Genomic DNA, 287195 nt, shown 5'->3' with positions numbered 1-287195 from the left:
ATTGTTTGGAACGCGTATATTATGTCAATTCAGAGTTATTTGTTTTAGGCTTTAGCCATGTTTTAGCATAGCCAGATAATATTTATTAGCTAAGTAGACGATGATTGATGAAGTAGGTTTACGTGTAACTTACCTACTAGATTACTAGATAGGCAGTCTTCCACAGTGCGTTTTTCGCGTAACTTTCTGCCGCGCACTGTAAAACTCTGGAATGAACTGTCACCAGCAGTATTTCCGGACCGATACGACCTGCAAACCTTCAAGAAAAGAGCGTATTCCCTCTTAAAAGGCCGGCAACGCACCTGCAGCTCTTCTGATGTTGCGTATGTCCATGGGCGACGGTAGTTGCTTACCATCAGGTGCCTCGTTTGCCCCCTTATTTAATAAAAAAAATTCAAATTAAAACAGAAAAAAATAAAAATAGTAATAATAATAATTATCCTTATATGTTATAAAATGTTAGTTATCCAACTTACCACTTAAGTCTATAAAAATATGCTACCCATGTTAATTGATAAAAAATAATTATAATAATTATGTTAAGTATAGTAGGCGCCAACTTGGAGGAATAAAATTGTTGATGAGAAGGTATTTACGTATTTATTTGCTTACTTATTTTTATAGCTTACGGTAACTACTAGTAATTATAATATTATGTACCTAATTATAGTTGTATCATCTTCTAGGCACTAGGAAATGCATGTGCGAAGAATGTATTTTTAATTTTTATATATTGTTGGACTATGTATTGACGACCTCTGTGGTTCAGTTGGTGGGCTGTTGGTAGCTCAAGCCGGGGTCGCGGGTTCGAATCCTGCCTAGGGAACAAAAAGTTTTCAAAATTCCTGGGTCATGGATGTGTATTAAATATTATGTGTATCATATAATAAAAATCTTTTCGTTCGTTTCGTTCTATTTATAAGATGTCGTCTTTGGAATCTCTAAGAGAAAAATTTAAGGAAATAAGAATTCTGACCGTCACATCTCAATACATTTTGGAAAATCTCTTATATGTTAGAAAGAATATAAATATTATAAAAAGTGATAATCATAATGTAAATACTAGAAATAAGAACAAGTTAGCAATACCAATGTTCAGATTAGCCAAAATAAGCAAATCCTTTAAAGGCCAATGTATACGCCTATACAATAAAATCCCAGAAAATGTTCAAAATCTACCTTTAAACAAATTTAAAAAAGCAGTTAAAGAACGTTTGTGTGCTAAAGCGTATTATAAAGTCAATGATTTCTTCGAGGACAGCACACCTTGGGAATAGGGTGGCTCCATGCAGGTTACACGTTACTTTTCTTTTATTTTTGTTACATACCTGTAAGCCATAACATTGTAATTTTCCATTTTTTTAGTAAAAGATGGCCCCGTGCGAGTTCCTTACGCCGGTTCTTCTCGGCGGGGTAGTTCCTGAACCGGTGGTAGGCAACGTAGTTTCTTCGTTCGACTTTCAAAAAGTGTATCATGATACCCATTTTGAATAAAAATATATTTTATTCTATTTTTTTATTTATTGAAATATATGTATAGTATAAAAGTATTAAATATATTTCTGTTGGCTGGTACCCGTAACACATGTTCCTTCATCTTCCTTTGCGGCCATATTTTACTAAAATTCTTGAATATTACTCAAAAATGATTTAAATTTGAACACTTTCCAAAACTTCTAATTACAGAATAGTCATAATGAGTCAGCGTCTTATATAATACTTTCTATTTCTCTTTTACTACTAATTACTCCGTTTATAATAATGATATTATAATTATTATGATTTTGCATTTAGTTCAATTTACAATTTATTTCAAAATGCTGATGAACTTATTAATATGTATTAACTATTAAGTGGGTACCTACGCCAACCACGCTTTTTGACCGTGCTAAATACGTTCGGCTGTATGTATTTTTTTTATGTAGGTATGTTCAACGATTACTCAGCCGTTTGTGGTCCGATTTACAAAATTCTTTTTGTGTTGTATAGGATTTGACTCGAATTTGGTACCATGTTCATAAAAGTGGTGATCTGATGATGGGATCCATGAGTAATTGAGGGAACTCCTCAAAATTTATATGGAAACATATAGTGATTTCGATTTTTCCTAAAGTGTTTCAGGCATATACTACCAAAAAGTAAGATTTTGCACCAGGATGTACCCTGGTTCCGAAAGTACCCAACAGAACTTTTGAATCCTTATAGATACAAGTTCGAGAATTTTTGGCTTTATTTAAACTACTCCAAGCAAAAGCCAATGAATTCTACATTATTTCTTCTGAACATAGGCTAAATTTTATTTTGGAAAAAGTTGGGCTTCGTAAGATATTTGGGTTTTTCGGACTCCAGGTGTAAAATCAACCAGAAAAGTTACTTATTTTGCGTACGCTGTCGAAACTTTAAAAGATAGAACCATAAATGTTCTAAGTAATTGTAGATCTTATAAATATCTATGTCGAGTGAGGCACAATAACAGCGTTGCCAGACGTCCCGATTTTGGCGGGACGTCCCGATTTTTCCCCTAAAATTAAATGTCCCGCGCGGGACAGGCTCAGTCCCGCTTTTCGGGGAAAGCCCTAACGTACGTGCAGCGTGCTGAGAAAGAAAGGTGCGTAATGAAGATAAGAGTGTGGGAGGTAGAGGGGTGGATTTTATATGGCTACTTTAGCTATCTATTGTCACGTAAACGTTATTTTAACGCAAATAAAAAGATAAAAATTGAAAAATCTTTTGATTTTATAACTTTGTCCCGCTTTTGTCTGAAAAATCCCGCTTTTTCACTCAAAAACTTCAAAAGTCCCGACTTGGCATAAAAAAAATCTGGCAACGCTACACAATAACCATTTTTTTATTTTAAAATCTTGAATTTTTTTGGAATACATTTAAACGCTTTTATTATACTTATGCTATTAATTCTTATGAAAATAAATTATTTCATCACTAAGTACAGTTTATGTAGATAACATTTGGTCTTTGAATGATTAAAATTGGACGTTTAGTTTTGAAATTATGGCGAAATTAAAATATAACGATAGTGGGCGTCACCAAGCGGGGGTGCGTGTGCGGAAGACAATCTGTGCAGTGTGCATTATAATAATATGCATCCCTTCGGATAATGACTGCGTCCGCGTCGTCGATGTCAGTGTTGGAGTCTGCGAATTGACCTGGGAATTATTTTGCTGACCGTATTATAATAAGAATTATTTGATTCTTTTTAGATTATGAATAAGAATATTACTTTTGTTTTTACCTTGGAAGTCGGTTTTAATTTTTTGTTAAAAAATAATAATGGGTAGGTAGATTTATGTAATGCGACAATACAAAACTGTGTACTATCTATAGGATGGCAAATATGAATATGGAGTAGGCGTGTGTGTTCCTGGGGCTCCGCAAAAGCCTTGTAGGGCTCCGCGACACCAGACACCAGCATGGAATTAAAAAGAAAATAAAAAAACATTGTTTTGTCTTTAAATTAATTTTGAATTTAAATACAAAACAATGTTTTTGGGCGGGACCGTTAAAATTTCGCTCCTTAAAAGAGTTCCACCAAAAAAGTTTGAGAACTTCTGGTGTAGGTAACAATAATAAAAGTTAGAGCGTTTTCAAAGTTAGAGCAATTTCACACAACACCGCGTAATGTGAAACGCCGCTACTCATCCACGGAGGAAATTCATGGCACCAACCCCAACCACATCGTTTAATTTATGAGCAGCATTGGGTTGGAGACGGTGCTCTAATGATCTAATGACGAAGGAGTCACAATAGATCCTTAAGGGTCGCAGTGACATCAGGGCTACTTGACCTGCCTTCAGCAAAAAGTGAAACGCCCCAACTCCTTGCACCGTAATTTAGCAATTCCGCTGATCTCCGTGACGTAACCAGGGGCAGGCCATCATCGAGTCACGTGCAGTGGGGACCGGGGTCACAAGACCGCGGTCACATGACAGCCGACAGGGTTAACTCACTAAACGACGCTTCGGAATCCTTGAGATTTATTGTCAGATTATGTAAGGTTATGTGACAACTTATGATAGCTCATAGCGGCAAATATACTTACGTCTTTTCATATTATGATGACAAAGAAGGTGATTTGAGTTTTGGAGGTACTACTAAGTTGATAGTAACTAGTACTTAACTAAAATACTCAAGCCCAAATCCTAATCCTATAGGCCTACTACGAAACTGTTTTGAGACTCAAACAATCGGGCGAGAATGCTGCGTCCTGCTCTAACAACGTCATTTCACGTTTGTTAGAGTAGGACGCAACATTCTCGTCCGATAGTTTGAGTCTCAAAACAGTTTCATGGTACAAGACAATCGCACAAAATCTGTCCAAAAGTTGAAGCCATCCATAATAGTCTGAGGTCTTCAGACCCATACGAGTAATATATCCCAGCGGAGCTTACTCTTTGAGCGCTGCCACTTTTACAGTGAACACTATAGTATACGGAACACAATAACAAAACTTTTAAGTATTGTCACTTTATTTTGTTACACCTTGTGGAATTAAGTGGATGATGCTCTACCCGACTTTATTTGCATAATCAAGGATTCTAACAGTTATTACGATGTTCAGCCATTGGGTGATTAGAAAATAAGGATATTTGTATCCCCGATGTCGACACCAGACGGTAGACGCGTAATTTGATTGATGAATGTTAATCGTTGCCGACAGTAAATATCTCAATAATGTGTATAATGGATTGGAAAATGTGTGGTTTCATACCATAATAGCTATTTATTGTATTGTTGGTTAAAGACTGACTGTTTAGAATGCCTTGTGGAAAGCATTTTTTTTAAGAAGGCAGGTCGCTGTAGCCTTGACGTCACTGCGACCCATGAGGATCTATTGTGACTCCATCGCATTAGAGTACCGTCTCCAACTCAATGCTGCTCATAAATTGAACGATATGGTTGGGGTTGGTGCCACGAATTACCTCTGTGGAAGAGTGTTCGTGGCGACCAAGGTGCCTGTTCCTGCTCTGTAGTCAGGACACTCGAGGAGAGTGTAGATGTCTAACTTTAATCAATCGTCGTCTTACATTCCCACTTCCGCTTACGGTCAATAGTAACGAAGAAGTAATCAATCATTACCTGACTGATTACTGTCAGGATGATAATAACTACTGGCTTTTCCTCGAAGATTGATTAAAATTTTAAAGTAAACAGGTAAATGTCATTCAAATTTTATTTAACCTATAAGCCCCATAAGGACACCGGTGACCGCGGTGCAACAACAGAATAACAATAGATTTCCAAGAATCCGCGATCGAAGCGAGTAGTTACAGGTTTTCAATACTAGGTGAAACCACGTTGCGCCTTCATCTATTTATCGCACGAGAAACGTACATTTTCGCACGGAAACTGTGCATTTTTACGGGATAAGAAGTATCCACAGGATACTTTGAGTCCTTTGGGCTCAAAGTATCTCCATACCAAATTACAGCAAAATCCGTTTAACGATTTGGCCGTAAAGAGGTAACAGACAGACAGACAGACTGACACACTTAAGCATTAACAATATTAGTATGAAACTATGATTTAGTACGTTTCAAATTTATATGATCCTTACCCCCATGTCGGATGATCTAACTTTAAGGCCGATATAAATAGTCAGTACTCGGTCTCAAGAGACGGTTCAGGCTCAATCACGGAGCCTGAACCGTGTCTTGAGATCGAGATGCATCTTGAGTACTGACTATTTATACCGGCCTAAGTGATCTTGTTCACTCAAAGGCCACTTTACATTTGTACTCAAAGACTTTGTTTTTTGTACTAAGTATGTAGTAGTGAGTATGACAAATGGAGAATGATTTTAGATATAGTTTCGAGGTGAGCCGCTGGCCGCTGACCCAGTAACATCGCCGCTAGCTGACAGCGTGATCGTTTATGATTGTAATAGTAATCATTAAGAAAAAATTAGACCTAGATCATTACAATGTAACCCTTTAACCTTCCCAACTCCCAAGTAGCATTTTAAGTTCTATAATACTACTAGCTGTTCCGGCGAACTTCGTGTCACTTTAAAATCTTCCCTGGACTTCTACGAATATTTTAAGACTAAAATCAGCCCAATCCGTTTAGCCGTTTTCGAGTTTTAGCGCGACTAACACATTTGAAAATCCATTTTTATATATAAGAAGACTAGCTGTCCCGGTGAACTTCGTGTCACTTTAAAACCTTCCTTGGACTTCTACGAATATTTTAAGACTAAAATCAGCCCAATCCGTTTAGCCGTTTTCGAGTTTTAGCGCGACTAACACATTTGAAAATCCATTTTTATATATAAGAAGACTAGCTGTCCCGGTGAACTTTGTGTCACTTTAAAACCTTCCTTGGACTTCTACGAATATTTTAAGACTAAAATCAGCCCAATCCGTTCAGCCGTTTTCGAGTTTTAGCGCGACTAACACATTTGAAAATCCATTTTTATATATAAGATAAGATAACATGTTTAACGGTTCACATTTACCCCACAAGCCGTGTAACTCGATTATATTATAGCTGTACAGCATTCTTTTATAATGCTCTTAGATACTACCAGTTTGGACACAATTTAGGCAGTATTAAGTGCACTCTGGCTGTACAATAGCAGTATCACGGTATTAAAGTAGCATTAATCATTATAAGCAGTAACAATGCATATTTCACTCGGATTCAATTTTTCTAGCGTGTACCGTTATATCTAGTTTCGAAAAATAAGGCTATTTTCGCACTTAGCCAAACTCTTTTTAAAAATTAACATCACTGAAGGCCGTAATGATTCTACTTTCAGCGGCGCTGTAATGAAAGTTACTTTTGACTTCTTTGCTTCAATGAGTTTACCAACTAGAGCAACAACACGAATTTGCTCATAACAAAATCTCTTATAAAACTGCTTATTTCATAGTTAGCTCTTTTCTCATACAGAGCATAAAATATTATTACTCCCTGAATAAAATAGGTACTTACTTACTGTAAATTTCTAGTTATCTGGGCAAATATGCTGACAACATCCAAATAAACCGCAATCTCTTCATAGTTGGTTCTTGAAGGTACATATCTACCAATTTAATTACTAGCAAAGAACTTGTTTAACAAAAACATTATAATTTTTAACCGACTTCCAAAAAACGAGGAGGTTATATATTCGGCTGTGGATATTTTTTTTTGTATGTTCGACCACTACTCCGCCGTTTGTGAACCGATTTTCAAAATTTTTGTTTCGTTATATTAGGTTTCACTCCAATTTAGTCCCATTTTCACAAAAGTGGTGATCTGATGATGGGATCTATGAGTAATCGAGAGAACTCCTGAAAATTTATTGTTTGTTTTTGTTTGGCGCCCCCCCCCCCCCCCCCCCCCCCCCAAACAAAAACAAACACACACACAATCCAGAAAGTCCAAAAGTAGGTTAGGTTAGGTTGGAACTTAGACCACAACACCCAGAAATAGGAGCCCCGTGTAGCGGGGCTCCGTCGACTTTCTTTAGTAGTAGTTTGTCAAATAAATTGGGGTAGGTTTGTAAACATTTACCAAGATTAAGGGGTTGAGGTATTTTTTTTAACCCTTTAACCGCCGAGCTTAAAATCAATTGTCGTTCCTCTAGCGCCGGCACCATAAATCAAAAAATTATTACCTACAACAAATAGTGATGTGCAATACTTATCTTTTTCGATGTCGATAATTTATTTCTTAATAATTTATACAGTGTGTTTGTGTAAACACCGTTATCCTTAAAAACCATCAAATAAGACCGTCAAAATGAACAACTTTTTCTATGAGAACAATGCTGGGAACTAAAAAAAAAATGCCGTCTTCATACCCACACGGATGCCCGGATCGGCAATTTGTATGGGTATGAAGACGGATTTTTTGAGTTACCAGCATTGTTCCCATAGAAAAAGTTGTTCATTTGATGGTCTCAGTTGATGGTTTCAAGGATAACGGTGCAGTTTACACAAACATACTGTATAAAGTATAAACTGATATCTAGTATTTGAATCCATAATGTTGTAAGTAAATATACAACGCTGGCAAAAACTTTAGATAATAAAAACAGCTTGAATAGTGAAGTGACATGATTCCCGATATTTGTTATTATATTTCAAATAATATTAATTTCATAGTTTCCACGGATTAAATAATTGAGTTGTTTAAATATATAACCTACAAATATAGATTTTCAAAAGTAGATCGATATCCCATCTCCTTTACACGCATACAATTTCATCTAAATGTCGTAGCAGACTGACAGATAGGAAAGCGTTACTTTGTAATTTATTGTAATTTTATTTCTAATTTAAGTATCCACTATAATCACATTTATCGATAGCATCATCATAAGCACAACACTAGTGGAAAATTCTAGAAGGCAGCACTCGCTTATGACGTCAGAAGCGGTCGTCTTTTTCCGACCGTGGCGCAGGGTGTTTTGACAACATTCGTTTCTAAACATGCAGGCTAAGGATGGGAATCGTCAATTCAATCACTGAAATTTTTATACTATATTTATTATAAATATTATAAATTAAGTAAAACAAACACGTTTATTTGTTCAGTAACCATTGTTTTATTTGTTTTATAATTAATTAGTTAGTAAAAACAGGAATGTTTTAATTTATGTGGATTTTTGTATCAGTAAAACATTGCTTATGTCCCGTCCCTACTGTCGGATTTTTCCGACTCGGGCGTTGGACATCAATACACTTTTCTAAGAATATTTTCGGTAATTTATTTAACTTTAGACATTATTTTAAGGTCTTCTAATTAAGAAACTAAAGTGTAATCAATTGTAAATGATTACTTCGTTAACTATTTACCAAGTATAAACATTATTTTAATATAATACAGTGCTATCAAACAAAAAAGGCAGATTAATCGAGTAGTGGTACTGGTCGTAAATATCCGACCTTGGCGAAATGGGCACGACAATGTTTGTCGGATTATTCCGACCTTGGCGGCTAAAGGGTTAAATGTATTGTTTAAAATTATCTAGGTACCTGATATTTGTGAGCACGACGTCTGACTCTTAACAAATTGTAATAAGAATTAAGATAGAATATTAAATATACTTACGCGATGGTTAGTAGGTAACTAAAAAGAGTGAAATTATTATTTTTAACAAAAAATTAAAACCGACTTCCAAGGTAAAAACAATAATAACATCCTTATAATATGAAGTAAAAAGTATTAAATAATTTTTCCTATCTAATAGTGCCTTTTTCCGAATTCGGCTAAACCTCAACTATTTCTGTACTCAATCTTCATAATTTTGAAGTCGGTGCCAGTTCCAAAAGTTTCAAATATTCTGTCAGAGAACTAAAGATTCAGCTATCTGGTACCGACTTCAAAATGATGAAGATTGAGTACAGAAATAGTTGAGGTTTAGCCGAATTATATTACTCGCCGCAAGGCTAATGTGAGATTTAGGTTGTTTTGAATCGTGTTTTTTGGCACAATTTGCTTTTCTTTTTTTTTTCTCGAATTGGATAGAATTTTATCTATAGATTATTTCTGTCGTTTTCTTTTTATGAATTACAGCTCCAAGTTGCCGAAATTAACAGCAATTCTTTGCCCATTTTCTCTAAAATTTTGCCGAGTTACATATTTTTTTACTCAACTATTTCATATTAAAGTGGTGAAAAGTAATTCCAACATTGTATAGACGACTTTCTCAACAGTACATTGTATTTTTTCATGCCGTTAAGACGTCAATACAATACATAAACAGGTGATATTCTAAACCTTTTACAGCAAAAATCACAAAACTGTCGTGGGTTTGAGTTGGATTATTTAAAAATACTTAAAAAAAACAAAAATCTAGCTCCAACATTAGATAATAATTAAAATGATCATACATGTTGTGCATTAAAACTTATAGAAATACTGTATTTTAACTGTTAAATCACTTCTGTTAATCAGCGAAATCGGCAAAATTTCGTATACGGACTCTTAAAGCAAGTTGGTGCAACCCTTAGGATACTTTTTGTCCCGGGAAAATGTATTGTTCCCGAATAAACGAATTTTTGAGCAACGGATTTGCGGGTGTGATTAAGTCTAGTATAAATGGGTAAAACCATGGGTATAAGCTAGCTCAAACCGGCTAATACTAGTTTTACGATAGACGTGGCTGAACTTCGGGTACCAGCCGTAATATACGGTTTCCAAGTAAAAAATATAATATTTAGACTACCCAAAGGCATCCGCGGACGGAGAATGTTATACTTTATAATAATAATAATAATTGTAATATTATAATACATAATAATATACAGTAGAAATGGTTTCGGCGTGGGGCCCCACAAAGCGTGGCTCATATCAAGTGCTTTATGGTGAATCCGGCCCTGGTTTTAACCGACTTTAATATGAAGATGCATATTTAACCTGCATCATTATATCAGTAAGCTCATTGCCTGCGCAATTCAACGGAAGGTCTCTGACCTGCTTGCGTAAGAAGTTTTTTGCACAGACTTCTGTAGACTGTAGGTGCTGAGCGTCGACAGAGAATACTAATGCTGGATATTCTAAGCAAATAAGGTGAAACCATTGTATGCATTTTAACTTAACTTAACATTCAACATGGTTAACCTATTTAACTTAGGCCCAATTTCACCAACGATTGTTAGTGTTAACAGCTTGTTAAAATGTCATGTCTTCTCTTTCATTCATATGAAAAACGAAAGAGGTAATATGTTACTAATTTGAGCATTAACTTTAACAGTTGTTGGTGGAATTAGGCCTTAACGTAATAAGTGAAGTTGTTAAAACTCACGCTATTCTTGACTAAACCACTCTTTATATTCTTTGTTACGTAATAGTAATAGTAACTACATTTTTAATTTCGAGAAACAAAATATATTATTATATATTTTGTTTCTCGAAATTAGTAGTTAGTAGTAGGACTTTTGTATGAAATTTAGACACGTTTCATACAAAATCCTGAGCCATGATTTTTATGAAAAGATACCTATTTACGCGACCGAAATTCTGCGACTCACAACTCGCAAATTACGCTTGTTTGGCCCTTATAGTGAAAATAAATATCCTGCCTAAAATGTCCTGCCTAAAGTTGTATGCGTGACTTGGGCACGAGGTACACTTGAAACATAACTCTCTTTCTGATACATTCGGATAAAAAAGATTTAGGTTTTATATAGAGTGTCACAGTGTGTGTCGCATAAATATATACAGAGTTTACTGTGGAAATAGCAGCGCTGAAAGAGCAAATGTTTTTGTAATTTGTATGGGCGAACATCCCCGAGTCATGAATTTGCCCATACAAAAGTTAAAAAAAATGTTACTCATTCAGCGTTACTACTTTTTCAGTGAATTCTAGGTATACAGGGGATTCATACACATTCTTCAATATTATGACTTTGTTTTGTTGCAGCCTGTATATTGTATAAGACTAAACAAACATTTTTTTATTTACTCTAGTCAATGGCATAGGGTTCCGTATCAATGCATTCGACAAAAATAATGTATATTAAGTACATTATTTTTGTCGAATGAATTGATTGAATGAACTTCGAATGCACAATTATTGTCTCCATGCTGGTATTTGATGAGTGATGATATTTCTTAAAACAATTTATAACGCTCGCGGGGCCCCTACAAGGCTTTTACCCCAGGTCTTCGCAGAGCACACTTTGAGAATAACTGCCCTAATGAATTTATATCAAAATCAAAATCAAAATTGTTTTATTTCTGAATAAATTTAAAATAAATGTTTTCAGAAAGTCCTACATGATGCCTACCACCGGTTCGGGAACTAACCCGGCGAGAAGAACCGGCGTAAGAAACTCGCACGGGGCCCACTTTTTTACCAAAAAAAGTGAGAAAAAAATATGTATAATATAATATATTAATTAATACTAGAGATCGCCCAATGGTCGAAATTCGACCTTAAATTTTATTATCTTCTTCTTTTGGCTCCCCGTTTAAAGTAATTGACTTATAGTCTGTCAAAAAAGTGAAGAAATTAAAAAGTGGCAACATCGTAGTTTCATCCCTTTTTTCTTAGATTGATTTGAAAGGGATGACACTACGATGTTGCCACTTTTTAATTTCTTTTTTTTTTGACAGACTATAGATTTCAGATTTACTTAATAAAAAAAACAACAATCCATTTCTAATTTGAGAACATACTTCAACTATAAACAAAATAGTACGTGTGTATGTGTAGAGTTTGTGTCAACCAAGTCGTGTAATCAACAAAACTTGGTTGACTACGGTACCCTAAAACGGAACCCTAACCAGCTGATTTTTTGTATATTGGTAGGTTAATAGTTAATTATTAAAAAATAATAAAAAAAGGTAATTATTGAAGAGTAACATTATCCTACAAAAAGAACAATCCATATTTTATGACCATCAAATCAAAGTATGAAATCCTTTCTATCTCTGTTAGCTACCACTTTCAAGATTTTTCGCAAATAAAAATGTTGATTGTCTTATCAAAATAAAGCTACGCACAAAAAATTAGCTTGATAGTAATAAAAAAAATGTTCTAGGGCTCCCTGACTATATTATTTTAATACGATATGATGCTATTACGATGATATGCTCCTGAGTCATGTGTATAAGCTGTTCTCGAGGGTTATCTCGAACCGTCTTCCCAGAAGCTCGACGACTTCCAGCCACCGGAGCAGGCCGGGTTTCGTAAAGGCTACACTGTGGACCACATACATACACTAAGGCAAATTATTGAGAAGACCGAGGAGTATAATCAGCCTCTTTGCCTAGCGCATGTGGACTATGAGAAAGCCTTTGATAGCGTCGAGACCTGGACTGTACTGGAATCCATGCAGAGATGCCTGGTGGATTACTGCTATGTCGAGGTGCTAAGATGTCTGTACAAGGCCGCAACGATGACCGTCCAAGTGCAAGAAAAGAGCACAAGTCCTATCCAATTACGCCGAGGAGTAAGACAGGGAGATGTTATTTCTCCGAAACTGTTGTTTAATGACGTGTTGGAGGTCGTTTTTAAGAAGCTTGATTGGCACGGACGGGGTCACATCTCACATTTGCGTTTTGCGGACGACATAGTCATTATGTCAGAATCTCTGCAGGACCTGAAAGAGATGCTGAACAGCCTAAACGATTTTTCTGGACAGGTGGGACTCGGGATGAACCTATAGAAAACCAAAGTCATGTTTAATAAACATGTTCTTCCGAGACCTGTCGTCGTTAATGGCGCTAGTCTCGAAGTTGTGCAAGAATACGTATATCTTGGTCATACAATTCAACTAGGCCAGCACAACTTTGAGAAGGAGGCGAATAGAAGAATACGCTTAGGCTGGGCTGCATTTGGGAAGCTCCGAAATATCTTTGAATCGTCGATATGCTATTTGGGTGACTTTGGAACCCTACTTTATATGTGGCATTGACACTTAACTTATTTGTTTATTAATAATAATTTACTTACGTCAATGTATGTTTGCAAGCCGATAGTACATAATCGAAGAGCCATTGAACACTCAACCTTCTAGTATTAACGAACTTGAGATAAAATACATTCCGATAAACTTTCCTGCTTCTTTTGAAGGTTGAAACACATCCTTGAAATAATCGCATGACCTATATAAATTGGCTAAGTAATAAATATTTAACATTTCCAAGTAATTGGACTTCAAATTCTATTTCAATTAATCTACAGTTGTGTACAGTGTAAGAAAACAAAGTTATAATATGTTGTGTATGTGTCCCTTAAATAGAGTTCACTGTAAGAGTAATAGTGCTGAACGAGTTACTTTTGACTTCTATGAGAATGGCCCAGGTCCCAACGTCATGAATTTTCCCATACAAAATAATAACTCTTTCACGGTCGTTACAGTAATTATGCTAAACAGGGGACACATACACACCCTTAATTATTGTTACTTTGTTTACACCTTGTAGTCTCAGCTAAGACATTTAAAGAAGACTGAATGACGTTTAGCACTACATAGCCAAGGTACTTTTGGGCGTGCCGCGTGTCCGAAATCAGAATTAGGACCTACCCATATTAAGGCCTTGATTTTACACCTACCGAGTAAAGTGGTGAGTCAGTAGCGAGACCGTGCAAACGCCAAACAGATAATTGACCGAGAGCACTGTCTCGCCACTATACTCGGTAGGTGTTATCAAGCCTAAACATGCCGAGTGCTCAGCCGAGAGCACTGTCTTACTACTCTTAACTCTACTCGGTGATCAATCACGGAATTAAAGCCTCGCGATCAAAGTGTTACTCGAGACAGTTGTTTTACCCGCCCTTGTATGAACCTAGCATTATATCCATGTGGCTGAAATGACAACAGGATCAGGTGCCACCAAGGGCATTCTGGAACTTGGAGAAACATCGATTCAATACCATTGTCTACGTTGAAACCCAGCGGTTTTATGATTGATTGAGTGTGTCCCAACAGCGCAATCTTAACATTGGTAACATATCACCAGTCGTTGTAATCAAGATGTCGTAGGCATAAATTGTAACATCAGGTCAGGTCACACCGACACGAGTCTTGCTTCCCAATGCCAGATACCCCTAAAGTATTGGACTTTGAGCTGGCCTGGCACCACTTCTATATTGACTACGCACACATGCCCTACCTGGGTACGCCCATGCTAAGATCTTTTTATACATCTTTCCAAAGATCGCGGTATATAAATTATAATATGTATATTGTATATATTTTTTAGGCAGCTTTATTGTCACACTAGAAACGTGAATTAATAGAAAAACTTGGCAGTGTTTCTAATATTTAACGTTTCTAATATTTTGTCCGTAAAATGTAGAGATAACGACAGATCCCCTTCTCTATCTCGACTATTCTATCATAGATAGAGACCATTTCTATATTGACTACGCACACAGATTTCCTTAAGTTTTTTTTGGGAGAAACACGTTTAATGCGTGCCCCAGGTTGGGATGTGCGGTGTGCCTCAGTTATACTGAACAACCCCGGGGGTATGTGGGACAGACCGCGGACCAACCCACTAAAACCACCTGCGATTTGCCATCCGCCGTACAACGTAGGGATTTCCTGGATCTAGACTTCCTTTATTGCTCCAGCAGCTCTCTTTGAAAACTATGACTTGATTTAGTTCAGACAACATCATTAACCGGCGCCTTTAAACCAGATATGTACCAGTTTACCGGGAAACGGCATTAGGTAATTCGATAAATAATGTCTAGTTTACATTTCATGTTAATTGTCAGGTTGAAGCAATGTACCAATGTACCAATTACCTTCTGGTTGTTTATCTATTCTATCGGGGTAAGGAAGTCTTCTAGAAAAGACCGTAGATGTGAAAAGTGTAGAAGGATAACTTGAACAAAATGTAGTTAACTACTTACAATCTATTTAGTTAGCGATATAGTCAATGCTCATAAAATCTAAGGAATATCACTGCTAATAATTTAATTGAAATATTAGAAATCTGTAGGATTTCCTAACATTTATTGTCAAAGTTAAAGCGGTTAAAACTGGCTCCAACCGGTTCAAACGCAGCAAAAACTGGATAAATGCAAAACTCGCAGGAAACATTTAGGCATTAAAAGTGTTTTATTCCTTCTGTTCTGGTATTTATTCAACCGGTTAACTAGTAGCTCTATTAAGTGTGTGACTAGACTAGAATACTATTACGAACTATAATTGCACTACAAATGTAATGCATTAAATACCTAAAACAAAATAATATAATATTATACGGGGCTATACCCTCTTACAATAATTATAAACTTATTTACACAGATTATTAACTATTTAAGGTACTCTATAATGTGGTTTTTCCAATGTGCCAGACGAAAACAAACCGATCTTGTTTGAAATTATATATTTTTAATCACAAAAGTAAAGGTTAATATTCATGTTTAGTATCAAAAACAAAATAACGAGACACAAAATTTCATACGAATTTGTTTTGTGCCTGGATTTGCCGTTTGAACTTTGGCACTTGGTAGTATGGTTAGGTAGCTAATAGCTATGAACTTGTCCCTTCTGCTTGGCTATGTATTCACCTAGTGGCACTACTAGTGTATGTTACATACGAAACTATTGCACCGCGATCTAGGGCGGAGCGAATTTTAAACTTCACACCAGCGACTGCGCAACTCTAGATAATGTCATCATACATTGCTAGAATGATCTGTGATTATTTAGCCTATTTTAACTGCGTAAAGAAAGGAAGTTGTGTTTTGATTTAGGAATGATTTGCAGATTTTTTTTTGGAAATAAGGGGGCAAACGAGCAAACGGGTCACCTGATGGAAAGCAACTTCCGTCGCCCATGGACACTCGGAGCATCAGAAGAGCTGCAGGTGAGTTGCCGGCCTTTTAAGAGGGAATAGGGTAATATAGGAGGATAGGGATGGGAAGGGAAGGGAATAGGGTAGGGGATTGGGCCTCCGGTAAACTCACTCACTCGGCGAAACACAGCGCAAGCGCTGTTTCACGCCGGGTTTCTGTGAGAACGTGGTATTTCTCCGGTCGAGCCGGCCCATTCGTGCCGAAGCATGGCTCTCCCACTTTCTGCAAGACGTCTCACGTAATTGAAATATGTCAATTCAGTAAAAATTTAAAAATGCATCTATGCGTCACTTTGCGGTCTGAATTGACCCTTAAGCTAAGTATACTGCAGCCTTTATATATTATAAATATTATACTTTAGCTGCATAATCTCAAAATCATTAATTCTCCTTCCAAACAATAAATAATGGAGTCGAAAGCAGGACGGATACCCCGGTGCGGACTAGGACGCAGCTGCAAGCTTTCTAGAGAAAGTGTACTTCCTATACAGTATAGGGGGTCACTCGCTGAAATATATGGAACAGGATGCTCTACATTAAAAAAATATTAGGGTACTAAGAGAGCTTACAGACGAACGGCACTTGTCGACGGCAGCCGTCAATTGTCGACAGCTGCCGTCGACTGCCGACGACAAAATACAAATGCCGTTCGTCTGTGAGAAGCCTAAGGCCGGCCATAGACGGACCGCATCGGTTGCCGAGTAGAGTGGCGAGACAGTACACTCAGCCAAACACTCGGTATGTTTATTATTTATGTACTCGGCCGAGCGCACTGTTACGCCACCACTCTACTCGGTAGGTGTAATTATGCCCTTACTCTCATAATCAAGTAGGATCAATAAAGCGACACAGCGAAAAATTATCTTTAAGTAAGTAAGTATATCAAAACAACGAAATTGGGCACAGAATTTCAAACAGACAATTGGTAAAATTTTGTGCCTCGATTGGTCGTTTGAACGTCTAGGTCTTATTCTTGGATTATCAATTTTTTTTGTTAAAACTCTGGGTAAGATTCAGCACTTTATTTTATCAGTCAAATCCAGAGTTTCACTTAGTTTGCACTATTTGTGGCATACTCGTGAAAGCATTGTTAGAATGGAAATCGTACAATTTCTCCTTATACGTAACTGAGGCTATACCTAGTATCCATTTAGCTAGACTTGAGAATGTCACGAAGTGCTTTCTTATAAACAAGTAAAACCTTAAAAAAACATCTGCCATTGTCACGAAGTAACAGAGCCGATGATGCTGAATGCAGCTAGGCAGTGGCGGATTTACAAATTTGCCGCCTGTAGGCGATTCAATTTTTGCCACCCCTATAACAGACCTTTAAAATTCAATACGTTAGTTTAGTTCACAATCATATTATTATCCCACTAAAACATTTTTTGAAAAGTTTTTGCTGAGACGACCACACAAGGTTTCACCCTGCGCGGTAGCGAAACAGCGAAGCCATACATATTTACTGGTATGTAGAATTTGTTAAAGTTAGGGTCAGTAGAGTTAGGCTTTAGAGTTAGTTAATCTACACGATTCAGAAGCTTAGCTTGACATGAGATCTCATATCTTTTTCACAGGGTAAACCGTAAACCTTTAATAATATGTGGTCGTCTCGGCAAAATTTTACAAGAAATGTTTTTGGTGGGATTTTTTTATTTCTGTAAGATAAAAAAAAATGGGGCTAAATTTGCCGCCCCTCTAAATCTGCCGCCCTAGGCTCCAGCCTACTTAGCCTTGGTAAATCCGCCACTGCAGCTAGGAGTTCGTTTTGTTCAAAATTGGAATATCTTAGCTACTCTTCCTGCCTTTCTTTCAAGACGGAGGAGTTAACTGTCTCTCGGACACCTCTGAGATCATAATATTGCCAAAACCGAGGCACTACTAATCCGGGTGACACAGGAGTTGCAGTATTGGGAAGGGTGAGGGTTTTCAATAATTCGTTTGCCACTAGATGGAGCTATGTAGCTATAGGGTCTTTCTTATCAAATATAATAATATTATGATACATGACACCTATATCCCGATACATGATAGCTATATCGTAACATGTGACAGCGGGTTGACACGATAGACCCTAAGGGTAAATTCAGACTACAACACGACGCGTAGATAAATTTCTAAATTTGTGCTGAACTGACAGATTTCAATTGCGTGAGACGTCCAAATCTGTCAGAACTCAGATCCATACAAATTTAGAAAATATGCATCTACGCTTCGCGTTGCGGTCTGAATTGACCCTAAGGCTACATAGCGGCACCTGGTGGCAAACGGAATATCAAAAACCCTCATTGGTGGTGGGTTATCGTCAGGGCCTCTATCATTAACTTTGTCACTTCCATGCAGTTTCCTTGCAATTCACTTATCAGTTGAAAAGTGAATGGTTTTGTTTCGGTATCATTACCACTTTTACTTCTGAATAGTTTTAACCTGTAATATTTGTCTCTGAACTGGATTAAGAAATGTCAAACACGAACGTCAAATTTGACAAACGGAATTGTTTTTTTTTAGGAATTGAAATGGCTTAGCCATAATGACTAACGGAAAAATTTGTAAATCAAGATGAAAATAGAGTTTAAAAAAAGATTGATATTTTTTATTATAAAATATACTATTTTCTAATATATAACGTGGTCAATGTAGGAATAGTTACTTTTGCGCTGATTTATTGTATTTAAAGGTAATTATTATAAATGTGTAAATGGTTTTATTTATATTTTTTTGGTATTTTATAAGCCCTTTATCAAAACACTGAGAAAATAACACTCCTTCATGTTTATATTATCACAAGCATGACGATCTAGAGGAGAAAGAATTCTCTGACATTGGCAACTAACTGAGTCGGCAATTAAAAAAAAGAAGAAGAAGGAGACAAAAAAAAATAGATATTGTTATTAAGTTTATAGTTATTATGTTATAAGCAAGAAATTGATAAGTTTATTATTACCTATACCTATTTGATACCTACGCTAAATAATCTACCTTAAAAAAGTCTTAGAAATGCATCAAACTTGTGGATTACAATTACAACAGAGTTGATGTCATGAGTTGAACATAGTTTGTTGAACTTGAACTCATTCTTGAACACCTACGTTTTTTTGAGCTTTCAAATAGGTATTATTGTAACATAAACAGGCAATTTATAAGTTTAATAATCCCCTTTTCGTGCCTTGTAAGGCATTTTACATTATTAGTATTGTGTACGCTGAACCAAATATTTTTCAGGATAAAGGATGATTGCTAACACTGAGATACTATAAGTACTACATTTTATAATAAAGAATTGCAAGTGTAATGATGACAAAGTCCTAGGAAGATAATATATATTCACTCAAAAGCTTTAATTATAAGAAATTTAATAAATACTCGTTTTTAAATGTTTTTGATTTATTTTCTCACTTAAATATACCTACCTTAGATACATATTCATACACAGCTTTCATCAATAGGTACTATATTTGTCTTACATCTTATTATCAACCTAGTATCAGATAGGCAAGTGGTAAATCTCTTTTATATTATACTTATAAAAATATTTATACAGCGGAAATCTTAAACAAGGTCTTGTCACTTAAAATCAAAGAAGATGAATCAAATATCCCTTGTGTAAATATTAATTTATTATTATTAAAGGAGTTCAAATACAAACTTTTGATGAAAGATAAAAACAATATTATAATTTCAGACTTTTATTTGGCAAACCAATAACAATTAGAAACTGCATTGCAAGTTACAACTATGGGAAATTGCCTGGGATATCTCAGACAGAGAGCGGTCAAGGGTTTTGTGTTCTTTGTGTTGTATTATGTTGTAGAATGCCTCCCGTGTGAGTATCTCTATATACTCACACAGGAGGAGTTCTGAATGTGTCAGAATTGCTCCTCAGTCACCAACGCAAATGCTTCAACGCATGACCACTCTGTCTGATAGGTCCCTAAAACGACCACATCTTTTTAAAATGTATAATACATGAGGACTTACTAAAGTCCTCATGTATTTTAAATTTTAATGTAATAATATAAAACTAATATTATTATTATTGAGGTACAAAAGTATTTTTGGTAATAATAATATAAGTTCCAATGAAAATATTATGTTTTATGAACAATAAGTATGTTTGTTATGCAATTTTTGTTATGTCTTTTTGGAAAAAGTACTATAAGTAATGTAGGATTATATTTTTGAGTTTTAGTGACTATTCCCATTGTATATTATATCATATTGTAGTCAAGAGAAGTTATAAATGAAAAAGTGCATATGAGAATTTAGCTAATTTGGATTTTATATTATCAATGATTTAACTTTTCTAGTAGTTTAGGTGTATGTGTGTGTGTTAATATTTATTCGTGAATATACATGAATCTAAAGTTTCAAAGGTTGTGTTCTCAAAATTCTTGTTATTGAGAAAGTAATACCTTTGAATTTACCTCTTTGGTGCAGCGTTTATCATGCATGGTTTACAAGGAAATAGTTTGTGAAATAACACAAAGACCTACTGCAATCAAAAGATTGTACGAAATGCTCCTAAGATAGGTTCCTAAGAAGTACATAGTAAGTCCTCATGTATTTTAAGTTTTAATTTAATATAAAACTAATACTTACTTATTATTATTATTGAGGTAAGTACAAAAGTATTTTTGGTAATACATAATAATATATGTTCCTATGATAATATTATGTTTTATGAACAATAAGTTCCATATGTTTGTTATGCAATTCTTATTAAGTAAGTCTTTTTTGGAAAAGTACTATAATGTAGGTTTTTGTTTTTGAGTAAAATTTAGTGATTTACACTATTCCCATCATATAATACCATATTGTAGTCAAGAGAAGAAGTTATAAATGAAAAAGTGCTCATATGAGAATTTAGCTAATTGGGATTCTATGATATTATCAATTATTTAACTTTTCTATTAGTTTAGGTGTGTCAATGTTTATCCGGAGCATGTTATACATACATCTAAAGTTTAAAAGGTTGTGTTCTGAAAATTCTTGTTAAAAGTAAGTAGGTACTTAATATTGAATTTACCTCTTTGGTGCAGTGTTTATCATGCATATACCAAAATACTTCAGGTTTACAAGGAAATAGTTTGTGAAATAACACAAAAACCTACAATGCAACTATAAGATTGTACCTGTAGGTTTTTGGTGAAAATTCATACTTGTTTTACAGTAATTATACACAACACTTGTGTTCCTTATACCTTGTATGTGTTTCTTGTGTACTAAATCAATGCAGTCTTAGCTCATCGCACAAATGCAAACCTTACTGTTGACTAGACATAGGTATATTGTACTAATATACTACACCTCACTTATGTTATTATTCTGAAACTTCACTAACACTAAATGGATTACTAAGGTCTCTACGTCTTTACTTATGTATCACTTCGTGATTAACTTGAGAATACTTAATCGTTTTCCAAAAATTTGGACACTTCGAATGTTTAGTTTTTTGGTTTTAATAACGAATTATTTTCACTAAAATATATGCTATAGACTAAAATATAACTTATTAAGTAACTAACCAACTAAATAGCAATATAATTTAAGACTAAAAAGTATGTAATAAAATTACTAAAATGTAAACTATTCAGTAAAAGCTACTCGTTGGTTGGTGTTTATTGAATTGCTGTATTTGACGTAAAAGCAAGCGAGCTTATGTCAGAAGTGTTGTTATGATACCAAATGATACGAAATTATTACTCAGTTAACAATGGAGAAGTGAGTTTTGTGTCACGTGACCACTGACTGGCTGGAAAATAGAGGTCATGGTACCAAAATGCGAGCCAGTCAGTATTCTGGCTGGCTTTAAGAGCTCATGATAGAGGGGCAGCCCCCCTATCATTAACTTTGTCAAAACCTGAGCTAATCCGTGCAGGTATGTAAACAGTTGTAAAGTGAATGGTTATGTTTCCGTATCATGTGCACTTTTACTTCTCAATGGTTTTAACCTGTAATATTTGTCTCTGAACTGGATTAAGAAATGTCAAACACGAACGTCAAATTTGACTAACGGAATTGTTTTTTTTTTTTAGGAATTGAAATGGCTTAGCCATAACGACTAACGGAAAAATTGTAAATCAAGATGAAAATATAGTTTAAAAAAAGATTAATATTTTTTATTATAAAATATACTATTTTCTAATATAAAACGTGGTCAATGTAGGAATAGTTACTTTTGCACCGATTTATTGTATTTAAAGGTAATTATTATAAATGTGTAAATGGTTTTATTTATATTTTTTGGTATTTTATAAGCCCTTTATGAAAACACTGAGAAAATAACACTCCTTCATGTTTATATTATCACAAGCATGGCGATCTAGAGGAGAAAGAATTCTCTGACATTGGCAACTAACTGAGTCGGCAATTAAAAAAGAGAAGAAGAAGGAGACAAAAAAAAAGATAATTGGATATTGTTATTAAGTTTATAGAGATTATGTTTTAAGCAAGAAATTGATAAGTTTATTATATCCTATACCTACTTGATACCTACGCTAAATAATCTACCATGAAAAAGTCTTAGAAATGCATCAAACTTGTGGATTACAATTACATGCATTACAACAGAGTTGATGTCATGAGTTGAACATAGTTTGTTGAACTTGAACTCATTCTTGAACACCTACGTTTTTTTGAGCTTTCAAATAGGTATTATTGTAACATAAACAGGCAATTTATAAGTTTAATAATCCCCTTTTTGTGCCTTGTAAGGCATTTTACATTATTAGTACTGTGTACGCCGAACCAAATATTTTTCAGGATAAAGGATGATTGCTAACACTGAGATACTATAAGTACTACATTTTATAATAAAGAATTGCAAGTGTAATGATGACGAAGTCCTAGGAAGATAATATATATTCACTCAAAAGCTTTAATTAAAAGAAATTTAATAAATACTCGTTTTTAAATGTTTTTTCATTTATTTTCTCACTTAAATATACCTACCTTAGATACATATTCATACACAGCTTTCATCAATAGGTACTACATTTGTCTTACACCTTATTATCAACCTAGTATCAGATAGGCAAGTGTTAAATCTCTTTTATATTATACTTCTAAAAATATTTATACAGCGGAAATCTTAAACAAGGTCTTGTCACTTAAAATCAAAGAAGATGAATCAAATATCCCTTGTGTAAATATTAATTTATTATTATTAAAGGAGTTCAAATACCAACTTTTGATGAAAGATAAAAACAATATTATAATTTCAGACTTTTATTTGGCAAACCAATAACAATTAGAAACTGCATTGCAAGTTGCAACTATGGGAAATTGCCTGGGATATCTCAGACAGAGAGCGGTCAAGGGTTTTGTGTTCTTTGTGTTGTATTATGTTGTAGAATGCCTCCCGTGTGAGTATCTCTATATACTCACACAGGAGGAGTTCTGAATGTGTTAGAATTGCTCCTCAGTCACACACTGACTGCTCCAACGCAAATGCTTCAACGCGTGACCACTCTGTCTGATAGGTCCCTAAAACGACCACATCTTTTTAAAATGTATAATACATGAGGACTTACTAAAGTCCTCATGTATTTTAAATTTTAATGTAATAAGTAATATAAAACTAATATTATTATTATTGAGGTACAAAAGAATTTTTGGTAATAATAATATAAGTTCCAATGAAAATATTATGTTTTATGAACAATAAGTATGTTTGTTATGCAATTTTTGTTATGTCTTTTTGGAAAAAGTACTATAAGTAATGTAGGATTATATTTTTGAGTTTTAGTGACTATTCCCATTGTATATTATATCATATTGTAGTCAAGAGAAGTTATAAATGAAAAAGTGCATATGAGAATTTAGCTAATTTGGATTTTATATTATCAATGATTTAACTTTTCTAGTAGTTTAGGTGTATGTGTGTGTGTCAATATTTATTCGTGAATATACTTGAATCTAAAGTTTCAAAGGTTGTGTTCTCAAAATTCTTGTTATTGAGAAAGTAATACCTTTGAATTTACCTCTTTGGTGCAGCGTTTATCATGCATGGTTTACAAGGAAATAGTTTGTGAAATAACACAAAGACCTACTGCAATCAAAAGATTGTACGAAATGCTCCTAAGATAGGTTCCTAAGAAGTACATAGTAAGTTTTAATTTAATATAAAACTAATAGGTACTTATTATTATTATTGAGGTAAGTACAAAAGTATTTTTGGTAATACATAATAATATATGTTCCTATGATAATATTATGTTTTATGAACAATAAGTTCCATATGTTTGTTATGCAATTCTTATTAAGTAAGTCTTTTTTGGAAAAGTACTATAATGTAGGTTTTTGTTTTTGAGTAAAATTTAGTGATTTACACTATTCCCATCATATAATACCATATTGTCGTCAAGAGAAGAAGTTATAAATAAAAAAGTGCTCATATGAGAATTTAGCTAATTGGGTTTCTAATTGGGATTGATAATATCATATCAATTATTTAACTTTTCTAGTAGTTTAGGTGTGTCAATGTTTATCCGGAGCATGTTATACATACATCTAAAGGTTAAAAGGTTGTGTTCTGAAAATTCTTGTTAAAAGTAAGTAATATTGAATTATTTACCTCTTTGGTGCAGTGTTTATCATGCATATACCAAAATACTTCAGGTTTACAAGGAAATAGTTTGTGAAATAACACAAAAACCTACAATGCAACTATAAGATTGTACCTGTAGGTTTTTGGTGAAAATTCATACTTGTTTTACAGTAATTATACACAACACATGTGTTCCTTATACCTTGTAGGTATGTGTTTCTTGTGTACTAAATCAATGCAGTCTTAGCTCATCGCACAAATGCAAACCTTATTGTTGACTAGACATATAGGTATACTACACCTCACTTATGTTATTATTCTGAAACCTCACTAACACTAAATGGATTACTAAGGTCTCTACGTCTTTACTTATGTATCAGTTCGTGATTAACTTGAGAATACTTAATCGTTTTCCAAAAATTTGGACACTTCGAATGTTAAGTTTTTTGGTTTTAATAACGAATTATTTTCACTAAAATATATGCTACAGACTAAAATATAACTTATTAAGTAACTAACCAACTAAATAGCAATATAATTTAAGACTAAAAAGTATGTAATATTAATAAATAAAATTACTAAAATGTAAACTATTCAGTAAAAGCTACTCGTTGGTTGGTGTTTATTGAATTGCTGTATTTGACGTAAAAGCAAGCGAGCTTATGTCAGAAGTGTTGTCATGATACCAAATGATACGAAATTATTACTCAGTTAACAATGGAGAAGTGAGTTTTGTGTCACGTGACCACTGACTGGCTGGAAAATAGAGGTCATGGTACCAAAATGCGAGCCAGTCAGTATTCTGGCTGGCTTTAAGAGCACATGATAGAGGCCCAGGTCACACCACGGAGCTTACAAATTATTAGCTCCGTGGGTCACACAGAAACGGGATTCATGAGTCGACTGTCGAGACCATGAAGCTATTATAGAGAGGAGATGGCCTAAGCAACTGTGCACTGTGATTTTCAACTAGGTCCTGACGTCATCATTGTGGGCGGGGCTTAAGTCAGTACACTTTCAGCGTTTGTCAGGTGCACACGTAACGAGACTCCCAATAAATTGGTGTTTTTTGCGTTTTTAACAAGGAAAGGATGTAGTATTGTGTTTTACGATGTCGAAAACACTCAGACAGACGTTCTGATAATATAAATACCATCACATTTCATTTGTAAAAATTTTTAATGTAATTTAAATATAAAAGTTCTAGAACATTTTAGCTTTCAGCGTTAATTATACTACTTGACACTAGATGGCCAGACCTTTGAAAGATCATACAGACTTAAATGCTTATAATTTTGCATAAGTTTATTGCAATAATCATACTTAAATACTTAAAACTGTGATACACTTTGTCTTAAACACATTTAAAAGCTAAAACCGTACTTATATAGCTTTTATTATCATATTACTTATAAAGCGCCATCTGTCGTCATCTTGGATAACTATTATGAACGTAACAAAATTCCAGGGCCGTATTTAGAACTAAATTATTAACCGACTTCCAAAAAACGAGGAGGTTGTATTTTTATTAAGTATCGCAATGACAGTTTGTGTGCTAATTAATGTTGATTGTTGACGCGCGCGGCTGATATTTGGCCAGCAGTAGGGTCGACAAACAAAAACGTTTTTACTTGCGGACATTTCTTTTAAGTTTTTGTTTTATTTTTTATGATAATAATAGGTAATATGTGATATTATTATAGTAATTGATTAACAAAATAATAGCTGAATCACATTCATTGATAAAATATTACCACAAATCTTTTTCATGAAAATTTTGGATTCGCTCAAAAATAAAAAAATTAAGTACTTAACTGAAAGAGTTGAAGCTGCCACGGGGTTGACCAAAAACAAGGTAATACCTTAAGGTTGGGTTGCACCAGAGGCGTGGTTAAAGTTAAAGTTATGGTTATAGTTAAGGTAAATTTAACTTTAACTTGAACCTTAACTTTGACCGGAGAAATTGACAGATGACAGCTGGTCCAACAAGGTTATAAATGTACGTGGGCGGGGGCGCTGCTGGTAAAGGAGAACTGTCAAAAATGGCGTTTTTTGTATGATGACAGCGTTAGTTCCTTTTTTCGCCACGCGCATTTAAAACCTTGTCGAGCTCTATGGTTATGGTTAAATATGGCGTCTTGATGACGTCAATTTTTAACTTTAACCAAAGATTTGACATTTTGCATTGTAGTTAAAGTAACAGTTAAAGTTAGTTGGTGCAACCCAGTCTTAATGTACAGAATTGGTCGATTACTTACCTATAAATTAATGCTATCAGAAAATTTAGCTACCTTTTTAGCAAACAAAACTATCATTGCGATCCCATTCTAATCGCGCGTGGATTATCATCTTTCATGTACTTACCATCGAAGAAATTGATTCATTTACCTCTTAAAAGGCCGGCAATGCACCTGTGGCTCTGCTGATGTTGCAAGTGTCCATGGGCGCCGGAAGTTGCTTTCTATCACCGGTGGTAGGCATCATGTAGACGTTCAGAGAACATTTGCAAAAATTTATTCTGAATAAAAAAGTTTGAGTTTGAGTTTACTTGTTTGTTTACATTAAAAAATCGGTCAAAATACTAACCCTTGTTTATTAATTGAACTTATTATAATTAATAATATACATTTTTTTAAGTTCTGAGTACGTCCCATAATATTCAAGAATTTTGACATCTAGTGTAAGATAGCTGAACTACGTAGTAACATCAACATCGACCTAAGCTAGTAGTTTTCCTTTTAGCCGATAAATGAAATACTGAAAAGTGGGCGGAGCTTGACACCCCCTCACCCCGCAAATTGTCACGCGTCGTTTCTTAAGGAAATTCGATTACGACACCTGCTCTCTATATTAGCTTCATGGTCGAGACGATGAATGAGAGTCGTCACATCGTGAGATGTCATTTCTTTGCTCTTTTAGCTTATTTTATCTCCAGAGGAACCACGTTGTGATGAGTAAAGTAAATTATGCTATGAATTATTTAAAATTCTCATCTTCTTATCTCGCAAAAATTATATTTTTAAATTCCTTATTTTCGTAAAAACTATCTTTCAAGTTTTAGGTAGTAATCAATGCGTCATATACAAGGTAAATCAGGCTGTAAGCCCCACAGTATGAGATCACGCAGTCTTTTTATTTCACTTTTTTGGGTATTTTGCATTTTGTCAGTATAATTTGGGGTTTTCGATTGCATCTGGTATAGCCGTCAGGCCGTCTGCTCATGACCAGTTGGCACTCGAATCAGGTTTGTTTATCTGACATTTATATGCAAAATATTTCCACTAGACGCCCGCAACTTCGTTGCGCCAAAATTCGTTTATCGTGGGGAAACCGTACATTTTTCCGGGGTATAAAGTATTCTATGTCCTTTACCGGGACTCAAAGTATCTCCATACCCAGGAAAATCGGTTCAGGGGGTTGGGCGTGAAGAGATAACAGACTGGCAGACACACTTTTGCATTTATATATTTTTTTTATAAAATAAGGGGGCTAACGAGCAAACGGGTCACCTGATGGAAAGCAACTTTCGTCACCCGTGGACACTCGCAGCATCAGAAGAGCTGCAGGTGCGTTGCTGGCCTTTTAAGAGGGAATAGGGTAATAGGGGAGGATAGGGATGGGAAATGAAGGGAATAAGAGAGGGAAGGGAAGGGAATAGGGTAGGGGATTGGGCCTCCGGTAAACTCACTCACTCGGCGAAACACAGCGCAAGCGCTGTTTCACGCCGGTTTTCTGTGAGCCCGTGGTATTTCTCCGGTCGAGCCGGCCCATTCGTGCCGAAGCATGGCTCTCCCACGTTTTAAATTGTTTTAATTTATAATATTAGTTTGGAAGTATGGATTCGTCATTCGAATGTTGGTTTTTCTGTGCGCTTTCTATTTGCTTCTGGCGTCAATTAGCACTCAGGATAATGTGGTGTACTTTCATTTGATGTTTTGCGCCAGTCGGCTTGTTTGTCGTTTGGAGAAATCTCCGATTTCATCTTTAACTACTTTAAGAATTTGCTGTGTGTGTAGAATGACCTAAACCACAAAATATATATTAGTAGTACCAACAGAATTCCCACTCGTAGAACCCGTTTAAATAAATAACGACTCATGTTACGATACTACAAAGTTCAAATTCCGACCGCGCACCTAAACTCAGATCGATCACAGCCCACAGGGCTCACAGGCTTAGTCTCATTATGATCAGTTGCTAAAATATATTTCGCCTTGGTTTCGTAAAGGCATAGATTAAAGATGGATTTGGGCTAACAAAAAAGGACTATTTTAATGGCCGCAACCTGCACCTAAGGTTGTGCGGGCGGCATCGAAAAGGCTGCAAAAACAGCTTCGATTGGCATATATATGGCAGATATGGCGAGACCTGTTGAAGAGTTTCGAAATGGCAGATGTGGCAACATGTCTGAAGAGGTCACTGAACTACATAATGATATTTAGCCCGGCCGCACATTGTCCGAATCCTGATCAGAAACAGTTGAATTTTGCCGGACCGCCACCCCGCACACTATCCGAAATATCCTTCCGGCGAGTCCGAGCTCACTCGGCTCAGTACAAAATGTAAGAGACAGCGCGGACGTTCAACTGCTCTGATCAAAAATTTCGGACAATGTGCGGCCGGGCTTAGCAACCTCGATCGTATGAATGAAGAATAAAGTTGAAAATAATATCTGAAATTGAGATAAGAGAATAATAGTCTTGTTGAATTACGGGTTTTCTGTGTGAAATTCCACTATAATTGATCTACTTATAGACAAATGGGCCAAACAGGTAATAAAAAAATAAACCTACAAATAAACATATTTGATTTTAATTGTCACCATTAATTAAATTAGCAATTCAAAACGTAATCATCTGCCAGGGAAACAAAATGGCGTCGGACGAGAGGCGATGTCACCTGATAAGTGATTTATATTCCGTAATTCGGACATTTACATAATTTACAACACACCTGAAATACTCGTTTTTGTGTTTTTTGGGTGAATGTAAGATAAGTTTGTATGATCCAATTTCGTCTTTTTATAAAATATCTTTTCGAATTATCATTTTGAAGAATTATTATACCTACCTACGTGTAAGTTGTAACACAACAAACTACAAAGTTTATAATACTTTAGGGTGTGTATGTGTCCCTCTTACAGAGTTCACTATGAAGGTTAGCGCTGAAAGAGCAAAAATTTTCTACTGATTTGTATGGGCAAGCGCCCCAGTGCAGTCCATATAAAAGTTAAAAAAAAAGTAACTTTTCCAGCGGTGTTACCTTCACAGTGAACTATACAGGGTGTAACAAAACTAAGTGATAATACTTTAGGGTATGTACGTGCTTCTCGTAGAGAGTTCACTGTGTAAGTGGCGGCGCTGACAGACCGACTTTTTTTTACTTTCGTATGGGGAAACTCGTGTCGATCGGCGCACCCACCGGGGCGCTTGCCCATTTTTTTTTTTTTTTTTTATGAAATAAGGGGGCAAACGAGCAAACGGGTCACCTGATGGAAAGCAACTTCCGTTGCCCATGGACACTCGCAGCATCAGAAGAGCTGCAAGTGCGTTGCCGGCCTTTTAAGAGGGCATAGGGTAATAGGGGAGGGTAGGGAAGGGAATAGGGTAGGGGTTAGGGGATTGGGCCTCCGGTAAACTCACTCACTCGGCGAAACACAGCGCAAGCGTTGTTTCACGCCGGTTTTCTGTGAGAACGTGGTATTTATCTGGTCGAGCCGGCCCATTCGTGCCAAAGCATGGTATCCCACGTATAAAAGTGAAAAAAGTTGGTCTTTCAGCGCTGCCACTTTCACAGTGAACTCTGTACAAGGAACACATACTTACACAACCTAAAGTATTATCACTTAGTTTTGATACACTCTGTATACAGGGGGAACTATACACACACTTTAAAGTATTTTTACTTTGTTTTATTCCAACCTGTTACCTGTATATTGTATATTATGTATAATGTGAGTTAAGCAAAAACACAACAGCAAAATATTATAATTTAAAGATGTTCAATGCAGTTCATTACATCTTTCCATAGACGTAATCATCGCGGCTAGGCTCTACAATGCCATATTTTCAAAGATAACTTGACCATTTTTTGTAACTACGGTGGTTCTGGTAATATGCACATTCTCCTTTATATAACAGTAATATTTATTTTATTTTATTTTCGTATATTGGGGTCTCCAAACAGTCTTACATGAATATTAGTAAAGTATGCATTTATAATATTTACTAAATGTAAAACCAACAGCGGTGACCACAGATGAATAATTTAAATTTTTAAGTCTATCTATAAGACATTTTTTATATTTGGCATGTTTGAGAGCAAATATATCTATAACATTGAAATGATTAATAAAGTTACGAACTATTCGAGTAATGGGGGATCGCATACCTGCGTTGATTCGGCTAAATGGAGTAGCAAAAAAGTTATACTGTTTTCTTGAATGCGATCTAACAGGTACCCTGTAGCACAGTTTGTTTATTAAGAAATTGCAATCGTATTTATTATTACAAAGATCGTAAAGCATAATTGCTTCCAGTTGTAGACGTCTTGATTTTAGATCAAGTAATTTATGTTTGTCCAGAAGATCGTTGTAGGGAATTCGATTTTTGAAACATTTGTACTGCATAGAACGAAGGAATTTTTTTTGAACGGATTCAACTTGGTCATTGTATTTGTTGTATAAAGGATTCCAAATTGATACCGCATATTCCAATTGACTTCTAACAAGTGATTTTTATAAATCACTTGTTAGAAGTCAATTGGAATATATTTATATATATAAGTAAGTGGGCGGCTTTTGAAAAACAGTAGAAGCTCGCATAACAAAGCCTTACATTCTATAAGATTTCGCTAAGATAGTTTGAATGTGAGTATCTAAATGGAGTTTAGTATCAAGCATCACACCAAGATCTTTAATGGTTTTCACTTTTTCAAGAGGAGTACCACTAAGCGAATAAATATAATTACTTATAACCTTTTTTTGTGAAAGATATTGACTTACATTTATTTAAGCTAAGACCTAATTTATTTAATATGCAGTAATTAGAAAAACTATCTAAATCGCTTTGAATTTTGACATGCTCCTCAACAGTAATAATTTCACGATATATTTTAAGGTCATCAGCAAACAGAAGAAAATCACAATTTTTAAAACATTCATCTATGTCATTTATGAAAATGATAAACAAGAGTGGTCCTAATATTGAGCCTTGTGGCACGCCAGATGTTATATTTACTAGTTTAGAATTGAAACCATTTATGGCTACCGTTTGCGTTCGATTCGAAATATATGATTTGTACCATCTCCACAAATTTCCTCTATTACCATTAAAAGCTAATTTTTCAAGTAAAATTTTGTGGTCTACTCTATCGAAGGCCTTACGAAAGTCTGTGTAGATACTATCAGTCTGTTTATTAGAATCTAAATTGACAGGAAGTATAAATGAGTAAGTTAGTTGTGGTAGATCGGGATTTTACAAAGCCGTGTTGCTGGGGTATTATTAATTTATGAAAATGAGGATATATTGCTTTGTGAACTAGTTTTTCGAAGACCTTCGATAGAGTGGAAAGAATGGATATTGGCCTATAGTTTTCTACATCTTTTTTGGATCCACCCTTATGTACAGGCACAATTCTAGCGGATTTCCAAACACTAGGAAATGTTCCTTCTTGAAGGCATTTATTAAATAATAAACATAATGGAAAACTAATAGAACGAGCAGTAGCAATAAAGAAAACCGGAGGAATATTATCTGTACCAGGACCCTTTGCTATATCAAGTGACTTAAGAGCAGAGTAATATATATATATATTGCTCTGTAATATTAATATCACAAAATATATCAGATGATACATTATAACTAAAGGAACTATCAGATAAGTCGAAGTCATCTGGGATTGAAGAAGGCTCAAATACAGATTCAAAGAATGTCGAAAACAAATTACAGATTTTTTCTGGGTTATTACCCGTTTCATTTTTATAGAAAACAGAGTCTGGAAGAGTAGAATTATTTTTCTTGTTGGAGATATAAGTCCAAAAATATTTGATGTTGCAATGGATACTATGCTCTACATTTTCGATATAATCTTTATAACATTTGTCACATTCAGATTTGAATCTACTCCTATACATAGCGAAATCATTATAGTCAGAATCACAACCATATTTTTTCCATTTTATCCAAGCTCGATTTTTATCATTGAAAATGTGTATTAATGCCTTGGTAAACCAACATGGATATTGTGATCGTTTAATTAATTTAATTGGAATATATAATTTAATTAAATTGTAAATATATTCATAGAAATAAGATATAGCTTCATTAGCAGATAAGTTTGAAAGTTCTTTAGCCCAATCTATTTCTAAAATATGTTCGTTATTTTTTTCAAAATCACCATTTTTAAAGTCTAGTTTCTGGTAGGGCATCCTGGGCATACATTTAAGATTAGAACTAAGCTTGGAACTAAGGATGGTGCTTGTCCGGTAGAACAAGAGGTGTGGGTGCAGCTGAAATTTTGCAGTCAGTTACGTTGCTAATAAACAAATCTAAGACGTGATCATTGCTATTCATTATGCTATTTAATTGAGAGAGATTGTTTAAAGATATGAAATTAATTAATTCTATATTTGTGGGGTTATGACTATTAGATTACAATGGTAATATAACAAGGAAACAAGGTAATAATAAAACTCGTCAGTTATCTCTACTGTTGATATGAGTGTACGTAGCTTTATCTAATAACATCGTACTCGACTAGAGTATTGTTGCATTTTTAACCGACTTAAAAATAGGTTATCAATAATTCGACCCGTATGTATTACTTGCAGAATTAAAAAAGTGTATGTATGTTTTTACCTTTGTATTCGCATACCTCCGGAACTACAAGTTTGATTTAAGTAATTTTTTTTTTGTTGTACTAGGTATTGTTTAACTTTAGCAAGGGCCCGAGCGTCACGACTCACGACTCACGAGCTTCCCCATACAAAAGTGTTTTTTTTCCTTCAGTGCTGCTACTTTCACAGTGAACTCTCTACAAGGAACACGTACACACCCTAAAGTATTATCACTTGGTTTTGTTACACTCTGTATATTGAAAAAAGGCAAGTCTAAAAGTAAATCTACATAGCGACAGAAACTTTATTTAAATAACATAATGTAAGATATCTTATGAATTATAGTCACAAAAGTCAAAAGTTCTGCAAATACAAGAAACAAGTTTAAGTTTTTTGTATGTTTTAAGTATGTTGTCCAGTAACTTAACATAATCACGTGTTCTAAAACGAGACAAATAACTTAAGCCATTCATCATAATAATCTTGCTAAAGAAGATGTACTTTATGTACTATCAGAGAAGTTTATTCATAGGCAGATGGCGGACCAACGTAATTTGGGCACACTCAGCCGACAGATCACATTGAATTGACATAGCTCGTCAAAATGGCGTAGGTCCGTCAACTGCCAATTAATCAATTTCTTCAACGGTACCTACATTGCACAATTAAAGACGATACAGTGTGCAAAGAATCTTACGGATGAGTAGGGTTGCCAACCATACTGTTTTAAACAGTATTATACTGTTTTTCATTAAATTATACTTTTTACTGTTGAAGAAAAATAAAGTATACAAAATACTGTTTTCAGCATCAAAATGTCAACACTTTATTATGGCGTATTAAACCAAGACGCTCAGACTTTTTTTTAAATTTCAAGTTAGTTTTGACAGAAGCTCTAATTAATTCCTCGATCGTACTGTTCATTTTACTAATATACTGTTGAAAATACTTCAGAGATCTGAATATACTTTATTTCTTGCCAAACAAGATGGCAACCCTACGGATGAGGCATAAGGTGAGTGATAAACTATATCCGTCTTCGACTGTACTGTACCTAATAAAAATATATCAAAATGTCAAGCACACGTCCAACACGTTCCAATGGTTCAAAAGTCAAAACTCAAAAAGTCATAATTATAATATGTTTGACGAGACGGTAGAAACGGTGGTATAAGCATAAAGTTAATATACCTAGCGGAATAGAGAAACAAAGGCCTGAGCAAGAGAGATGTCACTATCAGTAACACTGCGTGGTAAAAAGAGACGTGTGATACATGACAGGAGCACTCTTTTTTTGACGTCCAGTCGGCACGTACCGCACGTTGACAATTAAATCTCATAGAAATCATGTTTAATCATGCTTGTGTAAGTGTAATTTACACACAGATGAAACTAATTTCGGTTTCATTTGACAGCTCGAGATTGTTGCTCTATTCCGCGAGGTATTTTACTTTATGGGTATAAGGCACCGGCTATAACGACGTTCTGAAAATATTTGATTAATTCAGAAATAAAACAAATTTTATTTATTTTCTTATTTTTAATATCAAAATAGTATAAATTAGGTTTTTGATACGAAACAGACTGGGGCGAACAAGGAACGAAGCTGCATCAACAACGAAAACATTATCCACAACGGGCCTTTGTATCCGTTGCGGATAATTAATTTATACAGAATTATAAATCTCTGTCTGTGCTGGTGCTGCCTCTAGTGTGACAACATTGCAGTAATATTATATCCTATTGTCAATTGCTGCCCAGTGGCCATCAACTCTTGACATTTTGTTAGAAGCTGCTGTACACGTCCCACTTGATAGTTACTGCTAAGTGCCCAAGTAAGTATCTGTAGTAATAGTACTTACATAGAGGTAGGCTTTCAAATTATACAGGGTGTAATAAAACAAAGTGATAATAACCAAGTGATAATACTTTAGGGTAGGGGTTCCCAAACTTATTTTGTCTACCGGCCACTTTGAGAACAAATTAGCGCCCCCTTGTTTCAATTTAAAATGCATCTAGATGAAATAAATCACCCCCCAAGATTCTACACCCCCCCCCCCCCCTTAGACATTCAGCGCCCATAAGTGAATAGAACAGAATAAAATGTGTTATGTGTATGTGTCTCTTATTAAGAGGACATTGTGAAAGTATCAGCGCTGAAACAGTAACTTTTAAAGATGAATTCGCCCCTACAAAATTTACTCTTTCAGCGCTACTACTTTCACAGTGAACTCAATACAGGGGACTCATACACACTCTAAAGTCTAAAGTATCATCGTTTTGTTTTGATACACCATGTATTCTTTAAAATCAAACTCTTATATTACCATTAAGTCATGGAAACTCGTTTTCCAATTAATAGTTTACTGTTTAGGAGAGCCAATCGAAGCGTCTTCAGTATTCTAAATTTCTCGCTCATCTGTTCGCATTCTTTAGGAGTTTAGACTTATTTGGAAGTGTTCTGATTTACTAGTTAAGTAAGTAATCCATTATGCAATCACTTTCATCATAAGCTCAGCTTGTGAGCTTCATATTTCTTTTTTTTTTTTTTTTTTTTTTTAATTATGACGTCCAAATAAGCAATGTTATTAGCTCGAAGTGAGCACATTATAGAGTCTCTACTCAGCTGCAGTTTTTGTTTCACAGTTGATGAAATCATAATAATAATATAATGTTTTATGGTTATATTATAGAAATATATAATTGTTTTTACATTTTAGGTATTCTCATCTTTATCTATTGTCTCAATGTTTCACACAACACTTATCGAGTTAAGTTAATCAACGTCTACAGATTCTTAAAATGTTCAAATTATTAGATTTTGAAAAATAAACTACTGTACTAATGGACTCAGACTATTTACACCTTATCTGTCACGTTACAAGTAGAATATCCGTTGGCATAAAATTTAATATTATTTACAACTTATCTGTCACGTTACAAGTAGAATATCCGTTGGAATAAAATTTAATATCACATTTATTTAAATGTTCACCTATTTTAAAAGTTCTTAACAGCTTTTATAATTTGTGGATGAGTCAGAAGTAACATTTGTACATACCTACCAGATTCTAATACACCGGATGAGAAAATTTTAATGCGATACTTTAAGTTCTTAACCTTCAAGCGGGCGCGCGCTCTTTTGTATCGGTAGTGGTCGCGCGGAACCTAAAAGACGTGTTAGGTGAATTCGAGAAACAAAACACATTTGATTCAATATTATTTATTACTAGCTGTTGCCCGCGACTTCGTCCGCGTGGACTTCAGTTTATAAAATTGGTGTCAAAAGCTTTTATAAAAAAAACCCTGGTACACCTTAAATCAAAACAGCTGTGCAGTGTGCACATAATATTTCATTTTTTAAAATTAAACTTTAGATTTTATGCCAAATTTTAAAGCTTATTTAGCCCCCCAATTACACAACTTTAGCCATAAACTATTGTTACGTGCTAGGGTTCGAGGATCTGGAGAGAAAGACCTGGTGACTCTCTCTTGAAGACTTTATTAACACTAGGTCACACAAGCACACACTAGGTCCAACACTTAGCACTAAGTCCAAACACTAATCACTAGGTCCAATCACTAAGCACTATCACTGTCCTAGGTCGTAGCCAAGTCGTAGGTTTCACTGGTTCACTATTAATCACTTGTTGTCACTCCGAAATTGCCTTGATAATAGCTCGAAATGAACTGAATTGCCGCGCCGTCTAGCTGCGGCTTTTTATATGGCGAGACGAATTCCAGAAAGTATCCGATACACGTAAACAAGTAAACAAGTGTCGGAACTTTCTAGGAGGCTCGAGCATGTACCACAATAAACATAAACAACTAAACACGTAAACAACATAAACCGGTAAACACGTAAACAAGACACTTCTAGAAAGTTCGAGCACAGTCTATTCGAGTATGTACTAGTGCACCTAACGCCATCTAGTATTGAGTAGGGGATTTATTTAGGAAAGATGTTGGGCAAGCGTTAGCGCGATGTAAGAGACGCACGGTGCCATCTATTATGCATTTTTAGAACTAACTTAATTTGAACAAATTTTCGTATTTTCACCCCCTTACAACCCTTTTTTCCAGTGAAAAAGTAGCCTATGTCCTTTCTCAGGCTTTAGACTATCTGTATACAAAATTTTATTACAATCGGTTCGGTAGTTTTGGCGTGAAAGCGAGACAGACAGACTGAGATACTTTCGCATTTATAATATTAGTATAGATCGATTTTATAAATATAATTATTACTCTTTTTAAAGGTAATCAATTCATCCAGAAAAATAAATGTATTATTAGTAAAAACTTAGTTATAAAAACCAAGGTAGCCTTATCTGAACAGGGGCAGAAAAATTGGTCGGAATTTTCTAACCCTAGTTCCGATTTTTTCGTAATCTAGGAATAACACTCGATGTTATCGGTCTTCGAAGACTTAGTTTTATAAATATACGAGTATCATATAATTTGCCTCAATTATATGAAAACTACGAATAAAATAATATGAAAGGCGCGCGGCGTCTTTTGGACGCCGGTGTCATGACCAAAACAATTGAGCTCCATGCTGCTAAGGGGATGCGGAGAGTAAGTGTAAGCTGTTTATTTGGTAGATAGATACATTTTGAGAAGCTACTGAGAGAACGATACGGATTCAACGAGAAATATAGATAATATCGACGAAAATGTATTGAAGGGGAGTCTATTCGACGTCGTGCGACCGCTTGAAGGTTAAGAATCCATACTAATCCATACTAATATTATAAATGCGAAAGTGTCTCTGTCTATCTGTCTGTCTGTCTGTCTGTCTGTTACCTCTTCACGCCCATACCGCTGGACCAATGGATGATATTTGGCATGGGGATACTTTGAGATCCGAGAAAGGACATAGGATAGTTTTTATCCCGGAAAAATGTACGTTTCCGCCACGATAAACGAATTTTGGCGCAACGGAGTTGCGGGCGTCATCTAGTTTTCAATCTGAATGAAAAATGCGATACTTTTTAACCGACTTCCAAAAAACGACGAGGTGATATTAAAGCTCTCAAATATCATTTATGAATTAGTAATTTTTTGACAATAAGTTACCAACGCACTATGTGAACATTGTATAAAAAAGATGAGGCACTATACAATTTAAGTAAAAATATTTACTGCAGAAAAGCTCTTCATTGGGTTTTCGTAAAACTTACGCGCGTAACCAGAATATAAGCACGGGAAGCATAAATTACTCTAAGATATTTTAGGGCCAAATTGTCAATCTGTCACTTTGTAATCTATTTTAGGATAGAATTCTTTGATTTTAGGTGCTTAAACTAGGACCAGCGTAAAACGTTCACATTGCATTGTAAAGTTCCTAATTAAGTTGTTTATTGTATCATTGAATCCAATTAGTACTTATACCTAAAGCCTGAAGTTAACCTTGACTGACTGGAGCTGACTCATAAACGATTTTTACGATCCCGACCAAATTATAGCACACTTGACGCCGTAAATTACGTGCAGGTGCGTAATAAATAAATGCTAATGGTAAGTTCACACTTCACTTCCGAAAACAGAGGAAACGAAAAATGATAGCGGGTTTACATTATTCCAATCCAGATATCCAATCTATGGCTGGAATACAATTAATTGGGAGCTGAGCCATACTTTGGCAAGAATGGGCCGGCTTGACCGGAGAAATACCACGGGCTCACAGAAAACCGGCGTGAAACAGCGCTTGTGCTGTGTTTCGCTGAGTGAGATAGTTTACCAGAGGCCCAATCCCCTACCCTTTTCCCTTCCCTATCCTCTCCTATTTCCTTCCCTACCCTCCCCTATTTCCTTCCCTACCCTCCCCTGTTCCCTCTTAAAAGGCGGCAATGCACCTGATGCTCTTCTGATGCTGCGAGTGTCCATGGGCGACGGAAGTTGCTTTTCATCAGGTTTGCTCGTTTGCCCCCTTGAAATAAAAAAAATTTCAGTGTCCGTTTACACTATTTCAGTAGCAATTCAGAACTGGATTGGATCACTGGAATGGAATAAACTGGCCATAAGTGCCTAGTAAATACGACGTCATGTAGCGTCAAAAGTTTGTCCAATCATAGCCAAGTTATCTACAGAGGAAATTCGAGGAAAAAGAAAGCTGGTGCGCTAATGCGAAAGAGTCAAAATGTATCCCTAAAGGACGCAGGCGCGCAGTGACGTCAAGGCTTTAATGATGCTTTCGGTAATAAAAAAATAGCCAAGTAACCTTGTCATGCATTACATTTTACAATTGAAACGTCTGTAATAGTGCTACTGTGCCTACAACGTCCTACAGTCTACTAACAGAAAAGTTGATTTATAAGCAGATGGCAGACCTATGTAATTTGGTCGCGGTATGTCATACCCAGCCGACAGAATATCACTACTACAGTTCGACAAGGCTTTATTTGTACGTGGCAAGAAGAGGAACTAAACGCTTCTATCTTATTTCTTTTTCGGCATCTGAACTGCCCCGGGGCTGGATGGGCCGACAGGATATGGGAACATTCGAAAATTTAAATTCAGAACATAAACTACGTATTGTACTAGTAAGTTTCATGCCGAAAACAACAATAGAAAAATGTCATTTTTGACATGTGTTTGACAGTTCTCCTTTACCAGCAGCGCTCCCGTCAATGTCACCCACGTTCAAATAAAGCCTTGTCGAACTGTAAATGAATTGACATAGCTCGACCAAATGACATAGGTTCGTAATCTGCCTATGATTCAATTTCTTCGATGGTTCCTCTTCGCGCTTAGTTTCAGTATTAAGCGACCCTAACATTCAATGTAGGTATATTGCACTTTTCTTTGAGCTTTCGCGAGTGTTTTTATGATCCATAATATATCTGTTATGAAGATCATCAAGACCATAAAAACATTTATGATGATTGGGAATGAGCATCGTCATCGACCTAAGTTGTGATGAATTCCGGATATATAAAGGTAGCAGCTACAATTTAAAAAAAGAACTGTAGGCTTAACTTTAACACGAATAAAATAAATCCAATAGAGAATATTACGAAAAATTCGGAGCAGAAGAAACTTATTGTTTGCTGTCTGTGTTGGTGTTGCCTTAAGAAAACATTAAATAATAAAACAATAATTATTATTGTTAAGGGTCAATGTAAATGGAATATTGGAAAGAAATAACGAATAAAATAAATAATTATAAACATAATAATATAATATTTCCTTACTGAGCATACCCTTGCATGCAGCTGCCTGTTGATATTTTTTGACAATGCAAAGAAAATAACTTTTATATTCGCAGAAATCTTATTGCTTGCTTGACGCAGTTGGTTTTACACAAATCACTTATCAGCTTCATACAGTTCGCTTCTTCCAAAAATCCTACGTTTTTCCTTCTTTATAAGGAAGTGTTAAACAAAAAGTTCAAAGCGTAATAAAATTATAGGTCTTGTTATCAAGGCAACTAGACCTATTCTTCTCTGAATCTTTGGTTATTTCGTCACATGTTTGTCACATTACACATACCATTTCCTAATTTTCTTTTGTTAATTGGCACCTCATACTTTATAGCTATATTAAATACGTATAGCATTTAAATATCATGCATCAATATGACTGTAGTTAATATTTAGTAACTACCTAGAAACCAAGTCCTATTAGTATTAAGCATTATAGTAGCTATTAATTAAATATATTAATAACTATTTAAATGAGTAAACTTCTAGTATTTACTTATTAGTTCCATCAGCAATTCCATGTTGCATTTTTTTGGACATCGGTTTTTATTTGGACTCAGGATATTCTCAGTTAGAAATTGTTACCAACCTAAATTTTGAAATATAATAGTTATTATTCAAGCAAGTGAGCAAACATTACTTACCATCGTAAATTTGGACAGGTAAAGCAATAATGATACATTATTTTATCAATCAACTCGAAACCAGTTACAATTCTAAAATGAATTTAAATAAAAACGAGTGAAATTGTAACGCCCTTCATTTGAAGACTTGATTTAATGAAGTTAAATAGCAAAGAGGCAAATTGCGGAAAAGTGTAGTTCCGCCGGTACCAAGGTCCGCACCGGCTCGCCCTGAGGTGAGCACCGAACCTGCGACTTTCGAAACCGTTATAAGGTGCAGACTTTAGATGATACATGTACAATCATCAGCAGCGTCTACTGTGAATCAACTCTGGATTTATGTATAGGCAATATAGACCTATGGGCGCCACGAACGTCCTGGGATGGCGGCAGAGCATGGGTAGCAAAATTAAAGTGGCCTATACTCGTAAAAAATATAAATCCGGCCCTGTAGCAGTAACTCAATAGCACCAACCATTATTTTTGCAGCCCTACTCCAGCCATAAGTGTGCCCCACGGATTCCTGGGGATCCATCTATTCATCAAAGCCTTTATAGGAGCTCCGCGAACAATACTCACATGATTTTTTTCAGATATGATACTGACACCAGCATGGATGATGGACTTAAAATCCGTGATAAATATTTTTGCACCAGTGGCATTTTATTATATTATTTTAGGGTACCGTCAAAAATTTGCTTTTCAAAAGGGTTCAGCCACCAAAAAAGTATGAAAACCGCTTTCATCCGCTGCCAACCGCCTTCTTCATAAAAGTCGGTCCATCGAGCGTCTAGCCTCACAGAGTTCTACATTAATTACGCTATACGCTATATTAATTATTTTAACGCATAATGGGTTGGCAGATCTGAAATAGTCGCATCAGACTGTACCACAGAATCAGATAACTAAATAGTTTGATTGTACGATTAGTGATGATATTGGGATCCCGGGTTTAATGCTAGTCATTCACAATACCTTCTCAGTTTTCGAAACAAAAGAGGTGGGTTAAGTGCAGGAACATTGAGCAAGGATGTAAAGCATTAGGACCTTCTTCATTTCTTTTTTTTTTTTTTTTTTTTTTTTTTTTTATGAAATAAGGGGGCAAACGAGCAAACGGGTCACCTGATGGAAAGCAACTTCCGTCGCCCATGGACACTCGCAGCATCAGAAGAGCTGCAAGTGCGTTGCCGGCCTTTTAAGAGGGAATAGGGTAATAGGGGAGGGTAGGGAAGGGAAGGGAAAAGTTGAGGGTAGGGAAGGGAATAGGGTAGGGGTTAGGGGATTGGGCCTCCGGTAAACTCACTCACTCGGCGAAACACAGCGCAAGCGCTGTTTCACGCCGGTTTTCTGTGAGAACGTGGTATTTATCCGGTCGAGCCGGCCCATTCGTGCCGAAGCATGGCTCTCCCACGTATATATTCTTGAGAAAGTTGTAAACTAAAGATATGTTTCTACTTTTTAAATTAAAGCGCCTTATCGCCTACGTTATCAGCGATAAGTCAGGATGTAAAACTTTACGGTCTTACAACAAAAGATTTAAACACCTGTTGAACAGTTGATTAGAAAAAAAATTAGTACAAAATGATCTCAAAACAACTGTTCAATAGATGTTTAAATCTTTTGTGGTAAGACGTCTTGGCTGTGTAATTTGATATTTTGGAAGTCACGATATATCAATAGGTTTGGATAACGATGTATCAATAGATTTGTCCCTTCAAATCAGTAAAGAGGCAAATAGCCTCAAGTCTACATTTGGTGTTGAGCCATATTTGTGGTTATTGTTATTTAATTAGTGTTGACGGAAACAGACCTAGCACCAGTGCGCTAATAGACCTAGAATGTCGTTTACCGTGTCAGATTTACAGTAACTCCAATGCCGTTTTGTTTGTTTACCTCATAATTGTGATCTAAGCATGTGACTCTTTCAGCTTGGCCTTCTTTAGAGTCTTTGTCCTTTATCGGATCACTCGATTCTGTTGTTTGTTCAATAACAACTCCAATATTTGAATTTAATTTATCATCATGGGTACCAGTTGGTGTTCCGCACCTTATTTTCCTCATTTCGCAAAAAATATTAAATAACGAGACGAAACTGCAAATTGAACACTATTATAGAATATACGATAAGATCTCCCTCATCTTTCTTCTCATTCAATTTCCCTTTCATGGTTAAAATATTTACATTAAACTTCCGCGTACGAGCCGGTCGAGTGCGAGCAAACCGGGCTTGTTTTCGTAGTTTTAATTGAATAACTGACTCGAAGACGCCTATAATAATAAATTAATACAAGTATTTACTTAAACGATGTTTACTACTGTTCACGAGGTGATAACGAGCTTATCGCGGGGTGCGAGCTAAATGAAGACAGTTGAATTTATTGTTTTCGAAATTCTAGGTCGAGCTGATTATGCAGTGGACGTCAGCGTTCGTTTCCATGTAGATGTTTACGAGCGGGGGCTTCGAACGCGCATTATCCTCGGCGGGGCAGAGGTGGAGCGATAGGACGGCCTGCCGCGCTGCGCCCGCGCCGCCGCTGCGCCGGGTGGAGCGGTCGAGGCCGGGACCGGAGAGTGGTGGCAGCCCGCGACGCAGTGTACAGTCGCGCGCCACGAGTGTTGCGCGCCCGCACCGCGCGACGATCGAACTCGACGATCTCCGCCTCGATTGATCCGGTCGACCGCCGATCCTCCGCCGGCGCGTCCCCTCGCGATACGTCCGCGATGAACGTCCGCTCTATTGGAAAGTCGAAGATAGTGCGCCGGTAACTCGCCCGACGATGTTCGTCGTGTTCTAGACCGATCGGCGCCGGGACCCATGTGTACCGCTAGATTAGTGTCCAAGGAGATAACGTGATGTGACAACGTTACATATTGCAGTGGCAGTGAAATAGTTTTGTGAAAGTGCGTGCGCGCGAGCGAGCAGACGGGTGCGAGCCGCGCACTCCGTGACAATGTTGAATTGCACCGACCTGGAATGCATCCTGCACCATCACCACTACTATGCGCATCTCCACCACATCCACCACCTGCAGAATGCGCAGGATACAGGTAAATGATGACGCCGCGTGACTACAGCGACGATAAACAAAAACAATGACATAAACATTGCTCCGCGTCGACGAGGACCGTCGATGCAAATGATAACAGAGCGAGCTGCGAAACTCGCTCGAAATCCTTGGAATGACTTTTATTTGGTAAATACTCGAATTTAATTTAATAATCGAGTGAAGGTAGAGCTTCTCACATTACAATTTAGCGGCCTTAACCCTTTGGTACGCCAAACAAACGGAACCTTCGCTCGCGAAAACCGTAGCAGGTGCGATGACTGTTGAGTAAATAGTCAAACATTTTGTTGGTATGAAATTTCTCCGTCGCAAAGGAACCGGCTTAATGCGAAATCACTGTAATATTTGCACAAGCAAAATTTTACGTCGTTTTCACTTCGAGTTAAAACGATCTCGATATTATGTGGAGTGTTTTAAGTAACCTAAATAGAAAATAGGAGCCTTTAGCATTGTACGATAGTAAACTGTTACACCTCGGCATCATTAGGGTAATCATTGACGATGTTTCTTAAAATGCAACCACAAATTTTGCAAACGAAATTATTTGTTGCGTGTAGGCAATTTGGTATGGCTTGAGAAAACAATACTTTTTGAATTTTAATTAAAGGAATAAATTAATAGCAGATACAATTGTGTCAATATAATGATGAACGAAATGCCTATTATATTACGAATGCGTAATATAATAGGCATTTCGTTTATTAATAAATACAATTAAGGCATTGTTACTTGCATGCAACTTGCATTCCTATCATTAAACTTATTTTGTAATGTTTTACTTTCCATTAATCGTTTGCCTAAATATTTTGAATGTAAACTTACTTATTTCATCATGTAATTTGTTTCACTGTTATCATCTTCATCATCAGTCATCACCATCACCAAGTCAAGCAAGTATATCCTCCCCCAATTTATATCCTCCTGAAATTTATTCTCTCAGTAATCATGATTAAGCTTTATTTTAATCACATTAAACTCTCCACTGACCGTAATTACTACAAGTATTCCATGATTGTAGGACATACATCCTTAATTAGTAAGTGGGCAAGCCCGGTTATTTACATAACTTTTAGGCGAAGTCAATATTATGAATAAAAATAATTGGTTTAGCTTACTGTATGATAATTGCACCAGTAGCTATCTATATATATAAAAATGGATTTTCAATTGTATTAGTAACGCTAAAACTCGAAAACGCCTGAACGGATTGGGCTAATTTTAGTCTTAAAATATTCGTAGAAATCCAGGGAAGGTTTTAAAGTGACACGAAGTTCACCGGGACAGCTAGTATAATATAATATTATACTACTATTATACTACTAGCTAAAGTTGTCCATATCCAAAATAATAATATTATACTACTATTATACTACTAGCTAAAGTTGTCCATATCCAAACTAGACCGCCGAATCGGGTTCACGTACACATTAGCGTGATTTAAGATTACTTTAAGTATGAAACAATGCAGTTTTACGTCGTTAAGACATTCAATTTATCTCTGTGTAGAATTCGTCTAATTCAGGACTCAGCTGCGTTACTCTACTGTTTGATATTCGTATTGTGGTTTTACTTTTTGCAAGATCCGCTTCGTAGCTTCATACGTCCGTGACATATAACGCATTCAATGCAATTAGTATAATAATTACATTCTCAGTGAGACCTATAAATTTTGATTTTTAAATACTAATTTCTTCCTATTTTAAAATTTGTGAATAAATGAAATTTTATGTTTGTTACTATGTTAATAAAATTTGATATTATAGATAGTTCAAGCCTCAAGGTTTAGGAATAATATTCGAATACTTACTTATTAAAAATCAGATTGATTTAGTGAAGTGTCTTATATCATTATTCCTACTATCTTCACTAATATCACTATACAGTGGTCATTATCACCGTGGTCATTGATCACTACGATCATCATAATATTAATGTAAGCGACTATTGGCTTTTACTACATAGGCAATATGTTTAGTTCAGAACAGTTGTTGGCTTTTAGGGCAATAGCATTTGGTATTCAAGTGTCGTGGCAAGTGGCAACCAACTGGCAACCCAAGAATTTACTAAAGTGCACGCAACCCGACTTTGAATAATTATACATGAGGCGGGACACTTTGTTTAGATGTGTAACCATAGTTACCTACTTTGCATTGAGATAAACTGGTTTAATTATCTTGATTTTTTACTGGAATAAGCATTTCTATCAATGCCTGAATTATTTGGGGCACAAGATGATGTTTAATAATAAACAAACAGCATTAATTAATAATTCATAAAACACTGTTTCATAAAATCACTACCTAGTACCTAGTGCTTTTATGAAACATACATCGATAGACAAATAAAAACAACAACTTTAACAAAACGGTTAATTAATACAAGTGAATATAACAAGAATTGATAAAACCAAAATCACCAGGTGATTCCTTTCAAAGATAAAAGTAAAAAAGTCATTCCAACGACTTAGCTAAGTCAGATAAATTAATACAAACTAGTTTTACATATATTTAAATCGTGTTTTGCGTATCTTTTGTAATAATTTATGTCTGCATAGTGGATATAAACGAGAAACGTATTTCAAGTTCGTATTGGCTTTATTATAAATCTTTTCTAAATAAATTATTTATTTTAATGTCGTTGAACTACAGACAGACAGAATTTAAGGCCAATAATTTGTTGAACATTATCCTTGACAATAAAACTTTTGTTCTTATTAAGCAATGTATTTAAGATGTCTTAAAATTTCGTAAAACCAATATTTCATATTAAAATGTCACTGGTTTCTTCATCTGATATTTCTTCTTTTTTATCTTACAGTATTTGGTTTATTTTTAGATTCATCTCTTATCATTATCTTGTTTATAATCAATTCTGATAGTGCAGTATTTGACAGTTGGAACAAGTCATATCGTCGTTTTATATGTTTATATTTGAGTCTTATTTTAACCGATAAGCTATCATCAATGTTGGAATTTATGTGCAGTATTTTCTTCCGACATAATTTTACATAATATCGTTTATATGTGAATAATATTACCGTTAAACTATGTATCATATTATGCGTAGGTCGTCGCCTATCCTTGTAATCGTGTATGTTAGAATTTAATATTATTCTTATGATTTTGCGTATAATATACCACTATTACACTTTTATGACATGGAAATTATTTCCTTTCAAAATGCTACACGACAACGACTTATACAACTGTATCATTATAATCTTAGTATTTCCATTTAAATATTAAAATTAGACTTTTACTTCAATAAGCGTTGCTATTTTTAGAACCTACCTCAAAAGTCAGTGCACATTTGTTTTTTTTACTTTCATTTCAACTTAAATTACTTGTTACTTATAGAAGAAATGTTTGAGACTATGAAAACTATTTATTATTATCAATATGACTTATTTCATTTCAATTTGAGATGGCACAGAGCATACGTCTAGCATAATAACTGACCTCCCAAGAATTATTAACAGGAAAATACAAAATTACCGTTCTGTCACTTTCGTCTATTTTTCGTAGAAAGATTCTTGGGTGGCATAGTGTATACTGATGATGACACTGTGCTGTATAATAACTAACAAGCAAGTTTCGTTCTCACTTTCGAGTCAGACGTCATTAGTTAATTGTTAGTTGTTAAGCCGTTAGTGATAACTGATAACATTTTCACGAGGTCGTTACTAAATGATTATGTTATTAACTTTATAATGACGTAACTTAATTTTTGTACCTTAAACGGAATTGCAGTATCCTCGTTGGAAGCGGCTGCACTTAAAATAGATATCACCGTTTTCGGAAGTGTTTAAAAATGTGTTTAATGTAGTTCGTACATACTTGATTTAATTGAATCAATATTTTTTGTAACAGACGGATTATTACCCGCGAAGCATTCAATTCTAGGGCTCAAGTCTGACCAAGAAGTATTAAAGCACCTATATTTGATAGTATTCAATTATTGTTGACCACTAAATGTTGCCTATTATGTTTACTTTTGTTAGCACGATATTCGTCGTGCGGCATATTTTTTTGCGACAGAAACTTCCATACCTTTTCCTGAACTTATTGCATCTTCATATCAATTCATCCAAATCGGCTCAGCGAAAGAGTGAAGAGGTTAGTAAGTATTTAGCATTGTTTTCATTACATAAGACGTTGCAGTTTTTAGCGTCAATGCCGCCATGACCTGTGCCCTATCGTTAAGTGTGTCGTATTGGTCACGTGGTATTAACATATGCACGAACACAACTCACTGTTGTCTGGTATTACTTCTGTACTTCGATTTTACTTTAGCGTTTTTCAACCAGTGGGTCGCAAACACCTAGGGGGTCGTGAAGCTTCGTGGGGTCGCCATATTTTTTTATACCAACGGCCGTCCCGGTCGCATTATTAAAAATGTTAAAAAACACTCCTTTAGGGCAATCATGCAGCTTTGTTCTTTGTTCAGTCCATTTTTTATTAAATGGCAAAATATTTCATGCTTACAATTTTACGCGTCAACAAACTCACAGAATTTTGTGCGTTTGTCATCATTACATTTATGATGAAGAGACTAAACAAATCTTATGAGTGCAAAGAATTTTCATAACTCAAAAATATTAATATGGAATGATTTTTGAGACTGTACAAATTAAAGCAAGCGGCTACAAGATAGCATGTTATATTTTTACGATTTAGAAAGTTTACCACGATATGAAATTTCGTGAGCGAATTTGTTTCACTTATCTTCGTTTTTTTTGCAGATTATCTATTGAGCAATATTTTAGGTCTGAACATGGATTTCCATACCAATATTATAAACGCGAAAATGTATCTGTCTGTCTGACTGACTGTCTGTATGTTACATCTTCACGTCCCATCCGCTGAACCGATTTTTCTGAAATTCCGAATGGAGATATTTTCTATACCTATCATGAAAGAACATAGGATACTTTAGATCCCGGAAAAATGTACGGTTCCCGTGCGATAAACGAATTTTGGTGCAACGGAGTTACTGGCGTAATTTAGAAAAAATAAAACAGTAGTTTGTTTCTACTTATTATTTATCTGTACCTAAGCGTAAACTTGACAAGGTTTTGGGGAATCCCCGTGGGCCGTGACGTATGTACGATAATAAAATGTAAGTATCTGATGTAAAAGTATAAACACATTTCACTTTATATTACAGGTAGGTTCCTTACAAGTTACAACTCACAAACGGGTTCTGATTAATGGGGCCCAATTCTTATACCCTGAATGTCCTCTCGATCATCTTTCAACTTGACTACGGCGGAGCCAGAAGGAAGTTGAAGGAAGGAAGGAAGAAACTGTGGTTATTTTAACTAAGTTAATCTACTGTGTCAGTAGATTAACTGTAAGGATGGCTCTGGTGATATAGGCTATTATATTATTTTCAAAACTTTATATTTTTTTGTCGTGGGATTAAAGATTTTTTAATTGATTACTACGAGTAGTTACTAGTTACACATAATACGCACACACTCACATGTACTGTCACGTGCTAGTCAGGAGTCACACGGCCTGAGTTCGAAGCATTTAAGGTATGAGAATCGGCCAAACTGCTTATTCACTGATCATAAAGATGTGAGACGGAAATTATAAAACCTCTGTAACTGATTACAGAAATCGCGATGCTCGATTATAGTAAATATTTAAATTGCGTCGGTTATACAAATTTAAACTCAGCCATTAAACACTTAAAGTCCATTAAATACTACTCTTCTCTTTCTTCATCTTTTCTTGATTTTCCTTACATAATCGCTTACTGTATTAGTAATGTTGCGTTTTACAGACCATAAATCATTTTTCTTTTATCTATTTCGTAGGAAATCTAGAGCACAACAGTTCCTTGTTTGTGTCGTTAATTATTGCGTACATATTATAATGAGGCAACGATTTTATTGCTTTTATAAAGTTTTTATTTCTCGTTCCTATTCTTGGTATTTTCACGAGTGTCTTACTCTATTACTAAATTCACATTTATAGTATCTTTACTTCTTTTGTGCCTTAGTTCACTTAAGTCTTAAAGAGATACTTGAAGTAACCTTAGCTCGTGTAAAAAAGACGCTTATGTGTGCATGTAACATTTCAGGCGATCTAGTATGAAGATGAAATATCTTCTACGTATAAAATTCCTAATTTTATATATTTTACTCTTCCTATGAGCGTTATATTATCATGATCGTTGGTACCGGATATATCTAAGCGTGCCTATATATTTATTGAGCGAAGTTAATTTACAACTTAATTAAAGCTAAGTTTATAATTAATATTTTACTAAGTTTATGAGAATAATCATCATAATTTCATATTTATGCTTATGATTAGAGGAAGAGGTATGCTAATAGTATGAGCATATTTTACTTAGGTAACAAGAAGAATAAACCACGGCGTTATAGAAAAGCAACACGTAGAAACACCTTTAGATTTGATTTATTTAGAATATTTAGATTTGATTTAGAATAATTAGATAGACAAAATTCGTAAAACGGTGGAGAGGAAGATATACATCACTGACATAGTCACAATTGTTGCCTACTCAGGTATTGCCAGTATTATACAACGAAGAAAAACACTCGAAAAATACTCGGATAAAACTGCAAAGTTTAATACGTAATTGCAAAGAGAAATTCAATCCTTTTTATTGCCTCAAACTTCCTCTACAACTCGTTGGTTTTGCAAACACACGCAATATAAACCTCAATTTTTTTGCTTGGCCTCATGAACTTAACTGTAAACTTAAATAAATATTATATAACCTATAAAACACGTATGACACTATTATTGTGAGTTGTGACCTATGGAAGTCAATTTTATTTTCATTAGTCTAAGCGTGGTCTACTTTGTATCTGTGCCAAATTTTACAAATTGGACTGTAGTTTCGGAATCTGTTCGATGTAAACAAACAAACTTATTTTCTTAATAATAATTATTATAATTCTTTCTGTATGTAATTCCCAATGTTCCCTGGCCTAGAAACTTATGCATCTAATGTTGACTTCCCATAGTGTTTAGTGTTTATCTATTTTACAAGTCATTTACTTACTATACCTATACAGTGTGTAACAAAAATAAGTGATAGTACTTTAGGGTGTGTACGTGTTCCTTGTAGAGAGTTCACTGTGAAAGTGCAGCGCTGGAAGACCAAAATTTTTTTTCACTTTTGTATGGGGAAATTCTTGACGCTCGGGCCCTTGCCCATACAAAAGTGAAAAAAAAATTGGTCTTTCAGCGCTGCTACTTTCACAGTGAACTCTCTACAAGGAACACGTACACACCCTAAAGTATTATCACCTATTTTAATTACACACTGTATAGAGCTAATTTTACCAATGTGTAAAATCTTTTGTTTCCGAAACTATGGTAATAGGAAGTAAATCTGTATAAGCAGCTGTTCCGAGTTTATTTACTCTATTGACATTTGACGGTTGAAGGAATCGTTAAATCATCTTCATCGCTTCCGCACTTGAGCAAAAAAATTACGTCCGTATATTTTACTTGTCGGTTAATTCTGATTATGATTGGTAAAATGCCAATATGATTATTAGCTAAGATTTTGAATAATTTATAATTTGTGACCATCATATTCCAAGTAGTGGGTGAGTTTTGCCTTTAACTCATTATAATATCCTTTGTTGGTTGCAACAAACTCGTAAGTCGTTTCCAACCTAGAGTGGTATTAGATTCAGGTTTTGCTACCCCTAGTCGTATTTTCAACCATAAAGTGTAACGGATGCATCAGTGGAACTTGAAACTGCTTCCAGAATCCTTAAAGCGCCATAGTACAGCTAAAATATGCAAGGTTGGCTGTTTTATCACTAATGTGCTAGTTGGGAAGAAGGTCAATGAAATGGACAAAATTGTTATAAAGCCAGCGGGGCTAAAATGGTCGCTTGGAAAATCATGATAATATGAATCATGATATGATTCATTTTTTTTTAAATCGCAAAATGCAATTCTGTGGCCTTACTCCCGAAACTGATATCGATTTCGATTTTCGATTTCAACGGTTTTTTTGTCATTTTTTAGAAATATTTTAGATGTCTAAAGTATCAAAAAACCGTTGAAATCGCAAATCGAAATCGATATAAGTTTCGGGAGTAAGGCACCTGCTTGCTATTCATATCTAGTAATTCGTACTAATTTGACATTTGTCAGTTTGACAGTTTTGACAATTCATGTGCTGAATTGATCGAGAGGAACTGCTAAATGTGACCATTTTAGCCCCGCAGATTCCCGAGGTATTTTAACAAAAAAAAAAAAAAAAAAAAAAAAAAAGAGGTGTAAGTTTTGACCCGAGCCAATCAAGAGCGCTAGTGAATAGTTAAAGTCCTGACCAAAAGCATCCATACTTATGTATGGATTTATGAGGCTACTATAAATGCGAAAGTCTGTCTGTCTGTTACCCCTTCACGCTCAAACCGCTTAACCGATTTTGCTGAAATTGAGTATGAAGATACTTTAGATTACTTTTTATCCCGGAAAAATGTACGGATCCTGCACAATACACGAATTTTGTCGCAACGGAGTTGCGACTTGTGGGCATCGCGCGTCATCTAGTTAAAGGCATATTTAACCCATCAAGCCCCATAAGCTCACCGGTGAGCGAGACACAATAGAATAACAATAGATTTTCAAGAATCCACGATCGAAGGATTAAATCGAACGTATCCATTCGAATTTTCTTTGAGAATCAAGGTTCCAGTAATGAACGGAAATTCCATCTGGATTTCCGAACATTAGCTTGTACATAAAAGTCTTTTTAGCTCGTTCGTATTAAAATAAACAAGGCAGTTGAACTGTAAAAGCTGTGGAATAAAACTCGATCGAGCCCTTTTAATCTTTTAAAACTGAGGCTTTGCAAACACGTTTCGAGTTTTGCCCTTTAAGTTTAATTTGTGGTGGAATAAGGACAAAAAATGATTAAGTACCTCGGCAAAGTATAATACATATAGAGTAGACTATCTTCGTGCTAAACCGGGGCACGCACACATTTCAGTGTGATCTAGCCAATCAAGAGTGCTAGTAAATATATATTAAAAGCCTGAGAAACTAGACATAAATCGAATGTTTCGCACGTGTCAAACATTATTTTCAGATAACAATAAATAGCAAAACAATTCAGCAGAGGCAGGCGCGTAAATTTATCATTATGTTGAAAGAGTTTCATTTCAAGGAACCGCTTAGTTTGTCTACTGCATTATATTTATACTGTAGACGTTGACTTATTAAATTGTATTTTGCTTTTTAAAGTGTGTGGCCCACTCTTGTATCTCATAGAAATTAAATGCTTAACTTCCCGGTTAAAATCCCGGATTAAAGTATTCGCCAGAATCTTAATGGTAAAGGATACATAATTATTATCTTTACAGTCTTGCTTGGAGTTTTTATGAGACTCAAGAGTAGCAGCTCTGGATTTATGTATAAGCAGCTGTATAGGCCATGGCCTATGGGCGGCAGCGTCCTAGGATGGCGGCAAAGTTCGTACATAACGGCGGCAAAATTAAAGAGGCCTATACTCATAAAAAATTAAAATCCGGCCCTGAAGTTTTTGTTTTACGGGCTTTGGCCCACCACACATTCCCACCACTGTATCTCCTGTGTCGCCAGGATCGACAACGGTATCCAACCATGAAAACCCTTTGATATGATCTCAGGGAGCCTGAGGGACATGCTAAAGCTGTCTTGGGACCCGCAACGAAATTAATCAGAAGAAGATAGAATTAGTAGGAAATAAAGGCTCTGAAGTATGTAAACTTTTGACTCTCATAGAAACTCCAAGCAAAACTCCAAATGCTGATAAGGAGTACATAATTCCTCATCGGCCATGTTGTCCGAATCGCACGCAGGTAATGGATTAATGGCGCCCACGCAGGGTCAAGTGCGCGTGAACTGTAACGTCGTTGAGCCAATTGTAGCACCGGATAGAGCTGATCAGCACCGCTCGTCACATGGAATATACGCGAATATTGTTTCGCCTTTTGATCCTGTTGAATATGTGAAAGAGGGAGATCGCTGGTTCCGCAGTGGTCTGCAGGAATCAAAATGTGGTCCGCGTATGATTATGTATAGTCTTAGGCGCTTCGCAGATGACAGACTATCCGTGACCGTGACGCATTCACACGCACGCATTTAATTTGTGGAAATAGAACCTACCTATGCATTTATATGCAGTAACGCGCCGGACTTTTTGCGCGTCGTGTGCGTTACTGATGGTTACTGCATATAATTGCATAGGTTCTATTTCCACAAACCAATGATTTTCTACTTATACAGATATGTTACGTCCATACTATTTTCCGGCTTAAATCTCTTCCGAACATATTTCAAATTCAAAATTGCAGACTTGACAAATTTGACAGGTAAGTGAAACAAAAGATACAAAAAACCATTTACATAAAAGAGACAGTTCTATTTTTAAACGTCGAATCGTATCGCTGTCTCTTTCTTCGCCTGAGCTATGACGAAAATTCGATTTTTCGAGATTGTTCGAAAAAATAATTGAAAATGTAAATAATCGAGGTATTTATTGCAAATTGCAATCAAGACATGTGGTAAGAGATTCCATGTGTTTTGTTTACTTTCGAGTAATAATTGGTACATTTTCGAAACACGCACGACGTTATTTTCAATTTATTTAGGTAAGACAAGACGCGGCACGTTCGTGACTGCGCTCGATGCAGACTAAACAACAGAAGGCCCAATTGGGCCGTATTTGAAGCTTCACAACGCGCGCGGTGGTAACATATCTGGTTTGAGTATTTCATCAGTGCCACAAACTAAAAAGTGCGTCACGGATAGTCTGTCGTCTGCGCTGCGCCATGCCGACTGTATGTGCGCCGCAGACTAGATCACACAAAAAGTGTGCCGTCTGCGATCTCCTTTAGGTTACACCTCGTAAAGATGTAATTTCAGACGTAGCATTAATACTGTTAAGCCAAAGTTTTGTTTTTTATACATATAATTTCCTATTGTTTATATGTAGTGTTTATTCCCTTCAGCAACGTCACTGTTAACAAGAAAAATATAAAAGTGACCAAGAGAAGGTTGAAGTGACATAATACAGTAGAAGTGAAGTGTAGACCTGCTGGGCTAGCAGGGCTACCGGTAGAAATGCGAAAATATAGACAAATTGTGGACATAAACTTATGGTGCCGTTCCGATCTTAACCGCGGCTAATCCCTACCGACAAAAATTCAATTAAAATGCCGCTTTATGACAATGCCGCTTTATGACGGAACGGCACCTTAAGTTTATGTCCACAGTTTGTCTATACTTTCGCATTTCTACTGGTGGCTAGCCCAGCAGGTGAAATACTTGTACCATCCACGTACACCGAAGCCTTTTAACCAAAACAATTACTAAGTTGTTTCTTGAAAATATATTAATAAGGTATAGAAAACAATATTATGTTGTTGCTTAATGTTAGCAATATTATGTACTCAGACCAGTCAGACCTAATGGGACGAGTGGTTTGACAAAAAGTAGTTATAATAATCATGGGTCATTTGGAGATTAAATTACTTATTACAAGTATATTACCCCTAATATCAGAAAAGGCAAATGGCACTATTAATTTGTCAAAATAAAATAACTTAAACCTGCTGTAACAATTTACAAAGTATTTGTAGAGTAAAAGCCAGCGACAGCCAGGCTTTCGTCATTTTATAAAAGCTGAAAGTTTGCCTTTATACAGTCTGTAACAAAAACAAGTGATAATACTTTAGGGTGTGCACGTGTTACTTGTAGAAAGTTCACTGTGAAAGTAGCAGCTCTGAAAGACGAAATTTTTTTTTCACCTTTGTATGGGCAAGGGCCCGAGCGTCACGAGTTTCCCCATACAAAAGTGAAAAATTTTTTTGGCCTTTCAGCGCTGTTACTTTCACAGTGAACTCTCTACAAGGAACACGTACACAACCTAAAGTACTATCACTTATTTTTGTTACAACCTTTATATTACCCCTAGAGAGGTAAGAACGACCAGCATCTATTCAGTTTCGGTCGTTGTTATTCTAGGTGTTTCCACTTTCCAGTCCTGAAGTTCTACTTACGATATCTGATAAAGTGTAAAGCTAAATGTTTTATCGTATTTTCTTCAGCAAGCCTAGCATACGCCAACGAGATATCTCACTTTTGAGATAATTAAAAACTACTCGTCTCATAATGTCAAAATCTCGACATTATCTCAACAAAACTCTATAAAAATACGTTATTTCGATGATAGATCTACGCGAGAAAAAATGTTTGTCATGCTAGGGTCAATAGAGATGAAGAGACAAACCATCAAACATCAAGAAAACATGTAGAGTGAGATATCTCGTTGGCGTATCCTAGGCAGGCTGGATAACTGTAGGAATCTCGTCCTCTATTCCGACCTTTATTATATTACTTCTAGTCATAAGACAGGAAAATTTTCAGCTTTTACTTTTTTTATTTTTTTTAGCAACGAAAGTATGGCTGTCGCTGGATCTTGGGCCATTAAGTCAGTCAAGGTTGCATTTTTGTAGCAAGAATCGTAAATCATAAAAATATTATGAAGATGATTAGAATAAAATAACAAGTCTGGCGGTGAATCCTGTTAGTAATTAGTACGGATAAAACAAAACGAGTAATGGAGAATAAATTGAGGTATAAAAATAAATTGAGTTATAAAGTTGTGCAGGTGTCACTGTCAACCGTCAGAGGACTTTTATTTTTAGTTTTATAATTATTCCAGGTGTTATTAAATTCTAATCCAAAATTAGATATAAATTGGATTTGCCTTTTCCATACCAAATTTCAACAAAATCGGTTTAGCGGTTTGGGCATAACTAACCGCTAAACCGATTTTCTAACAGAAATACTATAGCATACAATAGTAGTATGGATTTCATACAGATAGCATCAGATGTTATAGGTTCTGTGTAGGTAAAGCTGATATTATCGCGTCATTGTCACTGTTTATAGAATTTTATAGAAGTGCAATGAACTCATCAGACTCGTCTTTTGTGATTATTGATCTTTTTACAGCAGGACATTTTAGCAAGGCTCGCTTTGGTTATACGAGGATAGGAGCAAAACCTGTGGGTCAATTCTGATACGTGATAAATGTTCAAATTATACAGTATCGGTAAATAGGAATTGGGATATTATATGACTGCAATATTTTCAAGTTAGAAGGCAGCAGACAGCAAACAAAAAGTTTTGTTGGACGTTTAACAATGTTTCTGTCAATATTCTGATACTAGCTCGCGTTAAGAATTATTAGGTACCAAAAGTCTCAGCCCGATCGGTTTAAAATTGACAAAGTTGATATAGGTAATGAAATAGGTGATTAAAGTTGTACAAACTTTAATCACCTATTTTACCCCCTTGGGAATAGAATTGATCAAAATCCTCTCTTATTCGGATGCCTACGTCATAACATCTACCTGCATGCCAAATTTCAGCCCGATCCGTCCAGTGGTTTGGGCTGTGCGTTCATAGATCATTATGTCAGTCAGTCACAGTGTGCAACATGTCAGATTTTGGTCGAATTATTTATTGTAAGTATGTACTAGTAGCGCACACTGCTCCGACGCTTGTGTCATAGTAAAAGGAGGGGAAGTAAGTTATCTTCATACAAAGGCACCGCGCGCGGCTTGTATGTGTGCGCCATAGTATCAATGCGTCGCCACACGGCACACAACAAAATCTCGGACAGTATTTCGGCATAACCAGTCGGGGCTAACACTTTATGCTGCACGCTCGCGCAGCGCCACGCCGCGGCTAAACGAATCAAAAATGTCCGATCATAATCGCAGGAGTAATAGATATTATTGCTGTGTGTTTGGGTGTTTTAATAGTAATGCAACAATTCCAGAATTGTCTTTGTTTATATTACCTGTTGAACAGGAAAGGTCAGTACCTACTACTCACTTATTCTAGCACAATATAATTTTTACTTGATGATCAGATACCTACTTACTTCTTTTTTATTGTATTAGTTTTCTATCACACAAAGGAAGTAGGTAGGTAGGTAGGTCTACTTTCCCACTAGAACATAGTATAAATAAGAAAATGTTTTATGCACTTTTGATCCGTCAACTAATTTGCCGCTATTGCTTTGTTTATGTACTTAATAGTAATTTGCCGATTTCTCTGTGTTGTAGACCGTATATTAACTAACTACTTACAATGAATTACTTATTTTAAATCGTAATTAAAAAAGTAATTCGACTAATTGTAAATCAGATAAACACATTTAAAAGCAAAGTTCGAATCATAACAACAGATTTGATTATTACGAGTATAGTACATATTTTAAGAGACAGGCGTTAGTTTTTAGGGTTACTTACCCAAAGGGTAAAAACGGGACCCTATTACTGAGACTTCGATGTCTGTCCGTCTGTCTCCAGGCTGTAACTCAAGAACTGCTATAGCTAGAATTCTGAAATTTTCACAGATTGTGTAAGTATATTTGTTGCCGCTATAACAACAAATACTTAGGTAGGTAAATAGGTAGGTACTTGATTTTTTCTCAAATTCCTTAATTATATGTGTAATTTAATATGTAATAATAATATTAAAATAAAATAAAAAAATTAAGGGGGGCTCCCATTCAAAAAACACGATAATTATAATTTTGTTCTTTAATGGTACGGAACCCTACGTGCGCGAGTCCAACTCGCACTTGGCCAACTATTTATTAATGTTGTTTTACAGGGTATTTTATAATTATTTTATTTAGACATCGGATTATACATATTATGCACGATCAAACTGCCGAAATATGCATGCAAATGTGCACGAAAATGGCCGAAATATTGAAATATGCACAATCAAGAGTCACGTCTTATTATTAAAAGTCGGGAGACCGCGACGTTGCCGCTGTTCATGCGGTTGCGAACGAAGCGCGGACAGCCGCTCCCACACCACCCTGCCGCGCGCCGCCGCCAGTTGACAACCCTAAGATATCGCGGATTGGGCCGGAGTTATCCTACTTTCCCTCCTTTTACTATGCTTGTGTTATATTCCTAAAACCATAGCAAAACTTTGGCCCGTATTTTTATTCAGTACTTAAGATGCAACCCGGTGTCAAGACGCGGTTTGGCTATGTGATTCATCCAAATTTTGACAGCCAACCAATCACAGAGCCTGAACCGTATCAAGACACGGTGAAAGACCGAGATGCATCTTGAGTACTGACCAAAATTACGTCGAACGCGTTTTGTTCGCTTGAAAATTAAAAAGTCTGTTGTATTCGTTCGAAGTATTATGATTATAATTAAAATAAGAATTTACTATTTAACTGTAGAAAAGGAATCGGATTGGATTATAACGAAATAAATATTGGATTGAAATTTCAGAATCGGGGCACCCTTTAAGTATCTCGATAAGATATCGAAAGCATCTTAATATATACCAATTTAATGCGCACTAAAAGAGTACTGTTGTACTACAGACTGTTCAGGTAATATTTTACCTCTGAATCGTTATGAATGGAACCTTATGCCGTGGGCATAAAGGCGCTTCACTTATACGAATTAAATATGCTGCCTTAGCACGTGCATGCGAATTAACGGTTTTCCGCTAAATGGCCATACAGTGAGAATCCTTGTCTTTATTTTTAAGGGAATTTACGTCATGACCCTTTTGGTCCTTGTAAAATTTTGGTACTTTTACATCATTCTTGCGATCCTTAAATCAGCGGTACTCAACCTTTATTTTCATATGAGCAACAAACGTGACCCACGGGCCACAACCAAAATTTGTTATGGGTAGAAAATTACGTAGCTCAAAATTAGCGACAGTACTAGTCTAGGCGCAGACAGCTGCCAATTTGACATCTTTGTGCAGTTTTCTAGACGTATGTATTTCATTGATTGGCACAAAAAAAATATATGTGATTTTTGATTATATTTGGAAAAGCTTGTCCGATTTAAATAATAAAATAATGTACTCCTACTGGATGAAAAAAAATACCAAAGTCACATCTTTCGGGAACTTTAAACAGTTCTAACTAAAGTAATAATACAATCTATGCTTTAAAAATTTGTTTATTTGATACCTTTTACAAAAATCCAAAGATTGCCCGATTTAATTTTCGGCTCTGACATCTAGATTTCCCACAATATTTATTTTTCCTCTAACAAACGAAAAATATATCCACGCTTCTGAGTGAACATTTCACATCTCTCTCTCTCGCATGAAAACCGACAGTGTTCGCTGAGGCGCGGTGCTATGTGGACGTGTGACGGATTTCGCTCTGCCGATATTGTGATTTTAGTGTAATAGAAGCGTTTAGTTCTTAAAATTTGTATATAGGTATTTCTCATTGTTTTATAGTATATTAAGTTTATTCTGTAAATATTTTTCTGTAAATATTTGAAATGATATTGCGCGTCTGTAAAAATGGGTGACAAGAAAAAGAAAAGACGTCCAGCAAAAAAGCGACAGCTTCGTGAAAGCCACAAATACATGATGGAAGTAAAAGTAAGTTCAATTTTATCTACTTTCTAGTTGCGTACGTCTTTATTAAAAAAAAAAACGAACAATTACGACCCCGAATCAAAATATTTCGTCACTCTCAATGTGTTTTAGGATAGCCAGGATCGTTGTGTCAAATAAAACATAAAAAAACTGTATTACGATTGATTACGATTTACGAAAATCCTCTAAGATTCGAACCATAGACCTTGGAAATTGACATAATAATAATGTTATCACAATCGTTGTGATAACATTATATCAATTTCCAATCGGCCTATGGTTCGAATCTTAGAGGATTTTCGTAAATCGTAATACAGTTTTTTATGTTTTATTTTATCACTGATAATAATTTTGCTTTGTATCTGAACATTTATGTTGGAGTTTTGCACTCCAAAATAAATGTTCAAAAAGTTAAAAAATCACCACTCATAAAGTTGATTATTTCGTTAGCCTAAATAAGTTTTAGCGTCGCGCGTCGGGGATCGTTCTGATAAATCAATATTCAATCGGTCTATGGATCGAGTTTCAGAGAATTTTCGTAATACTTTTTATGGTTTTTTTTTATCACTATTAGCACAGAATAAATAATAGTACAAGTACTATAATTAGGTACTATAAGTTCATTTTGCTTTGAATCTGAAGTTTTATTTAGGCCTTTATTATTTAAATTTTTATTTCAGGCGGCGGAAAACCATGGATAGTGCAATTATTGATAACCCAAACGAATCACCAAATGCCAATTCAGATCCAGCGGCAGGTAGTATGTTGGAAAGGTAATATAAGTTTATTTATCTAGTTATTATAAGTTGTAACCAAACGTCCTTCACGACTACGAAACACAGCGCAAGGGCTGTTTCACGCCGGTTTTCCTGTGAGTCCGTGGTATTTCTCTGGTCGAGTCGGCCCATTCGTGCCAAAGCATGGCTCATTCATTGTATTTTTTATGATCCAGTTTATCTATTACAAGCTATTTTAGCCTTTTTATGATATTATTATGATTTAATTTTTTTCCAGTCGACCGAAAACGATGGAATTAGATAATAACACAGTGGAAAATGTAGCAAATGCCGATTGCAATATAGCGACGGGTAGTATTTTAAAAAGGCAAGTATATTTTTACCATTACGATAGGCTAGGTAAATATAGATATAATAAGTTTATTACTATTTGAGCGCGATGCGATTGCGCGATTCTTTCAGTTCTATTCAAGGACATGCTCCGTAAGGGCCGGGACACAAAATCACGGCACGACGACGCGACGTCGTACGGCGCCGGACCGTGTTTTTGTGTCCCGGCCCTAATAGGGTGCGGCTTCACTGCGGAGTAGGGGTGAGCGTTATTTCACGTCACTATAGTTACAATAACTAGCTACATACAGTAACCGAATAACTAGTTTCGAGTCGTATTTATATAGTAGAGTAGTGATTTTTGTAACGTTTTTATTGCATTGGGTGGTATGAAGTACCGTCGAGCGATCGTCGCGTTGTTTCGTTTGGAGTCGCAGCTAGCGCCCGCCGCCCACTGCACCGGTCGACCTAGCGAGCGACAGCGAGTTTGCTATAGTCCGCGCGGAACTAGTTGGCCGCGCCGCCGGTATGTGAGCATACCGGCGGCGCGGCCAACTAGTTCCGCGCAGATTACCTAGCAAAAATATTAATTAGTTTATATCAATACTAATATTATAATTGGGAAGAGTTTATTTGTTTGTTTGAACGCGCTAATCTCAGGAACTACTGGTCCGATTTGAAAAAAGGCTATAGGCTATAGGCCCGCGCGCGCGCCTCATCCCGGCGTCACCCCCTTTCATTCCCCCGCGCCGCGAGTGACCTTTCTGCAACGATTTTAAATGGGATAAAATATTGTCCCATTGTATACAAATACACTAGTTTTTGTTGCAGTCAAAAATACCTTGTAGTTTTGATTTTATAGGCATTCAAATTTTCGAAAAATATCGATTCCCGCTAACAGTCCCGCGACCGCTTGTGACGTCATATCACAATTTTTCCGCGCGGGTCCTATACAATAAACGTGATTTTTTGCTCTATCTCAATAACGGCCACAGGTAGGCACTGAAATTTTCACCGAGGCCTTAATTATATGTGTACTTTAATAATTAATAATAATATTATATTATGTTACTAATCGGACTCACTTATGAATACACATACCGTTATAGTGCAAAATAGGCCAAAATTTGTGATTTTTGTATAGGAGCCCCCCTTAATTTTTTATTTTATTATAATATTATTATTGATTATTAAAGTACATATAAAATTAAGGCCTTGATGAAAATTTCAAGTGCCTACCTGTTGCAGTTATTGAGATAGAGCAAAAAATCACGTTTATTATATGGGGCCCGCGCGGCGAAATTGTGATATGACGTCACACCGTTACCGGGCGCCCGCGTCGTACAGTTACAACTTGTTTCGTCGGTTAAAAATCACATAACGACCCACCCCTACTGCGGAGTGCAGCGTATTAGCCTAATAAATTTTTTAGTATACCTTTTTAATGAAATTAGAAGGCAAACGAGCAAAAGGCTTTTTTAAATATTGAGTTCTGTATAATTTTATCCTAATTCCTATTTCCCAATAATCGAAAAGTTAATCATTTTAATTTATGAAATTTTGTGGTGATCCAGTTTTTAAACTGTTGTTAAATGTCGATGTCTCATAGTATAAACTTACTTACAGGCTGGAAGAAAAAAGTACCCATGACACTGGACTATGTAGTTTGGAGGCTGAATGTGATGCTGAAAAGCTTATTGTTGAAACTGCACTTCCTCAGAAGAAACCTGATGTCGGAAGAAGAATTATAAGTGTTTCATATTTTTATAAGAGGTTGCAAGAAATTTCTCATCATGGTCCTCTTGGATGTGCTTTAACTGACATAGAACTAGTAGGTGAAAAGCAAGATGGCCTCAATTCAAAATTCACATTTCTATGCATACTTTGCAATCTAATATTGATAATTGATAGTGACTCAAATGAAGACCATTACATGCCTTCAATAATAATAAGGCAATATTCGTAACCTGAAATATGGAGCTGCCCTTGCACCTTATAAAACCAGGAGTGATTTTTGTCTATATTTAATTTGCCCTGTTTATCTATTTTCCAAAATGTAACTTTTTGTTGTGTTATAGCAGCGTCTACTCCAATGTTATATGCTGTGATGGGACATTTAATTTCTAAAATAGTTTTTTCATCGCAAATTCCATCGGGCGTTGCTCCTAAAAATGGCAAGTCTGTATCTACAAATAGCCCGCAAGGCTTTACTTTAATTCCTTCTTGTAATTCTAAATCTCTTATTGCTTGTTTTTAATTTTCTTGGCCATGTTTGATAGAAGAAACGAAGCTTATTTTTTTTTTATATAAAATGTCTTTTACTAGGTTAGCACTTGCAGTGTTGGGTCTTCTTTTTATCACCCGGCCAAAGTTTTCTAATAATTTTCTAATAACTTCATCATGATCACGCTTTGGGTCAAATTTGTGTCTTTGATGGGATATTTCGTATCAGTTTGTAAATTTTTAGCCTATTACAGAAGTTCCGAAGTAGGTGATTTCGGCATTCAATTTTCTCGACACAGGGTTTGTACGTGTTCCTTGTTGAGAGTTCACTGTAAAAGTAGCAGCGCTGAAAGACCTAATTTTTTTTTCTTTTGTATGGGGAAACTCGTGACACTTGCCCTTGCTCATTTACTCGTTAATCCGTTAACTAACGATTAACGGATTAACGAGTTAATGCCCAGTTAATGCCATTATATATATACAGTGTGTAACAAAAACAAGTGATAATACTTAAGGGTGTGTACGTGTTCCTTGTAGAGAGTTCACTGTGAAAGTAGCAGCTCTGAAAGACGAACTTTTTTTTTTCACTTTTGTATGGGCAAGGGCCCGAGCGTCATGAGTTTCCCCATACAAAAGTGAAAATTTTTTTTTTCTTTCAACGCTGCTACTTTTACAGTGAACTCTCTACAAGGAACACGTACACACCCTAAAGTATTATCACTTGTTTTTGTTACACCCTGTACATATATAATGGCATTAACTGGGCATTAACTCGTTAATCAGTTAATCGTTAATTAACGAAGTTAACATTTTGATTAACGGATTAACTTTTAAGTTAACTTTTAAAAATATTAACGGACTGGTTAACTTCCGTTAATATGCAGAAGTCCGTTAATCGTTAATCCAATGCCTACTATTTACCGCACGGCACCGCGGCGCCGCGCGAAAACAGGTTCAGACGAAACAAAAATAATACTAGATAAACATTTTCAGGCGCATGCGAGTGAGAAGATATTTGTTTTGTTTTATCATTTCATTATGTTGATAAAGAAGAGTGCAGTATAATTTAGCTACCTAACTAAATTATACTGCACTCTTCTTTATCAACATGCAAATGATTTATAATAACAATAAACTATATCTATAATAATTATTGTATTGTAATTTCTACCTAGAATACAATAATTATAGAAGTATTTTGTTTTGTCCCTAACCTGTTAACTTCCAAAACCTTAAACCAACAGGTTTTGTATGTACACTAACGCAATGATATAAGTTACAACAAGGCCATATTACACATATTAACGGATTAACGATTAACGTTAACTTGCGCTAATTCGTCCGCAGTGTAACGCTTTAACGTTTAACGAAGCTAACATTTTTTTTAACGGATTAACGATTAACGAAGTTAACTATTTGATTAACGGGCACCGTTAATCAATTATATTTTGCATATTCAGTAGGTTTGAGAATCGGCTAGTGGGTACTTTATAAGTGCATTAATTGAATAAATAATAGTAAATTATTATAACCTGAGACTGACGGCGACCATTAAGTTTGTGCGACGGGATAGCGATCAACGTTGCCATGGTGACATACTTACCTATTTACGGCCGTTCCCAATATTTGATCTATCGCTGGTTTTGCCCTACTAGAGATAAGAATAGCTCACAATTGACAGAATATATGTCTCTAATGTCTAATGTGAGCTATTCATATCTCTAGTAGGGCAAAACCAGAGATAGATCATATATTGGGAACGGCCGTTAGTCACTTAATTAAAATAATAATATTATCGTAAATATAATATTATGGCAAAGCAACGTTTGCCGGGACAGTAAAAAACGATTCCTGAATTTTGTTTTATTTCTTGCTGTACTTATGTAATTGTAATTTTAATGTAAATTGTAATGTAACAGAAAAAATGTTTATGAAAAAAATTTAATGTTTTTACGCAGTTGGGTTTTGTCATTATTTTATAATAAAATAGGTATATTATAAAAGAATAACTGTGTTTTATTTACCATAAGTAAGCCTTACACGCTACGGTCTACCGGGGACGGGAGAGATCCACCTGTACAGCACGCAGGTATGCCTGCACAGGTATACCGGTATGTGTGTGGGACCTGGTCGCCTGCGCAGGTCCAAAAAACTGCACAGGTATATTCCCTCACACATTCAGGTCTACCTGCGTAACGTGTATGGCTTACATTACTACCACAATAGACATAACGAATCAGTATAATATCGACTTCAAACTTTTAAAGATTCCCGCGTATCCTCGAGGACAAACGTGCATTTTTTGTAAGGTTCAAGCATTTATGCACTTTAGTTTAATGATTATAAAGTTTATTTTCAAGTGCGTTAATATTACCTCTCCGCTGTGCTCCGTTCTATCTGCATTCTGCACTAATCTTCCGCACTCTTATAGTTCGCTCACGGAAGTATAGTACATAGTATTTATTTATTACGCGCCATCTATTGAAATCTCTATGCGACAGCTCAATATTAATCAAACCTATCTTTTAGAAGTTCCCGGTTTAGCCGCTAGCAAAGCTGGCGCTGTCTTATCGGACAATTGGGGGGCGTGGCTTAGAAATGCGAATCCTCAAGGTCATTGGCAGTTGTCAGCGTCTTAATCTAAAACTTTTAGGCAAGATCACTAGAAAATATTCAGTTCATTCAGTTCAGTTCATTTCACAATTATTAATTATTATTGTTATTATTATATTTTACTCCACGCAGGCCAATGATAAAATTCCGGCAGGCCGCAGGTCAAGTATACCTAATAACTGTCCTTATGCGGTGTCTCCATAATGAACCCTGGATTGCAAAGCTTGTCCATCATGATTGTGCATGCTATAGAATCTGTGTCTATAGTATAGATACCTTAACAAATCGATATCATGGTGACAATCATGGTTATTATGGGTCCACATGGAGCAGGCCATCTTAGGCATAGATATTTAACGGTTTTAGGTTCTTAACGATCTAGATCTGATCTGTTAGTATTATCGTTTTCATTTCTTGCTTATTTATAAAGACCATGTGAGAACACATACACAATGTATAATAGGTGGTAATAGTATACCATACTGGCATGTAATTTCCTAGATCTTATTTTTGTTAATAAATTTTTTTCTTAGATTACTTACCTACTAAATTATAGTTAAATATTGTTAAGTATGCTATACTTTATGGAAGAGCGGGGCTGCCTAATACAAGTAATTTATATAAGTACTTACCAGGTGGTCTCAATCTCTGCTTAATTTGTTAAGTTTTAACTTTAAAGTGCAAAATAAACATTTTTGAATTTTTGAATTTGAATTTTTGAGAACCTTTCATTTTGCGGGATAAAAAGTATCCTATGTCCTTTCCCGGGACTCAAAGTATCCCCATACCAAATTTTAGCAAAATCGGTTCAGCGGTTTGGGCGTGAAGAGGTAACAGACAGACAGAGAGACACTTTCGCATTTATAATATTAGTATGGATAACCCCACCTCGCTTACCCTAACTCGATTGAATTCAAGATGTCTCAAACTTGTCCCTCGAACGGAAAATTTTGTCAAACAAAGACTTTACTGATTGATAGAAAATGAATAATCACATATTGCTCAACTATTAGATCATCACCTAAAATGATTAATTAAAATTTCATTGAATAATTTGATGATTTACAAAACATATTACGTAAATCCGCTCAACACTGCTAGCCCAAGAGCGATAGCGAGGTTTTCGTCATTTTATAAAAGCTGAAAGATTTTTAAATATTATGTCATCTATGGAGGTAAGCCGTAAGACCGACCAGTAACTTACTTTCGGTCGCACTTACTTGAGGAGGTATCGTTCTGACCGTACATAACCTATAAATATACATAACGCATAAAGCTCAATAATTATTATCACCTATAGAAACCGCGACCGAAACTTCATAGTTGCTGGTCGTTCTTAACTCTATAATGCTAAGTACTCACATACGGTTTTACTCGAGAGTATTACTCCAAATCGAGTAAAAATTACCGCAAAGATCGAAGGCTCGCATCGAGCCGGCTCGATGGAATTAAATAAATCTAATTTCCATCGAACTTACTCGACGCGAGCCGTCGAGTTTTACTCAAGCCATACTCAAGCGTGTGAGTTTTGCGGTCCACACGATAATTTTTACTCGATTTGGAGTAAAACTATCGAGTGATGCTGAATGTGTGGATGAAAGACCGAGCCGTGTTTTTTACTCTACGTGATTGCTCGATCGATTAAAACCGTATACAGTGAGTATAGCATTTGGGTGATATACAGGAAAACTTTCAGCTTTTATAAAATGACGGAAGTGTGGCTGCCGCTGGCTCTTGGGTTATGACCTTATACAATCGGTGGCATTTCGACTAAAAGCGAGACACTTACGAAATGTTAGGCGCGGATTTTGAGATCGCTATCTGAACATCTCTGTCATATGAGATAAATATTGATAAATAACATCAAAAACTTGGAATGTTCAACAAACATAAAAAGTCTGAACGGACTACCAATCCATACTAATATTATAAATGTGAAAGTGTGTCTGTCTGTCTGTTACCTCTTCACGCCTAAACCGCTGAACCGAGGATACTTTGAGTCCCGGGAAAGGACATAGGATACTTTTTATCCCGGAAAAATGTACGGCTCCCGCGCGATTAACGAATTTTGGCGCAACGGAGTTGCGGGCGTCATCTAGAAGGATAATATAATATATTACTGCAATGTTTTTACGCTCAGGGGCAGCACCAGCAGCCACAGTTGAACAAAGTTTCTGTGAATATTCTGATTTGACGTGGGCAACGTGTTGGATTTTGGTCGGATTATTATTAGTAGTATTGTTACGGTACATGGTATACGGACACGTGGTGCCATCTAGCGACAAACCAGCGAAACTTACCGAGGGAGCACAGGCAACATAAATCCCCTACTCAATACTAGATGGCATGAGGTGCGCAAGTACATACTCGAACCTTCTAGAAAGGTCCAATGTTTGTTTACGTGTTTACCGTTTATTTGTTTGCGTGTTTACGTGTTTTAATTTAGACCTTATGATTGAGTCCATAAGGTCTAAATTAAATTTGCCAAAAAATTGAACTTACTGCACTTATCGTAAGGACGGCAGTTTTATTGTGGTACATGCTCGAGCCTCCTAGAAAGTTCCCACGGTTGTTTACTTGTTTACGTGAATCGGGAACTTTCTGGAATTCGTCTCGCCATATAAAAAGCCGCAGGCAGGCCCGACGAGTCAGTTCAATCTGAGCGATCTTCGAGGCGACAACAAGTGATCAATAGTGAATGAACCAGTGAAACCTGCGACTTGGCTGCGACCTAGGACAGTGATAGTGCTTAGTGATTGGACCTAGTGATTAGTGTTTGGACTTAGTGCTAAGTGTTCTGACCTAGTGTTTAGTGCAGTGTTAATAAAGTCTTCAAGAGAGTCACCAGGTCTTTCTCTCCAAATCCTCGAACCCTAGCACGTAACAGTATATTATATACTATATTGTGCTTGTAGTCAGTGATACATTTTAAATGTTTTTTTTAAATATTTGGTAATTGGGAAATTGAATTGCGCAAAGATCGGAGCAGTGGGTACTACTAGCATATACAGTAAATAATCCGATCAAAATCCGTCATGTTGCATATTATATCATATCAGAATATTGGCTAAAACTTTGTCAAACTTGTTATTTACGAATTACGGTATATGATACTGGTGCTGCGTCTAGGGTGAAAACATTGCAGTAATATGTCCTATTTTTTTAACAACTTCCTTACTAAATGAGTCCAAAATGATTGAAAAGACGTGTCAAAAGTCAAGAACCGGATTTTGTTCCCACTTAAACGAAATGAGTTACGAGTTACGACTTTAGGCGAATTCCGGCAGCTGTTGCTAAATAAGTTATAGCAAATTATGTAAATTTCATTTTGACCGATTTTCTCGGTCAATTTGTATTATCTACAACATAAAGTTTATTATTATATTCTTTGGGCCTTTTCCCGATGACAATAATATTAAAAGATATTTTATTATTCAAAATAATATACATGGCAAAATATACTTGTACTTAATGCAAATGCACGTTTGTACCTGTAGGCCTACCACGAAACCGTTTTGAGGCTCAAACAATCGTAAGAGAATACCGAGTCCTGCTCTAACAACGTCATTTCTCGTTTGTGAGTAGGACGCGGGCCGCGGCATTCCAATTCGTTCGATTGGTTCTCAAAACGGTTTCGTGGTACGGCCCCTGTTTACGTACTTAATTTATCGTAAAAATAAGAACTAAGGATGAGTCTGAATTAAAAATTAATAACTCAAAATCGTGTTGATTGTAGTACGAAAAAATCGACCCATTCTAATAAAGATCTACTGCTAGTCTGCTACCCACTGTGCCACGAGAATTTTATTGTAATTTAGATTAAATAATGATGCAATATCAGGTTAAGGTCATTTAGAAAATACAACGATAAGATAAAACTTGTATTTTATTTTAAGTATTGGAGACAAAATAACTGACGTCATTTGTTGCTTATTGCTAAACACTATATTATTATTATGTAGATCAAAAAGTTCCAAAATCATTATTGTTTCAGTACTTTTTTATAATACTAAATAACCCGGTGAACTTTGTATCAGGTAAGCTTTTAATGTAACAGATTCGAAATTTTCTCTGCGCAATAAAAATTTGCGCTTAATCCATAAAACGAAAGAATTGACCAATGACCGCGCGGTAAGTTTCCGAATTCGACTCGAATGAGAATTCGGAATAGCCCCCCTGTACCTAAATACTGAATAATGTACCTTGTTATTTAACCTAGTGCTGAAATTACAATAGTAGTGCTGCAGGCTACAGCTGGGAGGTATTATTTTTTCTCATTCGTACAACACTTAACCTTCGAGAACTGGTTTTGTTGCAGTGTGCCTACAGTATTATTGTTAATCTTAGTTCAAGATAATTATTTTCATCATGTTTTATTTTGGCAAGACAATGCCCGATTTCTGAGGTCTTTTTGGATGAAATAAAATCCTCCATTCACTAGCGCAATTATTGATTGGCTAACAAAGCTATTATGTACAAACTCCTTTAAAAAAATCTTAGAAACTGAAAATAAGTGGATACGTTCGGCATTCTTCCGTTGTAAAGTTAAGGGTGTCACAGACAGAGCAGGTAATGTAAAGATGTATATTATAGCACGATACATCTCGATACATCTTTCTATAGAAATCGTCAGGAGACCACACACAACAGCCATAATGTATATTTTTACATCTTCGTATCTTAAGATACAGAGCTGTATCAAAATATACATTTATATTTTGATACATCTAAATACATTCCAATACATCTCAATATATTTCTATATATTACTATACATCTCTTCTCTTCATAGGATGTTCAAAAATTTCTGTGATTATATTATATGTGTATGATAGACAGATACACACAGTGTTGCCACTTGCCACCTTAGCACAGCACTTCATAGCAGGAACTGCAGGCAATCTGTTCCCCAGAGCCTATATTTTCAATCAAATATCTTAAATCCACATCGTTCTGTTTTTGACACAATATGTAACAATGCGCGCATCAAAATTACAATCCGAATCATCTTCTGATGAACTATCTAGTAAATCTAATAGCAAGTAACTCGAAAGGCCATATTATTACAACATTAAAAATAAGAACAGCCTGTATAACTCTTTAGCAGCTGAAATGTGCGTTAAGCGGGGCGTTTAGCATTGAAATGTAGGGAAAGATACATTATATTACCTGTTGTGTGTGTGACACATTAATATAATGTAAAGCTATACATCCCGGGATGTAATGTACGTTAATAAACATTACCTGCTCTGTCTGTGACACCCTTTTTTTTTTTTTTTTTTTTTTTTTTATGTAATAAGGGGGCAAACGAGCAAACGGGTCACCTGATGGAAAGTAACTTCCGTCGCCCATGGACACTCGCAGCATCAGAAGAGCTGCAGGTGCGTTGCCGGCCTTTTAAGAGGGAATAGGGTAATAGCGGGGGGTAGGGATGGGAAGGGAAAGGAAGGGAATAGGGGAGGGTAGGGAAGGGAATAGGGTAGGAGATTGGGCCTCCGGTAAACTCACTCACTCGGCAAAACACAGCGCAAGCGCTGTTTTACGCCGGTTTTTTGTGAGAACGTGGTATTTCTCCGGTCGAGCCGGCCCATTCGTGCCGAAGCATGGCTCTCCCACGTTAAAAGTTTACCACTTTAGAGTTTCTTACAACATAAGTATTATTGATATAATACTATAATAGTTAATTTTTTTATAATAGGTACAAGACGTTCATTGCTATTAATAATGAGTTAATTCATCCTAAATCTAAGTTTGTACTTAAACGTTTGGCATCGTATAGTTTAGTCTCTACAGAAATCATCAATATAAAATATTTACAGTTTATTCATAATTTACAGAAACCAATGATTGCAAATACGAGGAACAAATTACTTCTTACTTCATAGTTTCTTTATGTAATGGATTACTATCTCATCAGGTTGACGTTATAACTAATACAACTGTAGTCTAAGACCTAAGTAATTGCATGAAGAAAATAGATCCGTCAATGAATCCTGATGCTAATTGGCTTCAAGTTACACAGGTAGTTTATATTTATTTCTTTATGAGAATTGATTTGGGAGTACAGCGGGGCTAAAATGGTCACATTTAGCAATTCCTCTCAATCAATTCAGCAAATGAATTGTCAAAACTGTCAAACTGACAAATGTCAAAAAAGTACGAATTACTAGACATGAATTATTGCAAGCAGACTTGTATTTTGCGATTTTAAAAGAATGAATCATAATATGATTGATAATATGATTCTCCAAAGCGACCATTTTAGCCCCGCTGTATTGAGATGACGTTCGCAAATCGTACGGGTACCGTATATTTTTACAGAATAAAAAGTATAATCCCGTGTTCACAATCGGTGCAGCGGTTTCAGCGTGAACAGCTAACAGACAGACAGACAAACTTTCGCATAAATGGATATGGATTTTCAAACGGTTTTTCTAATTCAAATTACCACCGTTATTTTAAACAACTTTCGATTCAATTTCAAGAATTTAATTACGAGTATGCTATTAGGCTATTTCAGCCCTGATCAAAAAAAAAACAAATCTTACGAGAAACACAGCTCTGCAAATTTTCTTCACCATACATTCTTTCTACTATGGTACTAATATTTTGAAATAGCAGTAAACGAAGTCTGTAGTTTTTACCAGTTAGGGTTAGACCGTATTTCGAGAGAATACCAATTTGAAGTTTTATGTTACTGAGACTGCATTTAAATTTTAAACCCAATCGAAATTTTAATCATGTTGGATTAAAATAAAATCATAATCGGCCAAGTGCGAGTTGGACTCGCGCACGAAGGCCGAAGGGTTCCGTACCGATATAGAGGAAAAATAGGCGAAAAATTGTGTTTTTGTATGGGAGCCCCCCCTAATTTTTTATTTTATTATAATATTATTCTTAAATATTGAAGTACACATATAATTAAGGCCTTTGTGAAAATATCAAGTGCCTACCTGTTGCCATTATTGATATCGAGCAAAAAAGGCCAAAAAAAATCACGTCTGTTGTATGGGAATGTACCTTTAAATATTATTTTTAATTTGTTTTAGTATTTGTTGTTATAGCGGCAACAGATATACACAATCTGTAAAAATTTCAGAACTCTAGCTATAGCGGTTTTTGAGATACAGCCTGGAGACAGACAGACGGACAGACAGACATCGAAGTCTCATGAATAGGGTCCCGTTTTCACCCTTTGGGTACGGAACCCTAAAAATGGGGTTTCAACAGAGGGAAGGAACTGCATAATGTCCTTTGCGAAAAGCTTACCTGAGAAGTCATACTTTATTGTTTAAAACAACCTGCAAGAAAATGTAAGGTTGATATAACACGGTGACATACTCTTGAGCTATTGTGACTACACCGGCGCAGACACCTTGAATAATAGAGTGATTAACACTTGAGAAACTGTTCAATATTTATTTCTACTTGATTTTTTTTAACAATATGACATTTTACACTTACCTACTGCCGCATCCAGAGAAGAATATTAATTAACTAATAACCTAACCTAATTGTAATTTAATGAAGCTTTTGACGTAAGCTCCATACATCATCTGTCAAAATTCATTAAATTGAAGTTGAATCATCATTAAATTATTATGTCTAAGAGTGCAGCCGTATCTTGTTCATAAATGAGTCCAAAAACATATTCTGGGGCCTTACTCTTGAATCTAATTTAATCTAGATTTAGAAGTAAGGGCCATTAATGTTCACCTATTTGGATGTAGCTTTGATACAAAATCGAAATCATATTGACTAAGGGTGGGTTGCACCAGAGGCGTGGTTAAAGTTAAAGTTATGGTCAAAGTTATGGTTAAGTATATATAGTTAAGGCAAATTTAACTTTAACCTTAACTTTGACCACAGAATTTGACAGAAGACGTTGCTGGTCCGACAAGAACTGTCAAAAATGGCGTTTTTGTATGATGACAGCGTTAGTTCCTTTTTTCGCCACGTGCATTTAAAGCCTTGTCGAGCTCTATGGTTATGGTTAAATATGGCGTCCATTTTTTACTTTAACCAAAGATTTGACATTTTGCATTGTAGTTAAAGTTAAAGTTAAGTGTAGTTAAAGTTACAGTTATAGTTCAAGTAAGTTGGTGAAACACACTCTAAACGTTGAACTCCAAACTTTTTGATCTTGGTTAGTTAGTTAATCTGTGACAATATAACTCAACTTAATTAAAAAGTGTCACTAATTGAGACTAGAATAGAGAGACACCGGTTACACACCTACGATCTCCATTCAATATCTTTCTGGTAGTAATTTGTATGTGGGTCAAATGAAATGCTTTTTTTTGTCAAAAACATTCACATTTTCGGTTTTTTAAACTATTTTAAAAACTTATGTATATGTCAAGGTGAGCTTACACCATAGCTTACACCAAGCTAACATTAGGAAATTGATTGACACAATAACTAATTAAAATATTAAAGTACATAACAAGATTAGTAAGTATTATACAACGACATGTGCTATTATAAGACCCAGTTTCATCAAGCAATGTTAAATAAATAATGGCTTGTTAAATCAGTTAACGGCCTGTTAGAGCTATCCTTATTTCCCTGTTCTGAGGTTCCACCATACGCTAATGTCATGTCAAATCGCCTAACACGGTGTTAAATTTTAATTCCTGCTGGGGAGGTCCGTTAAATATATAACAGGCCGTTATAATAGTCAAAACAACAACTTTCAAAGACAATATCCAATATCAATAAAAGAATCTGTTTTGACTTTTGAGTGTTTCCGCCATGTTTCGCCACATGCGCCACATCCTTACATATTATTTATTATTTTTCATGTTATGCATAGTTATTTATTTTCATTTTGTCAAAAATTCAGCCCTCGGATTTTCCTTGACATTGCAAATACACTGACTTGTATAAAAATTACCAAACCGAAATAAGTAAATAAAAGTTTGTATCATGATTCATGTTTTCAGCTTTGACAGATCATAATTATTAACCTGGTAAATTAAAAAGAACTATTGTAGTGTAACAAATGTATACGATCAGTGACATATTAATTTGGTCGCATTATCTACCAGATGACGTATTATACGAATAAGGTGAAAATGACATATTGCAGCCAACATGTCGTATTAAACTTGTACATTGCAATTTCGTCGCCTTATAACAAGAACGAACGAATTGAATGTTATTCACTCGTTGTTCACTTAACATTGCATTTACTAATCCGCTGTTAAATTTTTACTGTGGGACATAAGTATTTTAACAGTCTGTTTAATTTTCCAAGGTCCGTTAAGTAATGCCTTGTTAGGTTAGCTACACTACATACAGCAAATAGGCAAAAATAGTGTTTTTTGTATGCGAGCCCCCGTTAATTATATTTTATTTTGTTATTAATTATTAAAGTATAAATACAATTGGGTAATTTTGTGAACATTTTGGGTGCCTATCTGTTCCTATAGGAACCTCTCTTAAGCCCGTCCCTGTAGGTATGGAACCCTAAAAACGAAGCGGCTGTTTATACAGCTGTATGTTTTTATAATTAAATTTAGTATCTAATATTAATTTATCAGTGTCACATAAGTAATCTTCTCTGATAGTCAAGCTGCACTTAAAGCACTGACTGCTGCAGAAGTTTCGTCAAAATTGGTTCTGGAATGCATTGAGATGTTGAACATGCTAGGAAAGGACAACAAAATACGCCTAGTATGGGTCCCGGGCCACGATAACGTCCCCGGTAACGAAACCGCGGACGAACTGGCTAGGCTTGGGGCTGAGAGTCTCATATATGGCCCAGAACCAGTCTGTGGAATATCTCCCAGTACCAAAAAGCAAGTGCTCGAGGAATTGGTTCGCAAACTGAGCAGGAAGCAATGGGTTGAGACCCCTGGCCTTGAACACTCTAAGGCACTAATTTCTGGCTTCAACAGGAAACTGTCAGGAATAGTGCTCACCATGGGTAGGAATCAATTAAGAGTCCTTACCAGAAGCCTAACTGGGCACTGCAAGCTCAATAAGCACCTTAACAGAATAGGTGTTAGCAGCTCAATGACTTGCAGATTCTGCGAGGAGGAGGATGAAACACCTATACACCTTCTCCTTGACTGCCCTGCTCTACTACAGAGCAGGAACAGACACCTTGGTTGCTACGAATACACATCCACCGAGGAAATTCGTGGCACCAACCCCAACCACATCGTTCAATTTATGAGCAGCATTGGGTTGGAGACGGTACTCTAATGCGAAGGAGTCACAATAGATCCTCAAGGGTCGCAGTGACATCAGGGCTACTTGACCTGCCTTCAGCAAAAAAAAAAAAAGTCACATAAGTGTGATTTGCGAATATCAAATGGCTCACTTCAATTAGATATTTCACATTAATTATAATGACCCAAGTAAAACACGAGCAAGTTAAAAAGTGATTATAGTATTACGAAATTAACCTAAAAGCATAATAATTAAATAATGAGCAAGAAGCACGCTTATTCTCGTTTAGTTATGACTTATAATCAAACAGAACACGCAATGGACAATCAACAGTTTTTGTAATCGTTTAAACGTTTTTCTAGAGAAGGCGGTGATGCGACAAGCCGTAAATACGAGTAATGTAGCTAGAACGTGGATGAAAGAATAGATAGATATGAGTATGACCTGCTTAGTGCTTATTACTGTGACAGTTCGAGATCTAGCTTTCAGGGGTGAGCATGAGAAGAAGTACAATTGATACTTTATAAAACACTAGCTGTTGCCCGCGACTTCGTCCGCGTGGACTTTAGTTTATAGCGCGCGGTGTCAACAAAATGTGTGTCAAATTTAAAAACTTTTTAAAACCCTGGTAAGTGGTACCCCTCTTAGGGCCGCGCTACACCGGAATGGCAGCGCTGAAAGTGCTCGCCTCGCCGCTGCCATTCCGGTGTAGCGCGGCCCTTAATTAATCAAAATAGGTACCCAAAAACAGCTGTGCAGTGTGCACATAATCTATACTAACATTATAAATGCGAAAGTATCTCTGTCTGTCTGTCTGTCTGTCAGTCTCGCTTTCACGCCAAACGCCAAAAGTATCTCTGTATGTCTGTCTGTCTGTCTGTCAGTCTCGCTTTCACGCCAAACGCCAAATTTACCGAACCGATTGTAATGAAATTTTGTATACAGATAGTCTAAAGCCTGAGAAAGGACATAGGCTACTTTTTTACTGGAAAAAAAGGGTTGTAAGGGGGTGAAAATGCGTAAATTTGTTCAAATTAAGTTAGTTCCAACAGTTCATAATAGATGGCGCCGTGCGTTTTCTACATCGCGCTGACGCTTGCTCAAAAGTCTTTCTATAAGACGTGGTATCATCTTACATTTAAGTTTCGATTTTTTTCGATTGTTATATCTTTTCTACGGTATTAAATAAGTCAGTACTTTATCTGTGCAGTGACGTAACCTTAAATCTATCAATGATAAATAGTTTATGGGTAAAGTTGTGTAATTGGAGGGCTAAATAAGCTTTAAAATTTGGCATAAAATATAAAGTTTAATATAAAAAATGAAGTACTTATTGTGTGCACACTGCACAGCTGTATTGATTTAAGGGGTACCTGGGTTTTTTATAAAAGCTTTTGACACCAATTTTGTTGACACCGCGCGCTATAAACTAAAGTCCACGCGGACGAAGTCGCGGGCAACAGCTAGTATTATACATAAAATATGTTTAAGATTTTTGAAATTTTATTTTAATACACATCCAAGACCCAGGAACATTGAAAACTTTTTGTTCCGCCTGCGGGACTCGAACCCAGGACCCCCGGGATGAGCGCTGGCCACGCGCAATGCGAATTCATTTTCATCGATATTTTCATGGAAATGAGATATTTTCCCACATCAAAATGTAGCCTATGTCCTTTCTCAGACTCTAGAATAACTGTATACAAAATTTCATTGCAATCGGTTCAGTAGTTTTGGCGTGAAAGCAAGACAGACAGACAGACAGACAGACAGACAGACAGAGATACTTTCGCATTTATAATATTAGTATGGATTGTATGAATTTTAAATGAACAATTAAAATATGTTTCATGAAAATCATTTTCGATTACGCTGCAAAATAAAATTTTATCTTCAGGAACTATTATCGACGACCTCTGTGGCTCAATGTTTAAGAGTGTGTGGCAGCTCAAGCCGGGGGTCGCGGTTACGAATCCTTTTTCGCGGGGGTCGCGGTTCCTGGGTCATGGATGTGTACTAAATATGTGTATGATATAATAAAAATCTTAAATATTTGTATAGAATAAAAGTATTAAATATATTTGCGTTGTCTGGTACCCGTATCACAAGTCCTTCAGGTACTTACCACTGGGCCAGACTGACGTGGTGTGAAGCGTCCATAGATATTATAATATCATTAATACGAGAACAAACCATTATACAGTCTATTTTGAATAATAATAATAGCTCCCACACCGGTTTCGGTGACGGTGGCCGGTTTCATTGAAACCAGGCCAGCTACGCAGGAGTAATTTATAGTGTCCAAGTGTGTGCGCAGTACACAAGAGCACTCTCTATTCCTTTACTCTCATAACCCAGTGGGACGGACGACCGACACGACTGGCGAGAGATCAGGCGCAGGACCGACTTTTTACATGCCCATCCGACGCATGGATCATCTTACTTGTCAGACAATCAGGTGATCAGCCTGCATTGTCCTAACCAAACTTGGAAATAACATGTTTCCAACGCGGGAATCGAACCCACGACCTCCGAGTCAAGAGCCGCGCTCTATACCACTAGACCACGGAGGCGTTTTTTTGAATACTTAAAGTATTACGTTAGTATATCGTCAGTATTGAGTATATTATTTAAATCCAGATAAGTGTCTACGTTAGAAAAAACATTTACTTTAAGCAATGTTTATCAAAAATTCAGAAACCATTCTTAATTTTGTCTTTCAATTTAAAGTGGCTTAATTAAGAACTTAAATAGTAACGCAGCAGGTAATAGATCTTGACGATTCTGTTTCTTAAGTTACTTCTTGAAACATAAACTATTTTAGGACCCTCTAATTTACATGAAAATAATGTCATATCTATTTATGCTTACGTCTGTGGCCCCATGAGTTACAACACCATAAGACAATTTTTTCGCCCCTGCAAAGTTGTCGTCACTCAACACCATGGCGATCTTCTCCATATGGAGTAGATTTTTTCTACTTATTTATGGAAGGTACTGGCAGTGATTAATGGTGGTGATTACCATGAAATAGGTTTAGACTTGGCACTACCTGGAATATCATTGACCAGATATGTTTAGCCTTTAACTTTACATTATTTCAATCCAGTGATTGATTTCAGAGCTGGATTTATTGGAATAATGACCACGTGTCTTACTCCCGAAACTGATATCGATTTCGATTTTCGATTTCAACAGTTTTTGACATTTTTTAGACATATTTTAGATGTCTAAAGTGTCAAAAAACCGTTGAAATCGAAAATCGAAATGGATATCAGTTTTGGGAGTAAGGCACCAGTTTACATTATTCCAGTAGGAATTCAGCGGTGGATTGGATCACTGGATTGGAAATGCTAACCGGCAATTCATTTCATTTCATTTCAATTAGTCTTTAATCATTAAGCCGCTCTTACTGCTATTACTATGGAGGATACAAACGTATATTTTGTACTGACGTCATTTCAAACGTTGTCTATGTGTTGGCGATATCAGAAACTTCGATAGTGCGATGCAGGATTGTGCGTTTTTGATCCGCTACATATTGTACGAAACTCGGGACTCAACTGTGCAGTCAAAATACGTGGTACGCCTTCTTGATATGAAACTTATAATTAAAAATCATTAGGCGTTGAGTGCGTACCTATCACGAGTAGAGAATACTATCTTGCTCTTTAATAAGATCTGGACCATATCGAATGAGAAACGAAGCTGTATTAACGTTGCATTAAAATTAGGTATCGACTAAGAATCTAGAATTTAGTGGTCGTATTTGATATTATTATAATATTAACTGTGTAACCTCCACTTCCTTCTGTTTACGGCTTGATCGTGGGAAAACTGAAACTTCTAGTCTCTCGAAGCATTCTCATATTATGCATATTCATATATTATGTGAATATACATTAGACACAATAATATTATATTAAATAGGGCTACAAGACGCCCGTCCTTATATTTACCAATATTATAAACTAGATGATTTCCGCAACTCTGCTGTGCAGAAATTCATTTAAAAGTTGGGATAAAAAGTATGCTATCTCCTTTCTCGAGACTCTTAAGTGTCGGCATACCTAGCAAAATTGTCTCAGTGGTTTGGGCGTAAAGAGGTAACAGACAGACAGACTTTAGTATGGATTATAGTCTGCTGTCAAATCTAACGGACATGCAATGAAACACAAATCTTGGCATCCGAATAATAATGTACTCGGACATAATTTAGTCACAGACAATAGAATTACCCATAAATATGTTTTACTTGATTACATAATGTATCTTGCGACTGTGTGAGCAGAATCTCAATCAAATAATATATACAATACGGTTGTTGAATTAAGTTGTGTGGTTTTACCAGGACAATCTCTGAGCGGATAAGATCAATATAAAACATAGAAATCAAGGAAAATTTTGAAAAGGTTTGTTTTTCTGTCTCTATATTGTTAACTAGACGTTCCGCCTACGTAAATAAGGAATCGCGCGGAAACCGTACATTTTTCCGCAAAAAAGTAACCTGCGTCTCCTTCTTCATCGTGATAAGCTTATCAGTTATTTGTGCCAAATTACTTAAAATCGGCGTAGTAGCTTTGGCTTTACTAGTCTAGTACACAATACAAAGTCTGAAAAATGTGACCTTTTTGAGAGCATTGTTGTGTCTAAAATATCCACAGCCGAAATATAATACCACGGGCTCACAGAAAACCGGTGTGAAACAGCGCTTGCGCTGTGTTTCGCCGAGTGAGTGAGTTTACCGTAGGCTCAATCCCCTACCCTTTTCTCTTCCCTACCCTCCCCTATTACCCTATTCCTTCTTAAAAGGCCAACAACGCTCTTCTGATGCTGCGAGTGTCCATGGGCGACGGAAGTTGATTTCCATCAGGTGACCCGTTTGCTCGTTTGCCCCCTTATTTCATTATAAAAAAAAATACGGAACCTCCTACTTTTTAAGAATCGGTTCAAAAAAGCTATTCCTCTGAAGTCTATTCTTATACATAAAATTTTCGTGTCGTCGTATTTGTAGCGAAACTCCTTCAAATACTGATATTGCCGGATAAGCTAGTTTAAAATTATAATGTGCATACATAATATATGTATATGCTCTATAATCAATTGTTTTGTTCTGGGGATTTTTCTAGATTGCAAGGACGCTCTGACGTCATAGTATATACAATGGCACAGCAATTAATACAATAAAAATTGTCTTGAATAATAGAGATCATTAGCACTGAGTCGAAGGTCTTAGTCCTCGTAAACTGAATAGGTTTTTTAATGCAAATTCATATTATCGTGACAAACGCGAAACAAAAAATCTTTTCAAAATCGACGCGGTCGGAGCGAATCGCTTTGGTCAAAACAAAACACGTGAGGCATGACATCAGCAGATATTTGATATTTGGGGTTTGTCAGGATTTACACACTAGATGTCGCCCGCAACTCCGTTGCAGCAAAATTCTTTTATCGCGCGGGAACCGTACATTTTTCGAGATAAAAAAGTAACTCATGTCTCCCGGGACTCAAAGTATCTCCACGCCAAATTTCAGCAAAATCGGTTCAGCGGTTTCGGCGTGAAGAGTTAACAGACATAGTTAGTACGAGCTTTTGCCCGCGGATTCGCTCGCGTTAAGAAGTATTATTATATACAAACTTTCATCCCCTATTTGAACCCCTTGGGGTTGGAATTTATCAAAATCCTTTCTTAGCGGATGCCTACGTCATAACATCTACCTGCATGCCAAATTTCAGCCCGATCCGTCCAGTGGTTTGGGCTGTGCGTTGATAGATCAGTATGTCAATTAGTCAGTCAGTCACCTTTGAGTTTTATAAATATGTACATATAGATGAATTGTTCAGTAACACCAATCTAAAGGGTATATTTTGCACGTTAGGCCATGATGGCCATGGTTGCTAGTTGCTAACTTTGCAAAAAAAGCGCTGGATTAGATCACTGGATTGTAATAATGCAAGCCGACCGTAAGCCTACTATTGAAAGTAAAATTAAAGCAAAAGTAAGAGTCATACATATTTTAGAACGCAAGTGACGAAATACGGTGTCAAAATACTATTGATTGATCGAGTTAATGAGTTTGTATGATTGGTAGAGCAAAAAGTAAAATTGTTTTATGTTTTTGTACGGCTAATATTTTAGATTGTAATCTCATAATCTGACGTTCTTTCGTTCAAGTCTGTCTGTTTTTAGGGTCCGGTACCCAAAGGGTAAAAACGGGACCCTATTACTGAGACTTCGATGTCTGTCTGTCTGTCCGTCTGTCTGTCTCCAGGCTGTAATGCAAGAACGGTAATAGGTAGAGCAGCCTTTCTCAAAGAGGGCGATAACGCCCCTTTGTGGTCGCTGAAGGTCTGAAGGCGGGATGTGTGGGAGTTGTGGGAACCCAGGAAAAAATGGAGGCATTGTGTGGGGGCTTGGGGGGTGATTTATTTTATCAGAATGCATTTTAAATTTAAACAATGGGGGCGCTAAAATATGATTTGGTCTTATAGTGGGCGTTAGACAAAATAAGTTTCCAAACCTCTGAGCTAGAGAGTTGAAATTTTCACGGGTTACGTATTTCTGTTGCCGCTATAACAACAAATACTAAAAACAAAATAAATTTAATATTGAAGGGGGGCTCTCATACAACAAACGTGATTTTTTACCATTTTTTCCTCGGTATCACTGATGACAACATGTAGCCACCTGAAGTGTTCACAAAAAACTTCGTTTTATTTATACTTTAAGAATAAAATCAAAAATATAGGGGGGCTCCCGTACAAAAAACATTTATTCTTATTTGGCTCTATAGCGGTACGGAAACCCTTCGTGCGCGAGTCCAACTCGCACTTGGCCGAGTTTTTAATAATTAATTTGCAATCATTAATTTTTTAGGTTTAATAGAATATGATACAGAATTTTAGAAAACAAAATCCCGGACCCACTTCACATAGAACGAATCTTATCTTACCTGCTTCATAATATCTGGCTGACTTCATAAATTTTAGTTAGCCACTTCATCCACTTAGTTCTTCAAATATATGGCAGATTATTTGAAGATACGGTAGGCCTCGTGTAGACGTTCTAAAAGTGTTTACTTTGTTAACCTATTTAAAAATAAATATTTTGATTTTGATGTATTATGGCCACTCTGACCGCTGTTAGATCATACAACAATAGCCAAGAACCGACGATCACTGGTGTGAAAGTGTATTAGAAAGTGCTGACCCGTCGCACGTACAGTTATATCAGTGGTTTATGTAACTTTGTGGGTAAATGGAGCGCTGTTATAGTTATATTGAATAATGATGAAGGTCAAACAGATGACCAGTGAAGCAGAGCGTAAGGTTTGGCGCTCAGACACGACAGGCGGTTATTGACTGTCTCGATCTGTAGTGGGTGAACGCCTAAGGGTGGGTTGCACCAGAGGCGTAGTTATAGTTAAGGTTATCGTCAAATATGGCGTCAAATATGGACTTTTACTAGGGATTCGACAGTTCATATTTTGACATTTTGTTATAGTTAGTTAGTTGGTGCAACCCACCCTAAGACTCTTATTTCCCCCGAACGCAGACCATTAGAGCCCTGCAGCACTGCCACCCTTTTGGCTCTATTGTGACTCCTTCGCATTATACAAGGTGTTACAAAACATAGTGATAAACTGATAATACTTTAGGGCAGGGGTTCCCAAACTTATTTTGTCTACTGCCCACTTTGAGTACAAAATATTATATTTTAGTGCCCCCCATTGTTTCAATTTAAAATTCATCCATATGAAATGAAATTACAAATCAGCCCCCAGAGCCTCTACCAAACGCCCCGATTTTTTCTCTGGGTCCCACACCGCCCTTTAACCTTCAGCGCCCAAGGGGGCGTTATCGCCCACTTTGGGAAAGGCTTTAGGGTGTGTATGGGTCCCATATATAGAGTTCGCTGTGAAAGTAGGAGCGCTGAAAGAGTAACTTGTATAGAACCGTTCTCAACTCATAAACTAAACAATATGAACAATATTGTTGCCATGAATTTCCTCTGTAAAATAATAATAATAATAATATCTATGGACGCTTCACACCACGTCAGTCTGGCCCCGTGCTAAGTACCTAAAGGACTTGTGTTACAGGTACCAGACAACGGAAATATTTATACTATACATATATTTAAGATTTTTATTATATCGTACACATATTTAATACACATCCAGACCCGGGAACATTGAAAACTTTTTGTTCCGTCGGCGGGATTCGAACCCGCGACCCCCGGCTTGAGCTACCGACGCGCTCACCACTGAGCCACAGAGGTCGTATAATAGTAATGAGTATTCGTAGAAGACTCACGAAAGTCAGATAATAAGACAAATCAGTGTTACTAGCTTGAGGCTGTCAACAAATAAAATAAAATTCTCGTGTTTTTGCTGCTTATCCTGTGATTCTGAGATTAGGTCGTTGTTGAGTAGGTAATTTTATCCCCAAAATAATGTATTAGTCACCATATAGCAAAACTAACTTTACTAGGTCCGAATATCCACATAAGATACGCTCTAGCTATTAACAGCTTCAACATTCGAGAGCGTTTAAAGATTCCTATGTATGCGAGTACAATTACCTGTCTCAGATCAGCAATAAGAGTAACTCTTATATCATTGGCATTAGGTCCTATTAGGGGTAAAATAACCACGAACGTCTAACCAGCGATCATGTTCCCAGTAAATTGCTTCCCGGCCTCTAGGCCGCTAGTTTACTGATTATATTGGCCTATGACTAGTAGGATGTAGAGTTATTTATGTACCATCAAAGAAATTGATTCATTGTCAGATGGAGGGACGGACCTACGTCATTCGGTCGGGTTATGTAAATCTGTTACCCGAGATCTGCCGGCTGAGTTTGACATAATCGGTTCATGTACCTAAATTACCGCCTATCAACAACGCCGTTGTATACATAAACTCCAGTCAAAATCCTCATAAACCGGGTTTAAGTACAGGAGAGAACCAATCTCTAGCATCTACAAGAATATTTTTGTGTGGATGACAATAAGGCGCCAATACACCGCGGCGCACGGCCACGCGGTGCACGGATTTATTTCTTTGACTACGTGGGTCAACGTTTCCACTGCAGCATACGCTATACAAACACGTTATTCACGACTATGTACACAATTGTTGTTACGTAGTTTACAATTTCTTAGCTTCTGTGTATCCCGTGCACAGCATGCGTAGCGTGGCCAGCATTGAGCTACGTGCGCACCATATTCGAGCAAGCTACGTGAGTCAATTCGTGCGTAGCGTGTCCGTGGATTGCAGACTGCAGTGAACACAGTCACATATTATATTTTCTTGCAAAGCGAAGCTTGACGCACGTGCGTAGTCTCTCCGTGCGCTGCGGTGGAATCGCGCCTTTATCATGAAATGCAAAATGTTCAACAATAATGACGCCATTATCTTAAAATTTAGTATGGTATGTTATTATTTTTAGCAATATTCCACGAAAAAAAAACATACTAAATTTTAAGCTATGTATTTCCGCAAAGTAACGCCTGATTCTATTAACTATTTGACGCCATTATCGTTTCAGTGTGCAGTACGATACATGGATATTTACAGGACCTATAATAACTTGTCTGTCCGTCTGTCTGTTACTTCTTCACGCTTAAACCGCTAAACCGTTCATGACGAAATTTGTTATACAGATACTTGGTGTCCCAGGAAAGGACATAGAGAGTTTTTATCCCGGAAAAATGTACGGATCCCGGTTCCCGAATTTTGGCTCGACGGAGTTGTGGCGTCGTCTAGTAGCTTATTATAAGTGTCAAATCACAAAATGGAGGCGTTCTGAAAGCCGCCTTGTAAATAAATCTAAATAGCGGACGCAGTTCCTTTTCCTATTTTCTACGCGGAACCCTAAAAACACTGGAAGTCAGTCATTTGACGAAGGCTAAACTGAGAATCCTGCCTTATTATTGGTTGAGGAAGCGTTTTTGTTATCGTTACATAACATCGTCTGACGATTAATGATCGATTGTTATTGATTAAATTGCTATGCGAATTTCAACAGCCGCACTTAGAGAATAATTTGATGAAGATTTTGACAAAAGTTTCAATATTTTACCAATCAGAAAATAATTAGAGGTTTTGACATTAGCTGCATTCAATTCTCATATAACTCTCCGTCATACTATTTATTAAGTATTCATTAAAATATGTTACTTTACTGCCGCACTCAGAGTGGAACATTAATTAGTTAAATAATAATAATAATAATAAATGTTCATAAGCCACATGGCGGGTAGATTCGACACAGAACGATATCTTTTTAACAACCTAGAAACTCCACCCAGCTTGAGTGACCCCTCTCCACCAAGCCAATGTCACAACATCTAAAGGCAAAGGGTTGAGCAGCATAAAATCTAAGGAAATCGGAAAATGTCGGATCTACTGGCCGCCACACCGACTGGGAATTATTTTTTTTATTAATTATAATTCAAAACATTAATATTATTATTATGCAATTTATAAAACAATAAATGTATATATTTATTTATTATATGTATAACATATTATACTCTATTCTATTAAATATACAGTGTCCATGGCGTGATGGACCACAATTAATTAAAATTCATAATATTATTTCAATTATCCTTGGTGCGAAAAATCTAAATAATAAAATAACAAAAAAAGGATATGGACGAACAGTCTATAGACGGCCCCAATTTTATAAAAAAAAAAAAAAAAAAAATGTTCATAGACTACCAGAAGGCATTTGACTCCGTACCACATTCGTGGCTCGTATATATACTCAAACATTATAGAATCCACTCCATTATCATAAACTTCCTGAAAAATACAGGGTGTAACAAAAATAAGTGATAATACTTTAGGGTGTGTACATGTTCCTTGTCGAGAGTTCACTGTGAAAGTAGCAGCGCTGAAAGACCAAAATTTTTTTCACTTTTGTATGGGGAAACTCGTGACGCTCGGGCCGTAGCCCATACAAAAGTGAAAAAAAAGTTCGTCTTTCAGAGCTGCTACTTTCACAGTGAACTCTCTACAAGGAACACGTGCACACCCTAAAGTATTATCACTTATTTTTGTTACATACTGTATAATGCTACAGTGGAGCACCAAATTAAGATTAAGCAATTCAACTGATAACTCTATCGAAACCGATTACATCTCAATAAGAAGGGGAATTTTTCAGGGAGATTCCTTAAGTCCACTCTGGTTTTGCCTTGCATTAAATCCGTTGTCATCCATCCTCAACTCAAACAATATTGGTTTTAAAATAAATTACAACAGAGAACATACCCTCATAACTCACCTCATGTACATGGATGATATTAAATTATTTGCCAGTACGCTAGAAGAAATACACACTCGCCAACATAACACAGATATTTTCTAACGACATTGGCATGCAGTTTGGAGTAGATAAATGTAAAGTACAAGCTGTCATAAGAGGAAAACTAGAACCCACTACATATGAATTGCCAAACTACGAAATCATAGATACAGTTGACTCGGTAGAAGGATATAAATATTTAGGCTACAATCAATCTCAAGGAATTCACCATAAAAATACAAAAACGCTTCTTAAAGAAAAATTTAAATCAAGATTACATCGGATACTTCGCACTCACCTTAATTCTAGAAACACCATTAAAGCCATCAATACCTTTGCAGTACCCATCCTTACCTATTATTTCGGAATTATTACCTGGAGCCAAACAGATCTTAAATCGCTACAGAGACAAATTAACACAATAATGACAAAGCATAGAAAACATTACCCTAGAGCATGCGTACAAAGGTTGACTCTGCCTGAAGTGGAAGGGGGTAGAGGGCTCATTGACATTACTAACTTACATAATAAACAAGTCGCTCTTTTAAGAAAATACTTTTTTTTTTTTATGAAATAAGGGGGCAAACGAGCAAACGGGTCACCTGATGGAAAGCAACTTCCGTCGCCCATGGACACTCGCAGCATCAGAAGAGCTGCAAGTGCGTTGCCGACCTTTTAAGAGGGAATAGGGTAATAGGAGAGGGTAGAGAAGGGAAGGGAAGGGAATAGTTGAGGGTAGGGAAGGGAATAGGGTAGGGGTTAGGGGATTGGACCTCCGGTAAACTCACTCACTCGGCGAAACACAGCGCAAGCGCTGTTTCACGCCGGTTTTCTGTGAGAACGTGGTATTTATCCGGTCGAGCCGGCCCATTCGTTCCGAAGCATGGCTCTCCCACGTATAAAAATACTTCCACAATCACTCACACTCGTCACTACTACACCACGCTGTATCCCTATCTGATACATTCACGCCACTTTCACTCGCCAATCATTCCAAACAAATCAAAATCACTCCCAAGCAAGAAAAAATAGATGCATGGTCCTAGAAATCCCTGCATGGCCGCCACCGCAACGACTTGACTAACATAAATGTGGACAAGATAGCATCAAACGCATGGTTGAGGCGGGGTGAACTGTTTCCTGAAACAGAAGGGTTCATGATTGCTATCCAAGACCAGGTCATCGACACCAAAAACTACAGGAAACGCATCATACGAAGTACTGGAGCAGGCAGTGACCATTGTCGACATTGTCACAAACAGCCCGAAACAATCCAACACATCACCGGAGATTGTTCATCCATCACACAAACAGACTACAAACACAGACACGACCAGGTAGCAGCTATCATACACCAGACACTCGCACACAAATACAATCTCATAACAGATAAAATGCCATACTATAAATACACACCACAAACCATACTTGCCTCACCTGACTACAAACTATACTGGAACAGGACGATACTGACAGACAAAACCGTTCATTATAACAGACCTGACATAACTCTACATGACAAAAGAAATAGGACCATCTATCTGATTGACATAGCCAAACCAAATTCACATAACCTCACATCCACACATACAAACAAATTGACTAAATATACTGACCTAGCAATCGAATTGAAATCGCAATGGAAAGCAAACGTTGTCAAGACCATACCTATCGTCATCTCTAGTACTGGCATAATACCTAAAACTCTACATACAAGCCTTAAAACACTTGACATTCACCCACTCTCATTCATAACCCTGCAAAAGGCAGTTCTACTAAATACTTGTCGAATTGTTCGGAAATTTTTATCCATAGCAAAACATCAAAATTTACCTGACGTTGCTTGGCCACAAGCCCGCAACCTTAGTAGGAAATCCCTTAAAGGAGAATCTAAAAGAAAAAATATAATAATAATAATAATAAAACCCTTTATTGCTCACAAATACCAATACAAAAAATAATTATACTAAACACGCTTTTAGATGATATATTAAAACTAGGTATGTGGGCAAAGGCGATCTTATCGCTAAAAGCGATTTCTTCCAGACAACCTTTGTGTTAACTGGGGAACTTTAATGTAAGCGGAAGTATAGTTTTTAGTGTAATAAATAAGGACGAAAATATATATATTTAAATCTATAAAGTTATATAATTATTAAAATATATTAGATATATTATACTCATTAAATATATATACTCGTCAAATGTAATTTATTCAAAATTTTGACATAAGCCCCATACATTATCTGTCAAACTCTTCATTAAATTGAAGGCTAATCATAATTAAATGTCTCTAAGTACGGCTACAAAACTATGGTCTGGTTAGCATAAGTTAAAAATGTACATTGTACGGTGTCCAGGATATACCCAAAACACTCGCGCAGGTCGTGCATTTTCTTTTTTCATTCGGCATACAATTTTAGTCCAAGTTATGTGTCTGACCTCAAGGTAAATGCCGAAAGTGTTAAAAAAAATGAAGCATTCATTCGAATGAACATTCACTCGAATGAACTGTCACTTTATTGAACGAAGAAGATGTTCGAGTGATAAATATTAATAGGTCATGTATAATGTACCTATGTATATTACTCGTATGATAACTACATGTGACATAATAACGTGTTAACTCATAACATGTAATACACCCGTGACTAGAATGTTTAGTTATTTAAATATTATTCATGTATAAACATTATGTATTATAAAATAAACGATTGCATGCGAGTATGGTAGATACAATCAATTTTTAAACCCCAACGAAAAAAGAGGGTCTAAAAATGTTAGTGTGTCTGTCTTTGAGCCTCAATCTGCAAAATTTTAAGAAGATAGCGTATTCCCTCTTAAAAGGCCAGCAACGTACCTGCAACTTTTCTGATGTTGCGAATTTCCATAGGCGACGGTAGTTGCATTCCATCAGGTAACCAGTTTGCTCGTTTGTCCCCTATAATTTTATAAAAAAAGACTGCCAAAATGTAAATATAAATAATTTAAACGCGTTTCCTAGCGCTGTACCAGAATTCCTCGTAGCAGATAATTATCAGTAATTATTATTAGTAATTAATATTTAGGTATCTCTTATCAGTGGTTACTTAGTGATACACTAATAACCACTAATAGATCAATAACACCGAGCCACTTGTTGGGCAAAGGTCGCGAGATATGGGCCATCTTGATGTACGGATAAATGCTAGAATAACTGGAGGTATTACCTTATTTATTTTTTAACCGACTTCCAAAAAGGAGAAGGTTATACTTATTATGTTTTAGGAGTAACCAGTATTATATTTTACTTAACTTATACCCAGTTTTTTGAGGTTTTTGACTTTTTAATTTAACCAATCGCAGGCCGCGACAAAACGGTGACATTAAAATTACATAAACTAATAAATTAGTAATAATAATAAAAAAAATAAAACTTTTCCAGATTTACTTTATCTGTGCCAATTTTTATTAAAATAGTTTCAGCGGTTTCGGCGTTTTCGAATTTCTGACGGTGCCATCTGCCTTCAGTTTTGTCGGCATGATATTTTTATGTAATAATTAAATAAAGTTTAATTTTCATCATTCACACAATTACATAAAGCACTTTATACCGAGCTCCATAGTACTATATCATGTAAATAACAACAGTAAGTAATTAAAAAAAGTCTCTGGCGGCCCCGCTCGCATTTCGTTCGTAATTTATTATCGTATCGATTGGATACCCAGTACTCGATAGCAAACAAATCTTTCGTTCAAGGTGGTATATCTAGTCCGTTTTAGGTCAAGGCGTAGTCAGATGTGCTTGAAAGTGACAAACAGCTCAAACAAGCTCGCATGGCTATTGTTAATATTGTAATGAGGTTTCGAAATTGTGACCTACAATTAGTTCCCGAATCCTTGTCAGATGATGGCCGGAACACTATCCGATGTTTGTACATATTGCTATTGACGGTTCTAGACAATACAGCAAGAGCCTTCAATAACATAATATCTATGGACGCTTCACACCACGTCAGTCTGCCCCGTGGTAAGTACCTGAAGGACTTGTGTTACGGGTGCCAGACAACGGAAATATGTTTAATACTTTTATACTATACATATATTTAAGATTTTTATTATATGATACACATATTTTATACACATCCATGACCCAGGAACTTCGAAAACTTTTTGTTCCGTCGGCGGGATTCGAACCCGCGACCCCCGGCTTGAGCTACCAACAGCCCACCAACTGCGCCACAGAGGTCGTCGTCGACATCTCGGATCTGTTTGTCAAAAATATACAGGGTGTAACTAAACAAGGTGATAATAATTTGGGGTGTGGAGTCCCTTGTATAGAGTTCACTGTGAAAGTAGCGGCACTGAACAAGCAAAATTTTGTATGTGCAAACTCAGATGCTGGGGCACTTGCCCATAGAAATAAATAAAAAATTGCTCTTTCAGCACTGCGACTTTTACAGTGAACTCTACATTATAAGGGACACATACCTACACATCCTAAAGTATTATAATTTTGTTTTGTTACATTCTGTATACAGCGCAAATTACCCGATGATTATAGCGGCCATCCTAATATTGATATTATAGATTTTAGTTTGTAAATAATGTATTGGGAATGCTGGACTGTTGAAATAGAAATTATTTTTTACCATATCTTTTTTATTCAAGTTTAATTAAAGTTACAACTTATCAAATATCAATAAGAACCGTTAGTGATCTTTATTTGTTCATTATGTTAAAGCAGCGGTCAGAGCAATAAGAACCGCGATTTCGGTTATAGCATTTTAATTGCACACACACAGAACCCGTTTGCCCGCCACAATTACAATCAGTAATGATTACAGGTTAAAGCCCATACACGATAAAAGATTTTCATACGACACTGCGACGTCGCATCTTAAAAAAATATCCATTTTTGTCAAACTTCAAAGATATCTAATGAATAATGACAATAATAGCTCCAAATTTCAAATGGCAGTTTTAAATATTATTTACATAGGTAATATTATTACATACATACCATATTATACAGGAAAAGCTACCCTCGTCCATGTGTAACCAATTCAATTAATTTTGGAAATATAATATTATTATACACAATATGACGATGGCGTAGCAAGGTGCTACGATGCACGTCATTATCGTAGCGTACAAACTTATAGTAACCCTCTTTGTGTTACTATAAGTTTGTTAAACGAATTTAGTTCGTATATTTATTATTTAGCATTTTGTAAAAAATAATCTTATAAAATTTTAGTTTATGTTACTAGTAGTAATAGTTTATGTTTGTAACGCTATAGTAGAGAAAAAACGTATACGTTATGTATACGTGCTACAATAATATTATAATAATTAATTATTGTAAACCCTAAATTGTGCCATTCAAAGTAATTTTTATTATATCTGTGAATGTTTTGATGTAGTTTTTGTAGTTTATGTAGTTTACAACTGAATTAAGATAAAAGCCTCTCATAATGAGAATATAAAATCAATAAGTTATATTTTTTTCAAAATTGGTATAATGTGTACAATATTTTTTGAACTTCGAGTTGAATAATAATGGCGAGATGACGTTGTACGTGGTTTGTGTGTAGCGCCTTAACATTTTCAACACAACGTTAGTATTGAGCCAATAAGAATTGGAATCTTTCATAACGTTTCACTAACGCCAAATATATCACGCTATGTTGCTAATTGCTAATTGCTCGTAGCAATTGTAAAACCAATTCAATTTTATAGCAATACCAGTGATAAATATCGGTAAGTTTGTTTAGCAATATGAGTATAAAATGATGTAATAATATGTAAAGATCGTTAAGCACATTATTTTTGGCAAAATAAGCAGAGTAAACGAGAGTTTATCTTCTTAGAAGAAAACCACTGAGTTACAGGAGTTAAGAAAGATAGAGCTTGCATGCGCTGCGCACACACTTGGACACTACAAAATGGTGGTGTGTTTTATGAAAGACAATTTGTGTGTCTATATTAGTAATGATTAATAAAGCAATCGATATCTATGAGAACATCATAATAGGTAGTAACGTTATAATGTATAAGCTATTATTGCAGATTGTGGGAAACTGATCATAATATCTCTATTGCAAGCTGCTTATGTAACGTAGTGTGAAAATGATAGGCAAGTTAAAAGGAAAATGATAGACGAAACAGCAGGCCTACCTACTTAAAAATTAATTGCAGGTAACACACGATAAAAATCCTACAATTAAGTGTTCAAACTTTTTTTGTGGGAAAATATCATAATATGTTACTATACAATCAGACCTTATAAATAATTAAGCTCTCGTTTTTAGGGTTCCGTAGTCAACAATGAGCCCTTATAGTTTTGGTCTGTCTGTCCGTCTGTCCTTCTGTCTGTCCACGGTTTTGCTCAGAGACTATAGGTATAGGACCTACAAAGCAGTAATTTGGCATGAATGCACATAATATTAATGATGGCAACAAAATCTTATATTTAAAATTCTCGTGTCACAATGTTGGTCACCGTACTCCTCCGAAACGGCTTTACTGATTTTTACCAAATTTTATATGCATATTCAGTGGGTCTGAGAATCGGCTACTGGGTACTTTTTTTATTGATAAGTGCATTTGTTGAAAAAATAATAGTAAATTATTACAACTCGAGACTGACGGCGACCATTGTTTGTGCGACGGGATAGCGATGGACGTTGCCATGGTGACATACTTATTTAGTCACTTCAATAAAATAATACGGGCGAACTACTTTATACGGCAAAGAAACGTTTGCCGGGACAGCTAGTGGTATATAAAATCTTAATATTTTTTTTTGCGTCCACCCCGGTGAGGTGTCGTTGGATAGGTTTTTTTTTATAATATTATGAGTATTCAAAGATCATTTTCCGATTTAGGGATCTATTTGTGAAATGTGAAATATAGTATATATTCAGATCAGAGGGGAGGCATTCAATCCTAGTTCGTTCGCTCATATTTTGTTAAAAACCACGAATTTGAAGTTTAGGATTTTCTTAATCTGCCCCCCCCCCACCCAAGACCTATTGCGCCCCCCCCCCCCCCGTTATTGAGTAGTCGATTAACTGAAAAAATGTATTCGGCGAAGTATACAGTGTACAAGTTACAAATGTACATTCATTGACCATACAAAAATGATCAAAAACTAGCGGTACCACGGAATCCTATATTGCGCGTGACCCGACACGCACTTGGCCGGTTTTTTACAAAAGTTTAAACTTGTATAGGCGGAAGGATTTTTTGCGAGCAGTCGGTAAAAAAATGTGCGATAATATTGTTGCCATGTGACAAAGGTTTGTCCAACAAAAAATATATTTGTTACTAACAGTAGATTAAGCAAACCATGAGACGAGTTACAAAACTAGTAACATTAGGTAATTATAATAAAGCTGAAGAGTTTGTTTGTTTGTAGACGATAATCTCAAGAACTAATGGTTCGAATTGAAAAATATTTTTGTATTGTATTGCCCATTTGTCACGCGGCGACCAATAGGAACAAATAATTAGAGGAAAATGTAGAAAAAGTTGGGACAATATTTGGACGCACTACGAAGTCGTACGCTCTGAAGTCTGACTCCTAGACGAATCGCCTCACACATGAATCTTGACCGACTTTTTAACGTTAAACGAGTTTACGCTGAATTTATTGACAAGTGTTGCACGTAGAAAATGTATTTTAAGTATTTAAACCCATTTGACCTTGTTGAAGAAGTGATTTAATCGTGCATACAAATTATAAGTGTCAAAACTAACCTCGCGTAAGGTTCACAGATAAACCATACTTCTATTATCCATACTATAACCTGATATCAGTTATCACTTATCACAGATTACTAAGTAGGATACAGAGGCCGTACCACGAAACCGTTTTGAGACTCAAACAATCGTACGAGAATGCCGTGTTCCACTCTTATGTTCGGGCCACACTAACGAGAAACGCCGTTAACTATCGCGTTAATTCTAAAACATGTTATAGCATTATCGCCTTTACATGACACTAATTAAAGGCGATAATGTTATAACGTGTTTTAGAATTAACGCGATAATTAACGGCGTTTCTCGTTAGTGTGGCCCGAACATTACAAACGTGAAATGACATTCATAAGTTAGAGCAGGACGCGGCATTCTCGTCCGATTGCTTGAGTCTCAAAACAATTTCGTAGTAGACCTACTGATTACTGAACCAATGATATTCTATGTTACTAACGTAACTAGATTGTAAGTTTACGGTAGCAACGCGTTGCCACTTCGAAGATGCCTGCAGGCATATCTCACATACATAATGACATAACGAATATATGACTTGACATTGTCTTTTGAACAAAAAAGTGGTTACGCATTTCTGAGAATCTTTTGTAAGACATTGCTACTCTAGTATTTTAGAAACTCATTGTACTGAACGATGGACAGGTGATAGGACAATGACGTGTTGCACTTTTATGCCGTGATGTTTCCTATGATCCTATCGCCGCAATGCAACGTGTTACGTGGCTTGTTTTCTGATGGTTCAGTCGAACTATTTTGCCTAGTCTTTGCTAAAAAATATTGTATGAACTGTAAACGGACTATAAGCAACGGTTCAGATTGTTATATTCTGTAATAATAGACTTTTTAGTTTCTTATTACATCATTTATTTAATTCGTCTATAGCTATGTCTACATTATGCGATTTCGTCTTCAATTTTCGTCATTTTCGTTCATTCATGCGTCAGCCGTCAACGAACGCAACGCCTACATTGTCATTTTTGAAGTTTTGGATACGGTCAGAGGGCATGCGTCTCGGGCATGCCTCACGTTCGCTGTTGACTGCGCTATAACGCATGCCCTTGATGAACAGAAAAAGGCACAGTGTGGACAAAGCTAATGGGTTTTTCGCCCATATCTTTCTAGTGTCGCTTTTATAACATCTTGTTCGTACCAAGGTTTACATTTTATATTGAGTCCATCACGTCTCGGAACAATTTTTTTAAAAAATTACGATATTATATGTACTTAATGAAATACTGATAGGTAACAGAATTTTGTAACTTACCAAAATAAAACGAAATACTTATAATAATATTTAATTGTTTTGTTGACCGTGTCAAATTTTTGTTTATTTTATGTACCCAACATCTGTATTTATCTCGAGGTCATGACTTACTTAATTGTTTCATGTACCATCGAGGATTGCAATTGACAGACCAACGTTATTTGGTCGAATATGTCAATTCAATGTTAATTGTGATCAGTCAGCTGGGTTTGACGTAACGCGACCAAACTACTTAGGTCCCCGATTTGCATAGGAATCAACTTCTCTGATAGTACAAAATATGTGAATTGCATTATAAAATGTAAGAATTATCGTGTAAATTTCTAATAAAAATATTTTGTTCCAGGTACATAAAGGGATCACTGCAGACTGTGTAAAGTAAATAGACAATATTATGATGTTAATTTGTGTGTAATATTTAGATCGAATCGTTTTTTTTTTAAATTACTCTTAACTTCTTAAGTCTTAGTAAAAATCTGAAATAAAATTCATTCACGGAGAAAAATATACTCGTAGTGTAGAATTTCACAATTTATGACTACTATAACAGCATTAAAACGATAATAAAATATATTAACAGTTTTCAAACATTTTTGCGTGCTCGCAATATATGACATAGTGAGTGTAGAAATCTTGCGACCATTAGAGGTTTCACTTTGCAAACTTGCGACTGGTTTGTGAACGAGTCTGCGGAAGAATTACGCGGGTTCACTGATAAAATAGTCTGTATAATTTGTAGGGGACGAAGGGGCCCGATGCTCATACTTCGATTGTCGCTCCTAAGGTTTAATTCAGACCGCAACGCGACGAGGCGAGGCGAGGCGCGGCGCGGCATAAATTTGTACGGATTTGACAGATTTCAATTGCGTGAGACATCTTGCTAATCTGTCAAATCCATATTTTAGAAATGCATCTATATCTATCATCATACTGAATCAACCCTAAGGGTCAATTCAGACTGCAACGTGACGAGGCGAGCGCGGCGCGGCATTTTGTATGGATTTGACAGATTTCAATTAAGCGAGGCGACATGCCAATCTGTCAATTCAGTATAAATTTAGAAATGCATCTACGCGTCACGTTGCGGTCTGAATCAACCCTAAGTCCTACCGCAGGGCGTTACACTTGCGTGCAAGCGCGCGTTTAGTGAGTGCCTACTGCCTAGTAACTGCTGCACTCAGAGACATATTTTTATTAACTAACTGTATTTCAGTTGAATGAAGCCAATGACAACTGATAATGTTTGGTGCTTATGTCAAAATCTTTATTTAATTACATTAATATTCGTCTCGCAGTGCGGCAGTGACAGCCAGTAACAATAAATTAATTCCTGCTATTTTATAAAAATATAATGCGTTTTACAATGACATAAAATATTATTAAATATCCGCAATACGTGAGATCACACCTCACACTTCATAAACGGAAGGCGCACGAAAATTAAATTACCATGGAAAACTTTTGGGTTTCCGTCTTGTATTTTCGCCTATTGTATAAGATGATGGGTGAAATATCTATTAAAACTCAAAACGTATATTTTGCCTTATCCAGATAGGGTGTAAGTGTATCAGAAATTGATAATACTATGTCCATATGTTTATGTGTAATATTATATCCCTTGTATAGACTATAGAGTTCACACACTGTGAAGATAGCAGCGCTGCAAGATTACCTTTCGATTAAATGTTTGGGAAACTAGATCAAAGTTCATGATGTTGTGATATTTCTCGAAGAAACAAAGAAGTCGAGTAACCCTTTTGACTTCTATATTTCTATGAGAAATGTTTCGACAAAGCATGATAGGGAACCATGAAATTAATTCATTTCTGACCTACCCCATTGCTAGTTAAGCCGCACGCACACAACTGTATTGCATGATTGCCGCTAGGCGCTACCCCTACTATTTGTGCTTGTTCGTATATCGTTGATGAAATGTGTGTCACTTTTGTGAAAATTTTAAATTTACAAGAAAAAATTCCTAATCGTTTCTGGTCACTTTCAGATGTTTTTTTGACAGGACTTCTGTGGGGGACAGCTTGCGCTAATTCCCCGTAGATCGCCTAGGTCAGCGTTTCTTGTAGTAATGAGGATGATGATGATGACTATTTGATGAGGAGATGAATTTAAACACTTTTTCAGTCTTGTTCCAGGTAGCAAGCACACAGTAGTTCCGAAGCTGGGCAACGTTGGAGAGCGAGTGTCGTACTATGGCGGCCGACCCATATTTATATCGGCCCCGGTACCCAGCTTCTAGAACATTCCATGCCTCACCCCCTTGGAAGGAAAATTTATTGAGTTTCCACGAAAATTACATTAATTTACAAAATATACATTGGTTTTATTTGTACAATTCTCTTAGCTATAATTTTACATAATAAACATGTTCGTGCCGACCTCCGTAACCGAAATAATTGTAAAAATCTATTTTTCCTATATTTATACTACCTCGTCGCCCCCTGACATAACGGTCGCCTCTGGCTGTCCCTTTCGCACGGGACTTCCTTGTCTGGGACAAGGATAGCCCGCTCGAGATGTATACTATCTCCCTCACTTTTCGGTTACAGAAATCGGCACTACCACACTGGCTCTAAACCCATCCCATTGAATGGCACTATTTTTCACTGAAATGTCCATAGTCCATACACTATTTACTGTCTGTCGTGCACATTTCTCCCGCCGGTCGCGCAGGCGACACCCCCGGTAGCACGACGATCTTCTTGGTGGGCCGCCGGAGAACGTGGCCGTTCGCGGTCTCCACGTCCACGACCCGTACCACGCCGTCCTTGCCTGGATATGTCCTCTTGATCTTCCCGCGTGGCCAGATGTTGCGCGGTAGGTTCGAGTCGCATATGATAACGACGTCACCCACCGCGGGATCGGAGCCTCGGGTATGTGGCTCCCGGCGGTGCTGGAGGAGTGGGAGGTACTCCCTCACCCACCTCCGCCAGAACACGTCTGCCAGGTGCTGCGCGCGCTTCCACAGCTGCCGCGCCGATGTCTTTTCTTCTTCGAATCTTCCTGGAGCAGGTACATGGCAGCCCGACCCCAGCAATATGTGGTTGGGGGTCAAGGCCTCGGGCTCCTCGGGGTCAACCGAGACATAGGTAAGTGGTCTCGAGTTGATGATGTTTTCCGCCTCTACCAGGAGTGTGTAGAGGGTCTCGTCGCTCGGATGCTGCTCGTGTAGAGTGACTCGCAGGGACTCCTTTACGCTCCGCACCAGCCGCTCCCACGCACCGCCCATGAAGGGGGCGGACGGAGGGATGTACCGCCAGTTGATGCGGCGGGCGTTGACTTCGCTCTTATACTTTTCCCATTCTTGTTGTAGCTCCTTCTCGGCGGCCTTGAAGCAGGTCGCGTTGTCCGACCATAGTTCAGTCGGTTGTCCTCGTCGGGCGACGAACCTCCGCAGTGCTGCGATGGCGGAGTCGGCGCTGAGAGACGTCACCACCTCCAGGTGGACGGCCCTCATGGTGAGACATGTGAAGAGGGCCACCCATCTCTTCTCTCGATGTCTGCCCACGGTGACCTCCACAGGGCCGAAATAGTCAAGCCCTGTGAAGGTGTATGGCCGCGCGTGGTGCGCCAGCCGGGCGACGGGCAGGTCGCCCGTGGCCGGACGCGTCGGCTTGGCTCGGCGTATGCGGCAGGCCAGGCAGGCCCGGATCACACCCTTGACTGTGGGGCGTATCCGGGTCACCCAGAACCTCTGCCGGATCTCGTTCACGGTTGCTTCTACTCCGCCGTGATGCATTTCTTCGTGTATCTGTTGGATATATAATTTCGTGTACCTGTGGCTGCCATCCATGATAACCGGGTTGTTAGTTTCCCGGCTGATGTCTTCTGCGGCTGCTACTCGACCCCGTAGCTTGATGAGGCCCTCCTCCAGGTGGACACTCAGCGAGGCGAGGCGGTCTCCCGCCGCTGGAGAACGGTTTTCTTCTATTCGTTTTCTTTCTTTGCTATAGGATTCTTCTTGCATTCGGCGCAGCCAGAGTGCCTCGGCACGAGTGAGGTACCGTGCGTCGAGTGCGACGTATTTTCTTCGCGTAACTGGATCCATTCGTGTCGCGGATTTTCCTTTCTTCGATCGCCGCGAGTCCCAGGCCGCATCCTTTTCTTTATTCTTCTTTGTGCGTTGTCGCACAGCTGCCACGGTTTCTCGCGGGGAACGACAGAGGTCAATGAACTGTAGTACACGACCTGTAGCTCGTATCAACGTCTTCCATCTTCCTATGCGTTCGATGTCGGGTAAACTGTCTTGTAGCGCGATGTATCGTGCGACAAAACACTTTTCTTCACCCGTGTCCGTTTTCTCCGCCGGTTTTCCTTCTTTCGGCCAGAATATTTCTTCTTTTTTCAGGAATTCGGGCCCGCTGAACCATCGGTGGGCGGCTCCGAAGTCCGTGGGTGTGGCGCGCGTCGCGTCGTCGGCCACATTTTCTTTCGTCGGCACCCATCGCCACTCGCTGACTTTCGTTGTTTCCTCTATTTCGGCGAGGCGGTGCGCGACGAACGTTTTGTAGGCCCGCGGCTCGGCGCGTATCCACGCCAGCACTGTGCGGGAATCGCTCCAGTATGTTTTCCTTACCAGCTCGACTTCTAGTTCTTTCTCCACAGTCTTCGCGAGGCGGGTACCCAGTAGAGCAGCTTGCAGCTCCAGGCGCGGGATGGACGTCGGCTTCAGCGGGGCTACGCGGCTTTTGGCTGCCACGAGCGCCGTGTGTACTGCTCCGTCCTCGCGCACCATACGAATGTAGACAGCTGCGGCGTATGCCTCTTCACTCGCGTCGACAAAGGTATGCATTTCACTTACCATTTCAGGCTGCAGGTTGTAGCAGCGGGGAATCTTTATTTTTCTTACTTGTTGTAGATCTCTTGTCCACGCCGTCCACTTGGGGACGAGCTGCTCCGGTATGTGCTCGTCCCATCCGGTGCCGTACCTCCAGGTCTCCTGCATGAATTTCTTAGCGGGCATGGTGAGCGGTGACAGTAGTCCGAGCGGATCGAACAATGACATCACGACACTGAGGGCTTCACGCTTCGTGGGGGCCCGCTCCTCGCTCATGATGGTGCGAGGTATCTTCGCCTCGTTCAGGTTGAAGCGCAGCAGGTCTTCATGCGCCTCCCACCATATTCCCAGCGTCTTGTCCGCGCAGTCTTCTCCCACAGGGACCTCCTTGGAGTCTCGGTCGTTCCCGAGACGTCGGCGTATGGCTTCGCTATTCGATGTCCAGCCTCGCAGCTCGAACCCGGCGTGCCGGTGGACCATGTCGACTTCCTGCGATGTCTCCAGTGCTTCTTTTTCACTCGGGAAGCTAGATATGAAGTCGTCCATGTAGTGGTTCTTCTTGATTTCCGCTACAGCACGCGGATATTTTTCCTGGAACTCTTCTGCATTCTTGTTTTTTACGTACAGAGCCGTGCATGGCGATGACGTGGCCCCGAAGATAAGGGACGCCATCTGGTACTCTTGCGGCTTTTCTTCTCGTTCGTTACCTCTCCACAGGAAGCGGAGTGCGTCCCGGTCTTCTTTCCGGACGCGGATGCGCATGAACATCTCCTTGATGTCCGCGGTTACCGCCACAGAGTGTCGGCGGAACCTCATGATGACTCCTGGCAGCGACTGAAGAAGGTCGGGGCCGGAGAGCAGCATGTCATTGAGGCTGCGGCCATGGGATCTGGCCGCGGCGTCGTGTACTAACCTGATTTTTGGTTTCGCTGGGTTGCACACGGCGAAGTGAGGTAAGTACCATGTTCTCCCTGCTGCCGGTGGCTCCTGTGCTGGCACTGCGTATCCGGATTCCAGCAGGTTGTTTATTCTTTCTTCGTATTTTTCTTTCAGGCCCGGGTCTCGATCCAGCTTCTTTTCCAGGGACTTGAGACGCTTCCAGGCATCGTTGTAGTTGTTGGGAATGACTTCCTTCTCGTCCTTCCAGAGCAGCGCGGTTTCGAAGCGCCCATCAGGAAGTCTTCGACTGGTTTTCTTAAGTATCTCCAGCGCACGTTCTTCTGGGTCATTTTTCTGTTTTCTGGCTTCGATCCCAAGTGATTCCAGGTCGAAAAACCTCTTCATCATGTTTTCCATATTGTCTTCTGTCTTCTCCTCTTTTTTGGCTACTGTGTGGCCACAGAAGGCTATAGTTTGCGTATGTGACGACCTGTATCCGTGCAGCACCCAACCGAGTCGTGTGTGGGATGCGACCGGCTGGTTTCTCCTTCCCGTTTTCGTCTCGAGGGCCAGCAGCAACTCCCAGTTGTCTTGACCCAGCAGGATTCTCGGGCGCGCGTTTTCGTACATCAGGTGGTCTTCAAGGCCCCTCAGGTGCGCGCAGTCGTGCAGGTCTTCCTTGCGAATTTTCTGCGGCGTGAATAGTAGCTTCTTTACTGTTCTTGCACTCCCCACGCCGTACTCTTCTTTACAGTGGCGCCCCCTTATCTTGAAGCTTACCTTTTTGCTGTTTTCGTACTTCTTTGTATCACTGAGGCCCTGCACCCACATGTCGTGGCGAGGCCCGTCCAGGTGGAGGAGCTCCGCCAGGTCTTCATCGATGAGTGTCACTGTGCTGCCGTCGTCCATGAGTGCGTAGGTGTCTATTCTGGTGCTGTTCTTGCCGAAGACCGTGACCGGAGCGACCTTTAGGAAGGCTTGTCGTTCCTGAAGGCAGTTGGTGCTGCTCACTATTTCCACGGTCGCTGCCTCCCCTGCTTCCATGGCCTGTGGCGGCGCCGTCGGCTGTTGCTGGTCTGCCGGTGGTCTGGAGTGATGCAGCAGGCGGTGGTGCGCCATGCCGCACCCGTTGACACTACACCTCTTTGCCCCGCAGCCCCCTCGGCGGTGGTTGCTCCGCAAACATTGAAAACAGATGCGGTTCTTTTTCGCTATGTTCCAGCGCTCGTTCACAGGGGTCCCGAGGAACTGCTTGCACTCCGTCAAGTGGTGTTCGTTCTGGCACATCGGGCACCTTTTCCTGCCACTTACCTCTGTGGCAAAAGCCCGTTCCAGTCTTCTTCTCTGGGGCCTCTCCGGGTGAGGTTCGGTCTCCTCGGGCAGCGCATACGCACTGCATTTGTCGGCTTCTTCATTGAGGAACAGGGTCATCTTCTTCAAGTCCGACGTATCTTCTTTTCTTCTTGCGGCAAAATCGTACCACTTGTTGCGCAGAATGGGCGGCAGCTTTTCTACAATACTTTTCACTAATTCAGGATTAAACATATAGTGTACCTTTTTAAGTGTCTCCAGCGTGGCCACCACATTCGCTATTTTGTTAGCAAATATGCAGAGTTCGCGCGGGCTGTCACTCAGCCTGCCCAACGCCTTGATTTTCTGTATTTCACCCATCGCCAGTGTGTCTGGACGGCCGAATCTTCTTTCCAGCGCCTGGATGACTGCTCGCGGCTCCGGTTGGCTGATGAGTAGACTCTCGACCGCTTCGAGGGCTGCTCCCTTGAGGCTTCTTCTTAGCCTCATAGTATTCTCGGTGTGCGAGAACATTTCTTCAGTCTCGTAGTACGCCGCCCTGTAGCCGAGCCACCCCGTCGAATGTCCGGCGAACGGGGGAAGCTCTTGGAGAAACCTGGGGGCGTCTCTTGACATGCGGACGGCCTGTGTGAGCGCCGCCGCCAGCGAAGTGATGTCGCTGCTCTTCTGTTTTTCTTCAGCTTTTCTGTGCTCCGGTTCATTTTCCGAATTTTCATTTTTCTTTTCTTCATTTTCGTTCTGCTTTTCTTTTTCCTCGGCCGCAGGGTTAATGGTTTGCCCTTGCAGCCACTCTTCCACCTTGTCCGTTTCCTTTTCTGCTACCTCGTTTCCCTCCTCGTCTCCGCAGGCCAGCATGGCCTTTTCCCTGGCCAGCTTGGCTTCTGCGAGGGCGAGCGATGCACGTGCCTCTGCCAGTTTCAATTCCGCCAGTTTTTCCTCAGCTTCCAAAATTTTCCTCCTGCTTTCCTTTCCCTGAGGCGCACGCTTCTTCCGTCGTGAGTCCTCTTCTACTGCTGTTTTCTCGCTGGCGGTGGTAGAGGTTCGTTCCGTCGAGGTTTGTTCTGTTTCGGACGTTTCGGCGGTTTCCCTGGAGTTTTCCTCCTGTTCTTCGACCGGTGGAGCCGCGGGGCGCGTCGATGCTCCGCTTCTCGTCTGGACTCCGGTTTGACTCGCTCGTTCGGCCCCATCGGCGATGCTTGAAGCCTTCGATTTGGACATCTTTCTTCACTGACCGCACTGGCTTCTTGATTTTCTTTTTTCCTCGGAGAGATTCCGGCCGTAGAATCCGGCTTTGCGAAGGACCATACAATGTGGGGGACAGCTTGCGCTAATTCCCCGTAGATCGCCTAGGTCAGCGTTTCTTGTAGTAATGAGGATGATGATGATGACTATTTGATGAGGAGATGAATTTAAACACTTTTTCAGTCTTGTTCCAGGTAGCAAGCACACAGTAGTTCCGAAGCTGGGCAACGTTGGAGAGCGAGTGTCGTACTATGGCGGCCGACCCATATTTATATCGGCCCCGGTACCCAGCTTCTAGAACATTCCATGCCTCACCCCCTTGGAAGGAAAATTTATTGAGTTTCCACGAAAATTACATTAATTTACAAAATATACATTGGTTTTATTTGTACAATTCTCTTAGCTATAATTTTACATAATAAACATGTTCGTGCCGACCTCCGTAACCGAAATAATTGTAAAAATCTATTTTTCCTATATTTATACTACCTCGTCGCCCCCTGACATAACGGTCGCCTCTGGCTGTCCCTTTCGCACGGGACTTCCTTGTCTGGGACAAGGATAGCCCGCTCGAGATGTATACTATCTCCCTCACTTTTCGGTTACAGAAATCGGCACTACCACACTGGCTCTAAACCCATCCCATTGAATGGCACTATTTTTCACTGAAATGTCCATAGTCCATACACTATTTACTGTCTGTCGTGCACAACTTCTATCTATTCATCAGAGCTCAGCTCTTGACTGGCTCAGATAAAAATATTAACTAATCATAAATCAATAACGCCGTTGAATATAACACAATTCCTAGAAAAGTAAAAAAATGTTATAAATGTTTGTAATGGAGCATCTTAAATGGTCTATTAAATATATTCTTGTTTATATCTAAGACTGATATTAATGAAAACACGTGGATTGTCACGTGTTATAAAAATAAATACTAAAGAAAAGAAATAAAATACTAGCTTATCAAAACAGTACTTGCCTTGTTTGGAAAAATTTGGGCAAGGTTTTTATTGGCGTATGCGCATATTTTTAAAACTAGTTTATTTTATATTCGCATTTAATTTATAATCTAATAAAAGCAATAAACATAAAACACTATTTTATTGCCCAGTAAATGAAATTCTAAATCACCAAAATGTATTGAAATGTGTTTGTCTTTAAATAATTATATCAACACAAACAATATCACAAGTTTACTTTTAAAATTTTATTTCATGTTGCAAAGTATTACTTTTGCAAACTGTATCCTCTAAAGTATACATCAAAATAGATCTTTTATTTTATGCAATAACTCAAAACATCTGGTAATAATTTCAAGAAGTACAGACCGTATATTACTTCAGCATAACAAGTAAATATGTAATTTACATAAGTATTACACAAAAACTAAACCACAGCTTAATGTTGAGTGAACATTGCGATGTACATTCTTAATGGCGCACTAAAAACTATGAATGAGTACCAAATTATGTGTGTAATGTAAATCATGCATAATAATACCAAGATTATTATTTTAGTCATAAATCATAATATTACATGCTATTACAGTATCACATTTAAAACATTTTAAATTATATTTGTTTAATGTATCTCTTATAATTTTTACCTCTGCTACGGCCAAAAGTTGGAATTAATTCTGATAATTTATTTTTCACAATGTTCTTTAAAAAATGTTTTTTAAAACTATAATAAGTTCCGCAAAGGTTTGCCCGTCTTAATAAGGAATTCCATGGAAATTGCGCATTTGGGCTCAAAATAGTAACCAATACAGGTAGGTCAGGTACCTACATGGTTTGCTTTATATTATAATTTATATGTATGCCGAATTACATAAAAATCGGGCCAGTAGTACCTTCAAACAAAACTTATAAAATAAAAATAAAATAAAAATTGTTTTATTTCTGAATAAATTTGAATCAAATATTTTCAGAATGTTGAACTACATGTTGCCTACCACCGGTTCGGGAACTAACCCGGCGAGAAGAACCGGCGTAAGAAACTCGCACGGGGCCACTTTTTAGTAAAAAAGTGGAAAATTTGTCTTTTAAAAAAATAAAATTTACAATGTAAATAACTTAATCTATACAATATGAATACACAATTGTAAGTCACATATAATAAATGTAGAAGCAGCCTTGCAAGCAGCCATCCTACTCCCAAGATGTGCTATCGTTTAGGAAATCTTTGACCGTATAGTAGGCTTTGGCACACAAACGTTCTTAATTACTTTTTTAAATTTATTAATTGATAGATTTTGAACGTTTTCCGGGATTTTATTGTAAAGGCGTATACATTGACCTTTAAAAGATTTACTTATTTTGCTAAGTCTGATCACTGGTATTTCCAGCTTGTGCCTATTTCTAGTGTTTCTACCGTGACTATCACTTTTAGTTTTAAATTTAGTTAAATTCTTTCTAACATACAATACATTATCCAAAATGTATTGAGAAGCAACAGTTAGAATACCAATTTCTTTAAACTTTTCTCTCAGAGATTCAAAAGCTGACATTTTATAAATTGAGCGTATAGCTCGCTTCTGCAGCACAAAAATTGTATTGATGTCGGCAGCGTTTCCCCATAAAAGGATACCATAAGACATTCTACTGTGAAAATAACTAAAATAAACTAGTCTTGCCGTGTCTTCATCAGAAATTTCCCTAATTTTTCTGACTGCATATGCTGCAGAACTGAGCTTACCTGCAAGATTAGCAATATGAGGACCCCACTGTAATTTACTATCTAATGTAATGCCTAAGAATACAGTGGAGTCCACCAAATTCATTTTCTCATCATTTAATAGTAAATTGGTTTGAACTTGCCTAACATTGGGCAAAGTAAATTTTAAACATTTGGTTTTCTTAGAGTTTAAAAGTAAGTTATTAACATTAAACCAATGTACTATTTTTGAGAGAGCACTATTTACCTCGTCGTAATTTGACTGCCGTCGCTTCACTTTAAAAATAAGTGAAGTGTCATCAGCAAAAAGTACTATCTCATTATCCTTAACTAGATAAGGTAAGTCATTAATGTAGATGAGAAAAAGAAATGGTCCTAAAATGGATCCCTGTGGTACACCTAATTCTATTTTGGTCCCATTGGATCTTTTACTATTAACTTCAACCCTTTGAGTCCTATTTTTGAGGTAAGAAGTCAAAAGGCTGAGTGCTGAGTCCCTTATGCCATAGTGGTGCAATTTTTTGACTAAAGTAGCATGCTCGACACAGTCAAATGCCTTAGAGAGGTCACAAAAAATACCTAAGGCATCCTGTGACTCCTCCCAAGCTTCAAATATGCTACAAAGAAGACCTATACCAGCATCCGTTGTGGAACGACCCTTAGTAAAACCGTATTGGTTATTGTGTAATAAATTATTTAAATTAAAATGTAACAGTAATTGCTGTAAAATTATTTTTTCAAATATTTTACTAAGAGTCGGTAAAATCGAAATAGGCCGGTAATTAGTCGGATCTGATTTAATTCCCGCTTTAAATAAAGGTACGACCTTACTGTGCTTCATTAAGTCAGGAAAAACACCACTCTTAATGCAGTCATTGAAAATTATTGCCAGATGAGGAGCTATGATGTCAATTATCGATTTAATAATTTTTGTAGACATGCTCCAGAGATCAGTAGTATTTTTAATATTCAACAATTTAAAGGTATCAATAATATCTCTAGGGCTAATTTCCCTAAACTTGAAATTCACATCACATTCCTTTACATTGTCTCTGAGTAGCTTTTCAGCAGCTTCTGGTGAGGAATTTAGATTTTTTGTAGTTGAGACCGGAATGTCAGCAAAAAACTTTTCAAAAACCGTCGCAACTTCGAGATTATTTGTAATCTTTTTATTTTCAAAGTATAATTCAAAATCAGTGTTACGACAGGTGACGTTTCCAGTCTCACCAGATATAACCTTCCATGTAGTTTTGATTTTATTTTTAGAATTTTTAATTTTATTTTTGATATATAGAGCCTTAGCAGCTTTACAAACTTTTCTGAAGGTTTTAGAATAATTTTTAACATATGCTTTAAATGATTCACTACTGTTGCTACACCTCTCATCATATAATTCATATAATCTTTGCCTACTTATTTTAATTCCTTTAGTTGCCCATTCAATAAATCTGGTTTTTTTATTATCGTTTCTAACTGTTTTAGAAGTAAATACTGTATTAAATTGTGTTCTTATTACCTTAAACAAATTATTAAAAGCTTCATCTGAGCTATTTGATCTACCCAATGACTGAATATTTGAATTTAATTTACTTCTAAATTGCTCAATACGTTTTGTAGTCACAGGAACAAACACAAGATTATCCTTTACGTTATTATCGCAATTGACATTAAATGATGCTAACTGTCCACAGTGATCAGAGCTTAACTTATTAATTATTTCTTTTTTATCGGGAATGAGATTTGTAAATATGTTATCAATACAAGTAGCTGTGGTCTCACAGACTCTTGTAGGTTCATGAAACAAATTGCAAAGGTTATATGATTTAAATAAAGATGTGAATCTAACAGTTGTGGAATTTAAATCCAATAAATTAATATTAAAGTCTCCACATATAATAACCCTTTTGTTAGATGCACATATTTTTGACAGTATTTGTTCCATAGTTTGTTCAAAGGTATCAAATAACCCTGAAGGAGGCCTGTATACACCCACAATAATAAGATGACTTAGCTCTATGCAAGCTACTTCAATTGTTCGTTCAATAGAGAGACTCACAATATCTTTACGTTCCTTAAATTTTAAATTATTTCTAATTAATATTAAAGAGCCGCCTCTAATGGCATTTTCTCTACTGAACGAACTAGCTATCTGGTGGTTATTGAAATTGAAAGTGAGTTCATATTGTCTGAACCAGTGTTCAGATATACAAATAATACCAATGTTAAATTCCTTTAAAAATAACTCAATTTCAAGTTCTTTACCTACCATACCTTGTAAATTTTGATGCACCAGATTAATCAAATTACATTTATTCTTACTTAATATATTTGAGTCTAACAAATTATTGGTAGGATTTTCAATACTAAATTTATTTCCGCAAGAGATGTCCTCCATTGTCTTATTATCTAATTTAAATAAATATTTGGAACATATTCCAATTCGTTAATATTATGACTAGTATAATTCTGCTCAATAGAAGCAGTAGTCTCTGAAGCCAAACACTTGGCTTGTTTAAAATCTAAAAAGTTAAATAGCAACCTGGCTATTCGTCTTTTATAAAAATTAGATAAGAAGTACTTATCTCTTGTCATGGTGGATAACTTAAAATCTAAATTATTAATGTCTACAACCTGACATTGCTTATGTGAGTCATTTAAAATGATACAATTATTATTTACAGCAGTATACATTAGGCTGTTCAGTTGATACCTAGAATAGTTTTCTTTATTATATCTCTTTGGCAACATTTGTATATAGGGAAAAGTAAACATTATGTAAGTATATATATTTTATAGCATTAGTGCAATTTTTACGTAACATTTCTAGTGCTAATTTCGACTTACTATCGAGTTGTCGTAGTAGGGGGCGCGTTTTAGTGTCACATACACGCTCGGTGCAGGTGCACACAGAATGGTAATAAGATTAACGGTGCCCGTGATACTCTTTTGATTATATCTCTTAAGCCGGCTATACAAGAGACGTCCATTTGGAATGGCTGCATTGTGTGCACTCCAAATAAAACTCCCTATTTAACAAAAACTAGGTACATATTTTCTGTAATAAAGCTACATAATATAATAATAGTGACAACACAGCTGGTCGTATCATAGATAACATGATTTTATGACAAGTTATAAGTTTATAAACTTATAAATTAATGTGGAGTAATTTAAAAAAAAAATGTTTTGCTGCTGCAATATGAATGAATATGAAATATGAATATGAAAATGCTGAATAAATTTCAAACTATTTGTTTCAGAAATTTATTCTACTACATTTTGACCTACCAATTGTTCGAATAGCCCTTGACAAATCAGAGTGTTCTAACAAATAAAAGATGGATTTTGGATCGCGAACTCGCCATTTGGATTGAAGGACGGCTCGTGTATGGCCATGGCCACTTTATAGCGGAACGGAATGTTCGCAATAGATTCGTTTATAACGACCTATAATAGGGAGTAGATAAATTTAATCCTTACGGCCATTCTGCCAATCCATACTATTATTATAAATCTTAAACTGTGTCTGTCTGCCTGTATGTCTATCTGCCCGTTACTATTGTTTGTTGTATAATATTATACAAGACTAGCTGTTCCGGCAAACGTTGTTTTGCCATAAAATGATTTTCCCTGTTTTCCTGCTTTTCTCTTGAAGTTTTTCTGATTTTTTTATCTATAGACCTCACGACTCACTCACTCAACATAACATTTGAGTAGTTTTTGCTTGGACTCAAACAATGAGATATATGCAAATATATTCATGATTGCAAATAAGATATCTGTTTTCCTCAAAATCGAGTTTGTACGCATTAAGATTAAAAAAAACGGAGTTAAACAAACCTTATTATAATAATGAAGTCATGAGTGGACGAAGTGGGTAACTAATATTTTACAACATAAGAATTAAGAGCTATAACAGTACTCTTCTCCCCTTATAATAATTTGAACAAACCTTGCAACTTACCTACTTCATCTTCTAGCTAATATATCTAGCATAAAATCCAAATTTTATATTTTAAGTCATCTAACCGGTCCTAAGCCCCCATTATGCAAAAAACGTAAGTTTTAAATTATTGTAGTTTACTCACTTCTTCTACTTACGTCTTTAATTATTTACACACTTTAAATTTTAAGCAAACGAAATTTACTTATTTTACTATGGATTTTCCAACCTAGAAGCATTTATAAGATACATAGGAGTGTGTGATTGCAAAATAGTATTCCGAAATTGTCTCGTCGTAATTTTATCTCTTATACCAAAGGGCATAAAGTTTAAAGTCCTTTGCTGTCTTGATACCACAGGCATAGGTGTGATATCAATTATATCTTGTTCACACGCCCGTAAGTGGTTTCCTAACACCTTCAATCACGTTAAACCACTGTTTTGTAGCTCGAAACTTGCATGTTCAATAACTCAAAGAAAATCTAAGAACTTAGGACCTAAGTAGTAATCTAGAATAATTTGTTAAAAAATTGTAATCAATCATTTTATACCTTCTATCTACATAGAAATAAAATTTAAAAATCTGAAGATATAATCAGCACATAATTAAAATTAGTCTTAAAAGATGTACATCATTATATTTATTAATTACTTACTATCAAAAATATCATATACTAGATGACGCCCGCGACTCCGTTGCGCCAAAACTCGTTATATCGCGCGCGAACCGTACATTTTTCCGGGACAAAAGTAAAATATTCTATGTCCTTCCCCGGTACTCAAAGTATCTCTAGGCCAAATTTCAGCAAAATCGGTATAGCGGTTTGAGCATGAAGAGGTAACAGACAGACAGACGGACAGACAGACAGGCAGACACACTTTTACATTTATAATATAAGTATGGACTTAGGTACTATAAAAAATGTCATATACTTACATTGTACAAATTTTGAAAACGAAATAAGATATATTATGTCCTAATTATTAATCTAGAACAGTATCAATTTAACTTAAAATTAAACTGACTTGCCCACAAAGTACTAATTGACCCACCTAGAACTGCAACAAATACCAAACACAATATAATTAAAATGTTTAAACTCGATTTCTGGAACTTGCATGTAACATACGTGGGGCTATTCTCGTAAATGAAATCGTTTCGGTTCGACTGCAACAACGTAAAAACTGGTAACCCATGTTTTGGGCAAAATTGGTTCTTTATTCATTTAAAATTTTTGTTACAAAGGCCATAACATCCAAATATTATACAAGGTGTAACAAAACAAAGTGATAATACTTTAGGGTGTGTATGGCCTATGGGTTCCCTGTATAGAGTTCACTGTCAAAGTAGCAGCGCTGAAAAAGTAACTTGTTTTTACTTTTGTATGGGGATATTCATGACGCTCGGGCGCTTACCCGTACAAAACACAAGAAAAATTTTGCTCTTCTAGCGCTGCTACTTTCGCAGTGAACTCTATACAAGAGACACAATATACAAAACCTAAAGTATTAGGTATCACTTAGTTTTGTTACACCTTATTTATTTTTATGTTATACAGTTATGAACGTGAACGTGATAATTATGTATGATAATAATATAGTCGTAGACTACTAAAATAAATAAAATAATTTGCTGTGCATTATTTCGTTCCATAATAATTTTATACATACAATGACGCTTAACACACAGACAAAAACTCGCTATCCCGTATAATAGCGATTTTGGCGTTACGACCTTTTGCTTAGACGCCTTCAGGCACGAATGAGACCGCTTACAGACGAACGGCACTTGTCGACGGCAAAAAAATATATGAAAAAAAATCCAGCGACATGCCGTCGACGCGTACCGTCGACAAGTGTCGTTCGTCTCACAGAAGCCTAACACAGATACCTCGCAATTGAAGCGACATTCGAATACTGAGAATTGGGCCCGTGTCAGGTGCCCTTACAGCTGATTTATCGGGCGCTCGCCTTGGGCGCGGGCGACGTACTACTCGAACGTTCTAAAAGTTCAAGGATTTTATATTGGTTAGAAATGTCCCCGCAGCAGAATATGTGGACGAGGTCTGCTTGCACCATATGAGCGGAATATTTCACCGTATAAATTACTAATAATAAAGATTCTAGCTGTCTGTCTGTTTATCCTTAGATCTGTTCTTTGAAATTAAGCAAACGCAAAGGATTTTGATGCAGTTTTCTTAATAGATGGGTAGAGTCATTCCAGAGATTCCATTAGGGTGTATAATACATTAATAATGTAGCAGAAACATAAAATAAGTAGATATTTAAAATATAGAATATTTTTAAGGAATTTTAATCAAGAAATATTTCAGCAAATAATAAAGTTCACCAGAAAATGTTTTGTTCGTGCTAAAAGATTCAAATTTCAAAGGTGTCTAGTCAGCTTTGCGATTAAAGAAAAACAGTTGTGTCTACCACGCAGCGCATACCACGACGAAACTGTTTTGTCTACGACGACGCAACGCATTACATCAGACTAGGTACACCGCTAGACAGTATTGTCGTTGATGTGCGCGTTCGCATATACTTCAAAGGGAAGCCGACAGTCTTTAGTCAGACTTGTCGCGGTGCAGTTCTTGTAGTGATTAGACAATTTTGTCTATGAGACGTTTTGTTTCAAATGTGCGCGTCTCGTACTTTTTATTATGCGATAGTCTGTCTAAAAACTGTCGTGTCTCCAATGTGCGGTCGCTCTTAGTGAGTGTCTACATAAACCTACCTGGTCCTGACACCGAAATGCTATCAAAATACCAATGCCGCGGGCTATCCTCGTCCTACGTGTTAGTATTCACCGCGCATCCACCGATGGAGGTCTTCAATGGCAGACTTCACGAGTCAAGAGGAAAATGACACAATCGCCCACTTCCGAACAATTATCCTAGGTCAATCTCGTTTAAACGACTGTAAAGCCGCGCCGACACGACCTGTTACACGAACGTTAACGATAAAGATGTAGCAAGGTTTAATAACTGAATTACAAGCTAAAAAAACAAGGCAAATTCTCTGATTTTGGAAGCTACTCGTTATTCCGCTTTTGAACGCGTGTAGGTGCTTTCTTTTGTTAAACAAAACCAATGATCCTTCCGTTTATGGGTATCACATACATTTTGCCGCCGGCCATTCAGCGCCAGACACCCCTGTGACCGGTACCTAAGAAAAGAGACAATAATAATATTATGTATAGCATTAAAAGGGAAACAAAGCATTATATACATCGACAATGACTAACAAAGCTTAATACTTTTACATACTAAATCAGGTGCGTGGCATATCTATGTCTAGAATTATTGTTTTGAATTTGTAGCAAAAAAGTATGGTTTAATAGTTATTTCTGTTTACTACAAATAGGAGACTGTAAAACAATAATATAATCGTCACCTAATACAACAACAAGAAGTACCTTCTAAGCTTAAATTAAGCTTTTATTACAAAGTGCTCGACTTTGTAACTATGCTCGTGAGTGTGAACCCGTCTTAACACGGAACATATCAGGCAATGACATCAGATACATGACTTTCGACGAAGGTCGTCCTTTCTTATTTAAATCATATAACGATTATGCCAATCTAATGTTTCCAATAAATCATAACTTAGTGGCTAATAAATTAACTGGGCCAAGGCGCTAGTCAATAGATTATTCTTTCTAGAACAAATTACCTGTAGAAAAAATCCTTGTGTCAATCGCGTAGCGCATACGATAAATCGTATTTACTTTTAGACAGCACGATATTCAGGGGATTTTCAGTATTTTCCGGGGCTTCCTGATGAAAATGTATTGTATTGATGTTTATCTTGATACTTTGTTTTATTGCTACTCAGTGCATTTGTTGACACAATGTTTCTGAGTTGTAAATAAATATTGTCATTTTCACATAGAGTCGGGTTGATTCACACCGCAACGCGACGCGTGGATGCAGTTCTGAATTTATATGGATTTGACAGATTCGCAAGACGTCTCGCGCAATTGAAATCTGTCAAATCCATACAAATTCCATGCCTCGCCTGGCCTCGTCGCGTTGCGGTCTGAATTGACCCTTAGGGTTTCATAGTTTGTACTTAATATACCAACTACGATAGTTAATATTTCTATAACTTACTATATTTAATTCTTTGTAAAGTATCTTATATTTATTAAACGCGTCTAGCAGTGTTTTGCTACGAACGGCTATTAGTCCACTGCCCACTTTGAAAACAAATTATGTTTTAGCGCCCCCCACTGCCTCAATTTAAAATGCATCCAAATGAAATAAAATTACAAAGCACCCCCGAAGCCTCTACACAACGCCCCCATTTTTTTCTGGGTCCCACACCGCCCCCCTTTAGATCTTCATCGCCCACAAGGGGGCGTTATCGACCACTTTGGGAAAGGGCTGCGCTAGATTAACTGTGTTGAAATTTTGTGTTATGTGTACTTATAGGTATTTTATACTGTTAGTCTGAGAATCGGCCGCCATCTAATTTTCATAACCGAAATAACGTTTTAACGGACTAAACAACCTTGAACCTACAGTTCTTTTATTATTATTTTAATTTTATTTAATTTTATGATTTTATCATTACAACGTCTGAAATGACAACTACTCGCTTAGCCGAAAGTTTTTAGACGCTCTTAAACATAAAAAAAAAACAAATATTTAAACATATCCGCACAAACTATAAATAAATAAAATAAAATATATTTTTATTCAAAATGGGTATCATGATACACTTTTTGAAAGTCGAACGAAGAAACTACATTGCCTACCACCGGTTCGGGAACTAGCCTATATGGCAAAACAATGTTTCCCTGATCAGCTAGTAACGTCATAATATTATATTATTGCTACTTTTAATGAAAATGTTAAACAAAACGAGATTTTAATATTATATTAAGTCCATAATATATTTAAAGAATTTTAGAAAGGATTGTTATGTATGTCGGGTCGAAGCATATTATATGAGGTTCCTGTATCCTTTCACTTAACATTTAATAAATTATGCATTTCTGTTTTTTTGGAACATAAGAATAATGTGTTTTGTTTTTTGGTCAATAGCTTTATTATTCGCTGTACATTTAAATTATCTGAAACTTTATACAGAATGTAACAAAACAAACTAATAATATTTTAGGTGTGTATGTGTGTCCCTAATATGGAGTCTCTGTCGCAAAAGCAATATTAAATGACGCCCTTAACTCTTTCAACTTCTCAACTTTTTCAGGGACAAAAAGTATCCTATGTGCTTTCAAATTCATTCAAAGTGTTGCCATAGTAAAAGGAGGGTAAGTAAGTTATCTTCATACAAAGGCACCGCGCGCGGCTTGTATGTGTGCGCCATAGTATCAATGCGTCGCCACGTACGGCTCACAACAAAATCTCGGCGGTACCAGCCTAGTAAAACTGGCCGAGATTTTGTTGTGTGCCGTACGTGGCAACGCATGGCACACAACGTGTTGCCATGCAAAATTTCAGCAAGATCGGTTCAGCGGTTCGGCCGTGAAGAGGTGAAAGACAGACCCACTTTTTATAATATATAAGTATATTCATTACGATTCTTATCACGTGTTATTATTTAACAATACCAGTTGGTGCGGTTCGAGGTGGTATGGCGTGGTGCCATCCGGTCACGACTTTAATCTCACTTGATGTTACGTAAACGTAGATGGTGATCTAGTATCTACGTTAGGTATCATCACAGAAATTGATTCCAGATGATAGAAATTTATGTATGGTAGGGTTATAATATAATAATACTCCCATACCGGTTTCGGCGACGGTGGCCGGTTTCATTGAAACCAGGCCAGATACGCAGGAGTAATTTTATAGTGCCCAAGTGTGTGCGCAGTACACAAGAGAACTCTCTATTCCTTTACTCTTAATATAATCCAGTGGGACGGAAGACCGACGCGACTGGCGAGAGATCAGGCCCAAGACCGACTTTTTACATGCCCATCCGACGCATGGATCATCTTACTTGTCAGACAATCAGGTGATCAACCTGCATTGTCCTAACCAAACTTGGAAATAACATGTTTCCAACGCGGGAATCGAACCCACGACCTCCGAGTCAAGAGCCACGATACCACTGGACACCGGAGGCGTTTAGGGGGGGTTATATCAAAGCCGGTGCCGGATTTATATTTTTTATGAGAGTTACTTTATTTCCGCCGCCCCATGTACCATCGAGGAAATTGATTCCTAGGCAGTTGACAGACCAACGTTATTTGGTAGGATCATGTCAATTTAATATTAATTGTGATCTGTCGGCTGGGTTTGACGTAACGCGACCAAACTACGTAGGTCCCCCATCTGCCTAGGAATCACTTCTCCGATAGTACATAATATTACATAATAATTTTATGTACACTACTATCGCATTAGGTAAACCCTGTAATGATAGTTTAAGTGTGTGATGATGAAATAAATAAAAAAAAAATCTGTAGGGCCTCTATGGACGCTGCCTTGCTGTCGTAGGCCGCGGCCTATAACGGCCTATTTATAAATCCGGGACTTGTCCCAAGCTGGCCGGTGACAGCCAGACTTTCGTCACTGTATAAAAGCTGAAAGTTTTCCTGTACACGACCCCGATGAGGACGACCGGCGACTATGGAGTTTCGGTCGCGGTTACTTCAGGAGTAACCAGTTCTGAAGTTTTAGTATTCGTTTGTGAGTGCGGCAGTTTAGTGTAAATGAAGCATGCTAACCGCGTAGTGCATCAATAGTTACAAAATAGTCATTGGCGTGAAATTGCTTGATCACTGAACCATTGTGCGACAGAAACAAGTTGTTTTTATGTCAATCACTGTTGCTGACACATGACACGTTATTCAAGGTTAATCTGTGTCTTTGAGGTGCTTGACGCTTGTTGCTGCATGTGGCCTACTTCCATACAAAATATCATCAAACTCAAACTCAAAAATTTTAATTTAAAGGAAATTTTTTTTAATCTTTTCTGAACCAAATCTAAACTGACTCTTCCTATTTATCGTTAATAATATAGGCACAGTCTTTGCATTTATAATAATAATAAAATAAGTGTTATTAATGCAAAAGTGTCTTATCACTTCATGATTAATCGTATAAGTCGATTTTGATGATATTTTGTACAAAGATTTTCACATCTTATAGGATTATGATATAGGATGAGCCCAAAATAATATGTATCCAAAACATCAAATCGGTTCTGTTATTTACGAGGAAATAGCTATAGATGGACACATTTTAGCATTTATTAGTACCGTATGGGTTCATTTAGTTTAAAGTCTTAAATATAGTACTTACATGTCACAAAAAATGTACTTGGTTAGGTTAGGATACCCACTACGAAATTTTTACTGAAACCGATTGGTATGTACTATGTAGTTATGTACCAATCATGCTAAATCCACAGTCTGTATAATAAGCTCGCATTATACGTCTTGTAAGTTGTAACACTTCATTATGTTAATTAACCTGACTTGCTGCTTGACAATGAAAGCGTCTTATACGGTCAAGACCATTTTACCAAGTACGTGAAATTTCTTAATCAGTGACGATTAAGGGTCAGTTAACAAATAACGTTACAACGATACGAAACAATGCGATGCATTTTTGAATGAAACTTTCAAAATTAAGCTTTATTTGCTACACAAAATGATACATTTTGCATTATTATTGGCTTACTTGCATTGATAAACTCATTTAATGGGGCCACTAACCCTAAATAGTCGATTTTATAATTCATTTTTAAACTTGAAAATAAGCCTCGAATTGTTTCATTTTCTATACTTACATATAAACTAAATTATAATTAAGAGGATCCGACCTAGCGAAACACGATATCTTAAAATTTTCTCGATAGAAAAAAATCACAAAGATGCATCTAATTTTCACGAATTTTTCATATTTTGCCATAACCGTGCATTAAACTAAGTTAATATTTTAACACATTGTATAAAATTCTCTCATTGAAAAACTGACAGCAGATTTTTAAAATCTATACTAATATTATAAATGCGAAAGTATCTCTGTCTGTCTGTCTGTCTCGCTTTCACGCCAAAACTACCGAACCGATTGTAATGAAATTTTGTATACAGATAGTCTAAAGCCTGAGAAAGGACATAGGCTACCTTTTTCTGGATAAAAGAGTTGTAAGGGGGTGAAAATACGAAAATTTGTTCATATTAAATTAGTCCAAAAAATTCATAATAGATGGCGCCGTGCGTCTCTTACATCGCGCTAACGCTTGCCCAACATCTTTCTATAAGAGGTGGTATCATTTTTCCGATTATTATTGAAATTTAATTTATATGTTATTTAATAAGTTGTATATATATAATACAGTGACGTAACCTTAAACCTATCAATGATAAATAGTTTATGGGTAAAGTTGTGTTATTGGGGGGCTAAATAAGCTTTAAAATTTGGCATAAAATATAAAGTTTAATTTAAAAAAATAAAATATTATGTGCACACTGCACAGCTGTTTCGATTGAAGGGGTACCAGGGTTTTTTTTATAAAAGCTTTTGACACCAATTTTGTTGACATCGCGCGCTATAAACTGAAGTCCACGCGGACGAAGTCGCGGGCAACAGCTAGTATTATATACAGTGCGTAACCTTAAACCTATCAATGATAAATAGTTTATGGGTAAAGTTGTGTAATTGGGGGGCTTAGTAAGCTTTAAAATTTGGCATAAAATATAAAGTTTAATTTTAAAAAATTAAATATGTGCACACTGCACAGCTGTTTTGATTTAAGGGGTACCAGGGTTTTTTTTATAAAAGCATTTGACACCAATTTTTCAACAAAACTGCAGTCCACGCGGACGAAGTCGCGGGCAACAGCTAGTGTTGTATATATTTATTGAGTTATTGAGAAAAAACTATTTTGGCGATGAATCCGCGTCGTCCTTTTTCACCTGGCATATAAAAGACGGGCGTGAGTGTGAAGAGAGAAGGACGATGTTTGATTTTTTTGGGTTAGCCGCATTGTCTCGTCTCGTTACATTGCATTTTGCAATACCTATCTACAGTATTGCAAAATATATAAAATAAGTCTTATTGCCGCACTCAGAGCCAAATACCTATTAATTACTTACTGTAATTAAATGAATATTTAGCCATAAGCCCCATACATTGTCAAACTCCTAATTAAAGTTTAATCATCATTAAATGTCTCGTGTCTTATTCGACATTTTAATGAGTACCTATAAAATGTGATTCAGACAAGTAGATCTAAGCGGATATATTTTCCCGGAAGCTGGTCGACCGAGTAAAGCGCGTTAAGAGCCCATATGACCCTAACTTGACTACATACTTTAACCTAGATCTCAAAATCTGTAAGGTCTAGAAAACTGATTTTTTGACACAAGTAACTTCAGTTCATAAAGATTGCTCAAGACGAAAACACGATTACTCAAAAAATGCTCGATAGTTTCTTTTTTACAAAAAACCTTGTTTTAGACACATTTTTGCTCGGATCTTCGAAGTTTGCTGTCTTTTCTTTATTATTTTTTAATATCTAAAAAGGTATTGATAAAACCTAAATTTGCTCAAAACACTTTTTTCATAATCATTATAGTTCGTCTTTTATTCAAGTAAAACTAACTCGGCGATGATTCCGCGCCGTCCTTTTTCACCTGGCATATGAAAGACGGGCGTGAGTGTGAAGAGAGAAGGACGATGTTTGATTTTTAGAGTCAGGTGAGCTCTTAAGGCCGTGCCTTTTTTGTCGTGAAAAAAAAGGGTTGCACTCTGGGAGTGCCGGCAAAAGCGTAAACGAAACAGCCGGAGCAGGCAGGTGTCCTGAATGCTGACGCGAGTCAACTTTAACAGAAACTTTGTTACTCGTTATTAAAAAAAAAATCGCATAATTCCGCTAAAAACATTTTACTTAAAAATGTGTTGAAATGTGAGAACATATTTTGCTAATGCCAGATTTCTGAGTTTTTTTTTGACAAGAGCTTATTTATCTTCTTAACAACGATGTTGATTTGTTCACTTTTTGAGGCAAGCCAATCAAAAGATTAAGTGAAAGAAAAAATTTGTGATCAAAAATCAAATTGATGCTAGTTAACATAGTGGCTTGTTTCCCCATCGGCTAACTCATCAATACTATAGATTATAAAATTTAGGAACAAAGTGCAATTATTTAGGCCGGGAGCGCACTAGCGGCCAGGCCGCAGCGGCTTGTTCGCGGCGGCCACAACACACCAAGAAGCCATTTACAAGAAGAATAAAGTGCAAACTGCGAAGAAATTTTCTACCGGAAGTAAGTGACAGCGCACGTGCGCGTGGCCATGAAACTAGAGGGCAGGACAAACTATGTTAGTATGTTATGTTGCACACTACGTTATGTTGAGTAAAGTTGATTTTCTAGTTTGTAAACTACTAAATTGTACGATGCAACGGCTGTTTCAAAATTACGAGCTAAAATCACGACATACAATGAAACAAAGTCGCTTACGGCTATTTGTCTCTTAACTACGTCACGGATTTTGCATTTATCGATGTTATAGAATAGTAGTAGACCGTACTTCTCGATCGGTAGGAAGATCTCCTTTATGACCGCCAATCATTCCGATTTCCGCTACAATAACTTTATTGTAGAGAAAATTATATAGTAGAGCAACATTAATAGAGTCTTTAGCGAATCCACTAAAAAATATAAAAAATAAAATATGATTCTGTGCCTAGTTAATTTAATTTAATTATAGTATAGTAAACCTACTCGTTAGTTTAGGTGCCACGGCCTAGGTGGTTTGGTTACATAACGTCACCACGATTCTCGTACATAAGGAAATATTCACCGGAATTGATTTTAAGGTAAGTACTTTGTTACTTACCAACCAATGTAACACCCTTGTACATTACTAATTGTAGTAACAATAATTAATTATTACTTGCCTTTATACCTCACTAAATAATTATAGATTTTACCTTTATCAAGGAAAGTGTAATAAGGAAGGCTTTCCTTTTATATAAAGGACGAGACGTCGCGAAAAACATGATAATCAAAACGTTATTGTTGTTAATTTTATTTTCGTTCGTGTATACGTTCCATTTAAATGTAATTGAATAATTCAGTATTTCAATTTACTGAATACTTAAATTTTAGTGCTTGTTCCTTTACATGTGGATACTAAAGGATTTCTGCAATTAATGAGAAAGGTTGACACTATCTTCGTTTTTAATGGCCTTCATCAAGAAAGTACGTAAGGGGATAAAATAAAATAAAAATACAAAATAAATCTTACATACATTCAGTAATGAACGTAAGATTTATTTTGTTTTTTTTCATTTAATTATATTTAATTGCATTATAACTGATTAAACACTTTTTTCGACCGGTCCACGTTAAGGGGGCGACTAACCCTAAAGTGTCAATTTTATAATTCATTTTTATACTTGAAAATAAGCCCCGAATTGTTTGATTTCCTAAAATTAGATACTACATTATATTTCCGAAAATTCGATCTGAGCAAAAACACGATATCTTAAAATATATTCTCGATAGAAAAATATCACAAAGATGCATCTAATTTTTCATTTATTGCCATAACCGTGCATTGAACTAAGTTAATATATTTTTAACACATTGTATAAAATTCTATCATTGACAGATCGACCTAGCGGATTTTTAAAATGTTGTATATTTGATAGTGTTGTATATAGATATGTGAGTGGTGTGAAGCGTCCGTAGATATTATTATTATTATTATTTATCGAGTTTTTGAGAAAAAACTAATTTGGCGATGAATCCGCGTCGTTCTTTTTCACCTGGCATATGAAAGACGGGCGTGAGTGTGAAGAGAGAAGGACGATGTTTGATTTTTGGGGTTAGTCGCCCTCTTAAGGTGACGCCTTGATAATTTGGCTCCAGCGATATCGATTTTTCTCAACAATGACTAAAGATAAAACGATTTTTAAGGAAACTAAGGTAATATATAGAAGCGGAAAATGCATCCAATTATTCGCTAGCAGCAATAATTGCTATGAATTATTTAAATGCGCGGTAAATAGATGTCTCTGATAGCAGGAAAACTTAGAATTACTCTGTTACTGTTCGCGGGTTAGAATCCTGCCGAAGGGGAAAAGTTTTCAATGTTCCTTTGTCATAACTCATGGTAACTCATGGATGTGTAATTAAATATAATTATGTGGTCACTTTTCTACCTCTTTTTAATATTAATAATTATTGTTTTTGCGAATCCCACTGAAACATTACACAACCATAATTTTTGTGTCGCTATAACGCATAAAATTAAAGGCTTGATTAACAATAAACAAAATATCATCTTAATTCTTATGCAATGTTTGACATTATCCGAATGTTTTTGCAATCGGCTTGTGCTTATTGATACAAGTGTTGCCAATTTAATCCGTACTAATATTTTAAATGCGAAAGCAAAAGTGTATGTCTGTCAACCTATCACGCCCAAACCGTTGAACCGATTTTGCTAAAATTTAGTATAGAGATACTTTGAATTCTAGAAAAGGACATAAAAACTTTCGATCCCGGAAAATTTTACGTTTCGATAAACAAATGTTGGTGCAACGGAGAATTGCGTGCATCGTCTAGTATAATATGGCGGTCGTGCAGCTGCTAGGGAATGCAAATCTCGCAAGATTGTTGCTCAAGCGAGATCCCGCGCGTTTATGAATACAATACCGCGAGATCTCGCCAATTTCGAGATCTCGCGAGAATAGCAGTTTGCTGGGTTTATTTGCAAATAATCACAATATTTGAATAAATTACGACAAAAAAGTAATAAATATTATAAGTATTAAATGATTAACATTCATTTTCACGATTTTTTCAATACAATTTTATGCATCAAACATTGTTAATTTTATATATCTGTCTATAATTTTTAAATGTAGTAAACTTTGACATACGTATCTATCAAATAACAAATGAAAGAAACAGTCAGTCTTCTGTTCTAATGCGCTTTTATAATTTTGGACGTGGGGGTAATATCGCGGACGTTCGCGGTAAAACGATAACATAGGGAAGTAAAATGTATGGAAATATAATATGGAGACGCTTTTAAATTTCCGTCGACGATAACTTTTTAACGTGCACGTTAGAGGACATCACAACGTTTACACTTCTGAAGGGCATTTAACGTACACCCAACGTTTTACCGTGGAAGCCGGCGTCCACGATAACGTGATGTCCAGAATTATAAAAGTACACTATCAAACACAAATCTTTTAGTAATAAAATAGTTATTTTATAACTAAACAAACAACGAGAAGTCACAAGTTACAGTGCTCAGATTACTGATTTATGCTTAGGCCAGCTCCTCTTTGTTTTGACTCCGTGATCCGTCAGTCCGCGCTTCATATAAGACGTTTTTATGCTCAAGTGCAAACTCGTGAGATTTCGCCTTTTTTTCGTCCGAGATCAATCTCGCCAAAAAAGGCCGAGATCTCGCGAGATCGAGATTGCATTCCCTAGTCGTGCCCTTAGATCCGGGGAAATAAGACAGAATAAACTTATACATATTGAGAAAATATGATATTGAAAGTACTGTATGTACTTCTTGGTGGAAATTCATGTTCAATTAAATATTTATTTGAATAATGAGAAAAACATATTATGCAGTCGAATAATATAACTACGGCCAGGTTCACACGGCACTATCCTGCACGTTTTTTTGCAGTATACGTCTTAACATTCATATTTATTACATCGATTGAACTGCAACAAATCGTGCAGTACAATCGACGTGTGAATGGTTCTATATAATTATATGGTGTGGATATACATTATACATTGTATGCGCCACTGTTTATGCAGGAAACGCGCAAGAAACGTGCCTTGTGAACCTAACCTAACTCCTTCTTCGGAAGTCGGGTAAAATGTGTTTTTCATGCTATAAACAAATTCTGTACGAAGGAACGAACAGTTGCTAATAAAATAAGAGCAATCGTGACCCACGACTTGCGAATATTGTTGTGAATTAGTTTATGAGACGTAAAATGTTTGATCACTTCCGCAAATATTGTCAGACATTGGTCGTGATACACTTTTTATGAATATTAGCCAAAAAGTTATAATGCTGCCAAAATATTGTGATATGAATAGCGTCGCGCCTCGGCTTGGAATTTAACAAGAGTTATGAGGAATGGTTTGTTTATTTGCATTTTTCTCCGAATCTACTAGAGCGATTTTGATGAAATCTGCGTGCATTGCAGTCAGCGTTGCCAGATTTTTTTATGCCAAGTCGGGACATTGGAGCTTGAGTAAAAAAGTCAAAAGTTTTTTTTATTTTTATCTTTTTATTTGCGTTAAAATAACGTTTACATGACAATAGATAGCAAAAGTAGCCAAAGAAAATACACCTCTCTACCTCCCACATTCTTATCTTAATTAAGCAGTACGCACCTTTCTTCACAGCATCACAATTCACACTGCAGTCTGCACGTACTTTCGGGCTTGCCCCGAAAAGCGGGACTGATCCTGTCCCGCGCGGGACATTTAATTTTGATGAAAAAATCGGGACGTTTGACAACGCTGATTGCAGTAGACGGGAAAGAACCTACATTTTTGACCGACTTCCAAAAAGGAGGAGGTAATACGTTCGGCTGTATGTATTTTTTTTTATGTATGTTCAACGATTACTCAGCCGTTTGTGGTCCGATTTACAAAATTCTTTTTGTGTTGTATAGGGTTTGACTCGAATTTGGTACCATGTTCATAAAAGTGGTGACCTGATGATGGGATCCATTAGTAATCGAGGGAACTCCTCAAAATTTATATGGAAACATATAGCGATTTCGATTTTTTCTGAAGTGTTTCAGGCATATACTACCAAAAAGTAAGGTTTTTGCACCAGGATGTACCTTGGTTACCCAACAGAACTTTTGAATCCTTATAGATACAAGTTCGAGGATTTTGGCTTTATCTAAACTACTCCAAGCAAAAGCCAATGGATTCTACATTATTTCTGCTGAACATAGGCTAAATTTTATTTTGGAAAAAATTGGGTTTCGTAAGATATTTGGGGTTTTCGGACGCCAGGTGTAAAATCAACCAGAAAAGTTAATTATTTTGCGTACGCTGCCGAAACTATAAAAGATAGAACCATAAATGTTATAAGTAATTGTAGATCTTATAAATATCTACAAAAAAGTCCGCAACACACTATACTTATTTATGTCGAGTGAGGCACAATAACCATTTTTTTATTTAAAAATCTTGAAATTTTTTTGGACTACATTTAAACGCGTTTATTTTACATAAGCTATTAATCCTTATGAAAATATAACGATAGTGGGCGTCACCAAGCGGGGGTGCGTGTGCGGGAGGAAGACAATCTGTGCAGTGTGCACTATATGCATCACTTCGGATAATGACTGCGTCCGCGTCGTCGATGTCAGTGTTGGAGTCTGTGAAATGACCTGGGAATCATTTTGCTGACCGAGTCTTTCCTGGATAGGCTTTTTGCAGCCATAACCGACATCCACGCCGGCGGAGCCGCGGACGACCGCTAGTAATAATATTATGTACAACTCTAAGACAACGACCTGTAAGTAATATAGCCTTGTGGTCTCATAGGTAACTAAAAAGGGTGAAATTATTATTTTTTAACAAAAAATTAAAACCGACTTCGAAGGTAAAAACAAAAGTAATATTCTTATTCATAATCTAAAAAGAATCAAATAATTCTTATTCCTTATTATAGTGCCGTCTTCAGACTTCGCCTACACCTCAACTATTTCTGTACTCAATCTTCATGCTTTTGAAGTCGGTACCAGCTTTTTTTTTATGAAATAAGGGGGCAAACTGGTCACCTGATGAAAAGCAACTTCCGTCGCCCATGGACACTCGCAGCATCAGAAGAGCTTCAGGTGCGTTGCCGGCCTTTTAAGGGGTAATAAGGGAGGGTACGGAAGGAAATAGGGGAGGGTAGGGAAAGGAAAAGGGTAGGGGATTGGGCCTCCGGTAAACTCACTCACTCGGCGAAACACAGCGGAAGCGCTGTTTCACGCCGGTTTTCTGTGAGGACGTGGTATTTCTCCGGTCGAGCCGGCCCATTCGTGCCGAAGCATGGCTCTCCCACGTCAAAAGCTTACCTTACGTAAGTTCTATGTCAAGGATCTCAGAACTTTTCCGGGCTGGTGGCGACTTCAAAAGCATGAAGATTGAGTACAGAAATAGTTGAGGTTGAGGCGAAGTCTGAAGACGGCACTATAATAAAGAATAAGAATTATTTGATTTTTTTTAGATTATGTTTAAGAATATTACTTTTGTTTTTACCTTGGAAGTCGGTTTTAATTTTTTGTTAAAAAATAATCTATACTAATATTATAAATGCGAAAGTATCTCTGTCTGTCTGTCTGTCTGTCTGTCTGTCTGTCTGTCTGTCTGTCTGTCTGTCTGTCTCGCTTTCACGCCAAAACTACTGAACCGATTGCAATGAAATTTTGTACACAGTTATTCTAGAGTCTGAGAAAGGACATAGGCTACATTTTGATGTGGGAAAATATCTTATTTCCATGAAAATATCGATGAAAATTACTTCGCATTGTGCGTGGCCAGCGCTCATCCCGGGGGTCCTGGGTTCGAGTCCCGCAGGCGGAACAAAAAGTTTTCAATGTTCCTGGGTCTTGGATGTGTATTAAAATAATATTTCAAAAATCTTAAATATATTTTATGTATAATATTATAAAAAATCCAGAAATATATCGACGCGATGCAATGAACATTTTAGTTCTAATACGATTCAACAGATGGCGCTTTTTTTTACTTCGCTGTAACATAGAACTAATCATACTTATTAGTTGTTATGTTTTTGTTTATAGTTTTTAATACGTTAGAATGTTATGTTTAATAATATTATCACTTGCTATAATAATAATCAATCTATCTTATCTTATAGAACTCCCACTGCATTTCTAAGGAGTTCGAGTGTGTTGTGTTGGCCTATATTCCATCCAGAAAATATATCAATGCAATCAACATTTTAATTCTAATATATGAAAACAGATGGCGCTTTATTTTTTACTTCATTATTATAACAGAACTAATCATACCTACTTTATTATATATTATTGTTTTTATTCATAACTAGCTGTTGCCCGCGACTTATAAATACTGCGAAATATACTGCGAAAGTATCTCTGTCTGTCTGTCTGTCTGTCTGCCTGTCTATCTCGCTTTCACGCCAAAACTACTGAATAGATTGCAATGAAATTTTGTACACAGTTATTCTAGAGTCTGAGAAAGGACATAGGCTACATTTTGATGTGGGAAAATATCTTATTTCCATGAAAATATCGATGAAAATTACTTCGCATTGCGCGTGGCCAGCGCTCATCCCGGGGGTCCTGGGTTCGAGTCCCGCAGGCGGAGCAAAAAGTTTTCAATGTTCCTGGGTCTTGGATGTGTATTAAAATAATATTTCAAAAATCTTAAATATATTTTATGTATAATATTATAAAAAATCCAGAAAGATATCGACGCGATGCAATGAACATTTTAGTTCTAATACGATTCAACAGATGGCGCTTTTTTTTTACTTCGCTGTAACATAGAACTAATCATACTTATTAGTTGTTATGTTTTTGTTTATAGTTTTTAATACGTTAGAATATTATGTTTAATAATGTTATTACTTGCTATAATAATAATCAATCTATCTTATCTTATATAACTCCTACTGCATTTCTAAGGAGTTCGAGTGTGTTGTGTTGGCCTATATTCCATCCAGAAAATATATCAATGCAATCAACATTTTAATTCTAATATATGAAAACAGATGGCGCTTTATTTTTTACTTCATTATTATAACAGAACTAATCATACCTACTTTATTATATTATATTATTGTTTTTATTCATAACTAGCTGTTGCCCGCGACTTCGTCCGCGTGGACTTCAGTTTATAGCGCGCGGTGTCAACAAAATTTGTGTCAAATTTAAAAACTTTTTAAAACCCTGGTAAGTGGTACCCCTCTTAGGGCCGCGCAGCGCGCTACACCGGAATGGCAGCGCTGAAAGTGCTCGCCTCGCCGCTGCCATTCCGGTGTAGCGCGGCCCTTAATTAATCAAAATACCCAAAAACAGCTGTGCAGTGTGCACATAATCTGTACTAATATTATGAATGCGAAAGTATCTCTGTCTTTCTGTCTGTCTGTCAGTCTCGCTTTCACGCCAAACGCCAAAACTACCGAACCGATTGTAATGAAATTTTGTATACTGATAGTCTAAAGCCTGAGAAAGGACATAGGCTACTTTTTTACTGGAAAAAAGGGTTGTAAGGGTCGTAAATTTGTTCAAAAAATTCATAATAGATGGCGCCGTGCGTCTTCTACATCGCGCTGACGCTTGCTCAAAAGTTTTTCTATAAGAGGTGGTATCATCTTACATTTAAGTCTCGATTTTTTTCGATTGTTATATCTATTCTACGGTATTAAATAACTCAGTACTTTATCTGTGCAGGCAGTGACGTAACCTTAAGACCAAATTTCACCAACGACTGTTAAAGTTAATGCTCGAATTAGTATCACGTTAGCTGTTTCGTTTTTCATATGAATGAAAGAGAAGACAGGATATTTTAACAAGCTGTTAACACTAACAGACGTTGGTGAAATTGGGGCTAAACCTATCAATGATAAATAGTTTATGGGTAAAGTTGTGTAATTGGGGGGCTAAATAAGCTTTAAAATTTGGCATAATATATAAAGTTTAACATACAAAAATGAAGTACTTATTGTTTGCACACTGCACAGCTGTATTGATTTAAGGGGTACCAGGGTTTTTTTATAAAAGCTTTTGACACCAATTTTGTTGACATCGCGCGCTATAAACTGAAGTCCACGCGGACGAAGTCGCGGGCAACAGCTAGTAATAAAATATAAGTTCCCATTGAATAATATACATATTTACGCGTTCTTCGCTGAATCCTCAATTCTTAAATTGAATACAATTATTGACAATATTATATATGGTACTGAGCCTGTTGACTTTTTTGCTGTTTCAGAGTAATTTTCCTATACAATATGTTACGTATACCGTTTACGTATAAATGTGAATGTCTATAAACTGGCAACGTTTTCATTTTTTACATTTCAATGAGGAAAAAATCACCGTCCTTGGTATGAAACTGCGTAAGCAGACTTCGACTGTCCTATTTAAAAATATTTCATTGGAGTAATAAAACACTCTTATCACAAATGCAATGTATTTTTAATAGCACACAACTGTAGCTTTACTTGCTTTTATTTATAGCTAGAACCAATAAGGATAAAAATAATAACTGGATGTATCCCGCTACTTCGGCCCCGCAAAATTGCAAATGGACTATTGTGCTCATCTCTGGGCAGGGGCGCCAAATACCAACTGGCTCCCTCTGGATCGTATCCAACGAAGGACCGCTCGAATTGTTGACTGCCATAGTGTTTCAAACAGCTTGGACCCCATGGAATTAATTCTCTATCGGTTGTATCACGGGGAGTGCTCTGAGGAATTGTTCGGAATCATAGCACCTGCAACTTTTCGCCATCGTCCCACGCGAAAAACATACCATCCTCATCACCTTGATGAGTGGCAGTCTTCCACAGTGCGTTTTTCGCGTAACTTGCTGCCGCGCACTGTGAAACTCTGGAACGAACTGTCACCAGCAGTATTTCCGGACCTATACGACCTGCAAACCTTCAAGAAAAGAGCGTATTCCCTCTTAAAAGGCCGGCAACGCACCTGCAGCTCTTCTGATGTTGCGGGTGTCCATGGGCGACGGTAGTTGCTTACCATCAGGTGACCCGTTTGCTCGTTTGCCCCCTTATTTAATAAAATAAAAAGTCGCTTTCCATCAGGTGACCCGTTTTGCCCCATTATTTAAAAAAAATATGAAAAAACATGGAATATGGACTGTACTATGTACTTATTATCCTGGAAAAATGAGCGGTTCACGCGCGATGAACGAATTTTCGCTCAACGAAGTTGCGGGCGTTATGTAGTAATATTATATATGAACTTTCATCATGTTTTATTAAGGTGACGCCGCGTTAAAATAAAAAACCGTATTGGATATGTTTTAGATTGCTTGTTTTCTATGAGAGGAGCAATGGAACAGCAAAAAATGGAAAGGGTGTAAGCGACAAAATGGTTTTTGTCGCGTAATTTACATACCATAAATATTAAATATATTTCATATAAGCTCTGGGCAAATTAAAGTGTATGCTTGAACCAATTTATGTACAAATTTTGGAAGCTTAAATCACTCCTCTGTTGGCAAAATAGGAATCCCTTTTTTACAGAGGTATTTTTTAATGGCTATTCTGTGTTATAAAAGTTGACCAATCGTGTTATGCTATGGGTAATTCAAAGACAAAGACATGATGAATACTGACAATGAACTTTAATTTCTTAGCTTAGCTTAGCCAAATTATCAAGGCGTCGCCTTAACCTCATTTTTTTGTTTCAGGTATGGAAAAGTCATTGTTGCCATTGATTTGCAAGAAAATGATGCGTGAGTTTACTTTGATACGGTAAGTTACGATTAGACATTTTGCATTTCGCAGATTTAGGGCCTGTGTCACCACTTCCTGATAAGTGCCGAATAGGCTATTCTGTATCCACAACTTAACTTGACAGATCTATAGGCTATTCTGTATCCACAACTTAACTAGACTATCTGGCACCTTATCAGGAAGTGGTGAAACAGGCCCTTACTCTTGTAATCAGTACTCTAGATAACATGATAAGATTTACAGCTTAGGCTGGCTTCTCACGGCGTGTGATATCACAAGCCGCGCCGCGCCGAGCCAGCTATTACGAGCGAGCACGAGCCACAGGCTAGCACGAGCCACCCCTTCTCACGGCGCGTTATATCACAAGCCGCGCCACGCTGACAAACATTCAAGTAAAATTATACTTTATTAACACGATAATAGATATAATTTTTCTCTAAGTCACTACATTAAATAAGTAAATTTTAATGAAATGCAACTTTTTTCACTAGGCAACTAGGTTGCATTTCAATCTATGCCGCTAATTTTATTATATTAAGTTCAATTCCTTTATTTTGATAACAGATGCCGCTGCTTGGCGGCTACATCTCGCTATAGCTAGCACGAAGATATTTGTTATAGGTATAAGGTGAATAACTTCTCTCTTGGTGTTGTAGAATGATCATGCCAGAGCGATTCTAGTCTGGGACTGGTAGTAGTCGTATAGACGGATTTCGTGATGTTGTGCTCGAACAGAAGCGTCATTCTTCCACCAGTACGAGTGGAAACATAATAATAATTATTATTGTGAATTATAAAAGTAGTATAGCATCACGGGGAACTTGGAAGGTTTTGAGCAATTATTATTGTTCGGAATCGTACATCCTGCAAGCTCTCGTCATCATTCCACGCGAAAAACATAAGATCATCAATCCTCATCACTTTGGTGAGTGGCAGTCTTCCACCGTGCATTTTTTGCGTAACATCCTGCCGTGCACTGTAAAATTCAGGAATGAACTGCCACCAGTATTTGAGGACCAATACACGCCATAGGAATTTAGTCCTAGCCCCCAGGGTATCCCACCCTGGGACTTAAATCCCTCTGGCGTGATAATTCTACAACACCAAGAATGAGAATGAGTGTAAGTGAAACAAGTTTCATATTAGTTAATCACCTATAGTAAAAATCTTCGTGCTAGCTATAGCGCGATGTAGCCGCCAAGCAGCTGCATCTGTTATCAAATAAATGAATTACACTTAATTTAATAAAATTAGCGGCGTAGATTGAAATGAAACCTAGTTGCCTAGTAAATAAAGTTGCATTTCATTAAAATTTACTTCTTTAACGAAATGACTTAGAGCAAAATGATATCTATTATCGTGTTAATAAAGTTTCATTTTACTTCATTTTTTGTCGGCGTGGCGCGGCTTGTGATATCACGCGCCGTGAGAAGGGGTGGCTCGTGCCGTGCCTTTGAAGTTACCGACTTTAATCGGATCGGGACGCGCCTGCACGAGCCGCGCCGCGCCACCCCTTCACACGGCGCGTGGCTCGAGCGGGCGCGGCGCGGCTCGTGGTAGCACGCGCCGTGAGAACGCAACCACGCCACCACTTTCTTCGGGCGCGTGGCTCGAGCTGGCGCGTGATATTAAACGCGCCTGCTCGAGCCAGACCGAGCCACCCCTTCACACGGCGCGTGGCTCGAGCGGGCGCGGCGCGGCTTGCGATAATACGCGCCGTGAGAAGGCACCATTATAATCCCGAAAGATCCATAGTAGAATTTAATTTGCATTATTTCAGATTTAGATAACAATTCAGTAACTAAAAAAAGAGAGTATTAATTAGTAACAGAGACAAATGTTAATTACTTAATTGTAATTAAATGAAGATTTTGACTTAAAAGGGAACGCGGGTGCAGAAGAATTTAAATGAATAAACTATTGCCATTGATACAGTAAATCGAGGTAACGTAGTCCTCTGATCCCTCTTTCGAAATATAGCCTATTTAATTATTATTTTCAAAAAGATTTCTTCAGGAAGAGTGATACTATGCCTCTACGTCTTTATTCTATCTTAAGAGGAGTCCACACCGCCCTTTTTTCCATACAAACGTTGTCCCCTGTTTCCTCCCTGGATAATGCTAGTAAAGTTATAATTTTTTTCCTGAATATCTACGGCCACTAATACGATGTCCCTATGTTTTCTTTTTTTTTTTCATAATTTAATTATTAAATAAGATAATATGAACGTTCAGAAACCCAAAGAAATGGCCAGATTTTCCGCTGGGTTCAAACGTCTAGAAAACAGATTTGGCAAGATTATACAAAAAAAAAAAGCAAAACATAGGAACACAGCTCAAGCCTTTTTTTAATCTTTAATGAAAAAAGTATTTAAATCGGTTAAGTTTTGGAGAAGGAATCGTTGATTTTCTGGATTTTCTGCAGTTGTCTCTATCGCGTTCTGCGGTATAGGCTTGAGGTAAGAGAGACAGCTATAGATATTACACGTACTTTTTTTCATTTCTCTAGCCCTTGGTGTATCCTCTTAAAGATCATTCGTTTTATGGTCAGTGGACTGACTGGGTACGGGGCATTCATTTTTTGCGATTTTGAAGGGTCGTATTTTTTTATTTATTAGTAAATTTAGAAAAAATCGAACGTAGAGGCATAGCCTTTACCAGATCCCAATATTGTATAAAAAATCATTTGCCTAGACGCATTGTCCAGGGAGAAAACAGGGGAATACGTTTGTATGGAAAAACAGTGTTAGCGATATATTATCTGTCAAACACTTCATTAAATTGAAGTTTGATCATAATTAACTAAATAAACTTCATGACGCTGCTGGGGCGCTTGATAAAAATCACAAAAATGGATATTTCAGCGCTGCTACTTTTACAGCGAGCATTGCATAATGCATGTACAGGGGACCTATACACATTACACACCCTAAAGTAATATCACTTAGTTTTGTTACACCCCTGTTTACCAGACTGGTGGCTTAGATAGCCGTCGTTGTTATAACTATATATAGTTTGAATTTTTGTATAAAAAATAATGATAAAAAATGCAACATTCTAGTCCATCCCTTTTATATCCCTTTTTACTTGTAAGTTGTAACAATAAGCTTACAACTTACAAGTAAATATAGCTTTAAAGGAGCTATATATAGAATATAGCTTTTAAGGAGTTAAAAATAAGAAAACATTAACAAAACCATGAAGATGATCACGTTTTAATGTAAACAGATACTTAATACGTCTTATGTTAAGAGTGCTAATTAAAGGATCACACTATCGTTTGTGTTACTTGTTATCACAAACGAAGACTGAGTGGATGAAGCGGGTAAGTAACAGTTTGAAAATGTCGCTTTTTCGGTTAAATGGAAGCTCTCGGACCTGGAAAGTGATTTGAAAAATAAAATGTGTATTCTATGTATAGCTAGATATATTAGGTAAGTTACAAGGTTTGTTTAAATTATAAGGGAAATATGAGTAATTGCTGTATTGCAAAATATCAGTTACCCGGTTCATCCACATGTCTTCAAACGTCACCATAATCCACCCGTGACTTATAATATTGACGATCGTGAAGCGACTGTTGCGAATCTTGTTAGAGCCATCCTATGCTAATTTATTTGTTTGTAGATCTAGAATTGTTTATACTTTTGTATTATATTGTATGGTTTCTAATGTAAGGACCTTTTAAACTAGTTTTTTATGGATTTGTGCAAGAATTAATCATGTTATCGTGTTAACCAGCCCGAAGTTATTATTCGAAATCTACTCTATACTTAAGAATAATTTCAAAAAATAGTTTCATGATCTTACACATTAATATTTAATATTTCAAATGTGAAATATTTTTTGGTGTTAATATTAAATTGTGCAAAGAATCGGTCAGATTTCCGAGAAAACGTTTCAAGCATAATATTAGCTGGCTTGTGGTTATGGTGATGTTTGTTACGGCGGAAATACTCATACATGACATGGCATATTATTTATTTTGAGATGAGGTGAACAGAATAAAAATGCCTTGTCATTACTGTACTAACGTTACGATCCTACTTCTTATTTTTGATTCTTTTCTACCACTCTACGTCGTATTGATATTTACATACAATTTTTCAGATATATTTATTGTCTTTCTTACAAAATTGTCGAACTGTGTTTTGACCACGTCTAAGTAGGATGGAAGAGTTAAGGGTCCCAGACATTAAATGGTCTGGCTGAGGCTGTCTGATAGTCATTGACCGTCTACACAAAATCTATAAAATCGTCGGGGGAACTGTGAGTATGTGGTCTTTCCGATTAACTGCCAGGCAACGGCGCGGCCTGCCGGCGAACTGTTAGTGTGTAAACCCTTTAGACTGGCCATAGACGGACCGCAAGTTGCAGTCGGGAGTCGGGAGCGACTGCTCCGTGCGGTCCGTGTATTGCGGATAATATGAATTTAGTATGAAAACTGCTGATCGCTGTGCGGCGACCGCATCTTGCAGTCGGTTTCGACTGCAAGATGCAGTTCGTGATCCGTCTATGGCCGGCCTTATACCTACTCCGACAAATTTAGTACATTTACCAGTATTTTGTTATAGGTAACATTATGTAGTAAGTATACATTTAAATTTTTATGTTTTTTTCAAGCATATTATTTGTTATTTTCCTTGCATTTTATTATCTGTTTGATAAAAAATTTACTTATCATGTTCATTAAGGTTGCACTTAATTTTATTTTACATTTGTGGCTAACCTCAGGGTTTCTCAGCCACCAATGTAAAATTAAGTCAACCTAAGTTGAAGTCGTATTGACAAGAAATTGTGGAAAAAAATGATATTATATTATAATAATCGGTCAAGTGCGAGTCGTACTCGCGTTTCGCGCACGAAGGGTTCCGCGAACGCGAACCGCGAAAGTATGCAAAAAAAGTGTGTTTTGTATGGGAGCCTCCTTAAATACGTATCTTATATATTTAAACGAGCAATTCTTGTATATATATATATATATATATATATATATATATATATATATATATATATATATATATATATATATATATATATATAATATATATATATATACATAATTGGAATCTCGGAATCGGCTCCAACGATTCTCGTGAAATTTAGTATTTTGTGAAAATTTCAAGTGCCTACCTGTTACCATTACTGATATAGAGCATAAGAATCGGCCAAGTGCGAGTTGGACTCGCGCAGGAAGGGTTCCGTACCATTATAGAGCAAACATTGGTAAAAAATGTGTTAAATTTACTATGCCGAATGTTAAGTCCACTAGCACAATTAATATTAAAATTGGTATAGATAATTTAAACTTAGTGGATTCTACAATGTTTTTAGGTCTTACGCTTGACCGTAAATTGCAGTGGGGACCTCACATTTCTAACATAGCTAAGAAACTTAGTGCTGCCGTTTTTGCTATTAGGAAAGTAAGGCTTTTGACGAACATTGAAACAGCACGTATGGTTTATTTTAGCTACTTCCACAGTATCATGTCTTATGGTTTATTATTATGGGGTAGTGCAGCTGACATTCAGACAATATTTATTCTGCAAAAACGAGCAATACGTGCCATATATCGACTAGGACCCAGAGATTATTTGAGAGAAAAATTTAAAGATATAAATATTTTGACAATTGCATCTCAGTTTATTTTTGACAATATCATGTACATTAGAAAAAACATTCACAATTATGACCAAAAAGCTGATATTCACCCTTTCAATACCAGAAATAAGAACAAGTTAGCTAGTAACTATTCACGGCTTCATAAAGTACAAAATTCATTTGTGGGACTCGGCATACGTTTTTATAATAGACTAGCTGTCCCGGTGAACTTCGTGTCACTTAAAAACCTTCCCTGGACTTCTATGAATATTTTAAGACTAAAATTAGCCCAATCCGTTCAGCCGTTCTCGAGTTTTGCGCTTAGCAACACATTCAGCGACTCATTTTTATATTATAGATTGCCTGCTGAGATTCTAGACTTACCATTTACTAAGTTTAAGGGATGTATCAAAAATCAATTATTGAATAAAGGTTATTACACGACAAATGAATATTTTAATGACATTCAACCATGGAAATGATTAGGTTTTGATTATATTTTGTAATGTTAGTTCTAATTATTGTTAAATGTTAATTTTAATTATTTTTATTACTATTTTTGCTCTACTTTATCTGACATCAATTATAATATTTATGACATTCACGATTAATAATTATTTGATAATTTGTTTTTTAATTTTGGACATTATAATTTATTAAAGTATGATATTAAATAATAATTATGACTTATTTTTATGACAATATGGTAAAATATTATGTTGTAATTGGTAACAGATAATAATAATCTGTGACATGAATGTAATTTGTATATCTACTTATTAGTTATTAGGTTTTGTGATAATAATTTAGCGAATATATTATGTACTACAATTAATTTATATTACAATGTTTTTGACGTTCATAAGTGTTACTGTGTGACCTATGTGAATAAATGACTTTGATTTGATTTTGATTTGATTAACTTAAGTGAAGTAAAAAAAAGCTTACTAGTTACTCTAAAAATATAACCAAGTATTTCGTGACTTAGTTACATAATAAATATGTACAATATGCTCACATAGGTATTTAATAAAATATAGCCTAACCACGAAGTGAGTCACAAAACTTCTAAAAGTCAACATATTTAGTAATTTGGGCCTAGCTATGCTTAATTATTATAACGGCAATTAGGTAATAATTACTAAAATAAATTAATATTGATATTTTAATATCATGTAAAATTAATTATTTAACTAAGCTTAAAAGTTAAAACACTTTAAAAGCATTGGCTAATGAGTCAGAGAACTCGGATATAATAAAGGATATTCAGAAATAGATAGTGACAAATACTGTCTCATCTCGCGGCTTAGGTTTTTTTGTGTACAAACAGTTCAAAGCAAAGCTCCGCAGAGTCTGTATCCATACTAATATTATACATGCGTCTGTATATCTGTCTGTAAACTCTTCACGCCCGAACCGCTCAACTGATTTTACTGTTTGTTATGGAGATACTTTGATTCCCGGGAAAGCACATAAGATACATTTCCTCCCGAAAAAATGTACGCTTCCCGCGCGATGAACTAATTTTGGCGCAACGGAGATGCGAGCATCAACTAGTATAGTTATAATAATATAAACATATACAGGATGTAACAAAAATAAGTGATAATACTTTAGGGTGTGTACGTGTTCCTTGTAGAGAGTTCACTGTGAAAGTAGCAGCGCTGAGAGACCAAAAAATTTTTTCACTTTTGTATGGGCAAGGGCCCGAGCGTCACGAGTTTTCCCATACCAAAGTGAAAAAAAATTTGGTCTTTCAGCGCTGCTACTTTCACAGTGAACTCTGTACAAGGAACACGTACACACCCTAAAGTATTACTCTTATCACTTATTTTTGTTACATCCTGTATAGCATCCAGAATAGTCATCACACTCATCAGTAGTATTAAATTGTTTTTTACTCTATGATCAGAGTTCATAAACTATTCGATTGAGTCTAAAGTTCGTATGCCTTCCTCCTAATTTATATCTCTGATTAACATACTTTAGCATAATGACAAAAGTTTGAGCACTTATGTTATTTTTAGGGTTCCGTATCCAAAGGGTAAAAATGGGACCCTATTATTGAGACTTCGATATCTGTCCGTTTGTCTGTCCGTCTGCATGTCTGTCTCCAGGCTGTATCTCAAGAAACGCTTCAGCTAGGCTTCTGAATTTTTCACAGATTATATTTTGTATTTCTATTGTCGCTACAACAACAAATACTAAAAACAAAATAAAATTAATATTTAAGGGGAGCTCCCATACAACAAACGTGATTTTTTGGCTTTTTTTGCTCGCTATCAATAATGGCAACAAGTAGGGACATGAAATTTTTTTTATGCCTTAATTATTATATGCAATTTAATAATTAATAATAATATTAAAATAAAATAAAAAATTTAGGGGGCTACCATACAAAAAACACAATTTTTTGTCTACTTTCACTCTATACCGGTATGGAACCCTTCGTGCTCGAGTTCGACTCGGACTTGGCCAATTTTTTTAGCTGCCAAGCTCTTTTAGCCAAGCTGTACGTAGTAACTATTTATTAATCTATGTTTATGGTTGAACAAAATATGTAACTGCGAATTGACGTTTCTTATTTGGACTACTGAGTCAATGTCATTGCCCTTGATTTAAAATATTAGTACTGATTACCGATTATGTAGGTACTTAAGCTTGAGTCAGAACATAATAAGTAATAACTAATATTATTTAGCGTATCCTCTATAGTCTATACCTTAACTGTAACCTTTAAAGTATTTTAATACGAGCTTAAAATATCATGACGGATGAATCATTAGCCTTTAACAGGCTGTATAATGTACTAAACTCGTTTATCGCGTGGGAACCGTACATTTTTTCGGAACAAAAAGTATCCTATGTCCTTTCCCGGGACTCAAAGCCAAATTTTAGGAAAATCGGTTCAGCGGTTAGGGCGTGAAGAGGTGACAGACAGACACACTTTCGCATTTATAATATTAGTATGGAAGTATGGATATGCAATGATTCTTGTGTCTTTATTTGTGTCATCATAAGACTACTAAAATAGTCTATGCTCTTCTTTCAGATACCTAATAAAGTGAAAATATAACAATAGTAGTTGCCCTGACTTCGTCCATGTGACATAATAAAAAAAGATGAATAATTTTGGTCGCTTTTTCCACATTTTCCACTGATTCTTCGCAACTTTTGGTCGGACATATCACATAAATCCTTCCTCATAGACCTTCCATAAATGGACTATTTAACACAAACGTGTTTTTCTATTCCTGAAGTCTGCAGTTCCTGAGATTGGCTCAATCAAACTCTTCACCTTTATAATATTATAGTATCGATAAGGACGGCCACTCATTTGCGTTCGATTGTTATCATCAAGAAATAAGTTCATTTGCGATAGATCGAAACGATGTATCGTAATTGAGCTGCTAACCTTATGCTTTAATAATAATAATATTATGAGTATGTTACGTAATTACCTACATAAACGTTAACAACTTGTTTTCACTAAATAAACCTCGGATTAAATGTAGAGATAAGTGTATTTTCCAGAAACCTTTCTGAGTACTACACAAGGAACGATTTAGACATTTATTATATTTACAAGATACAATATTATGATTGACGAAGTAAATATAATCGTTTTTTTAGGATTCCGTACCCAAAGGGTAAAACGGGACCCTATTATTGAGACTTCGTGCGCGAGTCCAACTCGCACTTGTCCGATGTTTTTCTAACTTAAGTGGGATTTGAGAATAAATACAAAATTGGGACATAAAAATATTATTATATTAGCAAAAAACGCAATGCAATGTTTTAATAGGTTATAGGGATAAGAGAGATAATAAATAATCTATTATAGGGATAGATTTATTTCCCGTTCTTTCCGGGGGCCAGAAGTCAAAACCAAATTATTATCACAAAACAATGACAATTGTACAGGGTGTTACAAAAATAAGTGATAATACTTTAGGGTGTGTACGTGTCCCTTGTAGAGAATTTTTTTTTTCACTTTTGTATGGGCAAGGGCCCGAGCGTCACGAGTTTCCCCATACAAAAGTCAAAAAATATTTTCGTCTTGCAGCGCTGCTACTTTCACAGTGAACTCTCTACAGGGTGTAACAAAAACAAGTGATAATACTTTAGGGTCTGTACGTGTTCCTTGTAGAGAGTTCACTGTGAAAGTAGCAGCGCTGAAAGACCAAATTTTTTTTTCACTTTTGTATGGGGAAACTTGTGACGCTCGGGCCGTTGCCCATACAAAAGTAAAAAAAAAATTCGTTTTTCAGCGCTGCTACTTTCACAGTGAACTCTCTACAAGGAACACGTACAGACCCTAAAGTATTATCACTTGTTTCTGTTACATCCTGTATAAAGAACACGTACACACCCTAAAGTATTATCACTTATTTTTGTTACACATTGTATATTAACTTAAAATGATTTACTTGCATCATATCACGCCATATGGCTATGAACTAGAAACAACCTTGTTGTAAATAAAATTACTTGTGAAGGGACACTTAAAGGCACATTTAAAAATGTTAATAATAGATAAGAATTCCTAGATGACCTAGACCAGATGGAGAATAAACATATTGTTGTTGACTTAGGTGTCATAAAACAACATAATATTTTTCGAACAATGTATTTTATTTCCTGTTTTATTCAGTTACTAAAACGAGACGAAACGACTTCAAACTCTTATTTACTTAATAAAAAGTTCATAAGATATTATGTGAAAAAACTTTTAGAATGTCTAAATATATAAAATATATTTCTAGGTTATTTTATGAACCAGAAGTATATGTTTTATTAAATCGCAAATCCAAGATTGGCAAGAAAACCTAAACTAACTAGGTATCTATGACTCTACGTAGCACGCCTTTGTTACAGCAGTTTTTGTTTACATCTTTATCTACAGCCAAAATGCTCGATAAAACATTGACGTACAACGCTACGTTTGTCACGTAACAATGAAACTGATAGCCGACGAAACCGTCGATGGACGCGCACGAGATTTTCCGTCGAGCCTTCGACCTGCGAAAATGTAAACAATGAAGGCGCGAGGACCTAGCACGGCGCCCTGCGGCACTCGAGCCTCGCACGCCGCGCCGACCGCTCGCCTCGCAGGTACATTATACTCGTGTCGTGTTATCGTTCGGATAGCTTACACGTTCAGTGATAACCGTGATCTTGACATTGACGCGACAACCTGTGAGTTTCAGAGATTTGTTCGAATCTGCTATTGTTCTAGGATTGTTATGGTGGAGATTAGGAAAACGAATCCGTTCATTGTTTCGGCGAGTTAGCGTTTTATGCGTTTAAAATTCACATTAAACAGTAAAATATGTACTAAATTACTTTTCATTCGGATTTTATTTTTAAGGTTAATATTGAATAGTTACTGTAGTTACATCATACATGATATTACAACAACTCTGTTTGTAAGAATTCGCACAAACCCTTCGCCAATTGACGGATCATGTGACGAGTCACGAGGACATTACAGCTTAGGTACTAGAACGTACTAAGTTGCCCACGATCGCATAACGAGCAATTTTCTTTCATTTCCTCGAACTTGGCCTTGCTTTAATTAAACTATTACAAGCAAATTACCACGGTAATATTCATTATTTTCTCGGAAGTGAATAGATTTCCTCGATCTCGATAAAGTGCTGCAGTCCATAAAAGATTGTACACGCCGGACGAATTCGAATAAGAGTGGGAATAAACGAGTTTTAATTCTCAGTTATACTAAAGTTTCATGAATAATAATTTATCTCGTAATTACAATGATGATAATTAGAATAAAGAACCGCGATGAAAACGTGACCGAATACGAAAATTTTGATACAATTTTTGGTAGCATTTTGAGCTTAGATAGATTAGAATTGTAATCAAAAAAACGCAGCCCGTTTTAGATGCTTAAAACGCTAAATTACACGACAATTTTATTTCGGTTATTTTAGATTCGTAATTGATGGCCGTTGCCGGAATAAAAACTGTCGCTACGGTGCGGTGAATTCGACAAAAAGTTGACAAAAGGCCGACCGACTGGAGTGCTGTGCTTGTGACCGATGTGCCTGTATCTGTGATTATTTACATTCGTGCGAAAACCCTGGAGGTCGACACGTATGAGGTGTCAGTTGTCGAGGAGCTGACAACAGATGTCGTTTATCTCGAAGACGGTAAGTAAAACATCATCCAAATATACAAGGGTAATTGTTCAGCTGGGTTGCAATAGCCACGATTAAGGTGACGCCGCGTTAAAGTATCTCTCTCATAGGAAACAAGAAATGGAAAGGGCGTAAGCGACAAAATTTTTTTTTTCACGTAATTTAAAAGCCATAAATATATTTCATATAAGCTATGGGCAAATTAAAGTGTATGCTTGAACCAATCTATACAGTACAAATTTTGGAAGCTTAAATCACTCTCCTCTGATGGCAAAATAGGAATCCCTTTTTTACAGAGGTCTTATTGATTGATTATTATTCTATGTTAAAAGTTGACCAATCGTGTTAGGCTATGGGTAATTCAAAGACAAAGACATGATGAGTACTGACAATGAACTTTAGTTTCTTAGCTTTAGTCATTGCTGAGAAAAATCGATATCGCTACAGCCAAATTATCAAGGCATCGCCCTAATTTTCCTGGAGTCTCTCCAAAAGAGTAGAGAGCGATGGATTTAAGTCAGTAAGCCCCAAAGACTATGGGCTGCCGAGTATGTAAAAAGCATTACCCCCACTAAAGAGGGTTAACGTAAAAAAACGATAACCTACGCAAATTATATGGCATAATTTACCCTGCTAATATAATATGTCTATTGACATCATTAAAATCACACTTATAGCTAAGGTGGAAAAATCATACGTAAAGATAAAATAAAAAACCTCTGCTTTTATCTTTATCGTCTGGTAAAAATCCTATTGTACTAGGTTTGGAATAGGCTTATTATAGGCATGTTGTTAAATTTTCTATAGCGCCTAAACACCATACTACTGTACTCTATCATAGTAATGTTACCAGTGAAAATTTCAGAACAAGTTTGACTTATTAATATTATAATCTTAACAATTCAAGATTACAAACCAGTTTACTGACCTTGTGCCTTCAAACATCTGTAGAATTTGTACCCCAAATTAAATAGTAATCAAAAATCCTGATTGTTTTTTGCTATCCTACTGATTTCAATACATTTTATAGCACAAAAAGTATAAATCCGTTCAAAGTATAGTCATACAAACGCAAAATGCTATAAGATTATGCTATACGGAAGATTATATGTCACAAAAAACACGCAGTTAAACTTATTAATTTCGCGTCAAAAATTTTTTACTTCCTTGTCAGTTGTGACAAAATATCTCACATTAAGATGGATCTTATCTCGATATTGTAATTTTTAGAATTTGAAATATCAAATTTTAAAACATAAAAACTAATACGATGGGCCAAAATCGCGGTCACACGTGTATATACTATACATATAATATATAATATTACGATTGTCACCTTAGTTTTTAACAAAAATTGGGATGACGAAAAAGTTTTTTCTAGTATAGTTTCATTCTTAAGGGCCAAAAATGTGTTATATTATCATAATCGGTTTATTTATTTATTTATTAATAAAGTACAACCATATCGCATACACTTTTTACTTAAAACTAATATAACATTTTGTATTAGGTATACTTATCTAATTCACACGACAACTACGGTGTACATAGCATTAATAACAATATGTAATTATTATTCAATAAATATATACATAAGTCTACCCTAGCCAAAAAAATTGTATTAATTGAATATTTTCTGATGAAAATTAATTGTTATTGATTATAATTATGATCTAACATTGTAGTCTAAGAAAATTAGTTTCAAAATCATTGATCGGACCAAAATTTATTCGTGGGAGAGCCATTGGAGACAGGGCTTTTATTATTTTTTGATTATTTTTTATTTATATAATTTTATTTATATAATTTCAATTAAGGTTTCATTGAAAGGCCAGCTACGCAGGAGTAATTTTATAGTACCCAAGTGTGTGCGCAGTACACAAGAGCACTCTCTATTCCTTTACTCTCATAACCTAGTGAGACGGAAGATCGACACGACCGGCGAGAGATCAGGCGCAGGACTGACTTTTTACATGCCCATCGGACGCATGGATCATCCTACTTGTCAGACAATCAGGTGATCAGCCTGCATTGTCCTAACCAAACTTGGAAATAACATGTTTCCAACGCGGGAATCGAACCCATGACCTACGAGTCAAGAGCCGCGCTCTATTTTACCACTAGACTACGGAGGCGTTAGGCGTTATCTACTAAGTAGGTGTGACAAGGCCCTAATAATGTGTGGAAAGGTATAGAGGTAATCAACAACTTGAAATTGTAGGATTAGTCCTATCTAGAGTGTTTGTATCAATGCAAGTGCACAGATATCTAACGGCAGATAGTACCTGATAAATACGGTACTTATTAGATGATATAACATATTAAAGTACTGTACAATGTATATCTAATATCAAGTTTAATGAAAAAACTATAGAGATCTCGATGCTAAGTTTCTTAAGTACGAGACTACGACCAACATTTTCAGTATCAATAGGCAATGATAAATAAAGAATGTCATAAAATATTAAGTCAATGAAAATAACATACTTAAAAGTTAAAAGCTTTTATTTAACTTGCTCTGTATGTATGTAAGTATGTATGTTGCGGTGGAATTATTTTTCAGTACACGATGCATCTGTTAGCTCATAATACCTTCGATCGTGGATTCTTGGAAATCTATTGTTATTCTATTGTGTCTCGCTCACCGGTGAGCTTATGGGGCTTGATGGGTTAATAGGCTATTTTTTAATGTAAAATTCGAAAAATAAATTTATATTCTTAAAAAAACATTGTATAAATAATAATTTATACCACGTTTTTTTACATAATAATGTATTGATCTAAATACTACAAGCGATTAGTAAATAGTTACGTTCAAGCTTCATTTTCTTACAATCTGTAAGGTCCGCAATTAGGTACAAGGTACTGCTAGTTGCTACAGATTACTATATCTACAGTTTCTAAGTATACATTTTTCTTCCTTTAAAATTATCTGAGATTAAATGAGATTTTCCTTATTAGTTATTAGGGTTGCCAGTTGGCACATTTATCACATTATTAAATTTATTTGTCAGAAGCTTAAAAATAATATAACGTGAGACTCGGATAATATTATAATCAATTATTATACAACAAGGTAAGTAATTAAAAGAATACATTTTATTTTGAATTAATTAAAGTTTAAAACAATATTCAACACTTCATTAAACTTTATAGCTGTATTAATAAAACCTTCGATTAAAAACAAGACTTTTAATTGAACTTTACACTATGAATTATTTCTTTTTTCGTACTTTTCTGTCTTACGATTAAAATTCTTATCAAACCGTTTTTCCTACTTACGACTTCGATCGGATCGGAATACATAAAATGGCGATCGAACTTGGTTCGAGTGTAGACCACGAACATAGTGCGCTTCGAACCAAGTTCGATCGTGGATAGTATGGTTCACTGGACATTATTGTAACTATTACTGATATTAATAATAATAACACTGTCCTGTCCGGCGGACTATGCTTCACACTAAAGAACTTGGTTCGTAGCGCATCCACGCAAACAAACGATTCGGATACATGTAGATGGATGGATAAAATATGAGCCTTTTTGGGTCCGTTTTTATAAAATCAGCACCACATCGAAATGTGTTAACGCAGTTGAGGTGGACCGTGGACGGTTTGGAGTTCGGTGCGGTCGTCTGTTGTGTAGAGCTCACCGTGCGATTCGTGGTTCGGTCCGAACTAAGTTTGATCGTCTGTTTGAAGTTTAAGAGGAGTCCACACCGCCCTTTTTTCCATACAAACGTTGTCCCCTGTTTCCTCCCTGGATAATGCTAGTAGAGTTATAATTTTTTTCCTGAATATCTACGGCCACTAATACAATGTCCCTATGTTTTCTTTTTTTTCATAATTTAATTATTAAATAAGATATGAACGTTCAAAAACCCAAAAAAATGGCCAGATTTTCCGCTGTGTTCAAACGTCCAGAAAACAGATTTGGCTAGATTATACAAAAAAAAAGCAAAACATAGGAACACAGCTCAATCCTTTTTTTAATCTTTAATGAAAAAACTACTTAAATCGGTTAAGTTTTGGAGAAGGAATCAGGGGACAACGAATCGTTGATTTTCTGGATTTTCTGCAGTTGTCTCTATCGCGTTCTGCGGTATAGGCTTGAGGTAAGGGAGACAGCTATAGATATTACAAGTACTTTTTTTTCATTTCTCTAGCCCCTGGTGTATCCTCTTAAGGATGCATTCCCGCGTGTACGGTGTACGAGTACGGTCAGGTCGACATGCGATCAGTCCGATCGGATCGGCCAACCCGTGTGAAAAAATCCTTTAGCCTACTCTCGTAGCAGGCTCTACGGCTTTGCATTGTAAACATAAATCTGCGTACAATTTATTTTTAGACTAATTATAATATACTTAATTTGTAATCTGTATATAATAGTACATATTTAGCATCTCGTTAGATTCGTTTTAAGATAATGTCTTGCATAACATTATGTTTTTTTGCGTCTCAACTCTGGTTTTTTCATTTGTAATTAGAGCCGGCATTTTTGCCCCCTGGCTCGATGTATTTTTGAAGCAAATTAATTTTATATTATCACAAGAATTTGATTATATTATTACCATATTGTTAGATTCAATATTCACAGCGTGTAGACAAGATGATGGGTAATAAATTCATCACTTGAGACGTCTATAAATATTAAGACATAGAAGCAGATAGATAATTATAGCACACTTGAACATAGATAGACGTTTTCTTATATAATATTATGTTAAGTTAATGGTTTTACTATTTTTGTTGACCTTATAAAAACCTCTCAAAAAGCTTTTAAAAGGCTTTAAAAATATCCTATTTTACACTCTGATTTTCGCATTATTTCTAAATAATAATAATTAATATATATTCAGTAAAATTATAATAAAACTCGCAATTATTGACATTTTAAGAGTTCGCATACTTTAAAAAAATATAATATTATTGGCATTCATAGTAGGTATTTTGAAACAAATATCTAAGTGACAAAAACAGGACGACTGCCACAGAATATATTAGACAAGCGACTGCCAACGATGGTGTACCTTCTCATAGATTACCAAAAATTAAATTCAATGAAAGCCGTACTAAATCAAATTTTCAGAAAACAGCTATCTAATTTTACTACTTTGACGACCTCTGTGGATCAATGGTTAAAAGTGTGTGGCAGCTCAAGCCAGGGGTTGCAGGTTCGAATCCCGCTGACGGAACAAAAAAGTTTTCAATGTTCCTGGGTCATATCTTCTATATATATAATATACTAGCTGTTACCCGCGACTTCGTCCGCATCAACAAAATGTGATAAATTGGATAACAAAGACAGAAAATTTTCTACTCTATTACAAAGACAGCAGTAGCCTGTTTGTATGTCCGTCTCTAGGCTGTATTTCCAGAACCGCGCTAGCTAGATAGTTGGCATTTTTATAAACTACGTTTTTCTATATTTTCATAAACTACGTAACGTAAATATTTGAAGGAAGCTTCCATACAATCAATGCCTTTATTCACGGATTTTTATGCACTTTTCACCAATCGACAAAATGATTCCTCGGGAGGTTCAGGCATATAATTTGTCGAGTTTCTATGTGCATTTGAGTAAAAAATATTAACATATTTTGTCAGAGGTGTCGGAAAAAATTAAGCCATCTTTTGACGAAAACGCTGCCTAAGCCCTATGAGATGTGACATAACAAAATAATACAGGGAGGAAATATTCCCCTTTTCTAGATCTACAAAAAAAACGCTCGCTATAGAATATTATTTTCTTCCTTGTAGGTGAACTTGCTAAGCTTATTATAGATTTCAGAAAATTGGTTATTGTATAATGCGGTAAATTGCACATAGAACCTACGCTGCCGCTGAACTTAACTGGTACAGACTAAAAAAATATGAAGATTGATCAAAGAAATAGTTGAGGTGTCTATCCAGGAGTTCCAATCAGATCACCACTTTCGTAAGCATGGTACCAAATTCAGGTTATACCCTATACAGCATCAAAAGAATTTTGAAAATCAGTCAACAAACGGAGGAATAATAATAAAGGCACGCGTTTTGAAGTAAAAGACTATGAGAAATACCGTTAATAAGGTCCATAATGTGACGATGCATGGCATAATTATAATGATGATGATGATGAATAATATAATTGATACATCATATTAGGTAATATGCTTTTAGTTGTTGAAACAGCACCGAAATTCCCGAACATATTATATCAGTCTATAAGTATTCAAAGTTCTAAGCAGCACCTTCGGAACCAGGGTATACTTCAGTGCAAATTCTTATTTTTTGGTAGTGTATGCTTGAATTCCTTCTCAAAAAATTAAAATCACGCTATGTTTCCATATAAATTTCAAGGAGTCCCTCGATTTCTCATGGATTACATCATCAGATCACCACTTTTATGAACATGGTATCTAATTTGGACTATATCTTATGCAACAACAGAAGAATTTTGAAAATCGGTCCACAAACGGTGGAGTAAAATACATAGGTAAAACATAAAAAAAGTAAAAAATATCCTCCTCCTTTTTGAAAGTCGGTTAAAAAGTAGCCTAAGTTACTCCTTGTTACATCAGCTATCTGCCAATAAAAGTCCCGTTAAAATCGGTCCAGCCATTTCGGAGATTAGCGGGAACAAACAGACAGACATACAGACAGACAAAAATTTTAAAAATTGTTATTTTGGTGTATGTACCGTCTAAATATTCATATGCATGTAGTAAAAAACGGTTATTTCAATATTACAAACAGACACTCCAATTTTATTTATATGTATAGATATAACTCAAAGGTATGAGTTATATCTATACATATAAATAAAATTGGACTGACATGGTAATCTATCAACGCACAGCCTAAACCACTGGATCGATCGGGCTGAAATTTGGCATGCAAGTATATGTCAGTCTGGCCCCGTGCGCTGCTAAGTAAATACTTAGCAGTGCACGGGGCCAGACTGACGTGGTGTGAAGCGTCCATAGATATTACTATTATAGATACTAGTGATCGCAAAATGGTCGAAATTCGACCTTAATTATCGACGCTCCATAGATATTTATATTATTATAATTTTGACAGCCCTAGATAAAAAAGGCTTTTGCTATAGGTAAGCAGTAATACAGTTAGCCTTGTACGAATAAAATATTTAAGTACAATCGAGAGCGCCGCGTGACCTTGTCAATAGATACGAGGCGTCTTATCAACTGCATTTATTTAGTTTCCACGTCTTTTCGTGTGTCGTCTTATCTTTTTTGTCATCTGACTCTATCTTTTCGCGTCAGATACGCGAAAAAGATAGAGCCGTCATGTTAGTATGTTGAAATAAGAATAGTGCATTATGTATGTACAATTTTAAGTTACAGCATTGTAAATTTTATTTTAAAATATTAATTTTTTATCTTGCTTTTTTTTGTAAAAAAGTGGGACCCCGTGCGAGTTTCTTACGCCGGTTCTTCTCGCCGGGATAGTTCCCGAACCGGTGGTAGGCACCGTAGTATCAACATTCTGAAAGTATTTTCTTAAAATCTACTCAGAAATAAAACAATTTTTATTTATTTATTTATTATTTATCATAGATGCTTTGTACAGCTGATGCTGCATAATCCTAAGTAAGATTTTAAAGAGGTAGAGAGAGATGTGTGTATGTAATTATTACAAACTTCATATTATTATTCAAATTACTACATATTTTGTCACGCGTTGTTGCGCAGGGATTCATTTATCGCGCGGGTATACCGTACATTTTTCTGGGATAAAAATTATCCTGTGTCCTTGCCTGGGACTCAAAGTATCTCCATACCAAATTTCATCGCAATCGGTTTAGAGGTTTAAGCGTTCAGAGGTAACAGATAGACAAACAGACACACTTTCGCATTCATAATATTGGTATGAATTGATATTTGCAAAATTCTAGCATAACGTTATATGCAATTTTATCATTCGAGCTGTATCGTTATATAAGCAAAAAATACGTAGCCAAGATAATTACTATTTTATTATAGTTAAAACGGTGGTAGGCACCACTATAATAGTTTATATACTTTTATGCTAAGTACTCCCATACGGTTTTGCTGGATTGTTTTACTCCGAATCGAAGGAAATGACATATTTGACATATATTTAATTCCATCGAGCCGGCTCGAAGCGAGCCTTCGAGCTGTCAGTTTTTGCAGTCCACACGGTGGTTATTGCTCGATTTGGAGTAAAACTATCGAGCAAAACCGTATGTGAGTACTTAGCACTATACCAACTTCGATTGACTGTGACTAAGCTGAACACTAAGCTTTTTTGACTATCGTGTGACAAGTACGGAATCAACAATTTACGTAATGGTATTACATAAGACAACAGTCGCGCCCTGTCCTTGGCGGAGCTGCCGTCATCACCGAACCCGCACCCCATTTCACCGACCTTTACGTTTTGTTTCACAGACTAATGGACAAGGGCGTCGCCAAGGGGGGGGCAGGGAGGGGCAGCTGCCCCCCCCCCCCCCTAGAGATTCTAAAAAAGTTGCCAAATATAATGCAAACAACGACCACTATAATATTAAAATCTGGTAATTTAAAAAAAACTCAACTTGTCAACTCCCTCCCCCCCCCCCTGCGCCATCTGCTGGCGACGCCCTTGCTAATGGATTATATATATTACTGCAATGTTTTCACGCTAGAGGCGGCACCAGCATAGACAGTAATAAAATGTTTTGTTCGACGTTTGACAACGTTTCTGTGAATACATGACGTGTGCATCATGTCGGATTATTGTATAAAGTTAATATACCTAGCGGAATAGAGCAACAATCTCGAGCTGTCAAACGTAACTAAAATTGGTTTTCATCTGTGTGAAAAATATGTATAAGTACTTATACACTTACACAAGCATGATTGAACATGAATTCTATGAGATTAAATTGTCAACGTGCGGCACGTGCTGACTGGACGTCAAAAAAAAGAGTGCTGCTGTCATGTATCACACGTCTCTTTTTACCACGCAGTGTTACTGATAGTGACATCTCGCTTGCTCAGGCCTTTGTTTCTCTATTCCGCTAGGTATATTAACTTTATGGATTATTGACTGTATACGAAAGTAGCACCCTCTGATCTGACCTTTGCGTTATAACTTATAACTATTCTCTATTGACATAAGATGGAAATATAATGATGTTAGTATAGAAAGCTAGTAAGTATATTTGACGCGGCAAAAGTTGTGGGAATATCGACTCTGTAGTGAATAAAGTGCTATCTGCAGGACAGGCTTTCTGCAGATATAGTTGCAAAACTTCTGAAAAATTCCGAATAATTCCGGAATACTTCTGGGAAAGTTTCTTTAAATTTGAATTATTCAAAATGAATTTAATAAAAAAAATAATATGAATTTTTATTTATGCTGAAAAATCGTATTTTGCATCAATCATCGATCGCCGCCGCGCATAGAGCGTCGCCCGCCGGCCGCTATCACCGCTTCGCACGCGCCGACTGCCACGGCGAAATATTCGACGGAAACATTCGATTGCGGGGTACGAATCTTTCCGCGGGGTGAGGGAAAACTTCTCCGGGGAGCATCTCCCTTCCGCACCGCCGTCGCCCGCTCGTACGGGCGAGCGAGTCGTGCGAGCGGGCGACGGCGGCGCGGAAGGGAGATGCTCCCCGGAGAAGTTTTCCCTCACCCCGCGGAAAGATTCGTACCCCGCAATCGAATGTTTCCGTCGAATATTTCGCCGGAATAATTCAATGGAAATATACGTGTTTGTTTGTGGTTTGTGGTGGTTGAGTGAATTATTTGTTCAGTGGCACATTACGTACTTAAGTAAAATATAAATTATTTATCTATACCTACTTCTAGGTTTAATATTATAAATGTGAAAGTGCGTCTGTTTGCCTGTCTGTCTGTTACCTCTTCACGCTCGAACCGCTGAACCGATTTTGCTGAAAATTTACATGGAAATACTTTGAGTTCCGAGAAAGGACATAGGATAGTTTTTATCCCGGAAAAATGTACGGTTCCGGCGCGATAAACGAATTTTGGCGCAACGGAGTTGCGGGCGTCATCTAGTTTTATTATAAATTAGTAATGGCCAATGGGATTTATTAATCTATACTTACCTACTTATTACTTACTTATGTCCATACTATCCATACTAATATATCCTATTGTAAGTAAATCAGAATAAAAACCATAAAAAATAAACGAACTCATATGATTAGGTATTATCAAAGAAAAGTAACAAGCCGTTACCAGCCGCTATTTATCGCTAGTAATGATAATAAGCCAAAAAAGCCGTTTCTCGCCGCTTGGCTAATAAAGTTAGTAACCGGCATCACATATTCTTAGATACACAACTAAAGATAAATAGTTTACAACTTCCAAGCGCAATTTTCCTCGTTTTTTTTTTGACAGTTGAAATATTCCCAAAGTTTCGGAATATTTCGGAATACTTCCGAAGTATTCGACGGGAATAATTCGGAATCTTTCCCGCCAGACTTTATTCTACGGATGAGACGATATACTTTCAGAAAAGAACCTCCAAATTAAAAAAAAAACTTTAGACAGACTGTTTTAGGATTGTGCGTGAAAGATGTTGGCCTATTTTGGGATATTACACTACAGAATTCACAAAAAAAAAATAAGGGACCTTGAATACCAGAGTAGTCGCAAGTGCGATACTACTTTTCCAGCCATATTATACGTTTCAAATTCAAACCAGGATTTTACACAATATAATAATAACGATTCTTGACAAAGATTTTATTTTTAGTTTGTTCATTATATTTACTTGTTGTAAAGATTACATTCTTGAACCGAGAGTATGAATAATAATTGTCTACAAATTTTAGTAAATATGGGTATGTAAATTTGTATTATTTTTCCATACACTTTTGAGTTTAAGATGTTTTTCTTACATCATACACATTAATATTCAGAACGGTGCTAAGAAGCCAGTGATTTCTATAGAACAAAAGATACTATAGCTGTTTATATCTACATGATTATTATCACTTCCATACATTATAAATTCGAGAGTGTGTGTGTCTGTTTTGCTTTTTTTTTTGCTCAAGTTTCAGATCCAATTCCGATAGAGTATGCCGTATGGTATTAACAATATAATATTTTAACACAAAAAATAGCCTGATTGTCCGACAAAAAGGATGTTCTATGCGTTGTGTCACCTCTTTAAATAGGCCAGTGCATTCGCCAATGCGCTTGCCACTACCCTTGTGAGTAATCCACACATTGGAAGATCGTTCAGTATGCTTTGGTTCAGGCCAATGTGCGGAAGGATTCTAAATAGATGTCGAGTCGCTAACAGCTGCAGCTGTATATTTTTCACAGCTTATAATTACTTTGTAAATGTGTGTAAGAAAAGGGTTATAATATTATAAAAGGGGTATTCTCGAAATAAAAAAGTAAAAGGCGTGAAAATGAAAGAAACAAACAAATGAACTAACATTTATAATATTAAGTAAAATATTAATTACATCGTTATGAAAATAGCATTTCCAAGAACATTATTCTTAGCACTTTTAATACTTAAAACATTTTTATTTTTTTGGTTCACACGCAGTTTTCACTCTGATAGAGCTCAATAAATTTTAATGTTTCCTTGTTACTCATATTGCTCGCCATTTCGTCAAGTTAAGTGTTAATTCGCCGCAGTAAGAAAACGTGCACTCTTGATCGCTGCTCCGGCCAAACTGATCGCGCGGCTAATGTGTGGATGGAGCGCAAAGCTTGCGACAATTAGTAATTAGTATCCTTTGATGTTTTCGATACCGCGCGGCAAGCTCGCAAGCGCGCCGACGAACGTTCAAATACTTACCGCCAATGCGCCAACGCCCGTTCTACACATTGGACCAGTGCTGGGCGCTTGCCAACGCGTTTGCCTATGTGTAATGCTAGCATTGGATGGGCTTGTAAAAATTCGGCCCCGCGCTTGATCCACTAGTCGTATCTGTCAACCACTCACCCCTCGACTCCCACAGAGAGAGTCAAGGAACAAAGAAGCCCTTGTGTATTGTGCAAATATAAAATTTCTGCAAGTTGTCTTGGTTTTAATGAAGCTGGCCACCGTCACCGAAACCGGTGTGGTCATTTCTAAGCGGATATATTTATGCGGTAAAGTGAGTGAGTGAGCAGTGACATTGTTAGAGCTCGTGATCTGTGATGCGTGATGGATCGGCGAGTGTTTATGATTTAGCACATGACGAGGAATTTTCCGTGTCTTTATCGCGAATGAAGGCTTTCAAAATGTTTTTATTATCAGGAAGACAATTTGCTGTCGTCTGCTGTCTTTGGAGTCTATGAGATTGTTTTATCAGACTTTGTAATGTTAGGTATACAGGCATGTAGTAAGTTAGTGTTAGTATTTTTATACCTACATGAATAAAGACTCTGGCTATGCTGGTTACTTGGCAACGTCGCCAGTCGGTCGCCAGGTGAGTTACCCGTCATACATCTCCAATCTCCATAGAACTAGTTTAGTTGGCGACGCCGCTGGCCACGTCGCCATGGCATCCCGGTGAGGTTTAATCTTTCGATCGTGGTAAAACCAGACACAATAGCTTATGTATTGTTATCGCGGCCGCATGTGCCCGTTTGGAAGTTGAAGCAATAATGGGCTATATGCGCTATGGCCCTACATGTCATGGCGCTTGCGATGCGTTCAAATCTCTAATCTAATAAATTTTATGGTTTTCAGAGTTCGTATAGATTGTAGGTATGTCTATTGTCTATGTCTTCTCTCTTAAGATTTCAACCGCTGAAGATATTTAGATCTTTGGTATACAGATACTTTTAAGTCCCGGGAATTAACATTTCCGGAAATTTTTGACGTGGGAGAGCCATGCTTCGGCACGAATGGGCCGGCTCGACCGGAGAAATACCACGTCCTCACAGAAAACCGGCGTGAAACAGCGCTTGCGCTGTGTTTCGCCGAGTGAGTGAGTTTGCCGGAGGCCCAATCCCCTACCCTATTCCCTTCTCTATCCTCCCTTATTCCGTTCCCTTTCCATCCCTACCTTCCCCTATTCCCTCTTAAAAGGCTGGCAACGCACCTGCAGCTCTTCTGATGCTGCGAGTGTCCATGGGCGACGGAAGTTGCTTTCCATCAGGTGACCCGTTTGCTCGTTTGCCCCCTTATTTCATAAAAAAAAAAAAACATTAAACAGTTTTTTATTAAGTACAGAAAAATGTAGAGTTTGCAAGTATGGGACAACCCATTTCACAAGAAATGGGTTACAAGTATCGTGTAGTGTAGGACTTTGTTCGTGTAGACTGTAGTGACTTTATTCCTACAAAGTCAACGAGAAATTCAGTGTTAGATTTTGCTAAACCTGTTTTAGTTATATCTAGGTGAGGGCACGATAGCCATGATTCAAAGAAATATTAGGTCATAGTCACTTTTTGCTCCAAGTATGTCTAATAGTTCTTACAAACTTATTACATACTCATTAATCTTACTACGGAGTACGGTTATAAAATGTAAAAGTTTGTGATGAATGTTTGTTACCCTTTCACATCAAGACTAAACGGATTTTGATAAAATTTAGTCTATGATAGAGTATTTCCACGGAAAGAGCTAGTTATTATATTATGTTTGTAAGATGGATGTATGGATAATATTAACTGTTTACATTATTTCCATAAATATATAGGGCCTATGTGTAAGTCTCTATCTCATGTTTAAGTATATGACCTATGGGTATACTATATTTACGCGGGCAAAATCGTTCAATGTCGGGCAAACTTATTATTTCTCAGACATAATATTACTGCTTCTTATTTACAATGACTTAAATCTCTGTAAATATGTTTTCTTCTGCGATTTGCCGAGCATTCGATAGGAGCTGGTGCGTAAAAAGCTATAATTCGTTGATTACAATAATTCCAAGCGTGACCGGCGTCGCAATCGCTCGCAAGGTCCTATGTGGGCTGCGCCGGTGAACGATTTTCTACTGTAATACTACGTGGTTAGGATGAGTTTCATTTGGCGTGGATCACAGGTGATTTTGTCCCGTTTTCGTCTGCATAAGGACAAACAGGAAGGGTTCTATTGAGTTTATCCTTGATTTGCTGAACTTGTTGTCACCGTTATGATTCATGGTGACGTATTGTTTGAACCTTGTACCCTATTTGATAGCGCGTTTAGGTCTACAGGTGTCATACATCTTAGATCTCCATGTACTATCAGAAAAGTTGATTCATATATGACGACCTCTGTGGCTCAGTTGGTGGGCTATTGGTAGCTCAAGCCGGCGGTCGCGGGTTCGAATCCCGCCGACGGAACAAAAAGTTTTCAAAGTTCCTGGGTCATGGATGTGTATTAAATATGTGTATAATATAATAAAAATCTTAAATATATGTATAGTATAAAAGTATTAAATATATTTCCGTTGTCTGGTACTCGTAACACAAGTCCTTCAGGTACTTAGCACGGGGCCAGACTGACGTGGTGTGAAGCGTCCATAGATATTATTATATGCAGGTGGCGGACCTACGTGATTTGGTCGTCTTATGTCAAACTCAGCCGACAGATCACTACCTGCATTAACATAATCCGACCAAATGACGTACGTCCACGTCGAAGCCTATGAATCAATTTCTTCGATGGTACCTACTATGACAATAGAGTGTAAAGTTTGTATAGTTAAATGATATGTAAAGTAGAGTATGTAAGTAATGTAAGCGTAAGACTGACCAAACATTTTTAACTTTGATTTTTCATCTAAGTGACCGGCGTCGGAAACGCTAATGACACGGAAATTATACTATTCACTATCTAGTAATAGATGCCGATCTCAAAACGTAAAGAGGTAAGGGACCTATAGGCTGTATAGGGAGGTAAAGGTCGTTGAAGCGGTCAGTTTTGCGTTCTTTGTGTTGTAACTTGTATTACGTTACATAGATAATATCATATAATATATATTCGCACAGGGGGCGTTCTAACCGCGTCAGAATTGCTCCTGTGTGACTGACCACTCGAACATAGAATGCGAACGCAGAACGCTTTAACGCGTGACCGTTCTCTGTCTAAGGCTGGCCTCACACAGCCCGAATTTCATAATCATATTCTTACAGATCGATCTATGATATTCATGATCTGAAAAAATCAGAATGTGTGTGGAGCGTACTGATATTGTATGGTTTTCCGGTCTTTCTGAATTAATAATATGAATTTCCGATTATGAAATTCCGGCTGTGTGAGGCCAGCCTAATAGGTCATAGCTAGGGCTGCACAGTGTGATAAAAACCTCAATTTTGTTTCATCTCGTTTTTCTTTCAAAATACTATAGTTAATAGCTATACAAACATTAGAGTAGAACACCGAGATCGATATTATTTGTAGTTTTTTTGTTAAAGAGTGTCAAAGTTGGCCTTTTTCCGGGTCATAAATTTGCATAAAAATTGAATTAAAAAAAAACTAATCAAGTAACATTAATTTTGTTTATACCAATTGAATAATCACCTAATAATATACTTTTTCTCCAAATTTGGTTAACCTACTGTGATCAAGTAAGGAGGTATTAATTTGTTTATTAATTTTAGTTTTTAATTTTTAATTTCCCCATTAGATCGAATTAGAAAAAGTTTTAAGCATGACACGTTAGTGTGAGTAATCCTTTATCAATGTTATTAAAAATCACATTCTAATAACGTCTGTGTCAGAAGTTATATCAAATTCAATTTATATCCGGATTTTTAGTGACCTAGGGTTGTCACTAAAAGTCTCTTGTTTGATTTATCCGGTTGATAATTTATTTTCCCCGACTACTTCAGAAGGTGATTAGATACTGTTTGAGCGTATAAATTAATTGATGTAGGTACGTTATATTTTTTTCACTTTTTAGATTATTTTTTTATTAGACCTGCCTAAACGTGATCTTGATAATTTGCATATAGGCTACTTTCGTACACTATGTTTAGAATAATTAGGATTGTTAGCGTTAATATTATGACGTCACAATTGGGTATTTGAACAAAAACATTTTTGTGATAAATGGAAATCCGTTTTTCTTTTATTTTTTTTTCGCAATAATTCAAAAGTTATTTCTAAATTAAAATACCGAAGACAGGCCGACAGCTCCCGCACTAACCCGAACGCGTGTGACGTCATAATGTTAATTTTCACCACAGAACACTAAAAACAGTAGAACTAACATACCACGAATTAACAAACGAATGCTTTGATTGGACGCGTAGGTACTTCTGAACCCAAATAAGCCTTAAAAAAATAAGCCCTAAATACTGAAAACAAAAACACACCTTCAATATTAAAATAGAGAGAGAGAAAAAACGGGCACTTACGACATTTCTTATTTCGAGTCATAGGAGCATCAGTTTATTGTGGATTTACTAAAAAGTTTTGCAATATAGTCAGCGCAAAAAATGTTGACCTTAAACGTCAACGAAATAAGGTAAATATTGCCGTATACTATTGAAATGTATTATACATTATGACGTCACATCTCAATCATGGCGCGTTTATAAATCACGTGACTTTTGAAGGTTTTATATAAGGTTTTAAAATACATAAAAAAATTTTTTTTTCAAACACCCAATTGTCGATATAACTGCTTCTAACTGAGATGAACCGTCTGACCTGGGGGCACGAAGCAAAGCGTAAGAGCATTTTCTCATACAGTTGGTTTCCGATGTACCAGATAGTAATTTATATTCTCAGGATATGATGTCAATAATAGACTTGTATGTACTTCTCATAAAAAATTAAAATGTACAATGTTGAATAACAAAACAAGACCATAATTGTTACCATAAATCATCATTTTATTTACGACTATTATTGAAATAATAGTAATTTATATTCATCAATATAAATGACTTTTATTGTTTTACCAAAACAGATAATATCTCACACGCGCATGAAAAAAGGTTTACATCCGGATATAAAAAGTGGCAACCCTGAACAAAAATTTTAATTACTCTGTAACTTTTGATTTAGACGTCATTAGAATATGATTTTTATTAATATTGATAAAGGATTACTCACTCTATCGTGTCATGCTTAAAACTTTTTCTAATTCGATCTAATGGGGAAATTAAAAATGAAAAACTAAAATTAATAAACAAATTAATATCTCCCTACTTGATCACAGTAGGTTAACCAATTTTGGAGAAAAAGTATATTATTAAGTGCTTATTCAATCGGTATAAACAAAATTAATGTTACTTGATTAGTTTTTTTTTAATTCAATTTTTATGCAAATTTATGACCCGGATAAAGGCCAACTTTGACACTCTTTAACAAAAAAACTACAAATAATATCGATCTCGGAGTTCTACTCTAATGTTTGTATAGCTATTAACTATAGTATTTTGAAAGAAAAACGAGATGAAACAAATTTGAGGTTTTTATCACACTGTGGGCTGCCATCACCGGAATTTAACATCACCGTCGCCGGGAGGCACGACGAGATTCCCGGACATTTGGCCGAAATATGGTTATTTCCCCGGACAACTCTTAAACAGAATTTACGATAACGTTTTACCAATTTTTGCTTTTCCAACAAGTATTTGTAAAAAATTGATTAACTCAAGTCAAGTGTGCAAGAAAAGTGCTTGCTTAGCGAGTTTTTGACTAATGTTAAATTCCTCTCAACAATAGTGTCCAGATTTTACCCGGACACCTTTCAAAAACCCGGCCGGACGCTCCCCGGACGCCCTTCAAACTAAAACAAATCCGGGGAAATCCGGACGGATTTGGCAGCCCTAGTCATAGCCATAGGTCTATGCCGCGGCCGCTCTCTTCAGAAAGAAAATTCAGAAGGCCTATCAGGAAAACACGAGAATAAGCTGATGCTGATGTTACCTGTAAACGAGTACAAACAATGTATTTCTTATAAATCTGCATATTTATGAGACATAACAATACCCTCAATCGCGATTCCCTCTATCTTGTTATCTCTTCACTTCAACAATTAAATTATGTAATTTCAGCTCCGGCATTATGTACTAGATACTATTGTATAGTGTTTACTTTATATTACTCTGAACCGGAATTGACCGGATTGTTGAGAATAATTTATTAATTTTAATATCTTGTAAAAGTGTATGCCGATGTAACATTTTTATTTATTTTTCGTTTTTTTTCTACGGTCTACCACTTTTGTGCCAACAGCGTAAATAAAAATCATGCCGATACTGATGATATATTTTAGTAATTTAGATGGATGTTTGGTACTTTCGTTCAACGTATAGTACAGCTTGGCAAAAAGAGTCTGGCACGGTGACAGCTGGAACTTAAAGTTTTTATTTATGGCAAAATTACAGTATCTGTCAACACAACATTTTGTGCCAAAGTGGGTTCAAGCGTAACTCAGGGTTGTCTATAATAAAAGAAAAGCGCCCTCGATTAAAACGCACTCTTTTTTGCCAAGCTGTAGGTAGATGAAATTTGGAACTGAATAACAAACATATTTGTTTACTATCTAAATGAGTAAAAAAACAAATCTAGTAAATAATAACAAGGTTAGTTTTTTCAGTCACGACTTCGTTACGCCATCTAATTTTTCTAACTAGTTTTCTTTTATGTTATAATATTATACTAGCTGTCCCGGCAAACGTTTCTATGCCTTATTATATAAAGCCCCGTAATTTCGCCCGTATTATTATATTGAAGTGACTAAATAAGTATGTCACCATGACAACGTCCATCGCTATCCCGTCGCACAAACTATGGTCGTCGTCAGTCTCGAGTTGTAATAAAATTTGGCTAAAATCAGTAAAGCCATTTCGGAGTACGCGACCTAACATTGTGACACGAGAATTTTATATATAAGATTATAGTCTATCGAAACAATACTTTTTGATGTTTAAATAATAACTAACCTATTATTGGCAGTATAAATATCAAATGATACAAGTCAAAACAAAATCTCTTCGAAGAAAATATATTGTTACTAATTAATCAAAAGTGTACTTAGTGTGAACAAAATATGAACATATCGAATTCATTATGGATTCGTCTCGATCGGTTATCACCTGAATTGTTTGCATGTATGCTTGTCATCTTATTTACAGTTTAGTGTATGCTTACTATAATAGTTTATGGCCAGACAGATAGACAGTAATAATTATAAGTATTAAAGCATAGACAAAGCAACCCAGACGTTGTCACTTATGTCTTAGATAATATTTATGTTTTTCAAACATTATCGTCGCTATATACGCCACTTTGCTTTCAAAATTAATTATCTTTCTAAAGCTCGAAACTCGAATGCCCTGTTTTAACCGTTTAAATATGGAACCTAGAATCTTCATATGAAAGGATAAGGGGCTGAGCCGGGGGTTATATGTTTTCAATGTTCCTGGGTCTTGTATGTGTATTAAATATAATATTATGTATGGTATAAAAATCTTAAATATATAGTATAAAGTGTTAAATATATTTCCTTTGTCTGGTGCATGTGACACAAGTCTTTCAGGTACTTCAGGGGCCAGACTGACGTGGTGTGAAGCGTCGAGCAATTGTTGTTGTAAAATGTTAGTTACGCACTTCCTCCACTCATATCATCGTTTATAAATTACAAAAAATATCACTGAAACGAAATAAAAGAACTGCGAATTGCAATAAAACGATGCAACAGTATTGCTCTTCTTGCAGTGATAACTGATAACGCCGTAGGGAAGTACTTCGATCTACTTTGATAAAAGAACATTGATCTCTTGTATATTGACACTATATCTGTCACTATGTGTGACAAATGTGTACGGTACGCACTTGTCATTGTTCAGGGTAGTTAGCGTGTTTACACCATATAAAGTTAATATACCTAGCGGAATAGAGCAACAATCTCGAGCTGTCAAACGAAACCAAAATTAGTTTCATCTGTATGTAAAAATATGTGTACGTATACACTTACACAAGCATGATTGAACATAATTTCTATGAGATTAAAATGTCAACGTGCGGCACGTGCCGACTGGACGTCAAAAAAAGAGTGCTGCTGTCATGTATCACACGTCTCTTTTTACCACGCAGTGTTACTGATAGTGACATCTCGCTTGCTCAGGCCTTTGTTTCTCTATTCCACTAGGTATATTAACTTTATGGTTTACACACGCATACTCATCCTCGTAAAGGCCTGATAGACGTACGAACTTAAAGTACGCGGGTTTTAAGTTCGCGAATTTACTCGGCTCACGTCGGTGACACACGAGAATCTCTCACACTGGATTACCATGCCACCAGGCTCGCGGCTCGCGGCTCATGGCCCGCGGCTCGCGGCTCTTTCCTGACACACTGGACTGGGAAAAAAATAAAAAATATATCCACAGCCGAACATAATTATTATAACCTCCTCCTCCTTTTTGAAAGTCGGTTACAAATGAAACTGATAAATAACTTGTTATAATTGGAATTTAATATTGTGTAGACAGTAGGAAAGATTTGACAATTTATTAATGGTAAGCGAGGAATTTGATCAAACCTCAGGTAATTTGTTGATCCATTATGATTGGGAATTTGTGGAAAATTTAAAAAAAAACTGTCGATAATTAACAACTGAATTATTATTACATACGCGGAAAGACATAAACATGATATAATTCGTACAATATTATCATTGCTACTGATATCTAAAAAAATATGCTATGAATTTCGCAAAGTAACGTCTGATTCTCTCAACTATATAAACATAATAATCGTACATCATCACCATTATTATAATAATAATATCTATAGACGCTTCACAAGTACTCGTGTAGTGTAAAGTGTAGGTAGTCAGTCTGGCCCCGTGCTAAGTACCTGAAGGACTTGTGTTACAGGTACCAGACAACGGAAATATATTTAATACTTTTATACTATACATACATTTAAGATTTTTATTATACTCGTATGATACACATATTTATAATACACATCCATGACCCAGGAACTTTGAAAACTTTTTGTTCCGTCGGCGGAATTAGAACCCGCGACCACCGGGTTGAGCTACCAACGCGCTCACCACTGAGCCACAGAGGTCATTATGAGCCTAGTAGTAATAGTACTACCACCACATCGTCACAGTAGTGTAATATTAAGTACTTATTATAACATATTCAAAATAACGGCATTTCTGAATACATTTTTTGACATAATATAAAGTTTTGTGTCTCTTTTCACCGTTTGGACTTTAGTACCCTACGTATTCACTATACATAGCATATTAGTAGTGTGTTATGTAATTTACTATTTACTAAAGGCACGTGAATACCACAAAATGATACTGCGAATCATCGTATAAGCGACACTTAAGTTCAAAGTGCGTGTGATATACACGAGTAAACTTTAACGTGACAAGCGCAAAGACACTTGTATTTAGCCGGAAGGCCAGTCAAGTTGACTCACCACTTGAGATGTGCCAAAATAAATGAGTTTATCATGTAGTTCTAATATAAAAAAAGTTTTATGCCAAGCTACTCTGAAACGGTTAGGCTGATTTTTATTAATATATAGTACTAGATAGTTCAAAGAATTTGCCAATATTTAAGAACTAGGAAATAGTTCAACATAAGCTATTTTATGAGATCCGAACGTATGTGGCAAAACAGATAAAGCAAAAAGGATAATATTATGTTATCTAACTTCTAAATAAAGCCACACACATCATACCGGTCCTTGTGATCGAAGCACCGGTCTTTATTTTCGCTGTTCTAATTGAATTTTGGCCAGCAACTTTGGAAAGAAAGAGGTTAGGCTTTTGCCCAGCACTGTAGGCTGCTTATAATAATAATGATAATTGAATTTTGATTAAATAAAAGATTGTTGATATCGTATAGTAACACTAATATATAATCCGTAATAAGCAAGCGTGACTAACTTTAATTTTCTTAAAATTGGTCAAAGTAAGTTGTGGCAATGCTGCCAGCTTCGTTCCTTACACGTTGCTGACGTCAAACGGAACAATAGTGGCGGTCGGTCACGCATATTGGAATTGATTAGCCTGTCAATGTAGGACCACGAGGCTTACCATAAAGTTAATATACGTAGCGGAATAGAGCAACAATCTCGAGCTGTCAACGAAACCGAAATTGGTTTTCATCTGTGTGAAAAATATGCGTTCGTATACATTTGACATGATCTTTCTGTCCTAAGCGATTGGCGGTCTACTATTATACTCCGTCTTACGTATTTTCGGCCAGATCACGTGTCCTTACGCGAGTTTATAATTTCTAATCCAGTAACGGCCGTTCCCAATATTTGATCTATCTCTGGGTTTGCCCTACTACAGATAGTAATAGCTCACAATTGACATAAAATATATGTCTCTAATGTCTAATTTGAGCTATTCCTATCTCTAGTAGGGCCAAACCAGAGATAGATCAAATATTGGGAACCGCCGTAAAGCAGCTATACCCTACCCGCGGCCCGCAGGGCTTAGGCCCGCGTGTTGTTAAACCATTTTAAAATTTACGCCCACCGGCAAAATAATGTAAAGTCGTTGTGAAAGTCGTAATTTTTTTTTCCAATCGTTAATTTTGAGGAACGTTATTTTTTCACCCTAAAACAATTTTGTTGCGGCCCCCGACACCAAGACCAAAACATGTTTGTGGCCCATATGAAAAAAAGGTTGGGGACCACTGCACTAAAGTGTCCACCGCAAAAATTAAGCTCGACTCTCCAATGCCACCAAAGCTAAGCAAATTAAAACGTCACAATTCTTGACTGGAATTATAATAGAATATTATAATATTATCACTGCAAGGGTTTGACGCTAGAAGTAGCACCAGCATAGACTACTGTGAACTGTCGTTTCCCTGTACTCCGTCTTGCGTAATATTACCTATTTTGTAACAGCTTCACTATTTTAATCAGGACTCATATTTTCAGTTTGACTTATCCTTAGGGTAAGGTAAACAATGCGTTGTCTAACCGCAGTGTTGTGACTTGAAAGTGGTGACGTTAATGGTTTCTATTGTTATTCTCATCCATATTATGGATTTTATGATTACGTTACTCATAAAATCCAAAACAAATTGTATGGATGACAAATGTGAAATCCACAAAATGATATCAGTATAGGTTTTTCAGTGAGACAATTGGCCGACAGGACGACAATAATATTATGACTAACAGCACCGCTCTTATATATTTTCACGTTTTTATAATATGTAAGCAAAATGTATAGTACCGTATAGACGCGAGAGGCAACGCGATGTTTTTTTAATTAAAATTTACTTATAAGCAAGATACACTTTCAGTTCAATCTAATTTCGAGCACGGCTTCTATTTATTTCGCTCAATGTGAACTGACCCTAAGATTGAAGGAGCACTAACAAATTCAGACAAAGTTGTAGGTAAAGACTACCACTACATCATCTGTCACAGACGTACTTACAGTAATATGGTAATGAATGAAAATTGCTATCAAGTTGAAAACAGAACCATTATTATAATAGTACTTCTGACGACTACTCTTGTCTCGTAGACTTTGTCTAAGTAGAACTGTGTTACGGTGATAATACAATAATATTTTGTAGGCTCTATACTCTATGCTCTATAGCAGGGGTTCCAAAGCTGTGCGCCGCGGCGCCCGGGTGCGCCATGGAAAGGCAAGAGGGGCGCCGTGAGTCGATCCTCCATCATTATCCGAAACCACAAATATTGTAAAATAAAATTATAATATGAATTACTTACCCAAAGCAGGCAGAAGATTATGAGACTAGATATACCTGTAGTTCTAGCATGGCGACCAGCGGAAATGCGAAAGTATGGACAAACTGTGGAAATAAACCTAAGGTGCCGTTCCGATCTTTTTTCGTTCCGAAAAATTCAATTAAAATGCCACTTTATGACAGACTATAGTCATAAACTGTGGAGATAAACTTAAGGTGCCGTTCCAATCTTTTTTAGTTCCGAATAATTCAATTAAAAAGCCACTTTATATACTATAGTTCTAAAAATTCAAATAATATCCTACATTATGACATATACTATAGTGTGTCATAAAGTGGCATTTTAATTGAATTTTTCGGAACGAAAAAAGATCGGAACGGCACCGTAGGTTTATTTCCACAGTTTGTCCATACTTTCGCATTTCCGCTGGTCGCCGTGCTACCGCTACTGTTATATTTACCTGCTTAACCTAACTATAATAATCAATAAAGGTGTTTATTTATATGTATCTTTATGTAATAGCTAGGTAAAGAAGGGCGCCGTGACAAAATATTGAACGTGTAACTGCGCCGCAGGCTGAAAAAGATTGGGAACCCCTGCTCTATAGTTTACATTTTAAACTCATTTAAGTATTAGAGGACTATTTTTTGAACCTATGCCACTCTCCTTTGGTCCGACAATACATAATTGCACCCATCGTATGATAATATAGCATTCTCTTACGACGTTTTATATGTTTTAACTCTTATCCTATGTACATAATACTCGCATACGGTTTTACTCGATAGTTTGACTCCAAATCGAGCAAAACCACAGTGTGGACCGCAAAACCCACAGCTCGAAGGCTCGCATCGATCCGGCTCGATGGAATTAAATATATTATCTAATTTTAAATTTCCTTCGATTTGGACTGAATGTGTGGACGAAAGCCCAAGCCGTGGGTTTTACTCTACGTGATTGCTCGATCGAGCAAAACCGTATGTGAGTACTTAGCGTTAAAGCATAAATATTCATATTATCAGGTTGAAACGTTAATTATTATAAATTTAACAATATGTTGTCTCTTTTCATTGCAAAATAGCAGCAGCGTCGGGCTTACTGCTCAACGAAACTCAAAATTACAAATCTTCCTTTAAAACATTTATCGACTACGAGCAAAGGGCGCTACTGGGACATAGAGTAAAATACCTCTCATCTGTCAAGCGCCCAAAATGGGCGCCAAAAAATATAAGCCAGCTTATATTGTTTATCTCCTTGTTACATTTCTTACAACGTAAACAATAAAACAGAGATGCAAATAATAAAAAGCCGCTAAGACATTAGTGTGGGCCGATATTTCAAGTGTAAACATAAACCATTTTTTGTGACGATTTTTAAAGAGAGTAATTAGAAATTGAAAATTTTTCGAAGATGGCGTGACAGTTATAATAAGACCAGAATCCGACATGTTGCACACATTCTGATAGAGCTTGTTTAACTTAAAATGACGCGCCCCTCCCTCGTATTCTCAGTACAAAATTTGACATTTATATCAACTAATGAAGTGGTGGGGAGCGTCATTTCAAATTAGCCTTTCCTTTGTCACGAACTGTCAAACCATTTTCGAAAATACTTTTGAATAGTCTTAGACCAATTTTGGGCGCTTGACAGACGAGCTATTAGACAAGCTCTATTAGAATATTGACAGAAACGTTGTCAAACGTCAAATAAAACTTTTTGTTTACTGGTGCTGCCGTCTAGCGTGAAAACATTGCAGTAATATATCCTATTCCAGTTTTAAATCTTATAGTTCAATCTTATATCGTTTCTCGTAAGAACTGACGCATAATACTGTACAAATCTAACGTGGCTACCCTTCCATTGCTTTGTGTTTTACCGCGTGAGTCAGCTGTTAGAAAACTCAAGGGTTAGGGTGTAAAGACTAAAGACGACTATATAAAGTATTATAAGACGTATGGAATGGCAGGTATTAAGCCAGGTATTAATAAGACACAATTCCCTCGTGAATCGGGATGCGGCGATGCGATCAAAATGTGAGCCATTATAACTTGAAACTTATTTATTATTCAATTAGATATACATTAAATTGACAGACTTGTTGCTCGCATTCGTCTGCCAATTGAAAATGATCAGACACTTTTAAATGGCTCATTCGAAAATGTATCTGTAAATGTCCCCAGTCACGTAAACTGACCCTTAATCAAAACGGTGGTATACGGATACGGATATTATTACGAACAACACTACTGAGATAGAAATATTTTTATGTGAAGTCGGTAGCTTTGTAACTACATAATATCAAGTTTAATATTTTATAAAAACACACACATTGATTAAAAACGATCAATATTAGTTAATATAAAAAATAAGTATGTACCTATCATAATATAATATTATGTATTATGATAATACATGTACCTAAGCGTAAGAAGTTTGAATAATGGTATGTAATTTGAACCTATAATTTATTATCTCTACTTAGAGTTTGGAATTCGTTTTATATAAGGTACATTGTAATATTTAACTGATGTGGATGCCATTAATTATATTAAAGGTCAGTTTATACCCAGACGCGACGTAACGCGACGTAGTGCCGTATTTTAATGAATGAAATTTGAAATTGAAATTTGAAAACTCTAATTTTATACACCTTAAAATTCAAACTGAAACGTATATATCTTACGTACAAAAAATACAAAAAAATGTACAAACATCTTTATCTATAAACTTAAAATACAATATAATAACAGTGTTTGAGACCCCCTTTTAAGTAAAGTTACCTGTGTTAGGGGAATCTCGCTCTGCCGAAAACAATAAATTTGGGAAGTAAGTATATTAAGTGAGGCTAGTAATTATTACAAAGAGAAATATAGAGTTTACGTAGGTAAATACAGTTTTAAAACATCAACTTGTTTTTGAATTACTATCATAAAAACTATCCGCCGTACTTGACACTTAATTGTGATTAACCTGCAATTTAATGAAGAGTTTGACAGATTATGTATGGGGCTCATGTCAAAATTTTAAATGAATTACGAGTACCTACATATTTTAAGTAAATAATGTTCCACTCTGATTGCGGCAATATGACACCTTACGTGACGACTGACGACGTATCTAAGTGTGAAGTGTGAACAGACCCTAGGTCAACACAAAAAACGTGAGTTTTTTTCATTTACAATAACAAGAAATTGGTGGTTGGTACAAAATCGGTGCAACAAAATACAAACATTTTTATGTATTCAAACAAAATCGCTAACAACAGCTATAAAATTATTTCCATACTAACACAAATGTTAAAGTATGTCTGTCTGTTTTTAGGGTTCCGTACGCAAAGAGTAAAAACGGTGCTCTATAATTACTGAGACTTCGTTATCTGTCGGTCTGTCCATCTGTCTGTCTCCAGGCTGTATATTCTCAAGAACCGCTATAGCTAGACTCCTGCAATTTTCACAGATTGTGTATTTCTGTTGCCGCTATAACAACAAATACATACTAAAAACGAAATAAAATAAATATTTGAGCCGGTCTCCCATACAACAAACGTGATTTTTTCGGCCTTTTTTGCTCTATATCAATAATGGACACAGGTAGGCACTTGAATTTTTCAGAGAGCCCTTTATTAAAATATGTTTACTTTAATATTTAATTATAATATTAAAATAAAATAAAAATTTAAGGAGGGCTCCTATAAAAAAAAAACAATTTTTGGCCTATTTTTGCTCTATAACAGTACGGAACGGTGGCAGGCCTCATGTAGACGCGACTTCCTAAAAGTGTTAACTTTGTTAACCTACTTAGAAATAAATATTTTCATTTCATTTCATTTCAGAACCCTTCGTGCGCGAGTCCGACTCACACTTGGCCGATTGTTTATACTTACCTCTACACTCTTACTACTACTAATATACTTTGAATTTAAAGTCCTGGGAAAAGAAATATAATACTTTTCTTAAAGCAAAGAAGTAACGATGCCTTTTTTAACTTTTTATTTATAACGGCAAAAGTTGCAGGCAACAATAGTATCTTATTTTATTTTGATATCTACATTTGACACAAACTTATAAGGAAAATTTATTTTTGGTCTTTTTATCTCCAACTATTACGTTCTTAACGAGATGTTACATTCTTAATTTTATTATCATTTTAATGATAAATTAATGTTTATTGCATTAATTATAATATTATGACGTTTGTGCAAGTTATTTTGGGATTTTACGACCATACCACCTCGAGAGGTCAGACTGGACTAGACGAATTGTCGCTGGTGACATCTTCTAATACATATTATAAAATTCTGGTGTCACAGTGTTTGTGTGCGAACTCATCCAAAACGGCTCAAGTCTCAACCGATTTTAATGGAATTTTGTACCTATGTACATTCATTAGGCTTGAGAATAGGTTTTTATCTACTTTTTATATTGATACTAGAAATAATTTATATGGCAAAACAACATTTGCCGGGTCAGTTAGTTTCTCTATACTAGCCATTCTCAGCAGCTCCTAAAATACCTTGTAAGTTGTTGGGGCTCCGCGATGGAGGTGATGGGGACAATTTTATTCAATGACAAAACGTTATTTTTTGTGGGTACGTCAAAAATGATATATTTTAAAGGGGTTCCGCCCTCAAAAAAGTTTGAGAACCGCTGTTCTAAGTGAATTTATTACTTTCATGAACATGAACTTCATGATAGAACAAGATTAAACTTCATGATTTAAATTAAATATAAAATACTTAGGGCCTGTTTCACCACTTTCTGATAAAGTGGCTAATATGCTATTCACAACTTTTTTGACAGATTCTCCATACTTGATCTGTCAAGTTAATTGGTGGATAGCCTTATCAGGAAGTGGTGAAACAGGCCCTTAGTTTTAGTAAGTTAAAGGTTGTCGTGATGAAATTGTTCTAAGCATTTTGTAAAATATTGTTTTGATGTTAGAGCAATGACGCGCCCCTCTCTCGTATTCTCAATGCAAAATTTTTCATTTATATCAACAGTCAACTAGTGAAATGGTGGGGCGCGTCATTTCAAATTAGACAACCTCTACTTATGTAAGATCGTTTAAGTTAATATTTTTATTACAACTTCCTAACTACTAGCTTTCCTATTATTTTGATTACAATTCATGACGCTGGTGCTGCATTTAAGAGGATTCCACACCGCCCTTTTTTCCATACAAACGTTGTCCCCTGTTTCCTCCCTGGATAATGCTAGTAGAGTTATAATTTTTTTCCTAAATATCTACGACCACTAATACAATGTCCCTATGTTTTCTTTTTTTTCATAATTTAATTATTAAATAAGATATGAACGTTCAAAAACCCAAAAAAATGGCCAGATTTTCCGCTGTGTTCAAACGTCCAGAAAACAGATTTGGCTAGATTATACAAAAAAAGCAAAACATAGGAACACAGCTCAAGCCTTTTTTTAATCTTTAATGAAAAAAGTATTTAAATCGGTTAAGTTTTGGAGAAGGAATCAGGGGACAACGAATCGTTGATTTTCTGGATTTTCTGCAGTTGTCTCTATCGCGTTCTGCGGTATAGGCTTGAGGTAAGGGAGACAGCTATAGATATTACACGTACTTTTTTTTCATTTCTCTAGCCCCTGTTGTATCCTCTTAATGAATAATATAATTCTTAAAACGGAAATATCCCAAAAATATAGAATTTGAACAATCACCGTAGCTCTGTCGTAGCAAAGTGCTACGCCCAGCATTTGAGTCGGCAATACTCAGAAATTGCACCCGACTGTACCAAAATGAGGATTATATTATGTTTTTTCAAATGTGTGTAATATGTACTATCAGAAAAGTTGATTCCTAGGCAGATGGTGGACCTACGTAATTTGGTCGCGTTAAGTCAAACCCATCCGACCGATCACAGCTAACATTGAATTGACATACGCCGACCAAACGACGTATGTCCGTCAACTACCTTGGAACCAATTTCCACGATGGTACATTCCTTTGCTTTTATATAAGGCCTAAACAGCAAGTAGCATTTGATACGAGAGATATAATTTCTTTAGTATTGGTCGTAAGAGTATCACTATAATATATTTTTATCGCTTACGGTTTTTTGTTCAATATGACACGGTTATATTTTCATCTATTACATTTTTTATTACTTTATTTTTTATGTTACTTCTCAGTTATCACATTTTTTTTAATATTTTCATAATTATAGTCAATAAGTTCACGCTTCTGGTAGGTTTTTGGCATACAAAAACCAAAGAATTCTATTTAAATAGAAGTCTTTGACAAAAACCTATACTTATGGATGTTACAGTTAAAATGATAATATGAATGGTACAATCATCCGAACGCAAGGCTAGATTACAAAACGGAAACGAACATAATGTTGGCAAAAAATTTGACCATACATCGGTCGATGACCTTTATGAGTGTACGGTCGTTTGGTATTCGAAAAATAAATAACATCTTTCACACTATAATAAGGATTTTTTGTGGCAAATATTCTGATTTATGATTTGAAAAGGTGAGAAAATAGTTTCTAATTAGTAGAAACAACATATTTTTCGTAGAATTTTCAGACTTAGATTTTTTTTGACGTGGGAGAGCCATGCTTCGGCACGAATGGGCCGGCTCGACCGGAGAAATACCACGGGCTCACAGAAAACCGGCGTGAAACAGCGCTTGCGCTATGTTTCGCTGAGTGAATGAGTTTACCGGAGGCCCAATCCCCTACCCTTTTCGCTTCCCTACCCTCCCCTATTACCCTATTCCCTCTTAAAAGGCCGGCAACGCACCTGCAGCTCTTCTGATGCTGCGAGTGTCCATGGGCGACGGAAGTTGCTTTCCATCAGGTGACCCGTTTGCTCGTTTGCCCCCTTATTTCATAAAAAAAAACTTAATAAATAAATATCATAACAGTCTGTGAAATTACTGATAAAATATTTTTTTCTTTGCAGGTAAGCCAGTTTTAAGAATACCCAGACGATGAAAGTAAGCATTTAAACTTTGACAAAACGTATTTGTAGTCCTTTGGAAATAACACGGACTGTGTCATACCTATAGCTACGAATTCAGATTCACAGAAACTTCTCTAGGGCCACTCAGATGTGGCTTATATATATAATGCTCTAAATGCCACGTAGTCGCACATGGACAGTCTAATAATTTCCTATTCATGTTATTTCACACTAAATTATTTACCAGCTAAAAGCCGAGCTTTGTGAGGGCTCGCGTCGTCACATCTTGACTGACTGATGATAACACATCTATATATAAATAAAAATTACTATATTAAAGCACAAATCATTAGGCGTGATAGTTTTTCCGTAAAGTGTACTACAATATGTACAGGTTGTGGGATATACTAGGGCTCGATTAAGATGATTAACTGCCGCACTCAGAGTGGAACATTAATTAATTAAATGTAATTAATTCAAAATTTTGACATAAGCCTCATACATTATCTGTCAAACTCTCCATTAACTTGAAGGTTAATCGTAATTCAATGTCTCTGAGTACGGCGGTAATATAGAAAAGAAACGTCATTTTTGTTCGACGTTTACAACGTTTCTGTCAATATTCTGACGTTACGTGTCACGTCACACATGTGCACAGTGCAACATATCAAAGGACCCTCACGCCATAGCGCCCTCTGCTCTGACCTATATATTCCCTATAATATTCCCTATTAGCCGCGTACTGACCAAACGAGCAGCCTCGCGAGGCAGCCTCGCGAGGCAGCCTCGCGAGGCAGCCTCGTGAGGCTGTTGCTCGGTCGGTCAGGATGTTCCTAGAGAGCGCGGCAAACGTACCGAGGCGCTTTTGTGCATCGACAAAAACCGACAACGCTTGACTCAGGCCGCGGCACGCTCGGGCGAGGTAACGCATGCGTTTCCCTCGGGCGAGGCACGTTCTGATCGACCGAGCAAGTTCTGCCTCCCGAGGCTGCTCGCTTGGTCAGTACGCGTCTATTCGCTACTTATGAATGATTTCTGGTTTCGTCGAGAAGTAAGCGCAGCGTCACTGTTATCTTATGAAATGACACAATAATATTATCATAATATTATTATTGTTCAATTTTTAATTTCAGTTTCAACCTAAGTAGAATCTATATGTTTTAAAATATTTATTATTCACTGTATGTCCCTGTTTGCCAACTGTGTTCTCAATGCTATAGCCTATACTATAGCCGGCGGCACATGTCTGAGCACGGGGCCTGTCAAGTGCAAGGAGGGAGACGCCCCACACCGCGATAGCTTCCGCCATCATCATCATCATCATTCATCATCAGTCATCACCATGTATACCTACAAGATGTAACAAAACTAATTTTAGGCTGTGTACCTACGTGTCCCTTATATTATAAAGAGTTCACTGTAAAAGTACTCTATATGTATAGACACATACACAGTACGCACCCTAAAATATTATCACTTAGTTTTGTTACACCTTGTATAGGTCGTTGCCGAATACGGAACCCGTCATCACGGCTAGCGTTTTTAAAAAAACATAATGAAAAAAGAGATGACATTTTAATTACGACGGCTTAACGACTAGCTCATAATCTGTAATGCTTAATTAATAAAATATTGGATTGTGTCAAACAAATAAGAAAACAAAAACATAATCTAGTCTTTTTCCATAACTGCTGGTCTGACCACTAGATATCGAAATTTTCCCGACTTTTATGGGACTAAAAAGTCTTCTAAAAATTTGCCAGTCACGCTTAATTCTATATAACAACATTTTAAGATCTTGTACTTTGGACCAAAATATTTACACGGATCATGATAGTAGAGTCCATTTTACCGTGAAATTTTACTTCTTATTTTTTCTGATATGTTCATGTCTTGTGTTTCATGAGTTTCCGAAGTAAACAGAGTTACTTCGCATTCTTAATTATTAAAAATAGTTTTTGTTCTATTTTAAACCTCCAATGAAATAAGAGGTTTTCCTGTAGACGGTAGCCCAGTAGGTTTTGTTTTGAAAACACATTGAATTTGTTTTTAGAGCTTACCCCACGAACTATTATAATGGTAGTAAAAGATCAAACTTGATTTTTGAAAAAGAACACAACTCCTGTACCCCTTTTTTCCGTGGGGGAAATTATACGTCTACGGCAGGGATGGCCACCAGGGTATGTGGGACTCCCCAGGGTGAAGGCCGCGCCCGGGCATAGCCACTAAAACCCCAACGGGTGTTTCTACTTTTAGGCAGAGTCGCCGGATACACGACCGTCAACTTGTCAATCCTGTGGATACCCTGGGACCATTTTTTATTGAGGATGGTAACACGTGGTCGGGAATAATAGTAGTACTAATAATGACTGTTATGACTAACGACAAATCGTCGATATAGTCATTAACCTATTGTGTTATCAATCCTTATCAATAGCGTGCCGGCCCAGCCTTCGGACAAGGTCGATATTTCTTCACCGCATACCTTTTACATTACAATACAAGAAAAACTGTTTTCAATGATTATTCCTTTCAATTATCGTAACGATGCATTTGAATTGAATCGTTGCTGATTATTAAAACAAGCCGTTTTAATAATCGGCCTAGTGCGAGTCGGACTCGCGCACAAAACAGATGACGTACTTAAGACTACCTTTCCACCAGAGCTGAGTGGAGCTGTGTTGCGAGGAATGTGTTTTTGAAAACCAATAGAATCACTTCATTGACATGACTTTGCCACATAAAGTTAATATACCTAGCGGAATAGAGAAACAAAGGCCTGAGCAAGAGAGATGTCACTATCAGTAACACTGCGTGGTAAAAAGAGACGTGTGATACATGACAGCAGCACTCTTTTTTTGACGTCCAGACGGCACGTGCCGCACGTTGACAATTTAATCTCATAGAAATCAAGTTCAATCATGCTTGTGTAAGTGTATACGTACACATATTTTTACACACAGATGAAACCAATTTCAGTTTCGTTTGACAGCTCGAGATAGTTGCTCTATTCCGCTAGGTATATTAACTTTATGCTTTGCCATGACATCGCTCAGCGCGGCGATCCTATTGGTTATCAAAAAAACATTCCTCGCGACACAGCTCCGCTCAGCTCTGGTGGAAACGCAGCCTTATAGAGCGAAAGTTGGCAAAAAAGTGTGTTTTTTGTATGTGGGTAATAATATAATTATATTATTTTAATTCAATTACTTATTTATTATTAAATTACAAGTATAATAAAGGGTTATGTCAGTATTTCAAGTGCCTACCTGTTACAATTATTGTTTACAAGAAAAAAGGCCCAAAAAATCATGTTAGTTGTATGGTAGCCCCATTTAAATATTAATTTCATTTTGTTCTTAGTACTTTTGTTACTACTCTACCCCTACTTTTTGTTAATGCACCAACAGAAATACACAATCTGTAAAAATTTCCGAACTCTAGCTACAGCCGCGGTTCTTGAGTTACAGCCTGGAGTCAGAGGGAGAGACGGACAGACATCGATTCCAGTAATATAGTCCGGTTTTTACACTTGGGTACGGAACCCTAAAAATTATAGCGGTCATAAGTAGACTCCTTTTTACGGTTCCGTAACTAAAGGGTAAAAACGGGGCCCTATTACTTGGACTCCACTGTCTATCTGTCTGTCTGTCTCCAGGCTGTATCTCAAGAACGGCGCTGTAGCTATTAGCTAGTCATTTGAAACTTTCACAGATTTTGTTTTTCTGTGGTCGCTATAACAATAAACACTAAAAACAAAATAAAATTAATAAAACACACAACAGACATGAATTTTTTGCCTTTTTTCGCGAGTCCGATTCGCACTTTTATCGTACAATAATAATTTATGTAAACATAGTTATTTATGACATTATATTATATAACATGCTATCATAGAATTCTGTAAATAGTAATTTGATACAATTTATTTGTAATTAATGGAAACCACAACATCCATTGGTCTTTCCCATAATTAAGATGGCTAATATAAACTACATAGTTTAGACAGAGTAGTTTTAGACAACAATGACTTGCCTTTTTCACACTAGTCGTGCTGACTTGCTGTTTTAAATATGCACTAATTGGAAAAACAGGTTTATAAATTTTATATCTTAAAAAAAACACATCTTTTTTTCTGAATAATTATGAAGCTTTGGGTTTTTCTATGTAATATATTATATAGAATCCAGGTTTTTTAGATTCTAGACTGTTCTAAAATTTGATATTTATAATTATTATTATAAAATTTTTAACATTATACTTAATTTATAGTAATATACTGAATATATTTTAAAGATGCAAAATTTGCATAAGTATGAGACGAGTATCATAATAATAATAATAGGTGTGTACACTGTTAGGAGAATTTCGAAATAGCATATTTAATTAATAATTCGCCATTTTTCCGTAACTTAAAAATATAAATCTAAAGAAGGACCTAATTAAATTTAAAGTAATTAATGGCATACACCAGCGCTACCCAATTGCCTGGTTGCGACCCGATACCGGACCATCAAAATAAAATACCGGGTCGCAATATTTCGTCAGTTTTGTCCGCGCTATACTTCGCACCTAAAATTTTTTTACTAAACAGGCGATACCAAAATGTTTAAAAAATATGTTCATTGTACCTACAAAAACATTTCTGCTATTAATAAAATATGAATATTGAATAATAAAAGTAATCAGAGGGTCATGACCCCTTCATGACCCTCTGATTCATTGAGAAAATTGGCCTGGCCTGGCCACGACAGAACAATGTTTGGGAACACTGACCTACACCATTAAAATTTTTTTAAATCAAAATATGATCCAATGGCTACAGTTTAAAACATATTAAATAATCGGCCAAATCCGAGTTGGACTCGCGCAAGAAGAGTTCCGTACCGTTATAGAGAAAAAAAGGCCAAAAATTGTGTTTCTTGTATGGAAGCCCCCCTTAGATTTTAATTTTATTAAAATTTCATTATTGATTATTAAACTACATTTATAATTCAGTTTCAACTGCATGTCTAGTGTCATTATTGATATGAAGCAAAAAAATCCAAAAAAAATGTAAAAGTAATATTAATTTTATTTTGTTTTCAGTTTTTGTTGTTATAGCGGCAACAGATATAGGTACATAATGTTATTAATCTGCGAAAATTTCAGAAGTCTAGCTATAGCGGTTTTTGAGATACAGCCTGGAGACAAACAGACGGACAGACAACGAAGTCTTAGTGATAGAATGCCGTTTTCAACTGTACATACATACATAGTTAACTACATAATATAGACATACATACATATAAGGTAACTACATAATATAGACAATAGACATACATACATATAATTAGTGCACTGTCGAGTAGTTTTTCCGAACTGTTTCCACGAAAATGTATGACGTAAAACGAATACCTTGTAGCGCTTGTGCAGTTAATGCATTAATGCAGTAATCATAATATGTTAGTATTATTTATTATAATAAGCATCCGAGTGCTTTATTATCCATACTGATATTTTAAATGCGAAAGGATGTATTTTTGTCTGTCAGTTGCCTCTTTACGCCTAAACCACTGAACCGATTTCGCAAAAATTTTATACGAAGATACTTTGTGTCCCGGGAAAGGACCTAGGATACTTTTTATCCCGGAAAAATGTACGGATCTCGCGCGATAAACTAATTTTGGCGCAAAGGAGTTGCAGGCGTCGTCTAGTGTAATTATATTTATAACTAAATGAAATATAGCTAGATGAATTGCCCGCAATACTGTTGCGCACAAATCGTTCATCGCGATTTTCGAATATCCGGCCTTATGACACCAATTAGTCCGGTTAAGGCGACGTCTTGATAATTTGACTGTAGCGATATCAATTTTTATCAGCAATGACTAAAGTTAAGAAATTAAAGTTCATTGTCAGTATTCATCATGTCTTTGTCTTTGAATTACCCATAGCATAACACGATTGGTAAACTTTTTAACACAGAAAAATCAATCAAAAAGACTTGTGTAAAAAAAGGGATTCTAATTTTGCCAACAGAGGAGAGTGATTTAAGCTTCCAAAATTTGTACATAGATTGGTTCAAGCATACACTTTAATTTGCCCATAGCTTATATGAAATATATTTATGGTTTTTAAATTACGCGACCAAAACCGCTTTTGTCGCTTACGCCCTTTCCATTTCTTGCTGTTCCATTTATTGTTTTCTATGAGAGGCCAACCCGGCCTCTCATAGAAAACAAGCAATCTGAAACATATCCAACACGGTTTTTTACTTTAACGCGGCGTCACCTTAATCGAGTTCCAATTTCCCCCTGTGGTGTTTTCCGCAGCACCTGTCAGTTTGACCGCTAAGACAATATTATGTTCTCTACGATAACAGTGTTTGAGCAAATGTTTTTTTGTTGTTATAAAGTGATTGATGCCGCTGTTTCCTGTTCAATCTAATATACGCTAATTATGTACGACAGGCAAATTGCTCATATGCCAGACGTTTGCCTGAACGATCAGCTGAGTTCCGATGCGAAAATCGAGATGTTAGAGGAAAACGTTAACTTAAAATATGGAGGCAAAACTATGTTTTAATCCTTGTAAAAAAAAAAAGATCTCTAGCTCTGGAAATAAACCAATATATTTCTTAGTTTTAATAAAATATATAATTAACGAGATGACGCCTGCAACTCCGTTGCGCCAAAGTACAAAAGTATCCAATGTGACTTCCCCGATCTCAAAGTATCTCCGTACCAAATTTCAGCAAAATCGGTTAGGCGGTTTGAGAGTGAAGAGGTTACAAACAGAGAGTTCGTATTTATAACATTCTCAGATCTACCCGATAAGCACAGAAAGTTTCATCAAAATCCTTCTGATCGTTTCAAAGGAGTTTGGCAATTAACATCGAACGAAGGAGTTTGACAATCGAACGTTACATAAATAGCTATCACATTTGCTCTTCAGTTTGCTATGATAGCAGTTAGCGCTCTATCAAGCTGTTCGTAGACGCTATCGCTAGTCCAGAGCGTTAAGCACGCGCTCCACCTGCGAGTCACATGTGCGTTTTAGGCTGTGACCTCAGGTGTTATGTTATTGTGCCGTATTAGGCGCCTGGCCAGCTCCACTCTGACTGGAATACTAATGGCCGGCCTCGCGCACTTCCGAATTATCATTTTTCCTCCTGCTTTTCCGAGTTAAGATTCGAACACTTTTTTCCTGTTTTTCCGATTTCAACTTCGAATATACTTTTATAAGATATACTAGATGACGCCCGCATCGCGCGAGAATAGTACATTTTACCGGATAAAAAGTATCCTATGTCCTTTACCGGGACTCAAAGTATCTCTATTCTCCACACCACAGAAAAATCGGTTCAGCGGTTTGAGCGTGAAGAGGTAACAGACAGACAGACAGACACACTTTCGCATTTATAATATTAGTAACTATGGATATTTTATTACTAGCTGTTGCCCGCGTCCACATAATAATATTAATATAATGACTAAGTTGATTTTCCCTTTTCCCGATTTGATGACGACCGAATGATTCTTCGGTTCTAAACCGGGAGGTTTAGGTATATTATTTTTATAATATAATATAATAATAGCTATACATAATTTTTGTAAATTTCTTTTTGCCGCCTCGTGTTGTGACTTGTGACTTGTGACTTGTGTCGCACTAGTGCGGCTTCACCACAGTAAAGTTTTGAATCGGGCGTTACTTTTAATTCGGTAAGTCACGTGGGGTCTTTAAAAGCCCGGAGATTGCGAAAACGAGAAAAAAGTATATTTAAATTAATCGTAGCAACTCCGGTCATTAGGTAGCTCCCTACTAGGAATCATATTTCTTCTCTTTCTGTTAGCTTTGTGTGCACATAAGTAAAATATAATAAAAGAAATTACGCTACTCCTCAGCAAATAACTTTAAGTATTACCTAAAGTTATTTGCTAAGAAGTATTAATTACTTTAAGTGTTTTTGGACATGTTTTCTCAAAGGCCAAAAAAAATGAAAATCAGTCAACAAACGGCAGAATTGTAAAGCACTCCTTTCGATGTAAACATTCATGAGAAATACCATTAATAAGCTGCTAAGCCGCTGAACCGACTTTGCTGAAATTTGGTACGGAGATACTTTGAGCCCCGGAAAAATGTACGGTACCAAATTTTGGCGGATTCCCGCGCAATAACTGAATTTTGTAAGTAAGTTTCGGTTGTCATCTAATTAATTATTATTATTATTTATGTTTAGGGCCCTGATATCATCGCATAATAAACGTCATAATATCAGACGCGATAACAATAGATAAGCTATTGTGTCTCGTTTTACCGCGATCGAAAGGTTAAGTAAATACGACTCTTTAACTCAGTGTTTCCCAACCTGTGGTCCGTGGACCCTTGGGCAGTGTCATCTCTGAACGTAATCCGATTTTTTAAATGTTCATTTTATTAAGGGGATCCGTGAAGACTGTGCTTGTTTTCCTAGGGGCCCGTGGCTGAAAAAGCTTGGTAAACACTGCTTTGAGTTATTGTTTTCGCTCACGCATAAGTTTTCGCGCAAAATCAGTTTTGTTTATAAAGTTCGTTCATTCAGGCTTGACTTGGCTTCATTTAACGCTGTATTAATTACTTTTTTAACATTTAATCAGTCGATTAAACTACATCTGAGTTAATTGCGTGAGTCAGTGGCAGTGCTACGCATTGTTTGCGGAGGATGTGGCGCAGGTTCAGGGTCGTTATTGCCATGGCGTAGCCATTAGCCATGAAACACATAAATAGTAACACAATATATACAATATAATATATTACAGTAAAGTAACTGCGATGTGAAATCAAATTGAATACGATCTCGAGAAAAACTTACGCATAAGCCGCTTTGCTTTTATAAACTTTTGCTCAGTGAGTTACTTACTATATTATCGTAAGGTCTAATTTTTTCTAGTTTTTTCCGGGACAAATAAAATATAAATATCCTATGACTCGGGAGAGAGACATTTTTCGTATTTATAACGTTGGTTGCAAAAATCTTCTATCTATCTATATATATATATATATATATATATATATATATATATATATATATATATATATATATATATATATATATATATATATATATATATATATATATATATAAAACTCAAAGGTGACTGACTGACATGGTGATCTATCAACGCACAGCCCAAACCACTTGACGGATCGGGCTGAAATTTGGCATGCAGGTAGATGTTATGACGTAGGCATCTGCTAAGAAAGGATTTTGATAAATTCCAACCCCAAGGGGTTAAAATAGGGGATGAGAGTTTGTATATAATAATACTTCTTAACGCGAGCGAAGCCGCGGGCAAAAGCTCGTCTTAGTATAATTTCGTTAAATATAATTATTAAAGATCGGAATTTGTTTCAAGAAAGCCAGGAATTTTTCGGAAACGATATTTCCAATGGTTTCTAGGATACTCACGCTTAACATAGAGATAAGTTTAACGTGCGCGCAGCGCTTGACTCAATACTGCATTTTTAGGCTCTCTTTTGGCATCTGAAATTACGTTTATGTATGCTCAGTTCGTACGTAGGTGGTCTACTGGATGTAATTATATTGTGTCTATGTCCTACAGTATAATTGCACGTATTCGTCGATATTATCTAAGTTTTATTATAGGTAGTCATAATATTGAATTTAATAATACTTATTACTAGAAATCACGACTGTCCACGTCAATGCTGCAGCTACGTATTGACAACTAATAATACCTAATACCTATTAATGTCAACTGATAAACAACTTAATAAAGTATAGACAGCTATAATTTTATAGATATAATAATTATATAATGCCCGCAACTCCTTTGCGTCAAAATTCGTTTATCGAGCAAAATTACGTATGCATACGAAGCATGGCTCTCCCACGTATTAAGCTATACGTGGGAGAGCCATGCACGAATGGGCCGGCTCGACCGGATAAATACCACGTTCTCACAGAAAACCGGCGTGAAACAGCGCTTGCGCTGTGTTTCGCCGAGTGAGTGAGTTTACCGGAGGCCCAATCCCCTACCCTATTCCCTTCCCTACCCTCAACTATTCCCTTCCCTTCCCTTCCCTACCCTCCCCTATTACCCTATTCCCTCTTAAAAGGCCGGCAACGCACTTGCAGCTCTTCTGATGCTGCGAGTGTCCATGGGCGACGGAAGTTGCTTTCCATCAGGTGACCCGTTTGCTCGTTTGCCCCCTTATTTCATAAAAAAAAAAACAATTGTTCAGTGGTTAAAGCTTGAGGAGGTAACAGGCAGACAGCCACACCATAGCCACACAATATTAGTACCTAGTATGGATGTAAGCGCTTGACTAAAAGTTGAAAATCGGTAAACGTCGTTGAAGCGATCGCATAGTGCATACACACTCACGTGTAAATAATAAATAACAATATTATATGAATACAACTAATTATTAGTTAAACCGTACATTTTTCCGGGATAAAAAGTATCCTATGTCCTTTCCAGGGACTCAAAGTATCTTCATGCCAAATTTCAGCTAAATCGGTTCAGCGGTTTGGGCTTGAAGAGGTAACAGACAGACAGACAGACAGACGGACAGACAGACACATTTTCGCATTTATAATATTAGTACGAATATTAGTACGGATTAAGTTATTAGTTCAACATGTCGTCTGCAATCGTTGCGGTTACTTTTTGCAAACTTTATATTAAACTAGGTAAATGACGCCCGCAACTCCGTTGCGCCAAAATTCGTTTATCGCGCGGGAACCGTACATTTTTCCGGGACAAAAAGTATCCTATGTCCTTTCTCGGGACTCAAAGTATCTCCATGCCAAATTTCAGCAAAATCGGTTCAGCGATTTGAGCGTGAAGAGGTAACAGACAGACAGACAGACAGACACACTTTCGCATTTATAATATTAGTATGCAAGTATGGATATGGATGTAAAGTTTGGGACTTACAGCAATCTTTTACATTGTACTTTATACCTACTCAAAAATTACTAAGTAAGTAAGTAATAAATTTAAATTTAAAAATAAAAGATAGTCTTAAATTTACTTTGAATAATAATGTTAATAAAGTACTATCTAGTATAAAAATATAGTTACTATCTTAATATTACTATTAACAAATAATATAACAGGAGATATTCATCAGAAAACCGCAAACTAAATACAAGTTGATCGTCGCGACCGCAGGGCGGTTATTGCTCAAATGACTCAATAGCTGGACACTAACGGCCGTTCCCAATATTTGATCTATCTCTGGTTTTGCCCTACTAGAGATAGAAATAGCTCACAATTGACATAAAATATATGTCTCTAATGTCTTATGTGAGTTATTCCTATCTCTAGTAGGGCAAAACCAGAGATAGATCAAATATTGGGAATGGCCGTTAGATAACTTACATTCGATCGATTTGACAGAGAAATTAGAATTTGCGGCATTCGCTAAATGACAGTGCGCTTAAAATTGAAATGCCTCATGAGAAATCCCATTCTTTTTAAGTTTATCTCCTAAATTATCGAGTTCAATTTGACTAAATACCCTGTATTTATATACTTATGATACTGTATCTTTTGAGTGCGAAATTTTGATAGAGACATCAAAATAATTTATATTTAACAACAAAAAATAAGATGCGCCGACGTTAAAGTCTTTTGTACGCATCGCTGGGACCGTAGAGTATTAGAAGCAACCCGCAAAAAAGTACAAACGTATGAGATATAAAAAAAAGTATTTATATCTAAATACTGATAATAAGTATTTATTATCAGTATATCAAGCTATTTTTCAGTATATTATAGCACAAGGGCAAAAATTGTAAAATATTTTATTGGTAACGTAAGTTTATATTAGTAACTAGCTAAATCGTACATTTTTCCGGGATAAAAAGTATCCTATGTCCCTTCCTGGGGCTCAAAGTATCTCCATACCAAATTTCAGCAAAATCGGTTTAGCGGTTTGGGCGTGAAGAGGACGTTTAAACCGCTTAACCGATTTGAATGTAATTTGGAATTCAGGTACTTTAAGTCCCGAGAAAGGACACAAGATAGCTTTTGTCTCGGAAAAATGTACGTTTCCCACGCAATAAACAAATTTCAATGCAACGAAATTGCGGGCGTCGTCTAGTAATAAATTTAATATTATGCAATTGTTATTGTAAAACATGTAACCGTTGTCCTAACACTGATAACTGATAAGATAAAAGATATTGATCGCTTTGTTTGAAGTTTACGCGGATACGGGTTTGTCCCGAGATTCTTCTAGAATATTTGCAACAAATAATTCTCAATACCAATCATCAATATTTAAAATATGTTAGGCTATATAAACCAAACTGTCTGTTTTATCTCACAGTGTGATAGCGTAACAACATAGTATTGTTAATCGTCGCTAAGATGAATAAAAAGTTAATTCCAAAAGCTGCTAATCAGTCGCTGAATTTCAGCGGTTGTCAATTTGGTGTAAACGCAACCTTAAAAGGGGTTTACCACTAATTTTTTGCCAAAGTTATCATTGGTCAATTGTTGCGAGGGGTTTACCACTATCCACTTTAGCCAAAATCATCAATGTTCAATACTTTTAGCCAAAGTAGGCTAGTTTTTGTCTCGCTGTTTATATTTATTATATAACCACCGTCATCTGTCATAACTGGAGGCCGTGGCCGCTGGACCGAGACGCTCGCGCCGTGCCGCGTGCTACAAACATTATTGTATAACACCAAAAGTGTTTATGAAATTAATAGTTAGAACTTAGGATCAGATGCAGGGCCGGATTTAAATATTCTTTTATGACTATAGGCCACTGTAATTATACCGCCCCTTTGTACGATGTTGCGAGTTTCTTACGCCGGTTCTTCTCGCCGGGTTGGTTCCCGAACCGGTGGTAGGCGTACGGTGCCTACCACCGGTTCGGTATCGACGTTCGGTAAAGTTTTTGTAAAAAAATTATTCCGAATAAAAATATTTTTGATTTTGATCTCTGCCGCCATCCAAGTACGCTGCCGCCCGTAGGCCATGGCCTATACTGCCTATACATAAATTCAGGGCTGGTCAGATTGCAGCGTGAGGAGGCGATGCGATGCATTTTTTAGGGTGAGCATGCCATGGGTATGGCATGCTCACTCTAAAAAATGCATCGCCATGCCAATAAATAGTTTACTGTGAAAATAGCGTGATTTGATTTGTAAATGTGATTTGTATGGGCAAGCGCCCCAGCGTTATGAATTTTCTACATAAGTAATAAAAAAGTTATTCTTTCAGTGCTGCTACTTTTACAGTGGACACTTTAGTCTTTGCAATTGACACTCATACAAAGTACAAACCATAAAGTATTATCAGTTATCACTTAGCTTAGTTAAACCTTGTACATACTACCATACTACATAATATTATATTGTACTAATAACTAATTTTGTATTAGACTTTGTACTTATATTTTTATTTTGGTAGCTTCATAAAATAATAACAATAATATTCTGACAATGACGTCAATAACAACAATAATATTATTATTTTATCACTTTCATTAAAATCACGTGCTTATTTTAACGAAAACAATATTGTAATCAGGCAGGTGTAATTACTAATTAGGTACTCGGTACTTAGCATAAATTGTTTTAGAGTTCCGTACCCAAAGGGTAAAAACGGGACCCTATTACTGAGACTTCGATGTCTGTCTGTCTGTCTGTCTATCCGTCTGTCCATCTGTCCGTCTGTCTCCAGGCTGTAACTCAAGAACGGTAATAGCTAGAGAGTTGAAATTTTCACGGATTATGTATTTCTTTTGCCGCTATAACAACAAATACTAAAAACAAAATATATTAAATATTTAAGGAGGGCTCCCATACAACAAACGTAATTTTTCAAACATTTTTTGCTCGGTATCAATGATGACAATAGGTAGGCACTTAAAAAAAAATACCTACTCAGTTGTATTTATACTTTAATAACTAATAATAAAATTTTAATAAAATAGATAATGAAGGGGACTCTCATACAAAAAAAAACAATTTTTTACTATTTTTGCTCTATAATGGTACGGAAACTTCGTGCGCGAGTCCAACTCGCACTTGGCCGATTTTTTATAAATTGTAATGTTGATGTTTATGTTTTGTTTCAGCAATGTCGGCCGACGGGTCGACGACAGACATCCATGGCTTACTTAACGATACTGGTAAGCATAGATAATACAGGCAATTCAATTAATAATATTGTTATTAACTTCATCTAAATTCTACAAAATTTTGTGTAAGGAATAGAAACATTGACTTTTTCAGGACGCTTGCATACTTCCTAAAACCACCAAAACCTCACAATGCATAAACATATTTTTCTGCCCGGGACGCTACCTACACTCCGGATAAACCTTCATGGTTTATGGAGAGTATATTTTATAACGTCGTGTAACTATGATTTATGAAAATAAACGAATACTTACTTACTTACTTAAATAAAAATAAATTATGAAGAAAGCTAAGAAAAAGATCACATACTTACTAACCGTTTGTTTTTGATATCTATGCATACTACATATAAAACATATTATTATAATAATATTATGTAATATTATACAAGTCAGATAATATTCATATTATATTTTTAAACTTCAAAATATAGTGCGCTATCTATTGCGAACAAACAGAACTAAAATGTCCGCTACAACGGCAGCCCTGCATAATATTAATTTTACGATTTGTCAAAAGATGGCGCTTATAATGTTATTAAGCGCCATCTATCGCTATAAATTTATAAACAAAACTAGAACCACGTGCTTCATAGTTCTTCAAATCGTCGGAAGATGGCGCTTCAAATTAAATTAAGTGCTACCTAGCGGACTATATTGTAACTAAAATAAGAAGCGGGTGATTAAGAAGTTACATTGTCTAATCGATAGATGTCGCATATATTGTTGTTTCATTTAATAAAATACAGATGGCGCTAGTATGATGATATTATGGAAAAATTAAAACGTGCGCCTTACCTCGACACTAATTTTATTTAGAACAAGTTTAACTAGTAATTCATACCTCCAGCGCAATTTCAACATTATGATTGTGGATTCTGTGTATTTCTCTATTACTTATTTTCTTGGAAGGTTTTAAATTTTAATATAGTAATTTAAGGGTGGGTTGCAACTTGCACAGACTAACTTTAGTTTAACTTTAACCATAACAAAATGTCAAATGAACCGTCAAATGCCCAGTAAAAGTCCATAATGTACGCCATATTTGACGATAACCTTAACCTTAACTATAACTACGCCTCTGCAACCCACCCATCATGTACTATCAGAGAAGTTGATTCCTAGGCAGACCTACCTACGTAGTTTGGTCGCGTTATGTCGAACCCAGCCAACAGATCACAATTAACATTGAATTGACATGATCCGACTAAATAAAGTTGGTATACCAACTGCCTAGGAATCAATTTCCTCGATGGTAGGTACCTACAAGATGTAAGGCAAAACTTCGGTGCGCAGAAATTCATTCGTATTGTCAAAAACTATCCGAAGCCTTTTGTCGAATTAAGCACTAAGCAAAATAAGTACAATGGTGTACGCGTGAAGGGGTAACATTGTAGGTACATAACTACATACTTACAAACTTTCGCATTTATAGCATGTAATACCTACCTACTTATTTAGTAAGCCGTATGGCTAAATAGGTACAGTTTCTCACTCGTCACACAAATCATATTCGTGCGTGATTTATCGAACGGAAATCCATTTTCGAGGTACAATTAACAGAACTCTGACGTCACTGAATCCACGTGAAAGGACTTGACCGATGCGGTGTTCGTTGTTTGGGACTTCAATGGGCAGACATCAACAGTTTATCATCATCATGATCACGACGGTTACGTTACTTAAGAATAAGTATTTTCTTTTTGATATGACTTTGACTTTGAATCCACCTATTAAATATTAATAAATGTTCGATACTTTTGCTTGTAGCAATTATCTTCCATACTTACATCTAAAAGTATTGCTGCGTTTCTGAGGTTTTTGTATATCAATTTATGATTTCAATAGCAATGTTGATTGTATATCTTTCGGCATTGGTCAACCCAAAGCGCTAGCACTGATAATAGATAAAATCTTGCAAAAAAATAAAAAATAAAACGGTCGAAAAACGTAGGTTTAACCGTAGGTTTAACCTAATGACGTTTTGTTCAAGCATTCAAGTTTTGCTAAAATTCTTAAGAAATTGTTATTTACTTACTTGTAATCACATGTAAATAACAATTTCTTAAGAATTTGGAATCACATGAGTGACCTTCCAGTTATTTATATTATACGTTAGAACTTTTTATTATAATCTGTTAGTATAGCCATTTGTGTGCGATGTTTGCTTTCAGAATCCTGTGTTCTTTACTTGTTACTACTTACTTGTACACTAAGTATACTTTATAGGGCACAATATATTTAAACATCCGTATTCCAAATTAGTTCAAAGGTTCAAAGACTTTATTTGCAAACTAATAAACATAAATATAGTATTTTATAAAAATATAAAACCGACTTCAAAATTGTACGTACTTAATTGAGAATTAAAATTCCGTATCTCAAAAACTACTGCACCGATTTTGATGAAACTTGCACTATTCCCTAAGTTGAACAATACCTAGCACACACGAAAAGAATTACTTAAATCGGACTTGTAGTTCCAGAGATATGCCAACACTAACATAAAAACATACATACACTTTTGAAATTTGGCATATTTGCTCAGATGCTGATATAGACTAACATATACGAAAACTGGGCAGTTCTGAGAATATTACATACATACGCGTCGAATTGATAACCTCCTTTTTTGAAGTCGGTTAAAAAGAAAAACTACTGTCTTAAATACAATACAAAACTTTTTAAATATTATAAATTATTACTTATCGGAAAATTTGTCATGACCAAATTGGATCTATGTATTCATTACTTATATTAAGCGATAATAATTATTAAGTAATACTTAAGTAAAAAGAATTATTTAGAAACTATTCACCTTATTATCTTAGGTATAATACTGATAACAATATGAAAAGTTTAACTATACGTAGGAAGGGGAATCCCCTTGTGAAAAACCGCATATATTATTAAAATATTATATACAAGATCTAAAATAGTTAAATAAGAACCGAAGCAGTTAAAATTGAGTTTTCATAAACCGCCGCGTTGGCTTGGTGGCGCCACTGGGAACCAGTTTCTGTGAAAATGATTCATTTTTATTTTACTGCGAGATTGTATAATAAGTTCCGTGAACATACTGTGTCGTAACTCTTTATTTTCATACAAATTGTTCTCTGAATCATTCGATCACCAACAGCTGAATATCTCATTAACCAAAACAAAATTCGCTAGCATCCTAATAATATTAAGGGTGGGTTGCAACAGAGGCGTGGTTATAATAGTTACAGTTACGGTCAAAGTTTTGGTTATAGTTAAGGCTAACTTTAACTTTAACCTTAACTTTGACCACAGAATTTGACAGATGACAGCTGGTCCGACAAGGCTTTATGATCAACGAATGTGGGCGTTGCTGGTAAAGGAGAACTGTCAAAAATGGCGTTTTGTATGATGACAGCGTGCATTTAAAGCCTTGTCGAGCTCAAGGTTATCGTTAAATATGGCTTCCATTATTGACTTTAACCAAAGATTTGACTATTTGCATTGTAGTTAAAGTTATAGTTAAATTTACAGTTATAGTTAAAGTAAGTTTGTGCAACCCACCCTTAATATGTTTACTGTTGGTATCATTATTTAGCCCGGTTACCTCGCTGTATTAAAACAGACGATATAGAATATAATTACTTAATAATTTTTTATTAATAGTTTTATGCTTGTCTGTCAAGACTTTTGTAACATATCAGACAAGGACTATAAAATATTATGTTGTATAGCTCTGCATACTCACACAGTGAAGATATGTTTATTACTAAGGATGGTAATGTCTTCCCGATTGAGAAGGAAGTGTGAACGGGGTTTTTTATATTTAACACAATATAACATTTTTAAAAGATGAAAGATAATATGAAGATAATATTTTGAGTCCCATATTTCATTTATAGCACATAAAACGATTCATGTGCTATAAATGAATTTTGGTGCAACGGAGTTGCGGGCGCCATTAGATTACATTATTAATGATAGAATGAGGTTTTTCCAGACCGTATTTTCAATAAGTCCTTCTTATGAGTCAGGTTTATTCACCCAACCGCTGACCCAACAAAAAGTTCGGTCCACCTTAATTGAAGACGAAAGTGGAAGAACCGCTTATACTAACATTTTATAACATGAGGACTATTGCAATTTTTTTCCCTTATGATTTAAACAAACCTTGGAACTTATCTACTTTATCATCTGGCTACACATACAATCTACAGTTTTTTTTCATCTATTCATTTATGCATAAAACGGCACATTTTTAACTGTTCCTTACCTGGTTCTTCCAGTCACGTCTTCAATTCAGGCTTTATATTTTCCTTGTATAATTCTTGGTATTCTCTAAGGTTCTCAATTTGTATACCGAATTTAAGTTATTTTTTAATACTGTATAATAATTAAAAACTAATCCTAATATTATTATAAATGTAAAAGTGTGTCTGTCTATCAGCTGTCTGTTACCTCTTCATGTCCAAACCGCTGGACCGATTTTGCAGAAATTTTGTATGGGGATACTTAGAGTCCCGGGAAAGGACATAGCATAATGAAAAATGTACAGATCCCGTGCGATAAACGAATTTTGGCGCAACGGAGTGGCGGGCGTCATCTAGTAATAAAATATATTAATGTGCCTAAACAAACTTACCCACCGTACATCATAATTTTTGTAGGCCGTAGGGCCCGTAGGGTGACAATAGATTTAGCTTAGCATTGCACATTTTCTTGTTTTTTGAACTCGTTTATTTTCATACTAATACTAGCTGTCCCGGTGAACTTCGTGTCACTTTAAAACCTTCCCTGGACTTCTACGAATATTTTAAGACGAAAATCCATTTTTATATATAAGAGTTTTTAGACTTTTTCAGGAAATTTAAATATTTTTTTTAGAGTTTTTCTCTCCGTAAGAACCATCCTCGTACTTCAAGGAATATTTAAAAAAAAGAATTAGCGAAATCGATCCAACCGTTCTCGAGTTTTGCGCTTAGCAACACATTCAGCGACTCATTTTTATATTATAGATAGATTGTAACTTGAAAATTGTGTCAATCTGTCTATTATCTCCTCATGCTTGCTTAAACCGCTTAGCCGGTGTAACAACATTTTGTAATTTAAGTCTCAGAGGACATAGGACAGTTTTATCCCGAAATCGTACGGTTAAGACTTACGGGCAACATCTAAACTAGATGTATTTATAGAGATACAAATAAACCGTACTTTTTTACTTTAATTTTTTAAATTTTGTAAATATTTTAACGGTGATTTTTAGGGTTCCATACCCAAAGGGTAAAAACGGGACCCTATTACTGAGACTTCGACGTCTGTCCGTCTGTCCGTCTGTCTCCAGGCTCTAACTCAAGAACGGTAATAGCTAGAGAGTTGAAATTTTCACAGATTATGTATGTCTGTTGCCGCTATAACAAAAAATACTAAAAACAAAATAAAATTTATATTTATGGGGGGACTCCCATACAACAAACGTGATTTTTCTGGCCTTTTTTTGCTCTATATTAATGATGGCAACAGGTAGGTACTTGGATTTTTGTCAAAGTCCTTAGTTATTTGTGTGCTTTAATATTTAATGATAATATTGAAATAAATTAAAAAACTAAGGGGGGCTCCCATACAAAAACACAATTATTGGCCTAATTTTGCTCAATGGTACGGAACCCTCCGTACGCGAGTCCGCACTTGGCTGATTATTATGTTTTTATCAACATTCAGCTATTTATAACTTTTAATATAAGTACGTAATGGAAATCCGTTGGGGGCTAGATAAGATTATTCGACCCTTGACTTGTAGAGCAATGTCAGTCAACATGTTATCTCGACAATTTCTCATGCTGTTGCAGAATCATAAACAACAAAAATATTATTTGCTAAGATCAATGAGAATGACGTTAAATATACTTAAACTAGTTAAATGGCAATAATATCTATTTCATTCAGAGGGCGTGTGTTTTGCGAGATTTTATTTTAAAAAAAAGAAGAAATGTCTTGTTCAAAGAAAATATTAGCATAATATTATGTCACAAGTCACAATCTAGGTACAAAAACGAAGTTTAGCAAAATATCTACGTCCTAATATTATCTTACTTCATTATCGAAGCTCTTTGTAATACTAGATTTTTGACTATTTATTTAATCTAGATGACTTGATGTAGAATGACATCTAGATGACATGGAATGGATAGACTTTCACGAATATTTCAAGGCTAAAATTATCCAAATCGGTTCAGCCGTTCTCGAGTTTCAGCGGAACAAACAAAATTTAAAATCTGGAGGCACGGCAGTGCTCCAGCCAAGTCTAAGAGTAAAGGTGCGGCCGTACCATACTTTTCTCGAAGCAGTTCGAGAATCGAGGTTATTTTACCTCCTCTATATCTTTCATATTATTAAAGCTAGGGATTTGATGCTTTTTGATGCGGTTCGAGAATTGAGGCTATTTTACCCCCTCTATATCTTCCATGTTAATAAAGCTAGGGATTTGGCTTTTCGGTGCCTAGAAGTTAGTATCTAAATTAGCTTGGCTTCCAAATTATATGACATTTTGATAAAATATAGTTTCTCTGTAAGTTAGTTGTTTCTCTTGTGCTCATTGCCAAGTCGCTATAATAATTACAAATTAAAGGAAATATTTATACAGTCACTGAGTGTTGATTAAAAATAAGTAAAAGACTTGGCATAAATATGATCTGATAACTTTTTACGATAGAAAGATTGCATATTATAGACTTGGCTTTCCTTTTTACATTTCATGTTTTTGGTGGGATTCATTTTTATTTAACTGGATACATAGACTAGCTATTGATACGATACCTATCATGGACATTATACCTTATAATAATTGCTTATACCCGAAACGTATTATTTACTTCTGAGAATTTTGAACTTATTTAATGTTGTTTTTACTTTATCTCCAAAACATTTTGATTGGTAAATTACCGATTTGTTTGCGTTGTTAGTTTTTGTATTTTTATTTGCGTCATTAGTGGAAGTTTTATATTTTGTTAATAAATGATAAAAACTAACTTTTAAAAGACCTTACCAAAATTATCAATCACTTATAAGTACTAATATGTATTAAAAATGCGAAAGTGTAATATAATAATTATCAATAGCTAAATCTATTTGGATGAAATTTGATCACGTAGATAGTAAGTTTAGAAAAAATACGAAAATGGTAATTGGTACTTGTTCTATAATAATTATTGAGTGATACTGACTTGACAAATATAAATATGACACATAGCAATAATTGTTTTTCTAACAATGGAAAATAATAATGTTATGCTGAAAAATGCTACCATTAAATTCGAAATGGCCAGGTGTTTTTTATTTGCACTCATTAAAAGCTTTGTTTAAGGATGTATAATTTTTAATTCTACTTAGTATAACATGTCATATAATTGAGAAATTACATAGCATATCTTTTCATTTAACTAGGTATTCGAAATTACGAGGTTCTTTTGATTTTTTTAATAAAAAATAAATGGAAGCAGAATAAGTTTACAGCAGTTTTTGCGCTCAGAAATACGTTTCCGTAACATAAATGTCTGTCGTCTTACACCCATTTATATAGTATGAATACTCAACACAATATTAAACTAACACATAATAATTATCATCGCGTGCTGTCATGTAATAATTATCATGTTCAGATGGACATGGTTTAAGGATATTAATGCAATCATCAGTACCTACATATTCTGTACCATGGACCACAATAATATTAATATAGAAAATCTGTTTCACAGCGTTGTAAATAATAACAAAAGTTTCATAATAATATAGTTTATGCTTGGTAATAATATATGAGAAATGCTTCATTAAAAAACGCAAGAAAAATTTCGACCTAACAAATAAATAATTACGCCATTGAGAAATAAATAACTACAATGATGTTATTTTTTACATGTGGAACAGATTTTTTTTCATTCCATTTTCTCACACTATTTTTTTCTTTTCAGAATCAGATCTCACCGGCCTATCACACGTTGGTAAGTGGCATTTTTCATTTTCATTCCTATAGTATCAGGTGGAGGCTTAACTTAAACTAATATAAAAATTAAAAATATTTTTCAAATATTTTAATGTTGTGAAAATTTTCGGAATAGTCCGAAAGAACGCTGAAGCGTGGTTATCCTACATGTAATTTTTTTTAAATGGTAAATAAACAATTATAATACAATAAAGACTTCAAAGTGGTGCAGTCATCAGTAATATAATTATACTGTTATAATATCACTACTATACTTTTTTAACTTCTTTCGATCCTTTGACTTAGAAATAACCTAAGTAAAAACTACTTGGAAACGTAACTCCAGTACTTCAACCGTTTTGAATTTGGTTCTTTTTCGCACACTAAAATATGAAAATAGCTACGAAACACTTTAGGAAATAAAGCCGTTGACAAAAACACAAAATTGTGTGCCGAATACATGTATAAAGTATGCATGTATTCGGGTCACATATTGTAGACTCGTGGACAAAATTTTTAACGCAGTCAGTAGTCACTCTTGCTTAATTTCTATTATTCGTAGGAAAAAACAGTAAAAAAGTTAAGTGTATACGAAATTGTTACAGTGCAATCTGCAAACTTTGAGTCAGCTGTCAGTCTGACGTATATGACTTGTATGTCACAACACAAGGGCAACAAATAGGGCACAATAGACATAACGACCAGTAGTTCGACTGCAAAGAAACGGACAGGTTTCAATATCTGTCAAATTCGTCGGGTTTCACTAGGATTATGAACGGAATGTGCCTCGCGCTGGCTGATATAATTTATTTTTAAATATTTAAAATAAAGATTTCAAAATTGGATTCTGACAATTTTAATCACATGTGCCAAAACACAAACAACAATACGACCAAAGAGGAACACGTCCAGCGAATATGTCATATTTTTAAATTCGTAGGTAACAAGTTAACAACCCTTGCGACGATTTTCGTCATAATACGTCAAATTTAAAAACTTCAACATCAGTTCTAAGTCGGCATACTCTATCATTCTGTCTACTCTGCCAAGGGGGTGTATAATGATCTAATTTTAGCTCAACATCAATACTATCTTCTTACTTATCCTTATCAGCTATTCCACATAATATTATCACAGCCCTGGAGGTGTTGACATCATTTTGTTTGTGTGTCTGTGTACTGACATTTATGTGGATCGTACTATCATGTGCTAAAATTAGGGCGACTTTTTTCTCACCAATGATGTTTTATTAAAGATGGCGTATGCTCATACAAAGCGGTCCTCAGAATTTGTTCCTGTACGACATATAAATACCTACCTATGGTATATCTATAAATTACAACAATGAATGCGACAGATAATACGTTACGAATGATATAGAAAAGGATTGCTATATACTTTGAGTTGCATATCGGCACGCATGCGCGATTATTCTGTCACACGATTATCTGTCCTTATCACGCTGCAGTTGTCGTTCGTAATTTCTATCCTTTTTTAGTTTTATTTTTTGCATTAAATTATTTGTCGATAGTGTTGGAAAATATCCAAATAAAAATTAATTACTAGATGTTTTCATGTACTTAGTTGTGGTACGTAACTTTTTCATCCTTTTTTACCTTATAACTATAATTTTTGCATTTCCTAAAAACGCAGCTTGGCATTTTAAGTCAAAAACGTGACACAATGATATTCTAACGTGACACCTCGTCGCTCACTCGCTGCCAATATGCAACTAATTCAAAAGAAGGGACTTCCCTTCATTTGGCCGTATCAGACTGTACGCGCTAGTGTGATATCTACCTTTTTTATAATAGAATATCATAGTTTCTCACGAAATAATTAATTACACATTTTTATACACCGAACGTGCTAGCGTGTGCAAAAATTAGAGCGTCGAACACAGGCTAATCTGAGTAATCAGGCAGAAACGAAAAATACGTGTGGGACCGGGGACTGCCGCGGTGCGTTGCTGTTAGCAGCTGGTCTTGGTTTAATGCTCTATTAGGCTGGTCTACACCAATATTCTAGTCGCACGCACACAAACACCGTGCCGAAGTCTGCCGAACTGAACGACGTTAGACGATGTGTTAGGTTATTTCGTTATGGAATTTGTTGATTCGCTATAAGCCCGCGATAAAAGCTTAAAAAACGTCGCTGTAGTGCAAAAAAACCGTCGTGGGAATTTGCTTGAGAGCCGAGACTGAGCGAGGTGTAATGCTCGTAGCTTGCAGACGTAATGTTTCAAAAACTACCAATTTTCAGACTGCTTCAGCATGATTCACGATTGTGCGTTGTTTGGTCCAGTGATTTTATTTCACGTGATAATCTTGGTTCTCTTTCATAATCCAATGTAGAAAGATCAATACTTACTAATAAATAATCAAGATATTCGCACCTTTATGAATTTACATTCCTTTGACACCTTATTTGAATGTATTCAAATGTTTGTATGTCCGTTACCCGTTTTCCAGGCAGGACTCACGTGAGGCTATAAATATGTAACACGGGCCCAAACGTGCTGCAGCCTGCAAGCATAACATACGAGGAAAAAAATCCTTTTTTAATTGACGTATGTCAATCCTGACTGTGCAATCCTTATTATGTGTCTGTCTGTTACCTCTTCCCGCCCAAACCGCTAAACCGAATTGGCTAAAATTTGGTATGCAGATAATTTGAGTCCCGGGAAAGGACATAAAATAGTTTTTATACCAGAAAATGTTCGGTTCCCATATGATAAACCAACTTCGGTACAACGGATTTGTGGGCCGCTAGTAATTGCTATAGTTTAATTAGCAAATGTGTTTATTAATAATATCCTGGAGCAGCGGAATGGTGGTTCCTGTTTGATGACGTCACTACTTACAACAGCACGTGATAGCAATGTTCATCATCTCTGCCATTGGAGATCTTATAGGCGTTTATAGAGACACGAGCTTTTGCCCGCGGCTTCGCTCGCGTTAAGAAGTATTATTATATACAAACTTTTATCCCCTATTTGAACCCTTTGGGGTTGGAATTTATCAAAATCCTTTCTTAGCGGATACCTACGTCATATCATCTACCTGCATGCCAAATTTCAGCCCGATCCGTCCAGTGGTTTAGGCTGTGCGTTGATAGATCACTATGTCAATCAGTCAGTCACCTTTGAGTTTTATATACAAGGTGTAACAAAAACAAGTGATAATACTTTAGAGTGTATATGTGTTCCTTCTAGAGAGTTCACTGTGAAAGTAGCAGCGCTGAAAGACTAATTTTTTTTACTTTTGTATGAGGAAACTCGTGACGTTCGGGCGCTTGCCCATATAAAAGTGAAAAAGATCTGGAATATTCTAGGTAACCCGCTACGGCTATAACAGCTAATGTTTACTTGCTTTATAATCTTGGTTGCTTGGTTGGTTTGGTTGCATACACCAGGCTGATGATGATGAAATAGTCGTCAACTGGACTTATTGCTACATGCGTTTCAATTAAGGGTAATTGATGTCAGTGACATTACAGAACACTAGCGAACATCAAGACTAGGTATAGAGACTCTACTACTGTTAATTTACTACTTGAGTCTTTAAATTTCATCAGCTCTCTTTTACCGACAACTTGGTAAAATTGTAACATAATATTAGGTGACCCTATGAACTTCGTATAACTTCTCTCCTAATATTTTAAGACTTCTCTAGAGTCTAGACTTCCACGAGTGTTTCGAGACTTAATTTTTTTTTATGAAATACGCAAATGAGCAAACGGGTCACCTGATGGAAAACAACTTCCGTCGCCCATGGAGACTCGCAGCATCAGAAGAGCTGCAGGTGCGTTGCCGGCCTTTTAAGAGGGAATAGGGTAGTCCCGGGTAGGGATGGGAGGGGAAGGGAATAGGGGAGGGTAGGGAAAGGAATATGGTAGGGGATTGGGCCTCCGGTAAACTCACTCACTCGGCGAAACACAGCGCAAGCGCTGTTTCACGCCGGTTTTCTGTGAGAACGTGGTATTTCTCCGGTCGAGCCGGCCCATTCGTGCCGAAGCATGGCTCTCCCACGTTCTCAAATTAGCCAAATCATTAAATTACTTTAGTTGTTCTCGAGTTTAAGAAATAAAATTTTAAATCAAATAATTTGTATAGATTGAGTAGGTAGTATTTTAATGAGTATGCTCTTCATCCTTAATGGTTGTCATGGCAACTAATGATTTATATTATGATTTATGACGTCACGGTTGACCTTTAGGAAGCCCACAGTTCACAAAATGAGGTAAAATCCAAGCGAGATTTTACCTCAATTCGTATTGTTTATGTAAACTGAATTTATGTTAAAAACTAGATGACGCTTGCAACTCTATTGCGCCAAGATTCGTTCACTATATTCGGTATAAAAAGTATCCTATGTCCTTTCTCGGGACTCAAAGTATCTCCATTTTAAATTTCATCAAAATCGATTTGGCGGTGGGCGTGAAGATCTAACAGACAGACAGACACATTTTCGCATTTATAATATTAGTAGCTACTGTAGTGATTTTGGTGTCGGTGGCCTGCCCTAGTAGACAAGTGGGAAGTGATTATCGTAAACGCTAACAAAATGTATGCGATTTGACATAACTACATAAGTCAGCGAATATAAATGTCAAATCTCATACATTTTGTGGCGTTGGCGTTTACGATAATCGCTTGATCTAGGCGTTCTGATTCATTAAAATCAAGCTACGCCGGCGTCAATTTTATAGTTCCTAGGTCCATTTATTATAGTACTCTTTTTGTTCTCAGCACAGTGGGATGAGAATTGAGACCCAATCTGAAAATATTATGCGTACCGATTTTTAAATATTTATTTTCCTCAAGAAAACAAGCAACTTGTTCCATCCCGATTCCCACGTATGCTATGGAACAGCATTCTTGTCATTTTACCTTCACCAACCTAAAAACCTCATTTTAGTAGTTTCAACGCGGGAATCGAACCCCAATTGACAACCAATCACACCATTTGACCACGGAGTCGTACCAACGAAATGGTTCAGTAATGGTTATTTTGTTTGGCATTTAACCAGAGTTGGTTTTATTTGGCCATTACCAATATTGATATTACCCTACGAACATGGGTTTGGCACCGATTGCCACCTATATTTAGTCCAGACTCCAGACGAAGTTTCTAGTCTAGCAAAGTTAATTAGAAAATAGTAAATTAATATTAGCAAAATTTCAATAAAATTATTTCATTTTAGTATCCAACTTCGCTTTTTTTATGAAATAAAGGGGCAAACGAGTAAACGGGTCACCTGATGGAAAGCAACTTCCATCGCCCATGGACACATCAGAAGAGCTGCAGGTGCGTTGCCGGCCTTTTAAGAGGAAATAGGGTAATAGGGGAGGGTAGGGATGGGAAGGGAAGGGAAAAGGGGAGGATAGGGAAGGCAATTGGGCCCCCGGTAACCTCGCTCACTCGGCGAAACACAGCGCAAGCGCACGCCGGTTTTCTGTAAGAACGCTTCAAAATAATAATAAAAAAATGTTTATGAATTGTACTTGTGCTTAACGAAATTTCTAGTAAAGTAAGTAAAATAGTTAATTAAAATCATTAAAATTTAAATGAAAGGTTTTTCCTTCACAACTGCGTTAGTTTATATTGGCTATTTTCCTAAAATGCGGTAATAAACAGGAAAACAAGATAGCTGTTTCTAGAATGGTGGAAAATATTTGCCAGCAGATTCATGTAACGGTAATTATTATGCAGTAAACGCGAATTAATCTGAAGACTGATTAACCATTGCAGATGTAAATTTTTCCTGTTTGTGACGATCTGTGTCTGTGAATACCCTGGAATCCCCATAAGATAATAAATTGTATACATCAAGCACTGAAAACCCCTGTAAACTATATAATGTCATTCGAGAAATCATTTTTCAATTCTTATTTAATTCCCATATTATGTAAGAAAGATATCGTCTCAGAATTGTTAAATTTTTCATGATTCAGCTTTGAAAATTACTTAAAATCAGATATTTTATTTCTTAAACAACTGATGTTTTACCGAAAATAACGTTTATAATAAACAATTTGCCGGGTTAGCTAGTATAATCAGAGATTTTATAAGACAAAGTAGAATGAAATTTAAGTATATTAAAGATACTTTTTTCTGTCTTTGTAAGAGTTTGAATGTCTAATCTCTTCTCTTTATAGTGCAGTTGTTCGTCCACATTTTACTGCGCAGTGTTTTAAACTAAATCCTTCGCAATTTAACGGTTTTGTGTTACTTTCTCTAATTTGCAAACATAAACAAAAGATAAATAAGGCCATAAATGGCACAGCCCGAACGTTGACTTGCTCTAGCCACAGTATAAGCATCATACAGTAAAGTAACTCTGCTCTCAAAAGTCAAAGTAATAAAATCGAAAATCGAAATCGATATCAGTTTAAGGAGTAAGGCACCGGGTCAGATTTGTGTAAGTGGAGTCCAATCTTATGATGTTAGAATTATGACTTTATAACATTACATGAATACCTTTTAAAATGCGAGCAATAGCAGTTTTGGGCAACTTTTTAAGGGCATGTCCTTAATATTAAACTCGCTTAAAATTGAGACGAGTTTTGCCTTCGAAACTGATACGTGTGAATCGTGAAACTGCCTTTTGCATTTTCAAGTTAGCCGAAATCATGCACGTGTTTGTGTCCTCGATTCGGATGATCTAGTATCATAATGGTCTACCGTATATTACTTACACTGTAGTGTAATCGTGTCGACAAGGAGGAAGCTGTAACCAGACCAGTGAGTTAAATAAACACAAAACAGCGGTTTACCTAATTCCTTTGTGTGTTTGTGCCTAAAATGTGCTTTGAGTATAGTATAAACTTTATGCTATTCTCATTGGTTGGGGCAAACCGCAAAATGCTCATTAAATTTAATAACACAATATTCTTCTCAAGCTTAGGTCACCCATTAAAATATAATATTGACAATGTGGTTAGTCGAAAATCTGTCGGCTGGACTTGATACAACCCAACCAAATTTCGTAGGTCCGCCATCTACCTATGAATTAAAAAAAATCGTAGATTATGTACTTACATAAATCAATTTCTTAGATGGATACTTCCTTTAGGGTCTACACAGACGGACCGCATTTCAACTGCAATCCAACTGTAAATTGCAGTTCAAGTGCAGTTTGAATGCAGTTGACACGGCTGCAATAGAACTGCAAACCAACCGCGCAGTCGTATTGCAGTTCAGTTGCAGTCGGCGTGCAGTCATGTGAACTGTTTGGTTTGCAGTTCTATTGCAGTCGTATTGCAGCCGTGTCAACTGCATTCAAACTGCACTTGAACTGCAATTTGCGGTTGGATTGCAGTTGAAATGCAGTCCGTCTGTGAAGACCCTTACTAAATATAATTATGTGACAATGGTACGTCGTTAGATCGCATTTGTCATCAAAATTAAAACATTATACTTCCTTGCTATAATATTATGATAATAACATAAACACCACATATTGTCATGAGAATTTAAAATGTATGGAATGTCAATCATTCTAGTAGTGTGCGTTAGAACTAATTAATTCCTCATAGTTAATTGCTACTTGCAGCCACATTCAGGCATAGATTTAAATCGCCTTGCAGGTACCTTGTTATATCATTTTATGGTTTTAGAAGCCTTTTTTGATCAGAGAAGGGTGTTATGTCACTTAAGAGACATCTGTTTATATCCACTGCCCTTAATATCATTTGAACCCTAACCATACCTTCTGGTGCCCCTTAATTAGGGAAGGCCCCTTGCAGGAATTTCGGAAGCCTTACTTTTTTTAATCTTTACACTACCCTAAATAAGGGTAGAGATCCCTAAAAACAGTGTGATGTAATAACACCTTAACAGCTGCAAATCAGGGTAATGATAGTAGAAACTAGAATATAGTAGCTATTGTGCTTTAAGAACGGTGATGATGATGATTATTCTTATGTTGTCCGATATTTGTGTTGTCCTTTGTAACAACAAATAACACAATATGCTTGTTAAAAAACATTAATGCAATATGAGTTATTTAATAATAATATATTATAATATTTTGTATTAAGTATATTCCTACAATTTACATGATAACATATCACAAAGGATTTGTTATTTGAGGTTCATAAATTATAATAATATTATATTCATTGAAAAAAACTTGTGTTTTGTAAAATAATTCTACTTAAGGTCACTTGCGCAGATCTGGGTTAAAGTTAACCCCGAGTTAAGCGTTATCTCTTTCATAAAATATAATATGAAGAATGTAAGAGAAAACATACTATTTAACCCGGTATTAACTTTAACCTGGATCTGCGCAAGTGGACCTTAAAGTTGTACTATTCTCTATTCTGTGCTTAAAGTAACAAAACATTTATTACAACAAGTGACAAATTAATTAAAGCAATTATTTCCTGGAACAGATCCTCGTTTTTTTGTTGCTTTTTTTGTTTCCACAACGTTGTTGCTGCTCTTTTTAATTTGCCCACAAAATTGCATAGATTACTGCATTTTAATGGCTATAAGTTCTAACACAAAATTCACTATTGTCTGATTAAGTAGTCTATGATTTTGACCTACTACAGAAGTTCTCATACTATTGAGTATCGACTGTTAAAAAACCAAGTGCCATTTCACTAACCGATGTCAAATCTTTTGTACTTATTTAAATCTTAGTGCAGCTAAAAAAATAGATTTTTATGAATTTCAAAGACACTGATGTTTTATTAGCTCCTAGGCTATTTGTATGCACAAAGCTATAAAATTCCCCGGAAATATATAAATATCTTCTCTACTACATAACTACTCTGTACAAACAATTAAAACGGTCTTGATTATTTGTTCAAGACTAAAAAAAGCCCGCAGATCTGCGCAGTAACAAAAATTCGCGTACTGTTTACTGTAGTCGTATTTATTACATAAACCATTGTAAACTTTAACGTGTTTAAACGATATTTCATTTGATTTATTACAATGTAATTTGGATGAAATACTTAAATCACTTTTTTCCATCCCGAAAATGTATGAAAACACGTTTTTGAGCTTGCTATTGATTAATTTTTTGGCATGTTGTTCTTTTCAAAATTACTAGCTAAAAGCCGAGCTTTGTAAGGGCTCGCGTCGTTTTTCTGCGTAGTAATAATCTTTAAGGCAGTTTTTTTACACTTAAATAGGAACCAAACCTTGACTGACTGATGGTAACACATCTACATATATACATATAAATAAAAATTAGCATAAATCAATAGGCGTGATAAACTATTAAACGTCTGTAAAGTCCGTAAAGTGTACCACAAAAGTGCTCAGGTTGTAGGATATAGCAGGGCTCGCTTCGCTCGCCCTGATAAATTGTGTCTGACCTAAACATTTATAAAAAGAAACCTCGTCTGCTTGATGAAGGTATTAAGCAGACGAGTCCAGAGTCAGTGGTGACAAGGACGATACTCTTATGGCATAGATAAAATGACTCTATTTATTGGTACTTAATATTATAAGGATTGAAATGCAAAATGCCATTGTGGCTTTAACCCATCAATCCCCAAGCGGCAGCCTACCTGTGAAAATCTATTGTGTCTACGATTCCCACGATCGAGGTACTAAAGCCTTATAAGTAAGTAAGTATATAAAAGACTTTGAAATTTTCAAGTCGGAAGCGGTCAGGTAAATAAAATTATTGGATTCTGTATATAACAATAACAGAGGATTTATGAGGAAAAACGTCACCTCACAATGAACAAAGAATTGACGTAACATTGACCACATATTTCTATTTTCATGGTAATCAATCCGTGTTGCGAACTAAAAAGAACTTTCTAGAAACAATATGGCGCGAAGAATTCATTAAAAAATTTCCGTCACGACAATACAATGCAGAACAATAAGCGCCAATAAGTATGGTACAAATCAATTTTCCTAATGTCTTCAATTATGTGAAGAATATTCCAGCGTTCTCAATAACATTTCATTGAAGTCGATAATTGGATGTAAAACCTTTGTGAATAAGTCACGACGCGACAAAGTCATTGCAAACTATTATAGAGGTATAATGCAAGGTATAGATTGTGGTATAGAGGATGTTAGGTTATGCAAAAAAGGTTGACAAGAAGTTTAGGCCAAGGAGTTACGGCGGTACGTACAAACTACAAGCTCTCAGGGTTTTGTCAAAATCAAAACAACAATTATTACAAAAACATACCTAATATTATTTTGAAATCTTGTAAAACAAAACAACAGACTGACCAAACGAACTTGCGGAAAAAATGTAAACAAGTCTCAGACTTGCCAAAAAACAGTGCGTTCCACGAAAACCCCAGTTCGTAAAAAAACAGTACGGCATGCACGTCGTCAGAGCATCATAATACATATTAAAATAGTGGGTGTGTCGATTACTTCACAGATTTTTCCCGATACTTAAAAGCAACCTTGATAATCAGACGGCGTCTATTAGTCATCGATTTTCGACAAAACCCTTTAGCCACAGTAGACAGAACGAACCGGTAGGTCGACTTCAAACAAACTGACAAATCGGCGCGGGTACTGCTGAAAGCATGCTACGTACGGCTGAGCAGTGCCAAGCAGTGCGCCGGCAGATAATAATAATACTCATAAGTGATAAACGTATCGAGAACACTTCTAAGTGGGCCTACTGATTCGTAGTCTTTTGCGCTTTAACTATCGTCTCATAGTCGTAGGGTTGTCAATTGGCATATCCTTGTTTTGATCGTCCAGAAATCGTAAAGTCGAAAGCCCTGGGTCGTAAAATAGTGGAGTGACGTCAAAATCGTCGCCGACGCGTAGGTATAAATCACATCACGTGGAAAAACGTAGCCAATATACGACACCATAGAGAATTCAGGGCTGATCGAAGTAAAAGCAACTTTGTCGCTTTCTAATAGAGATTATTATAGAGGAACTTTAATAAAATAATGCGCAATAGCGCTACGTATAAAAGTCTTTACAATAATTATGAAATCTGTGACGTTTTTAACCATACATACCTGTACGCGTTGTGAAATGTGAAAAAAATGCCAGAGCATTGCAGCCAAAACAACAAAATATACGCGAGAGTTATGAAAAAATAATGTTGTATTGTAGAATGTAAAAATAATATTATTTTATTCTATGGATGCTTCTCACTACTTCAGTCTGGCCTCAAGGACTTGTGTTATGGGTACCAGAAAACGGAAATATTATAATATCATCAGCTATTTACTACTTACTAGTTTTACATATCTACAATATAAAAATGAGTCGCTGAATGTGTTGCTAAGCGCAAAACTCGAGAACGGTTAGACCGATTTTTACCAGGGAAGGTTTTAAAGTAACACGAAGTTCACCGGGACAGCTAGTTATTTATAATTTTTGACCGCTGAAAGACAAACACACTCTACAAATTACTACAAGAAATATCTACAACACATTACATAATGCTTTACATTTTCGTTATCATTAATCAGTCAACTTTTAATTAACTTAATTATCTTTCCATTATATACAAGTCCCATACTATGTAGAGCTGGTATTTTGTTTCTAATGGATGAAAATATGTCTAGCGTTGAGTTCTTTAGTGTTTTATAAGATAGTTAATTCACTCCTACACAATATTTCAACGTAATAAACTGTCCCGCTAGAAACGATTGCAAATACTGTGTGCCAAGACAAGATTTTATGAAAAGATATGTGTGAGCTGTGACTGTGAAAAGTTTAAACAAGATTAAGAGAAGAAATTAAAACGTAGGTATCAAATTCCCATTAGTGGTGACTAAGTATCTCGTATTGTAGTGTGTTATGTTTTATTTGTTAAAAAAATGTGTGATAAAAGCTTCGATCACTAATATTAGTATATTAGTGATAGAAGGATAAAAGCATAATTTCAAAATAATATTAGCTCGATGCACTCCTTCACCATATAAACTATAACTCTGCAAAATTTTATTCACCTACGTTTCCGCATTTTTCGTCAAAACGGATACAAAGTTTTTCGCTTGCGTATTAATATATAGATACCAAATATATGTTTGCCTTTTTGGCAGCTACTGTAAGAAAACTAATAAGTACCTAAAATTCAGAATTTCTTAATTGTAGTTTTCTTACATTTAGATCAAGGGGAAGATGTATTAATAATAGAGAATAAAGTACCTACTTTATAATTTGAGAGGTGTTTTGAAATCCCAAATTTAACTTTCGATGTGTTGTGTGTGTGTGATAAGACATTACTTTAATTTATTTTCAGACCAACTTTTTTACACTACTTGCAGATACGGAGAATCAAAATAGATTTTCAAATAACATACATAACTGGTATCAACTTACAAATTACAATACTTGTACTATTGTAAATTTCACCTTCACCTATTTATAAATTTCTAGAACAGCGTACAACTGTAACTCAGCATTGATTTAATCTGATATTCTATAACAGTATGCCCGTGACCCCTACGTACAGACGTACTGTTCGATCGATATTGTAAAACCCTTGACATGTAAACTGAGGGTAGATTTGTATACGTTTTACGCACCTGCAACTTTTCGCCATCGTCCACGCTAAAAATATACAACCCTCATCACGTTGATGAGTGGCAGTCTTCCACTATTCGTATTTCGCATCTCAATGGTTTTTCGCGTAACTTTCTGCCTGAAAACCTCTGAAATGAATTGTCACCAGCAGGTTCCCAAACTTGTTTCAATTTAAAATGCATCGTGATGAAATAAATCACTCCCAAGCCTCTACACAACGCCCCCATTTTTTTCTGGGCCCTCCTTCAGACCTTCAGCGCCCACAAGGAGGCGTTATCGCCCACTTTAGGAAAGGCTGATTTAGATAGTGGTGAGTACGCGCTGTCATCAAACCGCGCGTTTGGGCGGACACATGTAAATCGAGCCTCGTTGCCTTCGAGGATTGAAAATTATTATATGTCCTATTACAGGACTAACGGTATCATCATACCAAATTTCATCAAAATTTATCGAGCGATTTAAGCGTGAAGAGGTTATTGATATACAGATAGAAGAAAGAGAAGAAAGAAGAAAGAAAATAATTTGTTAACAACTTTACATCTGTTACAGAGAAGTACAGTACAGTACAGTACAGTACACTACAAATTGTGTGGATGAGAATGATAGAGACTTTTGTATTTATCATTATAATTTTATTTAAGTATGGATGGATGTACAGTCATAAAATTAGCAAGTTCTTGGTAGCTTTATGACTTATGTAATAATTGTATTATTAGATAATCATGATAATATTACTACTAGCTGTTGCCCGCGACTTCGTCCGCGTGGACTTCAGTTTATAGCGCGCGATGTCAACAAAATTGGTGTCAAAAGCTTTTATAAAAAAACCCTGGTACCCCTTAAATCAATACAGCTGTGCAGTGTGCAAACAATAAGTACTTCATTTTTGTATGTTAAACTTTATATATTATGCCAAATTTTAAAGCTTATTTAGCCCCCAATTACACAACTTTACCCATAAACTATTTATCATTGATAGGTTTAGCCCCAATTTCACCAACGTCTGTTAGTGTTAACAGCTTGTTAAAATATCCTGTCTTCTCTTTCATTCATATGAAAAACAAAACAGCTAACGTGATACTAATTCGAGCATTAACTTTAACAGTCGTTGGTGAAATTTGGCCTTAAGGTTACGTCACTGCCTGCACAGATAAAGTACTGAGTTATTTAATACCGTAGAATAGATATAACAATCGAAAAAAATCGAGACTTAAATGTAAGATGATACCACCTCTTATAGAAAGACTTTTGAGCAAGCGTCAGCGCGATGTAGAAGACGCACGGCGCCATCTATTATGAATTTTTTGAACAAATTTACGACCCTTACAACCCTTTTTTCCAGTAAAAAAGTAGCCTATGTCCTTTCTCAGGCTTTAGACTATCAGTATACAAAATTTCATTACAATCGGTTCGGTAGTTTTGGCGTTTGGCGTGAAAGCGAGACTGACAGACAGACAGACAGACAGAGATACTTTCGCATTCATAATATTAGTACAGATTATGTGCACACTGCACAGCTGTTTTTGGGTATTTTGATTAATTAAGGGCCGCGCTACACCGGAATGGCAGCGGCGAGGCGAGCACTTTCAGCGCTGCCATTCCGGTGTAGCGCGGCCCTAAGAGGGGTACCACTTACCAGGGTTTTAAAAAGTTTTTAAATTTGACACAAATTTTGTTGACACCGCGCGCTATAAACTAAAGTCCACGCGGACGAAGTCGCGGGCAACAGCTAGTTATGAATAAAAACAATAATATATTATAAAGTAGGTATGATTAGTTCTGTTATAATAATGAAGTAAAAAATAAAGCGCCATCTGTTTTCATATATTAGAATTAAAATGTTGATTGCATTGATATATTTTCTGGATGGAATATAGGCCAACACAACACACTCGAACTCCTTAGAAATGCAGTAGGAGTTCTATAAGATAAGATAGATTGATTATTATTATAGCAAGTGATAATATTATTAAACATAATATTCTAACGTATTAAAAACTATAAACAAAAACATAATAACTAATAAGTATGATTAGTTCTATGTTCCAACGAAGTAAAAAAAAAGCGCCATCTGTTGAATCGTATTAGAAATAAAATGTTCATTGCATCGCGTCGATATATTTCTGGATTTTTTATAATATTATACATAAAATATATTTAAGATTTTTGAAATATTATTTTAATACACATCCAAGACCCAGGAACATTGAAAACTTTTTGATCCGCCTGCGGGACTCGAACCCAGGACCCCCGGGATGAGCGCTGGCCACGCGCAAAGCGAAGTAATTTTCATCGATATTTTCATGGAAATAAGATATTTTCCCACATCAAAATGTAGCCTATGTCCTTTCTCAGACTCTAGAATAACTGTGTACAAAATTTCATTGCAATCGGTTCAGTAATTTTGGCGTGAAAGCGAGACAGACAGACAGACAGACAGACAGACAGAGATACTTTCGCATTAAAGCGCCATCTGTTTTCATATATTAGAATTAAAATGTTGATTGCATTGATATATTTTCTGGATGGAATATAGGCCAACACAACACACTCGAACTCCTTAGAAACGCAGTAGGAGTTCTATAAGATAAGATAGATTGATTATTATTATTATAGCAAGTGATAATATTATTAAACATAATATTCTAACGTATTAAAAACTATAAACAAAAACATAATAACTAATAAGTATGATTAGTTCTATGTTCCAACGAAGTAAAAAAAAAGCGCCATCTGTTGAATCGTATTAGAACTAAAATGTTCATTGCATCGCGTCGATATATTTCTGGATTTTTTATAATATTATACATAAAATATATTTAAGATTTTTGAAATATTATTTTAATACACATCCAAGACCCAGGAACATTAAAAAATTTTTGTTCCGCCTGCGGGACTCGAACCCAGGACCCCCGGGATGAGCGCTGGCCACGCGCAAAGCGAAGTAATTTTCATCGATATTTTCAGAGATACTTTCGCATTTATAATATTAGTATAGATTATCTCATGTATTTGATATTATGTAAGTAATTTACGCTAGTACATATTCTATTCCTTACTAATATAATAATATAAACGTATTTATACCAATATAATAAAAATACGTGGGAGAGCCATGCTTCGACACGAATGGGCCGGCTCGACCGGAGAAATACCACGTTCTCACAGAAAACCGGCGTGAAACAGCGCTTGCGCTGTGTTTCGCCGAGTGAGTGAGTTTACCGGAGGCCCAATCCCCTACCCTATTCCCTTTCCTACCCTCCCCCATTCCCTTCCCTTCCCATCCCTACCCTCCCCTATTACCCTATTCCCTCTTCAAAGGCCGGCAACGCACCTGCAGCTCTTCTGATGCTGCAAGTGTCCATGGGCGACGGAAGTTGCTTTCCATCAGGTGACCCGTTTGCTCGTTTGCCCCCTTATTTCATAAAAAAAAAAATATCATGCTTGATATCAACAGTAAGAATGCGAAAGTCTGTCTACTCTGTCTCTGTTACCTCTTCACGCCCAAATGGAAATACATAATTGAGTCCCAGGACAGGAGTAAGGACATAGGTTTTTTTTGCATCTCGGAGAAATGTACGGTTCCCACGCGATAAACGAATTGGCGCAACGGAGTTGCGGGCGTTATTTAGTACAACATAAGCTATATAATTGGGGTACTAATTATTCTACAGGGTGTAACAAAACTAAGTGATAATACTTTAGGGTGTGTATGTGTTTCTTGTAGAGAGTTCTCTGTGAAAGTGGCACCGCTGAAAGACCAATTTTTTTCACTTTTGTATGGGGAAACTTCGCTGCTATCACTTAGTTTTGTTACACCTTGTATAATTATATTTCTAATTCGGAAATAAAATAGATATTCTGTTTTGCACCTGTCAGGCAGGCAATTTCAGGTTGTAAGTGTAGTATAAATATTTACATGTACTAAGCGTAGCACTCTCGTAGCACAATACGTACATCATACAGTAGAGCAGCTCAGCCGCTTTAACATCTTACCACAACACAGAGTTTCACATCCATGACACGTGATTCTGCATTGTTTTACTGTTGCTTAAGCTCCATGAATGTGTATGTGTTACTGATTTTCTTTCACTACGCATAATAAATACTACGAAAGGGTAACGTGACTGCCTCACTCAGAGACAAATGTTACTTACAATAACTGTAATTTACTTAATGAAAATTTTGACATAAGCCCCATCCATACTTCCATACTAATATTATAAATGCGAAAGTGTGTCTGTCTGTCTGTCTGTTACCTCTTCACGCTCTAACCGCTGAACCGATTTTGCTGAAATTTGGCATGGAGATAGTTTGAGTCCCGGGAAAGGACATGGGATAGTTTTTATCCCGGAAAAATGTACGGTTTCCGCGCGATAAACGAATTTTAACGCAACGGAGCTGCGGGCGTCATCTAGTACAATATAATCTGCCAAACTCTTCATTAAATTGAAGTTTAATCATTATTGCATGACTCTGAGTGCGGGTGTTCGTCATAAAATACATACGTGGGAGAGCCATGCTTCAGCACGAATGGGCCGGCTCGACCGGAGAAATACCACGTTCTCACAGAAAACCGGCGTGAAACAGCGCTTGCGCTGTGTTTCGCCGAGTGAGTGAGTTTACCGGAGATCCAATCCCCTACCCTATTCCCTTTCCATCCCTACCCTCCCCTACTACCCTATTCCCTCTTATAACCTGTAGCTCTTCTGATGCTGCGAGTGTCCATGGGCGAAGGAAGTTGCTTTCCATCAGGTGACCCGTTTGCTCGTTTGCCCCCTTATCACATTAAAAAAAAAATGGTTATATAATTTTTGTTGCCCTAGCTACGTTTTTATGTCAATAATCGGAACCATATTGGAAAGATCAAATGAATGACTTATGAGAGGTATTGTTCTGTCATCTATTTTGATGGTTGCAGAATATGATGGTCTACTCACTCTACTCGATATCTCTATATTATGTAGTTAGGATGACCTAGAAGTTCCGCTTACGTTCCAGGGTTAACCGTCACAAATTATTAGCATAACCTTGACTATACTGATAATTTCACGGCATGACTATATTTTCTTAATTACTCATGAACATGATATCTTATATCTTTAAACGAGCAATTCTTGTATATATATAATTGGAATCTCGGAATCGGCTCCAAAGATTTTCATGAAATTTAGTATATAGGGGGTTAAGGGGGCGATAAATCGAACTGCTAGGAATCATTTTTAGAAAATGTCATTTTATTCGTGTTTTATCGAATACCGAGCAAAGCTCAAATAGCTGGTGATAATAATATAGCATATTATGTACAAAAGTTGAAATAAAATTACGAGTATTAAAAATACTAATTTTAACCTCCAACTATCAAAAATTTATAATTGAAACACTTTAATATGTAGAGCGTTATATAGTTATGCGACTATTTTTATAAGTAAGAGGGGTATTATAATATAGAATGCATAGATGTATTTAATGGATGGCATATATCTATGGCATATGATAATATAATTGGCATATTGACGCAAAAGTGGTGATCAAAAAGACGATTTCGGTGTTGTTTGGGGCCGTTTTTACATTTTTCAAGTTATGATAATACTTAATTTAGAATTAAGTATTAAATATTTGACAATAATTTACCTGGGTACAGTTTTTTGTACTATCAGAGAAGTTGATTCCCATGCAAATCGGGGACCTAAGTAGTTTGGTTGCGATACGTCAAACCCAGCTGACAGATCACAATTAACATTGAATTGACATATTCGACCAAATAACGTTGGTCTGTCAATTGCATAGGAATCAACTTCCTCGATGGTACTTATGTTGATTTTTATTTGTCTGTTTTCAAATTAATATTTGAAAACAGACAAATAAAAATCAACAACAAGACATTAATATGTTATCTAGTTACTAATTAAATACTGTTTAAATAATTGTAAGGCTTACTATCAGAATAATATTTGTGAAGATTTCGTTTCATTATAATTTATTACCTACTTGCTAAACGGAAGTCTTATCAATAAAATATATTGTTTGTGTTGATAAAAAAGAAAAACAATCTTAACATTCCACAAAACATCCAAATATTTTGTTAAGTAAATTACCATGTAAACAACCTTATTTATTTGTCTTGCCTTTGCCTGCTCTACAAATTTTCCATTAACTGTTTTTCATTAACAGATAACTTTATGAATTGACTGACGTAAAACCAATAACGTGATAATAATAATATCTTGTTTATCATCGATTTTCCATAAGTTTGTACAAAGACATAATAATAATATGTAAATCATGTAAATATTGAAAATAATTTTTGAGAGTTTCTAAAAATACATCTAATAATATATAAAAATAAGTCAGGTTTTCCTTCCTGACGCTATAACTCCAGAACGCAAGAATCGATTTTCACAGTTTTGCATTCGTTGGAAAGGTCTCGGGCTCTGTGAGGTCTATAGAAAAAAAATCAGAAATATCTTCAAGAGAAAAGCAGGAAAACAGGGAAAGTTATTTTATGGCAAAACAACGTTTGCCGGGACAGCTAGTTTGATATAAAAATATATTTAAATTTTAAACTTTTATTATAATGGAACTATATTATTATAATAAAAAATTACAATAATTTTAAAAGCTTCTATTTTCATAGTCGTGTTGTAAGCAAAAAGTCTAGACAATAAAAACAAAATTTGATTGTTTTCTGTTTGTGATATTCAAAAATATAGCAACAAAGACGTTTTTCCGATTTATTTCTTATGCACACTAACATAAAGCTTGTTTTGTTTTGCACAACTTTTTAACACGACAGACGATACGCAGACGCCTGAACTCTGAAGTTCCTTTGAACTAACAAGATTGATTTGTGGGTGAAACAATAATTACTATCAAAACTATTAAATCCTACTATATTTCTGTGTTTTTCTAAACTCTTCTTTATGTGACGACGATAGAGTATAAATTCAATTACAAAAAAATTAAAAAACAATGGCTAAGAAGTTACCGGGGTAAGGTATGGCGTGCGGTCAAAATATACAAGCTGTAGACATCGAAGGTAACTTTTATCGATTTTACCTCGTTATTTATTTACTAATTTAAAACCTTGAATGTGAAAGTTCACCCTTAGCTCTGTTCAAAAAAACTTTGACAGCAGAAATTTTAGAAAGGTCCTGACGACTCTGCTGCTTGGAAAACTACTAAATTAAAAAGTATTTTTATTAACAGGAACAATGGAAGTACAAATAGATGAATTATAAAATGTCTACTGTAGTTTGTATTCTTGGCCTCATTATTTCGATTATAGTATTACTAACTTATATAAATGACACAGGTTTAATTACTGTAAAGGTTAATAATGACGTAGCGTCTGGTGCGCCCCGACTATATTTAGCGACCGCCCCTCCGGGTTGTGACGTCAGAGCCGACATTTGGGACACGCTAGTGTGCCACAGCCCACAACTATGGTAGTTATGTAACAACTGTCACGCATGATTGACTATTATGTGTTAACTCACTTTAACAATAGGGAATATTACGCGAAGATCGGAGCAGAGGGCACTACTAGTATACCAACCAACGCTACTAGCACATACGACCAAAATCTGACATGTTGCACATGTCATATGAATATTGACAGAAACTTCAAACAAAACTTTTTGTTTCTGTCAATGCTGGTGCTGTCTCTAGCGTGAAAATATTGGAGTAATATTTCCTGTTCTGGGTGTTGATCGCAGATTCTTCACGCATGAACCGGTTTTTTTTATAATTACCATCCTACCTATATTACCTTTGTTGCTTTGCATAAAGCAAAACTACTGGTCAGATTTTGATTGAAGACACAGCTACTAGAGTACACAACGGAAGGACATAATAATTTAAGTAACTTTTTAGAGCCTGTAAAATACGGTGTCACAAGTTAAAGAAAATTAACTCGAGTCAACCTAGAAGCATGATCTTTTGTGTATTGTACATACAAACAGTAATGTTCTACTGACGTAAATGTGCACCTACGAACAGATTCCAACATCAAAGACGGTCTACATTAAATGTTTGACGTATTTATTAATAACGGTTCCATCTTAGAGGAAAACAGTAATAAAGTATAAATGTGGCAACCAAATGAAAAATAGGGACAATGACGAAACATCGGAAAATTACGTCGTCATTCGAATGTTTTAAACACGAATGCTTGTAAACAAACACAAAAACAATTTATTAAACGTCTCATTCGTCTCGTTTGTTTCTTGATTGATATCAACGAATGAGACGGAAAAACAAAACGCGATTTAAATAAATCCAAGAGTCAAGTCGCATGCGCAGGCGCATACGGACCGTTTGAAAACGAGTCGATGAACCCGAAAGGTACGTGAACAAACCTTCGTCATATAACGAAAACGGGAATAAAGAAAAGGGAAATAAACAATAATATTTGTCTGTTAACTACTTTGATCTTTAAAAAAACTGCATGCAGTTATTTTTGTATCAAGTAATCAAAGGCGGTGAGGACAATAAAAAAGGGGCAATTGATTTCTCCCTCATAACGCCTAAACTACTGATCCAATGTTTGAATGAAAATACATGTAATTACAAACACATAATATTATTATGTGTTTGTATTGGTATTTTAAAGAAATAGAGATATATTTAATTCGAGACTAATCGTTTCATGGTTGTGATAATTATATTAAACAAGACTTGCTAAGTTTCTAGTAGTTCATTGATTTTATTAAGACTGCAGTTCATTTCATTGTTATAATCAATAAGTTTCCAAGTTAAAAATATATAATTTCACATAGAATGTACTTAGATTAATTTGATAACACCTACAGAATTGTCGTTGTAACTGACTGCTCACACAGATATGTAAAACAAATTTCTCACAAAGTGACGTATCTGCTTTGTTCGAGCTTAACTAATTACCAAAGTTTTTAAAGCCTTTGCGATTCATATTAAAGAATAAAGATAGCCCAAAGGATCTGAAATCAGCCAATAGTTTGTTGATAAACCTAAAAATAAGAAATCCATAAGGCAAAATACATAACACTCAACCGAAAAACAGTTGTCCTGCAATAGTAATACTTTCCAGTTACGACACTTAGCCAGGAAGACGATGTTATGTTACATGTCAATTCACCCATGGAATGAACTGACTGAATTTAAGACGTTGATAGTTTAAAATATTCTGATAATTCTTACAATTAATTTAACAAATAAATTCAATTTCAACAAACATTTGTTGTTACACTAAGCCATGTAAGTACTTAAATAATATTATTGTTTAGATTTGATCGTTTACACATATAAATAAGCATCAAACAACAATTATGATTTAATAATAAGTACTGATTACGATTCAATATTACAATTATAATATCTATATATATAAAAGAAAGTCGTGTTAGTTACACCACTTATAACTCAAGAACGGCAGAACAGATTTGGCTGAAAATTGGTAGGGAGGTAGCTTAGAGCCAGGAGACGGACATAGGATACTTTTTATCCCGTTCGACAGCGTTCCTGTGTGACTTGACATGAAACGTCAGTCACTATAAAACGTGGTATAACAAAAAAGAATCAGACTTGGAATAACAAAACGAAAATGACAGCTATGTAATTGACGTAAAATGACAGCTATGTAATGACGTATGGATGACAATTTGATATTTGTAAGAAATCAATATTAAAACTATTTCTATTAAATAAATAATTAACAAGTGGATTGAAGTGAAGTGAAGTTTAATTAATAATGCCGCGACCAAGACGATCGAATCTTTCCCGACAAAGCCGTAATGCAAGAAGAATACAAAATACTGCAAATGAAAGGACTGAAGAAGAACAAGAAATGCACGTGAACAGCGCCGCAATAGTATGGCTCGAGTTCGTGCTTCTCAATCACGAGAGCAAAGTGAAGCAGCCCGTGAAACAGCTCGGTTGGCAATGCAGAATCGTCGAGCGAACAACAGAAGTCAACAAATAGATAATTTGGGAATTGGGAAGGGAATAGTTGAGGGTAGGGAAGGGAATAGGGTAGGGGTAAGGGGATTGGGCCTCCGGTAAACTCACTCACTCGGCGAAACACAGCGCAAGCGCTGTTTCACGCCGGTTTTCTGTGAGTTTACTATGATGATAACTATGATTTTCACCTAAACCATTTAATATATTTTGATGAAATTTGGCATGGAGCTATACTCATTTTAATCATGGTTAAATCGTCAAGACAGGACAACGTCTGTCGGGTCAGCTAGTAATAATTATAATATTACGATTTACGATTGTAAATACAAAATACGTTGCAGCCGCGCGGTCTGAACTCTACGTCTTAATTTCATAGTGGCGTTCAGCCAAATTGTTTCCCAGGAGCAATAATTCTGTTTTTCGTTCAGAAATAACACAGACTGAAGTTTTCAGAAAAGTCTGGCTGATGTTTTAATATGAAATCAGAAAAAAATATTTACAAAACTAATCAACGAGGCTCTGCTTTATAAAAACAAAAATATAGAGAACAAGACTATACACTTTTCCGCCATGTAAAATGTAAATCATATATCAATCTACAGAATATAAAAATGCATTCGGACTAATCCTAAAGATAAAATAATAATTATGTATGTATTTATTTACTCATTGTGAAGTGGTACCAGGCGTCTGTCTTTAATTTCACACTCAAATTTAAGCTTTTAAGTTTTAATATTATGAATGGGCTATTTTTGTGTCGGTCTGTCTGTATGCCACACAAGTTGTCATTAATTTTATCACCTCAGTAAAATATTGTTCTTGTCATAGCGCGCGAAATTAATGTACCTACTCGTAGGACTTTCACCGCTCGAATTGGGACGTTGCGCAAATACTATAAGTAGGTTAGACAGAATTCTCGCTAAGAGATAAATATTTGAAAAAAGATTAGTTAGACTGCCATTTTAAAAACAATCTATGGAAATCTGACACGGCTGAACATAATTGCTTGTCAGTTTTCAATTTAGAGAGCCAGCTTTTTGTTTTAATCATAAGCAAAAACTAAACTAGCAACGTTTTACACCAGCGGCACTCAGAGACAAATATTAATTACTTAACTAATTAAATGAAGATTTTGACATAAGCACCAAACATGATCTGTCAAACTCTTCATTAAATCGAAGTTTAAACAACATTAAAATATTATGTCTCTGGCCGAGGCAGAGGATAGTAAAATATTTGTAACGTGACGAGGCGATGCATTTTTAATCAATCCATTTTAAAAAGACAACGTAAACTATCAATATTTTATTGATAAATATTAAATTGCTATATTACTAAATAGTGAAATAGCAAATTATCACTAACAACATAAGTACATAATAGTACGTTTGTAATGCATTTTCTCTTCCTGGCTTGCCTTCCGTAAACATGACAAACTATTGCCTTCGCGTTATTTCTGACTGACTATTTTGAGATTTAGCATTTATACAAGGCTTTCTGATATAATGGTGACGAAAATACATTTGGCATCGATTGTTCGTATAAAAGCGTCACAATAGATTGTACAATTGCCTCGTAAAAGTCACAAAAACTGAAGTAATGTAAAGGTTCGGTTCACATTGCAAAATCGATGAGCCGACACCGGGCGGCATGTGTAGTATACCTTATTGTATATGAATTGTGTTAAACATTTAGTTTTAACTGTACAAACTAATAGCATGCCTAATCATATTCTTTTAGTATTCCTACTCCCCAAAGGCTGAAATTGTAATACACTTATGTGTATAAATTATATTATAATACCTTAATGTAATACCAACTACCAATTTGCCTGAAACTTAGTTCGCGTATGTAGTCCAATTTGCCTGTGACTTTGTTCGCGAAACATGATTCTGATTCTAATTATAACAATATTATTTATTGGTTTTATTGAGATGACTTTTTGATTCAGTTCTTAAAAGCTTTTGACATTTCAACAATACAAAATAAAATATGTTTTCCTCACAACATATTTTGTGCTTTACTGTCCTCAAGTATCTAATGAAGAATAATTTAAATCATTTTAACTTCAAAGAAATCCATCGAAGTCGGTTTTTGGTTTATTTTCTCACGTGTGACCTATTCTATAAAACGTTCGTAGAAATGACATGAAATGAAAACAAAATTTAAACTTACCTTCAGAATATAATTCGTTGTGAAAATTTTATTGAGCAGTTATTTATAATAAGATGTCAGTTTTACGGCGGATGTAAGATAAAATTTGAGTGTGAGTGAATTTGTTACACTATAATTCAATTCACTAGACTTTGAGCGGAACATACAAAATATTTAAGTTATCTTGTGCTAGTAAAATGAAATTAAATAGGATATATTACTGCAATGCTTTCGCGGTCGGGTCTAGATGGCTACAATACTTTAAATATTCGCAATAATTAATAATAGCAATATTATAATATAACTATATCGACTAAACACATTTTTTTCTGAGTTAGGTACCTAATGATCAGCAAACATCTAGATTTTCTTAATTAAACAAACCTCTAGTTGAATGACTAATTTAACGAGCTACTTCCATCAATTATCAGTTTCCTATTGTTGAAGAATCTCAACAATTAGATTTAAACAATTACTTTGCAATAAAAAGTTTTCCTCTACCGTGCATATCCACGTGCAAATTTCTCCACGCACCTGTCAGAGGAAATTATTATTTACGTTCTTACAGATATATGTTTATTTTGCCTGCACTAATTGTATAGTCATTCACTTTAGAATTGTCTAGTAATTACTTATTTACTACGTATATTCAGGTATATTGTATAACGTATATAATGTGTGCCTGTAGCAAATAATTTCTGCAGGAGTCATCTTAAAAAGCTGCAACCAGTGGCAAATTTACTGTAGCAATGTCATTGAAAATAAATGATTAGCAGATTTAGATACTTCTGAAATTGGTCATGATATATTTACTCTTAATTATAGCTGTCCATAACTTTGTTCGCGTAGCATGACTTTGTTTGACAAACGAGAATCTATCTTCTATCTATATATATAAAACTCAAACGTGACTGACTGACATGGTGATCTACCAACGCACAGCCTAAACCACTGGACCGATCGGGCTGAAATTTGGCATGCAGGTAGATGATATGACGTAGGCATCCGCTAAGAAAGGATTTTGATCAATTCCACCCCCAAGGGGTTGAAATAGGGGATGAAAGTTTGTATATAATAATACTTCTTAACGCGAGCGAAGCCGCGGGCATAAGCTCGTGGTATATGTTTTTGTTGCAATGGAAAATTTTCCGTTGCAACAAAGAGGTAGAGAACATATTTAATAATTATGATGTTCTCTACCTCCCAAATACCAAATTTCATATAAAGTCCAAACCAATATGTGACGGAATAAAGGAGTAAAAGAGTGACAAACAGAGCGACATACAAACAGACTGACCGATAGATATATGTTCAACTTGGGGAAGACCGGCATACCTTATTTGAAGTTGGCTTTGAGCTGCCCTATTTCTTTTCAAGTAATGACTCTAGAACAGTCGTCCCCAACCTTTTTTTCATGTGGGCCACAAACATGTTTTGGTCTTGGTGTCGCGTGCCGCACCAAAAATGTTTAGGGTCAAAAAATAACTTTCTTCTAAATTAACGATTTAAAAGTGGAAAAATTTTAACGACATTCACGACTACTTTACATTATTTTGCCGGTGGCCATGATAATATTTGAAAATGGTTTAACATTACGCGGGCCACAAATAAAGTACCGGCCGCGGGATGGGGAAGCTGCTCTAGAAAGACGGTGTTCACAGTAGTTAAAGTTCAAAGTATAATCTTTTTACGGACTTAAAAATTTGTCTCGGTTAATATTTTGGATTTTTGAAGTTATGAGCAATAAGAAACTATCATTGATTTGATGCCGAGAAAACCATTGTGGCACTTTATTAATAAAAGAGAGCAGAGACTACAACCATAGAAAAGATGGAAACTGTATTATTGCAAGTTTATTTGGCAGAATCAGTTAATATTAATTATTATGAATAATAATAATTATTTCCCTATGGAAACCATAGAGATTGTTATTATAATAATATTTAAACAAAACAAGTTATTGAAAGTAACTTTAGTATTGTTTTAGTACATCTGTTAAAACAATTGACGCAAACACGAAACATTATACATCAGTCTTTGGTTACTGCGTCAAAGATAACAAAATTTCAACTGAAATTACATACCAAAAGGCTGTAACTTATGGATTTAAAAATAAATAAATATTTTAGAACAAGAAAAGCCTAGTATTTTGTCTCTAATCTATTATAAGAACATTATTTTACCAATATCTTTATTTCTCTGGCAATTTTTCACAATCAATTAGGTACTGGTTAAATAAAGACGAATTAGTAAAATAATGTTTTCATTTTGATTGGTAATTTCATAATGTGTCAAAATGACCTAATCCAACAAATTCGATAATCTGACACAGCCCTGCAAAACGTTTGTCGGATTTTCAGAATTCAGAGTTTACTATAACTATAGTAAGTAGGAATTTGGATAATTATACTACTATAATTAGAGCCCCTGTGTGTGCTAAAATTAAGTTCTTAGCAGCTGTTGTTAATTCACGACCAACTTCAGAAGTATCTAAGAAAAATTAAAACATTCCGATAACCAAACAATTTCACACGGCCAATATATTATTAAAATATTATACTTATTGTGGGTGTTGATATTTTTATTCGCATGGTAACTAATATTAGGCATAATATATAAGAATCTCGAGGTCATTTGAACTTTCGTGAATGTTCCACGTAACATACAATAAATGCCACACTTGAACAATCAAAAGTGCGACAATTAGGTGTGAGTCTAGACCTGTTCTGAGGTCTAGACCGTCGTGACTGTGACCGGACTACAGACACTGCAGCAGCCTCAAAAAAGGGAGGGGGGAGAGTTCACGAATAATACATTTAGAGGTATATAATTAGTAATAAGCACAATACCTTTGTCAAAATATAAGACATAATATTTGCAATAGCAAAATGGTTTTGTAAAAGAGGTTTAAGTTAACCCAGGGTTAGGTTGTATATTATGTGGCTGTAAATAACTATTTATCTTGTTCTTGTATTAATTAAAGAAAAGTCATGGCTTTTCCAGTGTTCCAGTAAGTAGTTGATTTTTTCGAATTAGCACATATGGCTAACAAATCGTAATGTTGAATTTTCATACCAGTTTCTAGGGAGTAGGGACCATCAGAGAAATCGATATATTAGACAAGATAGGTATCCAACTACGTTTATTTTCATACATAACCTGTCGGTGGCGCAAGGGTTTTGACATAATAATTACGTAAGCCCACAAACTGCTTATGAACCAATTTCTCCGATAGTACAAACTAGAATACAATTTCACCAGATAACAACATCGCATGATTTAAAAAATTATCAAAATACATAACTGAGTCATTAAGGAGATAAAGTATGAAAATTAAACAATCTTCTTACGCACATATTACACGTCTGTGACATGGATTTTTAGCGTGATTTTTATCGAATAACCTTAAGTTCAAAACGTAACTTAAGAATAGTGAAATGATGTAACTTAAGCGTCAAAATAATAATCTGGGGGCACGGGAGTGCCCCCGCCAAGATGAGCCAAGCGAAGCGCGCAAGGGCACTACCTACCTTTTCTCGAAACTTTTCGTCGTATTTTTGAACCCTCGTAACTTTGGTTTGAATAATGCCAGATAGTTGAAATTTTCAAGATAAAGTGACATGGGTATAGTTATTAAATGCGCAAAGTTTGAATATCGTAGCTATTATACTTTAGATTTTATAGGAGTCCAAAAACCCACAATTTGGTCACTGACTCACCGATCATCAAAACTGTTAGGGTACTTCCTGAAGTCTTAGAAAGCTGAAATTTGGTATGTAACATTATATTAGTACTAAAACAACAAAAAAATTATCAACACCAACATAACCTATATCCGTACCATTATAAAGCAAAATTAGGCAAAATTTTGTGTTTTTTGTATGGGAGCCCCTCTTAATTTTTTACTTTATTTTAATATTATTATGAAATATGAAAGTAGACATATAACTAAGGACTTTGAGAAAAAGTCAAGTACCTACCTGTTGCCATTATTGATATAGAGCAAAAAAGGCCAAAAAATCACGTTTTTGGTATGGGAGCCCCACTTATATTTTTTATTTTGTTTTTAGTATTTGTTGTTATAGCAGCACCAGAAATACACAATCTGTGAAAATTTCAGAAGTCTAGCTATAGCGGTTCTTGAGATACAGCCTGGAGACAGACAGACGGACAGACATCGAAGTCTCAGTAATAGGCTTCCGTTTTTACCCTATGGGTACGGAACCCTAAAGAATGAACTAAAAGAAAAAACAACGTAAACCAGCTTACAAAAAGAAATGAAATCCCACCAAAAACATTTTCATGTAAAAATATTGCCAAGATGAGAACATAATAATATTATAGTTCGTCGTGTCAAAAAGTAGTGAGATCTCATGTAGAGCCAAGTTTCTAACCTTACATACTCAGCCCTAAATCTAAAAACCTTAATTTTACACTAAAGCGCGGCAAAATATTTGATAATAATATTATAATGTGTCAGCCGGTTGACGAGAATCTAAAAACTCTACACATTAGTTAAAATCGGTGGCTTGGCCATTTTGTTATTCGTCAGGGCTTTGAACTTAATAATATACCGTAACTAATGATAAATGGCCAGGCCACCGATTTTAACTAATGTGTAGAGTTTTTAGATTCTCGTCACGACGAACTATAATATTATTATGTTCTCATCTTGGCAACATTTTTACATGAAAATGTTTTTGGTGGGATAATTTATTTTAGAAAAGAAATACATCACATTGTTTTGTGACATTCTGTATGTTATACATGGGGTGTAACAAATAAAGTGATTGTACGTAGGGAATGCAATCTTGATCTTGCAAGATCAAGATTTTCCAAGATTCAATCTCGAAAGCCATCAATCCTGAATTTCGAAATCCTGTTCGCGATCTTGACAAAATACTCCAAGATTGTTACAAGATTTCGAGATTTTCAGATTGTTCATACCTGCGCGGCAAAGCGCGAACCACAGATTAGGGTATATATAGTAGACAGATAAGCGTCTTAGAAGAGTTTGACGGCTCACGAATCGAACATATTTTGATCTATTATCCTGTGGTTTGATCTAGCGCCATGTCTAGTCTGTCATATATTAGTAGTAACAACAGAATCCCCACTCGTGAAACCCGTTTAAAAAAATAACAACTCATGCTACGATACTATAAAGTTCAAATTCCGACCGCGCAGTGCTAGGTGCCTACAATAGGCATGATGACTATTTTTTTTTTCTTATCGGTAAAAGAATGACTCTGATAGCTTAAAAATTCACCAAGATATGACAATTAATATATCTCATAAAAAAGACCTGCCCGAAATGCTCCATACAAAGTGCTACGAAAGTATGACGTCAGTCTTTCGTAGTTTGTACGCATCGGGAGACAACTTTGTTCGACAGGTATGTTAAATATTGCGTTTATGAAAGTGGTTTCATAACAAAAGTTGCTTTTAATTGCATAAGTTATCGAATTGTATACAAATATTAAGAAATTTAATTGAAAAAAAAATTCGACTTGAATATCCAACTTTGAAGGCGCATAACAAAAAAAATACAAATGCTATCAAGCTGAAATTTTGGGAACAGTTATTTTTTACCGTGATTTATTTATTTTATTAACAAAATTCGCTAATCTTTGACCTTGTCATCATCCCTATTATATTTGCCTACATGTGCGCTCTCTTTCTATAGCGTAAGAGGTACCCTTTCTGACGAAATCAAGATTGTCACCTTTTAGAAAATAAAATAATCTTCTTTTAATTACTATAGCTAGGTACTAATAGCAAACTTTTTTATAGTAATCTTATGTAATATTACTTTAATCCTTATGTAATATCCTTATGTAATATTATCACTTTGATGTGTTACACCCTGTATAGTCGCCTTCTTCCATATCACGGTAGATTTCTCAACTTCCGAGTAGTACTAGAGCACTAAGACACTCTTGAATTTTTATTGATGCTTCCTACAGATATTTTAAGATGTACTCAAGACATTTCATGGATTCTCAATAATAGTTATGAATTATGATGTATAGGTTTTTCGCTCTAGTATTGCTATTTTGGTACCACCTATATTTAGCAGGTTACGATAAAACTCTTAACAACTAGGTCACAATAGCTAGGTCAAATAAATATAGATATCGCTTGTGTATCTTACTATCTGTAGGGAATCTATCTTTGATGTAATACAGAATGTATACAAACTTTTTAGGGTTCCGTTCCTCGAAGAGGAAAAACGCAGCACCCCTATCCGTCGGTCGGTACACGCTCTTGATCGGGATTTTTGTTATAGCTATTCCGTTTGAGTAATTATTGAGTGCCCTGATTATCTACCTCAAATTTTGCCTGAATGAGGCTGCGTTTTCACAAGAGATGTGTTGCGAGGAATGTGTTTTTGAGAACCAATAGAATCGCTTCATTGACGTGAGCTTGCCATGACAATATCGCTCGGTATGGCGATGCTATTCACTTTGTTTTGTTCGACCTTAAAACACATTTCTCGCAATACAATATATCTGGTGGAACCGCAGCTTAAATTTTGGATCAAAATTGCATTACTCAGGTGAAATTGCCTAAGAATACCAACTCGTTTAGTTTTCGTAACGATACAATGGCGCATAATTTTCGCCGAATTTTAAATTTTGTTCGGAATTTAAAAAACTAAGGATAAGGTTGTCATGGTTATGTTATATTATACTTAGGGCCTGTTTCACCACTTCCTGATAAGTGACAAATAGGCTATCCACCAATTAACTTGACAGATCAAGTATGGAGAATCTGTCAAAAATGTTGTGAATAGCCTATTCGGAACTTTATCAGAAAGTGGTGAAACAGGCCCCTATTATACTTTATCCATGTTATAATATATGATTATATCCTTAGTTTTTAACAGCGGGTTCATATTTGTTTTTACTATGTATGCGTATAATTCTTCTGCCAAAATGTGTCATGGAGTCACCCAGGGCCTTCAGTAATTAGGAGCACGCACATTTTGCTGTTTACATTGCTAATTTCTACGTGGGAGAACTATTTTGTACTTCAACTGACATGGTTTAGAATACTGTAGCTTCATTCATCTAAAATATGCAATTCGTTATATACACAGCCAAAATATTATTATTTTGTATTTTAAGGAGCTTATCCGGCAAACGTTTTTTTGCCTTATTATAATCATTATTTGATTTTTGTAAGTACCTTTAAATTGGATACATTTATTTCTTTTAAATACCTTACTTGAAACATAGGTAATATACAAGATGTTAGTGTAAGCACCGTTATCCTTGAAACAATCAAATGAGCCCGGCAATGAAGACAGCATATTTTTTTTGAGTTCCCAGCATTGTTCTCATAGAAAAAGTTGTTCATTTTGACGGGCTCATTTGATGGTTTCAAGGAGGATAACGGTGTTTACACTAAAACACTGTATATGAAAGAAATCCCAATAAAACTTAGTATAGTTCTAAAAACCCTCTAAGGATTTAAGTATTTCTAAACCAATTTAACTTTTTTTTTTTGCTACGGGGCCCCGTGAGGGCCGACAGAGCAACTATCGGCGCGGCTCGTCGCAAGTTGCTACAAAGCCAACGTCTTGCTCGTATATTCTTGTGCAAAGCTTACAGAACCACAAGCACCGAAGCCTTGCCCGTGCTAGCCGGAGTTTTACCCGTTGACCTTGAGATTCAGCGTCGTGCGACAATGTACTATCATAATAAAAACATCGACAACCCGTTTTTTTTAAGCGCTCGGGATAAAATTAAAATAGCAAGATTGTTTGAAACTTTAGAAAACTCTTTGCAAAGCCTAATCTCCGAATGGCAGACGCGATGGGACTGTTCCACCAAAGGGCGACATCTTTATAATTTTTTTCCCTAATATTCGTGAACGGCTATCCAAACATTGGATGGATATTGATCACTGCGTTTCTCAATTCCTGACCGGTCATGGAATTTTAAGGCCAAACTCTACGGATTTAATCTAGTAGCATCACCCATGTGCGAGTGCTCGACCGAAGGCAACATGTTTGAACACACAGCTCATCATGTTCTCTGGGAGTGCAGTCTCTGGCAGGACGAAAGAACTACAATGCCAAACAACCTACTCTGTACATCTGGTGTCGCATACTACGGTGATCTCGTGGACAGCGCTAGGAACTTCCGTGCCTTCAAGCGTTTTTGTCACAATTACTACTGGCAACATTCTAACACAATAAATTAATTTAGCTCTAGCGTAGTAGTCACTATTATTATTAACGTTTATTCCCGTGGTGCTTCCCCCTTCCAGTTCTTTGACTTTCGGTCACTGCAACTTTGTGCTGTCTCCCGCATTACATGGGGAGGGAATCTGGAATTCTTCCTACTCCTCCTATTTTCTTCTGATTAATTTCGTTGCGGGTCCCAAGGCAGCTTTAGCATGCCCCTCGGGCTCCCTGAGATCATATCAAAGGGTTTTCGTGGTTGGATACCGCTGTCGATCCTGGCGACACAGGAGATACAGTGGTGGGAATGTGTGGTGGGCCAAAGCCCGTTAAAAAAAACAATTTAACTGTAGACCTTAATCATTTTCTTTGACCATTTTAAGTAATTTTACAAAGGATTTACAGAATTGAAATCAACATTTTACTAAGATGATAAAATGTGTTCCAACTATTATAATTCTGCTCTCAATGTTATATCGAAGAAAGTCGTTAGTCAGAAGTCATAACGTACCTACAGCAAAACTAGTGCACCTGATAAGAGTAAGGAAGCCGATACTACAACAATACGGTAACCTGCTTTGGTAAAATTATTAAATATTCATTTGGCGACAAATCACGTATTTGATAGAGTTTTGCAATACTCGGTCGTAATAGTTCTTGCGACACAGATTAGGTAACCACAGAAGCTCTAAAACAAAGAAATCCTTGAACGTGAAAACAAAATATGCTCGTTGGAAAAATATTGCTCAGTAACAATTGCAAATAAACCTGTATTATCTTAATAAATTAAGATTAAACATTGTTTGCTTGTTAACCCATCGATCGTGGAATAACGAGACACAATAGCTTATCTATTGTTATCGCGGCCGGATGCGGTCGCTTAGGTCTTCATGAATTAAAAAAAAAACAATAATAGTAATTAGAAAGCTTAACTTACTGAAATAATAATAATCTTATCAAAAATAAAAGTTGTTTCAAGTCTTTTTTTATCAGGCACACAATTAATATAATAAGCCCAAGAGGCAAACATTTTGATCCACATTAAATTTTTATAATTATTAAGATCAAATTGTTAAAAAAACGAATATTATGTTCGTACTTTATCCATCTTACATGGAAATATGATTTTTCTAGTCAATACTATACAGCTGTTAACAATAAACACAGATAAACCGCGTGGCATCAGTTAACTAAACCTTGGCTTCTTTGTGATTTAGCATCATAAACGATAGTGGGTCACCTCATTTAGCGGAGTTATTATTAAAGGTAACCGAACACGCGTTCCCAAATCGCGATTCTCAGAAAGGGAATGAGTTATATTAATTTTAAATTGCCTCGTTTGACACAATGATTAAGTGTGTGGAGTGACCCCTCTGCTCTTTTTTCATTCCTCTTGGGTTATAAAGGTTTTCGTCAGGGCCGCCACTTGAGCAGTTCATTTGCAAATTGCGATTTGCGATAGAATGAAACGATCTTTGAAAAATTACTGGTATCATAATCAGAGGCGGCGTAAGGCGTGGGCGGTGTGGGCGACCGCCCACGGCCTCGCGATCCTAGGGGCCTCACGCCCCTTGCACAGCGCATTTTTAACCCCCGACAAAAAAGAGGGGTGTTATAAGTTTGACGTGTCTGTCTGTCTATCTGTCTGTCTGTTTGTCTGTGTGTGTATCTGTCCGTGGCATCGTAGCATCCAAACGGGTGGGCCGATTTTGATCTAGTTTTTTTTGTTTGAAAGCTGACATGATCGAGAGTGTTCTTAGATATAATGCATCATCATCAGCCTGTTCAGTGCTGAACAATCGGTTTATCTGGTTCATGAAAGGCCGTTGGCAACTTGTAGTCGTTTGATGGGTTTTATATTTCATTCTAGTTCGTGACATTTGTGAATATACAATATACGCATACACATAATAATGGAAAGTTGACCTGGTGCTGCAGCATCACCTGGTAATCAATAGGATATCCAACTCCTTGCCAACTTAGAGCAGAGGTTTCGTGTCTGGGCTCACTTTAATTGCGACAACCAGTAAGAAGTAGATAAACAGTAAATATTGACATGCTGCTGCTGCAGCATCACCTAGATTCTATAGGAACCGAGCTTCGTATGAACCCAAAATGGAGGTTTCATGTTTGGGCTCATATTAATTAATGGCCTCATCGAAAAGGACATTGATAGAATATGGTAATTATGAGAATATGATTGTGTTGATAGGAATTATTCTGCACTATTTAAACCAACAAAAGTTTAAAAAGTAAGAAATAAAATTAAATTAAGAAATTTAAAAAACCCCCGCCCAACTACTTTAAAAAGTAATGAAATAATATTAACTGCCTTTAAGTTCAAATAATTTCTTATTTGTGTAAAGTAATATTTTAGTCCATAATTGTTGTTAAGGTGGGTCGGGGGACCGCTTATGTAGATGCTTGATTTCACATCACAGCGAACTGAATCAGTGACTTGGCAGTTGTTGGTTGTAGTTTACTTGGCGGTCCCCCGACACACCTTGACAACAATTATGGACTAAAATATAACTGTACACAAATTAGGAATTATTTGAACTTAAAGGCAGTTAATATTATTTCATTACTTTTTAAAGTAGTTTTCTTAATTTACATTGGAAAGCTCCTCCAAGGATAACAGGTTGACTTGACCGGTTTTGAATAAACTCAGGTGTAAAAATAATCTTAATTAAAACATTATATTATTTTAGGATAATTTACGAGTATCAAAAATTTTTTTCAACAAAATCCGTCTTCTTGCATCAACCATCAGGGGGCCTTGCAAAATATATTTTGCCCACATAAAATGTAGGTCTTGCGCCGCCACTGATCATAATGTTTTGGTTTCGCAGGAGGCAAATTAAAAAAACTTCTACACGTCATATTTTTTTTAAATAAATTATTATTTAAAAAAATTAATTTATGCAAATAATATTCTTTATTTGCATAAATATAGTACAATATGGTGTTACTATATTCTAACAGTGCTTCACATATTTTGTCAATTTTCTCGACGTACAAATGTTAATTTAGGATACATTCATAAATATAATTTGTCATAATAATTATTAATAAATGCATGCCTAATAATTTCCATCTTACTTAGTAATATGTCAAAATTATAAAAATAAAGAACAAACGACATTACAAAGGAAAAGAAGAAGAAAAATAATAATAATAATTTGCATAATATTATGTATTATTGCTTTAAACACTAACTTTAAGTACGAAAATATTGAACATAATATACGAAAATAATAAACAAATTGAGATTACGAAAAGAGGTTATTACATTGACGCAACTTTTTACCTATTTTAAATGTAAACAAAATTTAATGAGAGTAATAATTAATGTAAGCTACTTTCATAATACGATTAATATTGTGATAACTGAACGAAAATAAATGAGGATTATAATGCGCAGTGTGAAGTGTCAGATAAAATAACTTGTGCGTAATAAGTCTGACTAAATTGATTGTGTTTTAAATTTGTTTATATTCAACAGGAAAACATTTGTACTGATACTAACTTTCTACGATCTTTCTATTTTTAACCGATTTCCATAAAGGAAGAGGTTATATCATGTTCGTATGTATATTATATACCTATTAATTTTTATTTATTTCTATCGAAAGTAACAATACATTCGTAACAACAATGAACAATTATAAGGGTCAGGCAAGGCGCTGCATTTTAAAAGTCAACGCATAATATTATCCCAACAAAAACATTTCACCTAAGGTTTGCCCTGTGAAAAATATATCAGACCTCATGTAGTGCAAAGCTTCTGAATCCACACGGCCTAACTCTACCAACCCTAATTTAAACAAATTCTACATATCAGTAAATGTATACCTTCGTCTTTTCGCTACCGTCGTGGAGGTGATTCGAATATTTGATTTATGATCTGAAGTAGTAACGAAACAGCTAAGCCGTACATATTTACTGATGTATAGAATTTGTTGAAGTTAGAGTCGGTAGAGTTAGGCCGAGTAGATTAAGAAGCTTGGCTCTACATAAGATCACCCCAGATCTTATGGAGCAAATAAGTTCAGTTTTGTATGGCTCAAAAATGCAATGCATCGCATCACCTCGTCTTGCTGTTGATTCCCATAAACAGCTTCACAATCATGTTGGCAATCATGATTTTTTTATGAAATAAGGGGGCAAACGAGCAAACGCGTTACCTGATGGAAAGCAACTTCCGTTGCTCATGGACACACGCAACATCAGAAGAGCTGCAGGTGCGTTGTCGGTCTTTTAAGAGGGAATAGGATTACAGTGTAGGGAAGGTAAGGAAGGGAATAGGGAAGGGTAGGGAAGGGAAGGGTAGGGAATTGGGAATACTAAACTCACTCACTCGGCGAAACACAGCGCAAGCGCTGTTTCACGCTGGTTGTCTGTGAGCCCGTGGTATTTCTCCGGTCGAGCCGGCCCATTCATGCCGAAGCATCGCTCTACCACTTAAATTTTTTTAACACACGTTACTACACGTTTATTAATCACGGCCCAACGTGCAGAATTGCTTTTAGACTGATCTATATTTCTGATTAAGGTTTGACGTGCGCGTTCGCGAAAGTGAAATGCTGGCCCATTTCTGAGGTCGTTCAGTATGACGTCAATTGGCACTAGAATCTAGATGATGATGAAGGCAACGTTATGCAATAAATCTATTCAATGATTGATGGCACAATATAAATATTATACAGAAGACTATCTTCATACAACATCGATTCGGACGCACGCACAAATTAGCGTGATTTTAGTTTACTTTAAATAGCAAAACATTAGGTTGAGCGCGTTTCAGACCCGTCTCTGAGTTGTGCGAGTTAGATTTTATGGATAGGGCTCTACTGTATATATTTATATTGTGTAACGAGGTAGTGAAATATTATGCAGCATTGTCTAGCGTAATACGAGTAACTTTACGTAAAATGGAGTAAATAGGACTACGTCATACGATATTATGTATATTAATAATAAAAAATAAATAAAACAGCTTTAAAACTGTTATACGGTCGAATTGACAATCCTCCTTTTTTGTAAGTCGGTTAAATAAAAATAAATAAAAAAGCCTTAAAACTGTTATTAAGAGGTATAATTCACTTTCTAATATCCATAATTGAAGTATGAAACTTACTCTGGAAATACAAAGTGTTAATTACGTTGTAATAAAGGAACATCCATAAAGTACGTCACATGAATGCGGAATGTCATGATTGTAGACCCCCACTCCTTGTCACACGGCACACCATATCGACCCCCTCCCCCCAGGTGTGGGTGACCCCTAAATACTAATGTCGAACCTTGTCTTCTTTCGTGGAAGGCTATAACTGTTTTAGCAATCATAAATTTTATGTCTGTAATTTCTCGGTTTAAGCTTTCGCCGATTGGTCACGGATTAAAGTTGATGAGAGAGTGGATAGTGGATAGAGTGATTCGAAAATCAAACGCGTCCTCAAAAAAAACGGCTTAGCGTCCTCCTTTTTAGGAAAGCGGTTTAAAACTGTTTATGAGTAACAAACGCGTAGCAAATACGCAATTTATGAGCATAATAATAATTGATAATATTATTAATATTTTGGCCGCATTCTGACCGATCTCCGAGTGTTTTATCACTTTTTTATAAAAGCAGAAGGGAAACGAGCGAAAATTGCCTAATAGAAAGCGATCACCTTTGCCCAGAAAAGTCGCAAATGCGTTGCCGTTTTGCCGCCATTCCAAAAGTTTCTAGAAAAAAATATAGGAAGTGTAAAAATAATGCGCAAACATTTTTCATAGCGGTCGTGACGACTGACTACGAGTATACTTCTGCAAGGGCATTTGATTGTTTGAACTACAGTTTTACGAAACAATAGAAAATATACAAGGAAATGACGTAGCCACTGTAAATCGAACGATACAGTGATAGACGTTTATATAGCAAATAATATAAACGTATTTCCTTGAAACGTTTCTAGAAAGTCAACGTAGGTGTAACATGTTTATAAAAAACTCCCTATTCAATGACAAATATAATTACTAATAATCCAAAGTAAAAAAAACATCTTTGAGAATAAGATTTATAAATTACTGCAATGTTTTCACGCTATAATAATAATACTCCCCACAACGATTTCGGTGACGGTGGCCAGTTTCATTGAAACCAGGCCAGCTACGCAGGAGTAATTTTATATTGCTCAACTGTGTACGCAGTACCTACACAAGAGCACTCTCTATTCCTTGACTCTCATAACCCAGTAAGATGGAAGACCGACACGACTGGCGAGAGATCAGGCGCAGGACCGACTTTTTACATGCCCATCCGACGCATGGATCATCTTACTTGTCAGACAATCAGGTGATCAGCTTGCATTGTTGCATTTTTGCGCCCCCCCAGAGTCTACGCCCTGTCACAGGCCCTGTGCCTGGGCACCGGTGGCACCGCCCTATTTACGGCACTGGTTCGACGTTTATTTGTATTCTGACATGACGTGTGCGACTGTGCAACAAGTCGGATTATTTACTGTACATCCATACTAATATTATAAATGCGAAAGTGTGTCTGTATGTCTGTCTGTCTGTTACCTCTTCACGCCCAAACCGCTGGATCGATTTTGCTGAAATTTGGCATGGAGATACTTTGAGTCCCGGGAAAGGACATAGGATACTTTTTATCCCGAAAAAATGTACGGTTCCCGCGCGATAAACGAGTTTTGGCGCAACGGAGTTGCGGGCGTCATCTAGTGCTAGTATATTTTTATCAAAAAATATGGTCAAAAAGTACAATATTAAATTCTTAAATGTTATCTTAGATAATTATAAAATATTTTAGTTCCAGAACAATTTTATATTATGCTTTATCTACTTTACGTAAAGTTTAATAGATAGATGTAAGGCTGATAAGGTTTAAAATACTATTGATACCATTGATATTGATACAAACTTAAGATTAACGATCAAAGAGATGCAGTGCATCTTTATTGAAAAAATACTGGATGATTTTCATTAAAAAGAATCGACACAAACATAATATATTTTTTTTTTCGACATTCTATCTTTACTGGTTAGAACTTAAAAGAGCTTCACGTTGGTCCATGTTAGGTAACCACGATTGCCGAAGTTTATACCATGATTATTATACAATCGACGTAGATCATGGGCATATAAGAATATTCCTCTCTGCACGTTTATAATCGTTTATATCCCATGGGCCAACATAGAGAAAAATCTCAGTACATATTTATGTTATTTCCTTGTGAAATAAGAATAATTATATCCGTTCGCTGCATCACCGAACCACAAACTATATATAATATAGTTTTGTCTGGGTTATTATTGCGAATATGCATTTGGCAGCGTCTCAAACAGGTCCATGGAGAACATAGTAAACACGTTGTGTCTCGGGACTTCGTTACTAAATATTATGAGTAATTACTTGCTGTATGACTATATTATAGGAAATATTACGCAAACGTCAGAACAGAGGGCGCCACTAGCAAATACAGTAAACAATCTTACCAAAACTGCCTATGCTCTTCTTCTAGCACATCTAATATTGCAGACTGCAGTAATATTTCCTGTTATTTTTGAAAATAGGTTTGCCATAAACAAGTTTAACGTTCATTAAACAGTATTTTAACTTAAGGCCATCCCCCGAGCAAACGACTTTGACCATACATTTGACGCGTTGCCGAGATCGCTCCAAAATCCTATTTTTTTACGAATCTTAGTTCAAAATTGACATTTTAAAAATCTAACGGGGAATATGTAGCAAATGAAATTGTCTATCAATTGTCGTGTGTTTCAAATAAAAGTAATTTATAAATACTAGAGAGATGCTTAAATACGCTTGAATTTTAATAAATTGGTTTTATTTTGGATGCTAATATCATGATTATAATGAACAAAAATAGGAAAATAATAACGGGGAAAGAAATGTTAATATACTGAAGATTATTGCTGTATTTTTATTATATTTTTGTAGTTTTCAAATTATGAGTTACAAAGCTCTATAAAGCGGTAAATTACGGCATCTCCGTATGGGGACCGCCTTAAGTCTACACTTTACGTACTTAAGCTTTAACTGGGTGTAACAAAACTAAGTGATAATTCTTTAGAGTGTGGCGTGTGTATGAGTCCCATAAAATATAATAGAGACCAGCACCGTGAAAGTAGCTGTAGCAGCGGTATAAGTGCTTGTGATTTGTGTATTTAACTACTTGTTTATTTAATTTTTCCATACAAGAGCTTAAAAAAAGTTACTCTTTTAGCGCTGCTACTTTCACAGTGAACTCAAGACGCCTTAGATTTTAATTTAAATAAAATAAGGTTTTGTGTTAGACACTAGTAAGAAACTTGAGGCACGATATCATATTATTAGCAATTACTAAATTTAAGTTTCTCAACAATATAGGCTAAGTTAGCAATAATACCAACATTTGTAATAAAAGTGATTTATTTTCAAACATTTCTATATAGGGCACTCATACATGATACACACCCTAAAGTATTATCACTTATTTTACTTACACCCTGTATTATTGAAGGTGTTTGATATTAAAAAAGGGGAATATATATATTTCCCGAGTAATCCATACAAAAGCGGTTCGTATGGTAGTGACGTAGTACGTACCCTTGTATCGTCATATAATGACGCTGCCAAGTGGTAGTCACCTTCGGTGGTACAGTAGGGTTACGTTTTACGTCTTTGCGAACCTTGCACCACTCTCGAGCCAATTTTAACTAAGATTTTGCTAAGGCGTAAGCGCCAAAGAATAAAATATATGTACGTGCGTATTTAAAAATAAGGAACGTTTATTTTATATGTGTCGATTATTAATGTAATTTTTTAAGATAAGTACTTTGAGTTAGAGGTTTTATATCATCTACAAAAATATAGCATCCACAAAATTCTTTGCGGCTTTTCATAGAATACTGATAATATCTCATTCATGGCCGTTTTATATTCCCGTTTACGGTAGACATCCGCTCGGGTGTAAAAAACTCAAGGGCAAATGTCGGGGACCCGCCGAGTTTTGACCCCAAAATATCGTGCTGTTGCCACGGGTTATCCGTTATACACAGTATAAGTAACACAGTAGACTACCTTCACACTTCTTTTTCTCCAAGTTTCTTACGCGGTACGCCGTGCCGGTTCTTCTTGCCGGGTTAGTTCCGAACCGGTGCAGTGGCAGACATTGTAGTTTAGACGTTCTTCCTCCGACGTTCAAAAAGTGTATTCATGATATAGGTATCAATTATCATGAATAATAATGATAAATACAATTTCTTCTTAATCAAAGTAGGGTTTGAATAAAAATATTATATTTGATTTTTACATTCATTAGCCTGAAGCGGTGGGAATTGATTTCCGATGACTTTAAAGAGCAGTAAAGTGCTTTATCACGCGTGTAAAACTTTTCTGTGTTGCACGATTTAGATATCAAGAATATAACATAGTCAGTATACTGTACATATTTCTATTGTGCTTGATACGCTTAACGTATTTAGTAACCGGTTTATAATTGTATGTTAAATACCAGGAATTTTATTAAAATAGGTAAGAATTTAGAATCAACTTGTAATTCTAATACGTCTAAATTAAATTAACTCAATCAAAACATAACTAGATGCGTTTGATAAAGAGTGGCCAACAACTTCACAGGATCGTGAACTTTGGAAAGAGAGAGGGGAGGCCTTTGCCCAGCAGTGGGACACTGTAGGCTGATAATAATAATAATAATAATAATCAAAACATAATACATGAGAAAAATGTGTCTGCTTCTCACATCTTCTCCCCTTAACTACTGTTCCAATTTCGGTGAATATTTAGTTAATATAATATTTGGTTTAAAGATTAAAGTATCTTTATACCACATATTCACCTGCACCCGTAGCATGGCTACAATAGAAATACGAATGTATAGACAAACAGCGGAGATAAATTACTGAAGGTTCCTCTCCGATCTTTACCACGGCTAGCCGCGATCGACAAGAAATCAAATATAATGCCACTTTATGACATAGACTATAGTCCTAAAAATTCAAATAAAATCCTACTTTATGACGTAGACTATTATATAGTAATTAGTAGTATTTCTACTGTAGTCATGCTAACGGTGCAGGAAAGGAAATACGATAATTTTCCTGCGCGAGAAACAAATTTCATCGCACTTTACCTACGCATATTAGTTACGCTAAAATAAAGTTGGTATCAGTATCGTATATTAATTTAGCCCTAGCAACATGCGATTAATTTATCTTAAAATAACAAGAACGTGTGAATATCGCATAGTATTCACAGATAGCGATTTATCAGCTAAACTAATTTGTTTCTACGCCAAATAGTAACGTGACTCGACGTCTTTAAATAGTTTTTCTATGATCATTGAGAAAAATCGTCTGGACGTTGCGAAAAACGGGCTTTTTGTGCTATCAGAAAAGTTGATTTCTAGGCAGATGGCAGACCTATGTAATTTGGTCGCGTTATGTCAACCCCATCCGACAGATCACAATTATAAGTCTACCAGAATCTGATGGCAAAAAATGGAAAAAAGAAATTGACGCTACCAATACTGGGGAAATTGGAGCAAAACGTTTGATACTTTTTTTCCTTATAGCAGCTGATTATATTAAGGATATTTTTTGAAAATCTCCCATCTAAATTTGCCATGAGATTCTGGTAGACTGGCTATAACACTTAATTGACATAGCTCGACCAAATTACATAGGTCCGTCAACTGCCTATGAATCAATTTCTTCGATGGTACATCTCATTAATTTTATTCATCTATATTACAGGATGTGAAGAAATTAGCATTTTTACTATTTCTATAGTTTTAGTAATAGCTAGATAACGCCCGCAACTCCGTTGCAGCAAAATTCATCAGTGGGGCTAAAATGGTCGGTTTGGAGAATCATATTATTATGAATCATGATATGATTAATTTTTTTTTAATCGCAAAATGGTCACACTATTTGCAATTCATGTCTAGTAATTCGTACTAATTTGACATTCGTCAGTTTGGCGGTTTTGACAATTAATTTGCTGAATTGATTGAGAGAAATTGCAAAATGAAACCATTTTAGCCCTGCGGGTTTTTAAATTGAGATGCTACAAAAAACGTAAACAGTTTATGTCTCTAAAATATTATGTGGTCGATTTCTATTTTATGTTAGTTATGAATTATAATATATTATTTTGTCTATTATTAACTAATAAATCGTTTATTTTGTTTCAGGTAAGTCATTGATGTCCAGTAAAGACTGGTTTAGAATGAGTTGAATGTAGTAAGTAGGTAATATTATTTTAGGAACAACTGTCTAATCCTACTCAGGTAATAATAAGGTAATAAAGGATAGTTTAATATTAAAATTGTAATATTAGGACTACATAATATTTATATTTTTCAAAAGCTTGTTTACCTACCAATTATCAATACTACAAATAACAATATACTAGCTGTTTGACCGAACTTTGCTCGGTATCCGATGAAAATGACATTTTCTAGAAATGATTCCTAGCTAGATCGATTTATCGCCCCCGAAACCCCCTATATACTAAATTTCATGAAAATCGTTGGAGCCGATTCCGAGATTCCAATTGCTCGTTTAAAGATATAACTAGCTGTTTGACCGAGCTTTGCTCGGTATCCGATGAAAATGACATTTTCTAGAAATGATTCCTAGCTAGATCGATTTACTATTTATTCGCGAAACCCCTATATACTAAATTTCATGAAAATCGTTGGAGCCGATTCCGAGACTCCAATTATATATATATATATATATATATATATATATATATATATATATATATATATATATATATATATATATATATATATATATATATAATCACTATATAATAATAAGATATAATAATAAGATTATACAAATATCATGATAAAATTATGTAATGACATACAATAAAAAAAAACATACCAAAAGTACCTTAAAGTTTTTACTGTAGGTTTCTTCACTTAACGTAAAAGTTAAAACCAAAAGGGAACAACATTTCCATCGTTAAGTGGAACTCCACAACCTGACTTCCATTTTTAGCCTTCTCGGAAGTCGTAAGCGGGTTACGAAGCGGTAAACGGGTTGCCAGATCAACCATGTTCGTAACCGATTAGTCTGCAATGAGTGCTACTTTCATATGGATTCGATGACACCTATTTTATTGCATGCAAATAAGCTGCGTAGAACAGTTACTCATTTTTCCTTTAAAATTTGAACAAACCTTGTAACCTACCTACTGCATCATCAGGTTCAGATATCCAACTATACCTACAAAGAACCCATTTTTTATATTCAAAAGATTTATCTTTTTGGCTTTTAAGCCACCATTTATGCAAAAAACGACAGTTAATAAATTATAAGTTACCCACTTTATCCAATAATGTCTTCAATTTAGTTTTTTAGTCACATTTTATTGAAATAGCAAATGAGAAGTAGGATAATAGAGGAGTAATGAGAGTTTTTGATTTATCATTTGCCACCAGAGGAACGGTAGCCGTCTTTCGTGTCAAATGTCGTGTCAGACAGATATAATATGACAGCTATATCGTAACAGGTGGGAAATATTTCGTGACATAAGACAGCTGTTTGATACGACAATTGACACGATAGATCCTACGGCTACATAGCGCCATACAACCCTTATTCCTGTTTCTAACCGTTTTACCATTGATTCTGTAAATAGATAAGATATGTCAATAGTCTGATTAGTTTTTTTCCACCATCTGTAGTTCTGAGGTTTCGTCAGATTGTGATGATAAAATATCACGATGTGTCCGAGTGCTGGAAAACTACGCCTGTGTCGCAATGATTTACTTTTATATTGTTGTAAAGATAAACGATATTTGAGAAGCTATAAATAATTGTCCTTTTTGCAATCTGAAATAACAGCAATTTTCCACTTCATAAAATTAAAAAGATGTGTTTTGAAATTTTTTAATAAGTTTTCATATCTTATGTAGAGTATACTAACATATCCATAGTCCATATCCATACTTCCATACTACCATACTAATATTATAAATGCGAAAGTGTGTCTGTCTGTCTGTCCGTCTGTCTGTCTGTCTGTTACCTCTTCACGCTCAAACCGCTGAACCGATTTGGCTGAAATTTGGCATGGAGATACTTTGAGACCCGGGAAAGGACAAAGGATACTTTTTATCCCGGAAAAATGTACAGTTCCCGCGCGATAAACGAATTTTGGCGCAACGGAGTTGCGGGCATCATCTAGTTTGATCATAACTTAACTTTTATTCTATGATGATTTTGATATCTAAGACTCCATAATATATTTTTTCCTCAGTTAAGCCCGGCCGCACATTGTCCGAAATTTCTGATACGAAACAGTTGAACATCCGCGCTGTCTCTTACATTTTGTACTGAGCCGAGTGAGCTCGAACTCGCCGGAAGGATATTTCGGATAGTGTGCGGGGTGGCGGTCAGGCGAAATTCAACTGTTTCTGATCAGAATTCGGACAATGTGCGGCCGGGCTTAAATAGAAGTCTTTGATTTTTTGTTAATAGTTCAACCGTCCAGCATTTTTTTTATTGGCACGTCTGTTGCGCCATTTTCGAAAATTTTTCAACTTCTAAATTTTACTCTTATTAAACTGACTACTTATATCTAAAGAAATTTCCATACTATTCAATATTATATTGTTTATAATCCTAAAGGTAAACTAACCTGAATATTATACAGATACATATTATTTTTTGCTATTGATTTCCTCTCTTTATCTTTCTCACGTTTTGCGTTTTCTTTTAGATAGATCATAGACGTGGACCGATCGATCATAAATATTTTCAAACTTTCCGATGTTTGTCTTATCAGTGGTCATAATATCACAAATATTTTTTGTTTGTTTTGGTATTGCGTATTATCTTTTCGACAAAAGATAGTTTATCGATATGAAACAGCCTTGTAGAAATCTATGTTAATTCCTATTGATAAAGCCATATATTTAGACTTGCGATAAATATTGGCAGAATCATTGATGTTTTGAAACATTACATATCGGTAATTGATTTTCTTTATGATGCACATTGTACATTGACATATCCCAATTTTGTGAAGAGCTTAGGTTCACCATCAGAAAGGGAGCTTCAAAAATTCCTATCGATCCCATGGCAGCAAAAGCTATTCGGGGTCAAAGTTTGAAATGCGAATTGATTACAACTCTAGAAGTTATAACGAACTGTCGCCAGCAGTATTTCCGGCTCAGCACGACCTACAAACCTTCAAGAAGAGAGAATATATTCCCTCTTCAAAGCCCGCCAACGCACCTGCAACTCTTCTGATGTTGCGTCCATGGGCGACCGTAGTTGCTTTCCAAAAGGTAACCGCCGTAACCCGTTCGCTCGTTTGCCCCCTGATTTTGTAAAATGCGAGGATTTTAGTATTTTCACGAAAATTGTAAGTGATCTTAGAGCAAACTCGTCAAATACGTATTTGTTCGCTATCGCCCTTCGATGAGCCGGTGGAAGTCATTGAACATGGCTACAGTCATTAGAAGTTAATCAGTTCCAATATTCTGAATTCGATACATTGTTAACACGGTGGGTGGTAGCATTATGAACAATAGAAGGTAGCAACAGCCTACCGCCTCGTGGAGTAATATAACCTTTTTAATCACACGCCTACACATGCAAACACGTTTAATTCACACACGTTTACACGTACATATTATAAAGTATAAACATTAAACGCTTCACGCTCACAAGTGTAACTCGTTCACACACATGAACTCTATATTAATACACGATATCGTTGTTATGTAATTTTAACATGTCAGTAGCCCACCTTGTGTCCGAAAAATTAGAATTTAGATGTTTAACAACTTTTTAATTAATGTAATCGGCAATGATCGGTACTATACTAGTATAAAAAATATTTATTACATAGATAGTTTCTTAAGTACAATAATTTTCTTTTAACTGACTTTAAATGATTTTATATCAAAAGGGTCGTTTTAGTTTCTAGTTGGTTATGTCTTAGGTGCCTTAAAAACCCTAATTCTCTAGGTCCATAATGCCAAAACATATTAAACTTTTACCTTGTTTAGATATACATACATATTACATACCTATCATATTTAAATAATAAAATAGATGTTCTATATTTATTATATTTTTGCAAGCCACCAGCAATTAAACTGCTTTTGAAAGGTATTCTGTACAGTCATCAGTGTCGCAACCACACAACGCCGTGACGCGTCTGTCACATGTCTACTCTATGGTGTCACGTGTAATCACATAAGGAGCGCGTGCAAACCTTCGCCTCTGATAATATACATCACTGTAAGACACCTCACTACAGAAAATTAGACCAGGGGACCAATTCTCAAACCTCGAATGTAACTTCGATTACTTATGTCCATCTCACTCGCGTAGGAGAGCATGCAAGGTAACATTCGAATTAAGAGAATTAGACGCTGATTTTAATACCTCGAATGTAACTTCGCTCTTATCGCGCATGTAACACAATAATAAAACTTGAGAGGTGTCAAGGGACACCCGAATGGAACGAAGTTATTTCTTATGTTCTAAAAACCTGTATACATAATATACACTCAAAAAAAAATATTAAAAAAACGCCATGTAATGACACCCACGAATACTAACAACGCGTTGCTGTTTATTCTCAAAAAATGCCAACTAGTTGACGCACAGGAATACTATCGACGCCCTCTGCCCCTACCATGCAGGTCCTATTAAAAAATGTCGATTTCAAATATCGTTCTGTCTAGCCTCCTTTACGCCGAACACGCGATAAAGAACTTCGTTCTAATAATATGCTGGCTCACGCGATAAGAGACACTACGATTAAAGCGACATTCAATGTATGAGAATCAGGATACCGTTATTAGGTAACGTGAATGCTAGATAGTTAAGGTGACCTGAATATTCAGCTCTAGTTTCTGCTAGAAGATAACATTGTTATAAACTTTAGATCGTCTGTATAGGTACACACTAAAATATTAGAGTAGTAAGAAACTATCGAACTGATTTTAACCTACTTACAAAAGGAGGTTATACGTTCGGCTGTAGGTACACATTTATTTTATTTTTAACTAGATTTATTTATTAGTAGATAGATGATAGATTTGATTAGTAATACTTAGATGTATTTTATACCTTTCCTAATTTCATTTCATTTCTTTTTAAATTTCAGTAAAATCGATTTTGCGGTTTGTTCGTAAAGAGATAGCAGACAGACAGACAAACACACTTTGAACTTTCGCATTTATATTGTTAGTATAGATGTCCGATCCGAACGACCACTGACCACAGTACTATCAAAAGAGCCAAAACAAAGAATAGGCTTATTGAGTCTATGATAATGATGAGGTTTTTTATTACAATAACTAGCTGTCCTGGTGAACTTCGTGTCACTTTAAAACCTTCCCTGGACTTCTACGAATATTTTAAAACTAAATTTAGCCTAATCCGTTCAGCCGTTTTCGAGTTTTAGTGCGACTAACACATTTGAAAATCCATTTTTATGTATATAGATTAGGGTCGTCTATGGGCCAGTCGCCCATAACCTTTGTTTGTCTCATTTACATAATTTTGTCGCGTACCAAGATTACATTTTCTCTTAATAATAATATTATGTTAATGATGGTTATAAACTTTAATACATACGTCATACGTGGGAGAGTCATGCTTCGGCACGAATGGGCCGGCTCGACCGGAGAAATACCACGTTCTCACAGAAAACCGGCGTGAAACAGCGCTTGCGCTGTGTTTCGCCGAGTGAGTGAGTTTACCGGAGGCCCAATCACCTACCCTATTCCTTTCCCTACCCTCCCCTATTCCCTTCCCTTCCCTACCATCCCCTATTACCCTATTCCCTCTTAAAAGGCCGGCAACGCACTTGCAGCTCTTCTGATACTGCGAGTGTCCATGGGCGGCGGAAGTTGCTTTCCATCAGGTGACCCGTTTGCTTGTGCCCCCTTATTTCATAAATATTATAATAATAATAGCGCTAAGATAATAATAATTGTTCTACCAGCAGTCAGAACCATACTGCTATAGTTCAAGTGACAATTAGATGTGGGAAAACTACCGTTATCTGTCATAAACAACAGTTACTGATTAAAATGAAGATTTATCTAATAAGAACAGAAAGGAATTAAGAAATGAAAAAACCCATGAAAAAAACCTCTCAAGTAGACAGAATCCATATTTTCCAGTAGTCAGCGTGCTGAATTGTGAACTTTTGCTAATAACACTTTCGACTATAGAAAGTTTTATTAGCTTCAAGTTCAAGTTCATAGGTCAGTTTTCAAATAAAAAAAGTTGATCGAAATAGGTCTACTTGTTCGGATTCTACCGCAATTGTACTCTTCATTTACAGCCAAAATATATGAACCTAAGAAAGCTTAACATCAGCATAAAAGTTTTTTGCAAGCTTATTGAACTGAAAGCTGTAGATCCGGAAAGCCACCCGCCGGATCTAAGCCGGTCCACATAAGAACAGCTTAGTAATTATATCCAGCTCATACTGCTTCGAACTGGTTTCAATTACCCTACCAGCTCATAAATTCTTTCACAATTCATTAGTCTACTGCGCAGTAGACAAATTAATGAAAAATTGTTTGCGTAGAGATAAAATATTAGATACCGCTGATAGGTTTTGGGAGCAATTTTTCAGGATTCCTGAAACACTATCTACAGGAAAATTACAAAATATATTATGATAAAGTTTTGTTATGATATTATCTTTAATTTGATAACGAAGGAAATAACTAGTTAAAAAGTAGGTAGATAGAGTTCCTGTAAGAATGTCTGTTATTTCGGATTTTGAGGACTCTTCTCTTATATTGAGTATGGCTCATGGTTGTTGTTACAGAAGAAGCCTAAAATACTAACAAACAAAATCTGTTATAATCTATTAATGTCTTAGTCTGCGGGCATGGCAGTGCCCCCGCCAAGTCTAGAGCAAAGGCATACTTTTCTCGATAGATTTTTAGGAATCTACTATAATATTAAGTATATCTATTCCTGACATGTATTATATTGCTAAACTTCGTTTAAATTTATTTTCAGGATATTATATTACACATATTCACATGACTAATTCTCACACTTTTGCAAGACTTTTGCATTTACATATAATAATAGTATGGATTAATGTATTCATAGAGCACTGTGACCGCGCCCTTATGCTCAAGACATTGAACTTGACATCTATAAATTTACAAGCTGCATTCATTTGGGTGCGTAATGCTTGCCGATAATATAATAAAATACTATAATAATCAGAAATTATGTTAGGTTTTTTAAGAGCCTATGCTGCCCCACTGCTGGGCAAAAACCTAGACCACTACATAACAGCTCCCGAACTCAACCGTTAGTCAGTCTAGCTCGTATATATTTTCCCTAAACTTAAACTATAAAATTTCTAAAATAATAAGTCTAAAATTGAACAAAATTTTAAAATTAACCTCTACTGAATTACGAATTATTCAGAGTAAGTTTTATGCACAACATGTTAGCCTTAACTTTGTTTAAAACGTGAAATATGGTATTTTTTCAGGGGTAAAAACTATAATTTGCTTTCCTACCGCACAAATGACCCAAATACCAAATTGCATAAAAATCGCCAGTTTTAGTGTGAAGTAAACTTTATCATTTCTGAGATTTAGCAAGTTTCTCCGCATATTATCTGAACTAATTTGATTTGTATCCCGGATCCATTAACAATTCTGCATTGTAGTTATCAATAGAATTCCTCAGCACAATTTGTTAGCAACATTACTATGTAAAATTATTGTAATCATTATTAGTAATCGTTGCAACAGTCGTGTTGCCTTGACACACTCTATTCAACTGAGATTAGTTCAATACGACCTAAAATCGTGTGCAGTGGACACGCAACAGGATACAAATACAAGGTGTAACAGAACTAAGTGATAATACTTTAGGGTGTGTTTCTTGTGTGAGTTCACTGTAAAAGTAGCAGCGCTGAAAGACCAATTTTTTTGTGATTTGTATGGGCAAGCGTCCCAGCGTCACGAGATTCCCCGTACAAAAGTGAAAAAAAAAGTTTGCTCTTTCACTTTCACAGTGAACTCTCTATAAGGAAGACATACTTACCCTAAAGCAGGGATGCGCCGTGGAAAGGCAAGAGGGGCGCCGTGAGTCCATCCTCTATCATTATCCGATACCACAAATATTATAAAATAAAATTATAATACTAATTATGTAAAGCTGACAGATTATTAAATATTTATTTATTACTATTTATCTACTTCAACTAACTATAACCATAAAAGGTGTTTATTTATGTATCTTTTTGTAATAGCTAGGTAGATAAGGGCGCCGCGCCGTGACAAAATATTGTGACGTGTAACTGCGCCGCAGGCTGAAAAAGATTGGGAACCCCTGCCCTAAAGTAATATCACTTAGTTTTGTTACACTCTGTATACAAATTCAAATCGTTAAAGGGCTTCACACATTAACAGTTGAGAGGCGACCGCCCAGGGCGCGGGCGGTGGATAAAAAGGGGCGCTGAAGGCAAACAAAAGGGGGGCAATTTTTTCAGCACTACCTGCACCCTGGGCACCGAAGAAATCTCACCCAGGGCGCTGGTAGTGGCACGTCTGTTTAAGTGCCAGAATATAGCCTATCAATATCTTCTCAGACAGATAGCCTATCCGGCACTTATCAGTGGCGAAACAGGTCCTTATCTCAATTCTACTTACAAGGAAAATAATGCCTCACAATAATAACAGGTTATTATTGTTATCATGACATAAAACAATACTGTAATTGTTATTATTGCATAATCAATTAGTAATGCAATATTATTATTGCACTACATTCCCTTATCAGTTATCAGTTTACTTAAACTTGGCTCGAGTAGCATTTCATTAGCTATTTATAGAATTAACAATTACATAATGTTTTATTATTATTAATAAAAAAATAATAATATATTTTATAAAATAAAAGTTATAATTACCATTGACCGCATGCCAATATTATTGATTGTTCTTATTGCCCGAAGTGCCAAAAGAAGAAAAATGCCAAGATCGAACGAAAACCGCTGCATTATTGTTACATAAAAAATATACAGTGTGTAACTATAATTTTACATAGTAATGTTGCTAACATATGATTTCTAATTCTATTCTATTTCTAAACAAAGTGATAAAAATTTAGAGTTTAGGGTGTGTACGTGTAAGCTGTGTTGAAGTTCAACGTGAAAGTAGCAGCGATGAAACAGTTTTTCTTTTAACTTTTGTAAGTATAGGGAAAACAAATCACAATAGAAACTCCTGAATTTCTACTATTTCCATAGTTAACTCTATTATATTTTTGTTACTCCCTGTATAATCCTGGTTTTTAATCTGACAGATCCGATGACATTTCAATGTAAAAAAAAATTTAACCCACCACATGAGAAATCTGATTTCTATACCATGATAACTAGACACAATATGTCGGAAGCCTATACAAGCTTAATCTGACACGCTAGAACTACTCCCGAAATCCCCTCTTCCCCTCCCCAACTATTATGTTTGTTTGGAAGTATTACGCTTGATGTAACAATATATGTTAGGTAACGTTATACATATACAAGGACACCCGGAAGAACAGATGACCTTGCGCATGGCGTACCACAGGGCTCGGGAGTTTAATATAGGGAGGTCAAGGTATGACCTTAACAGTTATATAATTCTAAACAACCGTTAGGAAAAACGTAAATTAGACAGTATTACAGTTACTAAACTTCCGAATATGTAGAACTAGACGTTCCGCGCGGCTTCGTCCGCGTAAATTAGATATTTCACAGACAAATTATTCCACAAAAATAGCCTATGATCCTTCACGTGGTCTACTTCTTATCTGTGCCAAATAATAATAACAGAAAAAATGCTCCAGTAGTTCGTGAGATCAGCCCTTTCAAATAATTTCCCCCGTTTTTCCACATTTTCCTCTATTTCTTCGCTCCTATTAGTCTTAGCGTGATAAAATATAGTCCATAGCATTCCTCGATAAATCTAACACTGAAAAAATTTTCAAATCGGACCAGTAGTTGCTGAGATTAGCGCGTTCAAATAAACAAACAAACAAACTTTTCCGCTTTATAATATTAGTATAGACAACAAATATATTATATTCTGTGGTATAGATAGAATATACTTAATTGCGGTTAAAAAATTGTACAAACATAATTTAAAAATACATTCAGCAAAGATACATGAACACAAAGCCAATATTGCTAGTGAATTTATAATATATTATGTAGTAGAATTAAGTGCCTTTGGGCTTAAAGTATATTAGCCCAAGAGCCAGTGACAGGCAGAATATAAAAGCTGAAAGTTTTTCTGTATTATGTATATAATAACTCATAATATAGAGGTAAGAACGACCAGCAGCTATGGAGTTTCGATCTATATATACCTCCAAAGACCTCCGGCCCTCTCTATTAATAGAGTCTAGAGACATGCAATATGTATATTCTTTAGTTATGTAATATGTATATTCTTTAGTTCAGTTGTGTAATGAACAAAAACTCTTTCTCTAGCTATATGTATAAATCGGTAGCCTGCGACGTTATAAGAAATATGAAAGGCATAAAAAGTAGCTGTATGTAAAATTTGCGTAGAGAGTAGTGAGTTGAGTAGAGACAAAAGTTAAAACAAGGAATCGAGGTACAAAACTTTATGTTATATTAAAACGTATATATTATTTAATTTTTTCTATATATTTTATAAAGAAAAATGTCGAAAACCGAAATGATTATGCCCCATTTAATATTTTTAATAGGGTTTATTATTAGTAAACTTATTGACGTTAGCCAATTAAAAAATCGCTACACTAGAGCTTTTCTCAAACTTTTAAGTGGCGGAACCCTTTTATACAGTGACATTTTTGGCAAGCCCCAAGGCTCCGCGAGCACACTTTGAGAACGACTGCTCTAGTGAGCAGAACTCCCTTCCAAAAAACCATGGTTGATTTTATTCATTCCGAGAAGAAAATATGAATACCAAAACGTACTGTATTCTCCATAGCAATAATAAAATATCATCGTAGTTGTCCGTAGTAAGTACTCAGATAGATTTCATAGTACTAAGTTACCTTCAAATAATCGGTTTCGAAATCATCGTCAGTTGTAAACGTGATAATGCAATTGCTGCGTCTCTGAATAGTCATGCACTGTTTGCTCTATGATGACAACAATGCAATCTACTTTGAACCTTGACATGATGTTGTTAAAGTTCAGAATTGATTGATTCTAGTGTTTTATAGCATAAATAATGAAATTTTTTACTGTCATAAGTAAAGCTTACTAAATTGATCGTTCAACATTTTGACGTAAAAATTGTTATTTCCCACAATATTATACAAATATTATACTTAGGTGTATTATTACTTAGGTATGGGCGATGTCAGAGGTCTCTAGATCTAGAATGATCATCGTTACTGAAACGAAAATATGCAGTACCTACTTATTATTTAAAGAGTCTAGCATAAACATAATATTATACTCTGTAGAGTCTAGAAGCTAATATAACATAGGTCATTATGTATTATCTATAATCTTCTGCTTATAAATTACTAGATAAAGAAGTTACGCTTTTAATCCTCAAAAAGAAAAGTAAAAAGGTAAGCTAATTTAAATATTAAATATCCAAACCCACCGCTATTTTCTGCTCTCATTACAGTCGCTGGCGCCAGCGGCCCTTGGTGGAAGCGCTGGTATGCGCAATGTATTGAATTTTAATGTATTTATTGACCTTAACCGTACGAGTGCTGGCGCCGAGATGAATGTCCAAATAAGGGCATACCGCATACTACCAAGTGCTACATACAATTTGTAGAAAACTAGCTATCCCGGTGAACTTCGTGTCACTTTAAAACCTTCCCTGGACTTCTACGAATATTTTAAGACTAAAACCAGCCCAATCCGTTCAGCCGTTTTCGAGTTTTAGCGCGACTAACACATTTGAATATCCATTTTTATATATAAGAAGAAGATAGTGTGCGGGTACTTAGTACCTACAATACATGGGTACTTAAGCTATAAATAATGATAATAATCGAAGTAACGAGGCGAGGCATAGAATTAAAATTAAATTGTTACATGAGCTTTGCATTTTTTAGAGGACGCAATTTTATTTTTGGGACATGTGGGGGTTAATAGAAGCTTAACCTCAAGTTTGTAGGGTCGCCACTTGTCCCCCGGCCGCCATCTTGAAAAAAGGGGGGACGGCACTATTTTTTCGTGATATCTCGGAAACTATACAACTTATAAAAAAATTGTAAAAACATAATTTGTTGCTAATTATTTTGCTGACAAATAAGTTTATATAACTTTTTTTATGTAACTTATTTATATAATATAACATTAAGAAATCGAATACGGAAAAGTATGCGGACAGCCTGAATAAATTACTTTATAAACCTACGATCCACAACTCTACATGCGACAAAAATCTTTATATGTCAAAAATATATTATTATCAATTAAAATACTTAATATATATATTTATTTTTTGATAATATTTAAGTAATTATTTGTATGACTGAGTAGATACACAATGTATGAAATATATCCATAAACTATGGTCTATATCAGTTTTTACATTTAGATCAAAATACGTTGGAGTATCGTATACACATAAACACTAAGTGTTTGTATGTAACGTGACGACAGGACGTATTATGACAACTTGTATATAATAAGTTATAACTATAAAAAGCAGTAATATAAACTGTGTAAATTATAGTATACAGAGGAAGCGGACGCAGCATCGAGTCGCTTTCCGCCAGATGTTGTACGGGAATGCTTGCTTGCATGCTTCGGCACGAATGGGCCGGCTCGACCGGAGAAATACCACGTTCTCACAGAAAACCGGCGTGAATCAGTGCTTGCGCTGTGTTTCGCCGAGTGAGTGAGTTTACTGGAGGCCCAATCCCCTCCCCTATTCCCTTCCCTACCCTCTCCTATTTCCTTCCCTACCCTCCTCTATTCCCATCGCTACCCTCCCCTATTACCCTATTCCCTCTCAATAGGCCGGCAACGCACCTGCAGCTCTTCTGATGTTGCGTGTGTCCATGGGCGACGGAAGTTGCTTTCCATCAGGTGACCCGTTTGCTCGTTTTAACCCTTATTTTATAAAAAATAATTGTTTACAGACATGGAATGTGTTCTTGTATAATATTTAATAATATGCTATAATATACATTGCTTGGAAATATCCCCTTAAGAGTATGGAGCCCGCACACGATGTGGTTCACATGCAAACTGCCCGCATCCTATCATTTCAAAGATGTTTTTCCCATAATGCGGGCAACACGCACGCACCAAGAGCATAATATAATATGTTACCATTCGCATGCGGACGTTGTTAAAAATACATACTTAAATTAAGGATATTAACACCTACCTCTATAAACAAGTCATACTCTGAAACGTTCATTGGTACTTTCAATGTCAGCAAAACCAATAACATTAGATATTCCTAGCCTACAAACAAATGAATAATTTCTCCAGGCCTTGACCGAAGGTTCTCACGCGATCGGCACATTGGTGATATGGTGACCTTCTCGGAAATGTCAAGCCCAAATATAAAGGTCGTCATGAAAGGTCATTCACCTTTAAAATGGCGCCACAAATTACAGTCTTCACGCTGAAAGTATTCGAAGAACTAGTCATTATTTACTAATCTTTTGTTGGCGTGAAAAACATTATTGGTTTCGAAAAGTCATCAACTATATTATGTAAATATACATATTTTGAGACATAGAATACAATTAGTGAAATTGATTAATTGGCATATCATGGCCTGTTTAAATTATTCCGATCCAGTAATCCAATTCAGCGTTGGATTGCTGTATTCAGTCCATTTCAGTACATTCCTGTACCCGTTTACATCAATCCAGTAGCGATCTAGCGCTGGATTGGATAGCAATCTAATCAACCGCTAGATTAATTTTTATTGGGATTTGTATGAGCAAGTGCTCCAGCGCGCAGCGTGGTGTCATGTATTTCTCCATACAAAAGTAAAAAAAACTGTTTCAGCGCTGCTTCTTTAACATTGAACTCTACATATTATACTGGGGACTCATACACACCCTAAAGTATAATCACTTTGTTTTCTTACACCCTGTATGTACAGTTATCAGTTACATATTTATTACTAAGATTATCGATTATATAATTTTATTTCTAAATCTCTTCTTGCGTAGGAATTAACTACGAAACAATCAACACAAATGACTGGGAAATGCAAATACATCATAATCCGTAACTAAAAAGATCTGCGTCAAAATTAATTTTAACAATCACCTTCGATTTGTTTCGGTAAATGACGTGATAAATTTAACACGTGTAACACTTATCATAATATGCGACGTGATGACTATATTCTATGTTCTTTTTCTATGATCTGTCAACACGCAAAACAGTAATATTCTATCAGTCCACTTGACAAGATTCTACGTGATGGTGTGGCGCTTGGAAAGTCATAAACCGAATATTCTGTGAAGTTTTAGACGCTTTACACATCGAACAGGAAATATTCTATCTATCCACGTGACAAAATTCTACACGATGCAGGTGTAGCTGCGCTTGTCTATCATACACCGAATATTCTATGAAGTTTTAGACGCTTTACACATCAAACAGGAAATATTCTATCTATCCACGTGACAAGATTCTACACGATGCAGGTGTAGCTGCGCTTGTCTTTCATACACCGAATATTCTATGAAGTTTTACACGCTTTACACATCGAACAGGAAATATTCTATCAATTCACTTGACAAGATTTTACGTGATGGTGTGGCGCTTGCAAAGTCATAAACCGAATATTCTTTGAAGTTTTCAAGACGGTTTACACATCGAACAGGAAATATTCTGTCTATCCACGTGACAAGATTCTACGTGATGGTGTGGCGCTTGCAAAGTCATAAACCGAATATTCTATGAAGTTTTCAAGACGGTTTACACATCGAACAGGAAATATTCTATGTATCTACGTGACATGATTCTACATGATATGTGTTAAGTATTTTCAACTATTTTTCATATTATATTCCTTGATTCGAAATTTTCATCACGCAAGACGTAGTCATATTCTAAAAACTCAGGTTTTTGAGTTATAACTTATAAGGAAACACCTTATGTGAATAATCTTTAATCTGAAATTTTATACACAGCCCTACATGCAAAACATAGAATAAAATACCACTCGCCTGCATATCGGGATAGCTAGCTAGAGTTTCGTGGAATGCCGTTTTTAGCTCTTCTTGGTAAAATTTTATGCCAAAGGTGCAAATTACTTTATTCTAATTCATATAAAATTATATAATTTTGAAACTAGGCAATCAGTTCACAAATACATAAATAATTATACATAATATGGCTTTTTATATGTTTGCATACATAATGCCCTGGCCTCGGTATGTGTGCAATTTAGTATTATACTAACTGTGCCCCGCGGTGTTACCCGCGATTTATTAGGTAAACTAAATAGTGTATTAAGAGGATACACCAGGGGCTAGAGAAATGAAAAAAAAGTACGTGTAATATCTATAGCTGTCTCCCTTACCTCAAGCCTATACCGCAGAACGCGATAGAGACAACTGCAGAAAATCAACGATTCGTTGTCCCCTGATTCCTTCTCTAAAACTTAACGGATTTAAATACTTTTTTCATTAAAGATTAAAGAAAGGCTTGAGCTGTGTTCCTATGTTTTTTTTTGTATAATCTAGCCAAATCTGTTTTCTGGATGTTTGCACACAGCGGAAAATCTGGCCATTTTTTTTTGGGTTTTTGAACGTTCATATCTTATTTAATAACTAAATTATGAAAAAAAAGAAAACATAGGGACATTGTATTAGTGGCTGTAGATATTCAGGAAAAAAATTATAACTCTACTAGCATTATCCAGGGAGGAAACAGGGGACAACGTTTGTATGGAAAAAAGGGCGCAGCCCCCCCAAGCAGGCGACAGGGCGAAAGCCTATTAATCAATTTAAAAAATGAACATAACACCTCCTCCGTTCCGGAAGTCGGTTAAAAATGTAGACCATGTGTTAATCCAGGATATCAGCTAACGGCTTGTAAATTTTTGTCGCAGCGACAAGCAGGCGACAGGGCGAAAGCCTATTAATCAATTTAAAAAATAAACATAACACCTCCTCCGTTCCGGAAGTCGGTTAAAAATGTAGACCATGTGTTAATCCAGGATATCAGCTAACGGCTTGTAAATTTTTGTCGAAATCGGCTCAAAAACAGCAGAGTAGTCGTTGAACAAAAAAAAATCAAATGAAAACGATCATAACATCTCCTCCATTTTGAGAGTCGGTTAAAAATTTAGCCTATGTGTTAATTTAGGATGTCAGCTACCTCCTTCTAAAATTTTATCGTAATCGGTTCAGCCGTTTAAGAGTGAACAAGTAACAAACATACAAACTCACAAACTCACATACTTTCGGCTTTATAATATTAGTAGGATGATTGCATAAAACTTATAGTGATAAAGAGAGAAATACATAAAGAAGAAACTCTCTAAGTAACTCTCTTAAAAGCGGGTTAAACCATTATTCCAATTTTCAATCCTGTGATCCAGTCCAGCACTGGTTGTTACTGGAATAGTCTTTACGGGCACCAGAATGCTCTGAAATACAATTCTCTCTGTGTCGTGTATATTATTCTAGTAGCAGCCAGCGCTGGATTGGATTGCTGGATTGGAATAATGTAACCCGCTAGACATAGCTCCAATTTCACCAACGTCTGTCAGTGTTAACAGCTTGTTAAAATGTCATCATGTCTTCTCTTTCATTCATATGAAAAACAAAAGTGGGAACTTAATAATAATTTGAGCGTTAACTTTACCAGCCGTTGGTGAACTTTGGGCTTAACATTGATCAATTTTATTGACAATGCTATTTTTTAGCAATAAATCCCTCGATCGTGGAAAAACGAGACACAATAGATTTCTATTGTTATCGCGGTCGCCGGTGTCCTTATGGGGGTTGAGAGGTCATAATTTTAAATAACCAGAAGTTTTGCCTGCCAGCTGATTTATCATTACGTCGAAATTCGTTTATTATGTAACCGAACATTTTTTCAAAATAAAACTACCCTGTTGTTCTTTCTAAACACTTACGGCCGTTCCCAATATTTGATCTATCTCTGGTTTTGCCCTACTAGAGATAGGAATAGCTCACATTATTTTATTTTATTAGAGACATATATTTTATGTCAATTCAATGTTAGCTGCGATCGGTCGTATGTCAAACCAGAGATAGATCGAATATTGGGAACGGCCGTTAGTGCTAAACACACTAGGCCGAAGTTACGCGGCGTAATAACCGCATGATTACGCCCGCAATGTATTTTAAATTAAAGATTACACACTATTCTGTGATCCGTCGTGCTCCGTCCGTATGATGTATGCGTTTGACATTGCGGACGTAGCATGCAGAGTTTACGCCGCGTAATTTCGGCCTAGTGTGTTTAGACACTTAAAGTAACTCCTTAGCAGAATTCAATAAAATCGATTCAGGGATTAAACAGGAAAAAAGTTTAGGCAGACATTGGACATACTATCGTATTTAAAATGTTAGTAATATTTCTCATCTCTCTCAATTGCTGCAATTTTAAGTATAGACAAGATGTTTCATAACAAAATATATGAGTAATAATGTAATTATGAATCAGCGACTACTTTCAGACACTTAACTCACGTGGTTATTCTAGTGAGTTTTCAGAATAATAGTCATCGTAAAATATTATACTTAAACTAAATACTATAGATAGTTTGAAGTAAAATGTATAGAACCTACTATTGGAAAAATAGTTTTATAAGACTCAATGGCTGTTAAAATGAAACATAATAATATACAATATACATAATATAATATATTATATTGATATTCTATGTAGTAAGACTATAATTAGTCAAGTGATAAGTCGTCGTCTATATGGCTTTTAAGACTTATAGTCATAAGACATCAACAGGATTGAATTTCGTAGTTTTTTTTTAAATAAACCCAAATCTTTTCTAGTAACAGGTACTTGTTAATTATATCTTTAACCGCAATTTAAGAAGATGTAATAAAAATTATTTTTTAGTTTTTATCGTAGTTTGTGACTCATTTGGACAATACAAACTCAAAGTTACACTTTACTGGGAAAACGTGACAAAAGTTTTCACATGTTGCATTCAAAATAGAAGAAAAAAATTGTTTTCCGTGAGTCATAGGAAAAGTCCGTATACAGTGAAAGGTTTCACTACAACTTTTCCGAAAACTTGTTTCGTATAGAACTAGAGCAGTGTTTTATATTTCGCTTACTGCTACATAAATAGATACACATACACATTTTATATACACATACATATTTTAATTTGGTTATGGGTCCCCTTTTTACAAACCAATTCATTTTATTTTATAGTATGCAAAATACAGGAAATAAAACTATATTATTATATCCAAGGATGCAGTTTTTGTTTTGTTTTTCTCATCATTGGTAGATAACATGGGCTAAGGCATGGCTCTCAACTTATCTTACCATCTTTTATCGAAAAAACTTAAGCAATTTAGATGCTATTCCTGTTCTCAGATGCATTTCTCTCGTGGGTTTTATTTTCGTCTATTTAGAGACATGCACGGCCGAGTACTCCGCATTGCGACTCAGTCATTCACACCGTAAGGATCACAGCACACATATCAACTCGGAAAGGGATCCGATCCTACGGTGCAGACACCGTATCGCCTCGAGCCGTTCAATATTGTTTGTATGAAACGGGATGCGAAGCGTGGTCAACTAGCTTACGGCTCGTCGTCCACCCTTGCTTCAAACTGATTTGGGCCAGCGGTCGGCGAGCCGTAAGCGCGGCCGCGGCGTCGCCTAGCCGTAGCCGAGTTGACGTACAGGAGTCACTGATATGCTTTGGTTACGTGCATGCGAGGCGGCGAGGCGAAAGGCGATACGGTGACGAATTGACGATCCCTTTCCGAGTTGATATGTGTGCTGTGACTCTAAGGCTCCTTACACATATCCCCTTTAGTCCTTACTAATAAAAATATATTATGCTGGTCGCTGAGTATAAAGGCCGGTTTACATTAATCGGTTTACATCTATCCACTTGCATCAGTAGATCTGAAGTTATTATTGCATTACTACTGATTAATTATTGCATAATAGCCATTTTACAATTACTTTACAAAAGAAATAGGTTTTACCTACACTTTTTAATAAAATAATGTAACCGACTAGGAACTTCAAAGGTAAAAGATGTATGTGGAGCATCCAAAGCCATACTAGTACAGATTACACATGTTATGATGGTTAATAGCCAAGTATTTGGAGCAAATTCGAGCCATGGAAGAATATCAGAGCTAGTAGGTTACCTCATCGATATCAAGCGTTGTATTATCTGCGAAATTAATTAGTCTGTGCTCTTAATTACCGAATCAAAACAAACAACTGATTAAGGTGACGATGGAGATATGATGGAGATAAGGTACCAAAGTTGGGGACGAAATGGCAAATACCCATATGGTTGACTTTTAGGGTTGAAGTGGAGTTGATCTATTGGAATAGGCATGTAAACGCTGTAGTTGCATTCTACAAGGTGACCCGTTTGCTCGTTTTTTGTAAATGGAAGTGAATAGATAAATTCCAATTAGACAACCTTAGAAACCGGGCACTAGCTTCTGATATTTATTATTGAATGAAATGTGTGGTATAGCAGATAGCGAAGTAACGTCACAATGCAAAAACACTTTCACATTCGTTCACACTTTTTGCAGACACTTTCACTTAGTTTCAATTAATAAAATTCATTCACTGGATGTAAAAACGATTCATTTCTAAATTATTGCATTTATTTCAAAGCAAATAAAGTTTTCTCATCTATTTATTCGGATTATTCTTCTAAGGACCTTCCGATCAAAACTACTAGCTCTGGCCATTTAGCCGAAACTTTTTCGTTTTCGCTTCGTTATAGAATCGCCGATCAAAATGTATGGAATTGACATAAGACGAGTCGAACCTCAACGTCATATTAACAAACGCTTATGTCAATTCCATACATTTTCATCTGCGATTCTATAACGAAGCGAAAATGAAAAGATTTTGGCTCACCCCCCTGGTTCCTTTCTTACCGTTTAGTCCTCTTATTTTAATTGCTATTCCTCTTATATTATGATATTTTTTCTACCTTCAAAACAAAGTTAATACAATTGTTTCAGAGAATGTAAATACGATTAAGTAACACCACAACATACGTGCTTTAAACTAGATCTTTCTATGTTGCCTAAACGTAATACAATCACGTCACGCGCCAACATGGTGGGCAGATCTAGATATAACAGCTAGCCTTTGTTTAAATAAGATTACAATAAAAGGCTTAAAAAACTGGAAAATGCTACATCTATCTCTCTTTATCGATAGGCTTGAAGGTGAGAAAGAAAACTCTAAAAGTGTACAGAAGACGTCATATAATACATAATATTATATTTTATATTTGCATCAAAAAATATACAAAAATGGCTGACCAGATTGGACTTTGGACTGTTCACGTATAGTCACGTGTATGAGCTGAAAACTTGAATTTAAATAATGTATAATTTGCTTACATTCATATTTTCTGACATCTATGATCTACTAAGATGAATGAGGAATTCGTTAAGACTATTTTATTTTAGAACTTGTCTGGTTATCACGTCTATTAGATATATTAGTATATAGAGTCGATTTCGAATTTTGTATGACTGAATATACAATTCAAAAATTCAGGGATTTTATGAACAATACGATATTTTAGATAGGTACGTTGTTTAACCCTACAATCATAGACCTAATAATATGTTCTAATGATAAAACATACAAAACGTCACTTACGGTTTGTGCGTCAAAAAATCTGTTGAATAATTTGCGCTGCCATGATAATATTTTGAATGAAGACAGATTGTGTGCGTAATTCCATCCATCTTGAATATCGTAAATCCGGATTCTTATATGACAAGATAAATAAAATTCGTCAGAAATGTTCAAATATATGTCCTAACTCATAAGTCATAACTCATATCTGTTTGACATGATCATGTTATAGCATCATGATTAGCTTAACAAATTGATACATATAAAGTCATAATTTTTAAATGTTTTGTTTAAAAACACTATAAATAATTTGCTATTATTTTTCATAAACTATCCAAATCCGACGAATATTTTGTGTCCTTATAAAATGAAGTTAAAAACTGTGTATTGTATACTACACGTACCTTTATATCTCATGTAAGTATATCCTGGAAATCAAACACCGCATCGAACAGGTACCATCGGTTTATGTAATACGAGAAGTTAGAACAATGTTTTCGTCGCTTGAAGCGCTTTAGAATATTATGACTATTTATATGGAATGAGATAAAGCGCTTTAGTTTAATTAGTATCAGGTATCGAGCATCATCAGCGGTTTATCTGTGCTTGCGGTAAGAGGGTTACACGTGGTAACTGGAAACTTGCGAGTCTGCGTAATTCCACCTACTGGCGCCAGTGAACTCCTTTGTTAGCAGTTTTAGATTAAAATAATTGTTTTAATATCAGCTGCTACAATTTTATCGTTAACGTTGGAGTTTTTTGTAATATTTTTCGGAAGAACAAAACTTTTTTTTGAAAATTTATTTAAGTTGACCTAAACTACTTCGATTTTAATCTTTCGTTGTCTACCGAGCATACGTCTTTTTTACCTTATGTCCATCAATAGGTTGAAACGAGAATATTTAGTTAGCGATTTGTCCCATCAAAATCAAAAATTGTTGTAACCATAATCAAAGAAAAACAATGGAAGACAGGGAATAAATTGACACAAACTATTCTATGATTTTATATACGGAAATTCAAAAAACAACGTAGCATGTAATACCTTACCATTACGCATACGAAAACCATACGACAGTAAAACATAACAGGATCAAAGTTGAACGCTCCAGATTGTTAGCGGTGCATCGACCACGGGTTATTGCTCTGTAATCTGCCAACACATTAACTACATACTCCCAGGTAACTACAAATACTCTATACCTGGCAAGTATACCTTTTTAGAGCTTGTACCGTCGAATAAATTGATCTATACGCAGTTGACGGACCTACGTCAATTGGTCGAATAATGTCAATTCAATGATATCTGTGATCTGTCGGATGGGTCTGACATAACGCGACCAAACTATGTACGTCCCTCATCTGCCTAGGAATCAACTTCTCTGATACTACATAATAAACTTGCAGAAGGTAGCTAACCCCGAAGCTAGAAATCTAGAATCCTAGCGATGCGTTATATCAAATTCCATAATTAATTTTAACTAGATGACACACGCAAATCCGTAGCGCCGAAATTCGGGAACTGTACATTTTACCGGGAAAAAAAAGTATCCTATTTCTTATCTATTTCTCGGAACTCCCAATCTCCATACCAATTTTCAGCAAAATCGGTTTAGCGGTTTGGGCGTGAAGAGGTAACAGATAGACAGACAGAGAGACAGACACACTACCGCATTATTACATATTAGTATTTATGAACATGACATATTAGTGTGTAACATGGATTTCTGAATTCTGATGTCGCTGTTGAAATGATGTCTAAGGATCCACAGAAAATTATAGTTGTACGTCGATACGTACAGCTTCGTGCAATAGCATCATGACGATTCATGATTTAATTGTTACAAATCTAAAAAATCAATGGTATTATGCTGAAGTAAAAAAAATATGAAATTATGAGTCTAAATGTTTGGTTTGGTTATGACGTTTTTGCTTTAAAATAACGTAACCAACTTACATAACTTTGGCTCCAAATTCAGCTTGACAACACACAAAAGTGATATAATTATGCATTTGTATCTATTAGCATTAAATTGGTAAATACCAGAATTTAATGTATTCGGAACGTAAATTTATTAGTTCAGAGAATACAGAATTAACACAATAAGTATAAAAGGAAATCGGCATTTATTTTCCTAATTATTATCACATCTTCACATACATATGGACGCGAGTAGAATAATTATATTAAATTCAGTCAATATTTGAAATTGGTTATCTTTAAAATTCAAATATAAATATAATTTGCGCCATCTTAACTAATCTATTAACATCTCATTTGTTACATTAAATTGACCCAAAATTTTACTGTTACGGGGCACAATACACAGACTACCAAATTCATTATCCTTCCTTGTAGCTTCGCCGTAATCGGGTAAAAAAGAAGTCTATCTCTTTCTATCCGGTACTAAATATCGACCAGGTTTTTCCCATCCTATTGATTCTACGGTACAATTGGTGCAAAGTGGTACAAAACCAGTGCGTTCCGGATCTTACTAGTGTATAATAGGCTATACAATTATCTCACCATGTTGGATTAACATCCGTTAATTCATTCGATCGAATATTCCGTCACCTACTTATGGAAAAACATGTTATGTAGAACCCGGTCAAGAGTGAAATCCCATAATATGAATTAGTGTGTAATTAAAAAAGACCACAGTACAAAATATTTTATAAGAAATATTTTATATATTATTTGGTTTTTATATATCATTATAAGTAGCTGATTCCCTTGAAACTTAAAAAAAATGTTTTCAGGAAATTCGGTACCGAAACTAGACAGACCCATTAGGTCAGAGTCGTCAAACTTATAACCGCTCCTCTTTCCACGTCGGGGGTGGGTAACTAACACTTTGAAAACTGTCGTTTTTTGTTGGCAATCAATGAAGGCTTTAGGACCCGGTAAATTATTTGAAATTAAAAAATCTAGATTCTATGTAGGTTTAGCTAAATAAAGTTAGATGATGAAGTAGGTAAGTTACAAGGTTTGTTTAAGTTACAAATTATAAGAGAAAAACGAAGTAATTGCTCTAATGTTGTAAAATATCATAGGTCTACCAGAATCTGATGGTAATTTTTGACAGCAGATTTCCATAAAATATCCTTGATCATTGGATACATTTTTATATTTGCATGTTTCACACACTTAATAGGCCGCTAAAGAAAAAAAAAGGATCAAAATGTTTTATTCCTATTACCCCGGTATTGCTAAAGTCAATTTAGTTACATCATGCACTCATGTCTTAAATTTTGTACTTATGATATTCACTTGTTAATTTTATTTGTTTCAGATGCCCCGAATGATGCGAATTACATGATCGGTGGTGTGGTCATCGCCATGGCTCTAGTGGGCCTCATCATAGTGCTCCTAGCACTCACCATCAAGTGAGTATCTGCCATCTCGGATAATAGGGCCCAGTGCTCCAGCAGGCTTAGCATGACCACAGTAGAAATGCGAAACAATAGAAACGCTGATAGTTTTTACGGACAAGCTGCAAATTTATTTTGTTAATCCATCACTTTGTCTACCGTAAGAATAAAAATATTTATAGTGGCCAAGCTAAGCCTGCTGATACCAAAAATCGACGCCAGCTGATTCTTTTTGAAAGTACACCCTACTGCATTATACGTCACACTTGTCTCAGTAGCAATCCAGTAAGTACAATATTATGGTGTCGGATTTAGGGACCCTGGCGGAACACTGGGTTAAATTTCGGATCTCACGCTCAATAGTTTTGAAAAAGACGCTAGAAATCAAGTGTATTATAAATTATAATCTATGGCGTCATAAAAAACATTTGATAATACATAATGATTATGACAAAAAACCCTAAGTTACGTAATATAGCGCTGACGACTTCGTTCCTCGATCGAATGCATTATAATAGACACAAAATATAAACAATAATAGCAGGTTTAGTACAACAACATTAGAAACGGGAAAGAATGGATATACTGATAGATTTCAGTGACAAAATGGCGGATTTCCTTTGTCAATCTGTCACTTTGTCTATTCTTCCGTAGAAAGAAACCGTTTTAATGGTGATCATGCTAGGCCTGCGGATGTTAGTGATAGTTTTTACTAAGACGTTCCCAAAAGTGCATTGGTTTAATAACGGAAACCTGAAGAAAATGAATGGAATAATATTACACCTGTTAACCAAAACATAATATGCTTAGAGGAAATCCCATTTTATAGTTTCAATTACCACTAAATAAATCACTCATACATAGTAATTTTATATAGCAATACCATCATTATTCTATAAATCTTTGTTCTATAAACTACTTTAATCCTATTAAAATATTATATTCACAGTTACCATTTTATAGGGCATATCGTAAACCGTGATTCGGAGTACTAAAAAGCCCATAAAAATAATCTCCACTTTATGTTTTACGACTTTTTTCAGAACAATAAATCATAAGATTTTCAGGTGAGGAATTGAATATGCGTAGGTTTTTAAATTCAATTAAGTACATACTATTAATTTATTTTCAGCCTAAGAACTTAGTATGAAATCAGCATTTTGCCTCTTTTAAAACGGTTCCAAAAAAGAAGGATTTAGGATATTCAAGTGTATAATAAAATGTATCACATGTAAATATGTGTACTTAACGTCTTATTGTGAAGATCTATAAGGAGTCTATAAGAAAAATATTTTTAAAGCCAAAACCATACCCTATAATAATAATTATTAATTTTCTTAAAATAGATTGTGTGTTACTTTTCAAATACCTAATTAAATTTTCACTTTCAATATTCTTGGGCTTAGATCCAAGTGCGTAACAAGTATAAGTATTTTAAGAGTCAAGTGATCTAAAATAATTTTATGCAGAAGCTAAGTGATATTGAAAACGGCAATAACAGTATCATTCAGCTGGTACCGCTGTAAATGTAATACTAAATCACAAATACATTACTATCTTGTGTTAAAATTGGTACGGAAATAAACTTAATCGAGAGGCTACTGGTCTCATTTAAAATTAGACGGTTTTTGCGATTCCGTGTCTGCAAAATGAAGGAAGCATACATTTTTCGCAATTGAACTTAGTTTGCTTCTTCATGGTCTGCATTATAATATTGGGTTTTTAATAATAATAATCAATAAAATAGGTGACTCGGTTGCGTCAAAATTCATTTATTTCGCGGAAACCGTTTTTTGTGATAAAAAACTATCCTATGTCCTTTCCCGGGACACCAAGTATCTGCATACAAAATTTCAACAAAATCGGTTAAGCGGTTTAAGCGTGGAGGGTAATAGATTAACACTTTTTCGCAATTATAATATTAGTAACTAATACATAATATTCTCGTATACAGTGACGCACCAGGAAACTGATAAATAGCTCAATTTCCTGGAGTTTCTTTGACTAGTTTGGCTATTTGATAATAAAACTTGACCTCTTCTTGAGTCAAATGTCATTCTGTGGAATAAACCTGTGCACCTGATAAAATTTTCCGTACTCAAAACTGCCGCATTTACGAATAAATATTTCGTATAAAAATTAAAATTATACCTACTGTATACTCTATACTTATTATAAAGAGAAAAAGTTTTTTTGCTTGCATTTAATACGGGCTCTGAAAGTACCGGGCCGATTTTAATGAAAGAATCTTATCTCTTTAAAAGAGCAATTCTTGTATATTATATTATATAATTGGAATGTCGGAATCGACTCGAACGATTTTTATGAAATTTAGTATATATCCCTATATAGGTTTCGGGGGCGATAAATCGATCTAGCTAGGAATCATTTTTAGAAAATGTCATTAATTCGTGTTTTATCGAATACCGAGCAAAGCTCGGTCAAATAGCTACTTGGTAGTAATTATAAAACAAAGAGTACGCCACGGGAAAGTACATTTGATATACTTTTTATGGAGGGAAACTACGCTTACCCCATGTACTGTTTGGTACGTACCAAATCTATATTTATACTAATATTATGAAATATGCGAAAGTGTGTCTGTCTGTCTGTTACCTTTTACCGCCCAAACCACTGACTCGATTTTGATGAAATTTGGTATGGAGATACTTTGAGTTCTGATAAAGAAATAACTCAGAAGTCAGAAGGCCTTGTGATGCCTTAATGCCCGGTTCCTGCGTTTTAAGCATTGTCTATTGTTTAAAGTTTTTACATAAACTTTGCTAAAAAACCTTCGAACCATAGAGGCATAAGCGTACCTTTATAAGCCCAAAATCATGTTATATCACTACTATACAGTTTATTTGAGCAGATTTGCAAATAATGCATTGTTATGAACATTGGCAAAGTGACAAAACTTTGCATTCCCAGTCGATCGTGTAATTCTGTCTGCCACATGTGACATGACATAACGTGATGATTCCTTCTGACATTTAACCAATTTTATGAGGCTTGCTCATTTGAAAATATATATTACAAAATATAACACGGTATAGCCATTTCTTGGCAGGAAATGCCAATTTTAGCTATTTATAAAACGAAGAAGCGATGAATATTATAATCTAAGATCATACTGACTTCATTAGTATCTCTAATCACATCAGTTCATACTGGCTTCGCATTTTAGGGTTAATGTGAGCAAATCATACATAATATTATGACAACACTTTTCATCGCGGGAAAATCGGACTTATACGCGGGAGGAGCGGCGTGCTACTTCTGGTATAAGTACCTAATATCCATACTAGTCCATACTAATATTATAAATGCGAAAGTGTGTCTGTCTGTCTGTCTGTTACCTCTTCACGCCCAAACCGCTGAACCGATTTTGCTGGACATGGAGATACTTTGAGACCCGGGAAAGGATATAGGATAGTTTTTATCCCGGAAAAATGTACGATTTCCGCGCGATAAACTAATTTTGGCGCAACGGAGTTGCAGGCGTCATCTAGTAAGTAATAGTATGAAATTGTCTCGTTTAAAATATTATAAAATAAGTTCTCTAAATGCTCAAAACGTAACAACTTATGACCTTAAAATTAACAGCAATTAGCGATACAGTACGGAAGAGCATGGGAACATTTTAGTTACCAATTTGTGTTGGCTGTGACCTCTTTACCGACATCTGTCTGATGACGTCATAACTGCCTAGTGCCTAATCACTGGCTCAAGGCAAAAGAAGGGGCTTGATGCAAGGATTTATACCTATACTAGACGTTTGCGCTGGTCCGTTGCGCTGATCGTTTATTAGCGCAATAAACGATCGGATACCGTACATTTTCTGAAACAACATAGCCTTAATCCTTCCCCGTGGTCTTCGCTTGTCTGTGCCAAATAACTTACAAATCGGTCCAGTACTTAATTGGTGAGATTAGCGCTTTCAAATAAACATACTCTTTAGCTATTAATACTGTAAATAGACTACCTATAGACTAAGTATATACTTAACTTTAATAAACAAAAAGCCTAGTTGCAGCCTGCAGGGTATGGAATCTCTGAACCGATTTCGATGAGCAGACTTTTCGAAACCCGGGAAAACCGTGGACATAGTCACAGAATATATAATAGTACTTACTTTTAAAGTACTGACATAGTTTTAATCCAGAAAAGTACGGTTCCCATGCGATAATGGCACATAGGTGCCACACCCGCGCAAAGTTGCGTGCAACATAATATTATATTGATCTATCATATGAGAATAATTTACGTGGATGACGATGCATTCACGATGCAAGAGAATTAATTTCATCTACTATTATTTTAATTAAAATTCACCATGACACTCACACATACATAATGTATAATTTATTTTTAATTAGGATTAAGTTTAAAAGGATGAATGCAATAAATATATAAATTTTTTCACAATCACAGACATAGATCAAGATCTTGATCTATGCTGTGTTCACAACTAAATAACGTCCGTTGTTGCACACTTGAACTGCTTAAACGATTGTGATGAAGTTTGAATGGAGATATTTTGAGTCCTTAGAAAGGATACAGGATTTTTTTATTCCGGAAAAATATGCGGTTCCCGCGCGAGTCGCGACGAATGGACGAATTTGCAGGCAACATTTAGTAATTGTTGTTAGTTTATTTATCGTATAAATTGTTACTTTAGTGAGCAAGACCTTTAAATATCATGGTCGTCTAGTTGCTATGATATTATACAATACTTTTTAAGATAAAAATAGTCTTAGCAACGGAAAAAATACAATAAGTTGAGTTAAATTGCAATAAAATGTTAATAAGGACAACGCCCACTCACTGAAATTTATAACCAAACTAAATGTCACTCGCGACTCAGTTGCGTAAAATTTGGTATATCGCGCAGGAATCCATCCTTTCCAGCACCCGTAGCATGGCTACAGTTATAGAAATACGAAAGTATAGACAAACAGCGGAGATAAACTTAAAATGCCACTTTATGACATAGACTATAGTCTACGTCATAAAGTGGCATTATATTTGATTTTTTGTCGATCGCGGCTAGCCGCGGTAAAGATCGGAACGGCACCTTCAGTTTATTTCCGCTGTTTGTCTATACTTTCGTATTTCTACTGTAGCCATGCTACGGGTGCTGGGACTCAAAGCATCTCCACCAACATAACTCAACCATACCCAGCAAAATCGATTCAGTGGTTTGGGCGTGGAGAGGTAATAGACAGACAGATATTATGGCAGAATAATGATTGAAGGACCTTGGTTAACTAAACACAGTTCGTGCAATATTCTTGACCTTTTACTGTATACTAAAAGTACTCAAACCAAGGCAATATGTTGTATAATTACTTCTTAAAATAATATACCTATTGGTGATTTTCGGAAGTAAATAAAATAATACTTTTTTTAATAAAATAAAAAATAATAATAAGTAATAGAAATATTGTTTTTAATACATACCATTTTTTTAAATAATTACTTTTGTAGTATGTGTTTTAAACTCACAAACTTTATCTTTTAAAAACAGTATACTGCGAGAACTGCGTTAAAAGTAACATTTTATTTGTCCTTCACTATGATCTTATCTGTGGCATATTTCATCAAAATCAGCGAACTACCAAGTAGTTTCGAAGCCTATTCGATACAAACAAACTTGAAATGTTTATAACGTTTCCCTGCCAACATTCTGCATTATAAATTGAGGCACGTACAAGGAATTGTAATTTATAATCGCTAATACATGTTCCTACTTCTAAGGTTTCAATTGCTAACAACTTCCGCAAACTTAAGCTATAAGAAGTTTTTTTAGGAATACTAAGTGACAATTAAAATTTTTTTTTTCATAGGTGCCGACAGTTTAGATAGGTACATTCATACTATATCTTATAATACCTATTCATCGGTCCTCACTACCCTCACTAATAAGTATAACATTTAAACAGCGGATAAGTATAATACATATAATATAAATATGTACATGTATATCTACTACTATGTATATCTACTTGCATTTGTCGAGTACATTGGAAAGTCACATGACAGACAAATACTAGGTCTAAATTATACGCTGCGAAAATATATTTATAAGAGGGTGAATGGTTTTTCTACTCATAAGAGTACGGTTACACGCTCGGTTTGGCATCAGTTCAGTCCATCAGTCTCAACTCTCAGTCTGACGCCAGAATCAAAAATCAATCAAAATCAAAAATCTTTATTTTCATTAATAAAGATTGTTGACTTTGATTGAATGATGACCGAAAAGTACATAAAAAAAATATTATCAGTCCGTCAGTCAAACGGTTACACGATCATTCTCCTGTCAGTCTTGATCAGACTGATGAACTGAACTGATGTCAGACTGACAGTGTAACCTATGTCATAAGTATTGAAAAAAGTAACTAATTTTTTAACCTGCTGTCTTACAACATTTTATGCACTGACCTCTATAATACACTGGACAGGCGATCGCTATCAATAAAATGTTCCTATTTGAAAGTCGCCATATTGGCGCTGATTGCTATGTAAAAGCAGTAGTGAGCGTACTTGGAACTACTATTTTGAAAATGGCGGTTGTAATTTTCTATGTAATTAGTTCACAGTACGCTCACCGCGGCACTTCAAATCGGCACAAAAAATAGCTGTCATTTTGTACGGTATAGCCTGTCCAGTGTATAGAGATAAGTGATTTTATGAGTGTCGCAAAATATGAGGGTAGGCGAAAAAATTCTCTAGACGTTTCAAATTTCGAACGCTCAGTCTGGAGTCTGGCCGCACCGCTTTCTCGCAATAATACTGTTAAGCGTAATTTAAAAATAAAAGAAAATAATATAGACGCTTTAATTAAATTTAGTAGTTTGTGAACGTGATAATATAATTTGGTGATCGTCAGCTGCATGTACATTACGACAATGATGGTCATAGTAAACATCATCAAACGATCGTTCAGGAAACTCGTGAAGAGAATGTAAGTACACTTCTTTTAATTCGACTGTACCCTACGAATACTAAAAACTAAGGAAAAGTAACTCCGTCAAAAACATGTTCTACAATACTTGTCAAAAATGTGTACCCAGGTGCACATTCACCGTACATACCCTTGTTTGTTCATTAAAACCAACTTTTAAGGCAGAGTCTACCCCAACACACTCGGACATTGGCGATTCACAATTAAGGAGCTATAAATAAAAAGAAGAAGAAGACACTTTCAATACATTTGAAATATTTAGGTGGCCTTGAGCGGTATCAGGCTAAAGTTACATGACAGTTCGAAAGGAACTTTTAAAACGGTAATAGTATGGGAGTTACACAGTTAAAGGGATATGAAAACTGGGCAGCTCTGGAAATATTACATACTGTATACGGGTCGAATTTTTGGTTCCGTACCCAAAGGGTAAAAACGGGACCCTATACTGAGACTTCGATGACTGTCCGTTTGTCTGTCCATCTGTAAGTCTGTCTGTCTGTCTCCAGGTTGTGTCTCAAGAACCGCTATTATATAGTTAGACTTCTAAAATTGTCACATATTGTGTACCTATATCTGTTACCGCTATAACAACAAATACTAAAAATAAAATTAAATAAATATTTAAGGGGGACTTTATCATTTTTTGCTTCAAAAAGTATCCTTTGTCCTTCGCCACGGTCTACTCTAAATCTGTCATCTGTGTCTCTGTCATCTGTGCCATATTTCATCAAAACCAATCAAGTAGTTTCGGAGCCTTTTCGATACAAACTTTTTTTAAAGTAGTTTAACCCTAGATAGCAAACCTTCTGGGAGACCCTGTTTAAGCTAACCATCCGTCGAAACGACGGGTATTAAAAAATGAGTATTTTTATTGAGATTTTACCACATTCTGGACCTGGATTTTTTTTACAGACAAATGATGACCTTAGCAACAAAACAACACTTTGCATATTTACATTTTTTATTTACTTTTGAAACTAAAAAAAATATTCTTAGACCTCTAAAAAATAGGAACATTTTCAATTAAACTTTTCTTAAACAAAATAAAATTTTACTCAAAACAAAACAATCAGTTTTTTGTCATTATATGGCACATAGAAGTATAAAACGTAATAAAAAATAAAATAAACTACTTTTCTTTAGCACATGTGATACAAACATTTATTTTATGTTCACCTTATGAGGTGAACATAAAAGTATATTTTGCTATAATTGTAAGGTGGTAATATGTTACCACCTTACAATTATAGCAAAATATACTTTTAGTCATGCGCTTTTCTTGTAGTAGCTTTTCCCAAGTGTTTTTTTTTCCGTTTTTCTCGTGGAAAATTTGGAAAATACTCTTCTTCGTTCTCTATTCCCTTCAAAGAAGCTTGGCCCGACGGCAACTGCTCTGCGCACTATAGTCGATGGCTGTTTAGAAAAAACGCTTCTAAATATTTATTTTACTAAGCTCTTGGTTTAATAAATTATTTATATCATCTTAAATAAACGGAAACATGGTAAAAATCTAAAATAAAACACAGTTTAAGTCAAAAATAAATACACGCACTTCAGTAGTAAAACTAACGGTAAAGCTAACCACCCGTCGAAACGACGGGCAAAGTCTGCTTAAACCGAAAAGTATGGCACTTACCTGTACGACGAGTGTGCCACTGTAACGACCTCACCGGCAAATAAGTTAAATAGGCGAAACAAAATATTCGGACGCGAAATTAAAAAGATATGACGATATTAGTTTGCGCCGCCCGTCGATTTGACGGAGGTTAGCTATCTAGGGTTAAAAATATTTTGCACCGCGAATATTTTAACGCTAAGTACTCACATACGGTTTTGCTCGATAATTTTACTCCAAATCGAGCAATAACCACCGTGTGGACCGCAAAACTGACAGCTCGAAGGCTCGCTTCGAGCCGGCACAAATTTTGATATCGTTGGGCACAATATACATTCTGTCTACTCTGGAGCCGGCCTCGATGGAATTAAATACATATGTCAAATATATCATTTCTTTCGATTCGGAGTAAAACTATCGAGCAAAACCGTACTTAGCATTAAAGTGATTTCGCATATTGTAAAACTAGGTAACTCGAAATTATGGCACATACTAAGCAAGGAAATACTAATCTTATCAACTTACTTCCTAATACCTACCTCATTATACTGTGTAGATAAGCTACTGACCACCTTAGTTGATGCAATAATAATTATTATGTAAGTAACTAATAATTTTAATCGTTCGGACGGAAGCCAAGTTTGTCACGCTGATTACAGTACATTCATTTTATAACAAATGCTTGTTTTGTTTCTAGATCAAACTAGTATGAGACATTTGATTTTATGAATAATTTAAAGTGCAGATAAAACAAACAAAATAATTGTACATTTTCTTTTCAACTATTTACTCATTAATTAATTGTTACATCCAATTAAAGAAAATTTATTTGGTTATTATCATTGTTCATTTTTCTTAGAAAGAATTCGAATTTTTGAAGCTTAAATATTTTAATTGTTATATCATAATATTATGATATTATGTCTCAGTAGCTAAAAGATCTTAAGTATAGACTGTAGACTCGACATCGAACAGTGAAAAACGTACCTTATCTAAATTAATGGGCATGATGACTATTTTTTTCATATCGGTAATTGAAAGAAACTTAAAAAATAGACACATCGTTGAAAGAATGACTCTGATAGCTTAAAAATTCACCGAGATATGACAATTCAAATATCTCATAAAAAAGACCTGCCCGAAACGCTCCATACAAAGTGCTACGAAAGTATGACGTCAGTCTTTCGTAGTTTGTACGCTTAGGGAGACAACTTTGTTCGACAGGTATATTAAATATTGCGTTTATGAAAGCGGTTTCATAACAAAAGTTGCTTTTAATTGCGTAAGTTATCGAATTGTAGACACATATTTAGAAATTTAATTGAAAAAAAATTAGACTTGAATATCCAATTTTGAAGGCGCATAACAAAAAAAATACAAATGCTTATCGAGCTGAAATTTTGGGAACTCTTATTTTTTACCGTGATTTCTTTATTTTATCAACAAAATTCGCTAATCTTTGACCTTGTCATCATCTCTATTACAATAGTAACTAATTTTTTTTGCAATAAAGCAATGTTGATAGTGAGAATAATAAAACATTCGTCCAACAAATAGCAGGTATAAAAATTTAATGACGGTCGCGGTATCGTAAATTAACAATTAAACTAACAATAAGCCACCAAGGTCCACCACTTGGCCCCCGTCCAACTGACTGGATCTGCTAAATAACAGTACATCTGCAAGATATGTGTAACTGCTAAAAAATCACAGCTTTGCATAAGCATGCACCCTAAAAGCTCTAGATATAGATAAATATTTTTTTAATACCAACAAAAACTTTTTTTTGTTTAGAATTTTTTAACAAATATTTTCTAACAGTACTACTCGTGCATAAAACCGGTAAATTAAAAAAAAACAAGAATAAAATCGGCCAAGTGCGAGTCCGACTCGCACACGAAGGGCGTACCGCTATTAAGCGAAAGTTGGCAAAAAATTGTGTTGTTTGTATGGGAGCCTCCCTTAAATATCTATTTTATTTTAATTTTATTATTAATTATTAAAGTACAAATATAATTACAAATTTTGTGAATATTTAAAGTGCATCCTGATACCATTATTAGTTACGAGCAAAAAAGGCCAAACAAATCACATTTGTTGTATGGGAGCCCCCTTAAATATAAATTTTATTTTGTTTGTATTTGTTGTTAAAGCGGCAACAGAAATGCGCAATCTTCGATAATTTCAGAAGTCTAGCTATAGCGGTTCTTGAATTACAGCCTGGAGACAGACAGACAGATGGACACGGACAGAAATCGCTTAGGTTCCCGCTCACGCACTTTATACCCTCTTTTGAGTCATTCGTTAAATGGACTACAACGAAGTCTTAGTAATAGGGTCCCGTTTTTGCCCTTTGGGTACGGAACCCTAAAATTACAATTATCCAGCAGCTCTATTAAAAATCTAAAAGTGTTTAAAAATTAAATAGTTACTACATGAATATAAATATAAGTACCGCAGATAGACTTTCAACCGAAAAGCACAGACAGGAAAATAACAGGATATAATAACGTTACGTTTATTAGCAATCGCCATTTTGTTTAATTAACGTTTCTTATAATATAATGGCCGGTTTACATTATTCCAGTAATAATGTATTATGTAGCGCTGGATTCACATTATTCCAATCCACCTTTACTGGATTGGAATAATGTGAACCCGCTTTAAAGATACGTTCGAATTTGTAAAAAAAAAATACTTATTTTGTAAAATAGTCTTCTTGAATGTTTCTAGTTTTGTTATTATTTACTTATCTGTCTTTTGAATGCGAATTTTTGTCATTTTTTCTTTGTTTGGTTATATTATCTGCAAATTTTAATGATGCACATTTTACCTCGTTCGTGATAATAAATAATTTTTAATTGAATAATTTTAAAACTCTTGCATTAAATTAAGTTGAATGAAATACAACATGATTTATTTTTATATATGACGTACATTTTCTAAAAATAATAATTAATAATAATACAATGAAGTTTTTGAGATTATCTTATCCTCAAACACTTCAATATCTAAATAGTAAATACCTATTTATAAATGATGGATACTTAGAACTACTTGAAGTCAATCACGGCAGTGGTGGCATAGTTAAAAAATAGTTACTTATTCATAACAATATTATTTTCATCTTCAAAACAAGTAGTGTCCTTAATCTTCAGTTCTTTAAAATCTATCAATTATTATTATCAAAGGAAAAGTAGATAAATGGGCTTTAAAATTTTAAGGGTTGATTCAAACCGCAACGCGACGATTTATATGGATTTGACAAATTCACAAGACGTGTCACGCAATAGAAATCTGTCAAATCCATACAAATTTATGCTGCGCCGCGCCTCGCCTCGCATCGTCGCGTTGCGGTCTGAATTGACCCTTAGAAGGCAACATAGGTACCTGTGTATAGATAGACATTAGATACTAGACAGGAGCCTTAAAATATTGTTATTTTGTAACGCAAAATTTACGCCACTAATTTACTTTTCACCTTTTTCTGTCTTGATAACAGTTTGGTAGGAGGTTTAGAGGAAAGCTTACGTTTCCATATTTCATAGTTTCTTCACAATTTATAACCAGCAATATCCGAATAACTACGTCAATTACTCGATCGAATGTACAGGCAATTTATTGATATCGCATAGAATATCCATGAGCGTCTCCTTGAGCCACATTCGCTGCATAAAACATGCTGGCCATCCGCACATACTATTGACGTTCCTCGCAAACACTCGGACGATTTGAATTTGTAAACCGCCAGAACTCCGAAGAAACAATGAGATATAAATAACGTATGCACTGTTGGATGATGCGCCAATACCGTCACTGCGCGGCTGAATTTCTGTCGTATCGATTGGTTCAGGAATCAGGATTATTGTTTGAGATAGAATTATCCATGATATTACGGTCCAATTTCACCAACGACTTAAACGTTTACACCTTCGTTCCTGGTGTCCGCTAAGTTAATGCTCGAATAAGTATCACAGTACCTCTTTCGTTTTTCGTGTGAATGAAAGAGAAGACATGACATTTTAACAAGCTGTTAACACTAACAGACGTTAGTGAAATCGAGCCTACGCATAATAATTAATTTTATTTCATTAAAAACCGTTAAATAAATGCTGCAAGCCAAAACTGTCGTTGGCTTTCCCAGCCTTTGGTGTCTGATAATTAGAAATCGTTAGGCTAATAGGCTCGGCGTAGGGGCTTTCGCGCGAGGTCGAGCCCCCATAACATAGCAATAAGGTAACGGGAGTGTTAGTCACCCACCGGCGAGGCGGCGAGGCGCGGCGTCGGTCCCGCGTCGACCGCCACCGTCAGTCTGCGCCAAATCGCGGCGCCCGCCGGCTCGGCCGCCCACCGCGCCCGCCTTTCGATGCTCTTCGCTCCGATCGCCTTCGAGGCGATGAAGTGTAAGGAGGAAAACTGCGAGGTCGGCGTGGTGCTGGAGCACGACTCCCTCATCGTCCTGTCCCTGAACAAGACCATCGTCTGCCTGTGCGGGAGGAACCAGCGCAACCCCTTCGAGCGCGGGTAATTCCTTTAGCGGCTCACGCGCGGCCCGCGTGCTGCTGCCCTTTGAATGCAAGAACTCGTTCGCTGTCATATCTGTAATACCAAGGTTGACTTCTGGTCAAGGTAAATTCCTCGTACACGGCTAGCGAGACACTCAAAACTACTTTTGAATCAATTGAATATCAGGTTTGCGCGTAGGAGACACCTCGTTTTGTTTGTGTTTGTTTTTGTACGGCTTCAGTCGTTCAGTTTTCAGTTGTGTGAAGTGACACGTGATACGGAGTGCGAATGTGTTCGTATGATGACTCCAAATGGAATCTTTTCATTCGAAGCTGCAGAAAATCATTCTATCCCTTCGTCTCTTCCGGTACGTAACTTGAACGTCCTAACTTCTAATTATACCTTTAGCGAAACATCATAAAGCTATAGCAGGCAGTTAGCCAAAACATAATCATACGTCTAGACTGAAAGTGCGCCGGTTTGTTTTGTTTGTATACGTTTTGTTTGTCTTGGCCTCAGTGTTTATTTTTGCAAAGAATTCAATCGTAAGTGGCGAGTACAATATTCAAATTTCAAGTACATTGGGGTAATGAATTTTGATTAGCTTTAGAATTGCAGATATTCAAGCTTAAGAATATAGCAGAAATTACTCTTTTATTATTTTTCGTAAAAAAATTAAGTACTATTTTATAGTTATTAACAACAATAACCTGAAAATGCTTTTTAAAAAATTATCATTCTTGAAATTTGCATTTGCACTTTCTTGAGGGTCTTACGGTTCATTATCCTTTCGAAATTTCGAATTTTATGCGATCATGACACTTGCTGCGAGGACAACAAGGTTTATATTGCATGCAACATCACCTTCACGAGCCGAAGGTGCAGAGAAGTGGAAGACCTTATTGCTATCGGTTCCGGTGGTTACGACCAGTTTTGGTTTCAGGATTACCTCGATATTTATAAGTTTTCTGAGCACATCCATAGTTTTTTGACTTGCCTTAATTGGCTATAACGACTTGCTGAACGTTAGTTCCTTCTTTTTCGATATAAAAACGTAAATTAACAACCATATCTGTAACTATATATGCTTTTGAATCGTAACTTATTCAACTATTTTTATCTTCTGTATCGTTGTCACTATTTTATCATTTTAGTGTTTACGCCAATTTTTGTAGTAAACTTAATATTCACGGTTATTATATAGGTACAATTTACAACCCCTTTAAATGTCAGATTATTTATTTTTGTTTATAATATTCACTGTTCAGAATACTTAGTACGTACGTCATCGAGATAATTTTAAAATATCATAAGATAGCATACGAATAGTAGCTTAAAAAAATGTACCTTTGACTTTTTAATCCTGCCCAGCGGTTTTGGTTCGTTCCAAGTTTCCAACACGTTTGTAACTATTTATGCGAACACAGTCATTCAGTGTAACCGACAAAAAGTAGTGATCGTTGACCGAAAGACAAGGTCGTTGGTCAGACGTAGGTACTGACAAGAATTCTGACTCGGTTATCCTTACTTTATTGTCAGTACCAACAATTACATGGACGATTTCGAGTGTTAAAAGAAAATCACTTGGGAAGTTGGGATTGGTTTACCACAACGATTATTTTTGATTTGAAATAACCAGGCATTTTAGCTAAGACATTTTCATTATCGCTTGTTTATAGAATAGCTGATCAAAAATAAAGTCGAATTCATGTTATGTCAATTCCATACATTTTGATCGGCGATTCTATAAAGAATAGCGATAGAGAAAACGGCACAGCTAGAGGCTCTAATATTATTTTAGAACATCGCGCTTCTTTTCCAATGTGGCATGTGTCGTAGCAGAAATCAAAGCCACCTGCCGATTTAAAGCCAGATGGCGCAGGTGCTACTAAAAGCTTACAAAAAGTTTTGAGGCCATAGCGGTTGATGGACCTTAGCATTTTAGACCCACAAAATATTAAAGCGGGTATATTATTAGATTGGGTAGCAAACCTTTTTTTATAATACTGACAAATATTCTGAAGTTGTAAAGTACACATTGATTTGTATGTACAAAATTCAACCCGCATCGTGCGTTCTGTACATTTTAACCAGAAATAGTAAATAAAAAGGATTAATTACACAACGTCCAATTTTCTTCATCGGCACATTGAAAAAACCATGAATCATACGCGTTTCTTTATAAGTAAGGTAGAAAGGTTGTTTTCACCAAAATACCAAGTAAAGCAGTTCTATGGAACTGAAAACTGTCGTAGTAAAAATACATAATATGATAACAGATAGCTGCTATAACATCAATCTAAACCTACAGAAGAGGTAATAGAACATGATATTATAGCTAATTGCGAATCAGGAAACAGGCTATATGATTCTAATGACAAATTAAAACTGTTCGAAGAAATCGAAAGTTACTTGGAATATGCTTTCACGAATTTAAGCTGTTATATCTGTCAACCCTGATAGCTTTCTACAGACGTTTATATAAGTGTACCAGTTCTTAAATGTACTTTAAACGAACCATACTCAGAATCGGTAGACAAGTGATAAAACAGTCGCATACGATTATGAAATTTATCTCGTTTGCAATAAGGACTTTATAGAATCACTTCCTTTCAGGCTACCAGTTACATGACTAAAATAATTAGTCATTTCATATCGTTACTTGTCCTAGAGCTTACTGTGTATAGAGGAACAATTAGCTTGCTGGGTGCAGTACATAAAGTTATTGTGTCTCTGGGGACGAATAACGATTTGCTACAATAGATGAAATACTTTGTATAGGCAACGTGGGATAGGTAAATTACGTTTAATAGTTCCGTTTGAAGTGGTCGAAATCCGTCCATAATAATTATTATCTATCAGGACGATTTTTGACGGATTTTTTGCTTCTGCAATAGAAAATAAAATCTCTCTGTCAAGTTAAGTTTTGGATAGCCTATCCAGCACTTATAAGGAAGTGGACAGTGGTGAACAGGCCCTTTACCTTTTAATTGCAGTTTTTAGAGAACTGGTAGTGTGTAAACTATAGTGGTTTTATAGAAATCGAGTGATGTGGTCTAATTCCTAATAAAATATATCGAACCACAATATCATTATCATAAATCTATAAGATTAATTATTACTCGAGCAGATTATAGTACCCCTATTGAATCCCATTGAGTCCTGACGTCAATTCTCGTAATAGGATAACCCATTATAACCGATCTATTAATATTTGTTATAATACAGCTTATAAGCTTTGCAGCAATAGCTTAGTAATCAGCACTATCTTTACACGACTACAGAGTACAGACTACAGATATGCCAAAAGGGAGGCTAATGATTTTAGTAGTGTTTTTATTGTGCCTTAGTAGCGCCTAAAGTAGATATAAAACCGTTATTGTTGTCTTTTGTATTTTCTGTACCTTTACTATTATTATCCTTCACTTGGACTTGTATTCTCACTTTGAAAAAGAACACTAGGTACACGTCATTTATTCACCGTTTTGTATTTTGATTTTTTCTTTTTGTTTGGTTTTAACAGATGAAAAAAAAAAGATTATTACGTAAAAATCTAAATTATCCTTTTCTTGAAAAAAAAATGCCTTATCGAAATATAATCACCGTCATCGAAGAATTGCTTACTTCCTTTGAGCGACAAAAAGTTTATCGTCGTAGCACCAAAATTCAGAGAGGATATGACGCTAACACAATTAAACGCCAATTAAGAGATAATATCTTGTCTGGGAGAATAAAAAACTTAGCTGTAATAGTTTTGTAACAAAAAATAGTAAAAGAATTAAGAAACTATCCTTGAGTCAAAGGAAAATAACTAAATTGTGATTGTCCTAAAAAATTTGGTGACATGTCGAGTATTATAATCTAAGTAAGTACATAAAATGCAAAGTTATAAAATTATGGATTCTTAAAAAACAAAGCAAATATTATGGCTTTCAATACAATGCTACCTTATTTACTATTTTTTAAGTACTTGAAAAGTTGGTCCATTGACTAACTAGTATCATAACATCGAAGTAATAAATTATGTTTCTCAGGTACATAAAATTATTATGTAACTACATATTTATCTTTTGTGGTCTTACTACGATCTTATTTCTTTAAACCATGTCTCGCTTTCAATACTGGATTTAAGCTATCAAGTTTCTTATAATAGTAAACTACTAGAAGCTTACCAACATCTTATTGGATAAGTCTATGTTGAACATAATCGCAGCGTAGCTTTATTAATAGTGGTTTGTTTTTGAGCTTGTTTTATTAGTAGAACCCAGTTTCTTCGGACTTTTATATCCTCTAGACGCTTCTCAAGGGTATCGACCAGTAATAATAGCTTCTACCTGTGTTTTTTATTCGAGTCGAAGACTCGCCAAAGTCGGGAACGAAGCGAGGGCAACGTACCTCTCCGCTCTCCCTTGCCCTGTAGCCCTACTTTGCCCTACGAGCAGGCAATAAATAAGCATCTCCCCCGTACGCACGCACTTCAATGTTGCGTGAAAGAGATGCATTATTTAACTATGCTGCGTTTAATGATAATCCGAGCTCCAGCTGTGCGCGAAACGTATACTTTGTGTATCTGTGTGCACTTGTGTTTCGTGGACTTTGAACCCGTAATGGTGAAATTTCGTCTCCCTCTACACCGTTATCGTGGTAATCAATACTTGTATTTTAGTGTGAGTGATTACGTTTATAGGTTCACAGTAAAACCCCATTGCGTCGCCGATAAAACCAGCGACTGGTTTATTACGAGGTAAACTCTTTCCTTGTCTTCATCCGCCATTATGCTTCTTGTTTATGATTTCAAAATAACCGAAGATTATCTTGTGTTATTAAGTAAAAAATGGGATTTCCTCAATTAGAATAAGTTACATTCGTGATATGCATGGTATCAAATGTGTATATCAGTACGTGATTTTATATTAGGTATGTTTAGTTTAGAGTAAGATAAATAAAAAATCGTGTTCAACGCAAGTACAATCGAAACATACATTTCCACTCACAGCCGTTAAATGAAATTCGATTAGGAATATATTATGGTTTTGTAATCACAACATAACGTAGACGAATTAATTTTATGGCCATGGCGGGCGAGCCGACTGGTCCGTTGAATGCGTCATTATCGTTACGATACGATACCGAATGATGCCGTCGCTTCTGTTCGTAGTTTTTCGCGGAAAACGGCCACATCGTCACTCGTCAGCGTCCCCGCCCCGCACCGTCCCCCGCGCGGGCGCCACATCCGAGCCGAGTATATAAAAGACCGCCGCGCCCCTCCACTTCAACTCAGACGCATGGAGTACTCCGTAGAGGTCGTTTGGCACGAGCGAGCGCTTTGCTAGGCACCTGCCGGCCACTTTTAACGTTAATATTCTAGTCACCGAGCAGCTGAAGCTCGCCCTACGCGGTCTACCGCGCGTTCCTACGAACAGTGATATGTGCAATAGTACTACTTAAAATATTGTGATAATTTATTTAAATTAGTTATTAGTTGCGCGCGTCGATCGGACCGCGAACGGCTGTGAGTGTTGTGAGAAATGTTGTGACTGCCCGACTGGAACTCGTCGCCCGTGATCCAGCCCAGTGTGTTCAGTTGTACTTACGTCGGACCCTTCGCCATGGTCGGAAATAACAATACTATGATGGCGATTCGCATCGTCCACAGTAAGCTGCGCAAGCGCGAGGAGCACTCGGCTTCGGTGCACCCGGCCGAAGCCGTGCTCCAGGCCGCGCCGCAGCAGCCGCCCGAGCCTCTTGCCTTCCGCCAGCCGCTGTGGCAGTTCCCGCCGCCGCTGCCTCCGCCCTACGTCTATCCTCATGATCAGGTAAGAGTCTCCTCTAACCCCATAGAAAAATATTGAACGATAGATAACTAGAACGTTGCAAAACCATCATGCAAATTTAAATTAGCTGCTAATGCTAATTAACTCCAGAATGACAAAAACGTCTCAGAATCAAACAGCTGGTACGGTTGACCTTATTAATTCATAACAAAACCGAGCGCCTGGCGCTGAAAACGTCTAGCGTAATGGTTTCAACATGGAAAGTTGAAGTTAAAAGAAATCGTGACTGCCTCGTCCCCGCCACGCGAGAGAGAGTCGCTTGTGACATGATATCTAAGTGCAAAATAAATTTAAATGTCGGGACACGCTCGCCGAGTAGAAAGCTGCACAAGGCGAGCGTGTTGTAACCGTTTGGCCTTCTTTCCCAAACGAACAAAGAGGCTAACGCGAACGGTTCTCTTAAATTATAAACCTAAGGGACCATTTTGACCCAAATAATACGGTCCGGTAGAGTTGGCCGGGTTAAGAATAGTTTTTGCACGGACAATATCGCGACCAGGAAACAATCAATGCTAATAAGTCTCGAACATCCAAGGATTATTTCATACGCGTGTGGCCTCAGCGAATACAGTCTCGATATGCTTCTAGGAAGCTATTATATTATAAGGTTTAGCTGCTACGTTTTGTTTTAGATTTCTGTCGTTAACAATGAGACGATAACATAAACCTTTTAGACGTTTTGTTCTTCGGCTCGTCAGGGTCGTTGAATTCCATTGAAAAATAAACAATGCTTTAAATGTTTCTCAGTCCACAAGTATAACAATAAAATGGTTCCCGCGTAAAATTTAACGTTCACAATTCTAGTTTTTGTTTCGTTAGCAACGGAATATAAATAGAGTCGCGTTGTGTAACCGAGGAACGCTTTAGTTTCTTCACAATACAGACGCGTAGGGGACGATGCATTTACAAAACATCCATTGAAGGACGACAAACATTCAACAGATAACTTTGAAATAATATGGTACTTTAAACATCCTTAAATTCCTTGGGGGACTCTTATAAAATAGAAACTTTTGTAAACCAGAACGAGTCTTCCTTATCAAGTGCAAAGTAAATATTGAATGAAACTGAGCAGATATTTTCTGTCTTTGCAGGACAATTTGATGCAGCCGATCGGCAACGAGCGGGCGAGTTTTCGAAGCCTGCGCAAGAACATCGGCGGTCGTTGGAAACGACTCGTCAAGAAGAAGCCCGAACAGGAGGTGTACACGATACCTCCCGAGCTGAAGCCCCAGCTCAAGCAAATATACGTTTACTAATTGTAGCTGTAACGTCTGCATAGAAGCAGGACTCTTCATGCTAAAGACCTCAACCGAGCCCCCCGGCTCGTCAATGTTCATATCTTCTCGAATATCAAAATTTGTAGCAGCATCTATGCACGGGCTAGCGCCCATCTTCAACATATCTTACATATCTTTTGACCAATTCTTATGACCAATCTTTGATCGGCACGTCGATGTGATGTAACGCCTAGACGTATTAATAAGTATTAGGACAATGTTTATTTGTATGATTCGCGAGTGATAGTCAAATAAAATAGTTTAATAATTAATTTAATTATGAATGAGCTTAGGAAGATGCGGTCGCGCATACTAGTGACGAAAATCCAATAATTATTATAGAGAAAACCGTGATGCCTTTGTAATGTAATGAATAGTTAGGGCATTTGTAGTTCATTAACTTATTGTAGACGTGGTCGCAGTTAGTGGGTGACGATCAAACGGTTCTGTGTATGTGTCGACTTCAGTTTTGTTTGAATATTGTTCTGAAGCAGTATTTCAATATCATTCTGTTCTGTTGTGAGTGAGACTGAAAATAAGGTACAATTATGAGTAACGTGACTTAATGTAATGTATCAAAATATGAAATCGCATTTCTTAACTATCACGGTAACGTTGTAATGAGCGAATTGTTAGTTGCGTTACTTGCATGCTTTGTTAGTATAATTTTCAGATTTTCGCCCGGTCTGTGCCTACTGTGATATAAATTAATGGATTAAATGTATGTAATGATGAGTGACGTTTTTGAATTCGCCTTCACCTGGTAGATTGACTTTGACGAGTAGGATGGACCGCCGGCTGAGAATTGAGCTAGCTCATATTGAGCCTGATATTCTAAAGATATAAGTTTTAGCCACTAGGTACAATAATTTGAAGCCATTATTATTTCGTTAATTATTAACTGTTACAAAATATAATTAAATGTATTTAACAGCGTGCAAAGTTTTGTTGATAAATGTATTCTGTCACTGACGAAAATAAAATTCCATCAATATGTTATTTGTTTTGTTTTACTTATTGATTAACCATGTCTTGAAATCTCAGAGCCTCGACAAAATCTAAATTATCCTCACCTGCTACTGAGAAATGATGATTCTCTGCATCTTTGGAATCTCATAGTCTCAGAAATATCGAAATTATTCTTAGGGTAGATCATGAAGCTAATACAGTAGATTTTTAGTGTCTGGTAAATATTATGGTAATGTAAGTATGGTATTCAAGTAAAGACCTTATTAGAATATTAGAAATATCTTCTAACATGCACTTTGACCTTTCTTTCTTTCTTTTCTTCAAAAGCTCGCACAGAAGTTCTCTCTGTCTAGCTAGATAAATTTATTGAGGCCGAGTTATTGACTGAGTAAAAAATTAAAACTTTGCCAATTCCATATTTTTCTTAAGATTATAATATAATTATGTATAGACAACTTTTAGATCATATTAAAAAAATATAAGTCTTTACGCCAGCATTTAAATTTTAAAGTCTGGAAAACATTACAGTTAGAATTTACTAGCGCCATCTATGTTAAAGACACGTTGATAGCTTTAAAGATAAGCGCCATCTAGTTTGTTTCTGCCGTATTACATTGTCGCTTGCAAATCATGCCTAGCTGATTGGTGGTGCTAGTTGCTATAAGTGTTCAGACTAGAACTGATAGGTGGCGCTTTTTAAATCTGGCAAAAATAGAGAACGTAAACGAAGGTGCTGCAAAAGGAGCGAAGATGCTGCAAAAGGAAGGAGGAAAGGATAAATTATGTCACACGTAGAAAGGGCGAGGGGGTCGACGAAGTTTGATATGATGTTTCAAGGAGTGGGAATGGCTCCCTAAATTTTGTGACGTCATATTTTAAATTAGCTTTTGCCCGCGGCTTCG

At 35.9% G+C, this 287195-nt stretch overlaps 1 protein-coding gene and 1 long non-coding RNA gene across 5 annotated transcripts; one reads left to right on the top strand and one right to left on the bottom strand.

Moving 5' to 3' along the window:
- Window positions 1–44091: 44091 nt before the first annotated feature.
- LOC121727454 lies at window positions 44092–286323 on the top strand. Of its 4 annotated transcripts, XM_042115325.1 has the most exons (7): window positions 143414–143523; window positions 144279–144497; window positions 189104–189157; window positions 197110–197139; window positions 265044–265137; window positions 283867–284026; window positions 285139–286323. In XM_042115325.1, exons 3-7 carry the CDS (start codon window positions 189106–189108, stop codon window positions 285301–285303), a joined length of 501 nt encoding a protein of 166 aa, XP_041971259.1. In that variant the 5' UTR covers window positions 143414–143523; window positions 144279–144497; window positions 189104–189105; the 3' UTR covers window positions 285304–286323. The 4 variants fall into 4 exon arrangements, with proteins under 4 accessions (XP_041971257.1, XP_041971258.1, XP_041971259.1 ...); XM_042115323.1 differs by lacking the exons at window positions 143414–143523; window positions 144279–144497 and adding an exon at window positions 44092–44526; XM_042115324.1 differs by lacking the exons at window positions 143414–143523; window positions 144279–144497; window positions 197110–197139 and adding an exon at window positions 44093–44526.
- LOC121727455 lies at window positions 241967–265066 on the bottom strand. Its single transcript, XR_006035678.1, has 3 exons — window positions 265022–265066; window positions 245037–245047; window positions 241967–242012 (listed from the first exon to the last, which is right to left on the bottom strand). It is a non-coding gene; the product is annotated as an uncharacterized LOC121727455 (long non-coding RNA).
- Window positions 286324–287195: the final 872 nt, after the last annotated feature.

Source organism: Aricia agestis, chromosome 5 (genome assembly GCF_905147365.1).
Source record: "Aricia agestis chromosome 5, ilAriAges1.1, whole genome shotgun sequence".
NCBI lineage: Eukaryota > Metazoa > Arthropoda > Insecta > Lepidoptera > Lycaenidae > Aricia > Aricia agestis.
Note: the sequence above shows the minus strand (reverse complement) of the source record. Positions and strands in the feature narration are given on the sequence as shown.

Bases quoted from the DNA above. Each gene is read 5' to 3' on its own strand.
- LOC121727454 (XM_042115323.1), top strand. From the start codon at position 44,430: ATGTTGAATTGCACCGACCTGGAATGCATCCTGCACCATCACCACTAC. The intron at 197,140-265,043 runs GTAAGTGGCATT...TATTTGTTTCAG, and splicing joins CACCGGCCTATCACACGTTG to ATGCCCCGAATGATGCGAAT. The intron at 265,138-283,866 runs GTGAGTATCTGC...CATCGTCCACAG, and splicing joins CTCCTAGCACTCACCATCAA to TAAGCTGCGCAAGCGCGAGG.